General features: G+C 42.2%; 5 protein-coding genes across 6 annotated transcripts; 3 read left to right on the forward strand and 2 right to left on the reverse strand.

The window, feature by feature from the left end:
• Nucleotides 1–6,376: 6,376 nt before the first annotated feature.
• GAREM2 (GRB2 associated regulator of MAPK1 subtype 2) lies at nucleotides 6,377–21,013 on the forward strand. Of its 2 annotated transcripts, XM_023550587.2 has the most exons (6): nucleotides 6,377–6,488; nucleotides 9,289–9,429; nucleotides 14,906–15,036; nucleotides 15,757–16,809; nucleotides 17,804–17,970; nucleotides 18,372–21,013. In XM_023550587.2, exons 1-6 carry the CDS (start codon nucleotides 6,377–6,379, stop codon nucleotides 19,396–19,398), a joined length of 2,631 nt encoding a protein of 876 aa, XP_023406355.2. In that variant the 3' UTR covers nucleotides 19,399–21,013. The 2 variants fall into 2 exon arrangements, with proteins under 2 accessions (XP_023406355.2, XP_064151211.1); XM_064295141.1 differs by lacking the exons at nucleotides 6,377–6,488; nucleotides 9,289–9,429 and having other exon boundaries at nucleotides 14,626–15,036; nucleotides 18,372–18,456; nucleotides 18,853–21,013.
• A 1,262-nt stretch (nucleotides 21,014–22,275) lies between these two features.
• HADHA (hydroxyacyl-CoA dehydrogenase trifunctional multienzyme complex subunit alpha) lies at nucleotides 22,276–63,210 on the reverse strand. Its single transcript, XM_003411922.4, has 20 exons — nucleotides 63,050–63,210; nucleotides 54,059–54,100; nucleotides 53,896–53,966; nucleotides 52,434–52,567; nucleotides 49,926–50,064; nucleotides 47,858–47,977; nucleotides 46,203–46,305; nucleotides 40,417–40,539; nucleotides 39,854–39,972; nucleotides 37,853–37,909; nucleotides 35,997–36,106; nucleotides 34,664–34,798; nucleotides 32,495–32,666; nucleotides 28,714–28,800; nucleotides 25,782–25,922; nucleotides 25,276–25,344; nucleotides 24,347–24,542; nucleotides 23,588–23,702; nucleotides 22,882–23,027; nucleotides 22,276–22,793 (listed from the first exon to the last, which is right to left on the reverse strand). Exons 1-20 carry the CDS (start codon nucleotides 63,114–63,116, stop codon nucleotides 22,648–22,650), a joined length of 2,292 nt encoding a protein of 763 aa, XP_003411970.1. The 5' UTR covers nucleotides 63,117–63,210; the 3' UTR covers nucleotides 22,276–22,647.
• Nucleotides 63,211–63,376: 166 nt separating this feature from the next.
• Nucleotides 63,377–113,373, forward strand: HADHB (hydroxyacyl-CoA dehydrogenase trifunctional multienzyme complex subunit beta). The gene is made up of 16 exons (XM_064295143.1): nucleotides 63,377–63,496; nucleotides 80,681–80,755; nucleotides 80,861–80,905; nucleotides 83,851–83,950; nucleotides 84,803–84,847; nucleotides 89,015–89,114; nucleotides 97,531–97,618; nucleotides 99,058–99,245; nucleotides 99,604–99,784; nucleotides 100,321–100,442; nucleotides 107,329–107,408; nucleotides 107,489–107,536; nucleotides 108,367–108,454; nucleotides 108,827–108,901; nucleotides 109,297–109,461; nucleotides 112,212–113,373. The coding sequence occupies exons 2-16, from the start codon at nucleotides 80,689–80,691 to the stop codon at nucleotides 112,245–112,247; spliced, it is 1,428 nt and encodes a 475-aa protein (XP_064151213.1). The 5' UTR covers nucleotides 63,377–63,496; nucleotides 80,681–80,688; the 3' UTR covers nucleotides 112,248–113,373.
• A 5,289-nt stretch (nucleotides 113,374–118,662) lies between these two features.
• Nucleotides 118,663–127,328, reverse strand: ADGRF3 (adhesion G protein-coupled receptor F3). Its single transcript, XM_064295142.1, has 9 exons — nucleotides 126,670–127,328; nucleotides 125,852–126,061; nucleotides 125,188–125,331; nucleotides 124,773–124,969; nucleotides 124,186–124,365; nucleotides 121,966–123,348; nucleotides 119,897–119,938; nucleotides 119,747–119,809; nucleotides 118,663–119,281 (listed from the first exon to the last, which is right to left on the reverse strand). Exons 1-9 carry the CDS (start codon nucleotides 127,001–127,003, stop codon nucleotides 119,222–119,224), a joined length of 2,613 nt encoding a protein of 870 aa, XP_064151212.1. The 5' UTR covers nucleotides 127,004–127,328; the 3' UTR covers nucleotides 118,663–119,221.
• An 80,421-nt stretch (nucleotides 127,329–207,749) lies between these two features.
• SELENOI (selenoprotein I) lies at nucleotides 207,750–258,610 on the forward strand. Its single transcript, XM_010591975.3, has 10 exons — nucleotides 207,750–207,927; nucleotides 225,384–225,452; nucleotides 225,891–225,999; nucleotides 227,684–227,758; nucleotides 231,243–231,505; nucleotides 232,440–232,548; nucleotides 244,702–244,750; nucleotides 246,459–246,639; nucleotides 249,346–249,531; nucleotides 251,208–258,610. The coding sequence occupies exons 1-10, from the start codon at nucleotides 207,868–207,870 to the stop codon at nucleotides 251,304–251,306; spliced, it is 1,200 nt and encodes a 399-aa protein (XP_010590277.2). The 5' UTR covers nucleotides 207,750–207,867; the 3' UTR covers nucleotides 251,307–258,610.
• Nucleotides 258,611–262,971: the final 4,361 nt, after the last annotated feature.

Here is a 262,971-nt window from a genome sequence, read left to right on the forward strand (position 1 = left end):
ACTCTCTGTCTCTTTATTGGTGCATTTAGTCCATTTACATTCAGTGTAATTATGGATAGGTGTGATTTTAGTACTGTCATTTTGATGTGTTTTTTGTGTGTGTTGTTGACAGTTTTTTTCCCACTTAATTTTTTGTGCTTAGTAGTTTATTTATTGTCTTTTCCTCTTATTCATTGTTGTTGATTTTGTTTTTGATGAGTCTGTGTTTTTTTCTTGTATTTTATTTTGATGAGTAGGACTGTTAGTCTCCCTTGTGGTTACTTTAGTTTTCACCTGTATTTTTCTAAGTTTAAACCTAACTTTTATTTCTTTATATCTCCTTGTCTTCCCCTCCATATGAAAGACCTATGACTACATTTTTTAGTCCCTCTTTATTGTTTAAATGTTGTCTTCTTTTACATAATAACATCGTTGTTTCTTTGTTTTGAGCATTTTTTATCTTGATTTACTTTTGCAATTTCCCTACTGGGTTGACATCTGATTGCTCTGTCCAGTGTTCTAGTCTTGGTTTGATACCTGATTTGATACTTGATTTTCTAACCAAAGAACTCCCTTTAGTATTTCTTGTAGTTTTGATTTGGCTTTTATGAATTCCCTAAGCTTCTGTTTATCTGGAAATGTCCTAATTTCACCTTCATATTTGAGAGACAGTTTTGCTGGATATATGATTCTAGGCTGGCAATTGGTTTCCTTCAATGCTTTATATAAGTCATCCCATTGCCTTCTTGCCTGCATGGTTTATTCCGAGTAGTCCAAGCTTATTCTTTTTGACTCTCCTTTGCAGGCGACTTTTCGTTTATCCCTAGCTGCTCTTAAAATTCTCTTTATCTTTAGTTTTGGCAAGTTTGATCATAATATGTCTTGGTGACTTTCTTTTAAGAAGTACCTTACGTGGAGTTCAATGAGCATCTTTGATATCTTCTCCTCTTTCATGATATCAGGCAAGATTTCTGCCAACAAATCTTCAACAATTCTCTCTGTATTTTCTGTTCTCGCCCACTGTTCTGGTACTCCAATCACTAGTAGATTTTTTCTCTTGATTGAGTCCCACATGATTCTTAAGTTTTCTCGACTCTTTTCTCTGATTTTTCTTCAAATATGTTGGTGCCAAGTGCTTTACCTTCAGTCTCACCAATTCTGCCTTCCACTTGCTCAATTCTACTTCTTTGACTTTCTATTGAGTTGTCTACTCCTGTAATTTTATTGTTAATCTTCTGAATTTCTGATTGCTGTCTCTCTACAGATTCTGGCAGCTTATTAAATTTTTCATTGTGTTCTTGAATTACCTTTTTAATTTCTTTGACTACTTTATCTGTGTGTTCCTTGGCTTGTTCTGCATATTGCCTGATCTCATTCTTAATCTCGTTCCTGATGTCTTGAAGAGGTCTGTATGTTAATCTTTTGTGTTCTGCATCTGGTAATTACAGGGAGGCACCTTCATCCAGAAGACCCCTTGATTCTTTGTTTTGAGAGCTTGTTGAAGCGATCATCATCTGCTTCTTTATGTGATTTGATACTGACTGTTGTGTCTGAGCCATCTATATGCCCAAATGGGTTGCTTGAGTGAGATAGCTTGATTATTTTCACCTTTGAAGCTCTGACGTCCTGTCACCAGATGGCTAGAGCTGTTATCAGAGCCTAGGAGTCCATTCACTTTTCTTGAATGGATTTAGCTCAGGTGTCCAGGTAGCTGGTCATCAAGTGTGTGGTACAGGCTCTGTCCTACAGTCTTAGAGGGGCAGGGGTGATTGGTGTAGGTACTAGTATCTGATTCCAGCAGGGGGTCATGCTCTGAAGAAAGCAGGGGGCTGACAACCATCCCATGAGTGTCTGTGAGGAAAATACATCCCTGTTCCCTAGAGTGTACAGGTGATTGGGTTCTGCAGACAGACCATGGCACCCAATACTTTTGTTTGTAAGGTCTGGGAGGTACCACTTATCCTTGGACCACTGTTGCAGGTGGTTGGGTGACCTGAGTGGAGCCACCAATCCTTAAGCCCCTCATGTGGGTAGGTGAGGACCCCGTTTAACAGGCAAAATGGTGTCAAACATCAAACACGCACCTCTCCACCACACAGGTTAAACAGTTGCAGCCTGCCAACAAGGGCCTAGTCTCCTGAAATAGGCCCACACAGGTCCAAGCACGGGTGAATGTTATTCAAAGTCAATGGATTGTTTATGCCTGGACAGGAGTGGCTTCTGTCCTGAGCTCCCCAGGGTTAGTGGAGCTGGCAAATTATTTTTTCCCCCAGTTGTGAGTTTATCCCTTCTCCAAGGCCAAGAGAATGACTCAGAGCACTCAGCAGGACCTATCTCAGGCCCAGGGAAATCAACAGCCACTGAAGCTGGTTTGGGGATGGGGGCTCAGTAAAATATATGCAAGTACTTAGCTTTTACCAAGAGCACCGTTCTTCTCTGGTTCAGAAGGTGTGAGTAGGCTTTGCGGCTAGCTGTTTCTCCCTGAGGAAACTGCAGGCGAATGCTACCACCAGCCCGCCACTCTCGCTCCTGGAAATGGTGTCTGAGGGATTCCGGCAATTCAGGTCCGGCAACTCCTCTCTGGTTCTGAACCGTCTCTCCCTCCCCCTACTCCTCAGTGCATTTTCTAACTTTGCCTTTGATGTTCAAGGCTCCTAGCTTGTCATAAGTGTAATCGTTTCACTTGTTTTTTCAGGTCTTTTTTATAAGAGGGATTGCCAGAAGCCTCTGGCTATTCTGCCATCTTGGCCCCTCCTCCTTTATTTTATTATTTTTTTAATCTAGCATCATCAAAGCCAATGATTTGACTAGGGAATTCATATCACTCACCCACAACTTTTTTTTTTTTTTTTTTACTACTATTTAGATATTTAGAGACTTGATAATCTTGGTATATTCTTGGTATATCCTAACTATATAGTATTATGTCTCAAGATCATTATGTGTTATATCTGAAGCCCTTTTGAAAATAAGGTTAATCATTATGCACAGAGATATTTTAAAATTGGCTTTTGGGTTTAAACTACTTTTGTAATTCGCATCAAGTCTTTCACTTTTAAAAGCTATTAATATTATATTAATATTATACGTTAATCACTCCCATATTAATTTTTGTCATCTGCAGATAAGTTTTTGCTTTACTGATTTGCTGAAAACTTTTCACCAAAATATCTCAACAAAAAGATAGACTATATTGGACCAGTGAAAGGGACTGTGACTAGACTGAATCACGATTTCCAGAACTCTTACGGAGAAGCTGACGGGTCCATAGACTTGCAGCTGATCCAGAAAAACATGGACCAAAATTAGCTACATGGGACTTGTACAATGAAACTGCCCAAGACTACCTGGTTCCATTTTCAATGGGCTATTGAAATTGTTTTAAACCCCTAATATACCTCTCTGATTTAACTTGAAACAGTGTTCAAGTTTTTCTCTACAACAGGGAGAAAATTTTCAGATTGAGGAACAGGGTGAAAGGTCATGACCTTAACGGGAATAGAAAGTACAAGCAGACCTGACTCAAGTGTGGTTGTTGAAGTGGAAGTGCCTGTGAATGCCTTGGTTTGGGAGAGGGAGCAAGCGGAAATAGAAATCTAGAGTTGAGGCCAGCTGGAATGATGCTAAGTAAGAGAAGCCACCATAAAGGTGGCATTTACAACTATGGCTCTTAATCATCTAGTGCTCTGCTATAACAGAAATACCACAAGTGGATGGCTTTAACAAACAGAAATTTATTTTCTCACAGTTTAGTAGGCTAGAAGCCTGAATTCAGGGTGCCATGTCTAGGGGAAGGCTTTCTTTGTTGGCTCTAGAGGAAGGTCCTTGTCTCTTTGGCTTCCGTTTCCTGGATTCTTGGAGATCTTCATGTGGCTTTGCATCTATCTTCCCCCTCTCTGCTTACTAAATCTGCCCCTTTGATGTCTTGTAAGAGATTGACTTAAGACACACCCTACACTAATCCTGCCTCACTAACATAACAAAGACAACCCATTCCCAAATGGGATTATAACCACAGGCATGGAGCTTACGATTTACAACACATATGTTGGGAGAACACAATTCAATTCATAACAGGCTGAGAGGTGTCTCTCAGGGATAGAGTGACCATATGGCCCAGCTCAGCTTACACCTGCTGTCCTGGTGGCCAGTTTATGCCTATTGTCCCAGTTAGCAACCCCTCACTTTCAGAAGTGTCGTAGTTTAGATATCAAATTGTATGTTCACCCTACTCAAAAGAGGCCTGGCAGGTGAGAAAAGAAAAGAGAAGCTATGGCAGGTCCCTTTCGTCCTCCTCACCTTCCTAGCTCATCCTCTCCATTTGCTCTTTACCAGTACCGGTACAAGTTGCCTTGGAGTTGATTCCAACTCATGGCAACCCCACGTGTGTCCGAGTAGAACTGGGTTCCATAGGGTTTTCAGTTCCAATTTTTTGGAAGTAGACCACTAGGCCTTTCTTCTTAGCTATTCCCTCCTTAAAACCCATTGCCGTCAAGTTGATTCTAATTCATAGTGACTCTACAGAAGAGTAGAGCTGTCCAGTAGAGTTTCCAAGGAGTGCCTGGTGGATTCCAACTGCCGACTTTTTGGTTATCAGCTGTAGCACTTAACCACTATGCCACCAGGGTTTCCGTTCTCAGACTCCTATATTTTCTTCTTCCCTTCTGCCATGTCTTTCCTCCCCAATTCCCTAAGGAAAGAACCCATCCCACTCCCACAGACCCAAGAGAGCTTCAGTCCATCTGGTTTACCCCTAAGTCACCCCTCTGCTGTGGCTGAACTGTAAGAGAAAGCCTGAGGACTAGGTACCCAGCCGCTCCACCTGCGGTCAGGAACGAGGTGGTTAGGTGGGCTGGGCCAAGCTAGAGTGATGGAGTTAGCACTGCCTGGGAGGTGGAGGCCACCTTCTAGTCACTGCTCTGCTTCTTTCCTGCTGTGTGACCTTGGAACAAAGCGTTTCCGCTCTTGGAGTCTGTTTCTTCTTCTGCAAAAAGCGAGGATGAACCAGTGGTCTGAAATGTCTCTTCCAGCTGGGAAGTTTTGTGTATCTGGTGCATTTCTCTTGGAGTTCTGGTCACGTGATGCCAGAAGTCAGCCACCTCGGAAGAGGGGCTTTTGTATCTAAGTTTGAGGTGTCTCCCTAGGTTACTGGGCTGAAGGCTAGAGTCAAATGGAGCCCTTTAAGGACTAGCCTGGGGGCTCAGGCCCGCTTCTTGGCGGCCTCACAGCCCAGTGCGGCAGGCAGGTCCCGCCACAGGCCTGCACCAGTCCCTGGCCACCTGCAGAGGGCTCCGCAGACACACTGAAGGAGAAGGTAGGGGTGGACTCAGGCCGAGCTTGGGCGGACGGGCACAAAGCCACCGGAGCTTCTGGGAAGGGTTCCCAAGGGGAGCCCCGGAGCCAAAAGGGGTTGGAAAAATAAGATGAAGTGGGAAGAAAGGTAAGAGCAATTAAGAGAAGGGAAGGGGGGAGAAGGTACAGGGGCTCCGGTAAACCTCCTGAGAGTGAGATTCCACCATTGGTTACATGTCGGCGACTCAGTTCTCATTTATAAAGTGGGAGCAAACATACCGTGTGCTGTGTTTATACTGGCGCTATCTTGCTCATAGGACTGTTGTGACAATCGGGTAAGGGACTTTGGGAACTTGTGAAGTGCTCTACGATGGGCTTTGAGAGGTTGTATAAGGCTCCGGCGACTCACGGGAGAAGGCAACAGGATTGTAGTCAAACCTGGGTTCAAACCCTGGCTGCCACTTGACCTTTTGGAGCCTCAAGTTGCTCATTAGTAAAATGGGGCTAAGGAGGCCGCCTCTCCCGGCGGTGTAAAGCTGGAGGAAGTCAGTGTCCGCGCCGTGCCCACTTAGAGGCAGCGACCGCTGCTGGGATCGCGACGGCTGAGTTCAGGGCTGAAGCCCTGGGAAGCCCAGGAGGGCGCGGGTGAGAGAGGACTCCAGGAGGCGGTGACAAGAGGGGTGCGGAGAGGCGCCGCTCCAGGCGGGGAAAGGGGGCACCCAGACACACTCAGCCCGGAAGAGGAGGCCGCCCCACGACCCCACAGATGCCGCTTTGGGTCTCGGTCTCCCTTCCAGGCGCCCCTCCTGGTGTTGTCTGTCACCGGCTGTCACCTGGACGCTCAAAGACCGGGAGGCCGACTATCCGGGGACGGGCGGGGGAGGCGGGACTTGGCGGAGGCGGGAGGCGCGGGCCGGGGGTGGGGCGAGGGGCGGCGGGGCCGGCGCCCCGCGGGGAGGCCGGCCACGTGACGCCGCCGCCGGGGCCAGGCGGCCGAGCCCGAGCGCTGCGGCGGCCCCGGGAGGTGACGGCGGGCGCGGGAGCCCGGGCCGCGTGGGACTGGCCGTCGGGGCTCGGGGACGGCGGCCCCGGGGGTGCCCATGCCATGGAGAAGCTGGCGGCCGGACTGGCCGGGCTGCGCTGGAGCATGGGCGCCTTCCCGCTCGACCTCATCGTCAGCCGCTGCCGCCTGCCCACGCTCGCCTGTCTCGGGCCAGGTACCGGGGCTGCTGGGGAGGGGCGCTGGGGGATCCGCGAAGAAATCGGGGACTCTCCAGGCAGGTGCGAGCGTGACCGTGAGGATAAGGTTCCCGCTCTTCCTCGCTGCTCCCGGTGCACCTCCCCCGAGACCTGGGGCCCACGAGCCTCCTCCTGGGTTCGCGGACGCGCACGGGGACCGAAAGCGGAGCCGGGCCGGGAGACGAGTTTTCCGGCTCAACCGGAGCCCGAAGCACGGCCGAGACACCGCGCCCGCGCCGTCGGCGCTCGCCTTTACCCCGCATCCCGCAGGCCCCTCACCCCGGCTGCACCCCCTCTTTCCCTTTGTTTCTAGCCTCTCACCTCGATCCGCCCGCATCCCTTGGGCCTCGGACTGTCTTCTCACCGCCGTCACCCCAGCCCCATTCGGCCTCTCTCTTGTGGCCCTCCTCGTACCCTCCCTTGGCGTCCTGGAGTGCAGCCTCCGGTCTTCCGGGACAGGCAGACCACCTTCAGGAGAAGCCCAAGGGAGCGGCCCCTCCCGCAGGGCGTGCCCCCCAGGGCCTCCGTCTGCCCCCCGCGCCTCGTCCCACTTCTCCATGGGGCCCGAGAGGCTCTAATGAGGGGACAGTGCATGGGGGCCTGAGAGGGGACGCCTGGAGGTTGTGCGGAGCGAGGGGGCCGTTTAGGGGAAGGGGGCTGCTTGGCTGGGGGAGGGGCAGGAGCCGGAGCTGGCAGCCAGGCCGGGGGTTTTGTGTGTGAGAAGAATAGGGGTTTGGCCCGCGTTGGCACACTCGCTTCCCGGAATGCTAATGGGGCCCGCGGCAGCCGGCTCCACTCCGCTCCCCCGGGCCCGGCAGCCCCTCCTCTGACCCGCAGCGGCGAGGAGTGGGCACAGTGACAGTCAGTGTGTCTCAGGAGCAGGCTCTGTGGGAGCGCCCACGGCCGGGCCGTCGGGCTTGGGTAGCCGGTGGCCCAGCATCTTGTAGCCCTTAACGGCACCACATCGTCAGCGTGAGATCTTGAGACTCAGTGTCAGCAGCAAGGCTGTGTGTGTGTGTGTGTGTGTACATGCGCACACATCCTCTGTGATATCTCCCCCTTCCCTAGCATTTTCTCCAGGTCTTCAGCCTACGTAGGGGCTCCTCTGGGCTCCCTGGACACCTCGCCGCACCACAGTACTACCTCCCACCTCGTACCCTGTTGGAATGGCATTTGTTGTCTTCCCACTGGGCTGCAGGCTCATCCTGCCTAACAAAGATATAGGGGTTGAATGAATGAATGAACAGGGAATGAGTGACTGGTGTGATGACCTAACTGTCTGTGATAGTGTGTGGCCATGGCTACCCTCAAGTGTGAATGTGAATGAAAGCATGTGGCCTTAAAGGTCCCTAGGTGGCTAAGCATTTGGGAGGAGCCTCTTAGTGGGACCATGGAACTGAGTTGTCTTGTTGGGGACAAGCACCTGTTACTGTGGGCCAGATAGCTGTGGTGGCTCAACTCTTGGTGACCATGACCCATGGCTGTCGTGTGCCAGCCTGTGGTTGTGGCCTGTGTCCCTGTGGAAGGGTGAACTGGGGCTTAGGTGACTTATCTCCTCTGCCTCAGGAGGTGAGGCTCTGGGGAGGAAGGCTCACATCTCCACCCCTCCCCCCCAACCAACACAGTGGGAGCCAGGTCCACACACACACATACGCACACCACTTATACACACACCCAAAGCCAACAGGGTGAACCACTGCCCATTTGGTTGGGGGGCAGGAATTTAGTAAGTTGTGTCTGAGGAAGCCAGGAAGGAGGCATCCCCCACCCCCAGCCTGCCTACCAGCTGCAGCCAAGAGACAGCCCACCAGCCTCCTGGAAGCTGGGCCAGCCCCTCTGCTCCCCTGGAAACCGTTGCCGGGCTTGGAGCCTGGGGGGCCCAGGCCCCTCCCAACACCTCTGTCCAAGTGCAGCTTTTACCAAGAAAAAGCCCTTCCCTACCCTCCGTCCTCCCACCTTCTAAACCCCCCTTCTCCAGTGTTCCAAAAGCTGGGAGGATGAAGGGCCTGGGGTGCCTGAGGGCTGATCCCCCTCCTCTGAGGTCCCCTGAATGCAGGAGACTGCCCGTGGCATGGGGTGAAAAGAAAGGCGCTGTGCTGGAGAGCTAGGAATCAGCACCCCTAAGCCCTGCTGTTCTCCTGACCCAAGTAACCCATGGCTCTGGGGGAGCCCTCACAGCTGGTACCCACAACAGAAGCTTCTTCTAGGCCCTCTCTGCTTCCTCAACAAAGGCCCCCCTGGCCTGGCCTGGCACTGACTTAAGGGCTGAGAATTCTGCTGGTCTCCTGCTTGGAACATCTCCCTTCCTTATCCTACCCCCAGCCAGCCTGCTGCTCCCCACTGTGAGTGCCGCAGACACCCTCCATTCAGTGCCTCATACTGGCCCTGGAGTGACTGTTCACATCTCTTCCCACCTCTCTGTGGGCCTAAGTGCTCTTGGAGGGCAGGACGGGGCTCATCCGCTGGGAGTCCCCAGACCCCAACACAGGGCCAGGACAACAGGGCCCGAACTGAATGATGGATGAGGAATGGTGGCTGGGCTGGCTGCTGCGGGCCCGTCGGGAGCTGGAGCTCAAGAGACATACAGGTCCTAACTCACAGCCCTGAGGCCACAGCTGGCAGCCTGCCTGCCCCTTGAGCATAGCTGACCTGGACAGGGATCATGGGGGGCTGTCCCAGGGTGGTGTCTTGGTGAGGAGGTCACTCTGCCTGTTCTTTCTGCCCCTCCTAATGTCCTCTCTTCCTCTCCCCCCTCCTCCCTGACCGTCCCCCTCCCAGGGGAGTATGCCGAGGGCGTCAGTGAGCGTGACATTTTGCTCATCCACTCCTGCCGCCAGTGGACAACAGTGACTGCCCACACCCTGGAGGAAGGCCACTACGTCATTGGCCCCAAGATCGACATCCCCCTGCAGTATCCAGGTGTGCGCAGCTGGAGGATAAGGCTGATGGTGGGGAGGGGTATAAGCAGGAGGGTCTGGAGACAAGGGTAGTGAGTGAGGAAGCCTTTGGGGGAGCTGTTGGTGACCAGCCTGTCCTTGGAGCTGCAGGAATGAGAGAGGACATGAAGTTAAAGCCCCGTGGGTGGCGGGGTGATGATTACCTAGTCCAGTGGTTTTTCATACTTTTCTATGGCTCTCTGGGCTTCTGGAGAGGTGGCCCACAGGTTTGCAGATTTTAAACTAATGATTAAAAAAATCAAATTGCTACAGATCAAACCTTGACCGTGATTAGAGGCCTTCAGTGTGTCCCTTGCGCTGCCTCATTAGCCCTTTTTCATACAGACCCTCAGAGAGAAAACCTGCCAGGATCTTCTCAATATTGTGCAACCAAAAAACTGCAGAAAGAAATGAGATGCTCAGGCTGCTGTTACGGCTGCCCCTGTCAGCTCTAATCCCGCTTTTCCCAATTTTTGTGTTAGTCAAGCAGCTCATGGTCTTCACTGATGGACTTTATGAGTGCCTATTAAAATTTTAGACTTTCAAATGAGATTATGCTAAGGAACTTCTGCTTTTTCCTGTTCTATATATGAGGTTGACATCCTACATAAGATTTTGCTTGAAGAAAGGATTCTGCTGCCAAAAAAGGAAGTCCAGCACTTTTGTTTTACAGAGGATGAAATAGAGGGCCTAAGAAGGGAAGTGACCTGTCTAGGGCCATATAGCTAGTAAGTGGCAGAGCCAGGGCCAGACCCAGGTATCCTGACGCTGGGGCAGGTGCCTGCTGCACCACACCAGGATGCAGTGGCCACAGGGTGCCGTCTGCTGAGTGGATGCATGGGAGTCCGGTGGCTCCCCTCCCAGAGATGCCCTCTGTAAGCCCAGCGACGATGTATTGAGCATGGCTGGGGAGAGCCTTTCCAGGCACTAGGCTTCGAGTTTTTCTCATTTCATCCTCACAGCAACCCTATGGAAGCTTATGAACTCCTTTTGACTCACAAGGAAACTGAGGCTGCGGGAGTTTCAGTAGATGTCCAGGTCTGTGTTCTTAACTGCTGTGAGAGACTGTGTACACTGCCTCCAATAGGTGGACAACAAAGGCTGGGACCCCTTTGAGCTGGGGAATGCTCAGTCCTTTTCTCTGCCCTGGTCTCCCCTGAGCCAGTGGGACAGGACTAAGCCCTTTACATGCATGCCTTCTTTTGCTTCTTTACAACAGCCCTGTGAAGGTGCTACCCACTGTATCCGTCAAACCTCACTTAAAAGATGTGGAAACTGTCTCAAGTGTCTTTCTGACTTGGGGTCCTGCCTTGGGCCTGGAGCCCTTGGTCGGTGGGGAATAGGGCAGGGACTTCTCCAAGTTAGAAATCTCCCAGCCCAGAGAGAGGTCCCAGGTCTTCTTGGGATAAAAAAGAAAAGGCTGGAAAATGCCCTCCCTGACAGAAGCATGATTTCAGGGACTACACCTTTCGGTTGTGTCATTAAAGCTCTGGTGAGGATTACCAAACCAAAAACCAAACCAGTGGATTCCAACCCATGGCGACCTGTGTGTTACAGAGAACTGAGCTCTGTAGGGTTTCCTTGGCTGTAATCTTTACAGAAACAGATCGCCAGTCCTTTCTTCCATGGTACCGCTGGGTGGGTTCCTACTGCCAACTTTTCAATTAGTAGGCATCGCAAACAGTTTGCACCACCCAGGGACCTCTGGTGAAGATTAAGTCCCATTTTTACAGAGAGGGAAACCAAGGCACCAGTCTCTTAGGGAATTAGGAGTCCAGGGGGGCGCTTAGCCCTTTTCCCCCATTTCTTTTGGTGTCCCCTGAGTGCCTGTGTATGGTGGTGGTAATGGGGTGACAGCTGGTCTGCAGGGGTTTTGTCCCTAGCTTCATTTTTCCTGTGGGTGGCTCCAGTCCGCCTGGGTGGGTAGGGAAGGCAGAAGCTCCTTAGGAGGGGGAAGGGCCAGGCACCGGCAGGTTAACAAGGACTCGCTCGCTGAGTGCACTGTTTGACGCTGATTTCTCCTATTGAATTAATAATGAAAGCTGTGCTTGGCCGGAGGGGCGGGCCGGCTGCGGACCGCGGAGAGAGCCGCCAGAAGGCGGGCAGGGGGGAGGGCGGCGCCCCGAGCAGAGTTGGGGGTGGGGCGCTGCGAGTTTCCCATCCCCGCCTCCCTCAGAGAGGCAGGGAGACCTGGCTCCTCTGAAACAGGCCCCCCACAGGTCCTGCTCAGGGGACCCAGGCTTCTTCCCCGGTGGTACCTCATCCAGAGTATCAGCTTTGAGCCCTAGGGACCAGCTGGCATGCCCTGTCCTGTGAGCTAAGTAGTATGCTTCCATTTTACAGATGGGAAAACTGAAGCCCAGAGGGATTAAATAATTTGCCCAAGGTCACACAGCTGGTTGGTAGTAGAGCTGGGATTCAACCAGGTCTGTCCAATTCCAAAGCCTGTATTTTTACCCACCATCCCTTACTGAGCATCTTCTATCGGCTAGGTGCTGGGGGTGGGGGTGGGTTATAAAGGAGACCCTGCTCCAGCTCTCAAGTGCTTCAGGCTGGAAGGGACAATCAGGCAAGTGCAAATGTGTTCTTGGGGTCAAGGACAGGGAGGAGGGGCAGGGCTGGGTGGGGCTGGTTTCTGGAGAGGAGGGGGGCTCAGGCCTCACGTGGGGGAGGCAGGAGAGGAAGCTGCCCCTGGCCTGGCTTCAGGGCTGCGGGGAGGAAAAGGCTTCCAGGGCCAGAGGTGGCTCCCAGGAGGTCTCCCTTCCTTCTTCTCAGCCTTAATGGCAGGCGCTGGACTCTGGCTGGGGCGGAGTGAGGGGGCTGGGTGCCATGGTTACATTGATCCTGGTGGCCACATCCTCCCCGGATTCCTGCCCTGAGTTGGCTCCAGCTCTCCCCACAGGGGGCATGGGGCATTTCTCCCTATGTGGCTGCTCATGGTTGGGACACAGCCCCTCACCCTTCCCAGCTGCCATTTGGGAGGTATCAGGGGGCTTATGTGTGGCTCTGGGGGGAGAAGGAGGCCTCTACGCACGGTCTGAAACTCCTGCTGCTGGCTCCCAGATTGATGCTTCTTGCAGGTCCCCTCAGGCTGTGGTACATCTGAGGCCTCTTCCCTCAGGGTGGTTAGGGCAGGACTGGGGGGCTCCCCTCCCAGCTTTCTCCAGGATATTTCCCATGTGTTTTCCCTTGTCTTTCTTGGTTCTCATTCCTCTTCCGGCTGATGCTGCAGGCTCAGCCCTTGGCCTTCTGTTCTTCATGTGCTGTACCAGGAGGGGCCTTAATCTGGGTCTCTGGCTAGGCTTTGGGGCCTCCCTTTGCTGTCAAATTGATTCCAACTCATAGCGACTCTCCAGGACAGACAGAGTAGAATTGCCCCACAGGGTTTCCAAGGCTGTAAATCTTTACAGGAACAGGCTGTCACATTTCTCCCATGGAGTGGCTGGTGGGTTTGAATCGCCAACCTTTTGGTTAGCCCTGAGTACTTTAACCACTGTGGTACCAGAGCTCCTTCTGGGGGCTCCAGGAACCCCCAAATCTGACAAAATCATGTGTGTGTGTTCATGATAGGAGTACAGTGAGGACATCTGCCCTTCGCCCTCCCTGAGCCATCATCTCACGGGTCCACAGCTAAAGCCGGCATCTGCAGGCCGTGACCTTCGGTCTGTTCCTCCTGACCAGGCCTTCCCACCGCTGCTCCCACAGGCTCGCCCACGCTGGGACAATACCATCTGGAGGTTCTTCCCAGGCTCCCAGTTTGGGTTAATAGCTCTGCCATCTCCACTTCTGACCAGGGTGGTAGCCTGACAGCCTCCTCCCTCACCCACTATGCATTCAGTCACCCAAGCTGAAGAGTTACCTTTCCAGTCTCTCTTGGTCTGCTCATTTCTTGCTCTTCCCTTGGTTGATACCCTAGCTCTTCTCCAGGATTCATTACTGGCTTATTTACCAGACTGGATTCCCAGTGATCTTTATAGAGTTCAACCTGGATCATGGTATTTCCCCAACAGGTCTCACTTCCTACAGAATAAAGTCCTCTGCCTCAGCATGGCATTCAAAGCCTTTCACAACCCAGCTGCTGTTGGCTTCACCTCCTGCTACCCTTTCCTCAAGCCTTCCCCTCCATGCACTCCCCATTCCAGGCACGCAGCAATCTGCTTTGTGTCTCTGTGTCTTTGCTTGGTATTTCTTCCAGCTGGAATGCCCATTCTGTAAAATCCCTTTCATTCTTAAGGTGCAGCTCAGTGATGCTGTCTGACTCTGCCAGGCAGGTGTCTGTCTGCCTATTCAGCAACCCTTTGCTCTTTTTTCATGCCTCTTTTGTAGCACCTATCACCTCCAGCCACCATTGGGTACTTACCATCTCACCCACTATATCTTGATTTTCTTGTGGGCAGCTGGCATTTTACACAAATTGGACCCTCTGTAGGGCCTAGCACAGTGTCTGGCACGTAGTAGGTGCTCCGCCAATGTTTGTGGAATAAATCAGTGAATGAACTGTGAATGGGGCCACCACAGGGAGTGCTCCAGAAGCTAGTAACCTTTCCTTCTCTCTCCTGTTAATCCCCTCACCCAGCAAGAGTCTCTTCCTTCTCTGTAAGCCCTGAGAAGAGGCCATCCATCCAGCTGCAGGGCAGTTCGCAGCCTGGTCTTCTATGCTTATGTAGGGGGCACATAAAAGCTGTGACACTTCATGCCGGAGTGTCAGGCCTCACTGAGCATCATCGCTTCTTTAAAATCTGTGTCTCCTGGAGGCATGTGCTGAGCCAGCCAGAAAAAGCCCTGGACTGCATGTCGGGAAGGCCTCATCTGAGGGAGATGGCACAGCTCTGAGGACTCTGGGACATGGGACTGGACGTTGGATCCGAGGAGGGCCTGGAAACCAAGCTGGGATCAAAGCGGTACTTCCAGGGCCTCCAAGGCTCGGGGTTGGGCCCTGGTCTGGCCATTGGTGTACAGCACACCCCAGGGTGGGTGCACAGGATGCAAGTCCCACGATCGTCGGCTCCAACCCCTCAGATCAGGAGCCAGAGGCCCAGAGAGGGGGAAGCAATGTGGCGAGGATCACAGCAAGCCAGAGGCCAGCTGGGACTAAGCTATGAGCCAGCATCCTCAATGCCATACTGATGCTTGTGTCAGAGGCCAGCCCTGTGTCCAAGTGTTTGGGGCCAGTTTGCAGTTGGGTTTCTCTGGGCAGGCAGCCACTGCCCCCACCCACAGCTCTGCATGGGAGAGTGCTGTGTTCTAGTTGCCGGAGACCGGTGCTGGCCCCCTCACTGAGCCGTGAGCCAAATCAGCAGCCCCCTCCACCTCGCGCTAGTGCAGACCTCTGCCCACCTGAGTTCTAGAGGAGCTGGCTGAGTGCGGGCAGTGGGAAGTAGGAACCATGAGGGCTCTCAGGATGCAGGCCAGGCTCCCAGCAGGCAGACCCATCCCAGCGGCCTGCATCCCCTGTGCAGGGAAGTTCAAGCTCCTGGAGCAGGCCCGGGATGTGCGGGAGCCGGTGAGGTACTTCAGCAGCGTGGAGGAGGTGGCCAGTGTCTTCCCTGACCGCATCTTTGTGATGGAAGCCATCACCTTCAGTGTCAAGGTCAGTCTTCCCGCACCAGGCATGCTGCCCTCACCCCACCCTCAGGGGCAACCCTGACCCCAGTTCGAAAGAACCCTTTATGGTCTTGGAAGCAGAGGTGTCCAGGGTGGCTTCTGGCGACCCCTTGAGGGCTTTTCGCACAACTGGACCATGTCAGAGGAGATGACCCACTAGGCTGAAGAACTTTTTGCAAGAGGCGGTAAAGCCGGAGGAAGTATGTGTGTGAAGGGTCATCCTGACTTGGGGACCTTTCAGGGCAGCCTGTCCGAGCACCCTTGCTCTCCTAGCATCCGCTGGTGGAGGTGGTGATTGTGGGCAAGCATCCAGAGCAAGCAATTCCATGCTCCCATGCGGATAATGCTTTACTGTTTACAAAGCCGTTATTATCCGTCAGTTCACGTCTCTTCACGCTAGCTTTGTTGGATCGGTGGGGCATTATCATCATTCACATTTAAAGAAAACTGTAAGTTGCCATTTATTGACTTCTTTTAAAGTATGTCACTGTATATATCTTCAGCGATTTAGTCTTTACAGCAACTCTTCCAAGCAGGAATATACCTGCCGTCACTAAAGCCCAGCCCAACTTCAGGTTGCACAGCGACCCCCTGGCCTCTCTAGGATGGACCGGGGGGCTCCTGACCCCAATCCACGGCCTCGCCCGGCTGGCTACGTGGCTTTCCTTGGAGCCTTGGCTCAGGCTTCCGTTTCTGGGATCCGCAGGTGGTGTCGGGCGAGTTCAGCGAGGACAGCGAGGTGTACAACTTTACGCTCCACGCGGGCGACGAGCTCACTCTCATGGGCCAGGCGGAGATTCTGTGCGCCAAGACCACCAAGGAGCGCTCGCGCTTTACCACCCTTCTGCGCAAGCTGGGCCGGGCCGGGGCGCTGGCCGGGATGGCAGGCGGCGGCGGCCCGGGGAGCGCGGGGGCTGCGGGCGCCGGCGGGGGCGCCAGACCCATCAAAGGCAAGATGCCCTGCCTCATCTGCATGAACCACCGTACCAACGAGAGCCTGAGCCTGCCCTTCCAGTGCCAAGGCCGCTTCAGCACGCGCAGCCCGCTGGAGCTGCAGATGCAGGAGGGCGAGCACACGGTGCGCGCCATCATTGAGCGCGTGCGGCTTCCGGTGAACGTGCTGGTGCCCAGCCGGCCGCCTCGCAACCCCTACGACCTGCACCCGGTGCGCGAGGGCCACTGCTACAAGCTGGTCAGCATCATCTCCAAGACCGTGGTGCTGGGGCTGGCGCTGCGCCGCGAGGGCCCGGCGCCGCTGCACTTCCTGCTGCTCACGGACACGCCGCGCTTCGCCCTGCCGCAGGGCCTGCTGGCTGGGGACCCACGCGTCGAGCGCCTGGTGCGCGACAGCGCCTCCTACTGCCGCGAGCGCTTCGACCCGGACGAGTACTCCACGGCCGTGCGAGAGGCGCCCGCCGAGCTCGCCGACGACTGCGCCAGCCCGCGCCGCGCGCGCCTCTGCCTGGCCGCGCCGCGCGTCCCCGTGCCCTTCCGGACGCCCGCCCTGCTCGGCCCGCATCCGCCCACCGGCGATGGTGACCAGGAGTACGTGAGCCCCGACTGGGCTGCGTCTGAATCTGCCGCGCCGCCCCCCGAAATCCCCTACGAGGAGCTGTGGACGCACCAGGTGGCCGAAAGCCTCGCCGAGGGCAGGCCTAGGCCGCCCCCAGGGCCTGACCTCATCTCCTTCGGGGCCACTGGGCCACCACGCCTGGAGCTCGCGGCGCCGCCGCCTCCAGTCCCTCCCAAATCCGAGGCTGTGAGTGAATGCGGTTGAGGCGGAGGGTGGGAGCCAGGGAGTTGAGCCCTCCTGACTCTCTATACTGTAGGGAGGCTGCTCAGCCAAGGGACGAAGTTTGGCCCAGAAGCACTAGCTCTCCTGGACCCAGCCTTGATATCCCACCCCCCAGCCCCTAGTGTGGGTGACAGGATGGTAGAGATGTGGGGGAAGGCGGAAGACACGCAAGAGCATTTGTGGTAATGGATACCAGGGACGGTGGCATCCAGAATTGTAGGACAAAGATGCAAAGTAGGTCCCTGGCCTGAAAGAATTTGGGATGAGACTAGAACAGTGTTGCCCAGAGAAGGTTCTACATAACAGTAGTTTTTTGAGTTGTCCAGTGCAAAAAAGGTTCCTCCGCAAAATTAGTTGAGAAACTTATATACCGTTCCCAGCCCTCAGCTTGGTCACGGAGTGTTGGTATGCTGAAGGCTCTGAGTTCTGCACCAGGGAAACCTGTTCACCTTTGTTAAATGCATAATTTCCCAAGTTTATTTGTCCACAGAACATTTCCCGCTGGCACATAACACCTATTAGCACCCCATGGAGTCCACTTTGGGGAATTTTGACTTCTAAGGAAGGAGTCCAGATGGTGGATACTTTCCTTCCCTTTCTGTCCTCTGTCACACCCTTTTCCACTTCTTCCCCTCCTTTTCCTTGAGGTGGGAATACGTTTACTTGCCTAATTGTATTGGATCTAGTACTTCTGTATTCTTTTTCTTACGTTCACGATAAATTTCCGAGGGAATAGGAGACTGTGTGTTGTGGGCTTTTGGTGAGTGAAGTCGCTGGAGAGATAGGAAAGGGCAGAGGGTGAGTTATTGGGTGTAGGGTAAGGCAGCCTTCTGGCTCCCAGACACCCCCTTGCCCAGCTGCTTGGGAAAGGGAAGATAAGAAGTTTTGGCTGCCCAGGTCAGGGGTGGTGTCAGGGCCCCTGCCTGCTTCACTGATGCCATCTGCCCTCTGTTTGCAGGTTAAGGAGGAGTGCCGCCTGCTCAATGCCCCGCCTGTCCCTCCCCGGGGTGGCAATGGCAGCCGGCTCTCGGGAAGCCCCCCTGTGCCCCCGCGCTTTCCCAAGCTGCAACCTGTCCACTCACCCAGCTCCAGCCTCTCCTACTACTCCTCTGGCCTTCAGGATGGGTGAGTCCCTTCCTTCTCACGGTCCTGGTGATTGCGGCAGGGCATTAGGTGGGGAGAAGTGCTGAGGAAGAGGAAGGCTTCAGGCCTGGGAGGGTCGGAGGGTGAGGGTCCCAGTGCTGTAGTCAGGGGAGAGGGCACTGCTGTCTGGGAGGCCGGGAGCCTGCTTGCCCTCCTTCCTGCTTACTTCTACTTTTTTCCTAAATGCAATAGGATGGGAAGGGAATCTCAGAGAGTCTTAGGCCCTGTGGGCTGGGCTATGAGCCAGGGATTCTGAGCTCGGAGTGACGGCCTCTGTGGCCTGACAGAGCGGTGGTTTGCTGCGTCACAAGCATGACCCTGTCCCCTTTCCCTCTTGCTCTGCCTTACCTTCTGCCTGTCTGTGTATCTGTCTCTGCTCACAGGGCAGGCTCCCGCAGTGGAAGTGGCTCCCCGTCCCCGGATGCCTACTCACTCTACTGCTACCCTTGCACCTGGGGGGATTGCAAGGTGGGCGAGTCTTCGAGCCGCCCAACCTCAGGACCCCTGCCCTCTACCACGCAGCCCAGCCAGGCCTCCCGGGCGCATGCTGAGCCCCTGAGCAGTCGAGCTGCTTCTGTCTTGGGGGCTGACACCCCTGCCAAAGCCTACCACAGCTGCTCGCCTCTGTTCAAGCCCTCCCACCCCCAGAAACGCTTTGCTCCATTTGGAGCTCTCAACCCTTTTTCCGGGCCTGCCTACCCTTCAGGCCCTTCAGTGGTCTCTTCTTCTGGGCCCACAACCACCTTGGGCCCCCTGGCTACCTCCAGCCCTGCTTATTCTCCAGGCCCAGCTTCGCCAGGCCAGGCCTATTCAGCTGCTCCCACTTCCTCATGCCCCACCATCTCCTCCTCCTCTTCCTCTGAGTGGCAAGAACCAGCCCTGGAGCCCTTTGATCCCTTTGAGCTGGGCCAGGGCGGTTCTCCAGAGCCCGAGCTGATGCGATATCAGGAGCCCAGAGCTGTGGAAGGACCTGGGCCTGGACCCCGCCTTTCACCCCTTGGTCCCCCCAAGGCCTTTGAGCCTGAAGGTCTGGTGCTGCGGCAGGTCCCCACCCCACTGTCACCAGTGCAGGGGCCCGAGGCAGGTGGGGCACGACTCTTTCTCACCCAGGGGCGCCTGGAAGGGACTCCTGCCAGTCCCCGGGATGGAGCTGCAGGCTGGGGAGGCCGGGATGCCTCCTCCTGGCAGCCCCCCGCGGACCTGTCTGCGCTTTCCCTGGAGGAGGTCTCTCGCAGTCTGCGTTTCATCGGGCTCTCAGAGGATGTGGTGAGCTTCTTTGCCCGAGAACGCATTGATGGTAGCATCTTTGTGCAGCTCAGCGAGGACATCCTGGCAGACGACTTCCACCTCACCAAACTGCAGGTCAAGAAGATCATGCAGTTCATCAAAGGCTGGCGGCCCAAGATCTGAGCTGCCCGGCTAGTAGCTGTACGACTGGAATGCTGGTGCAGGGACCATGGGCACAGCGTGTGCCTGCTGGGGATGGCACTCCTCAAGCAGTGGGCAGTGCTGCCTGCGGGGCCATCCACACCGGGATTGAGGCTGCTAGGCAGTCACGCAGAGTGAATTCAGGGGAGACACACTTGGGGATGTGGGCCTCAGCACAGGGATGCCTTGCCTTCTGTGTTTGCAGAGTACGTGGGGAGGGGGCTGGAGGTGCAAGTGTACACATGGGCCTGGTGAGGCATTTGCTGCAATTCCCGTAGGGTGGGTTAAAGCTGGCCTTCGTGCCCTGCTACAGAACTTCACAAATGTCTTGCACTTCTCAGGCTTGTAGATTCAGGTTAGAGACAAGGAAAGAAGAATGGTCTGTAACTGAAGCACAAATTCCCCAAGTGCCCTCTCTCCTTTGTGCTCTGTGGGCTTTTGGCCCAAGCTGCCCCAGAGTCAGAGGTGCCAATGTCTGTGTGCGGAATGCCCTTCTTTCCCCATCTGCTCTACCTTGATTGAGGCTCCCGGGCCCGAGCACAGGTGCATCATGCCCAAGCATCAGCCCCGCACCTGAGAGGCTCTGCCTCAGGGCTCTGGTTTGTGGGTGACGACTTTGGAGAGCACGGCTCTGCCCTTGACCTACTTACCTAGTTAGGGAGGCAGGTGTTCCCCGAACATCTAGAGCACCCTGCTCCTGCTCTGGGCTCTGCAGCCAGTGGTTCAGCCTCTCAGGTTGGGTTGTCTCTGGAATCTGACTCCACGATGAGCAGGTAGCTTGAGGTTAGCTGCTGCTTGGTTGTAGAGGGAAGTGGTGTTCACTCTCTCCCTCTTCTGCCACTCTCCTGCCCTCATCATAGCACTGAAGAACACACGGTGTCCCTCCCTGTTTGCTTTTTTGTCACTGGTACAGGTGAGTGCGGCTGGGAGAAAGCACAGTGGCTTGGGAAAGCCTACCTTTTTACCTCCTCATGGAGCTCAGCTCTGCTGCGCTTGTTCACATGAATCTTGAGCATGGTGGGCTGCTGGCTGCCTGGCACTCCGGTCTTGTGTACAAGCACCCCATCACCCCACACCACTACCAGCTGCTCTCACTAACCACGGCCAGGCTAATTCTCCTCATGCCCACTCGTGTCAGGGCGCTGAAGTACCAGCCTTCTCTTCTGCCTTACCTAGTCTACATAGATATTTATTTCCTCAGTGTTTTATCTTCACAGTAGTAAAGCCCTGCTGGTACCCATGCCCTGAGCAGGCTGCCTCGGCTGAGGGAGAGGGAGCAGGAGGACGAGCATAAAACAGGAACTGAGACCTGTTGTTTTCTTGCAGATGACTTAGTGACTCCTCATGGATAGTGAAATAAATGCTAGACCGCTGATGAATAGTGCGAGTGGGGCTCTGTGTGTCAACTGCTTTTTCTTGTGAAGGACCACAGGGACTGACAGGCACAATGTCCGTGCCACTGGGCGGGAGAGGACTTTGGAATAGTCCATGCAGCCCATTCATACATCCCTGGAAGCAGCTGGAAGTGCAGCCTTCCTTTCCCTCTGAAAGCCCCTCACCTGCCCCTACCTGACAAGAACCCTCCAACTCTCGCTAACGTTACACCAGAATTCACAGCCACCTAGTGCTGCTGGATGGGAAGACCTAGACTTCCGGGCACAATGGCACCAGCCAGGGCCCAAGCTATCTTCCTGGCTCTGGCAGAATGCCTGCCTTGAGGCTCTCAGACCCCACACTTCCATGCCTAAGGGTGGGTTCAGGGCAGAGGATCAGTTCTCTACCTTCTTCTGGTCATCTGAAAACCCCATCTCAGAGAGAACTTTTAGGGCCTGGCTTCCTAGCAACTGACAGTGTTTATTAGAGCCAGTGCTAAGCAACCTGCCTGCCAGTCCCAACAGCAGAGCTGGGATCAGGAAAATATTTGAAGTTCTGCACCAGAGCACAGGCAGGAAGGATTGGAACTATCTGAAAGTTTAGAATGCATCAAGTGTGATGGGACTTGAGTTATGATTCTGTACACATCCAGTGGCTCCTTCACAGGGCCAGTGAGGGCCCCAACACTGTTTACCCAGACCAAGCACTGCTGCTGCCAGAGCATGGGGTAGGAGCTTTCCACACCAGGAGGGTACGGGAGTGAAGAGCTGAGGCTACAGCTGGGTGGTGGGGGCGGGTCAAATCGGCATTCCCTGGACTGCTCCTAAGATCACTGTGGAGGCAGAACTAGTGCTTTAAGCCCATTTACCATGCTCTTAGGCAGCAAATTGGTACAGGATACAGTGAACATAAGGGTCACGTTACCTTCTCTGCTTAGTTCCAATGTACCCATCGCTATCCCAATGGGCGCCAACTATGAGTCACACCAAGACAAGACTGGGTAAAATCATGCCATGAGGAAATCCAGTTTGGGAAAAGAAGTATCTTTTATATCCTGGTATGCCATACCTGAAGGTCCCTGGGTGACCCAAAGTGTTTGCCCTGGACTACTAATCTAAAGGTTGGTGGTTTGAGCACACCCAGCAGTGCTGTGGAAGAAAGGCCTGGCAATCTGCTTCTATAAAGATTACAGCCAAGGAAACCCTAGGGAGCAGTTCTACTCTAACACATGGAGTCATCATAAGTCAGAATCAACTTGATGACAATGGGTTTGGGTTAATGCCATACCTACTATGTTTCTGCTGCTTTAGGCAGGTCAGCCAAAGCACTTAAACATGGGTTTAGGCTCATAAAGTTCCACTTTCTATCATCACAGTCCTCCTTTTCAGTTGCTGCCTGGAATTCTCTTGACATATTCTTACCCCAAGAGTACAGGGCTTTATTCCAGCTCACTCCTTAAAAGAAAAAGGAGCAGGCAGGCAGAGAAGCTGATAAAGAGTTTAGTTTTTATTGTTATCCTGTGTTTGGCTGAGTGCAGAGCTGCCCTCACCACCATCAACCTCCTGGGTAGGAACAGGCAGCAAAGATAACTCCAAAGATGCAGTCACCTTGGGCCTTAGGCCTTATAAAATCATGAGCACAGTGAGTCTAGCTTCTGACACGAAGTGCAAAATCTTAATCTGGTCAGACTTCACAGAACCGGAGACAGTCATGGCTGAAGGCACGCTAATCAAGGAGCAAATCTGATGCCTGAGTTTGTCTTCCTCTGTTAACTGAAGAATCTGGACGCCACTCTGTCAGAGGGCCAGCGCTGCTGCAGCCGGGACCAGCAAGCTCACTGAGTGGTGTGGGGGTGGCTCACTGGTAAAACTTCTTGTTGGGGCTGTTTGCGTGGTCAATTAGCAGCTGGCACGGAGTGAACTGTTTACCATAGGCAGCCTCATACCTCCTGAGCCTGTCCACTACCTTCTGAGCACCGTACAGATCCACAAAGCGGAAGGGCCCTGCATAGAGAAACCAGACTTGGTTGAAGGAGACAGCAGCATGAGCTCTGAGATAAAGCAAGCTAACTGCCCGATTTGTAAGACCAACCTCCAAGACAAGGGGGGAAGCCGAGCCCAAAGACGGCTCCGATGTCTCCCTCTGCAGGTGTGGCCAAGATCCCTTCTTGCAGGCACATGACAGCCTCATTCACAAACCTTGTCACCAGGCGGTACTGGATGTCCTCATCAGAGGAGCTGTCAACAGGAAGAGGCATCAGGCACATGAAGAGAAAAAGGGGAGGAAGGTGGGAGCTGCAGGCACAGGAGGTGATGGGAGGGAGGGTTGGTATGGGAGAGCTCCAAGGGACAGGCAGCACTGAACCTCCACCTCTATCCAGAAGACTGTACCTGAAAGTCACCCTTTCCCTCAGCGGAGTTACTGGCCCTAATGAACATCAGATAATGCCTCGAACAGAGCTTGGCACAGAGTAGGTAACCAATAAATGTTTCCTGGCTTTAGCAACTATCCGTTGCTCACAAATGATGATAAAGGATTTGTGAGGGTGGAGGGACTAGGACAGCCCACCTTTCTAGCTGCCCTCTGGGACCTTCTCAGCGAGGGCTGGGTGAGGCTCGGCTGTAGCTCTCACCCGATGCTGGCAGAGGCGAGGGGGATGGGGAAGGGCTCGAAGGGTACAGCACTCTGCCAGCGTCAGGAAGCTCCTTCTGCTCAGGGATGATGATCACAGCAAAGAAGCCTCAGGCCGCCCGAGATGCAGCTGTTTCTGTGCCATTAGCTATGCCAAGTGACTTACACATCAGGCTTGGGAGGCACCTTCAGACTTGCCAAAATACTGTCCATGTCAGAATTCAAATTCTTACTCTTCACACCCTCCTCGTAGATGTAAAAGCCCTTCCCAGACTTGCGACCTAAAAGAAGCAGTAAAAGGGAGAGTTCAAATTCTCAGCCCTCACCTGAGAATTCTCTGCTGGCCTGTTATAAAGCTCTAGCCTCTTTTGTATTTTGTATTCCTGAATTGTTTATCTAGCTAACCCTAGAAATTGAGTCTTCGTCAGAAGTGTTGGCAGAGGAGGAGGAAGCTGTCTCTCCTGGTGCTTGGAAATCTGTGTATCTGGATGAGAAAGGAACACTTGGGTGCGTTTTAACGCCTAGGCCTGAGTGCTGATTTTGCTGCCACTTTGCCAAGACAGAAAGCTACCTCTCAGGTGGGCCTCACTGTATTCTCTGTTGAAAGGTTTTACTTTTTCACACAGATGGCCAGACAGCACAGTAAAGCCTGGCCACAGGGCTTGCTCCTCAAGTATCAGAGATGTACTAAAGGTCTTGGGAAGGAGAAAATGCCCATCAGTCTTCCATGACGTGAGCCAGGTATGGCAGATTCCCGAGATCTGCAGGCCCAGCCTAAGAGGAGGTTCTCATGAAATCATTTTTGAAATTCCCTGTCACAGTGGGTGCTAGGCATAGGAAGTACTCTGTGGACTCAGGATAACTCTCTGGACTCAGGAAACTGCTCAGAACTCAGTGCAAGTCATGTTCCCTGGAGGCTACTCACCGAGGAAGCCCTTGGACACCATCTGCTTCAGCAGCTCTCCGCTTCCACTTCCAAACCGCTCCCCAAAGGCTTTGCCTAGATCTTCTGATACGTGGTTAGCTACATCCACGCCCACTTCATCCATCAGGGTGGCAGCACCCACAGGAAAGCCAAAGCCTGTGGTCAGGGAATCCAGTTTCTTAGGGCCAACTCCTTCCTGAAGGGGGAGTGGAGCAGGGACCTCAGAAAGTGGCCACCCAAGACCCGTCCCAAGGGCTCCCTGTGCTGCCCCAGACTCAGCCTGGTACGAAACCCACTTGGCTTTTGGGTGCCACCTGTGGAAAATCAGAGCCTTCCCTAACCTACAGTCATTTAAGAAAGTTTAGAGGTAAACAAATAATTCATTTCCTTCTTGTTTTCAACTGTGAATCTCAATAATAACAAGATTCCATGGCAGTCATGCTTCCTATGAATGAGAAAAGAAACATAACCTGAGCAGTGCTATAGAGCACCACCATCCCATGTCTAGGTAAGTGCCCAGTGAGCAGGACCCACCCCTTTCCTGAAAGTGAACCACTTGTATGGCCAGCAGAGGGGTCTGTGTGCAGCAGAAGCAAATGCGGCACTGAACAGAGCAGGTGGGCCCTGATTTAGATGGCCCCGGCCTCAAAGGGGACATGGGGACAGCACATGAGAGTGTGTAGGGAGGCCTCTGGCTGAATGCAGGAGTGAGGAAGCTAAGGGAGCAGAGTTAAAATTGTGCCCATTTTGGTGCCTCACAAGCCTCATGATTTCCCACTGCTGTGTGAAGACAGCATGGAGGCCTTCCAGAGAGAAGCCAGGAGTTAGTATAGCAGAAGAAAGCTTATCGCTCATCTTGACATTATCAGTTTGGAGGACTGATTTAAGGAGTAGAAGATGCCTCAAACATCCCAGACAGCAATACTAACCTGGAGAATTTTTATGACTTCAGACATCATTGGTGCAAGACACCTGGTGGTATAGAAGCCTGGTCCGTCCTGCCGAGGGAGAGAACAGGAGCTGGTTGGCCCTCTGCTGCTGAGTCTGAAGCCACTCTCCTTTTCCCAGACATCATTTCAAAATTGAAGGTGGTTTATAATCTCAATCAGAATCTTTGAGTTAAACTGTGGGGGAAGCCATCCCAGGGCAGTATGGCTTGATTCAGTTGGCACAGCATTCTGTTCATGTCACCTGAAAGGTCTGTGGTGGCTAGGAGGCCTGCCATGCCCCAGACATTCCCCACTCCCCACTCCCACCCGAACCAGTGACACAGATACCACCATCCACACTATAGACAACCACGGGGAGAAATCACATCAAAAGCTGGTATATTTAGCCCAGAATAGTTACACAGAATAGTTATAAATGAGCCTGGAGGTATAAGGAGCCTTAACAGAACTTCTTAAAACCTGCCACTCTGTCACACAGCTCATACCTTAACCACAATGATGACCTTCCCCTGCTGGAGACCAACAGTGACAGCTGAAGCCGTTGTGTCCTTGGACGTTTTTTCGGTTGTGATAATCTCTAGCAGCTGCATCTTGTCCACAGGAGAGAAGTAATGCATGCCAATCACCTGGCAGGAGGAACAAAAAGCCAAGAGTCTGGATGCCAAGAAGCGAACCTAAAAGCCTTCCTTTTTTCCCGGGAAAATGGTGGGAGAGAAAGGTGGTTGTGATTAGAACACTGCTCGCTATAGTCAGGTGACTTCGTTCCACGGTTCTTTGATCAAAAGCTCAGTGTATTTGGGAAGCGCTTACTGGGAGCTGCTTCTTCCATCTGCTTCTGGAGCTTTTCACTGAGGGCATCTGACCCTGCTAACAACCAGTGCCAAAACCACAGCCAAATTAGACTCACCAGGCAAGAATGGATGAAGGTACCACTTACATTAATGATGCTGACGGTTTAGGTGAGAGGGTCCGCTTTTTGGGGTGGGGGGCGGGGGGCGGAGGGTGGGGAAGAGAATAAGTTGATCTGCTGGACTGTCAGAGATGTATCTGGGTTTTATACAGATGGCTCCTACCACCAGGAATGATCCTGGTTTAAATAACACTTTCTAATGCTCAGACACACTTGAAGACTCTAAACCAGTGATTCTCGAAGTGTGGTCCTGGACCAGCAGCACCAGCAGCTCCTGGAAATGTTAGAACTGCAACTTCTCAGGCCCATCCCAAGCTTACTGCATCCGACTCTCTGGGTGTGGGACGCAGAGCTGTGCTGTATGTAATAAGCCCTCCAGAGATCCTGACACATGCTAAAGTTTGAGAACCACATCTTTAAACTAACAGTCTTCACAAGAGAATTGTGAAAGAAATCTAATTCATTAATTTGTAGTTTTGCTTTTCCCCCCACTTCAGCTGAAAGGTATAGCTAATATCTACCATTTACTGACTGCTTACTATCCACCAGCCGCCTGTTCTTTAATACATTTATCATTTATTCCTTACATCAATCCATTACAGCCCTGTGAATTAGGCAGATGGGGAACAAAGACATCAAGAGGTTAAAATGAGTAAACTTGGGGTCAGTTAACAAGTGGCAGAGTGGGGTTCCATCACAGGTCTGCCTTCTCCAAACCCTGACCACTGACCACTAGTAATACACAAATCACTTAAATGCCATGTAAACTTATCAATCTCAAAATGGCTTCTAACTCCTGAACTTTTCTTTACTTATGACGAAAACACTTAGAAACATGGGACCAGACTTAGACTCAGTACCCGGGCAGAAGGAATTAGATGGTGGTGATCGATAATTTCTATACAATAAAATGTGCAGATCCTAATAGTGTTCAGTTTGAGCTGTGACAATTGTATATACATCTATGTAATCACTACCCCAAACAAAATATATTTATATCATTCAAGAAGGCTGTGGCTAAGGTGACCAACTTGTCCTAGATTGCCTGGGACTTTCCCAATTGTGACAGAGGTCCTGTGTCCCGAGAAACCCCTCACTTCTGAGCAAACAGTTGGTCACCTTGCTTTGGCTTTATTTTCATCTGAACGACATGAGGCAGACTACCCATGATACCTGGAGGCAAGGAAGGCAAAGTGACAACACTTGTTTCACTCTAGGGGGAGACTGAGAGGTTAGCATCAACTGAACAACGATGATTCTCCGTCATAGACTGTAAATGCTGCAGGGGTGCTGAGAGTGATGGGACACGGCCACTTTATACTGGTTTTGTGTCGCCCTCAGTGTCGGACTATGAGCTGCCACTTCTCCCTACAACTTCTGCCCTGCCACGGCTGAGCCTGCCTCCATCAGGCCCACATGGCTTCTCATCGGCTATGTGCTAGGAAACTAGATTACCCTGTATTAGCAGGCTTGGATAAACAGAAATAAGAACAAACAGGCCTTTGTCTTTTTGGCACATGGACTCTGTATTAACAATTTCTGCTGCTGAAGGGTTCTATGTTTTCCTGCCTGCCTCTAGCTGGTTCTGGTTAGCTGAGGCTCGTCAGTATTTTCCAGAGAAGTGAAATCTTTTATTCCTTCTTAAATGATTTCACTTCCCTTTAATTACTCTGGTAGATACCAAAATCCAAAGACAAATTTCTAGGCATCATTCCAAACACTTGCTGAAATTGTTTTATGTCCACCTTGTTCATGTCCTGGTCGAACGGTCTAAGTGAACCCGCAGGTGGACACGTCCCGTCAAACCCCGATCCTCCATTCCCAGATCTGGAACCAAACCCATCCTGGACAGTCCCTAGACCTGCTCTGCAGCAGAAGCCATCTTTGGGAGCATTCTTCTTATTTTAGGGCCTATCCTTCAAGGCCTAATTGTAGGATAAAAGTAGGTTTTAAAGTCTGCACTCTGGACCTGAAAGGCAATACACACTAATGATACGAATCACTTATATTTTAGCTGTACTTCACTTATTCCTGCATCTCACACTGGTCCCAGCATTGGCTTTTCTGTGCTCAGCTTTTGGGAACACAGGCAGTCCCCAGGTTATGAACAAGATCTGCTTCTAACTCTGTCTTTAAGTAGAATTTGTAGGTAAGTCGGAACAGGTGCATACAGTTCATATTCAGCTTTACGTGTACTTTAGTGCAAGAAAAAGCTCCAAAGCCTTTTTAATAATTTAAAAGCTGCACACGCAGCAAGTGAAGATGGCTGGGCTAAAGAATTCCTTCTGAGTAGGGGCTGTTTCAAGTGTTTCAAAGTGAGGGCAAATTTACATTAACGTTAAAGGCCAAGTACGAGTTGTCCGTACGTCAGGTGTGTCCGTAACCCAGGGACCACCTGTACATTGTCACCCTCATCCACTGCATAACCCACACCGATCCCTTCCCCACTTGTGTTCCAAGCCTTCATCAGTAAACCATTTCAGTGTTTTCCTCTGTTCTGAATTTACCTTTTCAGGTCTTTTGCTGACAGCAGCAATTTTACTGATCGGGAGAGCAGAAGTGTTACTGGCAAAGACACAGTGATCTGGAATCACCTGTGGGGGAAGGCATTTAAGATTGTGTCAGGTAGGCCTGTGGGATGACTAGAGTCCAAAGCAAAGTTAACGAGTGACACGTAGGCCCAGCCCACCCTCTCACCGAGAACTGCTCATACAGTAGATCCCATTCACCCAGACATTTAGGGATCACTAGGGGCTCTGTGTTGGCCTTCCTTGTTCTCTGGCCCATTCCCAGCCTTCCTCTAGTTATGGCCCATCACAAATCATCTGTCCCTGACCTGGGGACTGTATCTCAGTCCTCAGATAAACACTGAAAAGATGTCTTTGAATCAAGTCTCATTCATTTCAAGACCAAGCACAGGTGCCAACCCCCCACTTCTTCTTTGGATCTGCCTTCAGTTCTGAAAGCTTATGATGACTTGATAGCCCCCACCCTTCACCTTTATAAGAACAAGCATGCCTGCCTGCCTCATTTTATACAGTGTGTTACTACATAACCATATAAAACCACACTATAATTAACATGGTATTAGCTTTATCACCTGGAGAACAGTCTCTAATGCAGACTGAGCAACCTCTCCATGATCCCAGCTTATTCCAGTTTTTATTCAGATGCTTGGATCAAATATGTGGAAGGCACACCTGTCAAATTTATGCAAATCTGGGACAGGCAGAATCAGATGAGAATCAAGATTCAAGATACATTTAATATGTTAAAAAGCTGATGTGAAATAACATCAATTAGAATATGGATAAAGGTAAAGTACTTCAATCAAGAGTAGGGAAAAAAACCTATAGGTACCTGGTAGGTAAAACCCAACTCGGCAATAAACTTGTGATAAAGATCCTATGATTCTGTTAATCAAAAGCGTAATGTGAGCTGGCAGTACATGACCGTAAGAAAGCTAACAGACTCTCCAGCTGCACTGATACTGACATGGTTCTAATCCTCTAAGTGGGGCAGACCAGTGTCTCTAAAGATGGTTGGAGACAGGTGCGTCTTCCCCCCATCCAGAGGTGAAGTCTGTTTCCCTTCCCCTTGAATCTGGGTTGGCCTATGATTTGCTCTGACCAACAGGATGCAGCAGAAGTGTCCACTAGTTCTGGGTGCAGCCTCAGGACACCTGGTAGCTTCTGCTTTTATCTTCTTGGAAGCCAGCAGCCAGGCCGTAGAGAAGGTCTGGCTTGACTGCTGAGTGACCAGAGGCCACAGGTAGAGAGAGGCCATGTGGAGGAGCATTGGTGTGCTCCAACTCAGCTCCCAGCTGAAAGCAGTCACACAAGTGACTCCAGCCTACATCCCAAGGAGTTAAGGACCAGCTCTCTCTGCTGAGCAAGCCCTGCCCAAACTGCAGAACTGTGAGAAAATAGTTGTTTAAAGCAACTAAATTTTGCAGTGGTTTGTTACACAGCAGTAGAACACTGAGTCATGATGAAGACACTGAAGAAGACAACCAAGACAGTGAAAGATCTAGAGACAGTGTCTAATGGAGGATTTCAGAGGAATGAGCTTTGCTTAGTTCTGTGGGGAGTAAAGAGACAGACTTCTAAATCCTTGAAGGACTGTCAAGTAAATTCAACTTTAAAATTTTCTTCTGAAGAAAGCAAAGGCCAGGAACACTGGAAGGATTTTCCTACTAATGGATGGATGGGCTGGATGCCTTCCTAAAGCTCTTTCACCTAATAGTCTCTGATTTTATAAGTACACATCTGTTCTGGACCTCACTCGTTTCCAACTTCTCAGAACAACTTCAAGTATCTCCTACTTCAGATGATTTCATGAGCTTCACTAGAAAAACAAGGGGCATATGACAATAACCACAACATACAGAGCATAACATTTTGAATTTTACTGTTCTCTGTAGTAATAATTGTTCTGCCTAGAGCTGTTTTTTTTTTTTTTTACACTATCTGCTAAAAATCAATAATCCCTTAGTATCCCCTCTTTCTCATCTCTTTCATCAGACACCTAGTTCCTTCCCCTCTCCGTCCTATATGCTCAGATAAAACCCCTTTTCTTTTCTTTTTCTTTGCCTTCCAGGTTCTGTTCCATCCCTTCTCCCACTTAACCTTTGTGCTTCAACTATGTCTACTATAATGATTTGATCCCTCTTCTTCCTCTTTTCTTTGACCAGGGGCTTCCTAAATGCTAAAACTGACAAATACTAAAACTTTCTCCACTTTGATACCCCAAATCCAGATTTTCCAAAAGCAAATACCATCGCCTAATCTGTCAATGCCCTCCTCCCCACCCCGGCTGTGTCTGCTTTAGACGCTTTCAGAGCCCAATGGCCCTGGCTGAGCAGTGCCCTCCGAGGGCCCTGGGAACACGCTTCAAATGTCTAGGCTGAAACACTATCTAGCACAGATGGGACACAAGTCTAACCAGCGCTTCTGAACTTTCTCCCTCAGTTCAATCTAGCATTGCATTTTGTCTTAAAGAAAAGATTTTAACTGGAGGGCCTAGACATTCCAATAAGACAAAAACAAGAAACAAAAGACATAAATATTGTGCATATAACAGGATTGTTTACATAAAATATTGTAAGTAATCTAGAAAACAACTACTAGAAATAATGAATTATTAGCAAAGTCACAGGATACAAGGTGACTTACACAAAAATCAATTGCAGCAGACAGGCAGAAACTGAAATTTAAAATAGTGTTTCATTTGTAATAGCATCAGAATACAAAGTACCTGGGAAAGAATCTAAGAAAACACATGCAAGGCCTCTGTACTGAAAACTATAAAACATTGTGACAGCAGTTCAAGAAGATATAAATAAATGGAGAGATTCCATGTTCATGGATTAGAAGACCTAATATTGTTAAGATATTGATTCCTACCAAACTGCTCTATGGATTCAACATAATCACTATCGAAATTCCAGAAAGCTTTTTTCTTTTTTAAAGATACTGACAAGCTGATACTAAAATGTATATGAATGTCATATAACTAGATTAGTCAAATCTTGAAAAAGAGGAATATTTTGGAAAATGTGTGTATCACAGATGAAATTTGTTCCCAACAGAGCTGCTTCTCTTTATAGTTTCTAAACCTTCCTTGGGTTCAGAGTCACTAGGAGAACAGGGACTGTCCCCATACAGAAGGGTGACTTGGGATGCCTAGAGTGTTGCCACATCAGTATCAGTTCATTTATCCCATTTACTAACTCACATTCCGTTTATCTAACCGTAGGTCAGTCTAGGCCCTGGTTGTCTCTCAGGCCTGGATTACTGCCATTTCTACTTTTCTGGGCACTTTCTTTATACCAACCGCTTTAAGTACTTGCTTTGTTCACATTATCCACTATCTCAAGAACCGGATATTGTACAGCATTTGGGATCAGGACCAAAGCAGGATGTCCACAGAAGGAGCATCTGAATCCTGCCTGGGGAAGCTGCTTCCCCCCAACTTCCTCTGCTGCCTAGACCTGAGGAACTTCAGTTATGGTTTGCAGTCAGCCAAAAAGCTCAAGACATCTTGCTCTATAACATTATTATCTGTATGCTTGGGTAACTAAACTGCCATAAGAATAAGGCTAAAGAACCCCGTGCTACTTGATTTTCTTCCCTTAGGACTTAGATTTGACCCTGACAGAATATACAGAGTGCACGGGCTCACATAAAGACTTATGTTTGGAAATGAATCCTGAGTTTCCTATTGTTCCATTAAAAAAAAAACCCCACCTCAGCAGTAGGGTTCAAGTACAGGGGGCCCCTTACTTACCGCCTCTACTTCCTTTAGCACTTTGTGCTTAATATTAAGGTCCTCAAAAACAGCTTCAATCACCATGTCAGCCTTTTCAAAACCCTGGTAATCAAGCTGCCCAGTCAAATTGCTGAAAATGGAGTCTCTTTCAAATGATGTTAGAGACTTCTTCTTCACTTTATCATTCAATCTAGAAAAAAACACATTCCTTGTCAAAGGGGAAGAACAGAAAACTAATATTTGTCGAATGCCCACAGATCCGACAGCACAATATGATGTGTTTTTCACCAACTCTATGAGGTTATCATATTACTCCCATTTTGGGAAAGCTGAGTTGCTCAGTCTCAGAGGGACTCATGGTCCAATAGCTAGTAAGGGAGGGTCCTGGTATTCAACGTCCGGCTGACCTCCAGGTCCACACTCTTCCACTACAAGATGCCTCCAAATGCCTAACATATATACTGCATCACTTGTAAAACAGTTAAATTTGCCAAGAGAAATAAACAACACAAATACGAAGTGAAAAAACGAAAGAGCAGCTCTGGTAATTCTCTACAACAGGAGACAGTCAACGGGTGACCTGGACCACCTGGATTTATATTTGCATATCTATTATTTTATGTTATCTGTAGGTGTAATCTCCTAGAAGGCAGATACCAAGCATTCTTCCTATATTCTCAATCCACTTCCCTCTCGGCACTGGTAGCACAGGGTATTGATTACATAAAATATTAACTCAAGGTTTCTTCTTTCCCACAGGGAGCTACTCACACATTTAACTGATTATTTTTTAGGTTTCAATCTGACCACACTTTCAGAGTGAATGACCTAGAATTTTCATTTGAATGAAGCTAACCCCCATTCATCACTAATTTCCTTAACCAGAAGAACAATTAAAAACACCAGATAGGTTCAAAGAAGCATTCAATTAAGGTCTTAACGGTATGGGCTCAAACCTCTTGGTTTCTGACAACCATGCCAGCAGACAGCAAGCAAGATGCTTGTCAGAGTTTAAACATTAGCAGTTGCCCTAATTCTAACGTGTAATGAAACTACTTCAAAGCGAGGATAGGAAACATGTTTACGTAATCCCAAGTCGGCAGCATGGTGAGGGGCACTTGGAGAGGCTGAGGTTTCCCAGGTGAGAAGGGAAATCTGAGACAGCTCTATCCAAAGGAGATCAAGGGGAGGAGGCTATTCTAGAACAGCAATTTCCCACTTGGTGACTGTATGGAATGCTGTTTTGGGATCCCTGGATGCTGCCTCAGGGCAATATTGTTATCTAGTACATGCCATTTTTTGGGGGGAGGGGAGTCAGAATCTTTTACTACAACTCCTTGCTACCTTACAATAATCTGCTAACACAATTCAACCTGCCAGGTCCTGGTTAGCATTATGGTAGCAATATATGAGCTGCCCTGAAGAAATGGGATAACAACATACTTAAGGGGCATAATTCACTTGAAAATCAAAAAACTAGCTCACTCAGCTAAAAATCACATGCAGGACAGACTAAGTGCAGCCAGCTTGTCCATTATATTTGAGCAGAGAACTATGCTGAAACTAACTCCCAGTTTGCCTAAGCTGCTGCTCCATTTTTCCCCTGTGCAAAACAGGCAACGTGGTGTGGGGGGGTGGTGGAGGAAGGAGAGTAATACCACCTTTCTTAGTTAATTTGAAGGCAAGAAGGACACAGTCTGTTAAGTCCCAGACACTGCAGAGCCAAATCAGTTAACTGCTTCTCTACAGTAGTGCCAGTCAAGAAATACAAGGCTCAAGAGTTCTAATCCCAGCCCCACCTAGAGCATGCCTCCTCAAATCTCTCAGTTCTTTCAAAAGAGATCGAATTGTGCTGTTTCAGGGTTCCATAACAACGCAGCAGTTAAATGAGGATAGTATCAAAATTCACAAACTTGAGGATCTCTAGTCTCACAGTAAAGCGTAAGCTAAATGGCATTTAAAATTATCTAATAGATCTGCACTAAGAGACTACAAAGATGTTAGTGGTCTATAGCATCTGTGAAAAATAGATCAAAGAAGGGATTAGTATTTCTAAAAATCAAAGGAAACCTGGCTTAACTATGCAGTATCTAGTGCTCACTATGTTCGAGAAAAAAAGAACTTGTGAGGGGGAAAGAACCAGTCTAACTACTGGCAAAGGAGAGACAAGGCAGCGAGCAGGCTTACCCATTGAACACTTGTTGCTGTCCTCGGCCCAGCGCGGGTAGTGTAGCATCTTTAAGTATAGTCTTTAGCCCCTTATCCACAGAGACCTGGGCAATGCCGGCTCCCATCAGCCCTGCACCAAGAATAGCTAGATGCCTGAAAGGAAAAGACAAAATGACTTTTGGTAAACAACTCTTAATCATTTCCGTAAAAGTAGGAGATTGGCCAAATTATCATCCAAAAAGAGAGAGAACCTCCAGTAAGCCAACGAAAGCAGGCACAGCAATAAGGTGTTTAAGATAATTTTTATCTGTAGGAATACACTTCAGTAAATAACTGATTTTCAAAGTTAAGTGCAAAAATCTGTCAGGTCTAAAAGAATTGGTATACCCAAGAAGACAGAATTATATTGATCTTCGATCATGTCTGGAGATCGCTGACAACAAAACAGCCTAGTTTATGCTTAAGTACATGTACTTCTGTTTTCCATACAAAACCAACTTGCAGTGTTATGCTCAAAGACTACCCTCTCTTCTCCCAGTTACTTATTTGTCAGTGATTTTACCATTTTCTAGTCATCTCTGATTTCTTCTGAAATTTGCCCTTTTCTTCTCTCTATTCTTTCAGTCACCAACCTAATCTGTGCCTTTATCACCTCTCACCTGGATTGTTTCAAAAGCCTCCTGGATGGTCTCTTTTAGACCTTACTCTACCTCAACTACCCCATATACACACATTCTTCTTTTTTCCACCCCTGGATTCCCCCTGAACTTGTCAGGACTAGCTGGTTGACCCCTTAGTGTTCTAGAAGGGCTTCATGTGCATTATTAAACTGAAGATGCAGAAGCCACACAGGCAGTATAGCATTAAAAGGCGAGCTGGAGAGAACAGACATGAAACAGGCAAGCGGCATCTAAAACGCTTAGGCTGTAGGCTGAAGAAGGACAAGACTTTAACATCTGTGATGAGGCTATGGGGCTTTATGTTTTTTAATGAGGAAGTGTGAGTACCCAGAGATGGTATCTCGAGTCACAGGGATAGATAAGGTCATTAACTAGTGCATACTTATGAGTGCTTGGCTTACAGACTTCTAGGGGACAGCAACAGCGGGACAAGCAGCAGCCTCTGTAAGAGCCATTAGAGGGCTCTGGAGAAACTCAGGATAGGTAGGCGGAACTCTGAAAGCCAAAAGGTTCTTGGCAGGATTAAGGGACCCAATGCGATCAGGACAGAAAAGGCTTAGGGCAAGACTGAATTAAGATACAAATTGAGCCCTACTGGTCTTCCAAGACATCTGTAAGTTCTGCCACACGATAAAATTCACGAGTGTTTTCATAGGTACAGTTTAACTTACTTAACATCCTTCTGAGGGGCTCCAAATTTATTCCTCTTGCATTGGACCTGACTATGGTAAAGTCCCATCAAGGCCTTTGATTCTTTGGTCATTGCAAGCTCTCCAAATTTCTGAAACGTAAAGGGGAACAACAGAATGTAGGACTTGACAGTCTAGGTGATGTGGTACCTTTGGTGCAGGTCTCTCTGCAGAGCAGATAACTCACGCAAAGCCCGAGTTCCTCAGGGGGCCTCAGTGGCATCTGTGCAGCATAAGTCTGTCCCTCACCAATGTGTCTTTCCTTTACTCTTCTTCACTGAGGCACTTTCAGACCACTGCTTTAAAAAAGGTTTTGGGTACAACTGAGCTCTCAGACTGTCAACACCAAGAGGCTGTGGTAGTCTTTGTCATAGAATCAGAGTGTCAGAGTCAGAAGGGGCTTTCACAATCATCTCATCCATCTCTCTCATTTTAAAGACGGGGAAAAGGAGGCCCAGAGAAATGAAGTGATTTTGCTCAAAGCCATACTGACTCTAAATGGCAGAAATGGAGCTTGAACTCAGGTAGTATGACCCCCAAGTTCAGCTCTCTTTCAACTGCAGCAGGCTACCCCACATGATGCCTACCACTTTTAAAAGCATCTTAACACTTATGGAGAACAAGTCTCAAATTTGTGGTTAAGCGCATGAGATTTAAAGTCTGGGATTGACAGAACTGGATTTAAATCCTGGCTCTGTCATTTCCCAGCTGTGAAGCTTTCTTCCTTCTTAAGATGTGAAAAACAATACCTGTTTTACAAAATTGTTGTGGGAACGTGAGTAATATGCCTAGAAGTTCTCAACTGTAGCTATTATCAGTAACATTACTAGCATGTACTGGTGAGATTACATTGTTACAAACAGCATTTCAAAGAAGGAATTCCTTGAATAAAGTTATTTTTCAGGACTTAACAGACCATGAAACAATGTTGCACAGAAGCAATGCTTTACTCATCTTGACTCAGCCTGTTCTATTCCATAAACCAGTGTTTTCAAAGTACACGTAGAGATCCATCAGCGGTCCATCAGCGGTCATGTATTTAGTGGGTCGTGATAAGCATTTTATAAAGTAAAATACATACAAGATACTGAGTGCAATGCACACAGTAAGGACAATTATTGATCTGTGAAACTTATGTTTCAATGTTTTTATATACATACATACGTGCATCTGATTATTACATTAAAAAAAATGCACTTCAATAAACATTCTAGAAAAAAGAAATATTTTCTGTAGAACCTGTCCTGTGCTCTTCAGATATCTTTTGTCCTATTGTCAAAGAGTAACCACTTCTTAATTTTGCTCACTTTTCCCCACTTAAAATCTAAAAACCACCAATCCACTCACACCTCAGATACCATTAAACTAGCTAGAAAAGTGGGAGGGGAGAGGCTGGTTCATGCGTCACTTCTGTCTTCTTCTTTCACTGGGTACAAAATACCTCCTTCATTTTCTAATTCACCAAAAAGAGACTGGGCTTTAGTATCATCTCAAGGCCCTAACATTCTATTAATGTATTCACTTTGTAACAACAAAACCAGCCAATTATGGGACAAAAACATCCAAATGAGTTCATTTCGAAAGGACTGTAACTCTGCTCCTGCTACTTCTAGTTATATGCTCATTACTGAGAGCAAGTTCAAACATCTGCAGAGTACCTGGGTATCCTTAGCATGTACTTGCTCACTCGGGTTAATCCTAAGACAAGATAACTACTGGAATAAAAATTTTACTAAGCTTTGGATATATTTTCTTTTTTCAGCTATATATAAAGAACTGGATCTTTGGTTCTCCTATTGTATCTAATACTAAAAAAAATGAAAGGAAATTAACTTTACCTGAGATTCCGAGAGGTAGCCAGCATCATTCCCTTGCTCAATACCAGTCTTTACCACCTAAAAACATATAAAGCACTTGTTCAGTGCTGGAATAAACCGGCGAGATAAACTATAATGCTGAATAAAATTGTCAGTGTTGTTAACCTTCAAAGACATATCAGAAGTCTAGACTGGAGTGAGAAAAAGATGACTGAGTGCCTGGTTGCTTAGAGGGACTTAATTCATCTCTGACACTACTGCTAAACCTAGCATAAAATGGAAGTAGACAAAGGGGGAAAAAAATAAGAGGAAAAGAACAAAGGTTCCATAGCTCAAACTCTTCTACATCCATCTTTGAATCCTGCTATTTTGTCAGAGAAAGAGGGAACCTCACCCCTTTCCAAGTCCACTGTCTCTATCTCTTCCTCTTAATTACCTTCCCTCCTGCTTACATTACTCTTCCAGCTTCCCTGCTATTCTCCAAATGCAGGCAATCCCCAAAGTTCCATTTTCAGCCCTTTTCTCCTTCAGATGCACCATGTAATTTATTACATTAATCATTAACTCTATGAAATTTAATTCAACATTTGGGATAAGTACCATCCTATCTACAATGGCAAATATAAAAAACGAAGAAATAACCCTGCACTCGATCACCACAGGTTATGGGAATGGCAAACTAAAAAAAAAAAAAAAAACAAAGAATACAGAAATCTACATTCCTAAACCTGACTTCTCTGTCCAAACTACTGTTGCCTGAATTTCCCACAATATCTAAACAACACATCTAAACTTAACTCAGAATCTCTCTTTGGCAAGTCTCGACCTTTACATTTTTACTTTTACTATTATATGTCAGGGTCTTATTCAAATTTCAAGCTTGGATCACCAAAGTAGCTTCCTACTTTATTGCTTTACTTTGTCTCTTCTTCTAGTCCATTTTAACCCACTACCGTGAAGATGGCTCCCTAATAATCTACACAGGACAAAGGCCACATTTCTCAAGACTATTATTGGCAGCCTTCTAAAATCTAGATTCAATCTGCCTTTTTGCAGACTAACATCTCATTATTCCCCTACAAAAACCAGTCTCACAAAATGTTCCTTGGAGAAGCTTGATGTTTCCCTGCTTCTGTGACTTTGCTCAAAATGCCCATCCTACCTGGCACTACTCTTCCTTCACCTATTCTCTACCTATTCTTCAGGCCTTACGTCAAATCCCATGAGGCTCTTCCCGATCCCTCTGGCTCACAGTGATCGTTCCTCTCTTGAGCACTTAGCAATTTCCCTGTTTCAGTTATCTGGCAATTAACCCTATGCTGCTATCTGATGTCTCTTATACTGTTTTCTGCCTTATCATATATATATACGTCTAGCACCCCAGCCCAGAAATTGAGATGAATGTAGGTAGGAGACTATGATTCATATTTTATGTACTCTGCTGTCTTCTGCTCAAGAAATACTTATCGACTGATCATTCTCAATTTTGAAGTCCCTGATTACATGCTCTCAGACCAAAGAGTTCTAAGTTTTAAAGGCTACCTTTAGATAGAAGTTTCTTCAACTCTGTTATCCCTTTAATTGTCCTTCTTAATCTTTTTCAGAACTTCCCTCTGTCTACTGGATCTTTTTATAATTGGAGCAGTGAGACACTTTAGGTATTGGCAATGATTTTGACCAAGGGTAGGATGTAGCCATCAGTTTTGTTTCAACAACTTCTTACTTAATGCCCATATTTTACTGGCCCAATTGCACTGTAATGACTTAGGTTCCTTTCCCGGTTTATAACTGACAGCTTTGAACACATCAGCCAATGAGTACGACTAGCACTAACGTCTCCCAAATGTATCACTTCATGTGAGCCCTGTAGCCTGCTATGCTCTTCTTGTGTTTTTAGTACATATTTCAATAGAATTAAGAACTTCAGTGCTAACATACATCGTCCAGAATGCTAATAAAGAGCAGTGCCCTATACAAAGGGAGGAAATAGGAAAAACGTGGGAATATGGGGTAAAGACTCACTTCGATTATTTTCAGAGGTGCAGGATAAAGGCCTTTGGTCTGCTTTTGTACTTTTTCTTCCACCTTTTTGTAAACCTGTTGCCTGATAAATGGAATAGTCATGGCGTACGATGTCAATTCTGTAAGGTAAAAAATGTTTCAGACACTTAGTGGAAAAAGCCTGACCTCCCTTGTCAGCTTGTTCTGTAAACTCCGTTAAAATGTAGTAATTCTAGCTATCTGAAAGAATTGCTCTTTACTGTGATATACACAATCTAAATTTCAACCTAAGCACTTCTTTAAACATGGTTTAGTAGTGGATATGGCCCTATCCACTACTCCCTGCCAATGTATCATTTTTACTGATGTATAAAATTTTCTAAAATAGAAAGGCTAAAGATTGGCTTCCAGTGACCTGTGTAAGGCTCAGGACTTGATTCTAAAGCACAGTTGTAATACCTCTTAAGGATGACTTTAAGCTCAGAGTACGTAAACAATGTATTTACCTGTTCCTCATTTTGAACCTACAGCAAATAAAATTAAATTTCCTGGAAAGAGGCTTTGTCTTTAACAATGGCACTCACTTTCCACCAATCCCTTGTCTCTCTTTGGGGAAATCTTCTTATCAGCTAGTTCTTTGGCAAAAGTAACTGCGACTTCTTCTAGGTATTCGATTGTCCGTTCCTCTGGAGGTTTTATTCCTGGCCCTATAAAGATGAACAACAATAGACTAGAATGCTAATCAGGCTGACACCAGTCCCAGGTAGGCAAAAACCTAGGCATGCCAAAGTCAAAGGCTCTAGCACCCCTTTGCAGCACACCCTTCCATTTCAGACTAGAGACTGGTAGGTGGCAGAGTCATAAACTCTGGGCTCAGAGAAGGGGAATTAACACTGAGCAAGGGTGCAGCAACACGCTGTAGGCAGAAAACAGGTCTGAAACCATCTCAGTCTAACTTCCACTTCCGAGAAGATGAAGTATGTCTCATGAGGCCTGTACTCTTTCTGTAAAACTGGAAAAAAATGAATAAATTGCAAAAACACATTTTTAAAGATACTGGAGAGTGGCAGAAGCAACAAGGACAAGATGAACTAAAATTTCAGAGAGAGAAGAGCCTTTCTGAGATGAACTGGTGATTCCTGCTAATTCTCTTCCCTGGGAGTGTGTGATGATCTTGATGTGGGCTAAAAGTTGAACTTGGCTCAAGCAGAAAGATGCTACTGGGGTAAAGTGAACCCATCAGAGCTTTAAATGGTCACAAATAGATCACAGGCTAGAACAAACCAAACACAAAGCCAGTTTTCCCCCTGGAACATTTGTAAAGTTTGAGGGCAGTGTAGGAGGCCAAGGGGACTGGGTTAGAAAGGTAGAGTGATATCTCTCAAGGTGTCACAATGTTTAGGACACAAAATACTTCTGTAAAGAGAGCCTACAATGGATATGCACCTGACTTCCCACTCCAGGCATGTGCCAGATTTTGAGCCTGCCTGAGGCACGAACTAAAGAGTGAGGCTCAAAAAATTCAAAGAGCAGAATTTACAGGGTTGAGAAAACACATCCACCAGGCTATAATTGAAAGCCTGGAAGAGCCATGCAGGGGGAGAAGGTGGCTGGAGTGGGAGAGGAAATCTCATTTAGGCTTTTTGTACTTAGGAGACAAAATCCCAATAGAGAGTAGAGCCTGAAACAAATACACAAGCAATTTCCCTTTCATGACATCTGCCCTATTTTGACCTTTGGATGGCAAAAGTACAAAGGGCCCATAAAAGTCATAATGCAACTCCACAGGGAGTCCAAGGCAACTGCAATTTCTGAGGTAGAATACTGGAGAGCAGCTGCTGTATAGTAAGAGAGTTCTGGCGATCTATTGAGTTGTGTACCCCAAAGATATGTGGAAATCCTAACCCTTGTAACTGTAAATGGGACCTTGTTTGGGGAAATAGGGTTTTCCTTGCAGATATTATCAGTTAAATTAAACAAGGTCATATGGGAGTAGGGTAGGTCCTAATTCCTCTGAGTGGTGTCCTATAGGAGAGTCACACAGACAGGGAGACAGACGCCATGTGATGATGGAGGCACACGTACCTAGAAAAAAAAAAAAGAAAGAAATGCCAAGAATTACCGGCAGCCACCAGAAACTAGGAAAGAGGCATGAAACAGTTCCTCTCTCAAAGCGCTCAGAAGGAGTGAACACGGTTAATACCCTAATTTATACTTCTAGCCTCAAGAACTGAAAGACAGTAAATTTCTACTCTTTAAAGCCATCAACTTTGTGGTATTTTGTCACATAATGCCCAGGACACCAAGACAGGCCCCTGGCAACTCTGGCCCAGTATTGCTCTGCACATGCATGAGAAGAAACAACCTGAGGCTGGGGAAAGACCCACCATAAAGGAGTAGGCCAAACAATTCCCAGCAGTCACACGCCTTGTAACATGTGATAGAGGTCTCAGAAGGTCATTGCCTTAATAAACCAAAACACCAAACCCACTGCCGTCGAGTGGATGCCAACTCATAGTGACCCTATAGGACAGAGTAGAACTGCCCCCACAGAGTTTCCAAGGAGCGCCTGGCGGATCTGAACTGCCAACCTCTTGGTTAGCAGCCGTAGCACTTAACCACTACGCCACCAGGGTTTCCACTGCCGTAACAGTGGCACTAAATTAGCTGTACACTCAAGGCTGTCCTGGACCTGCCCTAAGAAAACGTAAGAGGATCCGAATGATCTGCAAGAAGTCTGACCATGAATACCAGAACAAAGTCCAAAAACAGTTAATAGGACAAAATCTAGCACTCAACTATGTAAAATTCACGAAGTCCAATAAAAACTACCAGATATGAAAATAAGAAAAAAAAGACCCATAATCAAGAGAAAAACCAATTGATAGAGACAGATCTGGAAATGACAGAGTTAGCAACTACACATTAAAAAGGTTATTATAAACATATACCATAGACTTAAGAAGGCAGAGGAAAATAGGGACATAATAAGGAGAAAATGAAGATATAAAAGTGTTATATATTACTTTTACAGATGATAAAAACAATACCTGAAATGAAAAATACACAGGATTGGATTAACAACAATTATATGCTGAAGTAGAAAAGCTCAGTAAACTTGAATACATGGCAATAAAGTATCCAAAATAAAATCCAGAGAAAAAGAAGACTGGGGAAACAAAAAAGGCATACTTTGGTACAATTTCAAATGATCTAACATATGTGAAATTAGAGCGGCAGCAAAAGGGCAGGAGTAAAGAGACAGAAAAACATTTGAACAAATGTCACAAAACAATTTGTGTATTAACTGTTTAATGAGAAACTAATTTGCCCTGAAAACTTTCACAATTTTCTCTACCTTCTTAAGTCTATGGCAAAAAAGAAAAACATCTGGACAAATAATAACCAAAAAGTTAGATGAAAACTATAAATCCACATATCTAAGAATCTCAATGAATTCCACATATAACAAGCATTTTTTTAAAAAAACCAAAGTGCATCATAAACAAATAGCTAAAATCAATAACAAAGGGAAAATCTCAGCATAGAACAAAGATAAAAATGGCAACAGACTTTTCATCAGGAAACAAATCACAATAGATAGGAGAGACATTTATAAAGTATCAAAAAGTTACTGGCAACCTAGAGTTTTATACCCGCTAAAAGTTTCTTTGAAAAGTAAAGCTGAAATAAAAAGACCTTGTCAGAAAATCCAAAAGGTAAGAGAGAGAATTCATTGCCATAGAACTACACTACGGGAAATGTTAAAGGAAGTTCTTCAGATTGGAAGAGAACCCCACCAGATGGGAATTTGGATCCATACAAAAGATAATGAGCCCTGAAAATGGTAAAAATGTGGGGGTAAATATAAAACGATCTCTTTCTCATTTTTAAACCTTTTAAAAATATAATTGTTTAAAGGAAATAAATAAGAACCAAAACAAAAAACCCAATATACTGAGGGATTTATAACATATAGAAGTAAAATATACAACCATAGCACAGAGGATGAGTTAAAAATGAAGTACATATGAAGTATATTCTTTTAAGGTTCTTATACATATGATATCTGAGAGATGATATATCATTTGAAGGCAGGCTATAATATGTTAAAGATATATAATATAAACCCTAAAGCAAACATTACAAAGATAAAACAAAATAAAAGGCCAATAGTGAAGATAAAAAATGATAAATCCAAAGGAAGGCAGGAAGAAGAAAAAAAGGAACAAAGATCAGACAAAAGTAGAAAACAAAATATGTGATGGTAGATTTAAAACTAACTACACCTACTCCTCACATATCGACTACCTTGTTATTGGACATTTCGCATTTATGACAACAGTAAAAAATCTACCATTCAACTATTTTCTGCATTAACCACGTACGTCTGGCAGTAAAGAACACCGAGGTATGAGGTGAGAATAACGCTGGCTGTGATGGTTAAGTGTCAACTTGGCTGAGCCATGATTCTCAGTGGTTTGGCAATTATGTAATGATATATTTGGCAGTTATGTAATGATGAAATTTGGCAGGTATGTAATGAAGTAGTCATCCTCCATCTTGTGATTTGATGTGGTCATCCTCTATTTTCATGTAATGCCAATTTTTGTATAATAACCTGGTCTTTGGACCCTAACCATGTTGATAAGTGAGGAGCGCGTGTATATGGCTATCACCTACTGCTGTTGAGTCTACTGCAACTCATAGCAACTCTAGAGGACAGAGGAGAACTGCCAATAGGATTTCCAAGGCTGTGATCTTTACAGTTTCAAGGCTGTGATCTTTACAGAAGCAGAATGCCACGTCTTTCTCACATGGAGCAGCTGGTGGGTTTGAACAGCTGATCTTTCAGTTAGCAGCCAAGTGCTTAACCACAGGTGCTAGAACAACTGGATATTCATATGCCAAAAACAAGAACAAAACCATATCATATACAAAAGTTAACTTGACATGGGTCACACACCAAAATATAAGAACTATAAAACTTGGAGAAGAAAACGTTTGTGATTTTGGGTTAGGAAAAAAACTTCTTAGATACAACACCAACAGCATGATCCACAAAAGATAAAACAGATAAACTGGACTTCATCAAAATTAAGAATCTCTGCTCTTAAAGACGCCACAGACCAGGAGAAAACATTTAGTGAATCAAATATTTGATAAAGGACTTGTATGCTCACATCTAAAGAACTTTCAAGCTCAGTAATAAGAAAACAAACAATCCAATCAAAGAAAATGGGCAAAAGATTTGAATAGGCACTTCACCAAAGAAGATATGAAGATGGTAAATAGGCACATGAAAAAGTACTCAATACCATTAGACATCAGGTTATATAAATGAAAACCACAATATTACTACTCTCCTATTAGAATGTATAAAAAGATTGACCATAGTAATTGGTTGGTAACTGGAACTCATACACTACTGGTAGGAATGCAAAAGGATACAATCACTTTGGGAAAACAGTTTGGCAGTTTCTTAAAAGATAAACATGTACCTATCATAAAGCCCATCCAATCCACTCTTTAGTATTTATCCAATAGAAAAGAAATGTACATCCACACAAAGACTTGTAGATGAATGTTCATAGCAGCTTTATTGAGAACAGCCTCAAACTAGAAACCACTCAGATGACCACCATTTGGAGAATGGATAAACAAATTGTGGTATACCTATACAATAGAGCAACACTGAGCAATAAGGAGGAGCAAACTGCTGATACACATAACAATGCAGACAAATCTCAAAAGCATTATGCTAAATGAAAGCAGACAGAAAAGGCCACATACTGGAAAGGTTCTATTTTATGATTGTGCTGATGTTTACACAACCATATTCACTTGTCACAACTTAAACTGTACATTTAAAATTAGTGTATTTGTTATTATGTAAATATCTCAAAAATGCTGATTTTTTAAAAATGCAAGAAGGTGATGAACAGGTGATTCAGAAAAGCAGTTTTCTTGGCTGAGGGAAGGCAAAGAAATTATATGGGAGAAGCAGCACATTGGTAGATGTTAATTATTGCTAATACTCTAGTTCTTAGGTTGGTTGTTTCATATATATTTATTACATTATTAAAACAGACACAAAAAACTGAAGGACATGGACATGATACAGGTAACTTAAGAACCAAGAATAATGACTTGATTCAATTCTGTACTCCTGATGTCCAAATTATAAAGTCAAATACAAATTGGGGTGATGGTAAAAGTAATTTAATACTAGTTATTTTATAAAACTTCACTCTTCAGAATGGTTTCTTATTTCTTAAGACCTCAAGTTTCACTATAACCAGTATTAAAGAGATTAGCTCTTTAGAAAATAAATTCATAAAGTTCAATTCTGAGACATGCTAACACTTACCCAGGGGTTCCACCAGTTGGTCAACCAATCCCATTTTCTTTGCTTTGTCTGCCCGAATATTTCTACCAGTCAGCATCATGTCAAAAGCACCAGGTATACCCACCTAGTATGCAAGCAAAGATCAAGGTATTGGGAAAAAAATACCAGCGTGACCACTACAGTTTGCAAATGATTCAAATGAGCAAACTAAATATTCAACTGAGAAAAGTCAAGCCAGATTTTTATGTTACTTATCAGTAAGTTCAGCATCTCTGAGTGGTGCAAATGCTTAAGTGTTCAGCAGCTAACCTAAAGATTAGAGGTTCAAGTCCACCCAGAGACATCTGGGAAGAAAGGCCTGGTGATCTGTTTCCAACACATCCGTCATTGAAAACCCTCTGACACACATGGGGTTGCCGTAAGTTGGAATCGGCTCAACGGCAACCGGTAATGGTGATCGATAGTTCATTTGACACAATGATCACAGTTTAGGTAACTTTGGAATTAGAAACCTAAAACTGAAGTATGTAGGGCTTCTTATCTTATGAGATTGATAAGGTGGAGAATTAATTTCACACGTTTTCTAAAATTGTGTATTTATGCCATTCTGAGTTTCCTCTCTGTCATTTATATAACATTTAAAATTCCTACATTGGAACTAGTATGAGAAACCCGATAGTTTTGACAATGTCTATAGAAAGAATTTTAGGCTTAACGAAAATAGAACTCAGCTATTTGAGTTTCTCATGTGGAAGACTAGTGGCTTCATGCAACATTCAAATATGAACTACAGCAAAACAAACGAAAACTTCAGCAAATATTTTCTACACATACAGGCTTACTCATTCACTCGATGAACCCTCCTGACAGTCCTATGAAGGAAACTAACACCATAAACCTTCCTATTTTTCTGTGCTCCATTCATATCAACTTCCCTCCAAAGAGTATTTCTGCTGAGCCTTGAGGAACCTATAGCCTCAGAAGTTCTGAGATTCAGTGGGCTCTCAAATTTAGTATTAAGATTGCTCTACAGCATTCAGGTCTGACTGTCCTCTGCTTCTCCTTAAGAATTCAAAAGCATGATGGGCCTTTTTGGTTCTACAAAACACAGCAATGAGGTCATCCCAATCACACAATGGTGGTGAAGGCCTGCCTCTTATACTCAGTGTGAAATATGACCCACCAGTTTGCTGGCAAGACGGTACCGTGCAGAGAAGGAACAAATTAAATTATAAGCTCTGGAAGGGCATGACATGTACTTTACTCATCTTTATCTTTCTTTAGGATCTAAAAAGTACCGTGATCAATAATTTTGAGGAAGTGAAAAAATAAATACCAGGAATAGAAATGTGTCATAAGTTTTACATAACCTGAACTGAACTCGTTGCTGTTGAATCGATTCCGACTCATAGCGACCCTATAGGGCAGAGTAGAACTGTCCCATAGGGTTTCCAAGGAGCACCTGGCAGATTTGAGCTGCCAACCTTTAGGTTAGCAGCGGTAGCACTTAACCACTAAGCCACCAGGGTTTCCAAGTTTTACATACTCACATATTATCTGGCTTCCCAATTTTACAGTGAATACCTACAATATGCATTTTTGTGTGAGAGGAAACAGATCTAAAGGAGCATACAGGTACAGAGGTTCCCAAGTTCACAAGGGGGTCTTAAACTCACCATTTTGGGGAGCCTCTGTGTGCCTCCTGCTCCTGGTAATATCCCCAGCAGGACTTCAGGAGAACCTAATACTGTTTTTTTATCTTTTGTTGCTATTCTGTAATGGCATGAAATGGCAAGCTTCAAACAAATGAAAGAAAATTAGAATGTTAGAAAATGTAGCTTTTTTTCCTCTAAATTTTATTTATTTTGTTGTTGTTCAGAAATATACACGGCAAAACATACACCAATTCAACCATTTCTACATGTACCATTTAGTGACACTGATTATATTCTTCAAGTTGGGCAACATTCTTCCTTTTCTGAGCTGCTTTTCCCTCATTAACATAAATTCCCTGCCCCCTAAGGTTCCTATCAAATACTGTTATCCATTTGATCCCATATAGATAGTTCTTAAAAGAGTATAATGCTCAAGGCAGACATTTTTTACTAGTTAAACTAAACTATTGCTTTGTTTTAAGATGACTTCTGAGAGAATTTTTGGTTTAAGGTTTAAAGATTTTCTCGGGGCAATAGTTTCAGGGGTTCATCTACCCTCCATGGCTTCAGAAGGTCTAGAGTCTATGAGAATTTTAAATTCTGTTTTGCATTTTCCCCCTTTTGATCAGGACTCTTCTATGGAACCTTTGATCAAAATGTTCAGTAACGGTAGCTGGGCACCATCCAGTTCTTCTGGTTTTATGGCAAAGGAGGCAGCTGCTCATGCAGGCAATTAACTACACATTCCATATCCTCCTATTCCTGAATCTCCTTCCTTAGTTGCTCCAGGTGAATAGGAACCAATTGTTGTGCCTTGGATGGTTGCTTGCAAGCTTTTAAGACCCCAGGCACCACATAAGGAACTACGAGATAGAAGTATTAAACATGTTATTAGGTCAATTAACTGGGATGTTCCATGAAACCACAGCCTTAAACCCCCAAACCAAGGAATCAAATCCCATGAGGTGTTTGGTTGCACAAAAGCAGCCTCACAGCTACTCTTTTATTTATTTTTTGGGTCACTGTTGTATATATATCACACAACTTCTGCCAATTCAACTTTTTACAGGAGTATAACTTATTGACAGTAATTACAGTTATTGGCTGTGCAACTTTTCCCTTAACCAATGTGATTTTAAAAAATGTAGCTTTATAACATCTTAGGGTCTGTGAAGGTCTAAACATTACTGAAAAAGCAGGAAAATACCCACAGAATAAACTGAAATTCCTTAGGCTGGCATTTGATGCTTTCTATAATGTATCTTAACAGTCTTATTTCATACTTTCCCCCTAATTTACTAAACTCTTTTTGGGTTGCATACCTCCTTGGAAATCTTTTGAAAGCTATGGAAGCTCTCAACAGAAAAATGCACACACAATTTTATATGGATATCAGATTAAGAAGCTCTGTACTCTAAATATATTCTCCTTTGCAACCAGGCAGGTCTACTTGTGGTATTCTAATAGGCTTTGCTTATCTTTGCCTTTCTTTACATCATGCCAAATGTGAAATATTTTCTCCACTATTCTCTGATTAATCAGATTCTGCTCAGCTTTTAGGGTCAGGCACAGATTTCCTTAAATAATGTCAGCATGTCTAGCATACAGTCCAGCATAAGTGCTCAATTAATGTTATTTTCCTTTTTTCTCCTTCCTCCCTACATGCTCCAGTCCACTATCTCTTCTCTCAAATCATATTATTTATCACCTTTACTACTCACAAAGCACTTAAACATATTGTTTTGTATGTCTCCGCTAGACTTAAATAGCTCAAGAACAAGGATCACACTTCTGACTCTCTGCCCTGAAAACCTAAACCAGGTTTTGAGAACTGAAAGAAATCTCAGAGATCTAGTTCGATCCTTTTCAATTTATAAATGAAAACATGATTCAGACACATTGGTGCACTTGCTCTGTCACACAGCTAGTTAATGACAGAACAAGGGTTCAAACCTATCCAGAAGTTTGTAACTAAAAAGAAAGTTGATTCTCTTCCTAGAATTTTTCTCAATAGCAGCCAAAAGGTTTACTGATGGTGACTCCCAGCAATGCGCTAGATAGTGTCTCTGAGACTGGAATAAACCTATACCTCAAGTCCTCCTCCCAGGCAGGATCCGCTGATGGCAGCCACAATAGGCTTGGGGGACTTTTCCACTTTCTCAAACATGCTCTGTGCTTCCTGTGATATTTGTGTTACTTCTTGAGAGGTCTTGCAACTGGATAACATGCTGCAGTACCCATGAAAATTAGAGAACAGAAAAAAAAAAAAAGATGAAATTATAGTAGTCTACTTTGTTCAATACTTCATCCACTACAGATAGTAAAACTCACAAAAACTGGAACCGGTGTAAGAAGGAAAGCGATCAGAGAAGGAAAACTCAAATATTTTCCACTAAAATGGCTGATAGAAAAAGTATCAAGAGTGCACCCTGTCAAAGGCGGAAAACTTGTGAGACCTGGAAAAATAAAGCAGTCCCATTGTGTTCGGGCTCTCCCAGGTTTTACTGTACTTACCCCATCATACACCAATACTTGGTAGTGAACCATCAAACACTCAGAGGTCTAAGAGTGATTTTTGCCTCAAAGATGAATGTACACTAATGTCAGCAACATCATTTCTTTTTAAAGAAATTCAATTTCTGGACCCACAGAACATGAAACAAAGAGTTTTCCGTAATTTATTTTTGCTTCTCTGACAGGTCATTAGATCATAAAGCTATGTAGATAAGAAAGCCATCTTCTGGTAGGTATTTTCACTATCAGATTGAAAGCAATCAAAATGGTAACCCAGTGCCCTCGAGTCGATTCCGACTCATAGTGACCCTATAGGACAGAGTAGAACTGCCCCACAGAGTTTCCAAGGAGTGCCTGGCAGAAATGGTAGCAGAAATAAAAAAAGGCTCTCAGGTTGTTTAGAGAGATCTAAAACCTTTAAATAAATCCCCTAATAATAAAAAAGATTTCATACAATAATGTTGTACTCAAAGTCCTTTAATTTCAGTTTGCTTCATTTGCTACTTACTTGGTTCCTGAACTCACTTAAGTTTTGGATTTTGCACTTTTGACCAAAGATAACAAGTATTTTGTGCACTGGTAGGTGCTCAGCCAGCCTCACAGAAGGTGCAGGTATTTTCCCATGAATTAAAAAAAGGTATCTACTGCCAGGTATATTAGTGTCTCGCTAGGCTCAAATAATTGAGTTAGAAGAAAAACCACTTGATATGCATAATTTTCCTTTTTCTAAAAAATAAACAACATTCATTAATTTTGAATTATTATATATAGACAAGAAAGACCACGTAATGTGGAGCAAAGTTAAAAAACATACAAACATCATAAGCACAAATTACTAAGTGTATAATGCTGGCCATCACTGCCTAAGTACAGGGAATAATATAATACCCATATTTTGACTGAATTAATAACTTAATATTTTAAACCATTAAACTTACAATGAGATATCATTTCCTCTTCTACACTCTTAAAAAATTTTAAACAAGTTATACCCACAAACAATCCACCATTTGAAAAAGGGAAAGAGAACGTGAGCTGCACTTGTGAAGTTCCCTCTGATCAACTCTTCCAGTCCTACCGCCCATGTTTCCTTTTTCTGAAACATTTTCATATTTCATATAGTCATATCCTTCCAGACCAATTATATATATTTGTATCCATAAATAATGTAAAGAATGATTTCATACGTGGTTTAAAAGCATTTATATAAATGACACACTGTATGAAACACTGCAACTTGCTTTTTTTTTAATTGTGTTTTAGAGCTCTATCATTATGTTGTGGATGTAGTTAATTCCTTTTAACTGTTTTGTAGTGTTTTATCACGTGAATATTCCACAGTTTACTTATCCATTTCCCTACCGATATTTAGCTGTTTCAAATTCTTCCTTATCTTATACTACACTGGACTGAATAACCTTACACCCGGGTCCTTATGAACAAAGGGTGAGATTTCTCTAGCGTATATACACAGGAGTACTGCTGGATCATATGATACGTGCATTTCTAACTTTACTAAATGCTGCCAAATTGCTCTCCAAAGTGGCTGTAGGAACTGGCATTCCTACTAGTAATTAACTTCCTCATTTCTCTAAGTCTTTGTTAACAAATGGTATTTTCAGACTTTTAAAAGCTTGCTAGGAGTGCTGGTGGCACACTGGTTAAGTATTCAGCTGCTAACCAAAGGGGTGGCAGTTCAAACCCACCACCTGCTCCTTGGAAACTCTATGGGGCAGTTCTACTCTGTTCTACAGGGTCCTTATGAATCTGAATTGACTTGACGGCAATAGGTTCAAATGTTTGCCCGTGTGACAGGGAAAAAAATGGCATCTCATTGCCAGTTTAATTTTGTAGTATTTTTTATTCTCTTCAAATTCCTTCTTGAACGCTTTCAGGTTCTTCAAGGAAAGGTTAGTTGCAACAACAAGCCCCTCTATTTTATCAACCTTACTATACTTAAGAAAATAACATGAAAAAGCCTTTCGGAGAATTTACTTCTATCTTCTTTTAAGAGAAGTTACTAACTCCAAGAAACATACTATTGACCAAGATAAAAGGTGACTTTCAACTTCCTAAAACTTACTTGATATCAGCACCTGCGATAAAGCAGCCTGGCTTTGATGAAATAAGGACGGCACTTCTGATTTGATCGCTAGCCCAGATTTCATTCATTACTTCCACCAACTCTGCGTGCAGCTCTTTATTCAGTGTATTTACCTGCCAAAGGGAAATGCAGATAAATCTAAGAATTTTAATGCAAAGTATCAGATGCACGTATCACCATCGAAAGCCATTTTGATACTAGGCAACATGTTTATCCAGCAGAAATACACTGTGAGATGCAAGGAAAGACAGGCAGATATTGCCTTCGGGCCCCCCACCCCCTTAAAAAAAAAAACCCAACCCAGAAGCTTTCTGTTCAGGGAGCGCTGGCCAAGTACAAGCACACCTCCCTTTAAATAGGTCTAGTTAAAGGAGGAACTCAGGTTCATATTCCTAAGATTTTAAGTTATACATAAGCTATAAATAAGTCTACAAATGTTAATTGGCATGGAAAGACACTGTATAACATTAAGGGGAAAAAGGAATCAAAATTACACATACAACTTGCTGAAACTGGATGAAATGTAAAAAGTGGTTATCACTGGATTTGGATTATGAATGTTTACTATTTTCTTCTTGATAATTTTTTCAAATTCTAAAATTTCATACCATAGGCACGTATTATTTTTGTGCTCAGGAAAAACACTCAACTTGAAAAGACTCCGAAAAAATATCTTAAATTTGACTTACTGATCAGTGGGTACTAAGATTTACTCTAGTGAAAAGGAATGGCTCTTATTTTTTTCATTTGTGATAGTTGTCAATTGCTTCTATCTAGTTCTTTCTATTTCAAGTAGGCCTCTGGTTAAAAGATTTCTGAAGTAGCAAACATTTACACCAGTTTCAGAGAGGGGAAAAGCACGAGTCCCTACAATAAAGCTTTTCTTAGCAGAAGACTGGATTAATGCTGCCTACTTTATTGAAGTGCCAAGAACAAATGAAGGTCCACTTGGAATGGAACCTGACTTCCATTACGTGAACTGCGCTGAGTCATTCAGATCCCTCAGGAAGCATAAGTGCCACTGTCCATGTTTAACCCTGCCAACTTACTCACTATGACTAACAATTTATGTCACAGGAAGAAAGCAGATTTTATAACCTCATATTGAAGAGGGGAAGGCATGTTTTGATTCTTATAAACTAAGCCTGCATGTCAGCTATCTTAATAAGTCACCTCCCTATCCTACACTATAACAGAAGGCCAGTCTCATTAATCCTTATGTTAACCTGACACCTAAGGTCAATGAGGAGAAATTCTTACACAAGGACCCCTGCTTCAGAAATCTGCCCTCCTTGTCAAACCCTAGCCAATTTCACTAACAAAATTGTAAGCCCATACAGTAATATTTCTGCCAGATTGGTCAATTTATGTCATTCTCATTCAGGACTGAATTCATTAAGGTAGTTAGTAAAAATAAGCTGCAGGAGGTTAAATTAGGTACCTTTGAATTGGGCGAATTAATTCGAACAACTGCCACATCCCCTTTGACTCCATAGTTAATGTAAGTTCTGGCTAGAAAGAGAAGGAAAACATATTTGTAAACATGTTTATTCTAAATAAATCTGAAATTCAGTGTAAGCATGTCAACAAGAAATTAAACTTACCCAGCAAAGCAGAGGACCTCGTAAAGTTGCGGCAAATATAACCTATAAGAAAAAGGTATTTCAAAATTAATTATTTTGCAAAACAAAATTTCTCTAGCACCTGTTACATGTAACAAAGCTGGAATTTACCAGGGGAAAAAATCAGAACAATGTATTCGAGGTCATTATTTTAACTATCATACCCTTTTCATTTCAAATTGGTTACATAATTATTTGGATACTAAATGTCACAAGCCGAAGAATGCTCACCTTTCCTCCCTCCCCCCACCCCCCAGTGGTGCAGTGGTTAAGTGCTGGCTGCTAATGGAAAGGCTGGTGTTTCTAACCCACTAGCCATTCCTCGGGAGAAAGATGTGGCAGTCTGCTTCCGTAAAGACTTACAGCCTTGAAAATCCTATGGGGCAGTTCTACTCTGTCCTACAGGGTTGCTATGAGTTGAAATTGACTTGCAGCAATGGGTAAAGATGTCCATGTTCTAAATCCCCAGATTCTGTGACTATACATTACATGGCAAAGGGGAATTAAGCTTTTGATGAAACTAAGGTTGCTAAATCAGCTGACCTTTTTTAAAATCAGCTGACCTTAATATAGGGAGATTAGAATGGATTATCCAGGTGAGCCCAATGTAATCACAAAGGGGAAGAGGGTGGCAGAAGAGACTTAGAGAGATGGCACCGTGAGGGTTCGGTCCAATGTTACTGGCTTCACAGGAGGAGGAAGCGAGCAACGCGCCAAGCAATGCAGGGAGCCTCTAGATGCTGGAAAAGGAAAAGAATTCTCCCCTAGAGCATCCAGAAGGAATGCAGCCCTGCCAACCTGGATTTTAGCCCAGTGAGACTCATTTCAGATTTCTGATCTCCAGAACTGTAAGATAATAAATTTATATTGTTTGAGACACTAAGTTTGTGGTAATTTGTTACAACAGCAACAGGAAACGAACACATTAAGCAATAAGCAACCTACAAAGCAACGTCAGTTCCACATGTATCCAGATATATCCCAGCCATGCTCCCCAGCCACGTCCTCTTGCATTTTTCTGGGAAGATGGACTTTCCGGTGTTATCAAAAGTAAAATCAAGGAGCAAGAGTGGTTATTACAAATGAAACATTTCATATCATGCCTTGCTATTTTAAAATTAGGATTATGCACAACTATCCATCAACTATCAGGCTGGTCAAAGTGTAATTTATGTTAGTAACTCCCCCTCTAAACTTCTTATTTCCTGTTGATTTCTATGAAGAGGCAGAATCAACCAAATCAGAATGATGATCATAGAGAAGTTAAAGTAATTTCAAGTTCACAGTTCTGATGATTAAAACCTGTAATACCCTTAAAACTGTATGGTGAGCCCTGGCCAGGTACAAACTATTGTACATCATGCCAGCTCCTCAATCCCCAGTGCCTCTACTTCACTCATGGTTTACTTCCCTTCTTTGGTTTCCATCATTTGAAATCTGTGTCATCTCTATTTACCACTCTTGCTTCTTTGTATCTGTATCACAACTCCAACCTTTCCCATAAAGCCTTAATTTCAGATTCCAATCTACAACGATCTTTGCCTTCCTAGCCAGCATTCCGACCTTTATTACCGTTTTGTTCTCTAATCGCTGCATCTATAGCAGGTGTTTCCCTACTAAACTGCATAGTCTCATAGTCACTCAACAAAAATACGTTGTCTACCATGTGCAATGCACAGTTGTAAGCACTTGGAGTGAACAAAAAGACTAAAATCCGTCTTCATAGAGCTTACATTTCAGGGCAACAGGGGATGACATCTGGGAAGAATTCTCTCTGCTTATTGGAGTTAAATGAACAGGTGAAAAGAGACCTTGCATAAAAAAAAGTTTGCCTCCCTGTGGGACTGAATTACTGGGCTGATGGCTGGCGACCATGGTCTTGGGAAATACCTAACCCAATTGGTGTAACATAGTTTATAAAATGTTCTACATCCTACTTTGGTGACTATTGTCTGAGGTCTTAAAAGCTTGTGAGCAGCCATCTAAGATGCTCCACTGGTCTCACCCAATCTGGAGCAAGGAAGAATGAAGAAAACCAAAGACACAACGGAAAGATTAGTCTGAAGGACTGATGAACCACAAGTACCACAGCCTCCACCGGATTGAGTCCAGCACAACTAGACGGTATCCAGCTACCACCACTGCCTGCTCTGACAGGGATCACAACAGAGGGTCCAGTACAGAGCTGGACAAAAACGTAGAACAAAATGCTAACTCACACACACAAAAAAGAAAAAACCAGATTTACTGGAGAAAGCCTGAGAGTACGGCCCCCAGACACCCTTTACAGCTCAGTATTGAAGTCACTCCTGATGTTCATCCTTCAGCAAAAGCCTAGACAGGACCATAAAACGAGACTAAATGGGCACACTAACCCAAGGGCAAGGATGAGAAGGCAGAAGGGGACAGGAAAGCTAGTAATGGGGAACTCGAGGTCAAGAAGTAGAAAGTGTTAACATGTTGGGGCAGTGGCAACCAATGTCACAAAACAATGTGTACTATTTAATGAGAAACTAATTTGCTCTGTAAACCTTCATCTAAAGTACAGTAAAAAAATAAAAATAAAAAGAAGTTTGCCTGTAATATACAAGAAATTTCAGTGGGAGGAGAAGCAGGGGATAGGTAATTCTAATTAGAGCAGGACAACATGAATTACGGAGGGAATGGACTGGTTGGTAGTAATGGGGTGGAAAGACAGACAAAAACCAAGAAATACAATAACTATTTAAATAAGTATGTTAGAAGATAAATACCTAAACAAAAAAGAAAATATAGCAGATAAGAGGGCTTGAGCCTGGGTTACAATTTTAAAGATCAAATATTTGAAACAACAGGTTGGTGTTAATTAGCCTACAGTTTAAACCATTTCAGCTCTTACTCACTAACCTAACCTACGTTGGCCGCACCCCCACACACGCACACACACAAAACCTCTAAATCAACAGCAAAAAAAAAACAAAGAGAAAATCAGTAAATGTACATGGTGGATATTCTAAGTGCAATTTGAAACATTAACTCTATTAAAAAAACATTATACAAGATCCAGTAACAAGCCCCAGAGCTATGCCCCGTTTTCAGTCGAAAATGGCCTTTACCTGGCCAGGAAAAGAATTCCAAACTACAGTGAACTCAATCAAGGAAACCCTGGTGGCACAGTGGTTAAGTGCTATGGCTGCTAACCAAAGGGTCGGCAGTTTGAATCCACCAGGTGCTCCTTGGAAACTCTATGGGGCAGTCCTACTCTGTCCTATAGGGTTGCTATGAGTCGGAATTGACTTGAGGGCACTGGGTTGTGGTGGGTAAACTCTATCAAGTCGGAGTATAAGGTAGCTCTGCTGGTGGAATCTAGCCTTACCACTTACATCAGCAGTTTACTTTAGACCAGTTGGGTGAACTTTAGCCTACATCTACGGTGCCAGACCAAGAGAGAGACACCTTTGCCCTACTTTTTAATCATCTCTGTAATTTAACTCAAGAAAATATCCACAAGACCTCATAAAACTACAGTCAGTGAAGAAAGCTGGATTATGCCAACGCAAATTACAAACTTGAAAATGTTACTTCTGTTATAACAATCAACAGTTTTTCTCAAAATTCAGCCCTCGGGGAAGGAATGGGTTTAGGGAAGTGACACTCAAATTAAAATGTACCTAGTCTATTAAGGTATTTGTCTCAATTCACGTCCCATTGAATTATTTTGCCACTTACTAAATTAAGAATTTAGATGTATGACAGAAGTGGGAATTTGTAAGATATTTTGGTCAAGACATAATTATTTGACAGTCATACTCAGAATTATAGCACTGGTAGCGCAGGAATGGGTTAAAAATTCAAGATTTAAGTCAACTGCACAGGAACTTAATAACCCACTAAAGGTTTGGTAATGCTTTGGCACAAACTAAGTGTGAGAGGTCAATCTGTTGCGTCTAAATGGCAATCCAGATGTGCAGGTAACTTTAAATTCACATTCTAGACAAGTTTTCAAAATTTATAAATTGTTATTAAAACGGGCACTAACTATAATGAGCCATACTCATTGGTAAAAACAATGCAATATATACGTTTATACATATATACATATATATTTCTATATAAAAAACATAGAAAAACTAAGCTTGTAGCTTTTTATTCCATGCACGCAAAATGTAAAAACTACCTTTAAAAAAATTCTATATATATAGAACCATCGTTCTTCAGGGCTGGAAAGAGTTAAAAATAGCTAACAACTATTGGGCACTTAGTTCATGAAAACTTGCTTTGCATCTAAAATAACTTCTTTAGATTTCTCAACAATCCTATAAACCAGAGTAGAACTGCCCCATAGGGTTTCCCAGGAGCAGCTGGTGGATCTGAACTCCTGACCTTTTGATTAGCAGCTGAGCTCTTAACCATTGTGCCACCAGGGCTCCAAGAAACCTATAAACACACACACACACACACACACAAAAACCCAAACCCATTTCAGTTGAGTCTATTCCCACTCATAGCGATCCTATACAATAAGGGGGCGTTATCCTGCATTTAACAGATAAAAAAAGACACACAAAATAATTGCCCAAGGTCACCAGAGAGTAAAAGGCAGAGCCTGATTCAAACCCCAGAGTCAGAGTTCAAATTTTTTGCTTGAAAAAAATTTTTTTTTGTCATGCTACTACTTCTCATGTTAAAGAAAATCCATAGTCTCAGTCATTTACACATGAGGAAAATAAAGCCTGGTTACATTAAGAAATTCAACCAAAGTCACACAGCTAATTAGTGAAAGGCTGGTGACTAGAAATCATATGACCAGTTCAGTGATACAAGGCATAAGAACCTCAAAACCAATGCAGGGACAAGTTCACAAGTATACACCTGATTTTAAAAAATGGTTGAACCATTAATGTGGAAAACAGAAAAAAACCCACAAAAACTAAGGAAACACATCAAGTGGTAACAGCAGGCATACGAGTAGTAAAAGAACTGGTGGTTGTTTTTCTTAACCTCTTTCCCAATCTTTAAATATTTCAGTTTCCATTGTTGTTGTTGTTAGGTGCCGTCGAGTCAGTTCTGACTCATCGACCCCATGCACAACAGATCGAAACACCGCCCGGACCTGCGCCGCCCTTACTACCGTTGTTATGCTTGAGCTCATTGTTGCAGCCACTGTGTCAATCCACCTCATTGAGATCTTCCTCTTTTCCACTGACCCTGTACTCTGCCAAGCATTATGTCCTTCTCCAGGGACTCAACTCTCCTGACAACATGTCCAAAGTATGTAAAACGCGATCTCACCATCCTTGCCTCTAAGGAGCATTCTGGCCGCACTTCTTCTAAGACAGATTTGTTCGTTCTTTTGGCAGTCCATGGTATATTCAATATCCTTTGCCAACACCACAATTCAAAGGCGTCAACTCTTCTTCAGTCTTCCTTACTCATTGTCCAGCTTTCACTTGCATGTGATGTGATTGAAAATACCACGGCTTGGGTCAGGCGCACCTTAGTCTTCAGGGTGACATCTTCGCTCTTCAACACTTTGAAGAGGTCCTTTGCAGGAGATTTGCCCAATGCAATGCGTCTTTTGATTTCTTGACTGCTGCTTCCGTGGCTGTTGATTGTGGATCCAAGTAAAATGAAATCCTTGACAACTTCAATCTTTTCTCCGTTTATCATGATGTTGCTCATTGGTCCAGTTGTGAGAATTTTTGTTTTCTTTATCTTAAGGTGTAATTCCATACCGAAGGCCGTGGTCTTTCATCTTCAAGTCCTCTTCACTTTCAGCAAACAAAGTTGTGTCATCTGCATAACACAGGTTGTTAATGAGTCTTCCTCCAATCCTGATGCCCCATTCTTCTTCATATAGTCCAGCTTCTCAGATTATTTGTTCAGCGTACAGATTAAACAGGTATGGTGAAAGAATACAACCCTGATGCACACCTTTCCTGACTTTAAACCAATCAGTATCCCCTTGTTCTGTCCAATCAACTGCCTCTTGATCTATGTTCCTCATGATAACAATTAAGTGTTCTGGAATTCCTATTCTTCATAGTGTTATCCATAGTTTGTTAGGATCCACACAGTTGAATGCCTTTGCATAGTCAATAAAACACAGATAAACATCCTTCTGGTATTCTCTGCTTTCAGCCAGGATCCACCTGACATCAGCAATGATATCCCTGGTTCCACGTCCTCTTCTGAAACTGGCCTGAATTTCTGGCAGTTCCCTGTCGATATACTGCTGCAGCCATTTTTGAATGATCTTCAGCAAAATTTTACTTGCATGTGATATAAATTTCCCATAGTGCGGTATATATTACGATTGGTGCACACAGAGAGAGAGAGGGAGAGGAGAGAGAACACAGTGAGAAAGTGCCTATGGAGACTAAAAACAGCGGTCAAAGGAGAAAGCAGAAAAAAATTTCCCTCATCCTAAATGAATCCCTTTAAGGCAGCATGCTACACCAGTGGTTCAGGGAGAGGAAGGAGAAGGAATTCATATTATAAATTAAAATTCTACTTAAGTAATTCGAAGTAAGTACAACATGCAATAATAAGTTAGTCACATTTCGCCTTACAGATTTAAGACGGGAGGGAAAAGTTTGGTATCTACAAAACACCCAGTTTAACCCTTTCGATGCCAGTTTAAAGAGAAAAAGATAATATAACTAATGCACGCTGACCGGAAATTGTCAGAAACAAGATTAGAAATAGTATTTAAAATGACCTAACACTTTTTTTTTTTAACACTTTATTTTTTAAGACACAAACACACGGATAGTACAATGTCTCTTCTAGCAAGTTCCAGAACCTCTCGTTGAAATTCAACATACTATTACGTTCACACTGGATTCTTGGAACTGCAACAGCGATAACAGCTACAAAAATGGTTTTGCCGGCAAAGAGCAAGGAATGACAGTAATCTGGAAGGCTCACTAATTCCATCCAAGAAGCGTTTAAGACAGCGCTTGTTACCGGCAGGTGCGGTTAAGCCACAAAGATGTGACAGTGGGTCTCAGTCTTCCTGGTATTCCCAATCTAAAGAAGACACAGTCCAACATTTCATTAAATAAACAAGGGCGTGACACTGCAGAAGGCGTTAAAACACAGTGAAAGTGTCTAGGAAAAGTCAGAGGGCTCAGAGTCGTGGGAGACGTCACAGGCCCTGTACAAGGACCCACTCAGGGCACGGGGTCTCGGCGCAGGGGGTATTGCGGCAAGGGGTCTCGGGACACGGGGTCTCGGGGCACGGGGTCTCGCGGCAGGGGGTCTCGGGGCACGGGGTCTAGTGGCACGGGGTCTCCGGGCAGGGTGTCTGGGGGGCAGGGGGTCTCGGGGCACGGGGTCTCGCGACACGGGGTCTCGGGAGCAGGGGGTCTGGGGGGCAGGGGGTCTCGGGGGCAGGGGGTCTCGGGGGCAGGGGGTCTCGCGGCAGGGCGTCTCGCGGCAGGGCGTCTCGCGGCAGCGGGTCTGGGGTCAGGGGGTTGGGTCTCGGGGTCTCGCGGCACGGGTTCTCGGGGCAGGGGGTCTCGCGGCACGGGGTCTTGGGGCAGGGGGTCTCGGGGCATGGGGTATCGCGGCACGGGGTCTCGGGGCAGGGGGTCTCGGGGGCACGGGGTCTCGCGGCGCGGGGTCTCGGGGCAGGGGTTCTCGCGGCAGGGGGTCTCGGGGCAGGGGGTCTCCGGTCAGGGGGTGGGGTCTCGGGGCACGAGGTCTCGCGGCAGGGCGTCTCGCGGCAGGGGGTCTCGGGTCAGGGGGGCGGGTCTCGGGGCACGGGGTCTCGGGGCAGGGCGTCTCGGGGCAGGGGGTCTCACGGCACGAGGTCTCGGGGCAGGGGGTCTCGCGGCACGAGATCTCGGGGCACGGGGGTACCGCGGCGCGGGGTCTCGCGGCACGAGATCTCGGGGCAGGGGAATCTCACGGTAGGGGGTCTCGGGGCAGGGGGTCTTGCGGCACGGGGTCTCGGGGCACGGGGTATTGCGGCACGGGGTCTCGGGGCAGGGGGTCTCGGGGGAACGGGGTCTCGCGGCGCGGGGTCTCGGGACAGGGGGTCTCGCGGCACGGGGTCTCGGGGCACGGGGTATCGCGGCAGGGGGTCTCGGGGGCACGGGGTCTCGCGGCAGGGGGTCGGGGTCTCGGGGCAGGGGGTCTCGGGGCAGGGGGTATCGCGGCACGGGGTCTGGGGGCACGGGGTCTCGCAGCAGGGGGTCTCGCGGCACGGGGTCTCGGGGCAGAGGGTCTCGGGGCAGGGGGTCGGGTCTCGGGGTCTCGGGGCACGGGGTCTCGGGGCACGGGGTCTCGGGGCAGGGGTTCTCGCGGCAGGAGGTCTCGCGGCAGGGCGTCTCGCGGCTGGGGGTCTCGGGTCAGGGGGTCGGGTCTCGGGGCACGGGGTCTCGGGGCAGGGCGTCGCGGGGCAGGGGGTCTCGCGGCACGGGGTCTCGCGGCAGGGGGTCTCGGGGCGCGGGGTATCGCGGCGCGGGGTCTCGGGGCAGGGGGTCTCACGGCACGGGGTCTCGCGGCAGGGGGTCTCGGGTCAGGGGGTCGGGTCTCGGGGTACGGGGTCTCGGGGTAGGGGTTCTCGAGGCAGGGCGTCTCGCGGCAGGGGGTCGGGTCTCGGGGCAGGGCGTCTCGGGGCAGGGGGTCTCGCGGCACGGGGTCTCGCTGCACGGGGTCTCGGGGCACGGGGTCTCGCTGCACGGGGTCTTGGGGCAGGGGGTCTCGGGGCAGGGGGTATCGCGGCACGGGGTCTGGGGGCACGGGGTCTCGCAGCAGGGGGTCTCGCGGCACGGGGTCTCGGGGCACGGGGTATCGCGGCAGGGGGTCTCGGGGCAGGGGGTCTCGCGGCACGGGGTCTCAGGACAACGTCTCCCCCCTCCCCAGAGCTGCGTCCCCAGGGCGGGGGCGGGAAGAGGCAGCGAGGGGAAGACCCCGCTCCGGAGCTGCCCCAGTCCCCGCAGGGGCTCTGTCCCGGGCTCCGGGTCGCCCTCCGCTAGGCCTCACCTGGAGGGCGGAAGGTCCTGGAGGCAGCGAAGCGCCTGAGGCTACCGATCGCCCGAGAGGCCACCATCTTGAGAAGAGGACGAAAGTGGAAACGTCTTCAAGCGGGGTCAGCGGAGCAAAGGACTCCTTCCTCATGCCGGCCAGGTGTCCAACGCACGGCCTGACTAACCCTCAGACACGGAGTCGGCGCCGGCCCTCCGCTCTGTCCTTCGCTTCCGGTGACCGAACCGAGAGGACACTGTCTTCACCGGTGAAAGGCGGCTCATCGAGCAGCGGGCGGAGAGCGGGGCCTTCCAGTCAGGCGCGCGGCGGGCAGCTGCGGAGCTCGAGGGCGGGGTTCTGGCGGAAAGGGGCCTTCTCAGCAGCGTCGCCGTCTGGTCCTGCGGCGCCTTGTTACTTGGTTCCGAAACTTGCCCGGAGTGGGAGCTGTAGTGGGCGCTGGCTGAGGTAGGTGGGTTCAGCGTTCCTCTTAACCTTCCCCGGTTGAGATCCGCACTTCCTCTCCAGCCGACTGCTCCGGAGCCCGCGGCCGCCGGCCGGGAAGTCCTGGGACCCGGGGAGCGGATGGAAGCTCCTCCGACGAGGGCTGCAGAACCTAGAGCAATCCGCCTTAGGCCTGTAACTCTGCTAGAGTAACGATTGTAGCTCTGAGCAGCAGTGTCACCTCTGTGTTTTCATTTATCGCGGCAACTTTACAAACAGTTGGCCTGTTTCTGTTGCATACAGCATTGGGCTACTTTGGAGTGTTACTTTACCAGCAGCTATCGGGGCGCTGTGAGACCAAATCGACTCGACAGCAGCGGAGTTTTTTTGTTTATAGGCTCTCTACGAGTCTGGATCTACTTGAGAACAACGGGTTTGGGGTTTTTTTTTTTTTTTTTTTTGATGGGTGGAATTTCATACGAGTCCCTGAGTGTTGCAAATAGTTAACTAGCTGGGCTGAAAGGTTGGAGGTTCTAGAGGCATCTGGGAGGAAGGGCCTGGCGATGTACTTCGGAAAAACCAGCCACTGAAAATCCTTTTGGCGCACAGTTCTGCCCTGACGCACAAGGTCGCCATGACTGAGTTAACTCCAGCCCGAAAGGGTAGTCGTGGGTGGTTCTTACAGAGGTTGGGAAGGGAGCCACTGGTCTACCCCGTTTTCTGCTATAAAGTGTGGGCTAATCACGTGACCTTTTGGCCCCCTCTACGTTCTTCTATCCTGCTTGCATATACAGTGTGTGGGAGGATTTTCAAATGCAGAAGGGACCTGGAGATCACCTAGTCATTCATCCCCTTCACTTTATTGATGAGGAAGCTGAAGCCCATAAATCAGACAGAATGATTATACCCAAGGTCACAGGTGATAGAAATAGGACGAGAACCTAGGTCGACTAACTTCTAGTCAAGAGCTCTACACTGCCAGACAGCTGCTTTTGTGCTCGAGTCCCCAAAAGAAGTAACCTGGAAGGCCTACTGTGTTCCAGACACTAATTTCATCTCATTTAATCCTCAAAATCCTAAAAGTTTGATAATTTGCATTTTCTAGATGAAGTATGGGAAGCTCAGAGATCAGGTAAGTTTTCTGGTAGGTGGCAGAACCAGGATTCAGACATAAACCTGAGTCTCACTGCTTGCTATATTGGCATCCTAGCAAAAATGAGCAGGAGGAAATGGCGGGGAAGTTGAGACTGAAATGGGGAGTATGGAAAGAAAGAAGAGAGATTTCTGCTCACGTCAAATAGTGAATCCCTCATGGCTGTAAGATGCTCTGGTGGTGTAATGGTTAAGAACTTGGCTGCTAACCAGAAGGTCAGCAGTTCAGATCCACCAGTTGCTACTTGGAAACCCTATAGGGCAGTTCTCCTCTGTCCTATAGAGTTGCTGTGGGTTGGAATGGACTTGATGGGACAATGGTTTCATTGCTTTGAGCACTTGATGCAGAAACTGAATGACCAGTGATCACTTCTTAGCAAATTGTAAAAAGGGCTCTTGATGACTCCAAAGTCCCTCCAGCTCATGATTTTTACAGTTGAAGGCCTGCCTCCTGCCCACATAATGCTCTCTTCTGCACCTAATTACACACAGCACTTATTATTTAGATCAGGGATGGCAAACTTTTTCTGTAAAGAGCCAGATAGTAAATAGCCTACATAGGTCTCTCATATATTTTCTTTGTTTTGTTTTACAACTCTTTAAAATTCTGCAAACTATTCTTAACTAGAAGCCCATGGACTATAATTTGCTAGCCACTGATGTAGCTCATCTTTCGGTTCTTCATATTTTGTGCCTGGCACTCTCAAGAAAATTGTAAGCTCCAGAAATGTTATAATGCTTGTTTGATCCTCAATACATTTTTTTGGGGGGCTTAGACAGAGTAGGAACTAAGTACATTTATGCAACCACCCACTAATACTAGTAAACACATGCGTGACCATTAGTGTGTATCAGACACTGTTCTAAGTGCAGTGTATATATTTTAGTTAATTCTCATGACACCCCTATGAGATAGGTGCTGAAATTTTTGCCTTTTACAGATGAGGTGTCTAAGGCAAAAAAAAGATAACTTGGTTAGGCTCATGTGTGTAGTATGGAGCCAGGATTTAGACTCTAGCAGTTTGGCGTTAGAGTGTGTGCCCTTAACCAGTACGCTGTGCCATAATGAGGTTGTAATGCTGATCTTTTACTGGGATCCCATCTTCCTCTCATAACTTGCCTAACCCCTTCATCTTTTCCCTTGCTCCCAGGTGTGTATTTCCATAGTTGCACACCATCCTCAAATCTACTGTACCCCAAAGTGTCCGTGCTTCAAAACTCCTCAAGTCAAAATTCTATTCCTAGGCTCAAAGCAAATGACAGTAAAGGTCAACCCTTGCTTAGTCTCTCTTAATTTTGAAATTGATATCTATTTCTCTCTCTCTCTCGATTATCAATTATCAAGGGATTACATAGTCCGTGTAATTTTCCCCCCCAGAAACGATGGAAAAGTCTAAAGAAAATACATCTGTAATTTCACCACGCAGAGATAGTATTTTGCTATGTATTTTTTCTGGACATTTTTACACATTTCTATGTTTTTATGTAACTGTACAAGGTATTGGAAGCCCTGGTGGCATAGTAGTTAAGAGCTATGGCTGCTAACCAAAAGGTTGAAAGTTCGATGACACCAGCTGTTCGTTGGAAATCCTGTGGGGCAATTCTACTCTGTCTTGTAGGGTCACTATGAATCAAAACCAACTCGGCAGCAACAGGTTTGTTTTTTTTTTTTAAATATAAGGTATTATATGTGTACATTCAAATACTGGAATTATACATAAGAAACAAAGCTCATTATTAAAAAAAATTAAAGAACACAGAAGAATATAAAAGTCCTTTTTTTATTCCTTTGGTATATAGACTCAGCATTGTGAACTTTCTTTTCTCTTATTTTCTACCACAGAATGGGGGTGTCTTAGTCATCTAGTGCTGCCATAACAGAAATACCACAGTGGATGGCTTTAACAAATTTATTCTGTCACAGTTTAGGAGGTTAGAAGTCCAAATTCAGGGTGCCAGGTCAAGGGGAAAGCCTTCTCTCTCTGTCAGTTCTGGGGGAAGGTCCTTGTCATCAATCTTCCCCTAGCCTAGGAGCTTCTCAGCTCAGGAACAATCCCCCCTCACCCCCCCCCCCCCCCGCCAAAGGACACGCTCTGCTCGCATCTCTGCTTTCTTGGTGCCATGAGGTTCTCCTGTTTCTCTGCCAGCTTCTATTTCAAAAGAGATTTTACTCAAAATGCAATCTAATCCTGTAGATTGAGTCCTGCCACATTAACATAAAAAACCCCAAATTAACATAACTGCCTCTAATCCTGCTTCATTAATATCATAGAGGTAGGATTTACAACACATAGGAAAATCACATCAGATGACAAAATGGTGGACAGTCACACAACACTGGGAATCGTGGCCTAACCATGTTGACACACATTTCTAGGGGACACAGTTCAGTCCATAACATGGGGTCTTACTATACATATTGCTGTGCAACTTTTTTATTTTATATATTGCGGACATCTTTCCATGTTAGCATATAATGTTTCATTTTTTCTTCAAACTGCTGAACAGTATTCTACAGTATGTTTGTACTATAATTTGTTGAACCATTTCCTGTTGATGTACATGTAGACTAGTTCCGGTTTTCCATAAATGCAAACAATGCTGCAGTGAACATCTTGAGTGTTCTATAACCCAGAGAGACCTGTAAGACGCATTACTGGGCTCAGAGATTCACTCGTCAAATTTTGATGGAAAACTACAAAATAGCCTTCCAAAAAGGCTGTAACAATTTATGCTTCTATCAGTTGCGTATGAAGAGCCAGTTATTTACTTAGATACGTTCTTACCAGAATTGGATAGCAACCATATTTTTAATTTTTGCTAATCTGATAAGTAAAAGATGATAACTTATTTTGATTTCTTATAAGTTGTGTTGTTATTGAGGGTGAGCACTTTTAATTTTGTTTATTGGCCATTTTTATTTCTTCCATGAACTTCTTGTTCGCACATTTTTGTTATTAGTTGTGGAAGGAGACTTTCAGTTGCAAATAACAGAAAATTCAACTTAACTTGGCTTACTGAGGGGGATTTATCAGCATATTGAACTGAGAAGCACAATCGTAGGATGGGTTTCAGATGTAATATGATCACAGCTCTAGTTTCTTTTTCTGAAATCCTCAGCTCTGTCTGCTTTTGGAGTTGGCTCTATCATTAGACTAACGTTTTTCATGTTTGCAAGCTGCTATAGCAGTACGAAGCCGTAGAAGATGATTTGTGTCCCAGAATTCCAGGCAGAAGTCCTGAATGTCATATTGACTAGACCATCCCTAAATCGGTACAAACCTGCATAGGCAAAGGCATTTGACTGTATGAATCATAACAAATTATGGGTAACATTGCAAAGAATGGCAATTCAGAACACTTAATTGTAGTCATGAGAAACCTGTACTTAGACCAAGAGGCAATCGTTCAAACAGAACAAGAGTATATTGTGTGGATTAAAGTCAAGAAATGTGTGCATCAGGGTTGTATCCCTTCATCATGCTTATTCAGTCTATATGCTGAGCAAATAATCCGAGAAGCTGGAATATATGAAGAAGAACGAGGCATCAGGATTGGAGGAAGACTCATTAGCAACTTGGGATACGCCAATGACACAACCTTGCTTGCTGAAAGTAAAGAGGGCTGGAAGCACTTATTGATGAAGATCAAAGGCCACAGCCTTCAGTATGGATTACACCACAACATAAAACAAAAATCCTCACAACTGGACCAATAAGCAACAGTATGATAAACAGAGAAAAGATTGAAGTTGTAAAGGATTTAATTTTACTTGGATCCACAATCGACACCCATGAAGTAGCAGTCAAGAAATCAAATGACCCGTTTCATTGGGCAAATCTGCAAAAGATCTCTTTCAAGTGTAAAAAACAAAGATATCACTTTAAGGACTAAGGTGCACCTGACTCAAGCCTTGGTGTTTTCAGTCTCCCCATATGCATGTGAAAGCTAGACAAGGAAAAAGATGGAAGAAGAATTGATGCCTTTGAATTATGGTGTTGGCGAAGAATATTGACTATACCATGGAGTGCCAGAAGAAGTACAGCCAGAATGTTCCTTAGAAGCAAGGATGGCTAGACTTCGTCTCACATACTTCAGACATATTCTCAGGAGGGACCAGTCCCTGGAGAAGGACATCATGGTTGGTAAAGTAGGGAGTCACCAAAAAAAGAGGAGGACCCTCAACGAGATGGATTGACGCAGTGGCTGCAGCAGTGGGCTCAAACATAACGATTGTGAACATGGTGCAAGACGGGGCAGTGTTTTGTTCTATTGTACATAGGGTCACTATGAATGACTCAGTGGCACTTAACATCAACAAACCAATACAGGTGGTCAAGGGAATACCATGCACTGATTGGTTTTGGTGTTGGTTACCTGAGCTAGTGATCTTGGCAAGAAAGTGAGATTATTCTGATTGGTTTAACCCATAAGTTGGGCTGGGTTCAGTCCCATGTAAACTACATGGGAACTACACAATGGGGTGGAATGGATATTGCGGTGATAACCACAGATTCCATATGGTTTCTCATTTTCCTATAATTTGTAGAAGTTCTTTGTGGAATATGGGTATTAACCCTTTGTCTGTTTCACATATTGCAAATAGTTCCTTCCTCCCAATCTGTTGTTTGCTGTTTAACTTATAGTATCGTTTGCTTTGTAGATATTTTGAATGTTTATGTAATCAGTTCTATTAGCTATTCTTTTCCAGTGTGGCTTCTGGGCTTTGTGCCATATGTTGGGAGCTCATCCTTGTCTGAGATTATGAAAATATTCTCTGATATTTTCTTCTAATACTTTTATAGTTTTTTAAATTTTTATTGTGCTTTAAGTGAAAGCTTAAAAACCAAGCCAGTCTCTCATACAAAAACTTGTATACACCTGGCTATTATACTCCTAGTTGCTCTCCCTCTAATGAGACAGCAGCCAGCTTCTGACCCACTCTGCCCTCTCACCTCTTCTCCAGACCGGAGCTGCCCACATAGTCGCATGTGTCTATGTGAGCCAATAAGCTCACTTTTCACCAATATCATTTTCTATCTCATAGTCCAGTCCAACCCCTGCCTGAAGAGTTGGCTTTGGGTATGGTTCCTGTCTTGGGCTAACAGAAGGTCTGGGGACCATGACCTTTGGGGTCCTTCTAGTCTCAGTCAGTGACAACTGACTCAGTCTCTCATACGTTAAGTCTGGCCTTTTTACAAGAATTTGGGGTCTGCATCCCGCTGCTCTCCTGCTCCCTGAGGGGTTCTCTGTTGTGTTCCCTGTCAGGGCAGTCATCTGTTATAGCTGGGCATCATCTGGTTCTTCTGGTCTCAGGCTGATGTAGTCTCTCATTTATGGGGCCCTTTCTGTCTTTTGGGCTCATAATGACTTTCTGTCTTTGGTGTTTAGTGCTTTTATAGTTTAAAAAATATATTTAAATGCTTAATTTATCGGGAACTTATATGTGCATATGGTGTGAGTATGGATCTAACTATTTTTTTTCCAAATGGTTTGCTATTTTCCCAACAAATTTATTGACTAATTCATCTTCCTTCTCCTTATTTGAAATGTTGTCTTTATTATATACTAAATTCTCATGTGTGTGGGTATGCTTCTGCACTTGTATCTTGTTCTGCTGATCAGCTTCACTTATTCCTGTGCCAGAACTACAGTTTTAATTACTGGTGCATTATAGAAAGTTTTAGTATCTATTATAGCAAGGTTTCCCTTTTTCTTTTTTGAAATTTTATTTACTCTTTTCATGCATTTTATTTCAAGGTGGACTTAAGGGAACTTGTATTCCAGACTCTGGTATCATTAGTAGCTTTTTGAAACACTGGTGTGCATCTCATGGGGCACTCATTGTGTCTCCCTTCCCAGAGTCCCTTGAATGCTCCTAGGCTGGTGAGCCTAGAGCTTGGACTTCTTCATCTCTTTCCAGTCCAGGTGTTTAGAACATAATTTTCTTCTTTCAGGATGCCATAGGGCATTCTCCTTTTAGTCTATAAGACCCCAGAGAAATTAAACCTTAAGGCCTTTGTATTAGAAATTATTGCTGTGTAACAAATTACCTCAAAGCTTAGCTCAAAACAATAAATATTTATTATCTAATATAGTTTCTGAGGGTCAGAAATCTGGGAATAACATAGCTGGATTGTTCTGACTTAGAGTTTCTCATGAGGTTGCAGTCAGAATGTTGGCCAAGCCTGTAATCCTCTGAAACCTTGGCTGGGCTAGAGGATCTGCATCCAAGCTCACTTACATGACTGTTGGCAGGAGACTTTAGTTCCTCACCACGTTGACCTCTTCGTAGTGCTGGCTTCCCTCAACGAGTGATCTAAGAGAGAGACCAAGATGGAATCTGCAGTATCTAAGCCTAATCTTAGAAGTGACACACCATCATTTCTGATGAATTCTTTTGGTTTCACAGACCAACTGGGGTGCAGTGTGGCAGGAGATTACACAGGGTGTCAACACCAAGAGGTGGAGGTTATTGGGGACCATCTTGGAGACTGGCTACCACAGCCTCTTTAGGCAAATCTTGCAAGTTTGTTCTTTTCTAAGTTAAAACATGTTCAAAATTAAAATATATATATATAAAAGACATACAATGACCCAATCACAAAATGGGTGAAGGACTTAAATGGACATTTCACTGAAGAGGACATTCAGACACGTGAAAAGATGTTCAGTGTCATTAGCCATTAGAGAGATGCAAATCAAAACCACCATGAGATACCATTTCACTTCTACTAGGGTGGCTAAGATTAAGAAAAAAAAAAAAAGGCCCAGAAAAGAACAAATGTTGATGAGGATGAGGGGAAACTGGAACCCTTATCCATTGCTGGTGGGAATGCAAAATGATACAGCTGATGTGGAAAACAGTGCAGTGGTTCCTCGAAAAGCTAAAAATAGAATCACCATATGACTCAGCAATTCCAATCCTGGGTATATACCCAGAAGACTTGAAAACAGGGACTCAAAAAAAGAATTGTACACTAATGTGCCTAAATGGCCATTAACAGATGAATGGATAAAGTGTTTCACATGCATACAATGGAATACTACTCAGCCAGTAGGAGAAATGAAGTCTTGATACATGCTACAGTATGGAGGGAGCTTGAAGACATGCTGAGTGAAATATGCCAATCACAAAAGGACAAATATTGTAAGACCTCAATTATGTAGAAAGACAAGGTAAAGCAAATGTACAGAGAACAAAGCTTATTAGCAGTTACCAGGGATGGGAGGGAGGGGGAAGGGAGGAGTTAATAGTAATGGAAAAATTACATTGGTAAGGGTAGGGTTGCGCAGCTGATTATTGTAATTGCTGTCAGTAAGTTGTACACCTGTAAAAGTTGAACTGGTGAAAACTGTGTGATAGATATATTTACAACAATGACGACAAAAAAAAAAAAAAGGAAGCTGCTGAGACTGCTTATGTACAACCAAATACCTCATGGAATTTATTTACTTGGTTTGGAGGTTTAGGGTGGTGGTTTCATGGGACATCCCAGTTAATTGGCCTAATGACTTGTTTAGTACTTCTGTTCTACTTCCTAGTTGTTGAGTAACGCCTGCGGTCTTAAAAGCCTTGGGCCATCCAAGGCAGAACAATTTGTCTCTATTCACCTGAGTAAGGAGAATCAGAAATAGAAGGAGAATATGGAATGTGTGGCTAATTGCCTCCATCAACAACTGCCTCCTTTACCATGAGACTAGAAGAACTGGATGGTGCCTAACTGCCATTCCTGAACATTTTGATCCAAGATTCCATAGAAAAATCCTGATCAAAATGGGAAAAATGCAGAATTTCAAATTCTCATGGACTCCAGACTTCCTGGAGCCATGGAAGGTGTATGAACCCCTGAAACGTGCCCTAAGACAATCTTTAAACCTTCAACCAAAAACATTCCCTGAAGTCTTCTTAAAACCAAACGATAGTTTAGCTTAACTAGTAAGAAATGTCTGCCGTGAGTATTATGCCCTTTTAAGAGCTAACTACATGGGATCAAACTAACAACAGCAACTTGAAATTCAGAGAGCAGTGTATTTATGTTAATGAGGGAGTAACAACTCAGAAAAGGAGGGTGAGAATGGTTGCACAACTGGAGGAAAGTAATCACGGTCACTAAATTATACATGTAGAAACTTGGTGTGTGTTTTCTGTGTATATTCTCAACAGCAACAACAAAATAAAAAAAAAATTAATGGAAAGGATACAGCCTAGGATACCCTGTGATACAAATCTACTTTGTCACATGGGGTTGCCTTGAGTCAAAATCAACTTCGTGGCACTTAACAACATAGAGACAGTAAAAAATCAGTGGTCGCACAGGTTCAGGGGGAGGGGAGAGAGGTGAATAGGGAGGGCACAGGACATATTTAGGGCAATGAAACTCTTCCGTATGATACTGTATTGGTGGACACATGGCATTACACGTTTTTGAAAACCCATAGAACTGTATATACAACGTGAAAAGTGAACCCTAGTGTGAGCTATGCACTCTAGTCAGTAACAGCATATCAGTATTGGTCCATCAGTTATAACAAACGTACCACAGGAATGCAAGATGTTACTAGGAGAAGCTATCTGTGCAATTTTTCTGTAAACTTAAAACTACTGTAAAAAATAAAGTATGTTTAATTAAAAAAAAAAAAGATGTACTATGAAAAGTTATCTACCGCCCCCTTCCTCTAGTTACTCTGTTCCCTTCCATCCAACTTTTACCTTTCATATGTATGCATCCAGGTATATTATACATATACAAGGAAACAGATACATAATTTTTTTGTTTTTAACACATGATAACGTGCTATACACACCATTTTGGACCTTGTTTTTTCTCTTAATAATGTAGATTAAAAGTGGTACCATCTTGGTACTTAATCATTTCCTTATCTTTTATTTCCTTGGGTGATCATAGCAGGACTTACTTAACCAGTTCTCTATTTGTTGGTTGTTCTCATCTTTTGCTGTTACATACAATGCTGACATAGATAAGCCCCTTATGTAGAAGTGAGAGCCATTTGTATTTCCATTTGTGAATGTCTGTTCATATCCTTTGCCCATTTATTTACTTATTTTTCTTACTGATTTGCAGGAACGTAGCCCTTTTTAAAAAGGAGAGTGGTTTTATATTTAAATATATTTCTCAATATATTGGTTTTTATATAGACTTTTAATTTTTTTTAATTATTTTGAAGCAATATCTAACTTATGAAAAAGTTACAGGTACGTTATGAAGAAATTTTTTTCCTGCACCAGTTGAGAGTAGGTTGCTGACATGATGTATCACCATCCTTGAATGCTCCAGTGTGTATTTCCCTCAAATATAAACATTCCATGGTTTAATCTACATAATCACAATGTTGTTAGTTGTCTTCAACTATTGGTGACCTTATGTATAACAAAGCGAAATACCACTCAGTCCTGTACCATGTTCATGATTATTGGGATATCTGAGTCCATTGTTGTGGCCATTGTGTAGTGCCTTCCAACCTAGGAGGCTCATCTTCCAGCACTATATGGCATGAGATTGTGTTGTAATGCATAAAGTTTTCAGTGGCTAATTTTTGGAAGTAGGTCACCAGGCCTTTCTTCCTAGCCTGTCTCAGTCTGGAAGCTTCACTAAAACCTGTCCATCGTGGGTGACCCTGCTGGTATTTGAAATACTAGTGGAATAGCTTCTAACATCATAGCAACTCACAAACTACCATAGTAAAGCAATCTGATGGACAAACCAAAACCAAACCAAACCCATAGTGACTCTATAGGACAGGGTAGACCTGCCCTATAGAGTTTCCGAGGAGCACCTGCTGGATTTGAACTGCTGACCTTTGGTTAGTAGATGTAGTTCTTAACCACTAGGCCACCAGGGTTTCCATTGACAGACAAGTGGTAACATAATCACAACAAAGTACATAAGCCAAACCTGTTGCTGTTGAGTTGATTCTGCCTTATAGCAGCACCATAGGTCAAAATAGAACTGCCCCATAGAGTTTCCAAGGCTGTAACCTTTAAGGAGAAGAGTGGTGTAGTGGTTAAAGCTCTCGACTGCTAACCAAAAAGTTGGCGGTTCGAACCCACCAGCTGTGCCACTAGACAAACGTGGTAGTCTGTTTCTGTAAAGATTACAGTGTTTGAAACCTGGCAGTTCTCCGTCGTATAGGGTCACTCTGAGTCAGAATCAACTCCACAGCCATGGGTCTGGTTTGGTTTAATCTTTAAGGAAGGAGATTCCACATCTTTCTTCACAGCGCAACTGGTGGGTTCCAGCTGCTGACCTTCCAGTTAGCAGCCCAGTGCTTAACCACTGCCACCAGGGCTCTTTATAATCACAATAAAAAACTCATTGCCATCTAGTTGATTCCGACTCATACTGTCCCTATAGGACAGAGTAGAACTGTCCCGTGGAGTTTCCCAGGAGTGGCTAGTAGGTTTGAGGTGTAGGAATTTTGGTTAGTAGCTGAGCTCTTAAACACTGCGCCGCAAGTGCTTCACAGTACACCCTTCTAAATCAGGGAATTAACATTGATGGTGTCATGCTCATGCCCAGCAGTGTCTCTGCTCCCTTGGCCCTAGAGGAGAAGGGCACATACCCTAAGCTAAACTGCTTGAGTTCAAATTGCAGCTCTGCCACTTACTAGATGTGGGTTTTCAGGCAAGCCATTCAACCCCCCTGTGGCTCACTTTCCTGACCTCTTACAAAGGATAGAATAATAATGCATACTTCATAGGTTGGTGTGAGGATTAGATGAGTTAATGCTTAGAATAGTGGTTGTCACATACTAGAAACCCTAACGTTGTCGTTGTTAGGTGCCGTCGGTTCCGACTCATAGCGACCCTATGCACAACAGAATGAAACACTGCCTGGTCCCGTGCCATCCTTACAATCGTTGTTATGTTTGAGCTCATTGTTGCAGCCACTGTGTCAGTCCACCTTGTTGAGGGTCTTCCTCTTTTCCGCTGACCCTGTACTCCGCCAATGATGATGTCCTTCTGCAGGGATTGATCCCTCCTGACAACATGTCCAAAGTATGTAAGACTCAGTCTCGCCATCCTTGCCTCTAAGGAGCATTCTGGCCGCACTTCTTCAAGACAGATTTGTTCGTCCTTTGGGCAGTCCATGGTATATTCAATATTCTTCGTCAACGCCACAGTTCAAAGGCGTCAACTCTTCTTTGGTCTTCCTTGTTCATTGTCCAGCTTTCACGTGCATATGATGCGATTGAAAATACCATGGCTTGGGTCAGGCACACCTTAGTCTTTCAGGGTGACATCTTTGCTCTTCAACACTTTGAAGAGGTCCTTTGCTGCAGATTTGTCCAATGTGATGCGTCTTTTGATTTCTTTACTGCTGCTTCCATGGCTGTTGATTGTGGATCCAAGTAAAACGAAATCCTTGACAATTTCAATCTTTTCTCCGTTTATCATGATGTTGCTTATTGGTCCAGTTGTGAGGATTTTTGTTTTCTTTATGTTGAGGCATAATCCATACTGAAGGCTGTGGTCTTTGATCTTCATTAGTAACTGCTTCAAGTCGTCTTCACTTTCAGCAAGCAAGGTTGTGTCAACTGCATAACGCAGGCTGTTAATGAATCTTTCTCCAATTCTGATGCCCCGTTCTTCTTCATATAGTCCAGCTTCTCAGATTATTTGTTCAGTGTACAGATTAAACAGGTATGGTGAAAGAATACAACCCTGATGCACACCTTTCCTGACTCTAAACCAATCAGTATCCCCTTGTTCTGTCCGAACTACTCCCTCTTGATCTATGTAAAGGTTCCTCATGAGCACAATTAAGTGTTCTGGAATTCCCATTCTTCGCGATGTTATCCATAATATGTTATGATCCACACAGTCGAATGCCTTTGCATAGTCAATAAAACACAGGTAAACATCCTTCTGGTATTTTCTGCTTTCAGCCAGGATCCACCTGACATCAGCAGTGATATCCCTGGTTCCACGTCCTCTTCTGAAACCAGCCTGCATTTCTGGCAGTTCCCTGTTGATATACTGCCGCAGCCATTTTTGAATGATCTTCAGCAAAATTTTGCTTGTGTGTGATATTAATGATATTGTTCTATAATTTCCACATTCGGTTGGATAACCTTTCTTGGGACTAGGCATAAATATGGATCTCTTCCAATCAGTTGGCCAGGAAGCTGTCTTCCATATTTCTTGGCATAGACGAGTGAGCACCTCCAGTGCTGCATGTGTTTGTTGAGACATCTCAGTTGAATCTCAGTTGATATTCCATCAATTCCTGAAGCTTTGTTTTCCGCCAGTGCCTTCAGAGCAGCTTGGACTTCCTCCTTCAGTACCGTTGGTTCCTGATCATATGCCACCTCTTGAAATGGTAGAATATTGACTAATTCTTTTTGGTATAATGACTCTGTGTATTCCTTCCATCTTCTTTTGATGCTTCCTGCATCGTTTAATATTTTCCCCATGGAATCCTTCACTATTGGCAACTCGAGGCTTGAATTTTACGCACCAATCACTAGGGCCCTAGGTGAAGAATTAGAAGATTTTTATCAGCTGCTGCAGTCTGAAATTGATCGAACATGCAATGAAAATGCATTGATTCTTACTGGCGATTGGAATGTGAAAGTTGGAAACGAAGAAGGATCAGTAGTTGGAAAATATGGCCTTGGTGATAGAGACAATGCTGGAGAGCGAATGATAGAATTTTTCAAGACCAACTACGTCATTGCAAATACCTTCTTTCACCAACATAAACAGCGACTACATGTACCTCGCCAGATGGAACACATAGAAATCAAGTTGACTACATCTGTGGAAAGAGACAATGGAAAAGCTCAATATCATCAGTCAGAACAAGGCCAGGGGCCAATTGTGGAACAGACCATCAATTGCTCATATGCAAGTTCAAGCTGAAACTGGAGAAAATCAGAGCAAGTCCATGAGAGCCAAAATATGGCCTTGAGTATATCCCACCTGAATTTAGAGACCATCTCAAGAATAGATTTGATACATTGAACACTGGTGACCAAAGACCAGACGAGTTGTGGAATGACATCAAGAACATCATCCATGAAGAAAGCAAGAGGTCACTGAAAAGACAGGAAAGAAAGAAAAGACCAAGATGGATGTCAGAGGAGACTCTGAAACTTGCTCTTGAGCATCGAGCAGCTAAAGCAGAAGGAAGAGTTGATGAAGTAAAAGAACTGAACAGAAGATTTCAAAGGGCCTCTCGAGAAGACAAAGTAAAGTATTATAATGACATGCGCAAAGAGCTGGAGATGGAAAACCAAAAGGGAAGAACACGCCCGGCGTTTCTCAAGCTGAAAGAACTGAAGAAGAAATTCAAGCCTTTAGTTGCAATAGTGAAGAAATCCTAATACATGGCATAAATAATATACAAACCATAATTAGCAATGCACAAACACCAGAAGAGAAACCAGATAACTGGAAGCTTCTAAAAATCAAATACTTATGCTCTGCAAAAGACTTCACCAAAAGAGTAAAAAGACATCCTACAGACTGGGAAAAAAATTTTGGCTACACGGTATCCATTAAGGGTCTAATCTCTAAAATCTACAAGATACTGTAACACCTCTACAACAAAAAGACAAATAATCCAGTTAAAAAATGGAAAAGGATATGACCAAAGAAGACATTCAGGCAGCCAACAGACACATGAGGAAATGCTCAGGATCAATAACCATTAGAGAAATGCAAATCAAAACCACCTCAGCTCAACAAGGCTGGCATTAATCCCCAAAACACAAAATAACAAATGTTGGAGAGTTGTGGAGATATCGGAACTCTTATGCACTGCTGGTGGGAATGTGAAATGATATAACCACTTTGGAAAACAATTTGGTGCTTCCTTAAAGAGCTAGAAATAGAAATACCATACGATTTAGCAATCCCACTCCTAGGAATATATCCTAGAGAAATAAAAGCTGGCACATGAATAGACATACGCACACCCATGTTCATTGAAGCACTATTCCCAATGGCAAAAAGATGGAAACAGCCTAAATGACCATGAACAGATGAATGGACAAACAAATTATGGTATACACACCCAATGGAATACTCTGCAATGATAAAGAACAATGATGAATCCTCAAAACATCTCACAACATGGATGAATCTGGAGGGCATTTTGCTGAGTGAAATTTGTCAGTCACAAAAGGAGAACTGTTGTATGAGACCACTGTTATAAGAGCTCAAGAAAAGGTTTACTCTCAGAAAAAATCATTCTTTGATGGTTATGAGGGTGGGAGATAGAGAGAGAGGGGGAAAATCACTAACTAGATAGTAGAAAAGGATCAACTTTGGTGAAGGGAAGGACAACACACAATACAGGAGAAGTCAGCACAGCTGGATCAAAGCAAAAGCTAAGAAGGTTCCTGGACACATCCAGACATTTTAAGGGACAGAGTAACTAGGGCTGGGGCCTGGGGACCATAGGTTCTGGGGACATCAAGGTCTATTGGCATAACAAAGTTTATTAAGAAAATATTCTACATCCCACTTTGGTGAGTGGCATCTGTGGTCTTATTGAGAGTGGCCATCTAAGGTAGACCAGTTGGTCGCACCCCACTTGGAGCAAAGGAGAATGAAGAAAACCAAACACACAAGGGAAATGTTAGCTCAAAGGACTGAGGGACCGCATGAACCAGAGACCCCGCCAGCCTGAGACCAGAAGAACTAGATGGTGCCCGGCTACCACCAGTGATCATCCTGACAGGAAAAACAACAGAGAGGCCCAGATAGAGCAGGAAAAAAATGTAGAACAGAACTCAAATTCATGTAAAAACACCAGCCTTAATGGTCTGACAGAGACTGGAGGAACCCCTGGTACTATGGCCCCTAGATGCATTGTTAACCTAGAAGTGAAGCCATTCCCGAAGCCAACTCTTCAGACAAAGATTAGACAGGACTATAAAACAAAAATAATACACATGAGGAATGTGCTTCATGGTTCAAACAGATAAAAGAGATGAAATGGGCAGCTCCTGTCCAAAAGCAGGATGAGAGGCAGCAGGGGACAGTAACCGGTCAAATGAACACAGGGAACCTGGGGTGAAAAGGGGGAGTGTGCTGTCACATTGTGAGGATTGCAGCTAATGTCACAAAGCAATATTGTATAAATTTTTATTATGAGAAATTAACTTGAGCTGTGAACTTTCACCTAAAGCACAATAAAAAAAAAAAGTTTGTCATAATGTAAAAGCTATTTTTTTTATGTCAATGTAACTGTTATTATAGTTGGTGAAAGTAGTAGGTTACATTTTATAGTATTTTATGATAGCCACAGATGAGGTTATTGGAGATCATAGACTGTAATCACAAAAACCAAGATCTGTTGCTGTTGAGTTGATTGGAACTCATGATGACCCCACGTATTACCCGGTAGGTCAGCTCTGTAGGGTTTTCCTGGCTGTAATCTTTGTGTTGATTGGAACTCATGATGACTCCGTGTATTACCCCATAGGTCAGCTCTGTAGGGTTTTCCTGGCTGTAATCTTTGTGTTGATTGGAACTCATGATGACCCCGTGTATTACCCGGTAGGTCAGCTCTGTAGGGTTTTCCTGGCTGTAATCTTTGTGTTGATTGGAACTCATGATGACCCCGTGTATTACCCAGTGGGTCAGCTCTGTGGGGTTTTCCTGGCTGTAATCTTTGTGTTGATTGGAACTCATGATGACCCCGTGTATTACCCGGTAGGTCAGCTCTGTAGGGTTTTCCTGGCTGTAATCTTTGTGTTGATTGGAACTCATGATGACCCCGTGTATTACCCGGTGGGTCAGCTCTGTAGGGTTTTCCTGGCTGTAATCTTTGTGTTGATTGGAACTCATGATGACCCCGTGTATTACCCAGTGGGTCAGCTCTGTGGGGTTTTCCTGGCTGTAATCTTTGGGGAAGCAGATCGCCAGGGCTTTCTTCCATGGCACCACTGGGCTGGTTCAAACCGCAGCCTTTAGGTCGGTGGCTTAGAGCACGCTGCTTGTGGCACCTAGGGGCTTTTGAACTACAATATAAGCTATAAAATGCTCAGGTAACCCAGAGTATATTTTTGTTTTTTTTTTAGATTTCAGAATGACTTCCATTTTGATTTGCACTTTTAGAAATCTTCCCAGCACGTCAAAATGGGCCCTCAGATTTTGTAAGTTTAAACATTCCTTTCTTTTTAAAGATCAGATTTGAATTTATAAGCATCTTACATAAACTTATAATTTTTTTTTGTAAAACAGTTTATTTTCTTTTCCAGCTGTAAGACCTCTGAGCGGTTCCTCCCAGCTGCGAGCTGCCCCAGGTAATGTATAAAATAAACATTTCTGCTTTAAATATCAGCTTCCAGATTCTTGCATTACAAATAAAAAGCAAAATTAATTTACTCATTTTCCCTTTTTCTGAGCAGCATGAACATCACTATTGCCTTCAAATGAAAAAAGTATATAGGGCCAATCAGTAATGATATAACATGTTGTGGGATAGGGCTTGAGGATGTGGACAGGGGACTGCTCTCTGGGATGGAGGTTCCATGATCCTTGATGATCATAGTATTCGCTCCCTGGCTGGAGATTATTAGCTTTTAAATACTCTTGAGACCGTTTTTGAGCCAGAAGTTAAATTTTCGAATTTGCTGTTAGTAATTGGCTTCTCTATTGATGAGTATCTTCTTTTCCCATGTGCAGGAGGACCCATTCCTGAAATAGAGATGACTGAAGAACTCAGTTAATAAAAAGGTTCTTTAGTCAATATGAAATGGACAAGTAAGGAAATTAGTTGACTTTTAAAGGGTCATTTAGGTCCTCAGTGGAACCCATGGATTAGTCTTCTTTACTTTGTCGAGTACATACTTTTGCAGAACCTGCTGTAAATACGCATCTTCAGTGGCCAGTGCTGAAAACACTGACAGAGTTGTAATGTAGATTCTCCTTGCCCACATTCTCTACTGCCCTATAATTTCTGATTTCTGTTTCACTGTATCTACTTGTATAAAAACTTAATGGAAAAGATACTTAACCCGGATTCAGAAGACCTGGGCTCTGTTTCAATTCTACCTCTTTCTGGGTAATGTGGGCTTGACCTAGCCACTTTATTCTCTGTGCTTTAGTTTCCTCATCTAAGAAAGAAATAGGAATTATAGTCTTGTTAATCTCATGTAGTTATGAAGATAAATAGAAGCACTTGGAAAACCATAAACTTGATATAAATGCAAGATGATATTTTTCTGTTATTTGACATCCAGTACAGTAAAAGCTGCGAAACCCAGAACCTGCATAGGGTGGAAGCCTGTCAGAGAAGGAAAACCAATATTTTCCACTACATAGAGAGTGATGGAAAAGTAGTAACTGTACCCTGTCAGAGGTGAAAGACTTGGGAGACCCAGAAAAACAAGGCAGTCCCGTCGAGTCCCGGCCCTCACAGTTTCACTCCATGGTCTCAGAAGTCTGTTGCCTAAGCTTAACTACAGAAGTTTCATGTTGTCATGTAACAAATATATTTTTCTTGTGCCCTCTTAATTCTAACCAGAATATTGACTTCCATTAACCTCAGAAAGAATAATTTCTTTCTGTCTCATTTCACCTTTTCCCTAATTCCAGTGCTAACTCAGTCCTTTGCTGTGCAAAGTCACAAGTAGACCTGATCCTTGCCAATTGGGAGAAGGTCATACTGAATATCAGCAGAGGTAAAGCACTTATCTGGCGTTACCTGGCATAAATGCTGAATACCAGCATTTATCTGGCATTTAGAGTATCCTTCTTTATACTGCTCTTTAACTTTTTTTTGTATGTTTCTGCCTATCCAATTATATTGTAAGCACCTAAGAGACTTAAGCCTTTTTGTATCCCTAGTACCCTGCACGTAATTTGTTTTTACACCAACGGTGGTAGTGGTACAAGAAGGAACATGATAAGACAAAGAAGTGTGACCAACTGATGTGAGGGGCCCATCTGCCTGTGCTGAGCAGGTTTTAGGTTACAGTAATTTTGTAACTCATTCCTCCTGAAGCTCACATGACAGCCCTGCCTGACAGAGCTGTTAGGATGAAGGAATTGGAAGAGCAAATATAAAATCTCTTGTATTGGTCCCATCCCTTCCATTCACATTAATATTATATTTGTCCTGGGCTTTAGACTGCATGCTTGGGTTTGCCACGTATCCCCTCGCTGCCTTTGTCTCCTTTGCCAACACATCTCCATCAGCACCTCCAGGGTCATCTTTGTGCCCAATTTTATCATGACTCTTAGCTCTGACTACCATTCTCTTCAAGTTAGTTGTGGAGTATAGGTTATTGCAACAGTATAGGTGTTTATCATAAATACTTCTCTGTGATATTAGTGGGTGTTGGTTTTTGAAATTTTATTCTCAATGATTTAGGATTTTTCTCAATCCAATGATGAAGGAGTGATGTTAGTAAGTGGATTCCAACATTAACAATTGGTTGAGAAAAGAATGAGATAGACTTAGATATACTAATATGGAAAGACCTTGAAGCTACATTGTTAAGTGAAAACAGCAAGTCAGAAAAGTGTACTTGATACACAAATGAATGTACATGCGTTAAAAGGAAAAAAAGGTTTGAAAGTGTACATGCGAAACCAGCCATGTTTACATCTGGGAAGGAAATAAAAAGAGGGGATGGAGGGCATAAAAAGGGAACTTTAGTTTTCACTCTCCGTATTTTGATGTTGTTTTTTCTCTCTTTTTTGGGCTACATACATACATTCATATGTTATTCTTTAATTTTAAAAATTAAAGGACTATTGCTCTTCTGAGGTTAAATAAATCAACAAATAGAGTGAAACAGAATCAGGAGGCATTCTAAGTTTTTGCAGAATAGCAGTAGTTATCAACTAAGTAGCCTTTAATTCTACATATAAAAGCAAGAATATCAAGCTATGTGAAGAGTGAGTATTAGTCATTGCAGCTTCTAATATTAAGGGCAGATTTATGTGTAAAATTGATTGCTTTTAATGTGATAGGTTGTCAAACACCTGATAAAAATGAACAGCTTTGTTACTGGTGTAAATACTCTCATCGTTGGATGTGATCTGTTTTCCTTGAACTTTATTTAGAAACTTGTAAATGCTTATCAGTTTCTCAGCTTTTCTTCTTAATGTTGAAGTGGTTTGCTAAATGGCAAATCAACGTGGCACTAAATGATGTAATTCTTAGAGTATCTTTAAAAATGTGACAAGACATTTGACTTCATATATTTTAATTAATAATTCTTTGAACTTTATCTTAAAGCCACCCAGACCAAGTCAAAGAAGACCTTAGCCAAGCCCAACATAAGGAATATTGTGGTGGTTGACGGGGTTCGCATTCCGTTTTTACACTCAGGCACTTCGTAAGTACAAATGGTTGGGTTATTAATCCCTTCTTTTTTTTTTTAATTTTGATTTTAATTTAATAATTTTTATTGTTTTTTAAGTGAAAGTTTACAAATCAAGTCAGTCTCTCACACAAAAACCCATATACGCCTTGCTACACACTCCCAATTACTCTCCCCGCCTGCTCTCTCCCTCCACTCTCTCTCTTTGCGTCCTTTTCGCCAGCTTCTAACCCCCTCCACCCTCTCATCTCCCCTCCAGGCAGGAGATGCCAACATAGTCTCAAGTGTCCACCTGATCCAAGAAGCTCACTCCTTACCAGCATCACTCTCCCACCCATTGTCTGGTCCAATCCATGTCTGAAGAGTTGGCTTTGGGAATGGTTCCTGTCCTGGGCCAACAGAAGGTCTGGGGGCCATGACCACTGGGGTCCTTCTAGTCTTAGACCATTAAGTCTGGTCTTAAGAGAATTTGTATTTATCCCTTCTTTTAAGGCACTTCCAAAAGTGGTCTTTGTAAATATAACCCAGTAGGTAGTAATACTATTAGTGGACTAATTCATGCATAACATTTTCATGAAATTAGTACATAATAAGTAAAGCCAGCAGTGAAATAACATGGCAAAATTGGTTTTATGTTCTTTCTCATGAATGAACCTAGTGTACTTTTAGCTTGAACCAGCCCTGTTTTGAAAGTCTAGAGTTAGTCCAGATAGCTTGCTTCCAGCAGTTATTTACCTGGAGACAAGTCCATTGTTAGATGCAGCAGCGTATGTTAACAAGTACTCTTTGGGTATTTCAAGTGGAATGAAAAAAGATTTTATGAAAGCGCTCGGGTTTTTGTTGACATTATTTGTTTTCTTTCCACAGATACAAAGACCTGATGCCACATGATCTGGCTAGAGCGGCCCTAACGTAAGTGGATGCAATTTTACTTTAGTGCTTCTTTTATTAAAGGCACTTTTCTGCAATTTTTACACTTAAAATAACATTTAATAGAATGATCACATCCAGGATTTATTAGCTTTTATGTGGTTAGAAGAAACTCTGATTAACTTTTATAAGATTAGCTAGTGAACGTCAGTGATCTTTATCTTGTTGCCTTAACAAACAATCTCTTGGCCTGACAATATTTAATGAGTAGGCTAGCTAGCCCTAAGTTATTTAAATAAACAATGCAGGACTGGATTGATCAGCCTAAACACAATTTATATACTTGACTATTTTTTTTAAACAGGAGCTTAATGACTGTACAAGGGTAGCTGAACAGCCTATGCAGATATTAATGTAGAAAGAAGTCTAGAAAGACACCTGGAGATTCACGTGCAAACCGAGTAAAAATGTAAAATTAGGTATGGTAAATGAGGTTGAGATAAATTAATAATTTGGTGAGAGTCATAAAATGTGTGCCTGTTTCTGTGGTGCAAATGAAAATAAGGCATTCTCTCATTCCTTTTCCATAGACACCTTGCCTTTGTGTCTTCAACCAGCCATAGGTCTTTTCTAGCTTGAAAAATTCTTTGGTGACTTTTTATTTGTCTTTCTTATTGTGGTTTAGGTGAAGGTTTACAGAGCAAGTTAGTTTCTCATTAATTAATAGATACACTGTTCTGTGACATTGGTTGCCAATCCTGCTATGTGTCAACACTCTCCCCTTCTTAACCTTGCGTTCCCCATTTCCATTTGTCCAGCTTTCCTGTTCCCTCCTGCCTTCTCCTCCTTGCCCCTGGGCTGGTGTGCCCATTTAGTTTCATATACATGGCTGAGCTACGTGTATTATTGTTTTAGGGCCTGTCTAATCTTTGGCTTCAGTCAACCTCAGGTGTGACTTCAGTACTGAGTTAAAAGGGTGTCCGGGGGCCATACTCTCAGGGTTTCTCCACTCTCCATCAGACCAGTAAGTCTGATCTTTTTTGTGAGTTAGACTTTTGTTCTACATTTTTCTCCAGTTCTGTCCAGGACCCTCTGTCGTAATCCCTGTCAGAGTAGTCAGTGGTGGTAGTCAGGCACCATCTAGTTGTGCTGGACTCAGTCTGGAAGATGCTGTGGTAGGTGTGTTCCACTAGTCCTTTGGAATAATCTTTCCCTTGTGTACTTGGTTTTCTTCATTCTCCTTTGCTTCAGATGGGGTGGGACCTGAGGTGACTTTTCTGTCTATTCTAACTCTGGTTCTATTTTTCTCTTCCTGCTAGACTTCAAGAATAAGTGATCTACAACAGTTACCTCTCTTTCTTTACTGTCCATTTACTCTTCTTAATCTCATAATAATCTGATTTCTGTTCTCATTGCTCTGTAATAACCACAGTTTAGAAGCTTCTCTTAATAATAACTTTGTAATCACTTAATGCGTAATACTTTTCTCAGGCTTAGGTCTCTTTATACTCTAGCATTTGATGCTGTCAGCCTACTTGAAACAGCCTTACTTTGACTTCTTAATATGTTATGATTTTCTTCCCGTCTCCCTGATACTTCTCTATTTTTCATTAAACTGAATCTTTTCCTCTTTCTCCTTTTAAAAGTTATTCTGCAAGTTTTAGTCCTTAGAGCTTTGCTTTTCTCTGTATGCAAACTTTCCCTTAAAAAAAAATCTCATTGATTTTGTTATGTAGAAAACACTCACATCTCTAAATTTGACCTATTTTCTTGAACACCTCATGCTTAGCATGTCAAAAATCAAAATTATTTTTTACCCCAAGCCAGCTTATTTTCCTATTTCTGGTAACGGCACTGTAAAGGCTATAACAATTTAGATTTCTGTCAATTGCATGCGGAAGAACAGAATTGGTTATCAGCCATATTTTTAATTTTTGCCAGTTTGATAAGTCAGAATGATACCTTGTTTAAATTTTTAAAGAGTTTTATTGTTCTTGAAGTTGAGCATTTTTTGTTTATTGGTCATTTTTATTCTGTGAATTGCTTCTTTGCTCATTTTTCCTTTTGGTCATGTGTCAGGAAGGAGACTTTTAGTTGCAAATATTAGAAAATTCAACTCAAGTTGGCTTACTAAGGGGGATTTATTGGCGCATAGGCTAGAAGTTTGCAAGTTTTTCCGCAACTTTTTATGTAAAAAAAAAAAATGTCATAGACAATAAAATTGAAAGAATGATACGGTGAATACCTGAATACCCTTCACCCAGATTCACAACTGTAACCATTTTGCCACCTTTGCTATAGCTGTGTGGTCTGGACCATTCGACAGTAAGTGCTGACAGCTTAGCCCTAAATCCTTCCCTAGGAGTAAGGACCATTCCTGCTAAACACAATACCGTTATCGCAGCTAAGAATAATAGTGATTCCATGATGACTTCTAATACCTAGTTCATATTCAGATTCCACTCAGTTGTTCCAAGGATGTCTTTTTTAATAGTTGATTTTTTTTTTTTTAAACCAATATCGAGGCAAGGTTCCTGTTACAGATGCATATGTCTCCTTCCCAAAACCACCAAACCCATTGGCGACGAGTCGATTCCAACTCATAGCGACCCTATAGGGCAGAGTAGAACTGCCCCGTAGGGTTTCCAAGGAGTGCCTGGTGGATTTGAACTGCTGACTTTCGGTTAGCTGCCGAACTCTTAACCGCTATGCCACCAGGGTTTCCATGTCTCTTTAGTCTCTTTTAATTTAGAACATTTTTCCCTCTGTGACATTGACTTTTTGAAAAGTCCAGGCCAGTTGTCCTATACCTAACCTAAACCTTTCCTATAAAAATAGAATGTCCTATATTCTGAATTTTTCTTTGTGATGTTATTTAACTTTTCTCTCCTCTGAGTTTTCTATAAACTGGCCTTTGGGTCTAGAGGCTTGATTAGATTCACGTTAAACATATTTTGGTAAAAATGCTTCATGTGTGAGTATAGTTCACATTGTACCATATGAAGAGGCAGACAATGTGTGATGCTAAACCTGACCACTCTATGCAGGTCAGATCTTTTGATTGTAAAGATACATTCTTCCTTTTGTGATTTGTAATCTGTAAAGTGATACCTTAGCACCACTGAATATCTTGTTCCCCAACAACCTTTCACCAAATGGTTTTAGCATCCATTGATACTTTTTGCCTGAATCCGTTATTATGTTAGAGATTGCAGATTTTTTATTTTTCTGATTCTGTTATTCTTCCTACATTTATTGGCTGGTAACTGACTCAATGCCAGCTAACAAACAAGAACATTTTCCTGTAAAGAACAGCTTTCCTTTTTTTTTTTTTGAAATTATAGGGACATAAGGATTTTTATTTATTCATTGTATGAAAACCCAATTTAATCATTATCCCACATTTTATTGGTGGAAGCTCCTTCAAGCTGGCTCTTGTATCCCTTTTGTTTTTTAATATGATATTTTTTAGATATAATTTACTTACAATAAAATGCATCACTTTTAAGTGTACAGTTTTGTGAGTTTTGGCAAACGTGTACACCTACATTCCTGTTTTTGAGGTGGCCCCACTAGTCTTTGAGTGCTTCCTTTACTTTCTGGCACAAAAAGATGAATGAGGTTCACTTTGTACTTTCCCTGCCTCAGACCTGAGGTGAGTCCTTTTTTAAAGAAGCTTTGGTTCCTTTAATGAGGAATAACATTTAGAAACCAAGTGTGGGCATAGGGTGTCCTCATTGCCACTGGAATGTCATTACTTCTAGATTCTGTCAGTGAGCAGAACTAGAAAAATATATTTATTGTTTAAATCATGTTTTTATATTGATATTTTAAATTTAAATTTAATATATCTGGGCTTTTACTTCATTTCTTTGATTTTTATATTTGCCTGCTTTGCTCTTCTTCCTGAAAACTTTGGTTCCTACTCACATTAATATGTTTGTTTTATCCTAGTCCAAGTTATTTTTGATTCTACTCTCAAACTTTTCCTTGCCAAATGAGCATCAAGTATTGACCTTCGTAAACTCTCTTTCATTCATTTCTTCTTTCATAAGGTGCCAAACACTTGTGGAATTAACAAAAGGATACAGTCTCGTCCTTTTTAAATTCAAGACTAACCTTTTTAAAGAAGTGTTATATTTTATGTGATGATTTGTAATATTACCTTGATGTCTGAAATGTTTCTTTGCTTGGGATTTCTGCTCTCAGGGGTTTGTTGCATCGGACCAGTGTCCCAAAGGAAGTTGTTGATCATCTTGTCTTTGGCACAGTTATTCAGGAAGTGAAAACAAGCAATATTGCAAAAGAGGTGAGTGAGACAATTTTTATAGTTTTAAAAAGACCGACAGGAAAGTCATTTTGGATTTCAGTTAATAGAATTTACTTTTTAAAATCCATTAAATAAGTTACATTTGACTGAAAGCATGATTTTACAATTTGGATGATATTTAAGAGTCTGGCACAGTCTCCGCAGCCTAGTGTAGGGTAATGCAGTGAAGTACAGCTTCATCATTAGCACGAGAACCATAAGGGAAGGAAGAAAGCTTCTTTTATGCTTTCTTATTGACTTTGACCATCCCAGTTCAAATCAAACTTAGGTTTTTTAGCCTCTGAATACACAAATTGAATAATGAATGTTATTTAGTATTTAAAAGAATTATATTATAAATCAAATGACATCCTATTATTGGAGCTGGTTTTGGAAATGCTAATTTGTCTGCCACCCAGGAAAACAGAGATGCTGAGAAAACTGGCTGATGTTGTTCTTAGTAGGGTTAGGTATCATGGCTTCTTTAATTTACTTAAATTTTCAACATTTTGCAAAGGACTCATTTCATAACTTGGTTTTTGTTAGTTGGAAGTAACCTTGCTTACTCATTTGTTCCACTGAGTAGAAGGGCATGTAAAGCAATTTTTAAAAAAAACGATTTCACAGAGGTTTACTTTTACCCTAGTTGGCACAGTTCCATGGAATGTTTATTGAGCAATCTAAATAATGACAGGCCTTGTACTTTCTGTGACGTGTCTTAGAGGCATTTCACAATAAATAGTACAAACACTTCTTCTGGATTTTGTTTCAGTTGAAAGTGATTATTTGGATAAAGTTGGCTCATTTCAGCATGCTAAACATTTTCCTTGTTTCTAGTCCATGCTTGTCATGTTGTTTGGCAACATGTTTGGCAGTGTAGTTGTAATGGTGCTAACTTCCATCTCTGTCAGTCTAGGGAGAAGGGGAAATGAGCAGGACTGAAAAACTTATTCTGCCCCACCTTTGTACCTGTCAGTAAAAGTTAAAACTGCAGAAGGGCTGGCATTACTGAAGCCCACAAAAAATCAACTATGTGTGGTTGTGGGGGAGGAAAGAATTAAGAACAGGAAGGTATTTATTTCCCTCTGAGATTTTTGTTTGTTTTTCCCTGGACCTCCACATTTCTAAATGTACTGATCATGACAATTTTATGAACACATCAGGGTATTCACAATATATTTTCACTTTCATATCCTGAAAGTAACAGATTGACTCCTATAAGAGCATTTACAAAGTAAGTACTAATTCGGTTTCAAATTTCTCCATATTTTTATTCTTCTGTCCTAAAACTAAAGCCGTAATGTTTTTCCCTAAATTTTCTTCTCGAAATTTTGCCCCAATATATTGTATGTAAATTATAGCTAAAAAATATTGTATTAGACTTCCAGCCAACATGGCGCCATAGACAGAAGCACCATGCCGTCCCAAAGCAAAACACAGACAGACGTTGTTGCTGGAACCTGAAGTGCGAAATGAAGAGAGAGAGAACTCAGCTGAGCACTGAATGGAATAAGAAGCTGACAGAGGATGGAGAACGAGGAGAGATACGTGCAGAGGGCCCCATCAACTAACGCAGCACGGATCCACCATCTTGGACCCCAGTCAGGGATCGGCAGACAGGGAACACGGGAAAGCAGCTTCATGGACCTCCTAGCAGGAGACAGAGCACCCAGTACCAGTGATACATGCTTTCGCACCCACCATTCTGTCCCTGCTGCTCTACCTCTGAGCTTCCTGGCTGGCTGCGGTGGCTCAGACGGCCGGGAAGTGCAGCATCCCATGCTGCTTGGATTTGTCCCACCCATGTTGGAGATCAGCGGACAGGGAGTACAGGAAAGCAGCTTCTCAAAGTTCCCAGCAGAAGACAGAGCACCCAAGCGATATATGCTTTTCTAGCCCCTTCTTCTTCCCCCCAACTTCAACCTCCTCTGCTTCCTGTCAGCCTCAGTCTCTTGGCGGGGAGGCAACTGCTTTGGCCTTAGGCTGCTTAGATTTGCCCTGCCCACAATGGCCGGGCCCCTGAGCTGGTATCGTTTCTTTCCGTCCTTTTGGTTTTTTCTGTGCCTCCTACCACCTCGCCCTCCTTTCTCTGGAACACCTGGCTCTGTGTGCCATCTTTGCTTCTTCTTGAAAGGCTGTGAAGCCTTGTGCGACTAGGGAACCACTCCCCCAGCCGATGACGCCACACTGTTGGGATCTCTAGGGCTTTTTTAAAAAACTTGTTTTGCCTTGTTCTGTTTTGTTTGTTTGTTTTCTTTTCCTTTTTGCAGATTGGGAGCCCCTTCTAGCTGGGCTGCACTGCACGGCTTAGGAGCCACTCCTCCAATCTATGCAGCCGTGTAGGTGGGATCCCTGGGGGCATTTCTCCTTTTTTTTTTCTTCTTTTCTTTCTCTTTTTCCCTTTCTGTCTTCATTTCTCAGTTCTCGTCTTGCTACACTTATCTTCTTTTCCTGTCTCCTGAATACCTGGTGCTGTGTGATATCTATGTTTCCTCTAGCCAGGCTGTATTGCATAGCCTGGGAGCCACTTACCTGGCCTTAGCAGCCTCACTGGTGAGACTCCAGGTCTCCTGGGGGCTTTTCTTTGCTTTTTTTCTTCTCCAAATTTTTACCCATTTTTTTATTTTTCCCTTTTTCTTTCCTTTTTGCTGTTCTCCATTTTTCAGTTTCTCATCGCTCCTCTCCAACAGCAAGCTCCCTTAGCACTCTTTTTTTTTCTCTTTCTTTGCTCGTTTGTTTTTGGCTTCTGTTTTCCTCTCCTCTCTCTCCTCTTTCCCATACTCCTATTAGCTCCACACATCACAACCACCCCCTCTTTCCTGCCTACCTGCACTGTGCACTAAACATCATACCTACAAATAGCTCAGGCACGGCCTACTGCAACTTGCCCAGCACTGATTACTGGCCTGCCCTGTCAGCCCTAGTACATGCCACAAACAACCCATCCCAGCCCCTCACCTGTAGCTGGACCTGCCCTGTTGCACCATAGCTGAATGACTGGCCCTGCCCGTTGGACAAGGAGGTGGAAAGTATCATGACTTAAGACGAGCAAATGAGCACGCACAGCCCGCCAGCTCAGATATAACCAAATAAAAAAGCAGGACAAAACAAACAAATCTGAAATGAAGAAACGAAGAAAATAACTGCTGAATGTCCTGAAGGCAGCAGACAGTATCAAAACATATAAAAAAAACAGGACAGGATGGGTCCAGTGGGTGTCCAAAATAAAACACCAGGTGACTTCCCAGTAAAAGAAAAGGCACTAGAACTGCCTGACAGGGAATTCAAATCTCTAATATTCAGAGCAATCCAGGAGTTGAACCAAAAAGCAGACAAAAAGGAGGAAAAAAGAGACAAATTTTTTGAAAAGGCAGACAAATTCATGGAAAATACAGACAAAAAAACAGAGCAATTCAGAAAGTAATACAGGAACAAAATGCCAAAATAAATTCACAACTAGAAATCATACAAAAACAACAATTAGAAATCCAAAAGATAAACAACAAGATTTCAGAAATGGACAATGTCGTAGAAGGGCTAAGGAGCAGGTTTGAAATGATGGAAGAAAGAATCAGTGAAATTGAAGACAAACACTTGGATAACAGCTCTGAGGAAAAATCAGAAAAAAGAATGAAGAAAAATGAAGAAACCCTGAGAATTATGTGGGATACAATCAAAAGCAAAAATTTGCAAGTGATTGGAGCCCCAGAACATGAAGAGAAAACAGAAAACGCAGAAAGAATCATTGAAGAATTGCTGACAGAAAACTTCCCTAATATCATGAATGATGAAAAGCTGACCATCCAAGAAGCTCAAAGAACCCCATACAGAATAGACCCCAAAAGAAAAACACCAAGGCGTATCATAATCACATTGCTAAAACCAAAGACAAAGAAAAAATCCCACGAGCAGCTGAAGAAAAACAAAAAGTCACATACAGAGGAGAAACAGCAAGACTAAGCTCTGATTATTTGGCAGAAACCATGTAAGCAAGAAGGCAATGGGTGACATATATAAAACCTTCAAAGAAAAAAAATGCCAACGAAGAATAATGTATCCCACAAAACTTTTGTTCAAATATGATGATGAAATTAGAACATTTCCAGATAAGCAGAAATTAGGGCGAATGTAAAAACCAAACCAAACTTACAAGAGTTATTAAAGGAGTCCTTCAGTCTGAGAACAAACAACATCAGACCACAGCCTGATTCTAGGACACAAGTTTATACCAGCCAGATAGCAACATAGGAAATGAACTCTCAAGGACTATCCAAAACCAAAAGAATTGCGGCAGGGAACCAGAGAGGTTAATCTGTAAATGACAACAACGTCGGAAAAATAAAAGAGAGAATAAATGGTATAGGTATAGAACTTTCTAATGGAGAGGAATGCAAGGCGATACCAAGTAATAATAGACTGGTTCAAACGTAGGAAGATAAGGGTAAATTTCAAGGTAACCACAAGAAAGTTAATAAACCTACTCATCAAAATAAAGAAGAACAATGTCTTAATAAAAAACAAAATCTATAAAAACAAAAGAAAAAGGAATCCACAAACAAAAGGAACTCAGCACAGGAGAATAAGAAGAAGAACAACAACAAAAAAAGTTAGCACCACAAAAAAGAAAAGCACTACAAAATGACAGCAATAAACTCAATGTTAAAAACAACAGTGAATCTGTGAAGCATTTCATAGCATGGTTGCATCTGGAGGACATTATGCCGAGTGTAGTAGGTCAACCACAGAAGGACAAATGTTGCATGAGATCACTACTGTGGAAATTCATGGAGGGGTTTACATACAAAAAGAAACAATATTTGATGGTTTCAAGGGAGGGGGAGGGGGAGGGATGGAAAAACACTTAATAGACAAAAGATGGGCAGTAACTTTGGTGAAGAGCAAGACAGTACACAATACTGGGGAAGGCAGCACAACCTGTATAAGGCAAGGGCGTGGTAGCTCCATAAAAAAAAACACATCCAAACTCCCTGAGGGACCGAATTGCTGGGCTCAGGGCTGTGGGGACCATGGCCTCGGGGAACACCTAGCTCAATTGGCATAACAGAGTGTATAAAGAAAATGTTCCACATTCTACTTTGGTGAGTAGTGTCTGGGGTCTTAAAAGCCTGTGAACTGCCATCTAGGATACCCTACTGGTCTCACCTCTTTGGGAGCAATGAAGAATGAAGAAAACTAAAGACACATGGGAAAGATTAGTCCAGAGATCTAATGGACCACATCTACCACAGCCCCTACCAGATTGAGTCCAGTACAACTAGATGGTGCCCAGCTACCACCAGCGACTGCTGTGACAGGGATCACAATACAGGGTCCCAGACAGAGCTGGAGAAAAATGCAGAACAAAATTCTAACTAAAAAAGAAAGACCAGACTTGCTGGCCTGACAAAGACTGGAGAAACCCTGAGAGTATGGCCCCCGGTCACCCTTTCAGCTCAGTAATGAGGCCATTCTTGAGGTTCACCCTTCAGCCAAAGATTGAACAGGCCCATGGAACAAAGCAAGACTGGAGGGGTATACCAGTCCTGGAGCAGGGACTGGAGAGCAGGAGGGAACAGGAAAGCTGGTAATAGGTAACCCAGGGTTGAGAAGGGGGAGTGTTGACATGTCGTGGGGTTGGTTGTTAACCAATATCATACAACAATGGGTGTATTGACTGATGAGAAACTAGTTTGTTCTGTAAACCCTCATCTAAAATTCAATTTAAAAAAATATATTAGAAAACAAAAAGAGACACAGAAGCTAGCTTGAAAGAGCTCACAGGGATAGATTTCTGGAAAATACTCTGGAATTTTTTCCTCTACCTGCCCTATACCAGGAGACCCTAGGTGGTGCAGACAGTTAAGCACTCAACTACTAGCTGAAAGGTTGGCAGTTCAGACCCACCCCGAGGCACTTTGAAGGACAAGCCTGGCAATGTTCTTCCAAAAGGTCACAGTCTTGAAAACCCTAAGGAGCTGTTCTACTCTACATACATGGGGTTGTTGTGAGTTGAGATCAGCTCAGTGGCAGCTAACAACAACAGCCCCATACTAATGCCGGTCGTGTTGAGCTGTAGGTAATTTTTGCAGGGGCTGCAGGGAAAAGTTGGGTTGCGGAAATGCATTATGAGAGCGTAACTCAAAAGTTGCATTTTGCCTAAAAGCTAATACTTTTTGCCAACAAGAATTTCTTTCGCACCTGTTGTCTGTATTAATTACGTTAATATGAGATCCTAAAAGGCTTCTGGTGCTGAGTTTCCATGAACCTGACTTTAGGCCTCAGCATGTTTCCCTGCTCTCTAGTTTAATAAAGAGGCATCTTTCTCCTTCCAGGAAGAATACTATCTAGGGCCTAAGCTTGCCTTGGGAGCTGTTCAAACTTTAAATAGAAGCATATGGACAAGGATTACCAGCAACCACTTCTATTGAAAGCCCTTTCGGTCCTGAGAGTCATCTGGGCCAAAGGTAACACATGCTGGAAAGGACCTTGTGACGGTCAGGCCACTGTGACCTCAGAGTGCCCTTGCACTTGCCCAATGCAGAGCTCTGCTCTCGCTCTCTGAAGGCTTGCTTCTCACTTCCTTTTGAATTAGTCTAAGTGAAAGGCTGACATAAGTTGCCAGGGGATAGTTTTCAGCAAATTGTTTCTATGTAAGACTTAGATTGGGCACTTAATATCAGACCTACCCGAGAAGACCAGAATACAGTTATGTTGCATGACACTACTGTAGCACATTTATATTTCTTTAGATTACAATAAATAGTACAAAGGTAGTGTAAGGGTAAAGTGGGTGGTAAATAGTGTGACATACATGGTGGATAGTGAAGAGGTAGTGTAAGGGTAAAGGTGAAAATCAGTTAAGAAGCGTTGAACCTCATTAATTCAGACTTTGAAAGCATGTTAATTTTACCAAATTATAGGAGAGCCTTGCTATCTGAGGATAATAGTTTCAGAGTTCCCTTTACCAGGAACCAGAATTTCATAGTGAATAGTCCAGAGATTGTTGGTGAAGAATATTGAATATACCATGGACTGCCAAAAGAACGAACAAATCTGTCTTGGAAGAAGTGTGGCCAGAATGCTCCTTAGAGGCAAGGATGGCGAGACTGAGTCTTACAGACTTTGGACATGTTGTCAGGAGGGATCAGTCCCTGGAGAAGGACATCATGCTTGGCAGAGTACAGGGTCAGCGGAAAAGAGGAAGACCCTCAACGAGGTGGATTGACACAGGGGCTGCAAGAATGAGCTCAAGCATAACAAGGATTGTAAGGATGACTCAGGACGGGGCAGTGTTTCGTTCTGTTGTGCATAGGGTCGCTATGAGTCGGAACCGACTCGACGGCACCTAACAACAACAACAGTCTGGAGACGGGAGCTTTATTTTTAAAGTAAAACCTTAATATTATAAAAAATAAGTATTTTATAATTACACCTGTGCATTAATTCTTTACAGAAAAATAATGGAATCAGCCATTGTTTTTGGCACTGTAATTTCCCAATAAATAATTTAACAAAATAATAGATATTGTTATTTCATGCTTGACTTTTACTGTGCCAGCATACTAGAGACCACTTTGTAAAGTTAACTGGGGGAGGTGGATGTCACTGCTTTCTCAAGGCCTCTGTGATTGCTCTCTTTTGAAGCACCTGTTGTGGTATCATCCTGGCCAGTTTCCTCTTTTCCAGTTGTTAACTGGTCTAACCCTTATTTTCTGTGGCTCATTTGTGGCTCAGTTTTCCGAAGTGAAGTCCCTTTTATCGACTGAAGATCCTGCACATTTGGCAAGCTTTTCAGTTCTACTTTGCAGTGAGCTACATTGTGTCATCTGAAATATCCGACAGTTGGTGAGCAAAACTAGCTGGCAGCGAGCATAGACCTTAGTGTGCAGCAGGGTGGTGCCTGTGTGGGAGCTCTGTTTTTCGATGGTTGATTCTTCACAAGTTATTTTCATGTTTGACAACTTTTGCTTGACTGCTAGCCCCAGGCAGGGACACAGATGGGGAGGACCCCACCCCATAATGTATTTTATTATTCCAAGAACTGTATTTAACAGATTTACTTTAAGTTTATTTGAAAATGTAAACAAGTTAAAATCAAATTATATATTGATGTGCTTGAAGGCTCCGAGCGAAGCATTGCTAAGAAAGTAGGTGAGATAGAAACACTGAAGCCTGGTATGCCACACTAGAAACAGGCGTCCAGGAATTTTGCAGAGTGCCTGTCAATTAATGGCTAGATGAAAAATTAGTAACCCATTTCTGTGACAGGCTTAATTTTATTTTCAGTACAGTGTTGCTCTGTAGAGTATTAAACTAAAACCCTTTCCTGATTCACCACACAGAGAAATAGTGCTGAAAGCATCATTCACATGTCGTACTTCCTTTGTAAGTAATGTCTTACTGTTATTTCTTGAAGGCCGCCCTGGGAGCTGGCTTCTCTGAGAAGATTCCTGCTCACACAGTCTCAATGGCTTGCATCTCTTCCAACCAAGCCATGACCACAGGTATGGTTACTTCAAAGCAGAAGGTACATATTAGTTGTCCTCCTTTGACCTTGATATGGTCATCAAAAAGTACCATCTTGGAAATGAAGTTCTCATGCACGCCGCAATATGGATGAACTTGAAAACATGCTGAGTGAGATAAGTCAGCCACAAAAGGATAAATATTGTATGATTCCACTTAACGTGAAATACCTAGGATTGGCAGATACATAGAGACCCAAGTTTATTAGTAGTTACCGGGGCGGGTGGGAGGGGAAAGGGGAGGTATTCCTTAAGGGGCGCTGAGTTTCTGTTGGGGGATAGAAAAATCTGGAAATGGATGATGGTGATGATCGTACAACATGATGAGCGTAATTAGTATCACTGAATTGTACGTGTAAAAAATGTTGAAATGGCAAATGTTCTATTATATGTAGTTTTTACCACAATAAAAGAAGGTTAAAAAAAGAAGTAAATGATTAGCAGAAATCTCTGAATTTGTAACATTTTAAAAATTTAGCTTTTGTTGGTAGTTCTCAACCTTTTTCTCGCTCTCCGTACTTGAGCACACCCACATATACGTGGTTTCTCCGTCAGTAACGTGGCTGGCTATGTCAGCGATTCTCAGCTGGGGGACTGCGTCTCTAGGAGGGTGCTCCCTATGCGATTCTGACCTAGCCTCCCCCAGGAAATGTGGCACTCCTGTCTCCACCATTCCCATGGTTACGAATGACTGCTTTAGATGGTACTGCTCTTTCCTTCACTTTTTCCTCATGTCCTTGGCATTTTCATAATTAGTTGCAAATTCTCTTAAAAAACTTTAGCAAAATCGTGGGACATTTTCTACCATCCACCCTTAGTGTGAAAAGACAGAAAGCCTGAAGAATTAGTAACTATGTGCTGTCTTAGTAACATCAAGGCCGGTTTCGACAGCCTACCTCATGAGTGTTGGGAAATCATGCCAAAGACAGTGATTCGGGGCCTTCTCCACACTATACAGCATGTGACCAATGCTTGGTTAGAGCAACAGAAGACTTGCTAGTGGCCATTAAAAGGGAGGGGGCTGCCTTACTTCTCAAAAGCTAGAATTACTCAGAGATATAAGTATAAGTAAGTAGAAATTAAAATTCCCTTTAAAGGAAAAAACCTATCTTTCCAAAAACTAAAGCTGGGGGCATATAAAATATGGAAAATGTTCTCGTTTAGAATGTGATTTGTTGGAGAGTTGGTCCAGTGGATATTTCCAGAAGTCGATGTCTATATATGGCTTGAATGAAACATGTTTTTCTCTAATGCGTTGAACATATTTTTAGTCATTTAAAAAAATTATATCTTTGTTTCTCTGAAAAGATAAAAATCTTAGTTATGTTGTCCAATGCCAGTAACTTAAATCTTAAATTATCAGTGGTACGTTATTTTCTGCAAAAGATGTTAATGTATGTATAACCTGTGCACTATAGGTGTTGGCTTGATTGCTTCTGGCCAGTGTGATGTGGTCGTGGCAGGTGGTGTAGAGTTAATGTCTGACATCCCTATCCGTCATTCGAGGAAAATGAGGAAAATGATGCTTGATTTAAATAAGGCCAAGACTATGGGTCAGCGACTGGCATTGATCTCTAAATTCAGATTGAATTTTCTAGCACCTGAGGTAAGACTTGTGAACTGTTACAAAAACACTTGCGTTTCCAAAGCATCTCCCTGCAGAGATTTAGAGTTAAGTATGACAGTGTGGGCTTGGGTATGTTCTAATAGTTGTAGATTCTCTTAGGTATGAGGAAGGGTTGATTATTTAGTCAAGATGAAGGAAAAAAAAGATAGTGGTCAGAAAATTTGAACTTGTAAGCCCTCCTTACGGAAGCCCTACACACAAAGAGCTTTCCCAGCCTTGGCTGAGAACTAGTAAAGAAGTAGTAGATTTTAATTTTTCCGCATAAAACAGAACAACTCCAGATGTCGTGAAACACCTGTTTACAGTGTTCCTGGTCCCTGTGTGTCTCCTTCCCCAGCTCCCTGCAGTGGCTGAGTTCTCCACCGGTGAGACCATGGGCCACTCTGCAGACCGAATGGCCGCTGCTTTTGCTGTTTCTCGACTGGAACAGGATGAGTACGCGCTACGGTCTCACAGTCTGGCCAAGAAGGCACAGGATGAAGGACTCCTTTCTGACGTAGTACCCTTCAAAGTACCAGGTAAAATGGTTTGTACGATTTTGTAAAGGGGAATGCTTCGTGGTACTTGTCGGGGGGTTCCGAATTGCTCTTAAAGCACAAAAAACCTCAGATACCTTTTTCAATAAGTGTGTTGTTTCTGTCCCAGAATACTTAGCCTTCATTCTTAAACATGGACTCAAGTTTCGATTTATGTTATAAGAATTGGTAAGCATTCTAAAGAGAGAAGTTTTTATGACAGTCTCGTTGTGGATTGTCTTGATATGTTTTAGTTTGTATGCACATGCCTCTTTGTAAAATTCCTGATTCATGTGACTTCTGTGTAGGATAACCAAATGTGAATGAATATCTTTAGAAAACAGGGTATACTTTTTCTGTTAAATCATTTTGATTATTTCTCAAATCTCTTAAATGTTTTGTTTAAAATGTGATAGTGTCTTGGTAGCTATAAAAGACTTCTAGTGAATAGGTATAGTTTACATTTCATTTGTTCATTATCTGCAGATGATATCTAATGCTAATAGTTCCTTAGAGCTAAAAAGGCCCTGTTTTTGTAGGAAAAGATACAGTTACCAAAGATAATGGCGTCCGTCCTTCTTCACTGGAGCAGATGGCCAAGCTGAAACCTGCTTTCATCAAGCCCTATGGCACAGTGACAGCTGCAAATTCTTCTTTCCTGGTAACTATCAATGCTGTTTGTGTTTAGAAGTGACGTATACATTTGTGTGCTTTCATTAGAAAAGCTGAAGATTAATTTATTTGTGTGTTTTGAATAGAGGGTTAAAGAATATAGTTATTTATAATAAAGACAGTATTAAAATCGTAATGAAAACATAGAATCACCCTTAGGAGTTACCTAATCCCACCACCATTCTGATGGAGAAAACTGTTCTCTTCAAGTACTTAAACTCAATTAAAAAACATATGCTGCCTGTGGTGGGCCCTAAAGACAAAAACGGCAGACGACTATAAGATAACGAGGAAGTGCTAGGGTAGGCAGGGATCTTCTCAGAGGAGGTAACACTTGAGCAGTGAGTCTTGAAGAAAGAGTAAAAGCCAATTCAAGAAGTGTAAAAGAGACACTGAAGGCAAATACAGAATCAGGGAGGTGTGGGGGCAAGGCCACTTTGGGGAATAACTTGGAGCATAGAATATGAACTGGGAAGTGGTATAAGATGTGGAAAAGAGTAGGCAGGAAAAAAATGAGCTGCCTCTTCTAGCGCTGATAGTTAGGAAATGAGGCATTATAATGACCCCAAAATTACTTTCTTGTAAGCACCATGGAATAAATTTACCCCCCACTTCTTTTTTACTTATTTGCATGTAACTCTCATATCCTTCTTTGATTTTTTTGGCCCCTTCTCAGTAAATATTTCTATTGATACACAGCTGTTGCTCGTAAGATGTGGTTTCTCTTACCACCTTGGATGTGATCTTCTGGATAAAGTCCAGGTGGTCAATGTTTCTTTTACAATATAACTCCCCCAACCAATCTCAATACCCTAGATACTCTCTGATTAGCCCCAGGGAAACAGTTTCCTTCCTTGAGTGGAAGGTAAAGCTCACCAGAACAGGATTGGACCAGCTTTGTGTGTGGTCCTTCCCTCCTGCTGATTCTCACCCTTTAAGGTTCTGGGGTTCATCTGTCGATTTTGAGGAGATTTTACTCCTTTACATTTTTACAAAAAAATTTTTAATATTTAACTTCAGTTTTTATGCTCTTTTTTTCCTTGTTTTAAATTAAAAATATAGGTACTAATCAGACTTAGATACTTCGGGGATATCAGATGACAAAACATTTATTCTTTTCAGAGAGAGAGTAAGGTAGAGACTGTCTCGTTTATTTATTTACCATGCTCTTAGACTGGAGTTCTTCTGAGCGCTTAGTATATGAGAGAAAGGAAAAAAAGTATTTAAACAATGTTAGCAAAGTGAGACTGCTTCCGCAACCCAGAAAATAAAGGGAACATGAATCTGTTGTAAATTTACTGATTGAGGAATGGAAAATGGAATTTCACTGACCATGCCTGGGTATTCACTTCTACCCAAGCAAATATGTACTAGTGCCATATTCAACTTTTTTTTTTTTTTTAATAGGAGCAGCCTCTGGGGCTCTAGGCCTCAACTGATGCTTTCTCTGCTCTTTAGGTAAGGAACTGAAGGACCCTACCTGAGCTCTTGGGTCAAGAAGTTCACGTAAGGAAAATTAGCAGAAGTGAGTAGATAACAGGGAAATCAGTAGTAGCAGCCAGGGCGGGCCTGAAAATATGTGATTCAATGAGTTGACCTCTCTTTTCCCTTTACAGTGATTGCCCTAAGGGCAACCTCATGTATTGCTGTTACAAGCTAGAAAGCTAGTCTTATCTCAAATCCAAGTGATTATCCCTTTGCCTTTCCACTTCATATCCTTTTGCCTATCTTTTTTTTTTACAGTTACTCCTCTTTTTGTCAATTTGTAGGGTAGGTTAGTTATTACGAATTAGCCCTTAGGGATTATAAAAATGGCGTGGGAGCTGCATCTTACCTCTTAGAACTTCACAAAGGGATAAGGTGAATCAAGATCACCAGCCCAAGGCTGATTCTTATGAGGCGGAGGTCAGACATACCTCCCTTCTCTGCCTTCTTTACCAATCCTGATACCAACTATCCCTCAAACAGCAGTCTCCACTTCTCTGCTGGGTTCGATAATTCATTTGTAAATATCTTACAAAAAGATGGGCAAATCCTAGCCAGTACCTATTTGAATTCTGTGTCAGCACAATAAAAATCTAATTCTATTTTAAAAAATTGTAGAGTTAGTTGAAATAGGATTCAATTTCTGTTTTTTCTTTTCTGTTTGTAAGGTGGCCATAAAGTGTGGAAACATAAAGATGTTTGACATATTTGACCACTGTAAGTGAGCAATTACTGCCTGCTCTTGATGGGCTGGGAAAGGGCACCCCAAGTGGTTCAAACAGGATGGTGCACCACTGCGTATGCCAGAGTGACAAAGGCCTGATTGGATGATGATTTCCAAAACTGAATTGGATGATATAGTCACATGTCATGTGCTACATTTTCACTAGATCTGAACTCCCTTGATTACTTCTGGGGTGTGCTAAAGGTGCAGGTTTATTCCGTGAAACTTGGAGACATAAATCATCTGAGGCAACATACCACAAGATACATGGATTTTCAGAAATGTGTTAATGCACCACATTCATTGCAATTTTGCACAGTGGTACATTGAACATACTGTAACGTAGTGTCCATAAATCATTTGTTATGTATGTTTCCAGACTTTGTGGCCTGTAAAAACCAAAAAACCCATTGCCGTCAAGTTGATTCTGACTCATAGCGACCATAGGACAGAGTAGAACTGCCCCAAGGCTGTAATCTTTTTTTTTTTTTAGTAATTTTTATTGTGCTTTAAGTGCAAGTTTACAAATCAAGTCAGTCTCTCACACAAAAACCCATATACACCTTGCTACATACTCCCAATTACTCCCCCCTAATGAGGCAGCCTGCTCTCTCCCTCCACTCTCTCTTTTTGTGTCCTTTTCGCCAGCTTCTAACCCCCTCCACCCTCTCATCTCCCCTCCAGGCAGGAGATGCCATCATAGTCTCAAGTGTCCACCTGATCCAAGAAGCTCACTCCTCACCAGCATCCCTCTCCAACCCATTGTCCAGTCCAATCCATGTCTGAAGAGTTGGCTTTGGGAATGGTTCCTGTTCTGGGCCAACAGAAGGTCTGGGGGCCATGACCACCAGGGTCCTTCCAGTCTCAGTCAGACCATTAAATCTGCTTTTGTGAGAATTTGGGGTCTGCATCCCACTGCTCTCCTGCTCCCTCAGGGGTTCTCTCTTGTGTTCCCTGTCAGGGCAGTCATCGGTTGTAGCTGGGCACCATCTAGCTCTTCTGGTCTCAGGATGATGTAGTCGCTGGTTCTTGTGGCCCTTTCTGTCTCTTGGGCTCGTAATCACCTTGTGTCCTTGGTGTTCTTCATTCTCCTTTGATCCAGGTGGGTTGAGACCAATTGATGCATCTTAGATGGCTGCTTGCTAGCATTTAAGACCCCAGGCCCCAAGGCTCTAATCTTTATGGAAGCAGACTGCCACATCTTTCTCCCACAGAGAGGCTGGTGGATTTGGACTGCCGACCTTTCGGTTAGCAGCAGAGCATTTAACCACTGTGCCACCCATGATTCCTCATAGGGACTATACACAAAAAACAAACCTGTTGCTGTCAAGTTGATTCCGATTCATAGCGATTCTATAGGACAGAGTAGAACTGCCCCTTAGGGTTTCCAAGGACAGAGTAGAACTGCCCCTTAGGGTTTCCAAGGAGTAGCTGGTGGCTTCAAACCGCCAACCTTTTGGTTAGCAGCTGTAGCTCTTAACCGCTGCATCAACAGGGCTCCTACAGGGACTATAGGTGACCTATAATCTCTTCAGGGTCACTGAGTTATAAAAATATGGTAGAAAGTGATAGAAATTGTTTTGATTTTGCAAACTATACAGAATAGGTTCCATTTCTTTGAAATTTTGCGTTTTGGGAAGTTCTTACTTTTGAAGTAATGGTAAAGGGCTTTTTTTGATAGTATCTCTTTGTACCCTAACTTCCCGATTGTCATCTGGGAGAAAGTGAATGGGGTCAGAAGAGGGAAGTTAGGGTACATGCTCTCAGCTACCTATCTGTTTATTCTTCTCCCATTGGTTTGCTGTTTATAGAGTCTAAAAACAAGAAAATTACCTAGAAGCCATGGGCAGGAAGCAGCTGAGAAAGAGTCTAGAAAAATAGCTAGCTAGTTAGATAAGATAGCTAGCTTGATAGATAGATGGATGGATGGATGGATGGAGATTGTTTTAATTCATAAATTTCCTCATATTTTATAAACGAAAAGCAAAAAGCTTTTGGTTTGTTTTTATGAGTACATATTTCTTAATTATTCTCTTTATCCATTTTTATAATTATAGTACTTTTTTAACAGGCCCTTCTACCCTCTTCCTCTAAAAATGGGTCAGTGTACACATGTACCTTGTTTTATTGTGCTTCACACATAATTGCGTTTTTTGTTTTTAATTGAAGACTTAAGGCAACCCTGCATTGAGCAAGGCTATCAGTGCCATTTTTCCAACAGCATATGTTCATTTCCTGTCTCTGTGTCACATTTTTGTAATTCTCACAATAATTCAAACTTTTTCATTATTGTATATGTTATGGTGATCTGTGATCAGTGATCTTTGATATTACTATTGTAATTTGTTTTGAGGCACCATAAGATGGTAAACTTAATGAGTGTTGTGTGCGTTCTGACTACTCCACTGACCGGCTATTGCCCTGTCTCTCTCCCTCTCCTTGGGCCTCCCTATTCCCTGAGATACAACAATAATGAAATTAGGCCAATTAATAACCCTGCAGTGGCCTCTAAATGTTCAAGTGAAAAGAAGAGTCACACGTTTCTCACTTTAAGCCAAAAGCTAGAAATGATTAAACTTAGTGAGGAAGGCATGTCAAAAGCCAAGATAGGCCGAAAGCTAGGCCTCTTGTGCCAAACAGCCAAGTTGTGAATACAAAGGAAAAGTTCTTGAAGGAAATTAAAAGTGCTACTCCAGTGAACACACGAATGATAAGAAAGTGAAATAGCCTTATTGCTGGTCTGGGGAAAGTTTTAGTGGTCTGGATAGAAAATCAAACCAGCCACAACATTCCCTTAAGCCAAAGCCTAATCCAGAGCGAGACACTAACTCTCTTCAATTCTGTGAAGGCTGAGAGAGATGAGGAGGCTGCAGAAGAAGAGTTTGAAGCCAGCAGAGGTTGGTTCATGAGATTTAAGGAAGGAAGTCGTGTCTGTAACATAAAAGTGCCAAGTGAAGCAGCTAAGTGCTGATGTAGGAGCTGCAGCAAGTTATCCAGAAGATCTAGCTAAGATAATTGATGAAGGTGGCTACCCTAAACAACAGATTTTCAGTGTAGATGCAACAGCCTTATATTGGAAGAAGATGCCATTTAGGACATTCATAGCTAGAGAGGAGAAGTCAGTGCCTGGTTTCAAAGCTTCAAAGGATAGGCTGACTCTCTTGTTAGGGGCTAATGCAGCTGGTGACTTTAAGTTGAAGCCAATGCTCATTTACCATTCCAAAAATCCTAGGGCTCTTAAGAATTATGCTAAATCTACTCTACCTGTACTCTGTAAATGGAACAACAAACCCTGAATGATGCCACTTACGTTTACAACATGGTTTACTGAACATTTTAAGCCCATTGTTGAGACCTACTGCTCAGAATAGGATTCCTTTCAAAATATAACTGCTCACTGACAATGCACCTGGTCATCCAAGAGCTCTGATGGAGATGTACAAGGGCATTAATGTTATTTTCATGCCTACTAACACAACATCCATCCTGAAGCCCATTGGTCAAGGAGTAATTTTGACTTTCAAGTCTTATTATTTAAGAACTACGTTTTGTAAGCCTATAGCTGCCATAGGTAGTGATTCTTCTGATAGATCTGGGCAAAGTAAATTGAAAACCTGGTGGAAAGGAGTCACCATTCTAGAGGCCATTAAGAACATTCATGATTCATGGCAGGAGGTCAAAATATCTCCATAAACAGGAGTTTGGAAAAAGTTGATTCCAGCCCTCATGGATGACTTTGAGGGATTCAAGATTTCAGTGGAGGAAGTGATTGCAGATGTGGTGGAAATGGCAAGAGAACTAGAATTAGAAGAGGAGCCCGAAGATGTGACTGAATTGCTGCAATCTAATGATAAACTTCAATGGATGAGGAGTTACCTCCTGTGGATGAGCAAAGGAAGTGGTTTCTTGAGATGGAATCTACTCCTGGCGAAGATGCTGTGAGCATTGTTGAATGACAACAAAGGATTTAGAATACTACATAAACGTAGTTGATGAAGTAATGGCAGGGTTTGAGAGGAATGACTCCAATTTTGAAAGAAGCTCTACTGTGGGTAAAAAAGCAATCAAACAGCGTTGCATGTTACAGAGAAATCTTTTGTGAAAGGAAGAGTCAATCGATGTAGTAAACTTCACTGCTGTCTTATTTTAAGAAATTGTCACAGCCACCCCAGCCTTCAGCAACCAGCACCCTGATCAGTCAGCAGCCGTCAACATGGAGGCAGGACCCTCTACCAGCAAAAAGATTACAACTTACTGAAGGTTCAGATGATGGTTAGCATTTTTTAGCGTTAAAGTATTTTTTAATTAAGGTATATACATTGTGTTTTTTAGACTCAATGCTGTTGCACACCTAATAGACTACAGCATAGCATAAACAAAGCTTTTATATTCACTGGGAAACTAAAAAATTCGTATGATTCACTTTGTTGAAGTAGTCACTTTATTGCGGTGGTCTGGAGCCAAACTGGCAAAACCTCCAAGGTATGCCTGTATGTGTTTACATCATGATTTAATGATGGATAAAATGAAATAAGTTTTGTTATATAGAGTTGCTGTGTAAATATAATTATTTGGCAGGTTCAGGAACGGGACACAGAAGATGATTGTAGAAGGACCTCCAGACAGGTTAAAGAATTTAACATTATTGTTCTGGCTACTATTTCAGACTGATGGTGCATCTGCAGTGCTGATTATGGCAGAGGAAAAAGCTCTGGCCATGGGCTATAAACCAAAGGCATATATGAGGTAAAGTAAAATCTTCACTTAATTGACTCTGATTTTGGTATTTTATTAATGGAATTAATGCCTCTATTTTTTTAACCTAGGGATTTTCTGTATGTGTCTCAGGACCCAAAAGACCAACTTTTACTTGGGTAAGTAGCAGTATATATATTCTTAGACTATAATCAGGAAAATTAATGCTGCTTAGATTACCCACCTTTTTGACACAAATTTTAAAGTAACTTTAAAATTTTTATAATTGGGTTGTGTGGGTTTTTTTTTTTTTTTTTAATAATAATAATAATTCTTTATGTTGGTGTATCATTTTACAGTTCTGGATTTTTCTCCATTTTTTTCTATGTATTTTTTACTTAAAGATACAACTTTGTGTTCTGTTTTGTTTATGAAGAGTCTATAAGCATTTTTTCCATGTTGCTACATAATCTGCTACATAGTCTTCATAACAGCTTTTTATAAAAACCTCATAATATTTAGATCATCGTCCCCCTCACATGAGGCTCTATCTAGCTTCACTGGTCTCCCTGTGTCCTTCAGACTACCCAAGCCCTTTCCCATGCCTTACCCTTTGAACTCTGTGTTCATCTAGCTCTTCACATCATTGGCTCGTCCTTACCCTTCAGGCATCAGATCAACTGTCATCTCAAAGAAGACTTCCCTGGCAACCCTATCAAAAGAGACCTCCCTTAGTTACTCTCTATCTTATCTATTTACTTTCCTCATGACATTGACTAACACAATCTGTATTTATAATTCGCTCACTTGTTAGTTATGTTTCCCTGACTATAGAATATAAACTTCCTACGGGCAGGGGCCATGTCTATTCACTTTACTATCGTGTACAGTGGAATCCGTGAATGAAGGACCTTAGAATATCTAAAATAAAACTCAGTTTGGGGTGTATTAAGGATCATTTAGGTCAAAAAATTAAAGTGTTAAGGCATTTCTTATTTTTTCTTTTCAGACCAGCATATGCAACTCCGAAAGTTCTGGAAAAGGCAGGGTTAACAATGAATGATATTGATGCTTTTGAATTTCACGAAGCTTTTGCTGTAAGTCATTTTAAAGATGCATATCAAAGGACTATAATCAGAGTAAACTTAGTCCCTGTGTGGGAGAGCAAGGCACAGTTTGTAACACGAATAAACAGAGGCAGTGCCTCTGCCTTTTAAGTCTAACTGACCTGCATTGCTAGGGGAGCTGCAGGGGAGGGAATCAAGTGTCCCATGTGCAGCACTGGAAACTTACCTTTTGAAATTAACTCTTAGAGATCTACAAAAGAACCAAATTGTCTCTTTAGGAAATTTTCTCTGAAAGCTGATTTAAAGATTTGCTGAGCTTTAGAGTTAGATGATCCTATGCCTAAAAGAAAGCCTAGAGGGACATTAATAACCAGATCTTTATTGAATTATTTTCCCTTCTAGAGCCAGATTTTGTCTAATTTCAAAGCCATGGATTCTGATTGGTTTGCACAAAACTACATGGGTAGAAAAACCAAGGTGAGTTTCTGATTAAAAATGTACTTGAATTTCCAAAGCACATTAATATTCTGCTAATAAGAATATGAAGGGAAAAACTTCTTCTTATAAAGGATTTTATGTTTGATTAAGTATATTTATTTCTTAGTTAAAAATTATCACTGGAAATTCTTTAGCAAAAATAAAAGCAAAATTCTATGTTGTCTTTTGTTCTTCACATTCTGATGTTAGATGAAACGTAGACTCTCGGCTTTCAGAATTGACCTAGAGTCTTTCTCTTTTGCAGTAAAATTATTTGTGATGTTTCTAAAGTTGGTTATTTCCCACCATCTCTGTTGCTTCCTACCACAAAAGCCTGACCTGATTCTTAAGTAAACTCATCTTTACAGTTGTGTCTTTATTTTTGTGGGAGCCAGGTTGGATTACCTCCTTTGGAGAAGTTTAATACGTGGGGTGGATCATTGTCCCTGGGACACCCGTTTGGAGCCACTGGCTGCCGACTGGTCATGACAGCTGCCAACAGATTACAGAGGAATGGAGGCCAGTACGGTTTGGTGGCTGCCTGTGCAGCTGGAGGGCAGGTATGTCACAGTTGCTTCATAGGACATTCCAGAAACTCATTTTCTTGGGGAAAAACAAGCTCATTCTAGGAATTTTGGTTTCGTTTAGTTTAAAACATTCTTAAAGCAATATTTCTGATGACAGGCAGCTAGAAAAAGGCAGCTTTTGGAGGGGGAGCAAGATGAAAGGAGGTGTACAACTTTAATTCTGTAATACTTTGGAAGGAAAGTGCTATTTAAATCCAAGTTTTTTTTTTTTTTTTTAATCTAGTCACTCTGAGACCTTACCTATAAAATCCCTCCAAGAGGTAAACTATCTTTCTAGAGAACTGATCTCTACCTTAATTGGAGAATTAATTTGCCTCTGGATAACTTACAGCTGTTTTGCTCAGGGAAATTATGTTATTCAGACAGATTTTTCCTGCCTGCCTCACTTGGATTACACATACAGCCTCCTACCTGGAAATAAAATCAAAAAGAAGTCTGGCTGAGGTCTTTTTTTTTTCCTTTCCTAATGGAAACAAATTTTTTTTTCCTCCAGAAAAAAAAAGTTTTTACAGAAACTTTCAGTTGCTGGTCAGGATGAATAAATAAGATGTATACAAATATCTTACTTTTAAAAGCCTTTGTTTATAGTTTTTCCTCAGAGACTTTGAAAAAACAAAGAATCAGTTACTTATAGGTTAAACATTTTAGACTTTGTCATCAAAACATTTTTTGATCTATATGGCTTCATCTACGTAAAATTAGAGTCAATTAGGACTATTAAAAAAAAAAAAAAAAACCAAACACAATACCATTGCCGTCAAGTCGATTCTGACTCATAGTGACCCTATAGGATGGAGTAGAACTGCCCCATAGAGTTTCCAAGGAGTGCCTGGTGGATTTGAACTGCCAACCTTTGGGTTAGCAGATGTAGCTCTTAGCTACTACACCATCAGGGTTTCCGCCCTTTTATCTTTCTATGCCACATTAAAACTAAGGAGAGAACTAGTGCACGTCACTGTATATAATACATAAGCCACACAGGTTAATGTCCTTTGATTTTAAGTATTTGTTCCTTAATTTTTTAATCAAGCGCAGAGTATGTATAACACAGCACAAGGCCCTTTTGTGGGTGAACAAAGAATAAAACCCAGTACCTTTCTTCTAGAAGCCCGCAGGATAGTGAGGAGAGAGGACATGCTGTATCTGAGAAGCTATGTTAAAGCTGGCATCGTTTCATCAAAAGCCAAATGAGTGGTACAAACATTATTAGGAGACCAGAGAAGGAATCGGTCATTGTGGATCTTGAGCATGGTTTTTCAACCTTGGCATTATTAACATTTGGGCCACATAATTCTTTATTGTGAGGGACTGCCTTGTGCTGTATAGGATGTTTAGCTACATCCCTAGCCTCTACCCTCTAGACACCAGAAGCAGTACCCCACATTCCCCCTCCCAGTTGGGACAGCCAATGCCCAAATGTCTCTAGACAATGTCAGGTGTCTCTGGCGGACAAAATTGCTCCCAGTTGAGAACCACTGATGTAGAGCAAGAGAAGATGTTGGAACATGAAAACAGTGCTTTTAGATAAAGCTGAGAAGAGGTATTCTATCTTCTTATGCGTCCTTCCAGGACAACCCCAAGCAGCCAAACCTACCCATCCCTGTTCTTTTTTGTTTGTTTGCTTACTTGCTTGTGCCTTTATCAAAGTACTTAACCATTTCAAACTACAGTGTATACTAGATTTAAGACAGGGACTATGTTCCAAATACTTACACCCATACAGTGTTCACCTGGGTGCCTTATAAATGTTTGTGGGGATTTGAATTGAACCTGGAAGCAGGGAGATTAGGCTTTTAACTAGTTTGATGGCAATCCAAAAGATAAAATATATGTGATATCAGATAGGATTTATACTCATGGGATCATAAATTGGCATACCTTTATGGTCCCTCAGATCATCTTCTTAACCTGTGTAGAATAATGAAGAAGGAAAGGGCCCAGGCTTTGGAATCATCTAGACCTAGTTTCAAATTCTGGTCCTGTTGTTTGATGGTCTTGTGATTTGAGCGAGTTACCTAACCTTTCGAAAACTCTGTTTCTTGTCTAGAAATGTATCTTTGTTAGCATTTGCTGTTAGTGTTTATTTTTGTATGGCTAAAAAAGTCCAAGTGAGTTCTCATCTTACTTGAAACCATTTGTAGAGCATCCACTAGGAATCAGACTCCATGAGGACTTTATATATATAGGCCGTCCCCAGGCTCCGAACAAGATTCCTTCCTAAGTGTGTCTTTAAGTTGAATTTGTAGGTAAGCCAGAAAAGTGCATACTGTTCTTACTTAGCCTTCCTTTAGTGCAGGAAAAGGCTCAAAGCCTTTCAATGATTTAAAAGCTGCATGTGTAGCAAGTGAGGGGATTGTGGTGAAGAATTTGTTGTGAGTAGGATTTGGTTCAGCAGTTTTAAAGTGAGGGCAAATTTACGTAGCATTAAAGGGCAAGTGTGAGTTTTCCGTAAGTGGGCATTCGTAACCTGGGGACTTACTGTAGTGTGTTATCATATTTAATGCTCACAAAACCACTGTGACTAGGCACCATGAGCCCCATTTTATAGATGAGGAAATTGAGGTTCAGAATAACTTTCCCAAGATCACACAGCAATTGAATGGCAGAGCCAGGATCAAAATTCATAGTCTGTGTACTTCCCATTCATTGTTCTCTTTTGCCTCCTTAATGTTATGCTTACTGACAGTATTTACAGCTCTAATTGGATTTTTTTTCCTTTACAGGGCCATGCTATGATAGTTGAAGCTTATCCAAAATAATAGATCAAGAAGAGATGACCTGAAGTTTCTGTGAAATACTCATACTAGGCAATGCCATTTCAATGCATTAATGAATGACATCTGTAGTCCTAGCTCCTCTTAGGAAAGCAAAATCTGTGGCCTTCTGTTAAATATTTCCCACTTCAGCCTTGCCAGTGTTCTGAGCTTTTCAATAATCATGGCTTACTGTTCCTTCGGGGATTTCTTAGTCACCAGGATCTCACACAGTGATACTTTTAAGCAATTGTTTTTGATCTCTATTTTTATTAAACACTTAGTGGTTGCAGTTTCAGAAAGCAGTTAGCTGAAATTTGCAAATTATATTCATTCTTATTTGTGTCCTAAAGTTGTGTTTTCTGTAAAATACAAACCAATGTGCCTAAATTATGAAACTAAACCACACTGAAAAATAACAGTAAATGTTTAGATACGAAAATATCATCTTGGCCAACCTTAATAAAGTGTACAGGTATTAGAGAACTATTTGCTTTATTTTTTATTAGAAGGACAGAGCTGGTTCTCTTGGCTTAGGGGCAGAGTTTGTCTTTAATTCATTGTTCATAACTTCTAACCGTTTTAATCAACAGTGAGGCTGCTAGGACCACAAAGATTGTCTTGATTTAGAATGACTCCCCTCTCCCTCCCCCCGCCCCCTGCATTGCTTGATTGTAGTAAATTTACTTCACCTTTTGGAGATGAATCTGTTCACCAGGATTTAATTGAATTGTAAAGAAGGTTTTTTATTTTGACTGACATGCTATAAATCCTCTCATTTTTTGACTACCATACTGTACTAAATATGTATGCTAGTGCTTTGAAGTAGCAGAAGGCTCAATTGTGGCCACTTGTGTGAATGTTGTGTTGTTGTTAAGTGCCGTCGAGTTGGTTCCAACTCATAGTGACCCTGTGTACAACAGAATGAAACACTGCCTGGTCCTGCGCCATCCTCACAATCGTTGGTATGTTTGAGCCCATTGTTGCAATCGCTGTGTCAGTCCATCTCATTGAGGGTCGTCTTTTTTGCTGATCCTCCACTTTGCCAAGCCCGATGTCCTTCTCCAGGGACTGGTGCCTCTTGATACACGAATACACGAGATAAAGTGTGGCCATTTTTGCTTCTAAAGAATATTCTGGTTGTACTTCTTCCAAGACAGATTTGTTTGTTCTTCTGGCAGTCCATGGTCTATTCAGTATTCTTCGCCAACACCATAATTCAGAGGCATCAGTTCTTCCTCAGTCTTCTTATTCATTGTCCAGCTTTCACATGCATATAAGGTGATTGAAAATATCATGACTTAGGTCAGTGCACTTAGTACTCAAAGTGACATCTTTGCTTCCCAGTGCAATGCATTTGATTTCTTGACTGCTGCTTCCATGGGCATTGATTGTGGGTCCAAGTAAAATGAAACCCTTGACAACTTGTTGTGTTGTTAGGTCTACAAAAGTTACTGGCAGTCAGAATCACCCTCTAGGTCAGGGACAGATTGGATAAGGGACCTAATGGGATCCTCTTGGAGAGGATCTCCTGTTTGAGAGTCCCAGCATCATTTTCCCCATGTTTCCATTGGTAATTTCAACATAATGAGTTTGTAATACTGAGAGACACTATATATACATATGTATCACAAAAATCAAATCTAGACGAACTAAGTTAAATATAAAAGGGAAAAAACTTTAAAAAATTTTAGAAAAAATTGCCACTATCACTTTAGGGTTTAGGGAGATTTCTTAGAAGGACATTTAAAGTACTCATCATAAAAGAAAATATTTATAAGTTTGATGATGTTAGAATAAGAACTTTTATATGACACAGAGTGGAAAGACAAGCCCCAGGTGGGCTGAAGACAATATCTGCAATACATGTATCTTACAAAGGATCCAAGATAATATAAAGAACTACAAGTCAATAAAAAGAAGATAACCCTGCAGAAAAATGGGCAAATGATATTAACAGGCGTTTTTTAGAAATGATGCACAAAGGGAGAATAAACATGAAAAGATTCTCATTAATAATCAGGAAAACCCAAATTAAGATCATAATGAGATAATACGTTTTACCCACCAGACTGGCAAAAATTAACAAGACCAAGAATACCAAGTGTTGGTGAGGAAGTGAAACAATAGTAACTTTCCTACACTGCTGGTGAGAGTGCAGATGAGTATACTCACTTAGGAAAACAGGGTGGCAGTATCTTATACATCTGAATATGGCACACAATCTATGACCCAGCATTTCCACTCTTAGGCATATTCCCTAAAGAAACTTTTTCACATGCATACCAGGAGACACACAGTGGCATTGCTCTTAATAGCAAAATACTATAACTATTGACAGGAAAGACTCAGAAACAAGACTAACTACATTTGTAAGATGCCTACAGATGAGGTAAAAATATTTTCCAAAAAAGTGAAGGGAAGGGAGACAAGACAAATCTTCCTTGCAGAAGAATTCCAGTAATATCTGCAGCTGCTCCCCCTTGAGCAGGGGAGCATAAACCTTCAAGTGCGGGCTGGGCTTAGTGACTCACCTCCAACAAATAGAGTATGGAAAGGGGAAAAACAGCCATTTTAGGGTGGAGAAATCTGGCAAGCACTACCTTACCTAAGTGATCAAGCTGGCATCATCAGTGGTGTCATGTGGATGTTGTATACCTCTTAGTATGGTATGTAGAAGGGGCACTTCACCTCTGTGGATTTCTTTTCAGATACTCATAACCCATCAAATTATGAGAAAACATTAGACAAACCCAAGTTTCGGGACATTCTATAAAATACTTGACTAGTACTCAAAATTATAAGGTCATGAAAAACAAGGGAAGACAGAAACGGACTAAAGGAGGCTAGGAGACATGACAACTAAATGCAATGTGGTGTCCTGGATTGGATTCTGAAACAGGAAGAGGACATTAATGGGGAAAATGGTGAGATCTGAGTAAGTCTGGAGTTTAGATAATAGTATTAAAAAAAGACAGGGGGAGGACATTCAGGATAGAGGTTACCTTGGAAGGTTGAGGCCAGTGGAATTGGATTGGAAAGGAGCACACAGGTAGGTTCAGTGGTGTTACTGATGTTCTAGTTCTGAGGATGGGCTGTAGGCTCACCAAAGCTTACATAAACTATATACTGCTTTGAAACAGTTGATAGAAGTAAAAGGTTATTTTCATTAGCATTACTACAACAAAAGACCACCCTTGGCTATCCTGGTTATAGGTGCCCTCCATCTAATTGTCGCCCTTGATGTCCACCCTTAGACACCTGGTTATGCTGCTCTTAAAGATTTCAAGTTAAATGTCTCTCTTCGTGTAAAAGTTTTATTAGACCCATTCCACCAAATAACCATTTGAGAGTGGAGCCTTTTATTTGGCCCCATGTTCTGTCATTCAAACTATGTGCTTCTGATGGTCTCTGAAGTTTATGTCCTTCCAGTCATCTATATAGTTCATCCATTCAACAAGTATTTACTGAGTGCCTGTTACGTGTCAGGCCCTATTCTAGATGGCTAAGTCTACAGCAGGGTTGCTATGAGTTGGAATCGGCTCAACGGCACTGGATGTTAAATCTACGGCAGTCCACAAAACAGAGAAGAATCCCTGCCCTCTTTGCTTCCATCGTTGCAGAGAAAAGAATCCTAATTCTCAGCCTATCTTCTCTCCTATCATTCCTTAGTTTGGCTTGTTTTCTCCAGGCCTCTCCCAGTCCCTTTCTGAGGTTTTCATGAATGGCCCCGAGGTCCTCTGCCTGTATCCACTATGGTTTATTTGGGGGCTCTGAACTGGTGTATTCTGCTTTTTCAGTGAGGAATTCATTGAAATTTTTCTTTTTTCAGTTTTCAGTTAATGAACTGGGGTCACTGATTAAGAAGAAAGGGGAGGAGGGGGAAATGAGAGGAAAAAAATAGGAGAGATCCTACTCTGAAAGGAAGTATGTTGTGGAAAAGAAGAAGCATTTAGACATGTTGGTGATGTTTGTAACTACAGTGAACTCAACAAGGAGCCATTTTTGCCTCCGTACTTAAAGGATTGTCAGTGGTCAGACAATTGGTTCCCAAAGCAGAACTCTAGTAGGGGCCAGAGCTTCCTCAGGACCCCCTAATACAGCCTACCCATCTGTATAAGCCTAAATTCCAGGGAATATTTTGTCTCTTTGCTGGTCAAGTTTGTGTTTTAAATATGCAAAGTGTTCAGGAGAAATTTCAAAATAATTTTTTTTAAATGTATGCTCATTTTAAAAATAATTCAGATAATATTTATAGAGAGAATAGGAAAAAAATGAAAAAATCAAGTAGAGATACCCACTGTTAACATTTTGATATCTTTTTCAATACATATTTGTATGGACATATGGACCAAAATTGCATAGTATAATGCTATTTTGGAACCTTTCTGTTTTACTAGCCATATAACCCAAATATTTTTCTGGATCAGTAAGTGTAGATAGCTAAACATCATTCATTTTTAATGACCACATAGTATTCCTTTGTATGACTGTATCCTAACACATTTTACCAGGTGCCTCTTGGTTCCCAGTTTTTAAATGATGTAAACACGCTGAAATGTCCATCCTTTACATGTTTACCTGTTGTCTTAGTTATCTTGTGCTGCTATAACAGAAATACAAATGGGTAGGTTTACAAAACAAATTTATTTTCTCACAGATTAGGAAGCTAGGAGTCCAAATTCAGGGTGCTGGCTCTAGGGGAAGGCTTTCTCTCACTGTCAGCTCTGGGGGAAGGTCTTTGTGGCTTCAGCTGCTGTGTCCTGGTTCCTTGGAGATCTCCATGTGGCTTGGTATCTATCCTCCTCCATTTCTCCTTACTAAATCTGCTCCTTTTATATCTTGTAAGAGATTGACTTAAGACACACCTTTAACTAGTCCTGCCTCATTAGCATAACAAAGACAACCCATTCCCAAATGGGATTATAACCACAGTCGTATCAGTTAGGATTTACAGCACATATTTTGGGGGGACACAATTCAATCCATAATACCTGTTCACTTGTCCATTTAAGTCCTCTTTAGAAAATGGAATTCTTGCTAAACACTAAATGTCACCTTCTCATCTTCACCTCCAGAGCCTTTTTCTTCAGTCCTTTTAACTATTTTTTTATGGTGAGAGCCAAGTGAACAAAGGCTTACTGTCATTTTATCCATCAATTCTAAATGTGTTTCTCCCAGCAGAGCACACATTGAGTATGTGCAAACATTTGAGCAGGAAAACAAGAATACATCTACACTCAGAAAAGGATCTCTGCAGCTTCTAGAGTAAAAGAGTGCATTGTATGAATTTATAACCAAAAATTGCTTTTATAATTTAAAAAAATACGACTGTAAATATTAATAAAGTGAAATTGAAATAAAATAGAATGGAGACCGGACTACGTTGCAGGAGAAATCAGCGAGGCAGAGCCTTCACTGTTTTAATAGCTGCCTGCCTTGATGGGGCTGGAACAAATAGGAGGGAACAGAAACATTACAGTTGCCCAGGGAGTTGGTATTTCCTATTTGAAAGAATTGTTGAATCCATTTAAAGAAATATTTTGGCCAGTTTATACACAGTTGAAATATTCACACAAATTATTACACGAAGGTATATTTTATAAGAAAAAAATGTTCTCAACAGCATGTGGTAGTATATCCACTTTTAAAAGCAAAATTTCCCATTCCATTTCATTTTTAAAAACTCATGAATTTTGTAACTAGCAAACCTGGATTCATCAGAATTTTTAAACCTAGTTTGAAAAATTTCAGAATCCTGTTATCTTCCTCTTCTGAATTCCCTGAGTTAATTCAGCCAGATGTCTTGGTGTCCTCTAAAGGCTTTTCTTGGATCTTTCTTCTCCATGTCTAGTCTCAGCTTGGTCCTGTCACTTTTAAATGTTAGTGTGTTAGTTTTTCCCCTCCGTTCTCGGCAGTCATGGTACCTTTCCCTCTACTTTAGAATCGTGTTATGCATTCTTACAAATGTGCTGACATGAGTGTCTCTGTAAACATGCATACGCCTATGAAACTTATATTTTGCCTTGATGTTTTTTTAAAAAAGAAAAACTTCACCTTCTAAACTTTGAAAAGAAAGAAACCAAATTCTGCCCTTCACCGCCAATGTTTGGACGATCAGAGCTCCTGTCAATTAAGCCATCCTTTTTTCATAACTGTCAAGAAAAAATAATCAGAAATCACTGAGTAGTTAAAATCATTTTCATCAAATATATATGCACCGTGTATTGTTGCTTAAATTAAAAACTGGCTGAGACTATTACTTGCAGTTATTTTGAACTTCGATATGTGTTGATTTTTACAGCAGAGGCAGGCTTATTCATTAGGTGATTTTAGCTAGCTTTTCATGCTATTCTCTCTTGGATAACTTCAGGGAGCGGACAGGAGAGCTGCAGGAGAAATGAGTGTGACTAATGGAAATATATGCCTGCCTTTCCCAAGGGCTGAGCTCTGAGTTGGGGGGAGGGTTCAGAGTATTGGACCAGGGCCCATCATGGTGGATTCAAGCACATGGCCTCAACTGCCTTGGAGGAACATGGGCTCTCTGTGTCGGTCACTCTGAAGCTTCTGCCTTCCCTGTGAAAGAGCTCGCCCTGAAGCTCTTGGGTCACCTTGCCTCACCTCGGCAGGCTGTTCTCCCCTCTGGACGCCAAACTCACCACTGGCAATTCCTTCAAGTCAAGAATTTCCCTGAGGTTTTCCAGGACAGCTGAGAATTTGACAGTGTGAAAAGGAGTTTCAGAGTGAACTGAATCAAGGATTGGTAGTGGTAAAACTCCCTCCAGCTCTCTGGGAAAGCAGCAGAAGATTCTTCAAGTATCTGCTCCCTGAGACCTCGACTCCCTAGCCTGCTGAGAAAAGCCTGTTCTCCACCCCGTGGGCTGGAGAGGAGCCTTCTGTCGATAGCTTTGCCAGGAAGCCCTTTGCTACATCCATCCTTACTCCACACTGCTCCCCCAGCTCCCAAGAAAGCTTAACTCTCACCTGGCATTTTTACTTCTTCCCTTGCTATGTTCCGAGAAGCAGGATTCATTAGTGGCCTAGGAAGGGGTGGAGAGGCCCAATTGCAGGGCGATGGTTACTATAGTCGACTCTCCTTTGAAGAGATTGTGCCCATTTTTGCCTTCTCACCTCCTGCCTGGGCTGCAGTGATTCTAGGAACTTTGCTCTCAGCTACAACAGTAGCTCCCACGTGTATGCAGGGTTTTACCTTTCTCCTTTAAATGCTAACCGGAGGCTTGGAAAAATTGGAAAACGAAGAGACGAGTACCAGGAGGAGTCCAGGTTGTGATTGGGAACCCAGGAATGTGGATAGATTCTGAGTGCACTAACTGGGCTGCTCCCTCCTTTGGAGAGCTTGAACCTGAAACCTAACCATTCTGAAAAGCAGCCCCAATCTTCTCTTGGCTTCTGGCTCTACCCATTTCCTCTGGGGAAGAGAGTAGAACACTTCCTTCTGTCCTGCTCTCAAGGGGAGAATTGAGGATTTGAAGCCAGCAACTCACCGGGGAGATAGTGGCACTAGGGGGCAGAGTGCGGCAGAAGCGTTTGAGTAAAGCCTCTTGTACCTGCAGGAGAGATAAATGCCCCAGTTATGTCAGGCAAGGTCCAGCCTTCAGACTGCAGGTTAGGAGAGGGTTAGGTGGCAGACTCACCTTCTTGTCCATGAGGCAACCAAACAGTAAGATGAAGACACCCTGAGAAGAGGGACGGGGGTGAAGCTGGTCAAGGAGGAAGGAATCAGCCCAAATCCCTTCTTTCCCAATCTCTGCCCTCTTGTCTAATTCGTGCCCTGAGGCTTCCCATCTTGTTTTTTCTGTACTTTGGCATCATTTGGTGCATAGAATCCATTTCTGGAGATTTTCTTTTTGTAATCCAAGCCCTTTCTGTTTCCTTCTTTCTATTTGTTTATTTTTAATCTTTATTGAGGGTAATTCACATAAAATACAATTCACCAAATTTAAGTCAACACTATGATGATTCTCCGCCCACACCCCACCCCACCCCACCCCAACCCCCTGCCCTGATATCTGGTGCTTTTCTTACTTTTTTTTTTTTTTTTTTTACTGTGAAAGTTGCAAAGGGGTTATCCAAGGACCAGGTACTGACAGTTGCCTGGCTTCTCTTTGAGGAGAGGTTAGTGAAGAGCATGGGCCAGAATCAGTCACACCTGGTTCAAGTCCACTCCCTTCTGCTTAGCTGTGTGGCCTTGAGCAGGTTATGTAACCTCTCTGCACTTCAGTTTCCTCACTTATAAAATGGGGATAAAAATAGTATGTAGTTCACAAGGTTATAGAAAGGATTAAATGAGATCACGGCACATGTTAAGAACATATATGACTTCTATTGGTGTTATTCTCCATGTTACATAACCCTCTAAAGTGAGTTCTCAGATGAATAACTGTTCATGTTAATGATTGGCATGATCTCATTCACCCTTTCAACAGACTGAGCAGGGAATGAAGAAAGAACGAGCATGTTTCCGGCTCCAGCTCTCCAAAGAAGCAGGGAGCAGCCCAGTGAGGGCACTCAGAAGCAGATTCCTGGGTCTGATTATAACCTGGACTCCTGGTGACCCTCTTGTCCCTTGGTTTCCCCACCTAAAAATCTGCCTCTAGCATTTGAAGGGAAGAGGTAGGATGGAGACACATGGGAACTTCTTAGCTAAAAACAAAGTTCCTTAGAGATGGAAACAATAAAAAAAGAAAGAATAATGCCAATGTAAGCCCCAAAAGGGGCAGGCGCAGGGGAGGAAACAGGTGGGGTAGTTGTTCCCGGTCTCCAGAAATGCATCCTCCCTTGGGCAGTCTCGCCACAGTGGGTCTTGAGGGAAGTCACTGCTGTCACTGAAGAACACAAATCCCGTGGGCAAGAGAAGGGCAGGAGGGCCAGAGTAGGAGACAAGTTGGGAGGGTTGTTTAAGCTGAGTGCCTAAGGATGCGACTAGGGCCAAACCAGAGCCAGGAGCCATTATCCTCCTCTCCCTTTCTTCCTCCTAGCTACATTGATCTGAGTTCCTTCTTAATTCCAGTGCAGAGACTTCAGAGTTCACAAACCTTTTGAGCTCACGAGCTGGAGAGCAAGCAGGGCAGTTATTTATTGGCATCCCTATTTTACAGACAAGAAAACCAAAGCTCAGAGAGGTTATGTGATTTGCCCAGAGTTTTCCAGCTAGGCGGTGGAGGAATTAGAATCCAAACCTAAGCCTTCTAAAATTCTCAAGCCTACAAACACATATTCTTAAGTCCCTGCATGGTGCAAATGGTTAAGCACTTGACTACGAGCCAAAATGTTGGCAGTTCGAACCCACCCGGCATCACCTTGGAGCCCTGGTGATATAGTGGTTAAGAGCTTGGCTGCTAACCAAAAGGTTGGCAGTTCAAATCCAACAGCCACTCCTTGGAAACTCTATGGGGCAGTTCTACTCTGTCCTATAGGGTCATTATGAGTCGAAATCGACTAGACAGGACCTAGCAACAACAGCGTCACCTTGAAGAAAAGCGTGGTGGTCTGCTTCCAAAAGGTCACAGCCTTGGAAATCCTATGTAGCAGTTCTACTTTGCACACATGGGATCACCATGAGTTGGAATTAACTCAATGACAACCACCACCAACAACAATAAAATGCTTTTTTCTGTTCTACCATGATACCACCATGAAGGGACTGGCAATGACTCAGAACACTTAAAAGAGCAAAAAGCACAGCCACCACCCTATCACCCACCTGGGAGGTGTTGAGAATGGTGAAGATGTAGTGGGGGACTTCTGAGACTTCTTCTACCAGAGTGGCCAAGCCCAGCCCCCAGGTGAGGCCAAAGACGGGTGTGAGAAAGAGCAGAGCTTTGATCACCCCCAGAAGGGCTTGGCGCTTCTCCACCTGAGGTCCTTCTGACAGTGACGGTCTCAGCAACTTCAGCACAGCCATGGCTAGTACCAGCCCGTTCACGCCCACAATGGCCAGCACTGGCCCCACAAAGGTGTAGAGTGCGCCTCCCTTTGCATCCAGCCAGCATGCTCCCTCCCTCAGGTATTGTCCCCGGGGTAGGTAGAGACCCAGGGCACCCCCTGCAAATCCCAGTGGGCACAGATAGCCAAGGACGACCATCAGGGGGAGTACCTGGTGCTTGGACAGCTGATGGAAGATGAAAAGTAGCTGGTGGGCTAACACCAGGGCCTGAGCCAGCATCCAGAAAAAGGTGGCCAGGTAGAGGAAATGGCAGAGGAAGGCAGCAGCTAGGCAGAGTGGACTGTGGGGCCCTGGGGGAAGTAGCGAGGCACCCAGGAAACAGGTGTCTGCAGCCAGCAGGCAGAGCACCACATTGAGCAGGGCCACATGGCGGAAGTAGGCAACCTTGTTCCTTACCACGACTTTCCACACCAGCCTGTACACACCCAGGCACACAAGCAGTGCCAGGATGGAGGCCCCCAAGCCCAGCTGGTTCAGTAGCTCCAGAGTAGGGCTGTCTGGAACAGTATGTTGGGACATGAGGATGGAGAAGGCAGTGAGATGCTGACAGACACACTGAGTGGTGGAGTTGGCCCTAGTTGCTTGTGCCTGGCACCCTTCATCTGACCAGCCCCCCTCACCTTGGAAGAGATCATGGTCCCAGAAAACACAGTGGGGTGTGCCATTTCTGTCCCCAAAGTCCATGATGACCTCTCCCTGGTTGAAGACCTGGCCATCTGCCATGATAGAGATGGAGAGGACCAGACCAGGAGTGGCATAGATGGAGTTCCTCAACCCTTGACCATAGTTTGAGGGCAGAAGGTGGTCCAGTTTCTGCAGCACCAGGCTAGTAATACTAATGTTGGCTCCACTATGGACCAGTGGGGCCAGTGAGTGCCTGGGAATCTCTGCCTGCAGTGGAGGCTGGGTGGAGAAGGAGATCCTGTAGTCAGCAGTAAATGTGGGTCCAAGGAGCTGGGTCTGCAGCTGCACATTGGATGAGATGAAGGAGAAGGGGTGATCCTGTGGGCACAGGCTGTGTGCCAGGGTCTCCACAGCCAGCAGGAGAGCTGAGCTCATCGATGGCTTCTGGGCCTCAGCTGGGGTCCATAGAGAACTGGTGTCCAAGTCTAGGATCTCATCTGTGCCTGTCAGTAGATCCTGCAGCACCCAACAGAGAGAAGCCCACAGCACTGAGCCAGGGCACTGGGAACTAAGGACCCAGAAACCTACCCTTAGTCCAGTGCAACACCCAACATCAAGGAAAAAAGGTGAGGAGGAAGAAGGCCTGTGAAGGGAGACTTGGCAGATAGGAAGAATGGGAGCTGTTGAGCCAACCACTTGGGGGCATCTCCAAGCCCATGGTCTCCTGTGCTCCTCTGTCTGAAAGCCCTCCATCCCTTGGGCCACCCCGGTCATAAGAGGGCCCCTATAAGTCTGTGAAGCTAGAGAGTGTGATAGCTGTGGTGGAGGCACAAGGTTCTGAAGTGTGGGCCACAAGCACGCCAGTGAGCCCACATGGGATGTGTCTTCCAGGACGTGAAGTGGGTGTGATATCATTGCCTCTGGCTATTTTTCTGGCTGCAGTTTATGGATCAACCACTGAAGCCCGCAGGGAGAGCTGGTTTAGGTGAGTCCAGCAAACCTACGTGTGTTTGATGATCTCCATGTGGATACCTTGTGTGTGTGTGGGGGGGGGGGTCATCATGTCATATCCGCATGTCTACGTGTGCATGGATGCCTCTGCACTCAAGTCTCCAAACCCCTTCCTGCCTTTCCTCAACTCCCCATGTGCACCCAGCACCAGGTCTTCTCCACACCCCATGGCCTTGGAGACAGGTATCCAAAGGGAGAAAGGGACTAGGGGAGCAGCCCCTCAGACTCTAGAAAGGGCTGCCTGACAGTCTGTGGTGATGCCAGAGGGACAGAAGTGCCCATGGGTGAGAAGCCTCCATCCCCACTGCCCAGCTGGCCCCCACTACGGCGTGGAGCTCTCACCTTCAGGGCACTGTGGTGAAGCTGTAATCTGGCCTCTGCCACCACTTCAGCCAGGAAAGTCATGGTGCCCAGCAGTGCCAGTAGGTCTGAGGGTGAGCTCACCCTTGCCACTTGCCCTGGCAGCTGTGCCAGGAGCTGTGGCACCTCCGTAGCAGGGTGGCCCTGGCCTGCCTGCAGCAGCTAAACAGACAAGAGAGCAAGAAGGTGGGATGTGGAAGCATCCCCAAAGGGAGGGGCCACCCCCTCCTCCTGCCTCCAGCTGCTTCCCCACTATACTCCGCACCCAACCCGAGGGAGCAGGAAGCAGAGAGAGAGAGAGAGCCATGTGGAAGGCACTGACACCAGTCTTAGTGGGATGGATGCTTGATGGGACTGAGGTTTGAGGCCAGCCCCCAGGGAGGGCTGGCCACTCTAGGCCCCTCACCCCTACTTCCTGGCTCTGCCAGGGCTTTAGTCCAGAGCAGCTGGAGCTTTAGTCTGGGATGCGAGGGGAAAGGACTGTAAAGCTGGGAACCCTTTGGGTCCTGAGTGAGGAAGAGGGAGATGAGGGAGGGGTGGCATGTGGGCAGTGGTGCCAGAAACGTTACCCTGGCTCTGTGCAGCAAGGCCAGGATCCTCACATCTGTGCAGCTACTGCGAATGGGCCCCCAGACCCCGTCAAGCCCACAGGACCTTGTCATCATTCCAATCTTATCCATGGGACACGGGGCCTGAGCCACATAGCCAGCCTTGGTGACATTCCAGGTAACAGCCAAGGAATCCTTGGGGCAAATGGTGTCTCCGTCTGAAGAGTAATGATCAGCCAGTACTCAGCAATCACAATCTAGCCTGAGCCTTTCATTGGGTAGAAGCCCCTACAGGCTCCAGAGCTGGCCCTGCTGCCAGGGCACGAAAACCCCAAGGAGGAAACCCGTGCTCCCAGGGCAAGCCGGGAGCTCTCTGGCCTTCTGCTGCCCCTGCCAGGGGAGAGGGTGACCAACTGAATCCCAGAACCCCACGTACCCTGAATGCTGGTGACAGAGACAGAGACCCTGACAGGGGCCAGTTCCAGGCTCTGCAGTTCACAAGTGTACGTGGTGTCAGCTGCAGGGCAGCTCTGAACGGCCAGCACAAGGCACTGGGAGCCTGATGCATTGAGTAAAGAGGCTGAGGGTGAGACCAGAGAAGGGAACTGTCACTGGGCCTGAAAAAATTAGAAGCCAGCAGCCCTAGAGATGCTGTTTCAGTCCTTCTAGCACTTCTGGAGGGGATGAAGTGTGGGGAAGAGCCTCATGGACTGTGGCATTGAACTACTGTGGGCAGAGCATGGATTTGGATGAAGGGGACCTGGATTTGAACCCTGGGTGTCTCTAACTAGCTCTAGGACTTGAAGCCACAGCTTCCTCATTTGTCAAATGGGACTACCATCAAACTAACGCAACAGCGTTTATTGTAAGAGTTAAATGGGATCGTGTGGGTGAAGGCATTTTGAAAAATGTTATCTATATACACGTAGTTACTATAATAGCAATGGACTTAGGATTGCTCTGATGGGGTTTAAAAAAAAAAAAAGTGTTGGACGTAGACCCAGAACTCCCAGGTTGAACTGCAGGCTCTGCTCCTTGTGAGCTGAAGATCAGCTGCCTGAGGAGACTAGTGCCCCCTGACCAAGTGGCCCCTTTCATACCTGTGCCACCCTCCCTGGGGCTCCAGGAAGCCGTGTAGGCCAGGTGTGTGCTGGGGATGCAGCAGCTCAGGTGGAAGACAGGGGTGGTGGCACAGGCGATGGAGAGCTGGTCTGGAAGTCGTACCACGTCTGTTTCCTGCAAGGACACCCTCACCTCCTGGTGCAGCATCCACCTGAATCCCTGGGCCTCAAAGCAGCAGGTGTACTGGCCTGCAGACACACACCCACTGCACCTGCTGGCTCCCCCGGCCCCTACTTCCACCACTGAACCTTTGCAACTTCCCAAGCCCTGGCCTAGGTCAGCCCCTCCTTCCCCCTCCTTTGTGCTCAACCCAGCGCTGAACCCCAGAAAAGTCCAAAGTGGCCCTTCTGGAGCACACTCCCTGCCCCACAAAGGACTACCAGGAGGAAGAAGAGATCAGCAGAAGAGGCTCTTGATGCATTAGAATTCGCCTGTAGCCATGGCTTCTGGGTGAAGCTCTCTCCTTACAGCTGATGCCCTCCCTCCTCCCCACACTGCCCCTGCTGTTCTAGTGTCTTGAGGAAAAACATGGGTCTGAGATTGAGACATTATTCCCAACCTTCTCCGCATTATAATTGTCCACATCGAAATGCGCCTCTTAGCCTTTCTTTCCCCAGAGTGAGTAAGTGAAAAGATGAAAAGGGAAAGGTAGCAGAGAAAAGAGAAGAAGGAAGGGGCGGAGGGGTGGGGGTGGGTATGAGGGAGAGGTGAAGGGAAGCAGAGAAGGAAGAAGAAGAGAAGGGGAAGAAAAAGGACGAGGGGACGAGAGACGAGTTGAGTGAGACCAGCTGGTTACCTGCCCAGTCCTGGGAGATGTTGATGATGCTGAGGATGGCCTGGCCCTGGCTAGAAGAGTCCAGGGACACTTGTGTCCCTGGCTGCAGAAGGAAGGGACTGGGGCTGCCTGTGGGCTGCAGGTACCAGTGCAGGTGCATGGCAGCGTGGTGCACCAGAAGAGTTAGGCGCAGTGTGCTGCCAGGCATTGGCTGCTCGGAGTCCTGGTTCAGCTCCCCAGGGACTGCAGGGAGGCAGGAGACAGCCTGGAGACACTCACGGCCCTTTCCCACCTTCTGAAACCCATACCTCCTCACTCTTCCCCACCTAGCATTTTCTTTTCCCTGAGTGGTCATCTGAGTGAAGCTGCTGCAACCCAGCCTGGAAGACCCTGTATGCCACTGAGAACCAAAAAAGAAACCTCTTTGGCCTATGATTTCCCCTCCCCCTTGTGGCTTAGGGCTGCTTGAGTCTCTTCTTGGACTCCTAGGTCACTCTAGCGCTTTCTGCCTTTATCCAGATGTCCCTGGGGCCCTGTTGTCCGTTTGTCAGTCTCACTACTTGGGTCCCAAGCTCAGGGCCTGTGAACTGCTATGACAGCTGGAATTCTCTCCTACCCAGAGGATCAGCTGGGCTTGAGTCAGCTAACAGAATGGGGTTCAAAGAGAAACACACATACAAACACACACCCACACACCCACAGAGGATTTCTTTCACATGGGGCTAATGGTTTTCAAGTTGCCAACCCTCCTCACCAGGTGGCAGCAACTGGCAGTAGGTGGGCTCAGGATGGCTGAAGATAAGACAGTCACAGGGCTTGTGGTTGTGGAAGGTTTGGCAGGGAGGGTGACGGGAGCAGACACTGGTGTTCCACTGGTACCCAGAGAGACAACCACAATAGAAATGCCCATCTTGGTTGGCATTACACTCTGTGATAAAAAGAAAAGGGGAGTAAGAAATGGCAGGTTGTCTGAGAAAGCCAGGTAGGCAGGACCAACAACTGCCTGATGCCTAAGAGGCTCTACGGCTTGGTATCTGGAACAATCCCAAAGTCACAGGTGCCTCAGTCAAGCCCGCCCATCAGGGACTGCCCCCCCTCTGCCCCCGTCCCCGCACCCAGCCAGGGCTCAGAGCAGCCTAGGTCAGTTCTGGACAAAGACCGCAGGGTTGCAGTGGGAAGTCCCGGCCCACAATTGTCTGCCCCTTGATCCCTCTGTCAAACCTTAGAAGGCAGGAACATAGAGCAGGAAGAGAAGGGTCTCTCTGGTGGGGAGGGTGAAAGGAGCTGGGCCAAGGAGAAAGAGCCATGGGGACTCTTCAGGAAACAGGAAGGGGTCCCCAGCAGCTCAGGCTAGTTGGCTGCAAGAGGCTTCATGGCCTGAATCCCACTCACCTCAGAGCCCCCTCTCCAAGCAAGTGGTGACACTGAGAGGCAGGGGGCAGTAGGATTTCCACCCTACCTGTTGTGATGCTGAGGCCAGTGAGAGTTCTTGAGGACGAGGAAGTCAAGGCAGAGGGGAGAGTCAGGGTCCTAGAGAGTTCTGGTGGCCAGGTCTTATTTGAAAAGTCCAGGTGTACATAGATGGAGAGCAGGACTGACCCTATAGGAGCAAATGGGGCAGCTGGAAAAAAGAGGGTGGAGTCCTCCTTTTGCCTCCCACACTGATGTGGTCATTCCCAGGAACATGGGACAGGTCCCTCCTCACATAGCCTTTCTAGGCACCCAGACAGGACTCAGGAAGGTGTGACTCCTCCCCAAGCTATGGCATGTTCAGATACACAGTTCCCATGGTATCCTCCAGCAAGCTATGGAATGTTCAGAGACATGGTTCCATGGTATCCTCCAACAAGCCCTGTTTTACAGACGAGGCTCACAAAATGAACGGTTTTCTCAAGGCCTCATGGCTAAAGACCTGGTGCAGGGACCTGGTTTGGCTGACGCAGGTCTGGTCTTTTTTCATGACCCCCACCACTCCCTCCCTGTGCCCTCTCCCAGGCCTTCCATTCCTCCTCACTCTCCCACTCAGCTCCTCCTATGCCCCCTCCTCCTGTCCATCCACTCACTGGATGCTCCACTCGCCTGGCCCAGTTGCTGCTCAGATTCCCCCGCGGCCTGACTCTGGCTCTGGAACACAGCACATAGAAAAGGCCTCTGAGAGAGGTTGACCCCAGTTCTCCCAGGCGCACCTTCTTCCCAGGCAGTCTCAGGGACCAGACCTGGTAGTCTGGCATGACTCGGTCTCCTTGAAGCTGTTAGTTTTTCCTGGAATTAAGTGTGCACCTCAAAAGGGGAAAGTGGCTTCTGGTAGGAAGCACCAGGGACGCAGCCCAAGATACCCGACCTGGGCCTGTAAGTCTCACCTGAAACCAGGAAGCAGGCACACCTGGAGGGTCAACATGCTTTGTTTAGTTCCTTCCTGAGTTTGCCTGGCCCTCGGCCTCTAGGCTAGTGGAAATGGCTGGGTCTAGAGCTCCAGTAGGGAAGGCTGGGCAGAGCTGGCTGGGCCCAGAGGCTCAGGGACTTCTATTCCTTCTAGGGATTCACCATGATGGTGAACAGGAGGCAGCATATTTCTTTTGTCTCTGGTTCCTGTAACTTATTCCCCATCAACTCCTTCCTCTCTCAAAATTGTATGTACATGTGGATCTCTGTCTATTCTAGGTATCGCTGTGGATATAGATATCGATAGGAGTCCCTGGGTGGCACAATGGTTAAGCACTTGACTACTAACCTAAAGGTTCAAGTCCACCCAGAGGCACCTTGGAAGAAAGGCTTGGCAATCTACTTCCAAAAAAATCAACTGTTGAAAACGCTACAGAGTGCAGTTCTACTCTGAGAACTATGGCGCCAACATGAGTCAGAATTGATGGTAACTGGTATAGATACAGATATGGATGTGAATGTGGATAAGCTATAGAGATAAATGATGCTGAGCTTCTCCATTGTCTCAATTGTATCTTCAGTTAGAATAAGGCCAGGGGCTGACTGCGGAACAGACCAATAACTGCTCCCATGCAAGCTCAAGGTGAAGCTGAAGAAAATTAAAACAAGTCCACAAAAGCCAAAGTACAGCCTTGAGTATATCCCACCTGACTTTAGAGACCATCTCAAGAATAGCTTTGACCCGCTGAATATTAATAACCAAAGACTAGACGAGTTGTGGGATGACATCAAGGATATCATACATGAAGAGGACAAAAAGTCATTAAAAAGGCAGAAAAAGAAGGAAAAGACCAAAACGGATGTCAGAAAAGACTCTGAAACTTGCTCTTGAACATAGAGTAGCTAAAGTGAAAGGAAGAAATGATAAAGTATAAGAGCTTAACAGAAGATTTCAAAGGGTGGTACGAGAAGACAAAGTAAAGTATTATAATGAAATGTGCAAAGGCCTACAGTTAGAAAACCAAAAGGGAAGAACACACTCAGCATTTCTTAAGCTGAAAGAACTGGAGAAAAAATTCAAGCCTCCAGTTGCAATAGTGAAGGATTCTATGGGGACAATATTAAGTGACACAAGAAGCATCAAAAGAAGATGGAAGCTATTAAGAAAACATTCTGCATCCCACTTTGGAGAGTGGCGTCTGGGGTCTTAAATGCTAGCAAGCGGCCATCTAAGATGCATCGATTGGTCTCAACCCACCTGGAGCAAAGGAGAATGAAGAACACCAAAGACACAGGGTAATTATGAGCCCAAGAGACAGAAAGGGCCACAGAAACCAGAGACTACATCAGCCTGAAACCAGAAGAACTAGACGGTGCCCGGCTACAACCAATGACGGCCCTGACAGGGAATACAACAAAGAACCCTGGAGGGAGGAGGAGAACAGTGGGATGCAGACCCCAAATTCTTGTAAAAAGACTAGACTTAATGGTCTGACTGAGACTACAATGACCCCAGAGGTCTCCAGACCTTCTGTTAGTCCAAGACAGGAACCATTCCCAAAGCCAACTCTTCAGACAGGGATTGGACTAGGCTATGGGATGGACAATGATACTGGTGAAGAATGAGCTTCTTGGATCAAGTAGACACACGAGACTATGTTGGCATCTCCTGTCTGAAGGGGAGATGAGAGGGTAGAGAGGGTCAGAAGCTGGCCAAATGGACTTGAAAAGAAATAGAGGAGGGAAGGAGTGTGCTGTCTCATTAGGGGGAGAGCAATTAGGAGTAAATAGCAAGGTGTTTATAAATTTTTGTATGAGAGTCCGACTTGATTTGTAAATGTTCACTTAAATGACAATAAAAATTAAAAAAAAAAAAAGGTGGAAGGAATACACAGAATCACTGTACCAAAAACGATTGGTTAACATTCAAGTATTTCAGGGGGTAGTATATGATCAAGAACTGATGGTACTGAAGGAAGAGGTCTAAGTTGCACTGAAGGCATTGTTGGTGAAAAACTAGGCTCCAGGAATTGACAGAACACCAACCGAGATGTTTCAACAAACAGATACAATGCTGCAAGTGCTCACTAGTCTATGCCAAAAATTTGGAAGACAGCCAGCCAGCCAACCAGCTGGAAGATATCCATATTTATACCTATACCAAAGAAAGGTGATCCAACATAAGGTGGAAATTATCGAACAATACCATTAATATCACACGCAAGTAAAATTTTGCTGAAGATAATTCAAAAAACGGTACATCATCAGGGAACTTCCAGAAATTCAAAAGAGTATATGGAATGAGGAATATCACTGCAAATATCAGATGGATCTTGGCTAAAAGTGGAGAATACCAGAAAGATGTTTACCTGTGTTTTATTGACTATGCAAAAGCATTTGACTGTGTGGATCATAACAAATTATGGGTAGCATTGTGAAGAATGGGAATTCCAGAACACTTAGTTGTGCTCATAAGGAACCTTACATAAATCAAGAGGAAGTCATTCAAACAGAACAAAGGGATATACTGCATGGTTTAAAGTCAGGAAAGGTGTGTATCAGGGTTGTATCCTTTTACCATACTTATTCAATCTGTATGCTGAGCAAGTAGTCCGAGAAGCTGGACTATATGAAGAAGAACAGGGCATCAGGACTGGAGGAAGACTCATTAACAACCTGCGTTATGCAGATGACACAACCTTGCTTGCTGAAAGTGAAGAGGACTTGAAGCACTTACTGATGAAGATCAAAGACCACAACCTTCAGTATGGATTACACCTCAACAAAAGAAAACAAAAATCCTCACTACTGGGCCAATAAGCAACATCATGATAAACAGAGAAAAGATTGAAGTTGTCAAGGATTTCATTTTACTTGGATCCACAATCAACACCCATGGAAGTAGCAGTCAAGAAATCAAATGACATATTGCATTGGGCAAATCTGCTGCAAAAGACCTCCTTCAAGTGTTATAAACAAAGATATCACCTTGAGAACTAAGGTGCGCCTCACCCAAGCAATGGTGTTTTCAATTTCCTCATATACATGCGAAAGCTGGACAATGAATAAGGAAGACCGAAGAAGAATTGACGCCTTTGAATTGTGGTGTTGGCAAAGAATATTGAATATATCATGGACTGCCAGAAGAATTAACAAATCCGTCTTGGAATAAGTACGGCCAGGGTGCTCCTCAGAAGTGAGGATGGCGAGGCTTCGTCTCACATTCTTTGGACATTTTATCAAGAAGAACCAGTCCCTGGAGAAGGACATCATGCTTGGTAAAGTAGAGGGTCAGCAAAAGAGTGGAAGTTCCTCAACAATGTAGATTGACACAGTGGCTGCAACAATGGACTCAAACACAGCAACAATTGTGAGGATGGTGCAGGACCAGGCGGTGTTTCATTCTGTTGTACATAAGGTTGCTGTGAGTTGGAACCAACTCTACACCACCTAACAACAATATAACACAGAGATAGAGAGACAGATAGAGAGAAAGAGGGATAAATAGGTAGAGATCCTCCACTTTCCTGGGTGAAAACAGGAAACAAATCAAAAGGTACTAATCTACAATCTGCTGCTTTTCCTCAGATTCTCTCCTGCCCTCTAGGCCAATAGTTTCCAAATCTAGAAAGTTTTTCTTCTCTTTTCATTTTTAAATTGCAGGCTTGAATGGAAGAGTCTTGGCCCAAAGTACAGCTGCTCCTCGGGGTCCTGGCTCAGCTCCCCAGGGACAGTGTTCTCAGGGACTGAAATAAAGAAGTCTTGGGAAATAAGACTGAACTCTCAGAGACCCTGCAACAAATCAGCCTCTTTCCTTCAGCCCTTTTCCTCTCCACCTGCCCTTTCAACCCACACCTTGCTGCCTCTCACAGCCCAAGAAGCCCAGCCCACCCTCACCTCTGCAAACCTCCTCTGGGTCCTCACTCCTCTCACTTACAGGTTGGGATGCTGGGACAGTTGGTGACCCCAACAGGAGGAGAGTCACGGCCTGGAGCAGCAGCGGGGCAGCCAAGCCGACCATGGCTCAGTGGAGCAGTCCCAAGAGCCCTCCCGCTGCTCCATGATGCAAATTTCCTGGGAGAAGAGCAGGCAGGGCAGGGCATGGTGGGATGGGAGGGCACGTTGGAAGGCAGCCAGGGCCGCATTTACAGAGGAAGTGCTACAGCCCGTGACTTTGAGTCAAATGCACACCCAGGTCACTGAGAGGCCACCTGGAACTTACACACTCAAGATCGAAGGGGTCTGAACAGGCTCCCTTGGGATCTGGACCAAGGACTCAGTGAGCAGGAGAGGACTTAGGGGTCCTAGGTCACAACCAGCAGTGTGTTGATAAGCTGGGATCAGCCACATTCCCAAGGATCCTCAGAAATACAGATTGCTCTGAAACTCCCAGGAAGCTGGATCATTGTTTAAAGGGCTAAGATTAGAAAAGAAAGACTTAGAGCTTATTACTACTCCAAAATAAATTCCAGATAGACTAGTGATTTAAATGTAAAAAGGAATCTGAAAAATACTAGAAGAAATTATTAAGCAATTGCACAAAATAATTTTGAAGTGAGGAAGGCTTTTTTAACCAAGATACACACCCAGGAGCCAGGAAGCAGATAAATTTGACTGTCTAAAAATTTTTAAATCTGGCACAAAAAGTATATGTGAGGGTAAAAAAGCAAAAGATAACATATTTGTAATACTATGATTGAACAAAGGGCTAGTTTTCTTAACATAAAAATTTTCTACCTTACACATCAGTAACACAGAAAATGGGCAAAAGATGAGAATAGGCAGTTTACTGAAAAAGAAACGCAGATAGTTGATGAAAACATAAAAACTTTCAACCACACACATAAAAAATGCAAATCAAAAAAACAGGATACTGTTTGTCACCAGGAGTCTGTGTTGTCCTATCTATGTACAACAGAATGAAACACTGCCCGGTCCAGCGCCATCTGCATGATCATTGTTATGCTTAAGCCTACTGTTGCAGCCACTGTGTCAATTCATCTCTTTGAAGGTCTTCCTCTTTTTTGCTGACCCCCTACTTTACCAAGCATGATGTCCTTCTCCAGGGACTGGTCCCTTCTGATAACATGTCCAAAGAATCTGAGATGAAGTCTTGCCATCCTCGCTTCTGAGGAGCATCCTGGCTGTACTTCTTCCAAGACAGACTTGTTAATTCTTCTGATAGTCCATAATGTATTCAATATCCTTCGCCAACACAATAATTCAAAGGTGTCAAATCTTCCATCTTCCTTATTCATCATCCAGCTTTTGCATGCATCTGAGAAAATTGAAAACACCGTGGCTTGAGACAGGCCCACCTTAGTCCTTTGCTTTTTAATACCTTAAACAGGTCTTTTGCATCAGATTTGCCAAGGCAATGTGTTGTCTGATTTCTTGACTGCTGCTCCCATGAGTGTTGACTGTGGATCCAAGTAAAATGAAATCCTTGACAACTTCAATCTTTTCTCTATTTATTATGATGTTACTTGTTGGTCCAGTTGTGAGGATTTCTGTTTTCTTTATGTTGAGGTGTAATCCATACTGAAGGCTGTGGTCTTTGATCTTCGTCATTAAGTGCTTCAAGTCCTCTTCTCTTTCAGCAAGCAAGGTTGTGTCATCTGCATAACGCAGGTTGTTAATGAGTCTTCCTCCAGTCCTGATGTACTGTTCTTTTTCACATAGCCCAGCTTCTTAGATTATTTGCTTAGTATGCAGACTGAAAAAGTATGGTAAAAGGATATAACCTTGACACACACCTTTCCTGACTTTAAACTACGCAGTATATCCCCTTGCTCCTTTCAAACTACTGCATCTTAGTCTATGTATAGGCTCCTCATGAGCACTACTAAGTGTTCTGGAATTCCCATTCTTCACAATGTTATCCATAATTAGTTACAATCCACACAGTCAGATGCCTTTGCATAGTCAATAAAACACAGATAAACATCTTTCTGGTATTCTCCGCTTTAGGCCAGGATCCATCTGACATCAGCAATAATATCCCTTGTTCAACATCCTCTTCTGAATCCGGCCTTAATTTTTGGCAGTTCCCTGTTGCTTCATTGCTGCAAAAGGTTTTGAATGATCTTCAGCAAAATTTTACTTGTTAGTGATATTATTCGATAATTTCTACCTTCTGTTGGATCCTCTTTCTTTGGCATAGGCACAAATATGGGTCTCTTCCAATCGACTGGCCAGGTGGCTGTCTTCCAAATTTCTCGACATAGACGAGTGAGCACTTTCAGTGCTGCACCCATTTGTTGAAACACCTTAATTGGTGTTCTGTCAATTCCTGGAGCCTTGTTTTTCACCAGTGCCTTCAGTGCAACTTAGATCTCTTCCTTCAGTACCACCGGTTCTTGATCATATGCTGCCCCCTGAGATGACCGAACGAACGTTGACCAGTTGTTTTTGGTACAGTGACCGTGTATTCCTTCCATCTTCTTCTGATGCCTCCTGTGTCTTTCAGTATTTTGCCCGTGGAATCCTTCAATATTACTATTCAAGGCTTGAATTTTTTCTTCAGATCTCTCAGCTTGAGAAATGCCAAGTGTGTTCTTACCTTTTGGTTTTCTTACTCCAGGTCTTTGCACATTTCATTATAATACTTTATTTTGTCTTCTCAAGTCACCTCAAGTCATCATTTCTTCCATTTGCTTAAGGTATTTGACATGCAAGAGCAAGTTTCAGAGTCTCTTCTGACATTCACTTTGGTCTCTTCTTCCTTTCCTATTTTTTTTAACAACCTCTTGCTTTCTTCATGTATGATGTCCTTGATGTCATTCCACAACTCAGCTGGTCTCCTTTGGTCATTAGTGTTGAGAGTGTCATATCTATTATTGAGATAGTCTCTAAATTCAGGCGGGATATCCTCAAGGTCATACTTTGGCTCTTGTAGACTTATTTTAATTTTCTCCAGCTTCATCTTGAACTTGCATGTGAGCAATTGGTGGTCTGTTCTGCAGTCATCTCCTTGCCTTGTTATGACTGATAATATTGAGCTTTTCCATCATCTCTTTCCACAGATGTAGTCAATTTGATTCCTGTGTATTCCATCTGGCAAGGTCCATGTGTATAGTTGCCATTTATGTTGTTGAAAAAAGGTATTTGCAATAAGAAGTTGTTGGTCTTGCAAAATTCTACCATGCAATCTCCAGCATTGTGTCTTTCCACCAAAGCTGTATTTTCCAAATACTGATCCTTCTTGCTTGTTTCCGACTTTCAACTTCCAATCACCAGTAACTATCATCACATCCTGATTGCATGTTCGATCAATTTCAGACTGCAGAAGTTGGTAAAAACCTTCAATTTCTTCATCTTTAGCCTTAAGGGCTGGTGCATAAATTTGAAAAATAGTCCTATTAACTGGTCTGCCTTGTAGGTGTATGGGTATTATCCTGCCACTGACAGTGTTGTACTTCAGGGTAGATCTTGAAATGTTCTTTTCGATGATGAATGTAACTCCATTCTTCTTCAAGTTGTCATTCTCGGTATAGTAGACCGTATGATTATCCAGTTTAAAATAGCCAATACCAGTCCATTTCAGCTCACTAATGCCTAGGATATCAATGTTCCTGCATTCCATTTCATTTTTGATGATTTCCAATTTCCTAATATCACACTTTATGTATTCCATGTTCCTATTATTAATGGATGTTTTCAGCTGTTTCTTCTCATTTGAATTGTGCCACATCAGCAAATGAAGGTCCTGAAAGTCATTAAGGTCAACTTTACTTTGAGGAGGCAGCTCTTCCCCAAGTCGTCTTTTGAGTAGCTTTCAGCCTGAGAGGCTCATCATCAGACATTATACCAGACAATGTTCCACTGCTATTCATAGGGTTTTCTCAGGCTAACTTTTTTCAGAAGATGCCAGGTTCTTCTTCCTAATCTGTCTTAGTCTGGAAGCTAAGCTGAAACCTGTCCACCATGGGTGACCCTGCTGGTATTTGAATACTGGTGGCATAGCTTCCAGCATCACAGCAACATGCAAGCCCACACAGTACGACAAACTGACAGACATGGGGGAGTCTTCGGGTGGTGCAAATGGTTAAGCTCTCTGCTACTAACTGAAAGTTTAGCAGTTTATGTCTACCCAGAGGCACCTCATAAGAAAGGCCTGGTGATCTATTTCCAAAAATTCAACCATTGGAAACCCTGTGGAACACAGTTCTACTTTGGCACACATGGGGTTGGCATGAGTCAAAATTGATTTGGCAGCAACTGGTTAATTATCAAAACATGAAATATTGATTATATTCAGTGTTAACAAAAGTGTGCTGGGACATGTGTGCAAAAATATGTCTATAAGGCTATCAGTGCAGAATTGTTTGTTATAGCAAATGAATTAACCAAAATGTCTCCTAGAAAGGGATCATTTTAATAAATTATGGAATTTCCAAACAATGTTTTTGTTGTCGTTAGGCACTGTCCAGTCGGCTCCTACTCACAGCGACCCTATATACAACAGAACAAAACACTGCCCGGTCCTGTGCCACTCTCACAATTGTTACACTTGAGCCCATTGTTGCAGCCACTGTGTCAATCCATTTCATTGAGGGTCTTCCTTTACCAAGCATGAGGTCCTTCTCCATGGACTGGTCTTCCCTGATAACATGTCCAAAGTATGTGAGAGGAAATCTCTCCATCCTTGCATCTAAGTAGCATTCTGGCTGTACTTCGTCCAAGGCAGATTCATTTTTTCTTCTGACAGCCCATGGTATATTCAATATTCTTTGCCAATACCATAATTCAAAGGCATCAGTTCTTCTTCCGTCTTTCTTATTCATTGTCCAACTTTCACATGCATATGAGGGGATTGAAAATACCTTGACTTGGTCAGGTGTACCCTAGTCCTCAAGGTGACATCTTTGCTTTTTAACACTTGAAAGAGGTCTTTTGCAGCGGATTTGCTCTTTGATTTCTTGACTGCTACTTCCATGGGCATTGATTGTGGATACAAGTCAAAATGCAATCATTAACAACTTCAGTCTTTTCTCCATTTACCATGATGTTGCTTATTGGTCCAGTTGTGAGGATTTTTGTTTTCTTTTGTTGGGGTGTACTCCACACTGAAGGCTGTGGTCTTTGATCTTTATCAGTAAGTGCTTCAAGTCCTCTTCACTTTCAGCAAGGAAGGTTGTGTCATCTGTATAATGTAGATTGTTAATGAGTTTTCCTCCAATCCTGATGCCACGTTATTCTTCACGTAGTCCAGCTTCTTGGATTATTTGATCAGCATACAGATTAAATAAGTATGGTGAGAGGATACAACCCTGACACACACCTTTCCTGACTTTAAACCAGGAAGTATCCCCTTGTTATGTTCGAACTATTGCCTCCTGGTCTATGTACAGGTTCCCCCCAAACAATAGAACATTATAAATTTGTGGAAAAAAAAAAAAAGTGAAGTGACTATTTTGCTGTGATCTCCAATATATGTGGTTTAATTTCAAGCATACATTGTGGATACCAAACCAAAACCAATCCTGTTGCCGTCGAGTCAATTCTGACTCATCATTCATGACCCTATAGGACAGGGTAGAACTGCCCCATAGAGTTTCCAAGGCCGTAATCTCTACAGAAGCTGACTTACACATCTTTTTCGCATGGAATTGCTAGTGGGTTCAAACCGCCAACCTTTTGGTTAGCAGCCGAGCAGTTAACCACTGTGCCACCAGGGCTCATTACATTATGGATATTATGTGCTTATCATGCTCCCATTTATGTGAAAAAAGGAGAATCTATATTAGATATTTGTGCTTATATACATGGCAGCTGGAATATTTTCTGAAGAACACACCAGAAATTCAGCAAGAGTAGTTGCCTGCAGGGAAAGGGACTAGAGGTCTCAGTGGGATGTTTGATTTTTGTTTTATTAACCATAGGCATGTACTTTTTTAAACTAGAAAAAGAAAGAGTTTATTTAAATACACACACACAGCACCCAGGGTAGAAATCTAGCCCAAGCACATTTCCACTTCCATCAGCACCTCAAATCCCTCCTTGCTGGAACTGCTGCTGAGAGAGCAGCAAACACATGTGTGGGAGCAAAGCCTTTTGTAAATGATCAGTTTCAGAAAACATGAAAACGGTGCAGAATTGGGTTTGAGAACCAGAGGAAAAAGTGAGGGAGAAAAGAGGCACAGGTGTTTGTGGTGGGATGCTATCAGCTAAAAATGGTCTACGCAGTTTCAGGGGCTCTCGGAAGGGCCAAGGGGACGTGGGCCATCAGCAGCACCTGCTGCAGTCAAAGCAGATGATGGAGTCAGTCAAAGCATGAAGCAATCTTGGGAGATGCTCACAAAGGCCTCTCAAGCACCAGAAACTACAAAAGAAAGAGGAGGATTTGAGCCCCTTAGGAGAGTGGCTGCTTTGACCCGAGTGGAGACTGAGTGGCTACAGCCCCTAGAGAGGAGAGGCAAGGACAGACTCCAGTGGAGACTCCATCTAAAAGAGACACTGAAAGGACAAGTGACTCTGTGAGAACATTAGAAAGTTGGTGGAGCTGGAGCTGGAGAGACCCCTAAGGATTCTACCCCCAAAACATCATTTTCCCTAATTGATACCCAACTCTTCTTAACCACTTTGAGTTCATGGCAAGAAGTGGGAATAACAAGGAAGATAGCAACATAGTCCTAGTTCAATTAGAGCTGAAATGTCCAAGGTGTATAAAACTATTGACAGAACCAAGGAAGTAAGGTTTCTTTTGCAATAGTTGAAGATACAGTAGTTGGACTGTGCCTGTAATTTTAAAGAAGTTTGAAACATTTTTGCATGCACAAAAATACCAACAAAAAGATTGGAAGGAAATGCTACTGGATCCACGAGGTGTCTCTTGAGTTCACCTCAGTCTGCCCTCAGGGCCCAGGACCACGCCTAGCATATTGGAAGCCTTAAGAAAATATTTATTAAATTAATCAATAAACAAATGAGCTACACCAAGACATTAAGAGTGGTGGTAGCTAAATGGTAGGATTTGATATGTTTTTCTGTTTTTCAATTTTGTATTTTATAATGGAAAAATGTTAATAAAAATGTCAAATCTTAGAGCCTCAACAACCTCCAGGTTGAAGGCTCTCCAGGTTTGCCCAGGCATCACAGGTTGTCAGGAAGAGCCAACAGACAGGATCAGGTCTTAGATCTAGGGTAGAGGTCAGAGAAACAGGAACTTATTATTGCCACCTGTCCCCAAGTCCAAGGTCACCCATATGGCTACTGGCCTTTGTCCCTCTATATACAAAATGATATTGTGAAACTAACAAGTTTCACCCTTGCTGGCAGCTCCTCTGGGCAACTAGTTGCACCCTGGGCTAAGGAAGTTCCCTTTCCATTTCTTTCTGTTTTGAGCCCTGTAGGCCATGCCAGTAGGCCATGCCAAAGGCTTGCAATCTGGGGTTCCACTTATCTGTATCCAGAGATTATTTTATAATCCCCTTTACTTAGTAAAATAAACTAATACATAGACTATGAAAGGAAGAAGGTAGCTTAGATGTTTATGCTATATGAATCAAAACTTCTTATTCTCTTTCCACACTCAAGCATTGATCAAGAGGCTAGAGCCTGAAATGACATTAAGTTATTAGAAATATTAAATGATAGATTATTAGTGTGGGAAGGAACCTTAGATATCATCTACTTCAACTCCATCACTTTACAGAGGGGGAAAAGAAAGCCAAGCTGGGAAGTGACTTGCCCAAGATCACAGGGCTAGTGGATGGCAGAGCCAACACTTATAGCCAGGTCTTCTGATTTTGAATCTGGGGGTCTAACTGGGTAGAGGAAACTAAGACACATCAACCAGCATCCTTATTCTTGGAGGATATTTTTAGTGGGTACAGAATTCCAGGTTGAAACTTACTTTCTTTCAGCCCTTTGAAGATGTCTTAAATTTTCTCCTATTCCCTGAGATTCTCCCCATACATTTTCCCCCCTGTTTATTCATTGTGATTTACATATTAGAGGATTTCCCCTCAAATGTCTGGTGATCCTTGGATGTCTGATCATATTTAAGAGTGAGGTACTAAAAAGCTGACTGGAAGCTTTGTGAATGCATATGTGGGGGGCACAGGGGAGAGGGGGAATTGTTGACTGGTGCACTTCACTAGGTAATTGGACAGGGATCCAGTGGTTTTATTAGATAATCTCCAAACATCAATAACTATTAGCCTTTTTCTTGGGCTGCTCAGTTTCCCCCAAGGAAATCTCCAGTCTCCTGCCATACTTGTACCAGCCCATATTCATCATTGATACACACACTTTCAATCAACCTCTCAATTTTTGATGTGGTGTCTCATCTCTCTCAGGATATAATCAAAAGTCCTTACCATGGCCTATTAGGCTATGTAATCTGGATTCTGGTTATTTCTCTTAATTTATCTTGCCACTTTCTCCTTCAATGATTCTGCTCCAGTCACACCGGACTCCTTGTTGTTTCTAGAACATGCTACACTGCCTCGGAGTCTTTGTACTTGCTGTTTCTTCCTCCTGGAATGCACTTCTCCCGGACATTCACATAATCCATTCTTTCACTTCATTTAAGTCTCTGCTCAAATGTCACCTCATTGGAGAAGCTTTTCCTGCCTAACCTACGTAAAATGGCATCCTCTCCCCATCCCCATTTTTTCCTATTCTTCCACCCTACCTTGTTTTTCTTCATATACATTTATTTGTTTATTTTTGCCTCCCTCTACACCTCTCTATCCTAATTTCATTTCTTCCATTGCTTCAATCCTGCCTTTCTTTCAGTCTCTTGAGATTGTCGTGCACCCTTCTGGCACAGGGTGTTTGCACATGCTGTTCCTCCCGTGTCACCTTACTCACCCTTCAGATCTCAGCTCAAACAGTACTTCTTAAGGGATCCCTTCCCAGGATTTCCAAACTAGGTCAAATCCTGCTTTCCTTTATAGCTCTTGTCACTTTTTTTTTTTTTTTTAATTTTGGGGATTATTTGACTAACATCTGTTTCCCCTTCTGGACTGCAAGCTCCTTAGGGTCAAAGACCATTTTTATTTTTGCTTACTATTTTATCTCCTATGCCTACTTCAGTGCCTGGTACATAGTAGGTGCTCAGTACAGATATATAGATAGGTAGGTAGGTAGGTAGATAGATAGAGATATATATATTTCTAGAATGTAAATTCTATAGGAATTATACGAGTGGTGACATACACAAAGGGGTAAGGAAAGCTTTCCAGATAAAATGGAAATTAAGAGCGCAATGTCATTTGATGGAGAAGAAGATTAATTTGATTTAGAACATGATGAAGTCAAGGTAAGATGGAGATTTGGGACTAGCGCTTATCAGGGAATTTCATGTTTAGAGGTACAGATTTGAGACAGAGACAATATATGTGATAATTGAAAATCTAATCTAAGAATTATCTTGGTCGATTGGTCATTTCAGTTCAACAGACTTTGAGTGCTTGCTTTTGCCAAACTTAGTGCCAGATAAAATAAGGTACAGCCTTTACTGTTAAGGAATTTGCAATATTAACAAATCATTTCAATATAATGTAAGTATTATGCAAGGGGTGATACAGAGCACCAAGAGGAACCTTAAACCAACTTGACTTTTCTGAGAAGACTTCATCAAGGAATATAATGGTCAATGAGCCTAAAGGTAAGTGTAAGTCAGATTGTGAAGAGTTATGAAGGCCACGATTAAGTGTTTGGCCTTTCACCTGGAGGTAAATTTGTAAGTCAGAAATTAAGTTGAGAAACTGCCTTATTAAATGTAGATGTATTCCTTACAAGTGGTATAACTCTAATTTAATTAAAAAAAAATTGTCTTAGTCATCTAGTGCTGCTATAACAGAAATACCACAAGTGGATGGCTCTAACAAAGAGAAGTTTATTCTCTCACAGTCCAGTAGGCTAGACGTCCGAATTCAGGGCACCAGCTCCAGGAAACGCTTTCTCTCTCTGTTGTCTTTGGAGGAAGGTCCTTGTGATGCATCAGTCTTCCCTTGGTCTGGGAGCATCTCGGCACAGGGATCTCAGGTCCAAAGGACGCATTCTGTTCCCAGCACTGCCTTCTTTGTGGTATGAGGTTCCCCTGTTTCACTTCTCTCTTCTATATCTTTCAAAAGAGATTGGCTTAAGACACTACCTAATCTTGTATGCCTTATCAATATAACTGCGGCTAACCCATCTTATCACATCACAGTGATAGGATTTACAACATATAGGGAAATCACATCAGAAGATAAATTGGTAGACAACCATACAAGGGAATCATGACCTAGCCAAGGTGACAGATATTTTTGCAGGACACAATTTAATCCACGACACGTATTAATTTTGGGGAGAGAGTAATGCATATTTGTTTCTGGATTTCTTAAAGCTTGGCACATCTACGCATGGATGTGAAGGCTGATGGGAAGCAGAACCCCGTTATTTATTACAGACAAGGACCACCAAGGGTGGCTACGTATTAGTTACCTACATAAGCCAGACATTGAAACTTGAGGCACGTGCCCAAATACAATTTGGACACAGAGGTCATGGAACAGCTATTTGGGCACAGCTATAATGGATTGTTGTGTTTCTGCTGGTTGCTACCAAGCCTTGGCAGGGCTGCCATGGGACAGTGTGCAGAGAGGAGGGAAAATGCACAGGTGTTCACTCAGTTGGAAGCTTTGATGCAGTCGTTTCAGTAACAACTAATCCTTGGCTGAGACAGAAAGCTCTAATATAGAAAGTATTTGGTCAAAATTGTTTGATGCCATAAAATAATCTATGAAATATTAGACAGTAAGAGGTATTTTAACAAAAAGCCAGATCCTAGGTATATCTTCATAAAACATGAGGATATTTCTGACATCAAAATGTTGTAAGAAGCGGTATGAAGTAATTCAGAAAGAGTAGTGAGAGTTTCAGATCTTCTATAAGTAAAGCAACTAACTCTGGATCTTAGAGTGAGACCCCACACTTGCTGTCTGGAATAGTGCAGAAAACCCCAGCTCAGGGTTTATGTTCAAGTGAGTCCCCACACTTGCTGTCTGGGATAGTGCAGAAAACCCCAGCTCAGGGTTTATGTTCAAGTGAGACCCCACACTTGCTGTCTGGGATAGTGCAGAAAACCCCAGCTCAGGGTTTATGTTCAAGTGAGACCCCACACTTGCTGTCTGGGATAGTGCAGAAAACCCCAGCTCAGGGTTTATGTTCAAGTGAGTCCCCACACTTGCTGTCTGGGATAGTGCAGAAAACCCCAGCTCAGGGTTTATGTTCAAGTGAGTCCCCACACTTGCTGTCTGGGATAGTGCAGAAAACCCCAGCTCAGGGTTTATGTTCAAGTGAGACCCCACACTTGCTGTCTGGGATAGTGCAGAAAACCCCAGCTCAGGGTTTATGTTCAAGTGAGACCCCACACTTGCTGTCTGGGACAGTGCAGAAAACCCCAGCTCAGGGTTTATGTTCAAGTGAGTCCTCACACTTGCTGTCTGGGATAGTGCAGAAAACCCCAGCTCAGGGTTTACGTTCAAGTGAGACCCCACACTTGCTGTCTGGGATAGTGTAGAAAACCCCAGCTCAGGGTTTATGTTCAAGTGAGACCTCACACTTGCTGTCTGGGACAGTGCAGAAAACCCCAACTCAGGGTTTATGTTCAAGTGAGATCCAACACTTGCTGTCTGGGACAGTGCAGAAAACCCCAGCTCAGGGTTTATGTTCAAGTGAGACTCCACGCTTGCTGTCTGGGACAGTGCAGAAAACCCCAGCTCAAGGTTTATGCTCAAGTGAGACCCCACACTTGCTGTCTGGGATAGTGCAGAAAACCCCAGCTCAAGGTTTATGTTTAAGTGAGACCCCACACTTGCTGTCTGGGACAGTGCAGAAAACCCCAGCTCAAGGTTTATGCTCAAGTGAGTCCCCACACTTGCTGTCTGGGATAGTGCAGAAAACCCCAGCTCAAGGTTTATGTTTAAGTGAGACCCCACACTTGCTGTCTGGGACAGTGCAGAAAACCCCAGCTCGGGGTTTATGTTCGGGTGAGACCCCACATTTGCTGTCAGGGATAGTGCAGAAAACCCTAGCTCTAGGTTTATGTTCAAGTACTTGATTAAAGCCATAACTTAGTGAAGCCCAGGAAACGTATGGAATTTCTGATGCTATCTTTGATGCTATAGGGTCGCTATGAGTCGGAAACAACTCAATGGCAATGGATTTGGTTTGGTTTGGTTTATCTTTGATCCCTACAAGGTGTGGGAACTTCTAAGAAGTTTTATGCTGACCGTTTATGTGAATAAACCTATGGGGAAGACTAGATTGGAGCAGAATTTTTCTTCTAAAGATAAAATAATTTCAAATTCTTTAAGCCAAGTGGCCTGCCTGATTTTAATGTATAATTCAGCCTATAGAAATCTTAATAAACTTAAGTATCTGTTAGGTATCATTCCCCATCTATCTAAACCCATCTATTAAAATTATTTTGTAATTTTGGAGGTATAAATGGCCTTTCTAAGCAAGAAATGAAATCCGGAAGCCATACTGACTGATTTGAATATGAAAAATATGTGATGTTTTATACAAACGTTGAAGGGTTACAGGATGGGAATATTACCCCATGAAGAACAACTATGTGTTAAGGTTTGAGAAGGGATCACTAACAGAAAAACAACCATAGGATTTATACAGCTCAAGATCGAAATTGGTTTCATTACAGGAAAAGCTGAATGAGAGACGGCGGTTTGGATCTGAGCCAGATGACTTCCAATACATCCTCCTTGAACAGAATTCACTTTCCCGGTCATGGGCACAGCTGGGCATCTGCGGGTCTCCCTTATAGGGACAGAGGAGCTGAGTATGTGTCTGGAGGATTGAACACTCCAGAAAAGGGAGCACCCAGAGCTGGTTCTCCAAGCCCTGCCAATCAGATAAGTCACTTCTTCCTCAGGGAAGAGGGAGAGGGAATAGACACTATATCCTTCTCGGGTGTGGAAGTTACCTCCCCTCTGTGGAAATGGGAGAAGGGAATAAGCATTCCCTGCCTACACCATTCAATATTGATAATAAAATTTATTTCAATATGCTGGTGAGAGGGAAACCCAAAAAACTTCCTTCAACTAATGCCAAAACATAGAAATAAACAGATTTTAGAAAGTCGATAAGCCTAGAAAATATTTTTGAACATCTTAGAAGCCCTAAAGAAACGTGTGCGAAGGACAAAAGATCAGAGTGGGATGCTGCTCTAACAAATATCTAAAATGTGGGAGTCGCTTTGGCATTGGGTAGTGAGTGAAGGCCAGAATAATTTTAAGGTCCCTAATAGTAATTTTTTAATAGTAAAAGATGAGGAAACCCGGGTGGCGTAGTGGTTAAGTGCTACGGCTGCTAACCAAAGGGTCGGCAGTTTGAATCCGCCAGGCTCTCCTTGGAAACTCTATGGGGCAGTTCTGCTCTGTCCTATAGGGTCGCTATGAGTCGGAATCGACTCGATGGCACTGGTTTTTTTTTTTTTTTTTTAATAGTAAAAGCCTATATTACCGTGAATAGGCTGTTGGTAGAATTACGGATGTCAAAGGCAATTTTGGTGAGGGCTCAGAAGGAAGAGAGAAGAGCCACAGAGAAAGTCTCTATCATCTTAAAGAATACATATGGCACGAGCCACAGAACGTTGCCAGAAATGTGGACGTTGGATGTGCTTATGGCGAGGTTTTAAAAGAAAAGGATGAGCATCCGACTGGACAGTAGAAGGGCAGTGCGTTCTATGTAGTGGCACAGAACTTGTCTGAATTATGTTCAAATGTTTGGTGGAAGATAGAGCTCGAAAGTGATGAATTTGGATATTTGGCTGAGGAGATGTCTACCTAAGATCTTAAAGGGGCAGTGTGGTTTCTCCTTGCAGCTTACAGTAGAATGTGAGAGGAAAGAGATGGACTTAACGATGAATTGTGCAAAATGAAACCAGAACTTAAAGATTTGGAAAATTCTGTTGTACAAACGAAGAACATGTGATCTAAAACTCTCACCAAGGACTTGGTGACTCAATGTTTTGTTAAAGGAATTAAGCCTGTGACTGATGGCTCTAACCAACTACCACAGCAGAAAACCCATCAGCTTTTCCTGAAAGGGACAGAGACAGGATGAAAGGAAAGAAAGCTGTCATCCTCTTGGAACTCTACAGGCAAGAAACAGGCCAAAGGAGCTATATCTGTTGCCCTCCAAGAAAAGAAAAGGACTATTCCTGGAGCAGCTCAGAGATCAGCAGAACCGTTGGAAGGAATACTGGAAACAGGGCTGACTTGGTTTTGAAAAGTGCAGCCTCAACCTCCTAGGTTTCAAAGGGTGGAGTCACGGCCTCCTAGGTTTTGAAGAGTGGAGCCACTCAGCCTTTAAAGTTTCAAAGGGTGGAGCCATGGTCTCCTGGGTTTCAAAGGTGGAGCCATGCCCTCCTAGGTTTCAAAGAGTCAAATCTCCACCAACTCAGTTACAGAGTGTAGGGCTGCTGTTTAGTTGGCCAAGGGGATGGAGCCACTGCCCAAAGCTGAGGGTGCAGGGCTGCCATGCCCAAAGGCTCAGAGAATGGAGTAGCCACCAAAACTGATGGGGTTTCCATATTAGTGGGCCTAGAAGGTGGGGTCTCTTCCCAGGGCCAAGGGACCTATACCCAGAATCTGGACAGCTTGGCCAACACCCAGAGTCTGGAGGCCAGGGCAATTGCCCAGATGGTCTCAGAGAACAGAGGATTATTTTCAAGCCTTGAGAGCTAGTGAAATGTGTTTTGTTGAGTTTTGGGCTTGTTTGGTGCCTGTCGTGGATTGAATTACGTCCCCACAAAAATGTGCGTATTAACTTGGTTAGGCCACGATTCCCAGTATTGTGTGGTTGTCCTCCATTTTGTGATTGTAATTTTATGTTAAAGAGGATTACGGTGGGATTGTAACACCCTTACAAGGTCACATCCCAGGTCCAAGGTAAAGGGAGTTTCCCTGGGATGTGGCCTGTGCCACATTTTATCTCTCAAGAGGTAAAAGGAAAGCAAAGCTAGCAGAGACGGGGAACCTCATACCACCAAGAAAGCAGTGCCGGGAGCAGAGCATGTCCTTTGAACCTGAGGTTCCTGTGCTGAGATGCTTCCAGACCAAGAGAAGACTGATGACAAGAACCTTCCCCCAGAGCTGACAGAGCGACAAAGCCTTCCCCTGGAGGTGACACCCTGAATTTGGACTCGTGGCCTACTAGATAGTGAGAGAATAAATTTCTCTTTGTTAAAGTCATCCACTTGTGGTATTTGTTATAACAGCACTAGATGACTAAGACAGTGCCTGTTATCCCTTCTTTCCCTCCAATTTCTCCCATTTGTAATGGAAGTGTCTACCTTGTGCCTACTCTTTTTAATCTTACTTTAGATGAAAGTTTACAGAACAGACTAGTTTCTCATTTAACAGTTAGTACACATATTGTTTTATGACTTTGGTTAACAACCCCACCACATGTCAACACTCTCCCTTCTCAACCTCAGGTTCCCTATTACCAGCTCTGCTCTTCCCTCCTGCCTTCTAGCCCTTGCCTCTGAGCTGGTGTGCCCCTTTAGTCTCATTTTGTTTTATGGGCCTGTCCAATCTTTGGCTGAAGGGTGAACCTCAGGACTCCATTACTGAGCTGAAAGGGTATCCGAGGGCCATACTATCAGGGTTTCTCTAGTCTCTGTCAGGTCAGCGGTCTGATCTTTCTTTTTGAGTTAGAATTTTGTTCTACATTTGTCTCCAGCTCTGTCCAGGACCCTCTGTTGTGATCCCTGTTACCTTGTGCCTATCCTACCATTGTACTTTGGAAGCACATAACTTGTATTTTAAATTTCACAGGTTCACAGGTGAAGAGGAATTTTGTCCCAGGATGGAATATGCCTAAAGTCTCACTCATATTTGATATAAATGATTCAGAAGATAAAACTTTGGACCTGGAGTTGATTTAAGACTTTTGGGTTGATGTAATGGGGGCGAATGTGTCTTGCATGTTGGAAGAACATAAATTTTGTGGGGACTGTTATGGATTGAATTGTGTTCCCCCAAATTGTGTGTCTTCTTGACTAGGTCATGATTCCCAATATTGTATGGTTGTCCTCCATTTTATGATCTGATGTATTTATCCTATGTGTTGTAAATCCCCTATGATGTTAATGAGGCAGGATTAGAAGCAGGTATGTTAATGAGGCAGGATTAGAAGCAGGTATGTTAATGAGGCAGGGCTCAATCTTCAAAATTAGGTCATATCTTGAGTCAATCTTTTCAGATATAAAAGAGAGAAATGAGCAGAGAGAGAGAAGGATTTCATACCACCAAGAAAGTAGTACCAGGAGCAGAGCATGTCCTTTGGACCCAGGGTTCTCGTGTTGAGAAGCTCCTCGACCAGGGGAAGATTGATGACAAAGACCTTCCCCCAGAGCTGGCAAAGAGAGGAAACCTTCCCTTGGAGCTGGCAACCTGAATTTGGACTTCTAGCCTCCTAGGCTGTGAGAGAATAAATTTCTCTTTGTTAAAGTCATCCACTTGTGGCATTTGTTATAACAGCACTAGATAACTAAAACAGGGGCTATAAGGTGGAATATTACAGATTGAATTGTGTCCCCCAAATACGTGTCCCCCAAATATATGCTGTAAATCCTAAACCCTGTACTGTGGTCATAATCTCATTTGGGAGTGGATTTTCTTTCTTATGTTAATGAGACAGTGTTAGTGTAGGGTGTGTCTTGAGTCAATCTCTTTTGAGATAGGAAAGAGAAGATTAAGCAAACAGTAAAGAAGCAGATATGGGGGAAGATAGATGCCAAGCCACATGAAGATCACTTAGGAATAGAAGCCCCAAAAAGATAGGACCTTCCCCCAAACCCAACAGAGAGAGAAAACTACCCCCTAGAGCTGGTGCCCTGAATTTGGATTTCTACCCTCCTAAACTATGAGAAAATAAATTTCTGTTTGTTAAAGCCATCCACTTATGGTATTTCTGTTACAGCGCACTAGATAACTAAGACAGCTGGAAACCTATTATTTCCATTTGTATTCCATTTATACACTGACCCATATCCTAGAAACTGCCCTTTACTCATAACACCAGGTTTACCAGGGAGGTAGCCATTGCCCGCTGGCTACAGCTCATTCATCCAGCATTATGCACCTACCATCAATTTGGGACAACTTCTCTTTTCCTGGGGAATTTTGGAACTGGGACCTGGAGAGAGCCTGCCGTTGGACCTGAACATGGAAAATTCAACAGTTGTTAGTGATTGTGTCTTTTGTCATGTGGACCAGGAAAATCATTGGAGCTCAAAGTGAAAGTAAAGCTGATATATAACCAGAAACAGAGACAAGATGTAAAGACAGTCCTTCACTTCAATTTCAAATCATTCCTGATGATCATTTGCACTCCTGACCTTGGGTTCCATGAGACAGGGATCCCAACTTCTTTTTAATTATTTCCCTTTTTGCTTGAGCGTGGTGGAATGTGTATTAACACATACACGGGAAAGCCGAGGAAGCTGTTACTGTTGTCTCAGTGTAAACACTAGACTGACACTTCTTTAGAAATTAAAAACAAAAATTTTATTGACGGAATAATTTCATTTCACAAAATGCAGAAGCACATGGCACCCAAACAGGAGTCTGCAGTGTGTTCTGCTTTGCAGGGGGACCTGTAGGGTATTTAACAGGCACAGTAAACAAAGACAAATGGTTTTGCATTAAAGGGAGGGCAGGGGAAGGAAGGAAAAATTTACAAGGGGCTGTCAAACTAGAAACTTTCTTAACACCAATTTCTAGTCTAACAAAAATCTTATTCCTGATACAATTTGACTAAGGCAATATTTCTAAAGCAAGTTGTGTAAACATTTCTGATGTGAGAGTTTAATGATGGATTGCAGGCCAGGTCAAACCTAGTCGGAGTCCTGGAAATGCAAAAGTTGAACATTTGGTTAGGAAGCAGACTAAATCGCTCTAGCTTAAAACCGTTTCGAGATGTAAACATTGCCCATCTGACTAGGAGGGAGTGAGTTAGGGCCTAGGCATTCACTGGATGAATTGCCTGAGAACAGCTAAGAGATTATTTACATAAGCTAAAGCCTGGGTCTCTACATTCTTTGTGTTACAGTCAGGACTTTCACAAGAGGCCAAATTGTGTACCACAGCTGGGATCTCCCTCCTTAACAAACTTAGTCTCTACCTAGTTACAAATTTACAAAGAACTAGCAGAAATACAGTGAAAAAAATCCCAGTGAGTGAAAATTAACTTGGGAGTCAAGACATGGAACTAAGGCTTGATAGATACCTATCTTGGCTATGAAGTTATTTACAGATCCCAACTTCATTTAACATCATCAGTCCTATTTTCTACCCTCCTATAGACCAAGGAGCCTTCTCTGGGGCCAACTGTGTAAACATTCTTAACAGGCACCAAGTAATTCTTTATCTAGGTTAGAAATCCTGACTTTTTTTTTCAAGCAGTAAATTTTTGACAAAAGGCTGAATGGTTTCTTTAGAAAGGTAGAAATGAAAATCTTAGTTTAATCCAGAATGGAGTTTTAATTTAGGTCTGAAGTCACCCAATTCAGATAAGCCATCACTTCAGTTTTTAAGGTTACATTCATGCTGTGGAAAAGCGGACATTACATAAAGATATGGATTAATGAGCCTTGTGATTCAAGGCAACCACTTCATCTTTCTAGATCTCACTTCACATCAATGTGTTTTCATCAATGAAGGGGTTAAGTTAGGTGCTTTTTCTTCCATTTCCCAACAGTCTATTAATCAAAGAAATATAAAAGAAAACAAACATAATCTAAGACACATTGAAAGGATTTAAAAACAAGGAACTCTTCTTAGTATATCTTATAGATTGAATTGTGTCCCCCAAAAATATGTGTTGTATAATTCCACCTCTATTCCTATGGTTATAATTCCTTTTGGGAATGGGATGTCTTTGTTATGTTAATGAAGCAAGATCAGTATAGGGTGTGCCTTGACTCAATCTCTTTTCAGATATAAAAGAAATAAGTAAGTGAAAGAAGCAGAGATGGGGAAAGAGAGATGCCAAGCCACATGTAGATCACCCAGGAGCAGAAGCTCAAAAGAGGCAAGGACCTTTCTCCAGAGCCAACAGAGAAAGCCTTCCCCTAGAGCCAGCACCCCAAATTCAGACTTCTAGCCTCCTAAAATGTGAGAAAACAAATTTCTGTTTGTTAAAGGCACCCACTTGTGGTATTTCTGGTATAGCAGCACTAGATGACTAAGTGTATTAGATTACTTGATTAAGCTTCAGAGACTTGCCCTTAGGATAAAAAGGCAGGAGATGAGGGTGGGGTTTCTCCCATAAAATATAACTGTAATTAAACTGGTTTAAGCCTGCATTCATGAACTTTGCTCAAAATGCTCTTTTTCATAAGTTACAGAGGCTTTTTCAGAAGAGTTTTAAAAGAATTACCTTAGTTTTTTTAAAAGTTTTTTTTTTAAGGTGAAGTACAGCAATACAGAAAGGTGCCCCAAAATAAATACATCATTCAATAAATTATCACAAAATGAACACCTGTTACTACCACCTAGATCAAGAAAGAGGTCATTGCTAGCACCTCAGAAGCTCATTTTGTGTCTCCTTCCAATCATTTTCCATTGCCTGCTTTTGAACTTTTTTGGGTAAATGTGTTGCAAATATTTCTTCCAGTCTATAAATTTTCCTTTTCCTAACAGTGTGTATTTGGAGGAGCAGAAGTTTTAAATTTGGATGCAGTCTACTTCATCACTTTTTTCCTTTACAATTCAAGATTTTTATGTCTTACTTAAGAAATCTCTGCCTACTCCAAGGTCGTGACTATTTCCGCTTTGATATTTTCTGGAAGTTTTATCATTTTGGCTTTTATGTTTAGGTCTATGATTCATTTAGAGTTAATTTTTATGTATGGGCCAAAGTAATTTTTTTTTCCCTATCGATATAGAATAGTTCTAGCTACATTTGTTGAAATTACTTTCCTTACTCATTAAATTACCGTGGCACCTTTTGTGTGTATATATTTTTGGACTCTATTTTATTCCCTTGATCTATATATCTACACTTACACTAACACTACACTGTCTTGATTATTGTACCCATATACAATATATTCAATAGCTTTACCTAGTTTTAAGTCCTCCAAATTTGTTCTTTTTTTAAAATGGTTTTGGCTATTCTAGGTCCTTTGCATTTCCATATAAATTCTAGAATCATCTTGCCAATTTCACAAAAAAGTTCTAATTTTAATTAGGACTATGTTGAATCTATAGATCGATTTGGGGTGAATTAATATCTTAACAACATTGAGCCTTCTGACTCATGAATATGGTATACATCTCCATGTATTTAGGTGTTCTTTATTTTATTTTCCTCATCAATGTGTTGTAGTTTTCAATGTATACGTCTTATACATATTTTACTAAATTTAGCCCTAAGCACTTCATGTTTTCAGAGGCTATTGTAAAAGTATTTTTTATTTCATTTTCCAATTGTTCATCATCAGTATACAGAAATACAATTGATTTTTGTATATTGACCTGGTATTGTGTAACCTTGCTAAATTCAATGATCATTTCTAGTAGTTTGTGCTTTTTTTTTTTTTTTTTTGGTGTGTGTGTACGTAGATTCCTCAGGGTTTTTTACGCAATCATGTCATGTATGAATAAAGACTTCTTTTTCTTTTTCCTTTCCAATCTGTAAGCCTTTTATTTCTTTTTTCTTGCCTTATTGCACTGACTAAAACTTCTAGCACAATGTTCAATAGAATTGTTCCTGCTGTTGGGGGTGGGGCTTAGTCTTTCGCTGTTAAGCTGGAGTGAGAGTGCTGGTTCTGTTGGAAGGAATGGCTCAACTGAATTTAGGGGATCATTGTCTCCAGCTTCCTGATTATCTGCCAATATGTCCCTGTCCCAAGTTTCAGGATCCCATTTCTTCCCAGTCAATGCCCTCATTTTAACTTCAGACCTCTCAAGGTTGGCAATTGGGTTGGTGTTGTAATTCAGCCACTTTTATGATAAGACTCTGGGTTTGGTTTTTGGCAATATCAGCTCTGTCACTACAAGAAATAAGGCTCGGAGGCGGAGCCAAGATGGCGGACTAGGCAGACGCTACCTCGGATCCCTCTTACAACAAAGACACGGAAAAACAAGTGAATCGATCATATACATAACAATCTACGAACCCTGAACAACAAACACAGATTTAGAGACGGAGAACGAACTAATACGGGGAAGCAGCGATTGTTTCCAGAGCCTGGAGCCAGCACACCAGTCAGGTATGGCACGAGCACAGAGAGCTGCTCCACCCCCACGAACTAACCCCAGGAGGGGGACCAGCCGGTTCCGCGGGCGGCATGGGACGCAGCCGGTAGGAGAAGTCCCCAGTAGGCAGTGACTGGTCTCGGAGCAGGAAGAGCAGTGTCCCAGCCGGGCAACCGTCCCGCCGGGATTTAGACTGGACACAGGCGGCTTCATTAACATCCGAATAGCCTGAGCCAGAGGGAGAACTCTGATAGGGATCTGACTGCATTTTTTTTTTAGCGGATTTTCTGGAAAAACTAGTTTCCCAGTGATGGCTCGGAGACAACAATCCATATCAAACCACTTAAAGAAGCAGACCATGACAGCTTCTCCAACCCCCCAAACAAAAGAATCAAAATCTTTCCCAAATGAAGATACAATCCTGGAATTATCAGATACAGAATATAAAAAACTAATTTACAGAATGCTTAAAGATATCACAAATGAAATTAGGATAACTGCAGAAAAAGCCAAGGAACACTCTGATAAAACTGTTGAAGAACTCAAAAAAATTATTCAAGAACATAGTGGAAAAATTAATAAGTTGCAAGAATCCATAGAGAGACAACATGTAGAAATCCAAAAGATTAACAATAAAATTACAGAAATAGACAACGCAATAGGAAGTCAGAGGAGCAGACTCGAGCAATTAGAATGCAGACTGGGACATCTGGAGGACCAGGGAATCAATACCAACATAGCTGAAAAAAAATCAGATAAAAGAATTAAAAAAAATGAAGAAACCCTAAGAATTATGTGGGACTCTGTCAAGAAGGATAACCTGCGGGTGATTGGAGTCCCAGAACAGGGAGGGGGGACAGAAAACACAGAGAAAATAGTTGAAGAACTCCTGACAGAAAACTTCCCTGACATCATGAAAGACGAAAGGATATCTATCCAAGATGCTCATCGAACCCCATTTAAGATTGATCCAAAAAGAAAAACACCAAGACATATTATCATCAAACTCACCAAAACCAAAGATAAACAGAAAATTTTACAAGCAGCCAGGGAGAAAAGAAAGGTTTCCTTCAAGGGAGAATCAATAAGTTCAGACTACTCAGCAGAAACCATGCAGGCAAGAAGGGAATGGGACGACATATACAGAACACTGAAGGAGAAAAACTGCCAGCCAAGGATCATATATCCAGCAAAACTCTCTCTGAAATATGAAGGTGAAATTAAGATATTTATAGACAAACACAAGTTTAGAGAATTTGCAAAAACCAAACCAAAGCCACAAGAAATACTGAAGGGTATTGTTTGGTCAGAGAACCAATAATATCAGATATCAACACAACACAAGGTCACAAAACAGAACGTCCTGATATCAACTCAAATAGGGAAATCACAAAAACAAACAAATCAAGATTAATTAAAAAAAAAAAAATACACATAACAGGGAATCATGGAACTCAATAGGTAAAAGATCACAATAATCAAAAAGAGGGACTAAATACAGGAGGCATTGAACTGCCATATGGAGAGTGATACAAGGCGACATAGAACAATATAAGTTAGGTTTTTGCTTAGAAAAATAGGGGTAAATAATAAGGTAACCACAAAAAGGTATAACAACTCTATAACTCAAGATAAAAGCCAAGAAAAACGTGTAACGACTCAACTAGCATAAAGTCAAACACTATGAAAATGAGGATCTCACAATTTACTAAGAAAAACGCCTCAGCACAAGAAATAAGGCTCCTTGGAAATTCTATGGTGCAGTTAGTTCTACTCTGTCCTATAGGATTGCTATGAGTCGGAATCAACTTGACGGTACTGGGTTCTGGGTTATTCAAGGCACAAGTAGAAACTTTGAGGTTGTTTATGTGGCACTTGAGCTTTGACTCTGAAGCCCTGAGCTCATCTCTTTCTTTCCCCAGCTTGTCTAGCAAAAGTAGGACCAAGCAACTAGCTTCCTTATAATTCTCATTATGACAAACTTGTAGAAAGGTATCACACATGCAATCATTCAGAGCTTCATCTTTCACCAATACCTAATCTATTGCTGGTGGTATTTTGTATATTTGTATTGCCACCCTACGCCATGTATTAGCAATGCCCTTTTTACAACTGGAAGCAGAGTCATCAACATCTTTAAGACTAACCAGACTTGAGAACCAATTTAGAAAACTCATTCTTACCATTTTGTTTCTCTAGAACCACTCTTAGTACCAAATGTCTTAGGCTGGGTTCTCTAGAGAAACAAAACCAGTAAATAAATACATATATATATAGAGAGAGATTTATATCAAGGAAATGGCTTACACAGGTGTAGAGGCTGGAACTCTCCAAGTCCGTGGGTCAGAATAGAGGCCTCTCCTGATTCAAGTAGCCCCAGGTGCTGGTGAATCCAAGACTGGTAGGTCAGAGAGCAGGGCTCTTACTCACAGACTGTGAAGATCAAAGAACCCCAAGATCGGCAAGCAAGACCCCAGGTAAGCTGCTAGCTCAAGTCCCAAGAACCAGAGTTCAGATGAACAGGAGCCAGCTGCAGGATCCAGAGCAAGTGAAGTCCCAAGCCTTGCCAGAATGTCCCCTTATATTTGATGCAGGCTGTACGGCCAAAGAAACTCCCTTTAAACTGACTGGCTACTCACAGCAGATTCCATCATGGAGGTGACCATATTATATCAAATCTCATCACGGAAGTGATCACGACATCATATGACTGCCAGATTACATTATAACTGCCAAACCACTGAGAATCATGGCCCAGCCAAGTTGACACACAACTTTAACCATCACAATGGTGGAGCCCTGGTGGCACAGTGGTTAAGAGCTATGGCTACTAACCAAAAGGTTGGCAGTTCAAACCCATCAACCACTCCTTGGAAACCCTACTGGGCAGTTTCACTCTCTCCTATACGGTTGCTATTCATAAGGTTTTCACTGGCTAATTCTTTTCGAAAGTAGACTGCCGCGTCCTTAGTCTGGAAGCTCAACTGAAACCTGTCCTCCATGGGTCACCCTGCTGGCATCTGAATACCTGTGGCATAGCTTCCAGCATGATAGCAACACATAAGCCCCCACAGTATGCCAAACTGACAGACATGTCAGAACAAGGCCAGGGACCATCAACTGCTTGTCTGCAAGTTCAAGTCGAAACTGAAGAAAATCAGAGCAAGTCCACAAGAGCCAAAATACCACCTTGAGTATATCCCACCTGAATTTAGAGACCATCTCAAGAATAGATTTGACACATTGAATACTAATTACCAAAGAGCAGATGAGTGGAATAACATCAAGAACATCATACATGAAGAAAGCGAGAGGTCGTTGAAAGGACAGGAAAGAAAGAAAAGACCAAGACGGATGTCAGAGGAGACTTGTCCTTGAACACTGAGCAGCTAAGGCAAAAGGAAGAAATGATGAAGTAAAAGAACTCAACAGAAGATTTCAAAAGACAGCTGGAGAAGACAAAGTAAAGTATTTTAACGATATGCGCAAAGAGCTGGAGACAGGAAACCAAAAAGGAAGAACACACCTGGCAATTCTCAAGCTGAAAGAACTGAAGAAAAAAGCTAGGGGTCTCAAGTTGTAACAGTGAAGGTGAAAATATTAAACCATGCAGGAAGCATCAAAAGAAGATGGAAGGAATACACAGAGTCACTATACCAAAAAGAATTAGTCGACATTCAACCATTTCAGGAGGTAGCATATGATCAGGAACCAACGGTACTGAAGGAAGAAGTCCAAGCTGCTCTGAAGGCATTGGCGAAAACAAGGTTCCAGGAATTGATGGAATATCAATTTAAAAACTCAAAAAATGGTTGCAGCACTAGAAGTGCTCACTCTTCTATGCCAAGAAATCTGAAAGACAGCTTCCTGGCCAACTGACTGGAAGCAATCCCTATTTATGCTTCAAGAAAGGTGATCCAACCAAATTTAGGAATTATCAAACAATATCATTAATATCACACGCAAGCAAAAATTTGCTGAAGATCATTCAAAAGCAGCTGCAGCAATATATTGACAGGGAACTGCCAGAAATTTCGACCGGATTCAGAAGAGGACATGGAACCAGGGATATCATTGCTGACGTCAGACAGATCCTGGCTGAAAACAGAAAATACCAAAAGGATGTTTACCTGTGTTTTATTGACTATGCAAAGGCATTCAACTGTGTGGATCATAACAAATTATGGATAACATTGCGAAGAATGGGAATTCCAGAACACTTAATTGTGCTCATGAGGAACCTGTACATAGATCAAGGGGCAGTTTGGATGGAACAAGGGGATACATTGTGGTTTAAAGTCAGGAAAGGTGTGCATCAGGGTTGTATCCTTTCACCATATCTATTCAATCTGTATGCTGAGCAAATAATCCAAGAAGCTGGATTATATGAAGAAGAACAGGGCATCAGGATTGGAGGAAGACTCATTAACAACCTGAGTTATGCAGATGACACAACCTTGCTTGCTGAAAGTGAAGAGGACTTGAAGCACTTACTGATGAAGATCAAAGACCACAGCCTTCAGTATGGATTACACCTCAACATAAAGAAAACAAAAATCCTCACAACTGGACCAATGAGCAACATCATGATAAACGGAGAAAAGATTGAAGTTGTCAAGGATTTCATTTTACTTGGATCCACAACCAACAGCCATGGAAGCAGCAGTCAAGAAATCAAAAGACGCATTGCATTGGGCAAATCTGCTGCAAAGGACCTCTTCAAAGTGTTAAAGAGCAAAGATGTCACCCTGAAGACTAAGGTGCACCTGACCCAGGCCATGGTATTTTTAATCACATCATATGCATGTGAAAGCTGGACAATGAATAAGGAAGACCAAAGAACAGTTGACGCCTTTGAATTGTGGTGTTGTCAAAGAATATTGAATATACCATGGACTGCCAAAAGAACGAACAAATCTGTCTTAGAAGTACAACCAGAATGCTCCTTAGGAGCAAGGATGGCAAGACTGCGTCTTACATACTTTGGACATGTTGTCAGGAAGGATCAGTCCCTGGAGAAGGGCATCATGCTTGGTAAGTACAGGGTCAGCAGAAAAGAGGAAGACCCTCAACAAGATGGATTGACACAGTGGCTGCAGCAATGGGCTCAAGCATAACAACCATTGTAAGGATGGTGCAGGACAGGGCAGTGTTTTGTTCTGTGGTACATGTCACTATGAGTCAGAGCTGACTCAATGGCACCTAACAACAACATAGGGTTGCTATGAGTCAGAATTGACAGCAACAGGTTTTTTTATTTTGAAGTATGGTGTCGATTGTAGGTTTTTCATAGATCCCTTATATCGGGTTGAGGAAATTCTTCTCTATTGCTAATTTAATGAGATTATATTATGAATAGGAATTTAATTTTGACAGATTCTTTTTCTGCCTCTATTCAAAATACCGTATAATTTTTCTTTTTATTTTATTAGTGAATTACGTTGATGGTTTTTAAATGTTTAACCAATTTTGTATTCCTGGAATAAATCTTATTTGGCCATTTTACGTATTGCTGGAATTGATGCAGTATTTTGTTAAGGATTTTTGCACCAATGTCCGCTAGGTTTGTAGCTTTTTTTTCCTTTGTCTAGTTTTAGTATCAAGGTTTGATAAAATAAATTAGGAAATGTGCTCTACTCCATTTTCTGAAATAGAGATTAAGGGTTGATATAATTTCTTCCCTAAATGTTTGATGGAATTCATCAGTTAAGTCATCTGTGCCTGGAATTTTGTATACGGGAAGATTTTAAATTACAAATTCAATTATTTTAGTGGTTATAAGGCTATTCCAGCTTTACCGTTTGTTGTTGAGTCCATTTTAGAAAATTCTCTTTCAAGGCATTTGTCCATTTCATCGAAGTTGTCTAATTTATTGACTTACATTGTTCATAATATCCCGTCATAGATTGAACTGTACTACCTCAAAATATATGCCAATTTGCCTAGGCTATGATTTCCAGTATTGTGTGGTTGTTCTCCATTTTATGATCTGATGTAATTAGCCTCCATTTTGTGATGTGTTGTAAATCCTAAATTCTATACGTTAAGCAAGAGACCCTGGTGACGTAGTGGTTAACAGTTTCACTGCTAACCAAAAGGCCGGCAGTTCAAGTCCACCAGGCAGTCCTTGGAAACCCGCTGGGGCAGTTCTATTCTGTCCTATAGGGTTGCTAGGAGTTGGAATTGACTTGACAGCAATGAGTTTGGTTTATTTATTTATTTTCATATGTTAAGGAGACAGGATCAGTGTAGGGTTTATGTTAAGTCACAGCCATATAAGAGGGTGTGATTCAAGTCACACTCTTACTCAAGTCACATCTTGCTTGAATCACACCTTTTATCTTACAAGAGATAAAAGTAGAGAGAAGCAAGCAGAAAGGGGAGGGACCTCACTACCACCAAAAAAGAAGAGCTGGGGGTGAAGCATGTCCTTTGGACCCAGGGTCCCTGTGCTAAGAACCTCCTAGACCCGGGGGAGATTGATGCCAAGACACATGGAGATCTCCAAGGAATGCTGGGCCCACATATGTTGAAAGGAGACAAAGACCCTCCCCCAGAGCCAACAGAGAGAGAAAGCCTTCTGCTAGAGCTGGTGCAGTGAATTTGGGCTTCTAGCCTTGTAAACTGTGAAAAGAATACATTTCTAGCCTTGTAAACTGTGAAACAATACATTTCTGTATGTTAAAGCCACCCATTTATGGTATTTCTGTTACGGCAGCCCTAGACAATGAAGACACGCCTTATCCATTTTATCTGTAGAATCTGTAGTGTTGACCTTCTCTTTCATTTCTCGTATTGGTAATTCCTTTATTTCTTCTCCTTCTTTCTCCTCCTCTTCCTCCTCCTTCTTCTTCCTTCTCTATGTCTTCCTGGTCTGGCTAGAGCTTTATAAATTTTATTGATCTTTTCAAATAAGCAAATTTTGCTTCTACTGATTTTCCGTATTTTCATGTGTTTTCTATTTCATTGATTTCTACTCTTCTATATATATTATTTCTTCTACTTAATTTATTTTTGGTTTGCTCTACATTTTCTATTTTCTTAAGGAGGAAGCTAGATTTGAGAGCCTCTTTTCATATATGGTCATTAAGAGTCAGAGTCAACTTGATGGCAACAGGTTTGGTTTTTTTCTTATGTAAGTACTTATAGCTATGAATTTCCATCTAAGCACTACTGTGGCTGCATCCCACAAAATTTGATATCTTGTGTTTTTATTTTCATTCAATTCAAAATATTTTCTAATTGCCTTTTGTTCTATAAATAAGCCCAAAATGGTGCCTGTGTAATTTGTCACTAGGTTGTTTATTTCTTCAGAGCAAGCAGGAACTGTTAGCCCAAACATTGCTGGTGCCAAACTAAAATTTTACACATTCAGTGGTCTTTAAAATAGCCCCAATAAGCATATATGTGCCTTCCAGAACATGCCTGCTTAAATACCCTGCAAAACTCAACCTAGTAGCTGCTATCCATAGAGAAGATATATGTAGCTATAAAATATTCCAAATAGGTACTGCCCTTTGAAGCTCTCTGACCCAGAGACTCCCCATCTTGCTAATGAGACATATCACCTAAACATATAAGTCCCCTTTCTGACTCCGTCTCCCTTGGACATTCGCTTGCCTCCTTCCCCTTTTGGGTGACAACCTCCACACCACTGTCCTTGGAAGGTCTCCTGATGGTGGGGACTATCTTATGCAAATCTGTTCAAGAACTACCCAATAAATAGTTTATTTTTCAACACTGCCATCTTGTGGTCCTTTATATTGATCAGCTCCGAAGCCCTCCAACTCACTAAAAAAACTCACTACACCCTTGAAATTTCTTGTTTGGTCCATGAGTTGTTTAGATATGTACTGTTTAATTTCCAAATATTTGGAGAGTTTAAATGCATCTTCATGTTATTGACTTCTAGTTTAATTCTCTTCTGGTCAGAGAACATACTTATATGACTTAAATTCTTTTAAATTTGTTTATTAATAAACTTTTAAGATTTGTTTTATGAACAAGGATATGGTTTTTCTTGGTGAATGCTCTATATACATTTGAAAAGAGTATATATCCTGCTGTTATTGGGTTGAGTGTTTTAGAGATGTCAACAAGATACATTTGATTGACGGTCTTCTTCAATTTTTCTATATTCTTGTTGATTTTCTGTCTACTAGTTCAATCACTTACTACCTGGAGAGGAGTGTTAAAGTTTCCAGTGATGCTGTGGATTTTCCTGTTTCTCCTTTCAGTTCTATAAGTTTTTGCTTCATGTATTTTGAAGCTCTATTGTTAGGTGCATATACATTTAGAATTGTTGTCTTCTTGGTAAATTGACCCTTTATCATTATCTAGGAAGCCCTGGTTGTGTAGTAGTTGAGAGTTTGGCTGCTAACCAAAAGGTCCACAGTTCAAATCCACCACGCGCTCCTTGGAAACCCTATGGGGCAGTTCTACTCTGTCCTACAGGGTCGCTATGAATCAGAATTGACTCAGCGGCAGCGGGTTATCATTATCTAATTTCCTCTTTATCCCTAGTAATTTTGTTATGAAATTTACTTTGTCTGATATTAATATAGCCACTTGATGGATCACAGTTACCGAAAGGAAGAGAGTTGATCACAGAATACCCACACCAAATGAAAATGAGCTTGGGTACTGTTGCTCTCTCCTTAAACCTGGGCTAAAATTTGTTTGGACTTTCATTTCAGGGCTAAAAAATAAATCCCATCAAATAGGAATTTGCATTCAAATGAATTAAGATTCCATTCTGGGTGGCAAACTGAATACCTAGTTTAACAATATAAACGCAAGCAAATGAAAACCAAAACCACTTTGATTTTATGTTATCAAAGCAATGAAGGTTTACTGAAAAAAGTTAAAAACAATTGAGAAATGTGTAATTTAGAAAGGGTGTACTTTATAGTTATAAAGGAACCCTGGTGGCCTAGTAGTTAAGGGCTATGGTTGCTAACCAAAACGTTGGCAGTTCAAATTCACCAGGCACTCCTCGGAAATCCTATGGGGCAGTTCTACTCTGCCCTAGAGGGTCTCTACGAGTCAGAATCAACTCGATGGCAATGGGTTTGGTTTTGGCTTTTGGTTTCTAGTCATAAAAGGAACTTGATACTTTGCTTTCAAATTGTGTATTTAATAAAGTGGTATCCTTCCTGTTCTTATTTTAAAAAAATCAAATGACCAGACTTTTCATAGTATACACACATACATACATGCAAAGTTATTTTTACTTGAATGAAGTCCTCAGGTTGTTTTATCTTGAGAGTCTATAAATTTTAAAAAACAATTTTTAGAAAGGAAATTTATTAAGAAATGGGCCAAGAAGTGGAAACAATCTAACATCCATCAGTAGTAGAATGGATAAATAAAAAAGGTCGTTTTATGATATACTACCATACAGAAATCAAAAGGAATGCACTAGATCTATATATATGTTGCGGACTGAATTGTGTCCATCCAAAAATATGAAAAATATGTGTCAACTTGTTTAGGCCATGATTACCAGTATTGTGTGGTTGTCCTCCGTTTAGTGATTGTAATTTTATGTTACGAGGATGAGGGTGGGATTATAACACCACCCTTACTCAGGTCACCTCCCTGATCCATGGTAAAGAGAGTTTCCTTGGAGTGTGGCCTGCACCACCTTTTATGTCTCAAGAGATAAAAAGGAAAGGGAAGCAAGCAGAGAGGTAGGGACCTCATACCACCAAGAAAGCAGCACCAGGAGCAGAGTGCATCCTTTGGACATGGGGTCCCTGCACCTGAAAAGCTCCTTGACCAGAGAAAGACCTTCCTCTGGAGCGACAGAGAGAGAAAGCCTTCCCTTGGAGCTGATGCCCTGAATTTGGATTTGTAACTTATTAGACTGTGAGAGAATAAATTTTTCTTTGTTTAAGCCATCCACTTGTGGTATTTCTGTTAATAGCAGCACTAGATGACTAAAACAATATATATCAATATGGATTGACCTCAATAACAATGTTGAGTGTAAAAGAAAGTTGTAAGAGATCAGGAACAGTGGAATAATTTTTAAGTAAATAAAACACACCCACACAAACAATACGATATTGAATCTGGATATGAACATATGTAATAAAAGTATAAAAAATAAATATATGAATGGGAATGATAAACAATATATTCAAGATGGTGGTTAACTCTAAGGACTGAAAGGAAAGAGATAGATGGTCACAGGCTGGAGCTTTAGCTGAAACTTAAAAAAAGAAAGCTCTGAAGCAGATATGACTGAAAGTGAGCATCCATTAAATCCTAGTGTTGGGTAAACGGACATCAAGTATATTACTTTCTATACCCTTACAACTAAAATAAATGAATGAATGATGATCATGATAAGGGAAGGTGGGTAAGAATCTTTTCTAGTCACGGATTCTTCCTTGTCTTCATTGGTAAGAGAGCATTTAATTCCTCCTGATGCTTTTTCTGCTAAAAGATAGGATTATGGATGCATATATAATAACTTTTAAAGACACACAGTTATTATATTTTGGTTTTTTTATATAATAACTTTTAAAGACACACAGATGCTTTCTCTTATTGGAGAATTATTTTTCCTAATACATACCTAGGTTTTCCTTTCCAAAAGAAGTCTTTACCCTTGGCACTTTATAAAATTTAAAGGGCTATACCTGTACAAAGTCAGAATTTTATCACCAATACTGCTCTATCCTACTTAATTTTCCTTGTGGCTTTTACCTATTTTCTTATTTGGGCCCCAGAGTCCATCTTAACGCCATATTCTTTACTTAAAATTCCTCTAGGGAAGCTATTAATTCACTTTCTGCTGACGCCTATCTACTGCATTCAGGAGGAAACTGGCTACCTTGAGAGCTTGCTTCCCAAATTATCTCTTTAGCCTCTCATATTCTTATTCTAATGCCTATTAAAACAAACATATTAAGCCAATAATAGAAATTGATTGAAGTTTATTGAATATACGATTTGCAATCAGGGTAACATTTTGACTACAGTGTCAGAAATTTTCCAAAGATGAGAAGAACTTCCAAAATTCTTATACCAAATCTCCTTGGCATTGCCATGGAAAAAAAGGGTGGAAACAGGACTGATAAGCAAATTTGTAGTCAGGAAGGATTTTCATACAGCACTGTCTTGAAGAACAATTAAAAACATAGCTCCCAGTCTGAACTTTGGAGTCTGTTTTACAAAACTAACTGAATTCTTCAAAAGAGCACAGGGCAAATCACAGTCACAAAGGACATGACTTACATCCTAAAACAGCCTGTGGAAGCTGGCTGCACAACTCTGAAGAACCCAATGCCTAAAGGCAAATGTCTCTGATAAGCTGCTTACTACACTACTGTTTGATCTGAAGGTGACTCCAGGATCGAGGTTCAAAAGGACACCTAAGGGCAATGGCCTAAGTGGGTTTCCATGCAAAACAAAATCTGTGTTCCAGGAGAATTAAAACCCTTTTGTCATGCCAAACCAGAAATAGAAATCCTATGTGGTCGACTTGCTGAAGCTCCAATCAAATCTTTATGACCATTTTCCCACCAAAAATACAGGTAACCTCAACACTCTATTAACACAATGACTGGTCCCTTTCCAGTTTATAAAACTTTAAAAAACTGTAGAAAGGTTTTATACAATTAGCTTTGTACAATTTACTATACTCTTCTGGCAGATATGCTTTTAAAATTACTAAATTTTAAACAACTTTACCAAAGAGGATAAAAATTCCATAATTTTTTTTATTGTACTTTAGATGAAAGCTTACAGAGCAAATTAGCTTCTCACTAAGCTATTAATACACACATTGTTTTGTGACATTGGTTGCCAACCCCACAAAATGTAAAAACTCTCCCCTTCTCAACCTTAAGTCCCCCATTACCAACTTTCCTGCCCTCTCCTGCCTTCTCGTCCTTGCCCCTGGGCTGGTGTGCCCATTTAGTCTTGTTTCCTTTTATGGGTCTGTCTTATCTTTGGCTGAAGGGTGAACCTCAGGAGTGACTTCATTACTGAGCTAAAAGGATGTTCAAGGGCCTTACTCCAGGCTTTCTCCAGGCTCTGTCAGACCATTAAGTCTGGTTTTTTTTTTTTAGGGGGGGGGGGAGGTTAGAAAAAAATTCCATAAATTTAAAAACACAGTTTATGATATCCCCCTTTTGGCCTAGTTATCAATACATTTTTAGTTATAAGAAGTATGTAGTTGTTATTTTGTGCTTTTGTTACCAATCGCCAATCTGACACAAAGGGTTCTTGCCTTTTCCCTAGTAAGAACACACGGGAAAGAAAAACTTTATTTTCAGCAAGCTTTATTATGCTTGAGTCAAGCAAAAGGAGTCAGCAGGGATCTAAGCCCTTCTAAAAGACTGACTCTAAAAGGGAAGCAAGGCTAGGGCTTACATGGGTTCCGTGGAGACAACAGAGCAATGAATATTTAGTGCGCTTCTTTCATGGGGTGGGTACTTCTCTGAATGGCGGTGCCTGTTAATTAGGTTGTGCATATATCTGGAATCCAAGATGGAACCCTCTGTTATTCAAGATGGAGTCCTCTCGGCAGCCCTTGGCATCACTTATTATGGGATATAGCACAAGCGCACTGATCTTTGGCACTACATCGCCATCTTCGGAGGGTTAAGGAGAGTTAAAAGGGTGGTTACGCTTTGTCCTTCTGCACATGTGCATGCTGAGCCTGTAAAGGAGGAGGGAACTAAAAACTAAGAAGGAGATAGTAATTCATGGGTTGTCTCAATCTTATCTCACATTGACAGGGTGGGTTCCTGTTTACCCAACTTCTAGATGGCAACCTTTTAACAGCTCTTTTGTTCCACCAGCACAGTTAACCCTATCTGTCTCACTTTTCTTTTTAATATAACATTAATAATACATTTTCCCATGTTTTTTGCATCCATTCATTTATCTTCTAAGTAACTTTGTAATTTATCACTTTAATTTACCGTAGTTTGCATTTCGGGCTACTTCATTGGGCATTTTGTTTCCTGCATTATTCCTCTGCAATTATAAACATAGAAAACCAAACTCGTTGCCATTTAGTTGATTCTGACTCATAGCGACCCTATAGGACAGAGTACAACTGCCCCATAGCGTTTCCAAGGAGTGGCTGGTGGATTCAAACTGCTGACTTTTGTTCTTAACCACTGTGCCACCTGGGCTCCTATAAAAAAAAAAAAAACTGCTTATAAATCTTTGCAATGAAGATTTTTTATCTTTCAGGTTATTTCCTGAAAGTATATTTTCCCAAACTGGGATTACTAGGTCAATGATTAAAAAAAGCTTTATAGTACTTGTTGCTGCCAACAATGTATATTTCTTTATTCCCTCATTGTTGAATTTAATTCAACAAAAGCTTTCTAAGGGTTTGTTGAGTGCCAGGCATTACGTTAGGTTCAGGCATTTATAGTCTAGTAAGACAGATAAGAAAATAGATGATTTCATAACATCTGACAGGAAACCTTGGTGACATAGTGGTTAAGTGCTACAGGTGCTAACCAAGAGGTTGGCAGTTCAGATCCTCCAGGCACTCCTTGAAAACTCTATGGGGCAGTTCTACTCTGTCCTATAGGGTCGCTATGAGTCAGAATCGACTTGATGGCAGTGGGTTTGGTTTTTGGTAACATCCCACACAGGGTGGCATAGGAATGAGACAGATAGGCTTAACTGGGTGGCGGGGGGGGGGGGGGGGGGGGGGGGGGAATGCTGAACAAAAGAGCTGTTAAAAGTTACCATCTAGAAATTGGGTAAACAGGAACCCACCCTGTCAACATGAGATAAGGTTGAAATAACTCATGAATTACTATCTCCTTTTATTTCTTAGTATTTTTCTAGTCCCCTCCTCCGTTACAGGCTCAGCATGCACATGCGCAGAAGGACAAAGTGTAACTGCCCGTTTAACCTTTCTTAGCCCTCTGAAGATCAAGTGCGCTTGTGCTATATCCCATAGGAAGTGATGCAAAGGGCTGCACGGAGGACTCCATCTTGAATATCAGTGGGTTCTGTCTTAGATTCCAGATGTGGTTGCAATCTAATTAGCATACACCTCCACTCTGAGAACTACCCCGCAGATGAAAGAAGCCCACTAGATATTCATTACTCTATTGTCTCCACGGAACCCATATAAGCCCTAGCCTTGCTTCCCTTTTTGAGCCAATCTTTTGGAAAGGCTTAGATCCTCGCTGATTCCTTTTACTTGACTCGAACAAAGTAAGGCTTGCTGAAGATAAAGTTTGTCTTTCGCTTGTATTCTTAGTAGGGAAGAGACAAGGACCCTTTGTATCAGACTGGCAATTGGTAACAGGAACACAGAGGGGAGGAATTGACTCTAGTGGAGGAAGGTGGAACTAGGCTGGGAACTGGGACAAAAAAGGCTTCTTGAAAGAAATTAAATTGAAGATAAGTCTTGAAGCCTAAGAGGCAGTTAGCCAGGCCTGAACAAAGGAATAGAGTAGGCGTGATTATAGCTTAAGGTGTTTGGGCAGTGTTGTAGGGTAGAAACATCAAAAAGTTTAGTAAAACAAAAAGAAAGTTTTATTCGGCATATATTCAAAAAGATAAAAATGGGAAGCAGGCAACCATGCTGCTAGAGCCATGTCTGTCCAAGTTCAGGGAAATATTACAGAATAAGAAAGAATGGGAAAATGGACAAGCATGCTGCTAAAGCCATGTCTGCCTGAGTCCCAGGAATATTACAGAATAGGCAAAAATGGGAAAACTGACAAGCATGCTGCCACAGCCATGCCTGTCCAAGTCCAAGGAGCTATTACAGAATGACTGGTACATATTAACATTACAAAATGGGCAAAACCATTGATAGCTTTACCTTTTCAAAGACTGGCTAGAAACTGTGATACTACATTTTGAATTGTCTTTCTTAACAATCATTGGTACAGGTTTTAGTAATGACAGTCAAGACAATCTTTATTGGTCCAATAAATTTTCTATTCACTAAATGCTACTAGAAAAAGAAAAGAGTGGAAAGTCTTTTTTGTTCTGTTTGACTGGTTGATGTGACAGGTTCCCTAAAAGATATTTTCCAGGATTATCCTAGCTATTGTCTTTATAACTCAGGGTCCAGTTGATGTGTCCTTGTGAGTCCTTGTGAGCCCAGCTCCAGCTGCATCCATTCTCTATGCTCAAGGAATAATGACTTCAATATTATTTCCTAAATCAGCAGTTATGAATAGTCCTGTATTCCTGGGAGACCAAGCCATGTGTATGTGTGCGTGTGTTGGGGAGTCAAAAAGAGAAGAATTCCTGATAAAAGCTCTCAACAAAATAGGTATAGGACAAAAATTTCTGAAAGGCCAACCTCATTTTCAACGGAGAGAGGCTGAAAACATTTCCCTTGACAACAGGAACAAGACAAGGATGTCCTTTACCACCACTCCTATTTAACATTGTGTTGGAAGTCCTAGCTAGAGTAATAAGCCAAGAAACAGAAATAAAGGACATCCAAATCGGTAATGAAGAAGTTAAACTGTCCCTATGATGATATGATACTATACTTAGAAAACCCAAAAGACTCCATGAGAAAACTACTGGAACTAATAGAAAGATTCAGGAGAGTATCAGGAGACAAGACAAATATACAAAAATTAGTTGGATTCCTATCTACCAATAAAGAGAACAATGAAAAGGAAATCAGGAAAATAATACCATTTAGAATAAAAAAAATTTTTTTTTTTTTAATATAATAATAGCCCCTAAAAAAAAATACTTTGGAATAAATCTAACTGGGGATGTAAAAGACCTATACAAAGAAAACTACAAAACACTACTGCAAAAGAGATCTACAGAAATGAAAAAACATATCATGCTCATGGATAAGTAAACTCAACATTGTGAAAATGACAATGTTACCCAAAGGAATTTACAAATACAATGCAATACCCATCCGAATACGAACAACATACTTTAAAGAGATGGATAAATTTGTCATTAACTTCATTTGGAAAGGGAAGAAGTTCCAGATAAGTAAAACACTGTTGAAGAAGAAGAATAAAGTAGGAAGACTCGCAGTACCTGACCTCAGAACCTGCTGTACAGCACCGGTAGTCAAAACAGCCTGGTACTGGTACAAAGACAGATACATTGACCAACAGAACAGAATTGAGGATCTAGATGTAAACCCATCCACCTATGCTCACCTGATCTTCAACAAGTGCCGGAAGTCCAACCAGTGGGGAAAACACAGTCTTTTCAACAAACGCTGCTGGCGAAACTGGATATCCATCTGCAAAAAAATGAAACAGGACCTGTACCACACATTATACACAAAAAACTAATTAAAAATGGATCAAAGGCCTAAATATAAAGCCAAAAACTATGAAGTTCATAGAAGAAAAAATAGGATCAATGCTAGAGGCCCTAACACACGGCATTAACAGGATACAAACCACAACCAACAACACAAAAGCTCCAGAGGATAAGCTAGATAACTGGGATCTTCTAAAAATTAAACACATGATCATCAAGAGACTTCACCAAAAGGGTAAAAACAGAACCTACAGACTGGGAAAAAAAGTTTGGCTATCACAAATCAGACAAAGGTCTAATCTCTAAAATCTACAAGAAAACCCAACACCTCTACAACAAAAAGACAAATAATCCAATTAAAAAATGGAAAAAAGAAATGAACAGACACTTCACCAAAGAAGACATTCAAGCGGCCAACAGACGTACGAGGAAATGCTCACAATCTCTAGCCATCAGAGAAATGCAAATCAAAACCACAATGAGATACCATCTCACTCCAGCTTTACTTGCACGAATCAATGAAACAGAAAATAACAAATGTTGGCGAGGCTTCTGAGAGATTGGAACTCTTGTGCACTGCTGGTGGGAATGACAACCATTTTGGAAAATGATATGGCACTTCCTTAGAAAGCTAGAAATAGAAATACCATATGATCCAGTAATCCCACTCCTAGGAATATATCCTAGAGAAATAAGAGTTGTCACATGAATAGATATATGTACACCCATGTTCATTGCAGCATTGTTCACAATAGCAAAAAGATGGAAACAACCCAGATGCCCATGAACAGAGGAATGGATAAACAAACTGTGGTACATACACACAATGGAGTATTATGCAAAGATAAGGAACAATAATGAATCTGTGAAGCATCTCATAACATGGATGAATCTGGAGGCCATTACACTGAATGAAATAAGTCAATCACAAAAGGACATATATTGTATGAGACCACTACTGTAAAAACTCATGAAAAGGTTTACATACAAAAAGAAACAATCTTTGATGGTTACTAGGGAGGGGAGGAGTGGGGATGGAAAATTACTTAATAGACAAAAGATAAGTGGAAACTTTGGTGAAGGGTAAGACAGAAATCGGCTAGACAGCAGTGGGTTTGGGATTTTTTTTTGTTTGTTTAGACAGTACACAATACTGGGGAAGTCAGCACTACCCATATAAGGCAAGGTCACAGTAGCTCCATAGACATACCCAAACTCCTTGCGGGACTGAATTGCTAGGCTGAGGGTTGTGGGGACCATGGTCTTGGGGAATGTCTAGCTCAACTGGCATAACATAGTTTATAAAGAAAATGTTCTACATTCTCCCTTGGTGAGTAGTGTCTGGGGTCTTAAAAGCCTGTGAGCGGCCATCTAGGATACTCCAGTGGTCTCACTCCTTCTGGAGCAAGGAAGAATGAAGAAAACTAAAGATACAAGGGAAAGATTAGTCCAAAGGACAAATGGACCACATCTCCCATGGCCTCCACCAGACTGAGTCCTGTACAACTAGATGGTGCCTGGCTACCACCACTGACTGCTCTAACAGGGATCACAATAGAGGATCCTGGACAGAGCTGGAGAAAAATGTAAAACAAAATTCTAACTCAAAAAGAAAGACCAGACTTGTTGGCCTGACAGAGACTGGAGAAACCCTGAGAGTATGGCCCCCAGACACCCTTTCAGCTCAGTAATGAGGTCACTCCGGAGGTTCACCCTTCAGCCAAAGATTAGACAGGCCCACAGGAAGGCAGGAGGGAACAGGAAAGCTGGTAAAAGGGAACGCAGGGTTGAGAAGGGAGAGTGTTGACATGTTGTGGAGTTGTTAACCAGTGTCATACAACAATGTACTAACTGTTTAATGAGAAACTAGTTTGTTCTGTAAACCTTCATCTAAAGTTCAATAAAGAAAAAATAAAATAAAAAATGTTATTTAATTAAAAAAAGAGAAAGAAGAATAAGGACAAGAGTAATGTCAAAGCAACCAAGAGAGGAGGAAGTTTCCAGGTAGGCAGCATAAGCTGAACAAAAGTCACATAAATCTGAACTTGTCCATTTAATTTAGCAACAAAGAGGAGGAATCAGGAAGGAGCCGCATCAGTGGAGCTGGGGCTGGAAATCAGACTGGAGAGGGTTGAAGGGTTAGTGGGAGGTAAGAAAGTGACAGTTTATGTTGACTAAACCAAGCTTTGTGAGAAGGGTTTTGCCATTTTACATTGCCCTTGTCATTCTTTTTCTCAATACTTTGAAAGCAATTCAATTGTAATTCAGTGGTTTCCTGGTCTCTTCCTAATGAAGCCTACTTCCTGACTAGTCTTTTAACTGTAGCAGCTAATCTGAAGTGGTAGATTGTATGCAAAGGGCAAGTAATTCTTCCATCCTTTGCACAGGCCCCATTGCCACTGACTTTGCCACTCCAGCCATTAACAGCTGGAGTTTATTTACCCTCCCCTTTGTCCAGTAGAACTAGGCAGAAGAGACATGACTTCTGAGCCTAGGCCCTTGAAAGGCATTGCGGTTTCCACTATGCCCTCTGGGAATACTGCCCTGAGACAACCATGCAGGGACATCCAGTCTAGCTTATTGGAGGAGGAGAGGCCACATGCAGCAGAGATGTGAGTTGGCCCCGCCATCCAACAGCACCAACAGCCAGGCATGTAAGCAAGGTCTTCTTAGACCATCCAGCCCCTAGTAAGCAATCAGATGACTGCAAGTTTGTAAGTGATTCCAGGCAAGACTAGCAGAAAAACTGCCCAGCTAAGCCCAGTCCAAACTGCTAACCCACAGAATGATGAGCAAATAAAATGGTTATTTGAGGCCACTAAGTTTAATGATTTGTTGTATGGCAATGAATAACTTTCACATCTACTTTTTTTTTTAAAGTGGGTCTTCTTGCAGTTTATGTCTATTTATACGGCATTTCATTATGAAGGGCTGATTAGCATTACTAAACTTGAAGAGTTGTTTCTGTATTCCACCTTCTAGATCGTTCATAATAATATCAAATTAATCCTTATGGGATCTCGAAGTCTCTATTTTGAAAGTCTTTTTTTTATTACAATCCTTTGTTTTCTGTCTTTAAGCCAATTCTCTGTCCAAGACAAAATATCTCACACCGTAAATATGAATTTAAAAAGGGAGGAGAGAAAAGACGGAGAGGGAGGGAGGAAGAGAGAGATGATCTATGATGAGCCAATGCATTGATGGTACTGATCATACATAGCAGAATGCAGTAATAGTTGCTCAATTATTTGTAGACTGTATCTTAATCAACTTTGTATCCCCAGTGCCTACCACAGTATTTGGTGCAAATGATTAATGCACTTGGTTGCTAACGGAAAGACTGGAATCTACTAAGAGGCACCTTGGAAGAAAGGCCTGGTGATATCCTTCCAAAAAACCAGACATTGAAAACCCTATGCAGCACAGTTCTACTCTGAACATATGAGGTCACCATGAGTTGGAATCAACTCATTGACAACTGGTGGTGGTGGTAGATCATAGTATTTAACACATAGCTAGTGTTCAGTAAGGAGACATGAAAGGGATAAATGAAGTTGCTACTTTTACACATTGTTTCAGTTATTTTTGTCTTGTTTTCAAAATTAGATTGTAAATTTTCTAAAAGTAGAGTCAAATTCTGCTAGAGTTCTGGGCAAGCAGGCTACATAGGATCGGAGGCATAAAGGAAGATCGTAAAACCTTATGTAGTAGACACCTATGTCGGTTGCTGTTGCCTGGACGCCTGCCTAGGTTTTCCAGGATTCCTACAGGAAAATGGATTGTAGCAGTACTTCCAACTCTCTTGCTCCACTTAAGTTTTTTTCCTGCTTATCTCCTCTTTCCCACCAAAACTAAATAAAATCTATCTCAAAGTTTCATGAAAATAAAAACTAGTCTCTACTCAAAAAATGGGTGGAGGCCTCTGCACAGCTCTATCTTCAAATTTGTTACCGGAATCAAATAAGGTTCTTGCCTCTCACTGGTCATGAATGAACAGGTAAGGCACACAGAATTTTCCACACGAGCAAAGCTTTATTGAAGAGGTTTGCAAGTGCAGATGAGGAGGGCCTAAGCAAGGCATACCCTCGTCTCACAGAACAAAAGACTTGCCTGGATTTTTAAAAGTTCTTGGGCAGTAAAAGATCCATGTTTGTTCATAGGCATTGTTCCTGCCTAAGGGAGTAGAAGTCTCTGGTTACCTGATCTAAGTTAGTGCACACTATTGGGACCCCTTCTTGGGGAATCAGTTGGTAGCCTTGCATTACCAGGAGCTTGGCCTCAAATTGTTGTAAACAGGCAGATACAAACTTTACCAAAAGCTTCAACAGGCAGGGGCCGAACATGAGTGGCTGCGGCTGCATCGTACACTATTCCTCCGGTCAAGGCTCCAGACACTTACGATGGCTATTCTCACGGCTAGGAGCGTCACTGGCACCTGCCTTTTCTGCTGTTAGACTCTACTGGTGCCCTGGGTAGAAATGGCTAAATCTATTTGCCAATCTTCCCCTGGGTATGTACCCCGATGTTGGGCAGGTCTAGCCAGAGGTGGGGGAATAGGGTGGCTTTGTGGGTTGTTCCTCAGACAGATCTCACAACTATTGGTAATTTGTTTAACCACTTTGTGTAGCTCTTTTCCTTTTATACATTTAGACAATAGTCGGAGGAGGGCATCCCTGCCATAGTGTGTGGCATCATGAAAGGCTTTTACTATTTTCCATAATAAATACTCAGTCACATACAATACTCTCTCTCATCATTCTTCACCCATCCTGTTTCATCATAAGAAAAACCCCTCCCTTTCTCTTTCTCTTCTTAAGGAATGAGGGCTTTAATTGAGATGTCTCTGCCATCCTTGCAGCAGCTTTAGCTGCCAAATCAGTCTTGTGATTCCCCATTGCTTCTAGGGAGGTGTCTTTCTGGTATCCCTTGCAAGGAATTATTGCTAACTCTTTAGGCTTATTACTGCTTTTAGCGGTTCTAGGATTAACTCTTTATATTTTATAGGGGAATTTCGAGTTGTTAACATTTCCCTTTCTTTCCAAATGGCAGCATGTGCATGACATGGTCAGAGTTTTTCCTTCTCTTAACTGGAGGGCACACACCAGGGCACTTAGCTCAGCTTTTTGGGCTGATGTTCCTAGTGGTAAAGCTCTTGCCTCAATAATACTAGTCTGGCTGACAATTGCATAACCTGCTTTACGGGTGCCTTGTTTGACAAAACTACTCTCATCCATATACCACTCAACCTCTGGATTTTCTAGGGGTTCATCTTGGCGGTCCGGACAACTAGAGTAGACTTCATTAACTACTTCTATACATTTATGAATAGGCTCAGATACTCTGAAGGGTGGTAAAAGGGTGGCAGGGTTCAACGTCTGGCATACCTTTAACTCTGGGGTATCTAGGAGGAGGGCCTAAAAAGGATAGAAACCAAGTGGTAGAGGGGAGTGCTTCCCACAATGACCACTAAATATCTTGGCCTCTCCCTCTTTTGTTTCTCAATCTCATACTGTTTTTTCTTTACATTCCCCTTTACACTTCACAGGAAAGGGGAAAAGTAAAGTTCCTTACCTTAGGCTTTCCATCAATCCCAGTGACTGTACAGTCACAACTGGAGAGTGGGCCTGGATTTTGGGTTAAAATGAAGAAGGCAGCTTTCGTGTTTAGCAAAAAATTCAGTCTCCTCACTTCCCACTTCAAGAGTAACCCAAGGCTCTGCTGCAGAAATAACGATGGCCTTCTGGCCAGGAGCTGAGTGGACTTCTGGGCCTCGTCAATACAGCTGCTTTTCCTCCTCCTCTGAGAGGGACATCAGGTGCTGTGGGCCTGCCTGGCCTGGCCTCCGAGGGAAGTCAACTGGGCACCCTATTTTAGAACGCTCAGGAAACTCTGCCTTCCAATGGCCTCTCTTTTTTTGCAATACCCACACTAGTCAGGGTCTATACTCACTGGCCAATGAGGAAACTCTTGTGGAGGTCTTGGTCTTCAGGATCCTGTAGGGTTAACTCAGGGTGGGCCCTGAAGTGCTACTGCCAACAGTCGGGCCTTTTTCTTCATTTTATCCTCTGCTGCCAGGTCCCTGTTGTTAAAGACCTTAAAGGTTTCCTCAGCCAGTCATGAGAGTGGAGTTCAGGGTCCTGCCTCTATCTTTTGCAGCTTCTTTTAATATCTGCTGTAGACTGGGTAATAAAATGTATCGCTAGCAAAGTCTTTTCTTCTGGGCTCTCGGGGTCAGTGTTAGCGTATTTCCTAAAAGCCTTAGTCAGCCTCGTGAGGAAGACCACTGGGTTCTCCTTTTCTGTCTGGGTAATTTCTTTCATCCTATAATAATTAACAGGCTTGGCTACACACTTCTGAATCTTGCCTATGATACACGCAACTAAATATCTGGCTCTTTCCTTACCATCCCCATTGTAATCCCAATTTGGCTTTGCATCCGGGACTGCTTCCTCTCCTGGTCTGAAAACAACATGTGTTGGTTGTGGATGGTTAGCATTGTCTACCTGTTTTCTAGCCTTAGCCAGGATCCTAGACTTCTCATCTGTACTACAACAGTGAGTTAAAATGACCATTACCTCTCCCCGGGTCAAATTAAAATTTAAGCTGAGTTTTAGGAACTCGTCCTTAAACCTCTCAGGGTCTTCTGACACACTCTCGAACTTTTCTTTGCACTGGCTTAAGTCTGAGACTGAAAATGTCACGTGAACTTGGATCGTGTCTTTAGTGCCATAGTGATTGATAAATTTCTTAAAGATTTCTCTAATTTAACTATACTATAAATAGGAATTTAAGTTACCAACCATACCGTGAATTTTGGACCAATGGGCTTTCTTCTGACTCTCGTTTTACAGTGGTTAACAAATTTAACATTACCTTTCTAATATTTACTATGACTATCTAAAGATAATCCTAAACTTCTTGAAGTGTACTGTCCACTCATTTATCAGGAATCTAAACAAGAAATTGTCCACGTAAATTAACTATCAGTTGGAAAGGGATCATCTAAACTAGTATAGGTGAAAAAAATATATCACATAAAAACATATCTAGAAGGAACACACGAAGTTTTTCTAGAGAACACAGAAAGTATAAAAAGCGTACATGTGACAACCAAGCTTTCATTAGAGAAGTCATGATTAGCAAGATAATACAGGATAGGCTTCTCCTGTTGGAGGTCTCCAGTTAATCCATCCAAAACGTACTAAGTGCTCTCTCTGAGAGCAAGCTGTCCCTCCTTGGTTTACCTATTAACAGTCATGGGTCACTTACTCAGAAGCAGAAGTGGAATCTAAGACAAAATCAAGTCTGAGCCATGAGGTTGATCTCTTCTGAGAACTTGATTTCTTTAAGATACATAATTTTCTGTATAGCAAGAGGGTGAGAGTTAGGTTACAAACATTAGACAGGTATTTTACACAACATTGTCTTGAAGACTGATTAAACTGATTACTGATTTACCCTAAACATAATTCTATTTACCGAATTTGGGAGTCAGTTTCTCAAAAGACTGAATTCTTTAAAAAAAAAAAAAAAAGTACAACGCCCAGAGGAAAATGGTCTTGCTAGTTTATCTGGACAACTGTTTGACTCAAAGTGGCTTTAGGAATCAGTTTTTTCCTCAAAGCTTGAGGTTCAAAAGCACACCCAAAGGCGATGGCCTATGTAGGTTGTCCCAACTTCCTGAAAGCCAGAAATCTGGATTCCAAGAGAATTACATACAATTCTCTCATGGTTCCCTCTTTAGGATCATGATCTTGTTATAGAATCTTTGGTCACTGTTTTTAAGATTTCAAGCACCATACAGCAAATCAGGAGGTAGGATAGAAACACTAACATTTGGCCAATTGTCTGAAATAACTAATGAAACCATGACCTTAAGGCCTTTGAACCAAGGAAACAAATCTCATGAGGTGTTTGTTTACGCACAAGCAGCATCAGTAACTGTTTTTCATGTGCCTCAGCAACAACTACATTCTGCCAAACCTAAGACTGCGTATTAATATACACACAGCAACATTTATCTATTAAGGCACAAACTATTCCTTGAGAGAACTAATAGGAAATCTAATACTATTCTAATTTGTAAAATCATAGCTCAAATTTCAGACGCTTTTCTGGTTATGATATTTATAACTTTGTCAACAGGAACTTTTAATTCAAGAGTTACAATATCTAAACCCACTAGTTAAATAATTTAGGAGAAAAGAGGAAAATGGTTTCTTATCTCCAGAAAGTAGGACCTTAAAGCATTTCTTAAAGAAAAATCTTAAAATATCAGCAATGTTCTCACATAAAACCCACAGTATCATTTTGTTTACTCAGTCTCACGTAGCTAATTTCTGCTCCGTGTGATACTGGATCAACCAGTCTGTGAACCCACCAGCATCTGTATACGAGTTCTGGAAATTTTGATTGATTCTAGTCATAGTCCCTTTCATAAGTCCAATATAGTCCATCTTTTTTTGTGGAGATATTCTGGTCAAATGTTTTCAGAAAATCAGTAAAGTAAAAACTTAATCTGCAGATGACAAAACTTAACACAGTCATGGATTAATTTGTAAACATAATTCTTAATGGTCAAAGACCCATAGAAATCAATTACAAGCACAACGCAAAGGCCAAATAAAATCAGTTAGAAAAAACTTTAGATAAAAATATTTCCAATAATAACCATTAACCATATTTTTAAAGAATTTCAAATGTAACACATAATAATCCCGAGACACCACACTATACAGTCAGGAGAGACCAAGAACATACCAAGATTATCACGTCTCTAAATACCTGAAGTAATAAAAATAACTTCATAGGTAAAGGATGTGAATTCTTCAATTAATCCATTGGCTTTGATGTTGCCAGATTCAAAACAACCAAGTTAGCAATAAGGAAATATGCATTTGCTGCCTAATATTAGGCAAAAACAGAAGAGGGAATAGTAACATATAAATTTTAACACAAAGAGAATCAGGCACTTGTCTTGATTTTAACAATATGTTCCATGTAATTTATATCATGTTAAATAAACCTTTTTAGCACTCTTTCTTTATACAAAATTTTTTGTGGCTTTCAAACTTGTCAGAAGTTAATCAAAAGTTACTAAGAAACAATACTTTAGTTATTTAACCAAAGATCTTAAAATAAAAACCTTAGTTTTGTTTTTCTTTTTCTTTCTAAAGCCATGTGGCTTGGTTTCTGACTCAGGAATCTTATTCTAATGACAGACTGAATCTTTGTCTTCAAAGCAGATTACACAAAGAGATTAACTTTTTAACTCAGTAATCAAAGAAAATTTTGTTATTTTAACAGGAAGAAACCTAATTCTTTGCTTTATATGCTATTCAACATCAAAGCTGTTAACAATCTCATAAATTAAACTCTTAAACTTTAGTCAGACAGATAAAACTTTTGACTATATCAAATAAATGTATTTTTAATAACCTTTTTAAACATTGTCTTTGTTGCATACCTTAGAGTATACATCCCTTTAAAATGGAAAAAATGAACTTGTTCATTAGTTGACTCAAATATACACATATATGTATCCTTTCTCTTGTGGTATAAAAAGCAAAAAGTATATAAGAAGCATAACTATTAACTCAATTTAACATTAATAAGTTATCTAAAAGGTCTTAGAAATTATTTTAAGCCTGTATGCCATAAACCGTAACTAATTGGAATAAAGTTTCTTCAAATATTCCAAATTTTCATTCCACTTTTACTGTTTCTCATATTTTTCCAATCTAATTTTATCAGCTGGCTTTGGAAAACACAAAGTCTCTGTTTAACTGACTGATTCATTGATATGAATATAACCTTAAGTCTCTGGCTACTGTTGGAAATATTTCTCCAGGCCATTTTAGGCCTGTCTCATTGTGATTTCTATTTGACCTCAGCAGGTGAGGGCTGGGGGCTGAGGAGGCCTGACCTTGCCCCACCCTTACTTATCTTTCAACTCGGAGTAGAAGACAAGATTAACCCATTCTGATTTACATATGTTTAAACTGACTGAGGCATTTTGAAAAGCTATTTACCCAGTAAATACCAAAGCTCTTTAACAATTTTCTAAATAAATCCAGTTCTTAGCTAGGGAGACTGGGGGCTGGAGGGAGTCATCCCAATTCATTTTCATATGTTTAAATGTACCTAGACATTTTGAAAGGCAAAAGATAACAATTTCTCTTTTGCCTTTCTGGAACTGCTACTTTTCCTTTAAGACGAAGTTATCTTTTTTTTTTCCTTAAACCATGTAGAGCAAAAGATGACCAATTGCTCAGTAAACAGCCCAATCAATAAATTCTCAGGAGTCTCTATAAGTATGTTCTAATTTAACCTGAATTTCTTTTCACCAATTAATTTCTATGCAACACACACAAATTATACATAAGACATAGTCAGATGCAACTAAAATAATCTTGCAGTGTCAACCTCCCAGACAACCCCGGTCACATTTGAGACAAACAAACAGAGAGCGCTCAGATCAGACAAGTCAGAAAGGGCTTAGTGAGGTCTAACACACTCCTAGGAATATCTGAATCTCCACTTAGATCTTCCAGATATCTCTTATCTCCAATACCAAACAGAGGGGCTTCAATCTCTCAATCTAAACAGAGACCTCTGCATCCATTCCCCCCAAAACAGGGTGCACCATCTAGAGACAGACAATATCCAGACACACAAAAACGACAGATGAAACAAGTGGCTGGGCAAAAGGCCAGCTTGAGAGGAAAGGAAAGAAGAGGAAAAGGGACAGGCTGCAGTTCCCATCAAAGAGTGCACTACCAACTGACCATAAATTCCCTACTCCCTGGGGTCAGAATATGCGTTGCACTGGGGACCCTCTGTAAACCTTTCATTCGTAATTCTGGTGTGGAGTCCCCTAGTCCCTTGGTCCCTAGGGTCAGAAAAACCCATCGCACTGGGGACCCTTCACTAGTGATTCTGGCCCCCATGGCATGAGACACCCATCCATGGGGCACTCTGGGGTGGCCTTACTCTGGTGAGCAACTCTTACCTGCCACTCAGATGTCTATTGAGTCCTCGTAGCACCACTCATTGTGCTTCACGTTTCCAAGGAAAAACAGACAGAAAAGAAAGGAAAGTTTGCTTGGAAGGAAAATGAAACTAAGGTTGGGCCACGAGGAGTAAGGGAGAGAGAAGTCCCGCCTGGCATAGAAAGGTGAGAAGAAATCAGTCTCAGCAGCTACTTCGTTCGTCTGCTGGGGTCAGGCAATTCTCCTCTCCACACTGCCTCGTGTCTGAGAATGGGGCACAAAGGATACCCCGTCTCCTGGAATCTCCTGGCTGGCTTGCCAAATTGTTACTGGAATCGAATAAGGTTCTTGCCTCTCACTGGTCAAAAATGAACAGGTAAGGCACACAGAATTTTCCACATGAACAAAGCTTTATTGAAGAGGCTTGCAAGTGGAGACGAGGAGGGCCTAAGCAACGCATACCCCCGTCTCACAGAGCAAAAGACTTGCCTGAGTTTTTAATAAAAGTTCTTGGATGGGAAAAGATTCATGTTTATTTATAGACATAGGTGGGGATATGTTAACTACGGTGCGTGCACAGCAGCTTTCTAAGATGGTTCCTGTCCCAGAGGCCTCTGGGATTCATTCATAGCAGGACTTATTATGGGGTGTGGTGCCTGCACAGTCTCTCGCTCTCCAAGTTCGATTTCCCGGCTGCTGCTGCAGCCCCTCACTGCCCCTGGCGGAAGGTCACACAGCAGTCACAGGTAGATGTTCTCCACATGTCCCTGGGGCTGGTTTTATCCAGCTGCTTCTGAAATACAACTTTAAAGAAGTTTGTGGGCTATTTTCTGATACCCTGCCCCATTGTTCTGGGCAACGGCTTTGTTTCTGTGCCCTGGCCCATTTCCTGTACTTTGTTTGCAGATTTGGGGGCCCCTCTGTTCCCTGTCTTAAATTGAAATAAATAAATAAATAGGCTATTGGTTGTATCTGCAGACTTGACATTAGACGAAAATAACATTCCCAAACAGGAATGAAGAGAAAGGCATCATAGAGGTGATGGTACCATGGCTCCCCACCTGAATGATTTCTACTTGGTTTTCTTAGAGTTCTGCTTCCATTCTAGTGTAGTAATAATAGGGAGAAGCATGTGTGCAGGAGACAGGTATCAGTCTTCCCTCCGCTCAGGAAACACAGATTCTGGAATCCCCAGATGGTGCAAATGGTTACTGTGCTCATCTGCTACTGAAAGGTGGGAAGTTCGAGTCCACCCAGAGTTTGCCTTGAAAGAAAGGCCTGGTGATCTACTTCTAAAACATCAGCCATTGAAAACTCTATCGAGTCCAGTTCTGCTCTTACACACACAGGGCTGCCATCAGTCAGAACAACTCTACAGAAACTGGAAACCAGGACTTTAAGAATGCTGAGAATAAGACTTTGCCCAGTGTAAAACTTTGCCTGAGATCAGCTTCTTTTATTTAACAGCCATGCTCATGAATAATGGTTATAATAGAGAAATGACCCCTTTCATCTTCGAAATAAGAATGAAAGTATGTAGAAGGTCTACATAAGAAATCAGCCTTGTGATTTTACTCTAAGCTCATACAGCACTGGGCCTGAGTCCCTCCTAACCTTTACATTGCCTCTCTTGGTTGTGAATGACAATTGACACCACTGATTTAGTGTTCAAAGGTCAAACCACAAAAATGTTCATAAAAATCAGAGAGCATGACGGGAATGATAAATCACAGAATAGCAGAGAGATACCACCTTCCTCTACTGGCAAAGGAAGTGAGGAGTACAAAGTGGTCACATCAGGGACACCAGAAGATTTGCCAGCTCCACTAGTACTCAACTCTGCCTGGCCTGTACTATTTTCATCTATGTGGAATCTTAGTATATTGCATAGACTTTTTCTGTGATCAAGAATACCTGATGACCCACTTATAAATTGTTACTGTCTTAGCTTCCTAGACTACCATAACAAAATACCACAACTTGGGTGAATTAAAAAAACAATAAAAACAACCAAACCCGTTGCTGTGGAGTTGATTTCGACTCATAGCAACCCTACAGGACAGAGTAGAACTATTCCCTAGGGTTTCTAATAAGCAGCTGGTAGATTCGAACTGCCAACCTTTTGGTTAACTGATGACAGAAATTCACTGTCTGACAGTTCTGGAGGCTAGAAGTCCAAATCAGAGTATCGACCATACTGATTCTGAGGCTTTGAGGGAGAATCTGTTCAATGTCTCTCTTCTAGCTTCTCATGGCGGCTAGCAACTCTTGGCATTCTGTAGAGGCTGTTCCCTGAGTCTGTTCTCCACTATTATCAGACACACTCAGAAGGGAATAGGACCCGCCCTACTCTGGTCTGACCTCATGTAAACCTAACTGGTAACATCTGCAAAGAAAGACCTTATTTCCAAAAAAGGTCACATTCACAGGTACAGGGGCTATAACTTCAACACATCTTTTTGTGGGGACACAATTCAATCAATAACACCTAGTAGGATTATGATGAAAAGTATAAAATAGAGCAAGAAAAGGTCAAAACCCTTCTTGAGAAGATTTGCTCCAGCCAAGGAATTCCATTTCTAAGGAACAAAAGTAACTTAATGACACTATTAAGCTCTTTCCAGTTTTTTTTTTTCTTTTTTCCAACCTTGATTAAAAATGAACTTTTGAATTTTCCTTTTTAATATCTTGCCATGGTAACTTGTAGAAGTATGCTGCAGTGGAAAAACCATTCATTTAGGAGTTTGATGGCCTGTACTCTTATTCCAGTTGTACTATGAACAAATTGTGTGACTCTGGGCAAGATGTATAACTCTTCTACTGCTCCTTTCTGTAAAATTGGAACAACCACCTGGCCCATGGCTCAGGCTTGTTAGGGTGATCTACTGAGATGTTAAAGTGCTTTGAGAACCATGGAGCTTATGGGTATAAAGCATTATTATTATTTTAAAATGGTAACTAAATTTTACAGACTTTTTTGGGAGGCCTTGTCCATTTTTATGGCTTCAGTAACTTATATTGGAGTTTTGGCTTGTATTAGTCCTTAACAACTAATTTCCTAGTATCTCCATTCATCTGATACAGTCTTACTTTAGACTAAATAAAACAGGAATTTCAGGTCATATTACAAATGTGACAATATTGTTTCTAGCACAAATTAAGATTACCGTTTTGGAAGTCAAAAAGCCTGATCTTCAGAATATGAAGTGCAGAAGAGATAAACTTCAATGGATGAGGAGGCAGACAAGGGCAGCAAGGCAACAATAAACTAAGCTCAGTGTTATGGCTTGTAGGGGAGAGAGAGCACAGGGTATAGATGGGAATTAAAACCAACCAACCAACCAAACAGTGCCAGACCCTAAAGGACAGAGGATAACTGGCCCATAGGGTTTCCAAGGCTATAAATCTTTATGGAAGACTGCCACATCTTTCTTTTGTTGAGTAGCTGGTCTGTATGAATCTCTGAACTTTTGGTTAGCAGTCGAGCGCCTTAACCACTGTACCACCAGTGATGCTCATGATGGGAATACCAAAAAAAAAAAACTAAACCCAGTGCTGTCGAGTCGATTCTGACTTATAGCGACTCATAGGACAGAGTAGAACTGCCCCATAGAGTTTCCAAGGGGCACCTGGCAGATTCGAACTGCTGATCTCTATGGTTAGCAGTTGTAGTACCTACCATTATGCCACCAGTGTTTCCAAATGATGAGAATAGCCAGGCCAATATAAAGTGATCCCTGGAAGCTGCGGTTTGCCTTGGGGATAAATGCTTCCTGGAATAAAATTCAGAAGTGAGAGAAGACAATTCAGTTCTGTTATGGACTGAATTGTGTTCCTCAAAAATAAGGGTTGTAAATTCTAACCCTTATGCACATGGTTATAATCCCATTTGGGAATGGGTTTTCTTTGTCATGTTAATGAGGCAGTATTAGTGTTTTAAGGCAATCTCTTTTTGAGATATAAACCAAACAGATTAGGCACAGAGAAGCAAGCAGAGATGTGGCAGGGGAGATGCCAAGCCACATGAAGATTGCCCAGAAGCAGAAGCTCAAAAGAGATAAGAACCTTCCTCCAAAGTTGACAGAGAAAGAAAGCTTTCCTCTAGAGCCGGCACCCTGAATTCCCTGAATTCAGACTTCTTGAGACAGGGAAAAGATCGGGCTGGTTGAATTAAATAAGAGCTACATTTCAAGGCCCTGTGTGCTTGACCAGCTATAAATTACTGATAATCCTCCTGAGTTGTTTTTCAAGGCTTCAACAGGTTCAGAGCATGCTCAGTAAAGATCAATGTGGACTATGAATGACCTTCCACATGAGACAAACATGAACAAGGATTCCTTGTCGGGGCTCAAACCAAGATCCGGAGGCATCACACATGCACAACTTCCCAGAATAAGTCCTGTTCGACCTCCCAGCAGCCTTCGTGACAGACTCCATCTTGCTTCCAGCAACCTGTGCCAGGAAGTCCATCTTGAATTCTAACTGTGCACGCATTTTATTTTCATAATCTCTCCCCCGTCTCCTGGAAATCTCCACCTATCTAATGAATAAAGATAATGCCTTTTTCCTGCCTAAAAACTTTTATACGCCCTAAGGAATCCTTTGTCCAGTGAGACTGAAGGCTAGCTTAGGTGTAAACCCCTTTCCCTCTCTCCCTCATGAGCCTTTTACTCTGTCCCTAATAAACATTTGTTTGTGTGGAATCTCTGAGCCTCTCCTGGTCATTCTTGGTCAGAAGGAGGTAAGAACCTAAGCAGGGCTTAGTACCGAGCTGGGAAGCCCTGCCCTGTAACATTCTAACCTCCTAAACTGTGAGAAAATAAACTTTTGCTTGTGTTAAAACAGCTTGGGGGTTAGTGTCCGACCTCCTCTAACTGCACAAGGGCGAAGGAGAACCAAGATCAACAGCCCAAAGCTGACTCCCACGAGATGGAGGCCAGACAAGCCTCTTCTCTCTGCCATCTTTACTAATTCTGACACCAACTCTCCCACACAGCATTCTCTTCTTCTCCCCTGGGTTCGAGAATTCATTGCAATGGCCACGCAGAACTCACAGACCATATTCATGATTTATTATGGTTTATTAGAGAAGCAACAGTTTACTACTCAGGCTCAGGAACACTTGGGACACAGTTCTTCCATTGGGATAGCCTCTTCCCAGCCATGTGCACAGGCATGCCTCTCCCCGGCCTTAGGCCTCGCCTCAAAGGCACTCAGCTTTCTCTCTCCATGGGCCAGGAAGCCCACAGCGCCGTCTCCTGCTGCCAGGTCTCTCCTGCCACCGCTTCTCACTGTCTTCACGGTTACAGCTCTCCCTTTCTCTTTCTCTATCTCCTGCTTCCAGGAGCTTCTCAGTTGCAGTGATCCTAGGTCCAAAGGGTACACTTTCTGTTCCTCGCTGTTCTTCCTTGGTGATGCTGGGATTCTCCTCTCTGCTCTGGAATTGGCTCTCTTTTAAGACAAAACTGACCAATCCCCTTGGTGGGCCACAACCAATCTATCATATAGTCCCACCATATCACCTGGGTGGGAGCCACAGACTCTGGATAGGGAAGGCCACACACATGTAATCAGTCACAGCACAGGCCACCCCCTGACTTTTCTAGCCGTACTTCTTTCACATCCCAATCATTTTACCAGTCCAAAACAGTCATTGACGATTAGTCTTTCAATAGGGCAAAGAGTCCACAGGGTAAGGTTATACAGGTACCAGCCATTCAGGTGTGCTGCAGGTGTCCACCTGATTCAGTCAGGCTATCCAACAGTTCGTCTCATCTTCACTCTTTCTGGCCTCAGACAAAATTTAACTGAAAGGACTATTCCCTTGCTCTGAACCTCAAGAGGTATCAGCATAAGCAAAACCTTTAAGAGACTTTTTTTTTTTTACTGTACTCCAGTCCAGCAGTGCCTCCCCCTTAGTCCACTCTTTCACAGTTACAACTCCTACAGCTACAACTTTTACAATCACAATTAACCCTTTTAGCAATCAATACTCACAGATGAATCATATAATCCTATCGGCATCTTTCCCCACCCTCTCTTTCCCAGGCCCATCAGGAAAAGAGGAATCTGTTCAGTGGGCATCCTCCCTTGTCCGCCTCCTTTAATGTAAGCACATTCATGAAAGCGTGTAAGCCAGCCACTTCACACCTTTATCTGCCCCTTGTTTTAGATAGCCAGTGTTTAATTGCCTGTCCCTATCAAACCAGTGGAAAACGTGGTGGCATAGTGGTTAAGAGCTATGGCCGCTAACCAAAATGTTGGCAGTTCAAACTCCCCAGGTGCTCCTTGGAAACCCTATGGGGCAGTTCTACTCTGTCCTATAGGGTCGCTATGAGTAAGAAAAGAATCTTCTGTTCTGGTTGGAACTTTGAGCATCTGCATCCATAAGCGAAGTTCAGTGCAGAGGAAGCCACCAAATTGGAGCAATCTACACCAACTCATGGTGTCAAACACTCTTCTCTTCTTAGGGTTCTGGTCAGCTTATCCCTAGCCATTTAAGGTACGTCGCAATGGGTAGTAGCCTTAGGCTCAAGAGTTCACACACACCTCTGGCACTTCAGACAGCCCCTTCACACTCTCATCCCTAGCCCCCTTGGGCTAGGTCAACAGGAGTCCACACAACTCCCTTTACGTCTGACCAGTCAGCCCTTCCTCTCTCTCTCATCTCTGGTCCCTGCGGGCTAGGCCAACGGGGTGCCAGGGGAACATGTCCAAACTCAGCCTGTCTCTTCACTGCTACTTCCCCCACTTTCACCCAGCTGGTCACCACAAGCCTGCAGACCAAGCTACTTGCCAGCTCCCTTTAACTTTCAGTCCTGGAATGGGGCTCCTTCAGATGGACACTGACTTTTTTTTAATTAACTTTTATTGAGCTTCAAGTGAACGTTTATGAATCAAGTCAGACTGTCACATATAAGTTTATATACACCTTACTCCGTACTCCCACTTGCTCTCCCCCTCTTGAGTCAGCCCTTCCAGTCTCTCCTTTCTTGACAATTTTGCCAGCTTCTGACTCACTCTATCCTCCCATCCCCCCTCCAGACAGGAGATGCCAACACAGTCTCAAGAGTCCACCTGATATAATTAGCTCACTCTTCATCAGCATCTCTCTCCTACCCGCTGTCCAGTCCCTTTCATGTCTGATGAGTTGTCTTCGGGAATGGCTCCTGTCCTGTGCCAACAGAAGGTTTGGGGACCATGACCGCCGGGATTCCTCTAGTCTCAGTCAGACAATGGTCTTTTTATGAGAATTTGGGGTCTGCATCCCACTGATCTCCTGTTCCCTCAGGAGTTCTCTGTTGTGCTCCTTGTCAGGGCAGTCATCGATCATGGCCGGGCACCAACTAGTTCTTCTGGTCTCAGGATGATGTAAGTCTCTGGTTCATGTGTCCCTTTCTGTCTCTTGGGCTCTTAGTTATCGTGTGACCTTGGTGTTCTTCGTTCTCCTTTGCTTCATGTGGGTTGAGACCAATTGATGCATCTTAGATGGCCGCTTGTTAGCATTTGAGACCCCAGACGCCACATTTCAAAGTGGGATGCAGAATGTTTTCATAATAGAATTATTTCGCCAGTTGACTTAGAAGTCCCCTTAAACCATGGTCCCCAAACCCCCGCCATTGCTCCACTGACCTTTGAAGCATTCAGTTTATCCCGGAAACTTCTTTGCTTTTGGTCCAGTCCAGTTGAGCCAACCTTCCATGTATTGAGTATTGGACACTGACTTTTACTGCCTGGATGCATCCAACAGAAAAGCACTTTTTTGAAATTCAAAAAGCAAAACAGCCACTTTTATTCTGTAAATTCTTCCTTCAAATGCAAATCTTCTGTTCTGTCAGCAGCTGTGGGTGGTTCTGCATGTCTTTTCAAATGCAAATCTAGGTGGGGCTCAGGTTTTCCACCTAAGCCCCCACTCTATACACAGGGCTACTGGCTTGAAACAAAAAGCCTGTGTTTCTCCAGGACAAATCCTAGATCCCTTTTAACACATCTAATTAAGTATTCGCTGAAGGTGGAGTTACATCCTCTCCATAATCTATAATACCCAATATTCATTTCTAGCAGACATTAGGGTTTCCAAGGAGTGACTGGTGGAGTTGAACTATCGACTTTTGGTTAACACTTAACCACTACGCCACCAGGGCTCCAGCACACACTTAGGTCTGCTTTACAACATTAGGTAGGAGAAACATTCAATACCCATAGTACATTCAGATAAACACATAATCCTAAACACATAACCCTTTTAAAACATTCCAGTTTAGTCTTTTCTACACCTTAGCTATCTTCTCATTCATATACATATAACCTTGGGCCTCTGGCTGGGTGAAACCAGAAGACCCTGGCCCCCTATCAGTCACTCTTCTTATCTGGCCTGGCTTTGGCCCCAGGCCACCTCAGCTGCAGCTTTTCAGCCATTACAGATTAAAACAACCAAAGTTACCATCTAAGAATCAAAAGTTTCACTTCCCAAGCCCCTTCGTTCTTTCTCTTACAAAGTCCCAGGCTCTCCTGAGTCTGGAGCCATCGCAAAGGAACCAGCTTCTGATGCCAACTATAAGAACTGTGTGGGGCAATGTCTGACCTCCCCCAACCCAAGGGGGAAGGAGAACCAGGATCAACAGCGCAAAGCTGACTCCCATGAGGTAAACCAATATAAGCCTCTGCTCCCTGTCATCTTTACTAACATCAACCGTCCCTAAAACAGCACTCTCTACTTCTCTGCTGGGTTTGATAACTCATTGCAATGGCCACACAGAACTCACAGACCATACTCATGATTATGGGGTTTATTAGGGAAGCAACAGTTACAATTCAAGTTTGGGAACACTCAAGATACAGTTCTTCCATTGGGATAGCCTCTTCCCAGCCATGTGCACAGGCACGCCTCTCCCTGGCCCTAGGTTTCTCCCCAAAGGCACTCAGCTTTCTTTCTCCATGGGCCAGGAAGCCCACCGTGCTGTTACCTCCTGCCAGGTCTCTCCTGCCACTGCTTCTCACTGTCTTCAGGGTTACAGCTTGCTCTCTATCTCTCTCTGTCTCCTGCTTCCAGGAGCTTCTCAGAGCAGGGATCCTGGGTCCAAGGGGTGTACTCTCTGCTCCTGGCTGTTCTTCCTTGGTGGCTTCCTTGGTGGTGCTGGGATTCTCCTTTTTGCTCTGAAATTGGCTCTTTTTTAGGCAAAACTGACCAATCCCCTTGGTGGGCCACAATCCCTCTATATCACAGTTCCGTCCAGTCACCTGGGCGAGAGCCATAAGACCATGGCTAGAATATAATCAATCACACTGCAGTGTGTTAAACGCACCCACTGGTGGTATTTTTGTTACAGCAGCACTAGATAACTAAAAGGAGTTCCAAAAGCAAATTTGTTTATTTAACAATTTTCTCTCTCCAGAGTGCCTGGTAAGGCTCACCCAGGTCTAAGATTCATGAAATTCTGGAAAAATAATAACACCGTATATTTGTATGGGCCTATTTTTTTTAATTTAACAGCCTTTTGCCATATCATCTCACATACTCTCCATAATAACTGTAAGGCAGGGTAAGAATTATCATTTTCCAGGTGAGCTGACTTAATCTCAAAGAAGTTAAACAATTCATAGTTTCACTGAATTTGAGAGATGAATAGGATTTTAGAGGTTCAGTCTAGTGCCTTCTTTTTAAAAAGAAAACTGTGCCTAGGTAAAGTAAGTTGCCTGGCAAGGTCATGGAAGCTCCATAGACGTATCCAAACTCCCTGAGGGACTGAATTGCTAGGCTGAGGGTTGTGGGGACCATGGTCTTGGGGAATGTCTAGCTCAACTGGCATAACATAGTTTATAAAGAAAATGTTCTACATTCTCCCTTGGTGAGTAGCGTCTGGGGTCTTAAAAGCCTATGGACAGCCATCTAGAATACTCCAGTGGTCTCACTCCTTCAGGAGCAAGGAAGAATGAAGAAAACTAAAGATACAAGGGAAAGATTAGTCCAAAGGACAAATGGACCACATCTCCCATGGCCTCTACCAGACTGAGTCCTGTACAACTAGGTGGTGCCTGGCTACTACCACTAACTGCTGTGACAGGAATCACAATAGAAGGTCCTGGACAGAGCTGGAGAAAAATGTAGAACAAAATTCTAACTGAAAAAGAAGGACCAGACTTGCCGGCCTTGTTGCTGGAATCAAATAAGGTTCTTGCCTCTCACTGGTCAAGAATGAACAGGTAAACCATCGCTTACATGGTCAAAAAAAAAAAAGAAGAATGAACAGGTAAGGCACACAGAGTTTTCCACACAAGCAAAGCTTTACTGAAGAGGCTTGCAAGCAGAGACGAGGAGGGCCTAAGCAACACATATCCCCGTCTCACAGAACAAAAGACTTGCCTGGGTTTTTAAAAGTTCTTGGGAAGGAAAAGATTCACGTTTATTCATAGGCATAAGCAGGGATATGTGTAACTACAGTATGAGCACAGCTGCTTTCTAAGATGGCTCCTGTCCCAGAGGCCTCTGGGATTCATAGCAGGACTTATTATGGGGTGTCACGCCTACACAGTCTCTCACTCCTGGAGTTCGATTCCCTGGCTGCTACTGCAGCCCCTCACTGCCCCTGGTGGAAGGTCACACAGTGGCCGTAGGTGGATGTTCTGCACATGTTCCTGAGACTGGTTTTATCCAGCTGCTTCTGAAAGACAACTTTAAAGACGTTTGTGGGCTATTTTCTGATACCCTGCCCCATTATTCTGGGGAATGCCTTTGTTTCTGCACCCTGGCCCGTTTCCTGTTACTTTGTTTGCAGTTTTGGGGGCCCCTGTGTTCCCTTTCTTACTCCCCCTTACTCTTTATGGGAATGCGGATGGAGGTCTCGGCTTCTGTAACTTCTTCATGCTGGACTGGGGCATTGTTTCTGTCTAACTGAGTAGAAGTCTCTCATTACCTGATCTGAGTTAGTGTGCACTATTGGGACCCATTTTGGGGGAATCAGTTGGTAGCCTTGCATGACCAGGAGCTTGGACTATTTCCCTGGTCAAGGCTCTAGACATTACGGTGGCTACCCTCATGGCTAGGAATGCCACTGGTACCCGTCTTTTCCTGTACAAGACTCCACTGGTACCCTGGGTAGGAGTGGAGATAACCCAGGGTGCAAGGCAAGACAGTGTAAGAAGAGTGCAGGCTTGGTTCTAGGTGCAAATAAACCACAGGTCCGGGGAACACATTATTACCAAATCCTCTTAGGGCTTTCCATATAGCAATTCATACAGATTGAGTTTTAAATTTCCCCTAGTGGTAGCCCTAATTCTCATGAGGGCTATGGGTAATAACTTAATCCAAGTATCCTGAGTTTCTTGACACAGCTTTGCCAATGTCCTTTTTAGAGTCTGATTTATCTTTTCTACTTCTCCTGAGGACTGAGGATGCCAGGCTGTATGTAACTTGTAATTTATGCCCAAGGCTGTGGAGAGAGCCTGGCTTACTTTTGTTACGAATGCTGCACCGTTGTCAGATTGTAAAGACCTTGGTAGTCCAAGTTGGGGAATTCTTTCTTTTAATAGGAATTTTCCCACTTCCAAAGCCTTTTCTGTTCTAGTGGGAAAGGCTTCTACCCATCCAGTGAACTCTATTTGCCAATCCTCCCCTGTGTATGTACCCCAATGCTGGAAAGTCTAGCTAGACGTGGGGGTATAGGGTGGCTTTGTGGATTGTTCTTCAGACAGATCTCACAACTATTGGTACTATTTTCCATAATAAATATTCAGGCACATATAATACTCTTTCATCATCCTTTATCCATGTTGCCTCATCATAAGAAAAATCCTTCTTTTCCCTTAGGGTACGTACAAGAGCAGTTAGCTCAGTGTTTTGGGCTGATGTTTCTGGTGGTAAAGCTCTTGCCTCAAATAATACCACTCTGTCTGACAATTGCATAACCTGCTTTACAGATGCCTTGTTCGACAAAGCTGCTCTCATCTGCATACCACTCAACTTCTGCATTTTCTAGGAGTTTTTCTTGGGGGCCCTGACAACTAGAGTAGACTTCATTATCTACTTCTAGACAGTTATGAATAGGCTCAGATATTCTGAGGGGTGGTAAAAGGGTGGCAGAGTTCAAAGTTTGGCACAACTTTAACTCTGGGTTATCTAGGAGGTGGGCCCAAAGAGGGTAGAAACCAAGTAACAAACGGGAGTGCTTCCCACACTGTGCACCAAATATCTTGGCCTCCTCCTCTGTTTTTACATTCTCTGGCCCACTTCACAGGAAAGGGGAAAAATAAAGTTCCTTCCTTTAGGCTTTTTGTCAACCCCAACGACTGTACAGTCACAAATGGAGAGTGGGCCTGGATTTTGGGTTAAAACAGAGAAGGCAGCTTTTGTGTGTAGTAAAAATTCAGTCTCCTTACCTCCCACATCGAGAGTAACCCAAGGCTCTGTTGCAGAAATACTGATGGTCTTCTGGCCAGGAGCTAAGTGGACCACTGGGCCTCGTCAATAGGGCCTCTCTTCCTCTTTCTCTGAGATGGACATCAGGCGCTGTGGACCTGCCTGGATTGGCCTTGGGCGGGGTGGGGGGAGGTCAACTGGGCCCTGTTTTAGGATGCTCTGGACACTCTGCCTTTTAACGGCCTTTCTTTTTTGCAATACTCACATTGGTCTGACTTGATACTCACCAACCAATGAGGGAATTCTCATGGGAGTCTTTGTCTATAAATAGGAATTTAATTTATCAACCATACCCTGAGTGTTGAACCAATGGGGTTTCTTTTGACTTTTGTTTTACAGTGGATAACAAATTTAACATTACCTTTCTAATATTTACTATGAATATCTAAAGATAATCCCAAAGTTCTCAAAGTCCACACATTTATCAGGAATCTAAGCAAGAAATTGTCTACGTAAATTCACTATCAGTTGGAAAGGGATCATCTAAACTAGTATGTTGTTGTTGTTAGGTGCCGTTGAGTTGGTTCCAACTCATAGCGACCCTATGCACAACAGAACGAAACACTGCCCAGTCCTGAGCCATCCTTAAAATCGTTGCTATGCTTGAACTCATTGTTGCAGCCACTGCGTCAATCCACCTCATTGAGGGTCTTCCTCTTTTCTGCTGACCCTGTATTCTGCCAAGCGTGACATCCTTCTCCAGGGACTGATTCCTCCTGACAACATGTCCAAAGTATGTAAGCAGTCTCGCCATCCTTACTTCTAAGAAGCATGCTGGTTGTACTTCTTCTAAGACAGATTTGTTCGTTCTTTTGGCAGTCCATGGTATATTCAATACTCTTCGCCAACACCACAATTCAAAGGCGTCAATTCTTCTTTGGTCTTCCTTATTCATTGCCCAGCTTTCACATGCATATGATGTGATTGAAAATACCATGGCTTGGGTCAGGCACACCTTAGTCTTCAAGGTGACATCCTTGTTCTTCAACACTTTAAAGAGGTCCTTTGCAGCAGATTTATCCAATGCAATGCATCTTTCGATTTCTTGACTGCTGCTTCCATGGCTGGTGATTATGGATCCAAGTAAAATGAAATCCTTGACAACTTCAATCTTTTCTCTGCTTATCATGATGTTGCTCATTGGTCCAGTTGTGAGGATTTTTGTTTTCTTTATGTTGAGGTGCAATCCATACTGAAGGCTATGGTCTTTGATCTTCATTAGTAAGTGCTTCAAGTCCTCCTCACTTTCAGCAAGCAAGGTTGTGTCATCTGCATAATGCAGGTTGTTAATGAGTCTTCCTCCAATCCTGATGCCCCGTTCTTCTTCGTAAAGTCCTGCTTCTCATATTATTTGCTCAGCATACAGATTGAATAGGTATGGTGAAAGAATACAACCCTGACGCACGCCTTTCCTGACTTTAAACCATGCAGTATCCCCTTGTTCTGTCCAAACAACTGCCTCTTCATCTATGTAAAGGTTCTTCATGAGTACAAATAAGTGTTCTGGAATTCCCATTCTTCGCAATGTTATCCATAATTTGTTATGATCCACACAGGTGAATGCTTTTGCATAGTCAATAAAACACAGGCAAACATCCTTCTGGTATTCTCCACTTTAAGCCAGGATCCACCTGACATCAGCAATGATATCCCTGGTTCTACATCCTCTTCTGAAACCGGCCTGAATTTCTGGCAGTTCCTTGTCAATATACTGCTGCAGCCATTTTTGAATGATGTTCAGGAAAATTTTGCTTGTGTGTGATATTAATGATATTTATCAGCTGCTGCAGTCTGAAATTGACCGAACATGCAATCAAGATGCATTGATAATTACTGGTGATTGAAATGCGAAAGTTGGAAACAAAGAAGAAGTATCTCTAGTTGGAAAATATAGCCTTGGTGATAGAAACAATACCAGAGACCAAATGGTAGAATTTTGCAAGACCAACTACTTCATTGCAAATACCTTCTTTCACCAACATAAATGGCGACTATACACATGGACCTTGCTAGATGGAACACACAGAAATCAAATTGGCTATATCTGTGGAAAGAGACGATAGAAAAGCTCAATATCATCAGTCAGAACAAGGCCAGGGGCCGACAGTGGAACAGACCATCAATTGCTCATATGCAAGTTCGAGCTGAAACGGAAGAAAATCAAAGCAAGTCCACGAGAGCCAAAACATGACCTTGAGTACATCCCACCTGAATTTAGAGACCATGTAAAGAATAGATTTGATGCATTGAACTGTAGTGACGAGTTGTGGAATGACATCAAGGACATCATACATGAAGAAAGCAAGAGGTCACTGAAAAGACAGGAAAGAAAGGACCAAGATGGATGTCAGAGGAGACTCTGAAACTTGCTCTCAAATGTCGAGCAGCTAAAGCAAAAGGATAAATTGATGAAGTAAAAGAACTGAACAGAAGATTTCAAAGGGCCTCTCGAGAAGACAAAGTAAAGTATTACAATGACATGTGCAGAGAGCTGGAGATGGAAAACCAAAAGGGAAGAACACACTCGGTGTTTCTCAAGCTGAAAGAACTAGAGAAAAAATTCAAGCCTTGAGTTGCAATAGTGAAGGATTCTATGGGGAAAATATTAAACGATGCAGGAAGCATCAAAAGATGATGGAAGGAATACACAGAGTCATTATACCAAAAAGAATTAGTTGATGTTCAACCATTTCAAGAGGTGGCGTATGATCAGGAACCGATGGTACTGAAGGAAGAAGTCCAAGCTGCTCTGAAGGCATTGGCGAAAATAAGGCTCCAGGAATTGATGGAATATCAATTGAGACGTTTCAACAAACAGATGCAGTGCTGGAGGTGCTCAGTTGTCTATGTCAAGAAATATGGAAGACAGCTTCCTGGCCAACTGACTGGAAGAGATCCATATTTATGTCTATTCCCAAGAAAGGTGATCAAACCGAAGGCGGAAATTATAGAAACTGGTATCCCAGTAGTGGATATATTACATAAAAACATATCTAGGAGGAACACACAGTTTGTCTAGAGAAAACACATATTGAGAAAATTAGATGTGATTTTAGCAAGATAATACAGAATGGGCTTTTCCTGTTGGAGCTCTCCAGTTAATCCATCCAGAACATACTAAGTGTTCTTCCTGAGGGTAAGCTGCCCCTCCTTGGTTTACCTATTAACAGTAATGGGTCACTTATTCAGAAGCAGAAGTAGAACCTAAGACAAAATGGAGTCTGAGCCATGAGGTTGATCTCTTCTGAGAACCTGGTTTCTTTAAGGTACGTAATTTTTTGTACAGCAAGCGGTAAGAATTTGATTACAAACATTAGACAGGTACTTTATACAACATTGTCTTGAAGACTGATTAAACCTATTACTGATGTACCCTAAACATAACTCTATCTACTGATCTTTGGAGTCAGTTTCTCAAAACAGACTGAATTTTTCAAAAAAAAGCACAATGCCCAGAGCAAAATGGTCTTGTTAGTGTATCTGAATTATTGTTTGACTCAAAGTGGCTTCAGAAATCAGTTTTTTCTCAAAGTCTAGGTTCAAAAGGACACCCAAAGGCAATGGCCTGTTTTGGTTGACTCAACCTCTGTGAAAGCCAGAAATATGGATTTCAAGAGAATCATAATTCTTTTATGGTTCCCTTCTTTGGATCATGATCTTGTTATAGAATCTTTTGATCAAAAATATTAAATAAATTGGGCACTATCTGATTTTTAAGATCTCAGGCACCACCCAGCAAATCAGGAGATAGAATAGAAACACTAACATTAGGCCAATTGTCTGAAATAACCAATGAAACCATGAACCTAAGGCCTTTGAACCAAGGAAACAAACCTCATAAGGTGTTTTTTTTGCACATAAGTAGCATCAGTAACTGTTTTTCATGTGCTTCAGCAGCAACTACATTCTCTAAGACTTTAGGTTGTATATTAAAATCGTAACTCAAATTTCAGACGCTTTTCTGGTTATGATATTTATAACTTTAAGTTTTTCAACAGGAACTTCTAATTCAAGAGTTACAATATCTAACCCCACCAGTTAGATAATTTAGGAGAAAAGAGGAATACGGTTTCTTATCTCCAGAAAGTAGGGCCTTAAAGCATTTCTTATTTCCAGAAAGAAAGACCTTAAAACATCCCACATAAAACTCATAGTATTGTTTTGTTTACTCAGTCTTATGTAGTTAATTTCTGGTCCAGGTAATACTGAATCAACCGTAGTCTGCGAACGTACCAGCATCTGCATTAAGAGTCCTGGAAATTTTGATTGAGTTTAGTCACAGTCCCTTTCATAAGTCCAATATAGTCCATCCTTTTTGTTGAGATATTCTGGACAAATATTTTCAGAAAATCAGCAAAGTAAAAACTTATGTGTAAATGACAAAACTTACTATGGTCATGATTAATTTATAAACATAATTTTTAATGCTGAAAGACCTGATAGAAATTAATTACACGCATAATGTAAAGGCCAAATAAAATAGGTTAAAAAAAAACTTCAGATAAAAATATTTCCAATAATAAGCATTAACCATATTTTTAAAGAACTTCAGATGTTATACATAAAAATCCTGAGACACAACACAATACAGTCAGGATATACCAAGAATATGCCAAGATTGTCAAGTCTCTAAATACCTGAACAGTAATAAAAATAACTTCATAGGTAAATGATGTGAATTCTCCAATCAAACTATTTGCTTTAATGATGCCAGATTCAAAAAATAAATAAATTTGCAACCAAGTTAGCAATTAGGATGACATAATATTATGCGTTTGTTGTCTAAGATTAGGCAAAAAGACAAGAGGAAACACTAACATAAATTTTAACCCAAAGAGAAAGAATTGGGTGCTTCTTAGATTTTAACAACACGTTCTATGTACTTTATAACATGTTAAATAAACCTTTTTTAGCACTCCTTCTTTATAAAAAAAGTTTTCGTGGCTTTCAAATTTGTCAGGACTTTATCATCATCAACTCAGTAATCAAAGAAAATTTTGTTATTTTAACAGCAGGAAACCTAATTTTTGGTTTTATATGCCATAAAAGCTCCTGAAAATCTCATAAATAAAACCATTAAACTTCAGTCAGATAGATAAAACTTAAGACCATATCAAATAAATTTATTTTTAATAAACCTCTTAGCATTGTCTTTGTTGCATACCTTCTAGTACATCCCTTTAAAATGGCAAAAATGAACTCACTCATTAGCTGACTCAAATATACATATATATGTATCCTTTTTCTTGTGGTATTACATCAATAAGTTGCCTAAAAGGTCTTAGAAATTATTTTAAGCCTGTAAACTATAAAACATAACTAATTGACTATTTCTCATATTTTTCCAATCTAATTTTATCAACTGGCTTTGGAAATCACAAAGTCTGTGTTCAACTGACTAATTCATTAATAATGAATATAACCTTAAGTCTCTGACTGCTGTTGGAAACATTTCTCCAGGCCATTTCAGGCATGTCTCATTGTGATTCTCTTTGACCTTGGTGGCTGAGGCCTGATCTTGCCCTACCCTTATTTACCTTTTAACTCAGGGTAGAAGACAAGATTAGACCATTCTGATTCATTTACATAAGTTTAAATTGACTAGGCATTTTGAAAGGCTATCTGCCCAGTAAATACAAAAGCTCTTTAGAAATTTTGTAAATCAATCCATCAATTCTTAGCTAGGGGGACTGGAGGGAGTCATCCCAATTCATTTACATATGTTTAAGTGTACTTAGACATTTTGAAAGGCAAAAGACAACAATTTCTTTCTCTTTTGCTGTTCTGGAACTGTTACTTTTCCTTTAAGAGGAAATTATCTTCTTTCTTCAGCCCAATCAATAAATTCTCAGGAGTCTCTATAAGTTATGTTCTAATTTAACCTGAATTTCTTTTCACCAGTTAATTTCTATGCAACACACACAAATTGCACGTAAGACATAGACAGAAGTGACTGAGATAATCTTGCAGTCTCAACCTCCCAGACAGCCCTGTTCACACATAAGACAAACGGAGTGCTCAGATCAGACAAGTCAGAAAGGGCTTAGTGAGGTCTAACACATTACTAGGACTATCCGAATCTCCACTTCGATCTTCCAGATACCTCTCATCTCTAATACCAAACGGAGGGGCTTCAATCTCTCAATCTAAACAGAGACCTCTGCATCCGTTCTCCCAGAAACAGGGTGCACCATCTAGAGACAGACAATATCGAGACTCACAAAAATGACGCCTGAAACAAGTGGCTGGGCAAAAAGCCAGCTTGAGAGGAAGGGAAAGAGGAGGAAAAGGGATGGGCCGCAGTTCCCATCGAAGAGTGCAGTACCAGCAGACCAGAAATTCCCTACTGCCTGGGGTCAGAAAGAATTTGTCCCTTGGTCACTAGGGTCAGAAGACCCATCGCACTGAGGGCCCTCCACAGACCTTTCAGTAGTAATTCTGGTGTGGAGCCCCCTAGTCCCTGAGGTTAAAGAAGGCATCCCTTGGTCCCTAGGGTCAGAAAAAACCATCACACTGGGGACCCTTCACCCTTTGCTAGTGGCTCTGTCCCCACAGTACAAGACACCTGTCTGTGAGGGACTCCTGGGTGGCTTTACCCAGGCGAGTGACTCTTATTCACCACTTGAAGGTCTATTGAGTCCTCGTTATTGCGCTTCACGTTTCCGAGGAAAAACAGACAGAAAAACAGAAAGTTTGCTCGGGAGGAAAACGAAACTAAGGTCGGGCCATAAGAAGTATGGGGGAGAAATCCTCACCTGGCAGAGAAACGCAAGAAGAAATCAGTTTCGGCAGCTGCTTCATTCGTCCGTTGGGGTCAGGCAATTCTCTTCTCCATGCTGCCTTGGTTCTGAGAACGGGACACAAAGGGTCACCTGTCTGCTGGAGTCTCCTGGCTGGCTCGCCAAGTTGTTACCAGAATCGAATAAGGTTCTTGCTTCTCACAGGTCAAGAATGAACAGGTAAGGCACGCAGAGTTTTCCACATGAGAAAAGCTTTATTGAAGAGGCTTACGAGCGGAGATGAGGATGGCCTAAGCAACACATACCCCTGTTTCACAGAACAGAAGACTTGCCTGGGTTTTTAAAAGTTCTTGGGTGGGAAAAGATTCATGTTTATTCATAGATATAGGCATAGGCATATGTTAACTACAGTGCGTGCGCAGCTGCTTTCTAAGATGGCTCCTGTCCCGGAGGCCTCTGGGATTCATAGCAGGTGTTGCACCTGCAGTCTCTCACTCTCTGATGTCGATTCTCTGGCTGCTACTGCAGCCCCTCACTGCCCTGGTAGAAAGTCACAGGGCAGTCAACAGGTAGATGTTTTGCGCATGTCCTTGGGGCTGGTTTTATCCAGCTGCTTCTGAAAGACAACTTTAAAGAAGTTTGTAGGCTATTTTCTACCCTGCCCCATTGTTCTGGGGAATGCCTTTGTTTCTGTGCCCTGGCCCATTTCCTGTTACTTTGTTTGCAGATTTGGGGGTCCCTTTGTTCCCTGTCTTAGCCTGATAAAGCCTGGGAAAACCCTGAGAGAATGGCCCCTGGACACCCTTTCAATTCAGTAATGAAGTCACTCCTGAGGTTCACCCTTCAGCCAAAGATTGGACAAGTACATAAAACAAAACAAGACTAAAGCGGCACAGCTCTGGGGTAAGAACTAGAAGGTAGGAGGGAACCCAAGGTTGAGAAGGGAGAGTGTTGACATGTGGTGGGGTTGTTAACCAATGTCATAAAACAATATGTGTACTAAGTGTTTAATGAGAAGCTAGTTTGTTCTGTAAATCTTCATCTAAAAGTACAATTTAAAAAAGAAAAAAAAGTAATTTGCCTGGGATCATACAGCCAGTAAGTAACAGATGTCAAAGTATAAACAAAGCTCTGTGTTGTGCTTCAGTTTAGACATTATCAGATGGACTCATAATTGATTCAAACTTGTACAACCTTCTATAGAGAGACAGCAAATTGTAACTGCTTTTATAAAATTAAACAAACAAACAAACAAAATCTGTTGCCAACGAGTTGAATCCAACTCATAGCAATTCTATAGGGTAGAGTCGAACTGCTCCATAGGGTTTCCAAGGAGCAACTGGTGGGTTCAAACTGCTAGCCTTTCAGTTAGCAGCCAAGCTCTAAACCACTGCACCACCAGGGCTGCATAAAATTAAAAGCTGCTTTAAAAAAAAAAACTGTTTTTGGAGAAAATATCACAGGTAGGAAAAGAATTTTTTAAAATCAGAAATGCTATTTTTAGTTTGCTTAAGTCTGAAATGATTAACATAAGTGCAGTTTATGGAATATTTGTACTCAAGCCACATTTTATGGCTTTCCACAATTAACTTAAATATGTTTTACAAGTATGAAGTTTATATGTCAGATGGATAAGACAGACCTTATATTAAAAATCATTTGACAGTAAGAGTCCTTGTCTCCTTACATTGGTTAGGAGAAAACACAGCAGAGGAAATCTGCTGCTTGCTATAGATAGCATTACTTGAGTAGTACAGCCTCAGTCTGATTAATATGTTGTCTAAAAATTTGTACTTTGCTCAAAGGCATGTCAATTCAGTTTCACCAATGCAGAGAAGGAATTTAGAATACAATAGCCTGCATAAAGGAAATATTTTTAGGTCCAAGAAGGTGTTTACATAGTTTTCTTTTAACAAAAGCCAATATTCTTAAATTACGGGGAGATCCACATTTCTAATGTCTTTCTCAAAGCTGGCACTTTACAGCATATTAAAAAGTCCTTTGCTAATTCATTCAGCAAAATGTATTGGCCATGCATTATTTGCAAGCCACTGGGCTATGGGACATGGAGGAAATTAAGATGTACAACATATAAACCCTGGCCTTGGGGGCAAGTGAGAGGAAAGGACACTCAAGTTTATTGATCATCTAGAGGAAAGGACACTCAAGTTTATTGATCATCTACCATGTACCAGGTATGATGATAGGTACTTTATGTTTATTAAAAAAACTCATTGCCATGAAGTCGATTTTGACTTATAGTGACCCTATAGGACAGAGTAGAACTGCTCCATAGGGTTTCCAAGGCTGTAATCTTTATGAAGAGCCCTGGTGGTGCAGTGGTTAAGAGCTTGGTCGCTAACCGAAAGGCTGGCAGTTTGAATCCATTGGCTGCTCCTTGGAAACCCTGTGGTACAGCCCTACTCTTCCCTATAGGGCTACTATGAGTTAGGCTCCACAGCAGTGTTTTTTTGTTTGTTTGTTTTAATCTTTAAGGAAACAGACTGCCACATCTTTCTCCCATTGAGTGGCTGTGAGTTCGACCCGAGGACCTCGTAGGTTAACAGCCTAGAGCTTTAGCCACTGCATCACCAGGACTCCTTTATATCTTACCTTACATGAATCTTATATAAGGGGAGATAAAACACATGTGGAAATAATGTGCTTTCATATATTAGGCCCTCAATAAATATTTGTTGAATGAATGAATGAATGAAGGTAAGGACTATTAAAGAGATCTCAAAATAATCACCCTTGTCTAAGTGACCTAGAGAGATGGAGAGGCTGTTATAGACTGAATCATGTCCCCCCAAAAATATGTGTCAACTGGGCTAGGCCATGGTTCCCAGCTTTATGTGATTGTCCACCATTTTGTCATCTGATGTGATTTTCCTATGTGTTATAAATCCTGCCTCTATGATGTTAATGAGGCAGGATTAGAGGCAGTTATGTTAAGGATGAAATCTCAATCTACAAGGTTAGGTTAAAAAGTTATATTAACACCCATAGAAGCAGCAGTCAAAAAATCAAAGACACGTTGCATTGGGCAAATCTGGTGCAAAAGACTTCTTTAAAGTATTAAAAAGCAAAGATGTCACCTTGAAGACTAAGGTGTGCCTCACCGAAGCCCTGGTGTTTTTAATCACCTTGTATGCATATGAAAGCTGGACAACAAATAAGGAATATCAAAGAATTGACGCCTTTGAATTGTGGTATTGGCAAAGAACATTGAATATACCATGGACTGCCAAAAGAATGAACAAATCTGCCTTGGAAGAAGCACAACCAGAATGCTCCTTAGAGGCAAGGACAGCTAGACTACATCTCACATGCTTTGGACGTGTTATCAGGAGAGATCAGTCCTTGGAGAAGGACATCATCCTTGGTAGAGCAACAAGCAGCTCCTGGAGCCCCGTTGGCACAGTGGTTAAGAGTTCCGTTGCCAGGCAGATGGAATCCACCAGTCACTCCTTGGAAACCCTATGAGGCAGAATTGACTCAATGGCAACGGGTTTGTTTTTTTTTTTGGTAAGCAGCTCCTAGATGCGTTGGCTATCAGTATTTCTGTTATAGCAGCACCAGATAAATAAGACAGAACTTGGTACTGGAAGAATGGGGTGCTGCTCTGACATACCCAAAATGTGGAAACAGTTTTGACACTGTGAATGGATAGAGACTGGAGGAGTTTTAAAGTGCCTAATAGCAAAAGTTTAGATTGCTTGGAAGAGACTGTTGGTGGAATTACAGCCATCAAAGACAATTCTGGTGAGGACTCAGAAGGAAACGAGGAGAGCTGTTACACCGGAAATGGTGCAGACATTGAGAAGCAGCAGCAGAGAAACGGCAACAGCAGAACCAGGAGACCAGCTCGAAACAGCACTGGAGCTGACCCACAGAGCCAGACAGCTGAGTGCCTGCGTGCAGGAGGCTTCCTGGTGGAGTGGAGTGCCTCCTGGCACTTATTGGTTAAGCTAGGCTTGCTGACCCATGGAGCAAGAGAGCTGAGTGCCTTCCTGTCAAAGGTGGAGCTAAAGAGATTTGGAATGCTTGCTCCAGCAGAGCAGAGTGGCAAAGGAACCAGGAAGCAGAAGCTGAAGAGACAAGGAACAAAGGAAGCAGAGCTGCCTCAGTCTCAAAGGGTAGGGCCACAACCTCTGGGGTCTCAAAGACTGGAGTCGTCACTCAGATGGACTAGGAGAATGGGGCTGCCTAAAGCCGAGGGAACAGAATTGCTGTGCCAGTGGGCCTGGAAAGTGGTGCTGAAGCCCAGGTCCAAAGGACCCCTGCTCAGAATCTGGACAGTGTGGCCAGCGTCCAGCATCTGGAGGGCAGGACCATTGCCTAAATGGTCTCAGACAACAGAGGATTATTTTCAAGCCTTGAGAGCTAATGTGATGTGTTCTGCTGACTTGCTTGATGCCAGTTATTCCTTCTTTTCCTCCAATTTCTCCCATCTGAATGGAAATGTCTAGCTTGTGTCTGTTCCACCATCGTACTTTGGAAGCATATAACCTGTATTCTAGGTTTCACAGACGAAGAGGAATTGTTGGATTTTGGACTTGGAGTTAAGACTTTTGCTATGATATGATGGTGTGAACGTGTTTTACATGTGGCAAAGACATGAATTTTGGGGGACCAAAGGGTGGAATGTTATTGATTGAACTGTATCCCCCCAAAATGTGTGTCAACTTGGCTAGGCCATGATTCCAAGCATTTTGTGGTTCTCCACCATTCTGTCATCTGATGTGATTTTCCTATATGTTGTAAATCCTACCTCTATGATGTTAATGATGCAGGATTAAAGGCAGTTGTATTAATGAGGAAGGACTCAATCTACAAGGTTAGGTTTTATCTTAAGTCAACCTCTTTTGAGATATAAAAGGGAGAAGCACCACCAAGAAATAAGAGCTAAGAGCACATCCTTTGGACACAGGGTCCCTGTGCTGAGAAGCTCCTTGACCAGGGAAGATTGATGACAAAGACCTTCCCCCAGAGCCAACTGAGAGAGAAACCCTTCCTCTGGAGCTGGCACCCTGAATTCAGACTTCTAGCCTCCTAGACTGTGAGGGAATAAATTTCTCTTTGTTAAAGCCATCGCCTCTGAATTATGGTGTTAGTGAAGAATATTGAATATACCGTGGACTGCCAAAAGATTGAATAAATCTGTCTTGGAAGAAGTACAGCCAGAATGCTCCTGAAAAGTGAGGATGGAAAGACTTTGACTCACATACTCCGGACATGTTATTAGGAGGGATCGGTCTCTAGAGACGGACATTATGCTTCGTAAAGTAGAGGGTCAGTGAAAAAGACGGAGACCCTCAATGAGACAGACTGACACAGTGGCTGCAACAATGAGCTCAAGTTTAATAACGATTGTGAGAACAGCACAGGACCAGGCAGTGTTTCATTCTGTTGTATATAGGGTTGCTATGTGTTGGAACTGACTCAACGGCACCTAAGAAAACACAATAACAATAGCCCTAGATAACTAAGACAGCCTTCTTGAGGTAGTGGCTTTGGATACTCATAGTTCATTTCATATTGGGTCAATCATTTCCTAGCTGTGTAACTGACACTGGGCAAGTTATACAATCTCAGTTTTGGTTTCTTAATCTGCAAAGTGAAGACTCCTTCCACCTCATAGTGTTATGGGCGTTGGTGATAATGTATTTAAAGTTCTCTGCGTAGAAGGTGCTCAATAAAAGGTAGCAATTTTTATTGCTAGATTGATACACACTAGTCATTCATCCGAGCCTTGGTCTTGCAGTGGATAAGAGCTGTGCTGTTAATTAAAAGGTCGGCAGTTCAAAACCACCAGCCATTCCTTGGAAATCCTATGCGGCAGTTCTACTCTGTCCAATAGGGTCGCTATGAGTCCAAGTTAACTGGATGGCAATGGGCTTGGTTTTAGTTTTAGTCAGTGATCTAGTGTTCTTCAATTAACTGGGTTTCCATTACATAAAAAAACACTTCTTGCAAACGTACCCTGGTGGCATAATGGTTAACACCTCGGCTGCTAACCAAAATGTTAAACCCACCAGGTGCTCTCCAGGAGAAAGATGTGGCAGTCTGCTTCCATAGATATCACATTCTTGGAAACCCCACAGGGCATATTTACTCTGTCCTATAGGGTCACTGCAAGTAGAACTCGACTCCACACAATTTCATGGCTATAGGTTTTAGAGGTTAAGAAATAGTTTTTATCTGGTAGAAGACATTAACAATCTTATCTTGTAATGGTTTGATAGAACAGAGTGTAATGAGGCAGTCCAAGGTTCAGATTGTCTTCAGTGCCCTTCACTCTTTTCAAGTCCCTTTAGTAACTGTACAAAGCCTCCTACCAAGCCTCCCACTGGTCTGGGCAGCAGCTTAGCCTTCCCTGCATCAAACCATGTTCATTAAGCCCCACTGCGTGCGGTGCATCGTGCAGGTACTGGGGCACAGACCTTTTCTTTACTCTTTTACTTCACTATAGAGAGAGGGAACTAAGGCCTATTAAGGTACTGCTGAACTGGTTCACACGCAACCACCCTACCCCAGCACTAACAGGATATGCCCAAATATCCACCCAGATGCACATACCATATAAATGCCCACCTGCTAAAGCGATGAGGAGCAGGGCCTGCTGGGAAACTGACCTTTCACCTCTCCCCTTGCGTTACCTCTAAACCAAAACTCATGGTCATTCTGACTTACAGCGACCTTGGAGGACAGAGTACAACTGCCCGATAGGGTTTCCAACGCTGTAATCTTTACGGAAGCCAACTGCCACATCTTTCTCCCAAATAGCGGCTGGTAACCTTTCCAGTTACCAGCCAACGCTTTAACCACTGCGCCATCAGGCCCCTCGCCTTACCTCAGCTCACGAATTTTGACGCTAGCAAATGAAGCAAGGAGGGGACCTGAAAGGCAGGTCTTAGTGTTGCCTGATCTACGCCGATTGGACTGCGGCAGCGCAGGGGGCGGGGCGTACGAGCCGGCTAGCAACCCTCCCACGTGGGGGTGGTGAGACGTGGGCGCTGCGCTTGCGCGCCGGGAGGCGGCGGAAGTGGCCGAGGAGGCTACGCGTGCGCGTTGGGCGGAGCGCCGCTCTTCTCCGCCTGCCCAGCCCTTCCAGCCTTGCGCGGCCGGTGCGGTGCTCGTGTTTTACCACCTCCTCGCGGAGAGTCGCTGCCGAGTGGGCGCTCGATCTTCGGGTCGTCATGATGGTTGGTTACGAGTACGTGAGCCCGGAGCAGCTGGCCGGCTTTGATAAGTACAAGGTAGCGCGGGGCCCGCGGACGCTCCTTTCCCTCCTCGTTGCCCCGGCCTCTCCCAGGCGACTGAGGGGCCGGCGCCGTCCGTGTCACCTTGTCTGCCTGGCTCCGGGCGGGCTGGCGGGCGTTTTTCTGGGGGTCCTGCCGAGTGCGAGGGTTTGGGGTCAGGGTGCGTGAGAGCACCCGAGGTCCGCTGTCCCGACTTGGTCCCTTCCGGGGGATTTCCTTTCCCGTACGAGACCGCTCGCCGATAATCGAACTAGAGAAGTCCCTTCTCTCTTTATTATTTTGAAAGCCCCCGAAGGGTGGTGCAGTCGCCCTCGGTTTTGTTTAATTGCCTTCGTCTTAATGAAGTTTCTACCTCCTCTCCTGCATACAACTTCAGAGATGGAGATGAACGTTCGGCAGACGAGGCGCGGGAGGCGGAGTGACTTACTGAGGCCATTCTGCTGCTGCGCCCCACTCCTAGCAGAGGCAGCCTTCCTCGGCAGTCGCTGGTGGCGCTTGCTCGGCCAGATGAAATAAGTGTGCGCAGGAAGGGACTGTGCAGTGGAAAGAGGCGGGCTTTGGAGTACATATACACCTGATAGCAAAATCCAGTTTATTTGGCCATGGGCAAGTCATTTAAACCCCATTCGGTTCCTCTTTTATCTTTGTAAGCGGGATAACAATCTCTACCGTAAAAAATGATCATAAGGATTTGAGATAATGTATGTAAAGCACCTGACACATAATGAGCCCCCAGTAAATGCTGGTTGTTAACTTTTCACCAAATCTGGTTCCTCCCCGATATTCTCTTTTCAGGGAATGACTCCTCCATCCAACAAGTTGCCCAAGCCTGAAAGCTGGGCTTTTAAACTTTCGTCTTAGTTACCTGGTACCTTTTCACTCTCAGGCCATTCCTGTCCCGCCCCGCCCCGCCCCCCGCCCCCCAGGCCAGTGAATCACCAGGTTCTGTGTGTTCTATCATTTTTAGCCTAAACTAGAAGAGTCACTTTATTACCTCTCTCTCCACATTCACATTAAAAAAAAACAACCAAAACTTTATTTTAGAGTAGTTCTATATTTACAGAAAAATTGTGAGGTTGGTACAGAGAGTTCACATATACCACACACCCAGTTTTACATATTACTGACATTTGACGTTAACATGGTGCATTCGTCACAGTTAATGAACCAGTGTTCATACATTATTATTAACTGAAGCCCATGTTTTATTTGTATTTCCTTAGTTTTTACTTAATGTGCTTTTATTGTTCCAGGATTCCATCTAGAATACCACACTGCATTTAGCTGTCATGTTTCCTTAGGCTCATCTTGGCTTTGACATTTTCTCGGACCCTGGTGGCATAGTGGTTAAGTGCTATGGCTGCTAATGAAAAGTCGGCAGTTCGAATCCTTGGAAACTGGGGCAGTTCTACTCTGTCCTATAGGGTTGCTATGAGTCGGCATCCACTCGACTGCAGTGCGTTTGGTATTTCCTTGTTTTTGATCATCTTGATACTTTTGAGGAATACTGGTCAGGTATTTTATAGAATGTCCTTCAATTGGAATTGGTGTGATTTTTTTTAATGGTTAGACAAGGGTTATAGGTTTTGAGAAGGAGACCATAGAAGTAAAATGCCATTCTCAATCATATCAACGGGACATGCTATCAACATGATTTATGTTGATCTCGTTCACCTGGTGGAGGTAGCATTTGTCCTTTTATTGGTTCTTCCACCATGAAGTTACTCTTTTTATCCCATTTCTGTACTGTACTCTTTGGAAGCAAGACAGTGGACAGCCCGCACTTTAGGAGTGGAGAGTTATGCTTCACCTCATTGAGAGCAGAGTATCTACATAAATTATTTGGAACTCTTCTGCATGGGAGATTTGTCTTTTCTCCCGTGTGTAGTCACTTATTTAGTCATTTATTTATATCAGTGTGGACTCCTGGATGCTTTATTTTATACTTTGGATCATACTATTTTATTTTCTTACTCAGCCACATCCACTTTTGCCCTACCAGTCCTTTATGTTTCATAGTGATCTTTTAAAAAAATATGCATTTAGTCACATCACTCCTTTGCTAAAACCCTCCACTGTGTTGGCATTGCTTTCGGAATGAAGTCCAAAACTCTGTAACATGATCTACATGCCTCTGCACGATCTGGTCCTTACCTTAACTATGTCACTGGCTTCATCCCATGCCACTCACTGTCTACATCTCCCAGTCTCCCCCCTCCCCCCACCTTTTTCAAATTTTCCACTTAATGTTGTTGTGTCAGCCAGGAATGCAGCCCCCCTCCCCACTCGTGTTCATCTTTACATCTTAGCTTAAGTGTCGCTTCCTCAGAGAAACCTATAAGCACCTCCTTTCCTCTTAAATGTGCTCTCATAGTACCCTCTGCTACCTTCTAAGCACTTCTAATTATAATTAAGTATGGAATTAGTTCTTTAACATTAAATATAATGCCCAAGTAGTTAAGCCTGTCTTACAAAAACAAAACAAAAACAACCCACTGCTTTCAGGTCAGTTCCAACTCATAGCAATCACATAGGGTTTCCAAGGCTATAAATCTTTACAGAAGCAGATTGCCACATCTTCCTCCTGCAGAGCCGCTGGTGGTTTTGAACCACTAACCTTTCAGTTAGCAGTTGATCGTGTTACCCGCTGCACCATTAGGTACCACCATAACTTGAGCAGTGTCTTGTGCTCTTATTGTTGGTAGGTGCCATCAGGTTGATTCCAACTCATAGTGACCCCATGTGACAGAGTAGAACTGCCCCACAGCGTTTTTTTTTTTTAATTAATTTTTATTGTGCTTTAAGTGAAAGTTTACAAATCAGGTCAGTCTCTCATACAAAAATTTACATACACCCTGCTGTACACTCCAAATTGCTCTCCCTCTAATGAGATAGCACAATACTTCTCTCCACTCTCTCTCCTCGTGTTCAGTCGGGCAGCTTCTGACCCCCTCTGCCCTCTCATCTCCCATCCAGACAGGAGATGCCAACATAGTCTCATGTGTCCACTTGATCTAAGAAGCTCCTTCTTCACCAGTATCATTTTCCATCCCCTATTCCAGTCCAATCGCTGTCTGAAGAGTTGGCTTTGGGAATGGTTCCTGCCCTGGGCTAATAGAAGGTGTGGGGTCCATGGCCTCCGGGGTCCTGCTAGTCCCAGTCTGACCAATAAGTCTGGTCTTTTTACAAGAATATGGGATCTGCATCCCACTGCTTTCCTGCTCCCTTAGGGTTTCTCTGTTGAGTTTCCTGTCAGGGCAGTCATCATTTGTGGCTGGGGACTCACAGGGTTTTTTGACTAATCTTTTTTAGGCAGATCACCTGGTCTTTCCTCCCATGGAGCCCCTGGCTGGGTTCGAACCACCAACCTTTTGGCTAGCAGCCAAGTGCCTAACCATTACGCCACCAGGGCTTCTTGTGTACATACTAGGCACCTGGTAAGCATTTGTGGACTGATTGAATAACTGACAATATTATACTGGATTTTGTTTAATTGGAATTGGGAAAACTGAAAGGGACCTTAGAAAGTCCCGTGGTACACCCTCTGCTTTCAGGCAGTACTGCGTCGTTCCCTTCTGAACTGCGGCACTGGCTTGTGTTGAAAACCTAAGTGGAAAGAGATTCCAGAGCCTCCTTGGTAACTCAGGCCAGGGCTTAACAACTTTCATTTCAGAAGGGCATTAACCCAATTATCTCCTGTTTCTCCTCTCCTTCTACCCCTTTCCTGTTATCCGCTCTGCACTGTAAATATTGACATGTCAAATTTTTTCTTCCTTACTCTGAGTAAGTGCCAATAGAATAACTGTTTCATTTGCAGCAGTGTTTATAATAGGGAATCTACTTTTTCTTATAAGCAGTTTTCACTTATATTTTTCAAACTAGATAAAAAAAAAATTTTTGCCCAATTTTCTCCTCTCGTCTTTTTCCACTCTTCCGTTATCTGACTCAGTTCCTGTGTCTGACAGCAGATTTCCTATCATCTTGGAAAACAAAGGTTAGTTTAGCAAGTGTCCAGTGTTTAATGAGGCTTCCTTAAAAAAAAAAAAAAAAGAGAGCACAAGTTTATCACCTAAACTTTCTTCCAGTAGATGCTTCTTTACACACTGCTGTATTGATATTAAAAATACAAATCCAAGCATGTTTGAAGGAAAACTGTGGTCTGTTTTGCTGGACTGTGCATTGCACCTAGAGATTTTTTCTTCCTGTCACTGCATTCGCATCGTGTGGTCTTCAGGTAGTAAGTACTCTATAGATGCTTACTGAATTAAAAGAGCTGTTAAATAGAAGTCACCCCATAAGTTGGTAGGGACTCAAAACACTCAAAAGGGATTTTTATTCCCTGGTGTGACCCTGTGTAGTAGAGCAACAAAATGTAGAGAAAAATTGATACGATAAAAGGAGCTGGTGGAAAATTACTTTTGAACTAGTTTAATTTCTTACCTTCCCTAGAGGTACATGTGAGAGCTGCAGTTGGAAACCTGGCAGTCTTACAGAATACTGCTGAAGGAGTGTACATGTGGCTTGGTAATTAGGTTTCTGTAGTGAGAAACTGTAAGACAATTGATTTTCATTGCAGAAGAAAGCAGGGGATGGATTCTATAGTATGTGCTTTCCTAACACTCGTGCTTCTCCACTGTGTTACCTACCGCAGTTTTATTAAAGTTTGTTGAATAATGAGTGCCTTCTCTGTTGGATGTGAGCTCTGGGGAGGGCTGGACCAATGGCTGTCATGTTCAACATGTACCCAAGGTGTAGCACAGTACCATGAACATAATAAAAAGCTGTTGCCATCAAGTTGGTTCTGACTCATAGTGACCCTACAGGACAGAGTAGACCTGCCCCATAGGGTTTCCAGAGAGCGGCTGGGGGATTCGAACTGCTGACCTTTTGGTTAGGCGTCATAGTTTTTAACCACTGCGCCACCAGGGCTCCAGGAACAGAATAAAGCAAAAAAACCAAACCCGCTGCCATCGAGTCAATTCCTACTTATAGCGACCGTATAGGACAGAGTAGAACTGCCCTGTAAGAGTTTCCAAGGAGCACCTGACGTATTGCAACTACTGACCCTTTGGTTAGTAGCCGTAGCTCTTAACCACTATGCCACCAGGGTTTTCATGAACAGAATAGGTGCTAGCAAGTACACATTGCAGGAATGAAAGTATAAAAGAATATAAGCCGCTTTGGAAGTATGGTAAAAGGAGCTGTGCCTCTCCTGGCTATTGGAAGGATACATTTGTATTTTGAATTTGAAGGGTGTCGGGAGTTTAAGTACCGTTGTTCCTCTTGGTTGCTTATTAATGTAACTTCGGAGGGTTAGGTTCAGGAATTTCAGGCTTATTGTTCCTCCCCTCCACCTGTCCCTTCTTTTGAACAAGTCTTTAGAGTTGAGGAATTTTCCCACTTATCTAAGGGTGAAACTTCTATTGTGATTTACTAATCTGACCTAGGGAAGGCATAGTTTTAATTGATAGTGTAGCAGTTAGTTTTAAATTGTATCAATTTGCTTTAGAGAAGAAGTGTTTTGTGAAATTCTTGAAACCAAATATCTTGCTTGGTTTTAAGAATATAATTTCAGGATGAATTAGTTTCTGTATTATGGTAGTTAATTAACTTGGTTATCAACAACCTGATTACAGGAATTGTGATACTTGTGAATTCATAAGTATTACAATTAGTAGAGAGAGGCTGTACATTTTGATAATGTTCAGGAACCAGAATCTGGCCTTGCATCTTACTGGTTCATATGGTTTGATTTTATTTATCCAACAAGCATTTGAGAGCCCACTCTGTCAGGCACAGCATAGGGGCTGCAAAATTATGCTAAGAAAGTTCTTGGCTTCAAGGAATCCAGCGTGAGGGCACATGGACATGTAAATAAACAGTTATAGTTACTGAGTGCAGTCAGGTGAGTGCCTGGGTGCTATGGGGGAGGAGAGGAGGCAGCTTCCAGAGCCAGGGGTTCAAGCCGAGGTAGGCTTCAGAGAGGGGATGGAGGTGAAGGCAGAGCTCAGTCTAGAACGGTGAAGGCTGATTAGGCCCCAACATTACTAGGTGAAAAGGGGAGAAAAAGCGTTGCAGAACAGGCAGAGTAGTGCGAAGTGTGGAGATCTGAGAGAGTGTTTTCTGGGAGCAGTAAGGGGTGAGATGAGGGGGTTATGCATGATGGTGGAGTGGCAGGAGATGAGACTGGAGAGGAAGGTGGGGCCCTATCAGAGGGGAAAGATTTGATGTAAAGGCCTTCTGGATTTTACCCTTTAGATCAGTGTGTGTCTGGTTCAAGGACTATTGGCATCAGAATCACCAGGGGAAGGTGTTTACACAATATACTCCTGGGCCCACTTTGGGAGATTCTGATTGGATCTGCTATTATCTGCATGTTAAACACATTTCAGGTGGTTCTTGGGTACACTGTAGTGCTAACAAATTTTAGGGAGCCCCCTAGAGAATTTTAAACAGGATCAGATTTTAATTTTAGGGAGTGCATCCTGGTAGCTTGTGGAAGATGGGTGGATGGTGGAGGCAGGGTTTATGGGGCTCGCTGTTAGGTGATCTGGAGACCTTTAAGGATTGTCCTAAAGATGGAGGACAAGATTGGTTACTCAGACACTGAATTTGGCCAACAAATAGTTTAATTTGGCCCACGTTTACTTTGTTTCAAAAATTAGGATATTACCCATAAAAATGCAAATTTCTGGATTCTCTCGAAAATCCACAATATTGGACAGTGTTGGGCCTGAGCTTCCTCTTGTCAAGGATCAGTGCTTGCCCTCTTTAAAAAAGGCATTTGCTCTCTAGTTTGCCATTTCCTTACTAGTCTGTATCATTTCATGAAGGCCTGTTTTGTTTAATTTACCTGCCTGATCCCTGTGACCATATGAGTTTGTGACTCTTGATTTAAGATTTAAAATGGACAAAGCATGGTGACTGACTAGGTGGAGTGCTTCACATGTTTTATTTCATTTAATAGTCTCAGGTGCCACGTAAGGTAAAGTTACTGTTACCTTGGTTTTGCAGAGAAGGAAACTGAGGCACAGAGTTGAAGTAACTTGCTGCAGTTCCCACAGCTAGTGAGTGGTGGAGCTAAGATTGCAGATTCCATGTGCTGTGCTGCCTCTCAGAACTGAGAATGAAGTATAAACTCTACCTTCTAGTTACTGGGTGTTTTTCTCCAAGATATATAAACATTAGAATAACCCCACTGCCATCGATTCAGTTCTGACTCATAGCAACCCTATAGGACAGAATAGAACTGCCCCCTAGGGTTTCCTAAGCTGTAATCTTTATGGGAGCAGATTGCCAGGTCTTTTCTAAACATTAGAATAAAGACCTTCAGTTACATCCTTATTTAGGTATGTGACTAATGTTTGCCAATGGGAAAAAATACGGTGAAAAAGAAAAAATTGATTTTGTTTACTTTTCTATTCCCCAGTTTTAACATTATTAGTAGGGGCAAGTGGGCTTGTGTATGCTGATCTTACATTTAGTTGGTTATTAAGAACATTTCGTATACTGTTAGCTTTAATTGAGAAAAACACTTTTGAAGACATAATTAACTTTGGGACCAATTAAAAGAACTCACAAGCTGTGTGATCTTGAGCAGGTAACCTGGCCTCTCCAACTAGGCTTTCTTATCTGTGAAATGAGGTAGCACCTACTTTATAGGGTCATTACCAGGATTGAATGAGTTAATATTTGTGAAGTGCTTTGAACAATGCCTGGCACATAGTGCTATGTTAGTGTTAAATAAGTAAAAAAGAAAGCTTCGCATTTGTGCTTTCCTGCTTGTGAACGCTAGCTAGTGTGGAACATATACACACATCCCAGGAGGTTATACCAAGAGGAAGTATATTTTTAGGAATGGAAGTTACAGGTGACAACCTAGTAGACAGACTGATAGAGTAACTTAGAAGTCTGTGTCTAGCTTGGATCCCACAGATAAGTTTTAACCTCAGACTTCTTTCTCTTTTTAATTATATGTAATAATGTTCCATGGGCAGAATAAATAATTTTTCTCAAATGCTACTCTCCTGACTGGAACACTTCTAGACTGCTGGTGGGAATGTCAAATGGTACAACCACTTTGGAAATCGATTTGGTGCTTCCTTCAAAAGCTAGAAATAGAACTACCATATGATTCGGCAATCCCACTCCTTGGAATATGTCCTAGAGAAATAAGAGCTTTTACACGAACAGATAAATGCACACCCATGTTCACTGCAGCACTGTTTACAATAGCAAAAAGATGGAAGCAACCAAGGTGCCCATCAATGGATGAATGGATTAATAAATTATGGTATATTCACACAGCGGAATGCTATGCATCAATAAAGAACAGTGATGAATCCGTGAAACATTTCACAACATGGAGGAATCTGGAAGGCATTATGCTGAGTGAGATTAGCCAGTTGCAAAAGGACAAATACTGTATAAGACCACTATTATAAGAAGTCGAGAAATGGTTTAAACAGAGAAGAAAATATTCTTTGATGGTTACAAGAAGGGGGGGGGAGGGGGTATTCACTAATTAGATAGTAGATAAGAACTACTTTAGGTAAAGGGAAGACAACACACAATATAGGTGAGGTCAGCACAACTGGACTAAACCAAAAGCAAAGAAGTTTCCTGAATAAACTGAACGCTTCAAAGGCCAGCGAAGCAGGGGCAGGGGTTTGGGGACCATGGCTCAGGAGACATCTAAGTCAACTGGCATAATAAAATCTATTAAGAAAACATTCTGCATCCCACTTTGGAGAGTGGCTTCTGGGGTCTTAAACGCTAGCAAGTGGCCATCTAAGATTGATCAATTGGTCTCAACCCACCTGGAGCAAGGAAGAATGAAGAACACCAAAGACACAAGGTAACTATGAGCCTAAGAAACAGAAAAGACCACATAAACCAGAGAGTATATCACCCTGAGACCAGAAGAACTAGATGGTGCCTGGCCACAACCGATGACTGCCCTGACAGGGAACACAACAGAGAGCCCCTGAGGGAGCAGGAGAGCAGTGGGATGCAGACCCCAAATTCTAGTAAAAAACCCAGACTTAACCGTCAGTTTGGGACTAGAAGGACCCCAGAGGTCATGGTCCCCAGACTTGTTAGCCCAAGACAGGAATGGTTCCCGGGACCAACTCTTCAGACAGGGATTGGACTGGAATATGGGATGGAAAATGATACTGGTGAAGAACGGGCTTCTTGGATCAAGTAGACACATGAGACTGTGTTGGCATCTCCTGTCTGGAGGGGAAATGAGAGGGTAGAGGGGGCTAGAAGCTGCCCGAATGAACACGAGGAGAGATTGTGGAGGGAAGGAATGTGCTGTTTCATCAGGGGAAGAGCAATTAGGGTTGTATAGCAAGGTGTGTGTACATTTTTGTTTGAGAGATTGATTTGATTTGTAAACTTTCACTTAAAGCACAATAAAAATTAATTAAAAAAAATACTACTCTCCTACTTAAGAATTTGCAAAGGCTTACTTGTGTTTATCATGTGTTTGGGATTTCAAGTTCACTCCACCCGCCTTTCATCTTTCATCTGATCTCTTGTTAGAATTTATTATAGATTTTTTAAGTCAAGCAGACAAACCTGTTTGTCATCATGATTTGCTTTTTCTCGTCTCATTGTTCTGGCTCTTCTCCAGTCTTCTCTCAGCACCTTCTTTGCTTGGACTTGTTAGCAGATCTAAATGACAAGTGTTGAGCGATAGGAGGGAGATCTCCTTGCTCACTGAGTCATGTTCTCTCTGGGTGTAGTTCTTAAAATCTTGTACTGGTAAAAATTAAGAAACTTTTTATTTGTGTCCTAGGATTAATACAACCTGTTTTTCTGCATTTTAAGCTCAGGCTTGGTGTTTTTTATATCTTACTAGATTGTTTCTAGCACAATGTCTTGCGTTTAGAAGGTATTTAGTGACTACTTGCCGAATTTTATTATACTTTGTCTCTTGCTTGAAATGCAATATTTTTAGTCTCCATAAGGAGGCACCGGTGTTGACCACTAAATTGATGGTGGTGGCTTTTCCCTTCAGTGAGGATTTGAGGGAGTGCTGTTAATGTTTCCACCAGAGCAGTGCTTCTCAGGGAGCGACTGACCTGAATACCCTACCAGACAAGCCTCCTTGTGCAGTGGAAGAAAAATACAGAGTTGATGTTTTTTTTTCTCTCCAAAGTTCTTAAGAGACGTTGATGATACGTGTTTCTTTCATTTTGAGGGACGCCTAGAAAGTTGGCTCTGTACAGTGAACATTGTGATGTCATACAGTGAATCCAGTTGTGAACTAAAATGGGTTTTTTGTGGCAGTATGGCTTTTTATTCCTCAAATAAAGCAGCCATGAATGATTTTGAATTCTAGAATTTCGGAAGTAACTAAAACAAATCAGAAATGTTGAGTTTGCATACATCTGAAATGCTTAACAATAAGTGTGGTTTATGAGTTATTATTTTGCACTCAAGCCTCATTCTATGGCTTTCCACAGTTATGTGAAACGTCTTACAGCTCTTAGGTTTGTATTTCAGATGGATAAGATGGGACTTGTATTAAAAATCATTTGACAGTAAGAGTCCTTATATTGATTAGAAGACAGACAAAGCTGCTTATTATGGATTGTAGAGACAATAGCCTCAGTCTGATTAATAAGTTGTCTAAAGCTCAGTGTTTTGCTCAAAGGCATGCCAATTCAGTTTTCTTAGGATTTAAAGTACAGTACTAAAGAGGTGGTTTCCTATTTATCCTTTAATTAGAGCCAATATTCTTCATAAATTAAGGGGGGACTCACATTTCCGATATCCTTCTCAAAGCCGGGCACTATCACTGTGTATTTTGAAGTCATTCAGAAGTCGTTGAACAGCTCTTTATCTAACCCACAGTGGTGCCTTGCCTCATGTACTGTAACAGTCTCCTCACTGGTCTCTCCATATGCACTCTCACTGCCTTCAGTCCGTTTTCTACACTGTAATCAGAGTGACTGTTTAAAAATATAAATCACAACATGGATTGTGCTTAGAATAAAATCCAAACTCACCGTGGTCTTGTAGGGTGGTGCCTTCCCGCCTCTCCATTCTCATTTCATATTGTTCGTCCTTGCTCACTAAGCTGTAACTATATTGGCCTTCCTTCAGTATTTCAGGTATATCTAGCTTTGTGGTCTGTACATTCTGTCATTCCTTCTGCGTAGAAGGTATCTTGGCAGAAGGTACCTTCCCACCCGACACTTATATACCACATACACGCATATACATTGTCACACATACAGTCTTTATTTTCTCTCTCTTTTTTAAGGTATAAATTATATATAAGTGCACAGATCTTAAGTGTGTAACTTAATGAATTTTTACCTATGTATATAGTCATATAATCATCACCCAGATCAAGATACATAATTATTTCTAGTACCCCAGAATGCCCCCATTCAGTCCCTCTTACTAAACTACTGTTCTGACTTCTTTTGCTATAAATTAATTTGGTCTGTTTTTGAACTTCATCTAAATGGACACCACAGCATGTCCTCTTTAGTGTGTGGCTTCTTTTACTCACTGTATGGCTCATACATTCTTTACCTGACTGTCTTCTAATCTTTTAGAACTCAGATGTCCTTACCTTAGAGAAGCTTTCTCTGACTACTCCAGTGAGGCGCACTCCCTGCCCCAGTTGTCATCTTCCACAACATCCTGCTTGTTTCCTTCATAGTTTGTTACAATTTGTGATTATTTGTTTTCTTGCTTACCATCTAACTTGGTGAACACAGGAAACAGTTTGGTCTTGTTCACCATTTCTTCCCAGCAGCCTAGGGCAGCGCCTGGCAAAATCATAGGCACTCGATCATGAATATTTGTTGACTCACTTACTGAATGAATGAAGAATAAAATCTGCTTTATTTCCTGATTTGAACCGACGTAAAAATTTTTTTGACAATTTCTGATATTTGACAAAATGTTGACTCTAAGGTAGTTCTGGTTTTCATTAAGACTTTATCAAAATCTTTTCATATGGGTAAGAGAAATAATTGCCCTAGATGACAGTACAGAATTCTATACTTAAATAAAAATTATTATATAGGGTAATAGCAACCTTGAGAGAAGTGTTTGAAAGATCTACCTTGAACAGCAGTTTTATAGAGACTTACAGGAGGGCATTAACTGGTGTGAACAGAGTTACATGCTGAGGTTTTCAGAAGGGATAGCCATTTCTTATTTTGGATAACTGAGTCAGGATCTGAAAAGATCTGGAGAGATTGGAAAGATTAGCTTACTTTAGCAAGAAGAAATATTGAGGTGGTAAATGTAGACTTTTATATTTGGGTTTAAACAAACAGCCTAATATTAGTACTAGGAAAAGGTGGCTTAGAAGCCCATGTAGAAAAGGCCTGAGGACTGTAAAGTCTTATGTAAGTCTGCAGCGTGGTCTCGTTGCCACAGGAAATCAGTATGTTGAGCAGCAGTTAGAGATAAGATGTTGAGGAAGAGGGGCTTATAGTCATATTCTTCTTTCTGCTTATGTGTCTTGAAATATTATTTGTGCTCTGGATCCCACCTTTGTATTGGTTTAGTGACAAATTGGATGGTCTGGAGCAGGGGTTGGCAAACTAAAGCCCCCAGATCACCTGTTTTGTGAATGAAGTTTCGTGAATTTTTTTTTTTAATGTCTGTTACTGCTTTTGAGCTACAGTGGCAGCGTTCAGTAGTTGTTAACAGAGGCCATATGACCCACGAAGCCTAAAATATTGACTGTTCAGCCCTTTACAGAAAAAGCTTGCCAACCCCTGGTTTAGAGAACTAGACCTAGACCTAGCTAATGAAGGAGCTTGGAACCGTGGCAAACAAGAAGCAGGAAAAGGAACATGGTTTGTTCAGCCAGGTGAAGGGAAGATTTATGTGTGACGGGGAGCTAGTAAATATTTGAAGGACTAGTGTGTGGAAGAAAAATTAGACCCTTTTCTCCTTAACTTTGTAAAGCAAAATGAAAATCAGGATAAAAAATTTGGGGCGAGGCGAGGATTTTATTAGTGTGTAGAAAAGTTGCTTTTACGTTGGATTCGGTTACTTCTGGAGGTACTGTGTTCTTTGTAAGCAGGGGTTTTTAAAAAAAGGCTAGATGACTTTTTACCTATTTTTATAGCTGTGAGAGTCAGGCATGCTTTAGAGAATTACATTAGACATCCTCAGAGTTTTCCACTGCTTCTGAAGCTTTGCCTTGGAATGATCCTCTCAAACGCAGGCTTAGTTTGGCCCTATAGATTGTGACCAAGCAAGCCACAGTAGGCCTTTACAGTGGGTTATCTACCTCATTCAGGTTTTCTGGTTTCTACCAAAACATCATTCCAATGGAAATGAAGATACATTTAGCAAGCATTAACAACCTAAATCTAGTGTAACACCTTTAAATGATATTTTACTTCTTATTTCATGTATGTGGAAGGTTCGTACCACTCTTCCTCCCTCCTATTAATTCACAAGACAGTTTAGAGTATCTTTGTTCAGACTGAATGATATAGGACTTTGAGAAATTCGTGGGTGTGTAAGACTAGAGCACAGAGTGTTCTTTAGGTTTATTGTTGCTAGTTTTTTTTTTTTTGTGATCTCATATTAATCTTTCTTGCTATACTTGAGCTCATCAGCTATTATTAAATGTTAAATAACCGAAACCCAATTAGGTAAACTGACGTTCTTGTACTTAACTCTATATTCTTTTCCTATCTTAACTGCTCTCCTGAAGTAGAGATCTAGAGTTAATGCTTCAGAATTTTAAAAAAGGAGCTTTTCAAATCAAAATATTATCAGTTAAGGACTTTCTTCTAGATCTAAGTTAAAATTATAAGAAGTTGACTAAAATCACTGATTCAACATGGCAGTGTCAGTGGTCTTCATTTCCATGAGACTCATTTAATACACATTTGAATTAAGAACTTTGTGCTTTGTGTACTGCATTAGGTATTCATATGATATTTTAAGCCATTTTCTTCAGATTTGAACTTCTTACACCTTTTGTACTATGCTGTAGGTGGACTTGCAATGTGTGATTTTCTAGTTTAGTTGATTATCTACTTTATTGTTACAGACCTGAGGGCTGTATCACAGGAGTCTGAGTGCAGACTTCCATGACGTGGAGAAGGCCAGGGCCCTCCCACCTGGCTGTCAGCACTTCTTAGGGTTTCATGTCTGTTCTGCATCCTCCAGCCTGAACACTTAAATTCAAGCAGTCTTGTCAGTTTAGGACTCCTTCCTTCTGCAGAGGTGCAGATATAGTGATGCATACTATGTGCAAAGCTTTGTATATGGTAGACTGCCATGCAGGTGAAAGTTGTTATTAGTAACAGCAACAGTGATAGTAATTTAAATAGGCTCCTGCTCAGAGTCTGGATGCGGCTTCATAGCTTCTGACTGTGGCCAGTAGAAGCAAACCTGCATTCTCCCGTTACCCATTTCTTTTCACTGCTTGTTCCTAGTCTTTGGTCCCATTTATCCTGTTTGACTAAGAATGGGTTGGAGAAATGAGGAAACCTCAGACGTGGAGAGTCTGTTGAAGAAACGTTTGACTTAGTAGTTAACTCACTCTCTTTTTTTAAAAATTGTGCTTTAGGTAGAAATTTACAGAGCAAATTAGTTTCTCATTAAACAATTAATACACAAGTTGTTCTGTGACATTATTTGCCAACCCCACAATGTGTCAACGCTCTCCCCTTCTCCACTGCAGTTTCCCTTTTTCCATTCTTCCAGTTTCCTGTCCCTTCCTGCCTTCCTGTCTTTGCTTTAGGGCTGGTGTGCCCATTAGTCTCCTATAAAACCCACTGCCGTCGAGTCGATTCCAACTCATAGCAACCCTATAGGACAGAGTAGAACTGCCCCATAGAGTTTCTAAGGACTGCCTGGCAGATTTGAACTACTGACCTCTTGTTTAGCAGCCGTAGCACTTAACCACTACGCCACCAGGGTTTCCATTAGTCTCCTGTACATGAATTGAATTACAAAGTATGTTTCTCACGTGTGTTATCACTGGCTCTGTAGACCTATCTAATCTTTGGCTGAAGGGTGAGCCTTGGGAGTGACTTCAGTACTGAGTTAAAAGGGTGTCGGGGCCATACTCTCGAGGTTTCTCCAGTCTCTGTCAGACCAGCAAGCCTGTTTTTTTTGTGTGTGTGTGGATTTGAATTTTGTTCTACATTTTTCTCCTGCTCTGTCCTGGACGCTCTATTTTGATCCCTACCAGAGCAGTCGGTGGTGGTAACTGGACACCATCTAGTTGTTCTGGGCTCAGTCTAGTACAGGTTATGGTAGTTGTGGTCCGTTAGTCCTTTGGACCGAAGCCCTGGTGGTACAGCGGTTAAGTGTTTAGTTGCTAACCAAAAGGTTTGGCAGTTTGAATCCATCAGCCACTTCTTAGAAATTCTATGAGACAATTCTACTCTGTCCTATGAGGTCTTTGTGAGCCAGAATTGACCTGATACATATGGGATTTTTAGTCCTTTGGACTAATCTTTCCCTTTGGTTTTCTTCATTCTCCTTTGTTCCAGCTGAGATAGGACCAGTAGATGTATCTTAGGTGGCCGCTCGCAGGCTTTTAAGAGTCCAGGCACTACTCACCACAGTCTGGTGTAGAACAGTTTCTTTGTAGACAGTGTTACGCCAGTTGAGCTAGATGTCCCTGGAGACTATGGTCCCCAGCCCTCAGCCCAGTAACTTGGTCTCTCAGGATGTTTGGTTGTGTCTAGGAAGCTTCTCTAACTTTGCCTTGGTCAAGTTGTGCTGACTTCCCCAGTATTGTGTACTGTCTTACCCTTCACCCAAGTTACCACTTACCTACTTGTCTAGTTAGCATCTTTCCCTCCTCATCCTTCCTCTCGCTTGTAACCATCAAGGATTGCTTCTGTGTGGAAACGTTTTCATGTGTTTTTATAATAGCAGTCTCATACGGTATTTGTCATTCTGTGATTGACTTATTTCACTCAGCCTAAGTGCCGTCCAGATTCATCCATATCGTGAGATGTTTCACAGATTCATGATTGTTCTTTATCATTGCAGAGTATTCCATTGTATGTATGTGCCATGGTTTGTGTATCCATTTATCTGTTGATGGACACTTAGGTTATTTCCACCTTTTTGCTATTGTGAATAATGCTGCAGTGAACATGGATGTGCATTAGTTAACTGTCTTTGATAATAATATTTTAAGTCTGTTCTAGTTCCTTTTTTTCCATCACTCATTTAAATCTCGAAACACTGATGAGAAAATATTTCCTGCATATTCATAAATATCCAGGAAGATACTTTGATCTTTAATTATGATTTTTAAAAGAATTAGACTCTGAAGTGCTTACTATTTATTTTATATACCTAGTAAACATAGAGACAAAACATCATCGAAACTTTTTCAAACATTTGATTAGTAGAACATTGTTTAATTGTCAGATGGGCGGATTAGTTAATATTAGCTCAGGTAATACTATGAACTCTTTGAGGGTGGGAATTGTCTCTTAACAATTCTGTGTCCCTTCTTCCCCTTACCTTGGGGAGTGCTTCCACATGCCAGGAACTCCAGCGCATGTGTGTCCGATGAATATGACTCTTAAAGCCCTATGTATTTACATACATGTACTTGCTGAAATTTCCTTTGGATTTTTACCAGCCATTTCAATAATTCAGAAGCAAGCTCAGCTACCACAAAACCCTGATGTATTTTTGTCTTCCTTTGCGTATTTATGCTCTCCAGTCTCCTGACATGAAGGAATCTGTCATTCCTCTGGTGCTTAAAACACGTTTATTAACGATAGCTGTTCTTATATAGCACTTACTGTGGGGCAGGTACTGTTCCAAGCTCTTTCTTTACCTGTATCGTTAATCGGTTTAATTCTTATGGCAATCTTTTGAGGTAAGGGCTATCATCTCATTTTACAGGCAGAGAAGTTAAGTAACTTACCCGAAATTGCACAGCTAGTAATCGTATTAGAAATGGAATTGGGGGAAAAAGACAACTAGATTCCCGTAAGCTGGGAGGGATGAGGAGGTTGAGAAGGCTGTGAGATCAGTGTTTGAATCTGACACGCTGACTCTCTGTGACTGGGAGAGCATGTAAGCAATAGGCATCTCTACTGAAATACTGTAATTTTATAAAAGTTTATGGAGAGGGAAGGGTGAATTGGTGATTATTCTGGTGATTTGGACACTAGATGAGTATGTGTGGGTGAAATAGCCACTGTAAGATTAAATCTTTGGTTTAGAAGTTGATCTTTAAATTCAACCCCGTCCTCCCTTGGCAGTCCTCCAAAGAAGTTCCGTCTGACCGGGCTTCACAGTCTCTGTCCCATTTATGTTGTGGTTTCGGTTTTGTAATTGAGATGAGGACATCATGTAAATGTATTTTCCAGGTTATTTTTGGTACCATTATTTCCATTTGAGAAATCCTGTTCTGTTTACTAGTATGCAAGGGTTAATTGTGAATATTTTGTTTCATTTCTTAACAGTACAGTGCTGTGGATACCAATCCACTCTCTCTATATGTCATGCATCCATTTTGGAACAACGTAGTAAAGGTAAGATAATTTAGTAAGTTGTAAATATTTGAAGTCATTTTATGGGTGTTGTGAACGTAACGCTCAGTTTAATGGTGATATCTTGATAAACTGCCTTCCCTTCGTTGCCTGACTTTTGATTTATCAAAAGATGTTGAAATTTGAGATTCTACTCTAGAACTTATCATCTTTGTAAAGTGCCTTTTAAAATTTTCTAAAATAAATTTGATTGTATCATTATAAAAGTTCATTATAGAAAAAATTAAAATATAGAGGGTGAAAAGAAGAAAGGCTTATTTTCTATCAAGCAGAGACTGTGGTTTACATTTCAATATATAAAAAACTGCATATGATCTTTCAAATTTACAGGTTTATTATGACTCAGATTTACATGTTGCTGTATATATTAGAGAGAGTCATCTATTTTAACTAACTTATAATTTCTTTGAAAAAAAATAGGTATTTCCTACTTGGCTGGCTCCAAATCTGATAACCTTTTCTGGCTTTCTGTTGGTTGTCTTCAATTTTCTATTTATGGCATACTTTGATCCTGACTTTTATGCTTCAGGTAAGATTATTACTTGGATATAAAATTTAGAATGCCTAGAGAAAAAATGAGATGTGGTTATTTTCTGGTTGTATTAACATGCTTATATCTCTGAAAAGTTGTGGATATTTTATAATGGTATGGGAAATGTCGGAAGTGTGAACAGAAGCTAAGTTATGTTTTTATAATTTAAGTATGTTTCCATACATATGTATAGCCCATACATATGAATATATATTTCTGGAAATATAATACCAACTTGCCTATGGAATAAGTATGCTGTGTAAAGAATGTGTTTTCAGGTTCCTCCCACCCACATCAATATCTTTTATCCCTTTGTGTATTCTTCATTTTATCTTACACCCAGCTTCTGCCTTAGGCTGTAGGAAAGAATCTCAGGTCCTGGAGTATATTTGGGATGAAGAGCAATAGTGGGAGACAGGGTTTGTTTCCATTGCTTCGCCAGTTGGTTGAGCTGAGAGGAATAGACAGATAGAGGTAGATGATCATGTTTTGCATTCTAAGACAGAAAAGATATTTTCCAGTAGGAATACTTATGAATGATATACCTAGGAGTTTTAGTATTATAATTCATCTGTTGAAGTTCAGCAGGCTTTTGTGGGCTGACTTGGGGAAGTTAACAACCACTGAGAACAATGTTTTTGTAGTAAAATTCAGTGTTTCAAACGCTTATGACTTTTGAAATTCTAGACATTCCAAATATTGAAACTACACATATGCCAAACTTTATCAACTCAAACTTCTAGCCATTACTTCTGTACATATAGTAAAATGGTAACTGAAGTCTTAAATGCCAACTCTGAAGCACTACAAGATCCTCAGGTTCCGTTTGAACAATGAGTCAGATTAAATTTCATTAAGCATGATTCTGCTATTAAGTGTTTTAATCCTCAGGACAGCCTCAAAAGTAGATCTTTGTAACTAGAAATATTATTTTCTCTGACTACTCTAAATAAGATTATTTCTCTTGGTTATTAAGGGAATTAAAAATAAGTAGTGATAGTATTTCTCTAAATCTTAGAACTTAAAGGACCAGATAAATTATCTAGTCCAGATGCCTTATTTTATATTTGGGAAATAGAAGATGGAGAGGTTGAATGTTACATTTCAGGTCACATTGCTGGTTGATTACAAAGCCAGGACTAGATTCTTCGTTATTCTGTCATAGGGGAAAAGTGAGGTACAGATACCTCAGAATGATTCTGATGCCAGCGTCCCCCAGTTGAGGTAATCTATACCCAAATGAAAGGGTTTTTGTTTAGCTAATTAATAGTAGAATGAGAGAGTAAAGGGTCAATAAAGGCAAAGGTTCAATACATGTTTGTGCTCTTATCAGAAGGAATGAGGACTAGATTAAACACAAACTTTTTTAAATTGGAAAAGTATATAATTTTTCATTTTAGGCACAATAATTTTCAAGTCAAGATGAGCACTCAGTCTCGAGTTAAGATTAAAGCTGAAAATAAATATTTACTGTACAATAATATTAAAAGGGACTGAAGAGTTACTTCTTTGCTTTAGCCAGAGTTTACTGATACATTGTAATAGTTTACCTAGTTCTGTGTTCAAAATACGTTGTAAAAGTACTTTAGCCTCTAATTAACAGCAGAAACATTTCTTATTAGCAATTTAAGGACTGGTTGCACTTAGACTACACTAAAATTTTCGTTGCTTTACTTTGCAGCACCAGATCACAAGCATGTGCCTGATTGGGTCTGGATTGTAGTGGGCATCCTCAACTTCATAGCCTACACTCTAGGTAAGACAATGGGAGATACTCGTTTCCGTCAGTGGCTGGTAAATCTGTCAGCAATGCGCCTGTCCAGTTTAATTAGGTGTATTAATATTTGGTTCAATTTGATGCACACGTTTTTTAGTTTCTCTATAAAAAATGTCATTAATTGGTAGGGAGACAAAGAATAAGATAGGAGTTGGCCAGCTACAGTCCATAGGCCAAATCTGGCCCATTGCCTGTTTTTATAAATAAAGTTTTATTGGAGCAAAGCTGTGCTCATTCTTTTGCATATTGTATTGCTGCTTTCCTGCCTGCCATAATGCCACAGTTGAGTAGTTGCAACAGTAGTATGGCCCACAAAGGCTAAAATACTTACTGTCTGACCTTTTACAAAAAATATTTGCCAACCCCTGGAGAGGAACATCATTTTTTGGATGCAATACTGATATAAAACCAAAAAAAAAAAAAAAAAAAAACCAAACCCACTGCTGTTGAGTTGATTTCCACTCATGGCAACCCTATAAGACAGAGTAGAACAGCCCCATAGGATTTCCAAGGCTGTGATCTTTATGGAAGCAGACTGCCACATCTTTCCCCCGCAGAGTGGCTGGTGGATTCAAACTGCTGGCCTTTTGGTTGGCAGCTGAGTGCTTGTCCCGCATTCTTTCTATTCTCCTTCCCTGCTCCATAGCACTTAAAACCACGTGACATAGTATCACATGTAGGTTCCTGGAAGGTCAGTGCTTTGTTTTGTTTACTGCTATAGCCCCAGTGTCTAGAACACATAGTAGGCAAAAAAAAAAAAAAGTAGATACTCAGTAAATAGTTCCTAAATGCCTATAAAATAGTAGACTTTAAGTTCCTTAGGTCTCTCCGGATGAAAATGACTTACACTCCTAAAACCCTAATGTGGTACACGATTAAATGCTAACGTGGTGGATGACCAGAGCTTCAGGAGTTTAGAGAAGCAAGACATCAGTGAAGTTTGGAAGAATTGGGAGAAAGCTTTGTTAAAAGTTGTATATTTAGGCAGAAGCTTTTATGTGTGTCATTAAAGATGAGGTTTGAAAATGGTGCTAAAGTATTTCGCTGCCAAGGACTGCTGAGAGGACTAGGAAGAAGGTAAGGGTGGCCTGTGAGCTCTGACTTTTAAGAGCCGGATGCCTTTTGATTTATTGTACCATCTACCTGTTGTTTCAAGTCCACAATTCCAGCAAAAAATCCTGACCTAACGTGAACTATTTGTTGCAAAACCTGTCTTGAACTAACATGAGACAATTTATAATCTTTATTTATTCTGCCTCATGTGACTATTCATATCTTTTGTTGTAGAAAATATTAGTATGTTTGATCACAGAGTGTTGCCCAAGGCCCTACTGGGGGTCTGTTCGTAATACATAGTGTATATCCTGAATTACCTTCCTGAAATAAAACAACAAAAAACCTGAAACATCTGTACCCCAGAGTTGTGGAGCTAGAATGGGTTCAATGAGAAAAAGTATAAAACCTAATTAATTTATAACTCATGAATTCAGTGTTTGTAATAACTGCACATGAGTTGCTCTGAAAATAGGACATTGTTAAGCCAATGAATAACGAAAAAAGACTTTAAGGAAATATTTTAGCTGCTTAAGGGAGGAGTAAACTTCTCATCTCATATAAAAGAGATCTGTAATATTTGGGCAGGAGTTTGAGATCCGTATATTCCTTCAAGAGTATTTACTATGGCCCTCTTTGCCACAAACTGAGGTAGACACTGGGGATAATACTGTGGTGAGCAAGATAAACAGTCATTATAAGAAAATTGTAATTCTTTGAATCTGAACCGTTACAGTTAGCCTAATTCTAGCGCACTTAGCTAACCCTAAATTTCTTCTGGAGAAAAATCTTTTTAAAAATCAGACTCTTCATTTTGATCTAGGTTTTATCATACTTCTCACTCTCACAGGCTCCTGTGTTTTCTGCCCCTAAATGAAGGTGTCCCACTATGCTTTATCCTTAGCTTTCTCATTCTCCTCCTTCCCGTGGTAATCTTGATTCTTACTTAGTCTAGTAAGATGATCCCCATGTCTGTGTCTAGCCTTTACCGCCTTAGTAGCTAGTACCCTTAGATTGAGTCACTTGACATTATCATGTGGATATCTGCCAGCACTCCAGTATCTGAAATTGTACTCAGCATGTTTTCTATCAGTCCTTCTCCTCTTTCTGACTTCCTTATTCTATTAACACTACCATTCTTTTAGTTACCCAGGCTGGGAACTTAGAAGCCACCTTTGTCTCCTTGCCCTTAGACTTCACATCTTATCTTTTGTTGCATCCTGTCATATTTACCCCCTTAATATCTAACTGGCCCCAGCTTTTCATTCCCACTGCATCCTGTATTCATTTAGGTCAGCTAATAGTGCCCCTCTCTCCAGTCTGTCATTCACCTGATGTCAGGTGAATCTTCCTGAAACATTGCTTTTACTGTTGTCAGTCCCCTACTCAGGTACTTCTTGTAGCCCCCCAGACTCCATAAAACCTTGAAACTGGCTCAAACTTCCTTTCTGACCTCTTTCTATTGCTTTCTTCCGCATACTAGTTTCTAGACAGACTAAATTACTTGGCATTCCCTGAGCATGCATTGTGCTTTTCCATCTCAGTCTTTTTACTGATAGCTCTCCCTTTTCTTGCAAGGGTATTTTCCTTTATCTTATCTGCTGAAATCCAACTCATTCTTTGCATCCCCACTCAGATTTTATCTCCTCTGGAAAGCTATTCTAGATTAGCCTGAAGAGAACCCTTCTCCCTTCTGTACTTTTTATGGTTTGTGACATAAAAAAAACCATACCTTTAATCATCCTGTGTTATTATTTCACATCCTGTCTCCTTTCTCAGTTGTAAACTTTCTGAGGGCAGAAACTTAGTTTATTCATCCTTGTAACCTTCACTCATTGAATATAGTGCATTGCACAGTTTCAATAAATTTTAAGTCTTGCATTTGCTAAGCAGCTACTATGTGCAAAACCTTTTTGAAAGTACTCATGGAGGCAATAGATCTGTAGAGAAGTGGCTATAATATCAAACAGGATGAAATAGCTATCATGACTGAAGTACAGAGTGCTTTTAAATCCTAGAGGATGGAGCGTTTGATGAATCATAAATGAATAGATAGTGAAGGTTTGCTGGAGGCTTGAGAATTTATGGCCAGAGTAGTAGAACAACCCAATTGTTAGGCAGATTTGGAGCAATTCAGGATCCAACTAGAAAGCAGCTTCTTCAGATCATTCAGGGTGCTATAATATATTTTAATTTTTAGGTTAAACTTTAAGACATTATAGACTTTATTTCCACAATCTTTGAATTGTGAGAATTAAGGTTGAATTTTTTTTTAGTACTGGCTAGCATAGCTATACTTTAGGTAACATTCTTGTGATATGTTGATGGTTTTTTCGCAGTTGATTAAAGAAGACTTTCTTTACTGGTACAGATGTTGACCTTTTTCCTGTGGCATGTGTTTCTGTTCCAGATGGTGTGGATGGAAAGCAAGCCCGAAGAACCAATTCCAGCACTCCGCTAGGGGAGCTTTTTGACCATGGCCTGGATAGTTGGTCATGTGTTTACTTTGTTGTAACTGTGTATTCCATCTTTGGACGAGGACCAACTGGTGTCAGTGTTTTTGTTCTTTATCTCCTGCTATGGGTAGTCTTGTTTTCCTTCATACTGTCTCACTGGGAAAAGTATAACACAGGGATTCTTTTCCTGCCATGGGGATATGACATTAGTCAGGTGGTAAGTACATGTTCTACCCTAAATGTCCAGCATTGCCATGAGTTTTTCAGAAAGTTTTTGTCATTCCTTCTTTATTGCCCTTATACTTTTTGGTTAGAACGGGTATGTGCTTTTTTTTTTCAATGGAAAATTTGAAACATATATAAAAATAAAAAGAATAGTATGGTGAACCCTTACATACCCATTACGTGGCTTCAGCGGTTGCCATCACACTGCCAGCCTAGTTTTGTCAGTACCCTTCCTTACCACCTCCCCCGCAATTATTTTAAAGGAAATCCCTGACATTATGTCATACGTATTTTAGTAAATCTCTCCAAATGATAAGGGCTCTTTTAAAAACATGCACAATCACAATGCCACTGTTATACCAAGCAATTAACAATCATTTCTTAAAAAATATTCATTCATTTGAACTGTTGATTTCATAAAAAAAGATATGCACATATAATTAAATTGTTGGTATTTTGTCTTCACCCTCAACTTTTGAGTACAGAGAATTTGTTTTCTCTTCTTAATAGGCTTGCTGTTATTAACTCTTCCTGCCTTTGAGTGCCAGCTTTCCATGTTGTCATTTTGCCCATTCGCACCCAAGGTTCCAGTAAATAAATCAGAAGTTGGAGTGGGTTTGAGGAATGAAATGATTGGGTGGGCAAATTCGATCATCTTTTGGTTTAACCAATTTATGAGGTGCCTTGAAGTGCTCAAAATCATGGCCAGTTGCTTGCATTGTTTAGAAGTTAGTTATTTTATGGCATTGTTGGCTAAGAGTAATTTTTTTAAAGGCAAGGAGACTTGCCACAATATCAAGTTGAAGCGTACTTCTTGCTTTTACTAAAACTGTCTGACTAGACTTATGCTGCATAAGGCACTATTGACTCCCTGAACTGTCCAGGTGTTAATGCCTCTGTATGCTTTGTCTGCATTTTCCTTCCAGACTATTTCTTTTGTCTACATAGTGACTGCGATTGTGGGAGTTGAGGCCTGGTATGAACCTTTCCTGTTTACTTTCTTATATAGAGACCTATTCACTACAATGATTATTGGTAAGAAGCTCCATGTTGAAGCCTGTCTTAATCATCATTTTGTTATCAAAAGTCATTGTTTGACTGAACACCCCCACCAGTGTCCCTCCAGCCAGCAAAATAACCCTTTAGGATTTCAGCCATACCCTTAAGGGGATAAGGTGTCTTTTTTGTATGTTTTTATTTGTTCATCATCAAGCTGTTTCTAATCAGAAGAAAATGTAAAAGTAGATCACACAAGCCTTGTAAACTACTCACATTAATCTATACTGCGTTGGAGGTTCCACATTTAGGTGGGAATTTGGTATGGGTTTCATAGTTACCTCAAAGTTGAAAGCTACTAGTTTGTATGAAATGGAATAGATGAAACATGAAGTTTACTTTAACATGATCACCATTACTTATAGAAAGTAATGGAGCCTCTGCTTCTCTCACGTACCTTCCTGCTTATCCCACTGAATGTTAGGTAAAGGCAGTTGGCAGTGGTAATGTCTCGCTTCCGATTTTGCCTTAGGAGATATCTACAGGATGATTGACTGAGTGTGTGTTATGGAAAGAAGCCCAGAGGAAGAAGAATCTGGGTTAACTTTGGGGCCCCAGGAGTGGCACTAAGGACCTTTATAGAAGTAAAATGGCTTACTTGTTGGGTATTGCTGCATTCCCTGTCTGCAAATAACCATGCCTCTTTCTTTTGGTGAGCCTTGGTAATCTCCCTGCAGCCTCTCCAATATTTGTTATTTTGTTTTTTTGATTCCTGCCTGTAGTGTGGGCGTGAGATGGTATCTCATTGTGGTTTTGATTTGCATTTCTTTAAGGGCTAGTGATCACAGAGCCTTTCCTCATGTGTCTGATAGCCACTTGAATGCCCTCTTTGGTGAAGTGTGTGTTCATTTCCTTTGCCTATTTTTTAATTGGATTATTTGTCTTTTTGTTGTAGAGGTGTTGTGTTTTCCTGTAGATTTTGGAGATTAGATCTTTATCAGATTTGTAATAGCCAGAATTTTTTCCCCAGTCTGCAGGTTCTCTTTCACTTTTTTGGTGAAGTCTTTCGATGAGCATAAATATTCAATTTTTAGAAGATCCCAGGTGTCTAGCTTATCATCTGGAGTTTGTATGTTGTTACTTACGGTTTGTATCCTTTTAATACCATGTATTAGGGCCTCTAGTGTGGATCCTATTTTTTCTTCTATGATCTCTATAGTTTTTGGTTTTATATTTAGGTCTTTGATCCATTTTGAGTTAGTTTTTGTGTATGGTGTGAGGTATGGGTCCTGTTTCATTTTTTTGCAGGTGGACATCTAGTTTTGCCAGCGCCATTTGTTAAAAAGACTGTCTTTTCCCCGTTGGATGGACTTTGGGCACTTGTCGAAGATCAGGTGACCGTAGGTGGATGGATTTACATCTGGGTTCTCAATTCTGTTCCATCGGTCAGTATCTGTCACTGTACCAGTACGAGGCTATTTTGACTACCGTAGCTGTATAGTAGGTTCTCAGGTCAGGTAGTTTGAGTCCTCCTAGTTTTTTCTTCTTCTTCAATAGTGTTTTACTTATCTGGGGCCTCTTCCCTTTCCATATAAAGTTAATAATTAGTTTTTCCAACTCTTTAAAGAATGCTGTTGGTATTTGGATCAGGATTGCATTGTATTTGTAGATTGCTTTGGATAGGATTGTCATTTTCACAATGTTGAGTCTACCTATCCGTGAGCATGGTATGTTTTTCCATTTATGCATCTCTCTTGGTTTCTTGCAGTAGTGTTTTGTAGTTTTCTTTTTATTACATCCCTGGTTAGATTTATTCCTGTGTTTTATTTTTTTAGGGGCTATTCTAAATGGTATTGTTTTCCTGATTTCCTTTTTGTCATGCACTTTTTTGGTGTATAGGAATCCAACTGATTTTTTTATGTTGATCTTACATCCTGCTATCTGCTGAATTTTTCTATTAGTTCCAGTAGTTTTCTCATGGAGTCTTTTGGGTTTTCTATGTGTAGTATCATATCATCTGCAAATAGGGACAGTTTAACTTCTTCATTACTAATTTGGATGCCCTTTATTCTTTTTCTTGCCTTATTGCTTTAGCTAGGACTTCCAGTACAGTGTTAAATAGGAGTGGTGATAAAGGACCTGCTTGTCTTTTTCCTGTTCTCAAGGGAAATGTTTTCAGCCTCTGTCCATCAAGAATAATATTGGCTGTTGGTTTTATATACTCCAAAAAACCTGATGCTGTCGAGTCGATTCCAACTCAACAGCAACCCTATAGAACAGAGTAGAATTGCCCCACAGAATTTCTAATGAGTGCCTGGTGGATTTGAACTGCCGACCTTTGGGTTAGCAGCTGTAGCACTTAACCACTATGCCACCAGGGTTTCCTGGTTTTGTACAGATGCATTTTATTATGTTGAGGAATTTCCCTTCCATGCTTATTTTATTGAGAGTTTTTATTACGAATGGGTGTTGAACTTTGTCGGATGCCTTTCTGCATCGATTGAGGTGATCATATGATTATTTTCTTTTACTTATGTGGTGGATTATGTTGATTGATTTTCTAATGTTGAACCATCCTTGCATACCTGGTATGAATTACACTTGGTTGTGGTATATTATTCCCGCCCCACTTTAAATTTTTTGTTGTGCTTTAAGTGAAAGTTTACAATTCAAGTTAGTTTCTCATACAAAAATTTATACACACATTGTTATGTGACCCTAGTTGCTCTCCCTGTAATGTGACAGCACAACCCCTCCTTTCCACCCCAGATTTCCTGTGTCCATTCAACCAGCTCCTATCCCACTGCCTTCTCTTCTTGTCTCTGGACTGGAGCTGCCCATTTAGTCTCATGTATCTACTTGAGCTAAGAAGCACACACTTCATGAGTATCATTTTGTGTCTTATAGTCCAGTCTGATCTTTATCGGAAGAGTTGACTTTGAGAATCGCTTTAATTTTGGGCTAACAGAGAGTCCAGGGGCCATGTCTCGGTCAGATCATTAAGTGTGGTCTTTTTACTAGAATTTGAGTTCTGCACCCCACTTTTCTCCTGCTCTGTCAGGGACTCTCCGTTGTGTTCAGTGTTAGGGCAGTCGTTGGTGGTAGTCGGACACCATCTAGTTCTTCTGGTCTCAGGCTGATGGAGTCTCTGGTTTATATGGCCCTTTCTGTTTCTTGGGCTAATATTTTCCTTGTGATTTGGTGTTCTTCATTCTCCTCTTCCCCAGGTGGGTTGGGACCAACTGATGTATCTTAGGTGGCTGCTCACTAGCTTTTAAGAGCCCAGACGCCACTCACCAAAGTGGGATGCAGAACCTTTTCTCAATAAACTTTGTTATGCCAATTGACCTAGATGTTCCCTGAAACCATGGTCCCCAGGTTGTGGTGTATTTTTTTTTTTTTTATATGATGCTGAATTCTATTGGCTAGAATTCTGTTGAAAAATCTTGCATCTATATTCCTGAGAGATATTGGCCTGTAATTTTCTTTTATTGTGTGTGTCTTTGCCTAGTTTTGATATCAGGGCTATGCTAGCTTCACAGAATAAACGCAGAAGTGTCATCTCCTTTTCTGTGTTCTGAAATAGTTTGAATAGTACTGCTGTAAGCTCTTCTCTGAATGTTTGGTAGAACTCTCCAGTGAAGCCATCTGGGCTAGGGTTTTTTTGGGGGGGGAGTTTTTTTTATTACCTTTTCAATCTCATGTTATGGGTCTGTTCAGATTTTCAGCATCATTTGTGTTAGTTTGGTTAGGTAGTGTGTAGCTAGAAATTTGTCCATTTCCTCTAGGTTTTCAAATTTGTTGGAGTATAGTTTTTTATGGTACTTTTTATTTCAGTTGGGTCTGTTATAATGTCCCCCATTTTATTTCTTATTTGAGTTCTCTGTGTCCTCTCTTGTGTTTCTTTTGTCAGTTTAGCCGGTGGTTTGTTGATTTTGTTGATCCTTTTAAAGAACCAACTTTTGGTTTTGTTGATTCTTTCGATTGTTTTTCTATTCTCTTATTTATTTCTGCTCTGATCTTATTTCCTTTTTTCTGGTGGTTGTGGGCTTCTTTTGGTGTTGTCTTTCTCTTTGAGTTTTGTAGCTAATGTTTTGATTTTGTCCCTTCTTTTTTGATGTATGCATCCAATGTTATAAATTGACCTCTGAGGACTGTCTTTGTTGTGTCCCAAAGGTTTTGGTATGATGTGTTTTCATTCTTGTTTGATTCTAGGAATTTTTTTTATCCCATCTTTGATTTCCTCTATTACCCAGTGGTTTTTAAGCAGGGTGTTATTCAGTTTCCATGTAATTGATTTTTTTCCTTGCACTTCCTGTTGTTAATTTCTACTTTGATGGCATTGTGATCAGAGAAGATACTTTGCATTATCTCAGTGTTTTGGGTTTTGTTGAGGGTTGCTTTGTGGCCTAACATGTGGTCTATTCTGGAGAACGTTCCATGTGCATTGGAAAAGATGTGTACTTTGCAGCTGTTGGGTGGAGTGTTCTATATATGTCAATGAGTTCAAGTTGACTGATTGTGGCCTTTAGATCTTCTGTACCTTTGTCGAGTTTCTTACCGAGAGTGGTGTGTTAAAGTCTCCTACTACCATTACGGAAGTGTCAGTTTCTGTTTCCAGTGCTGTTAGAGTTTGTTTTATGTATTTGGGAGCTCTGCCATTTGGTGCGTAGATGTTTATGATGGTTATGTCTTCATGATGGATTGTCCATTTAATTATTATATAATGCCCTTCTTTGTCCCTTACGGTGGATTTTGTTTTAAAGTCTATTTTATCTGAGATTAGTATTGTCACTCCTGCTCTTTTTTTTTTTTTTTTTATAATAACTTTTATTAAGCTTCAAGTGAACGTTTACAAATCCAATCAGTCTGTCACATATAAGTTTACATACATCTCACTCCCTACTCCCACTTACTCTCCCCGTCTTGAGTCAGCCCTTTCAGTCTCTCCTTTCTTGACAATTTTGCCGGCTTCCCTCTCTCTCTATCCTCCCATCCCCCCTCCAGACAAGAATTGCCAACACAATCTCAAGTGTCCACCTGATATAATTAGCTCACTCTTCATCAGCATCTCTCTCCCACCCGCTGACCAGTCCCTTTCATTTCTGATGAGTTGTCTTCGGGGGTGGTTCCTGTCCTGTGTCAACTGAAGGTCTGGGGAGCATGGCCGCCGGGATTCCTCCAGTCTCAGTCAGACCATTAAGTTTGGTCTTCTTATGAGAATTTGGGGTCTGCATCCCACTGATCTCCTGCTCCCTCAGGGGTCCTCTGCTGAGCTCCCTGTCAGGGCAGTCATCAATTGTGGCCGGGCACCAACTAGTTCTTCTGGTCTCAGGATGATGTAGGTCTCTGGATCATGCGGCCCTTTCTGTCTCTTGGGCTCTTAGTTGTCGTGTGGCCTTGGTGTTCTTCATTTTCCTTTGCTCCAGGTGGGTTGAGACCAATTGCTGCATCTTAGATGGCTGCTTGTTAGCATTTAAGACCCCAGACGCCACATTTCAAAGTGGGATGCAGAATGATTTCATAATAGAATTATTTTGCCAATTGACTTAGAAGTCCCCGCAAACCATGCTCCGCAGACCCCCGCGCTTGCTCCGCTGACCTTTGAAGCATTCATTTTATCCCGGAAACTTCTTTGCTTTTGGTCCACTCCTGCTCTTTTTTGGTAGCTGTTTGCTTGGTCTATTTTTTTCCAACCTTTGATTTTTAATAAATTTACATCTTTCTTTCTAAGGTGTGTCTCTTCTAACAGCATATTGATGGATCCTATTTTTTTATCCATTTTGTCACAGTCTTTGGGTGTATTTTGGCCGTTTACATTCAGTGTAATTATTGATAGGTGTGAATTTATTGCTGTCATTTTGTAGTTCTTTTTTTTTGTGGTGCTGATGTTTTCTTTGTTTCTCTTACTGTCCTATGCTGAATTCTGTTTGTGGATTTTTTTTTTTTCAATTCTTTTGTTTTTGTAGATATTGTTTTTTACGGAGACTTTGTTTTTCTTTATCTTGATGGGTAGGTTTGTTAACTTTCTTTGTGGTTACCTTGAAATTTACCCTGATCTTCCTAGTTTTGAACCAGTCTTTTATTACTTGGTATCGCCTTGCTCCCTCTCTATTAGAAAGTTTTATACCTACCTTGTTTGTTCTCTCTCTTATTGTCCTGACGTTGTTGTCATTTACAGATTAACCTCTCTGGTTCCCTGTTGTAAATCTTTTAGTTTTGAATAGTCCTTAAGAGTTCATTTTCTAGGTTGGCATCTGGCTGGTGCTATCTCGGCATCCTAGATTCAGGCTGTTGTCTGATGTTTATTCTCAAACTGAAGGACTCTCTTTAATATTTCTTTTAAGTAAGGTTTTGTTTTTACATATTCCCTTAATTTCTCTTTTTCTGGAAATGTCCTGATTTCACCGTCATATTTGAATGAGAGTTTTGCAGGATATATTATTCTTGGTTGGCAGTTTTTTCCCAAGGTTTTGTATAAGTCATCCCATTGCCTTCTTGCCTGCATGGTTTCTGCTGAATAATCAGAGTTTAGTCTTGTTGTTTCCCCTCTGTGTGTGACTTTTTGTTTTTCTCCAGTTGCTCTCAGGACTGTGTTTGTCTTTGGTTTTAGTGAGTGTGATTATGATATGCTTTGTAATTTTCTTTTGAGGTCTATCCTATATGGGGTTTGTTGAGCGCATGGATGGTCAGTTTTTCATCCTTCATGACGTTAGGAAAGTTTTCTGTCAGCAGTTCTTCAGTGATCCTCTCCATGTTTTCTGTTTTCTCCCCCTGTTCTGGAACTCTGATCACTCGAAGATTTTTGCTTTTGATTGTATCCCATATTATTCTCAGAGTTTCTTCATTCTTTTTTCTGATTTTTCCTCAAACAAAGTGGTATGCAAGTATTTCTCTTCTCTTTAATTGATCTTGTCTTCTAGTGTTTCAAAGCTGCTTCTCAGACCTCCTGAGGACACTGTCCATTTCTGAAATCTTGTTGTCTTTTAAATTTCTAGTTGTTCTTTTTGTATGATTTCTAGTTGTGGATTTATTTTGAGATTTTGTTCTTGTATTATTTCCTTGAATTATTCCATGGTTTTGTCTGCCTTTTCTATGAATTTGTCTATTTTTTCCTCATTTTTATCTGCTTTTTGCTTCAACTATTGGATAGCTCTGAATGTTAGAGATTCGAATTCCATATCAGGTAGTTCAAGCACCTTTTCTTCTACTGGAAGGTTATCTGGCAGTTTATTTTTGACACCTACTGGAACCATCCTGTTCTGTTTCTTATGTTTTAGTATCATCTGCTGTCTTCAGGACATTCAGTAGTTATTTTCTTTGTTTATTGATTATAGATTTGTTTGTTTTGTCCTGCTTTTTTGTTTTATTTGGTTATGTCTGAGCAGGCGGGCTGTGTGTTCTTTGTTTGCTCATTTCTGGGCATCGTACTTTTCACCTTCTTGTCCAATGGGAAAGGCCAGTTGCTCAGCTGTGGTGCAGCAGGGCAGGTCCAGCTGAAGAAGGGGGGCTGGGATGAGTTGTTTTTGGCACATACTGGGGCCGACAGGGCAGGCCAGGGGTCGGTGCAGGGCAGGTTCCGGTTGGCTGTGCCTCTGCTGCTCGTGCGTGCAATGTTCAGTGCACGGTGCATATAGGTGAGAGGGAGGGAGGAGGTTGTGATGTGTGGAGTTAAGCTGGGTATGAGAGAGAAGAGAGAGAAACAGGAGCTGAAAAAAACGAAAGTGCTGAGGGAGCCTGCTGTTGGTGTGGAGAGGCAGGAAACTGAGAAATAAAAGCAAAATGAAAAGTAGAAAAAAATAAATAAAATTTTTTTAAAAAAAGGAAAGAAATGCCCTCAGGGATCCCACTGGCGACCAGGGAAGTGGCTCCCAGGCCTTGGGACACAGTCCGTCTAGAAGGGGTGATGATGGCACACAGCGCCAGGTTCAGGAGACAAGGAGGAAAGTAGAGACAATAAACTGGGGAATGGAGAAAAATAAAAAGGAAGAAAGAGAAAGGAAAGAAAATAATTAAAAATAAAATAAAAAAAAGAAAGACATGCCCCCAGGTATCCCACCAGCACGGCTGTGCAGACCGGGCAAGTGGCTCCCAAGTGGTGCACTACAGTCCAGCTAGAAGGGGTGGAGATGGCACAGGGCACCAGGTATTCAGGAGACAAGAAAAGAATGTAAGTAGAGAGAGAGGAGAAACTGAGAAATGAAGAAAAACAAAAAGGAAAAGAAAACAATAACAACAAAAAATAGAAATGCCCCACAGATCCCACCGGTGTGGCTGTGCAGACTGTGGAAGTGGCCCCAAGCTGTGCAGTACAGCCAGGCTATAAGGGACGTAGATGGCATACGGCGCCAGGTATTCAGGAGACAGGAAAAGAAGGTAAGTAAAGAGAGACAAGAAACCGAGAAATGAAGAAAAATAAAAAGGAGAAAAGAAAAGAAAAAAAAGCCCAGGTAGCCCACCAGTGTGGCCGTGCAGACCAGGGAAGCAGTTCCCCAGCCAAATGGTGCTTCACAGTTTGTGAAGAAGCAAAGATGGCACATGAAGCAAGGTGTTCAAGATGAAGGAGGGGGGGAGGAGGTGAGAGGGAAGAAACCAAAAGAAGCCGAAAAGAGCAACAACAGCAACAAAGAAATGGCACTAAAGGAGCCAGCTGGTGTGGGTGGGGAGAATCAAGTGGCACAGAGCCGACACCGCCTGGCCGAGTGACTGTGGCCTGCTGGGAAGCGGTGGAGGCCAAGCAGTAGAAAGAAGGGTTGAGGGTGGGAAAGCATGTGTCACTGGTTACTGTGTGCTCTGTCTCCTGCTGGGAGCCACATGAAGCTGCTTTTCCATATTCTTTGTCTGCCTACCTCTGATAGGAGTCCAAAATGGAGAACCTGTTCTGCGTTAGCTAAATACGGGAACTACACTCTGTGTCTTTCCTTACTCTCTGTTCTCTGTCAGTTTCTTGTTACATTCGGTGCTTGATTGAGTTCTTTTTATCTGTTCATTTGATGCTTGTCTCTGTTTTACTTAGTTTTTTGGGTCTTTGCTGTGGAGGGACGGCATGGTGCATCTGTCTATATAGCGCCATGTTGGCTCTGCCTCCCTTAGCCACTCTTTCTTCGCTCTCTCTTCTGGGATTCCACTTACACAACTGTTAGATTGCTTGATATTGTCCTGCAGGTAATTTTCTGTGTCTTTGTTAATTTTTTAAAAATGTTTTTCTCTATTCTTTGTATTGGATAATTTTTATTCATATATCTTCAAGTTCACGGCTTTTTTCTTCTGTCTGATTCAATCTGCTGTTGAGCCCTTCTAGTGAATTTTTTCATTTAAGTTACTGGATTTTTCAACTCTAGAATTTCCATTTGGTTCCTTTTAAAAGAAATTGTTCTGATAATAATGCATAATATAAAATTTACCACTGTCACCATTTTAAAGTGTGTAATTCAGTGGCATTAAGTGTATTCACAATGTTGTGCAACTATCACTACTATCTAATTCTGGAACTTTTTTTTTTTTTTTTATCATTGCAAAGCTTTTTCTGTCTGGCTTTTACTTAGGATAATGTTTTCATGGTTTATCCACATTGTAGCATGTATCGGTATTTTCTGCCTTTTTATAGCTGGATAACATTATTTATACAGCTTTAAAAAGAAATAATATTCTGTGGTTTCCTTGCTTCCAAGATTCCACCTCTTAAATCTTTAGTTGCTCTGCCAGCCCTTTGTTCTGTCCTCTGATAGCTCAGGTCAGTAAGACTTTGGCCTTTTGCAGATGGAACTGAGTGCAGACTGGAAGGATGCTTGGTGAAAGATATAGCAAACTCGGACCTTACCAAGAGGAGCTTTGCTTTTCAAGAATAGAACCTCCTCTAGTTTCTGTCTTTTTCATCATGTTGCCTGGGGTCTCTTGTTTGCCAGCTTAGTTTGTCTTTTTACTTTCCTTAAGGTACTTTTTCTCAGCGGTTTTAATTGAAATTCTTATTTAATAAACATGCCTGGAAATGTGCAGAACCAGAATATGTTTTGTGACCATCTTATCCTTGGATTGTGTCTCATTCATTCCATTCAGTCCTTTTTATGACTACTACTATTCTGTAGAAAATCTGTAGCTGTTAAGTTTCTTGTATTATGAAGTCTGGGTCTTCAGTTACGGTGGTACTGAAAGCAGGTCTGCGTATGTGTAGGTTCCATCACTCTTATTATATTCTCGGAATATAGAGTTTGATAGATAAGTTTTTAAGTTCACAGTTCAGTTCTCTGTATAGGATATATTTCAGGTATTTAAGTACTGTTTAACAAAGAAGCAGAAGATGCAGTTTTTCACTTTGGCAATCTATATAAAGTTCATGCTTCCTCTGCTTAAGACAGAACTATTTTAAGACTTGAAACTCAGAATACTTTTGGTAGCAAATATTTTGCAAGTTTGCCACAGTCTAACACCCCAGAGCTACAAGTGGTTCTGGGTTAATTCATTTAATCCCGGCTCTCCTCCAGGACTTTGCAGCTCGACATGGGATAATTTTGCTGCCAAAAATTTCTAGGGACATTGAGGACATTGGTTCCTTTTTTAAAAAATGATTGTGATAATTTTTTCAGCTTGTCTTCTTCCTTTTCCTCTAAGGTCCTCTAACTTGGGACACTCCCAGTTGAGTTTGGAAGTATCAGAGTAATTCACCTTTTGAGATAAGATTTCTATTTGGGGATTTTCAGTCTTTTTTTATTGGTTTTTAGCAAATTGGTGTAAGAATTGCTTTTGATCCGTAAGGTCATAGCTGCATTAATTCCCCAAGCCAAGTATAGTCACCAGGAGTCAGGAATGGGCAAACTAGGGCTAATACGTTGAGTGACAGTGAAACATCTAAATGTGAGTGTCTAGAAAGTTGTCAGATGTATTGATTTAGAGTTTGAAAGAGAGAAAAATGAGGAAATTACATTTCTGTAGATTATAGAATCGAATAATTTTAAAGCCACAAGTGATACTAGGAAATCATTTAACTCATCCTCATTGTACAACTGTGGAATCTGTAGCTCAGAGAGGTTGTCTGATTTGCCTGAGGCTACATAACTAGATGTTGGAGTCATTTGCTGGAAGCTTGTAGTTCAAAGAGAAGATTCATAGGTCACTGAGGGAGCATATAAACACAGTGGAATGCCCAGTTAGGAATATACAGGAGGAAGGGTTGGCAATAAAGGACACAAAATGTAATGGTTGAATGGCTAACAGGAACATTGAGAGAATGAAATCATAAAGGCAGAAGGAAGAGAGAATTGCAATTAGTGGATTATCAACAAATCCATTTGCTTAGAAGTCAGTGAGTGAGAATGTTGAGTGAATTTGATCATTTAGGAGAGCTGGTAAATTTCAAGAGTATAATTTCTGCAGAATCAGGGGAGAAAAACAAATAAAAGAGTGCCGAGGAATTGAAGCAACAGAAAAGTGTGCAAGTGATAGGAAATAGAAGAATAAGATGGTGGGTATTGAGGGCAGCAGAACCAATGGAAGGGTTTCTTGGAAAGTCCATTCTTATTTATAGGTTTGAGGGGAAAGAACCAATAGGGCTGGGAGAAGGGGCTGAAATTGAAAATGCTAGAGAGGTAAAGATGGATATAAATGGGAAGCAGCAGGGTGCATTAACCATCCCCCGTCCTGGGAGTCCCCACTTGTTGTGCAGCTTACTGTGTGCCAGGCACTGTCGCAGGTGTCTTTATGTGTACCTGTTGCTGTCGAGTCAATTCCAACATATAGCAACCCTATAGGACAGAGTAAAACTGCCCTATATGGTTTTCAGGGGGCTCCTGGTGGATTCAAACTGCCGACCTTTTAGTTAGCAGACAAGCTCTTAACCACCAAGCCACCAGGATTCCATCTTTATGTATAGTAAATTTTAATTCTCAAAACTCTGTGGGGTTGGTACTACTATTATCTCTATTTTATAAAAGAGAAAACTGAGGCACTGAAAAGTTGTCCGCACAGTCAAAATTCAAGCCCATTTTGGCTCCTTGAGTCTATGCTCCATGTCACCAAACTGTACTGCCACTCTTCAGGGTGTAAATGTTCAGAAATGTATTTAATTTCATTGTAGAAATAAACTTGAACCTGAAAATTATTGGGTCTAAAAATATTGCATATTTTGTATGTGTTCAGTTATAATGATCACTCTTGAATAACAACTCATGGTAATTTTAATTTTATTCTTCCCTTCAGGTTGTGCATTATGTGTGACTCTACCAATGAGTTTATTAAACATTTTCAGGTAAGTGTTTATTTTTTAATTGGATAAGAAATACGAAAATCATTGGAAATAGTTATTTAGATGAATTTAAGGACCAATTTTTTCTTTTGGAGTCTGGGCGTTTTGCAAAGAGCGTGAAACCTGTATTTTGAATCTAGAATGAGTTTTAGAATAATTTAGGGTATCTATGAACTGCTCGGAAACCCTGGTGGCATAGTGGTTAAGTGCTAGGGCTGCTAACCAAAAGCTCAGCAGTTCAAATCCACCAGGCGCTCCTTGGAAACTATGGGGCAGTTCTACTCTGTCCTTTTGGTCGCTATGAGTTGGAATCGACTTGACGGCAGTGGGTTTTTGGGTTATGAACTGCTCATGTAGTTCGTTCGACCATAACACAAAGGACACTAGTTCCTTTGTTAGAGTTTTGGGCTCACCAAACAGTCTTCTAATTGGTCATTTTTTGTGAGTGAATCTCTCCACCAGGAGGGAGTACATTCCTGCTGAATATTGCTACATTGACATTCTGTTTTATAAATTGATTATCTTTAAGTTTAGATAGCATAGTCATAAAATAAAATTTCTGAAGCTGCCCTTCCCAAATAACACTATGTGGAATGTCTTGCCAGGGGTAGGGGTGGGGTGGGTGGAGTTTCATTTCTCTGATCTGTGACACTTTTTCACCTTTCTCAGCCACACTGAATTTACTTAATATGTCCTGAATATATTTTGCTCTTCTCTCCCTCAGTAATTTTGCTCCCACTGTTTACTTGAAATACTTTCTGTACTTTCTGCAAAGCTTTCTTGCAGAATCTTTATTCATCATGTCAAGCCAACTGTATGAATCTTCCCTATTGCAACTGGCAGTCATCACAGAGGCCATCAAATGTAAAGCCGGAAGGGCCTTAGAGATTATTTGAATCATTTCCTCCTTATCTGCGAGGTCCTGATTGGGCAACATCTTGCCCAAGGTCATGTAATCAGTGGCAGAATCAAGACTAAAATTTGAGGCTTAGTTCAGATTAGCAAACATAAATTTTGATTACCTCCTGTGTGCTTAGAGGAGCTAACGTGTTGTATTGGAACTCTCAGTTCAGTCTTTAATGTAGTTCTCACTTATCACTTTGTATCTCAGTAGTACCTATGACTTACTCATCTAATATTGTCTTTTGTTTATTTCATCTCCCTGTTAGAATATAATCTCATAAATAAAAGGCCAAAGACATTCCTAATTCAACATTTGATAGTTTGGTTTAGAGAAAAAAATAGTTGGGAGTAGAAGTGCCTAGGTGGCACAAATATTAAACACTCGACTACTAGCTGAAAGTTGGTGGTTCGAACCTGTCCAGAGGTGCCTTGAAAGACAGGCCTGGCAATCTGCCTCTGAAAGGTCACAGCCTTGAAAACCACATGAAGCAGCTCTGCTCTGCACACGTGGGGGTCACCATGAGTCTCAGTCGACTCAAGGGCAACGAACAACAGGAGTCAATAGATTTCAGTTCTAGTCCTTGCCCTTCCACTCGGTAACAAGTTATGTAAGTTCTGTCATCCTCACTTACCCTATGTGTAAAATGGGGTTAATAATGCTGGTTCTGCCTATGCCATAGGATTATTGTGAGTATAAAATGAGAGAACAAATGTGAAAGTACTTTGAAAACTACAAAGTACTATACAATGTACTTTTTATATGTAATAGTATTTTTTTGCATTGCTTGTTTTTTTTTTTTTTTTCCAGAGGCTATAAAAATAACACCTTGAAACACAATTCAGTCTATGAAGCTATGGTTCCCTTCTTTTCTCCATGTTTGCTCTTCATTTTGTCTACAGCGTGGATCCTCTGGTCACCTTCAGATATTTTAGAAATACATCCTAGAATATTCTACTTTATGGTTGGAACAGCCTTTGCCAACATCACTGTAAGCTTTTTTCTTTTAAAAATCATAATATATGGCAGAATTTGATAACTTGAGAAATCTTTTTTTTGTGTGTGAAAATATACACATTAAAACATATACCAATTCAACAATTTCTACATATACAATTCAGTGACATTGGTTACATTCTTCAAGTTGTATCACCATTCTCGATATCCTTTTCCAAATTATTTCACCACTATTAACATATACTCACTGCCCCCTAAACTTCTTATCTAGTTTTTGTCAGTTTGATTCCATATAGATAATTCTTTAATAGAGCACAATGTTCAAGGCAAATATCCTTTACTAATTAAGCTAACCTTTTTTTTTTTAATTGTTTGGTTTGGTTTGAGGCCCTTGTGGCCCAGTAGTTAAGAGCATGGCTGCTAACCAACAGGTTGGCAGTGGGAATCCACCAGCTGCTCCTTGGAAACTATGGGACAGTTCTGCTCTGTCCTGTAGGGTCCCTATGGGTTGGAATCAACTCTACGGCAATGGTTTTTTTGTTTGGTTTAAAGATGACTTCAGGGGATAGCTTCCATTTAAGGTTTACGGTATAAAGACTACCTCCGAAGTACTGGTGGTGCAGTGGTTAAGACCACAGTTGCTAACCAAAAGGTCAGCAGTTCGAATCCATCAGCCATTCCTTGGAAACACTATGGAGCAGTTCTACTCTATCCTGTAGGGTTACTGTGAATCGAAATCAACTTGATGGCAACGGGTTCAGTTTTTTTTTTTCCCAAGGTCAGTAGTTTTGGAGTGGGATTCATTCAGCCTCAGTAAATCCAGAAGTCTGGATTCTGTAAAAACTTGAAATGCTGTTCCACATTTTCCCCCTTCGATCAGGATTCTTGTGTAGAGTCTTTGATCAAAGCATTCAGTAATGGTAGCCAGGCTGCATCCAGTTCTGGTCTCAATGCAAAGGAGGCAGCTGTTCATGGAGGCAGTTAGACATGCATTCCAGTTCCTCCTCCAATTCCTGACTCTCCTTCCTCTCCTGCTCCAGAGGAATAGAGACCAGATGTTGTACTTTGGATGTCTACTTGAAAGCTTTTAAGACCCCAGGCACTACTACACAGTGAACAGAAACACTAAAAACATATTAGGCTAGTTAACTGGAATGTCCCACAAAACCATGACTGTAAACCTCTGAACCAAAAAACAAATCCCATGAGGTGTTTCATTGTATATAAACAGTTAGCAGCAGCTGCTCTTTTGTTGTTATTGTAAAAACATATAGAACACAGCATTTGTCAATTCAACCTTTTCAGTTGTACAGCTTAGTGATGTCGGTTACATTAATCAATGCCAAGTTTCTCATCACCATAAACAGAAATTTATTGCTTCGCAAACAGTAACTCCCCCCTCCCCCTCCCCCCGTCCCTGGTAACCACTGATAAACTGGTCTCTATACATTTGCCTATTCTCCTTGTTTTATATAAGTGAGGTCATACAGTATTTGTCCTTTTGTGATTGACTTATTTTACTAATTATAATGTTTTTGAGGTTCATCCATGTTGTAGCATGTATCAGGACTTCATTTCTCTTTATGGCTGAGTAGTAATATTTCATTGTATATGTGTACTACATTTTGTTTATCCATTTATCCGTTGATATGAGAAATTTTATATAGTATTACAATAAGCAGATTTTCATTTAAGATATTTTACATTAGAAATTTGAAAGAAGAATTAGAACATGCTGAAAACTGTTTTGTCCTTTGAAACTAATGGGATTTGAGGACTACAGTTGTATTTTGGAACCATGGTGGACTTTTTTGTTTTGGTTGACTGCTGAAAACTTCATGGAATAATTTACAGATTTCCTTCACGTTCTAAATGTTATTAACAGTGTGGTTGAAATGGCTGTGATCTGATGGTCAGTTTAGGGAGCTTGGAAGGGATCCTTGAGAAAGACTATACATACACATACATGTATACAGTTGTTTAATCAACTGACTTTTAAGAACAGCATAAAAAACTTTGCAATAAATACAGTGTATTTTTAAGAGTTCCTTTTTGTGTTATGGCCTAGCAAGAGAGCAGACAGGAAGGAGAGATCAGGAAGAGTTTATAAAAGACCCTGACAGTTCCCACAGTCAGAGAGCTTGTGCTCCAGGTCTGGTCAGGTCCTTAGTAAGTTGGTATTTTAGATTTAGCCAGTGAGTTTATGTTTCCATGTCTGTAATATGTGTTTAATATATACCCCAAGTCCCATTGATTTCACAGGTTTAAAAATCTGGAAGCATTAATGCGTTGTATAAAAAAGCTCTCTGAAAAACTAAAACCGTATTTGAGTTAGCTATTAAAGAGAAAGGGAACCAAAGTGATGCTGAGGTGTCGCTGTGGCAACATGACTGAATTGGAGGCAGCACTCCTTCATTATTGCCATGAAGAAACTTAGTTGTGTAGCAGCATGGGAGACTGTTTTGAATTTTTTTTCCCCACAGGTATCATAGACTCTTAAAATGGGAAGAAACTTACTTTATTCAAACTTACCCAGTGGATGAATGCCTTATAGCCAGTGTCTTCTGACACACATTCAGAGAGGGCCTATGTATGGGTTTGGGGTGAGGGAAGGCAGACAGTTGAGCCTTTGAGAACTACTGTATGTGTTGGCTTGGATGCTTGAATGCGTTTTGAATGTCAGAGTGACTAGTTGTAGAAGTGCTTCACTAACTAAATTTTCTTTTTTACCAACTTCAAGTGCCAGCTGATTGTTTGTCAAATGAGCAGTACTCGGTGCCCCACTTTGAATTGGTTGCTCGTTCCACTCTTCTTGGTTGTCGTGGTGGTGTACTTAGGAGTAGCCTCTTCTCACACTGAGAGCGTTCTCCTCTATATGTTAACAACTGCTTTCACTCTGGCCCACATCCATTATGGAGTGCAAGTGGTGAGTAATCAAGAGCAAAATTAGTTCCATATGATTCTTAAAAATAATGGAAAGCAGATGGAAAATTTCAAGTGAAAGTTGCTTATTATAGTAGCTGGAAGGATTGTGGAATATTCTTTAAATTTTGAATAGTATCCAGGTATGTAATTTCAGATATTGTTTGTTTAGTGAATATAGTAACTACAAATGATTTTAAAGCTGGATAATATCATAAGGAATTAGTTCTTGTTTTCAGGTGGGTAGAAATGTATATTGTTTTTCTTGGTGAGTACAATTGTATTTTGTGCTTTTAATTATATGGGAACAGATAGTTTCATTTGTTGATAACTATTTTTTCACTTCTTTAGCTTTTTTTTTTTTTTTTAGCTTTAGGGGCATTTTTATTGCTCTTTAACATAATTTGGAAAAAAACTGAAATTGGTTTATTCCCCAATTCTGTAAGTACTATGATAATGGAGCTTAGAACTTTAGACTAAAGGAAGAATTTTGTATTATTTGAGGCATAACTTCAACTTTGTTATTCCTAAGCCCTCATCAGCAGAAATAATGAGCACAATAAGGAGAAATATAGAAGAGCATGGACTTATGAAGCATCCTGCACATTTTAATATTCTCTTCTAAAAATAAGAGACTAGTTTTAGGAAGAGTGGGCTAAGATGGATATAATAAAATGAAAATCAGAACCCATGGAGTTTATTTTCTTTTTTTCCCCTACTTAACATTCTGTTCTGATTATTTTACATATTTTAACCTGGTTTCATAACTGTGATTTTTAATTACCTTACAGTATTCCATCAAGGAGATTAGTTAGTAATTACCCAATTTTACTTAGTCATGACCCAATTATTTTGGTCATTAGGTTGTTTCCAAATTTTCAACATTATAAATAATGGAGTGAACAATCTAGAGTAATTTTTTTCTTTCATTTGTTATATTTTCTGAGGATAATTTCATAGAAATAGGATTGTGTAAAAAGGTATTCACATTTTTATGGCTCTTAAAATATTTTTATTCAGTATGCTTGTTTTTAAAGGAACCCTGCTGTGAATCAGTTTGAGAAATATACTTTGGTATTTTTGTACATATCTTTAGAATAGGGAGCACTTGTCATGCTTGATAACAGCTTTATACCTTGTACATGCTGCCAAACTTAGACTTGTTTCCTTAGTGTTTCTCCCCAAAGTATCCCTCATTAGTTAGAACAAAATAAATGAAATTGTATGGTAAAAAACTGTAAGTCTGATGAATTGTAATATAAGACATAATCATGTATATTTTTATTTATGCAAATTTAACATTATATGCCTTATATCAACACTCAGCCCTTTGCTATTTCATCAGTCACATGCCTGAAGAACAGTTTCCAGTGTCTCTTGTAATGGTTTTTCAGTAGATAATAATGTGATTTTGTATAGCCTGGAGAGATGGGGAGAGACTAGATTGTGGAGTTAGGTAGACCCAGGTTCAAGTCCTCATTCTCCCAGGGTTAGTTCTGGTACTCTCATGTAGCTGTCTAGCTTTTACTGTAACTATCCTACTCCAGAAAAACCTCTTCATTATTTCTGATAATGTTTGTTATGTCAGTGAATTGTTACCTCTAGAGAGTGGATTCTGTGTACCTTTTAAAAAATAATCAGGCACATCTTCTCACTGCCTCGTGTTCTCATTTTCTATAGGTAAAGCAGCTGAGCAGCCATTTCCAGATTTACCCCTTCTCATTGAGGAAACCAAACTCAGATTGACTAGGAATGGAAGAAAACAAGATTGGCCTGTAATCTACAGAAAGAAGTACTGTATATAAGATGCTTGTAAATATTTCACTCATCACCATTGAACTAAACCGATCTGCTTGACAGACATGGGAACTCAGTGTGTGTGGTACTTGGACAGCAGGAATGATTTATACTATCTGAATTTGTGGAATTTTGGGCCTACTAATTCCTAGTTTCTTTTATGTTTTATAAAACCATGTGACTTTTTGGTTAAGCATAATGTACATTAGACCAGCAGAATGTTTCCTAGTGGTTTTAACTTCATGAGTCCATAATGGTTTAGTTCACACAGAGTTAATGCTTGGCTTTTATTTTTTAAAACCCCCAAATTGGTCCAGAAACACTGATAACATTCAGAAAACCACAATACGTTTTTATATTTGGTACTTTGTGATAGGTCTTTAGCTGTGGAAGCTATCCGGAGCCCAAATCTAATATAGAGAAAAGATAAGCGCAAGTTACCTTCAGCAAGAGATGCCAGATGATTACAGAACAATATACAGTTGTCAAAAACTGGTTTCTTTTTCCCATGGAAACGCCTTTTGTCCTCACATTGCTAAGACAGCCAGTATATATATTTAGATTCTCTAATATTCTGGCCTTCTTTGTTATGAAACAGATCTTGATAAATGGCTTAAATTTCTTTTAAAGAAAAATATTCTGTTGAGGCTTCGTACAGATGGGTTGTAATTATAAGCCATCCATTAGCAATGTTTATTTTTTCAATGTAGATTCCCCCTCAGCTGCAGATTGCCAGGATTTGGTGCCTGTGAACCATGATTGTATGAATGCACGTGACAGTCCCAGTCTAATGATAATTACTTGTGAAGAATGCAGATAAAGTACCTTATAAGATAAAATGAATTCGGTATTAGGAATCTCATGAACTCTGACCAAAATTAGTTTTCTGATTCAACTTGCCATTCCCTTGTCTCTCTCTCTTCTCTCTCTCTGTGGGATGGGATGGGCACTGTGTTTTTTGTTTCATACAGGATTAAGCAGAGAGAAACTCTCTCAACTTGCCCATTTCTCCCACTTGAAGAAAATTTTTGATACATATGCCTTACTGAGTATGTACTGCCTTTAATATGTCTTGGAGTAACTTTTGAGGTTTACAAACATAAAAATTCCTTTGACTTTAGTGTGGTTGTTTTATAGATCACATCTTTTCATCAGTGTGGATATTCTATTTGTTTTTTTAACTTTGTCACCATTTAGTTTGGTGGTGGTGAAATTTACATGCTGATTTTCTTTTATTTTCCACTGAATGAAGTTTGTGCTTGAATGAAGAGTGTATCTTAAACCCTTTTTTTTGGACAGGTTGCACTTGGATAAAGTAGGCACCACTGTGTTGATATGTAATTAAATTCATAACCATTATTTATCTATGAACATGACCATTGTTAAATTTACTGTAATGTTTGTTAAATTTCAGTCTGCTGCTTTGTAAAAATAACTATGTAATTGATTTTTCATTTTTTAAATTTGTGAATTCTAATCATTGTCATCCAGGTTATCAGAAATGAGGAGTCAAGGAGCTAGCTCAGGGTTCCACACTCATTTTAAAAAATTGTAAAGGTTGAGGTATGCTTTCTCTGAGACAAAAAAGGACACTGAAAATAGATGAGAATGGATGCAGGAGAAGGGGGGAGTAATCCCATGTTTGTTAAAAAAATAAAAATAAAAAATTGCCATCATGGAGGTCAGGGAATGAACCAATTAAGTGAAGGTAGCTACTTTTTGTGTACATTCTTCTGTGTCATCTGTAAAATTGAACTGGGTAAAGTGCTAATTTGGGGTAGGAAAAAAGCTCTGTTTTAAGGTTTCTAGATGGATCATTTTACTGTTTTGTTTACCTTGTACACAGGAATGAAATTTGTATTATAAGAAAAGTAGTGATAAATATTTATAAAATGACAAATGTGGACCACAGGTTTTTTTCAGTGTGTACAGTATAGTAAAAATACCTTTTACTTCTGGCAAAAGGGTCATGTCCTATAATCTTGGGGCCATTTTACCTCAGAGTGTGTTTCTGCTGTCTTTCTGTTGCATTGATTTTATTTGAAAAATGTTTTGTGCCCATACTTTACGACATGTTTCCTATGGTGGTAAAAAATTATGCCAGAGTCAGTTTTATTGATAAAATTAGATAAAAGAAGGGTGGCTGCCAACAAGTGAACGTAAAACTGAACAATTAGCTGTTTCAGAATACTGTGGACTTGTGAATCTTTAGTGTTCTGCCCTTTTTCTTGTTTTTGTCTGCCGTGCATCTTGAAAGCCCCCATTTGTTTATGTACAGCAGCTGAGGCAGGACTTAATTACAAATAGTCCTACATATTTATGTCATGCCAATTACCGTAACATTTCCAAAGTATAAAAGCTCTTTCAGGCTTATGCATGATATTTTGGGGGTGAGTTCACACCCTGGCCTTTCTCCCCAGTATACACTGAGCTGCCTTTTGGGGAGCCGTGGCATGGTTGGCCACGCGTGCATGCTATCTGTACATTTCAGAATAGAGTGCCTTAGCCAGGCCAGAGATCTGCATTGTGTTTCTGCCGACCAAAGTCACATAGACGTGTAAGAAGCCTCTGAAAAGGTTATAGTGTGAAAAAATGTCCTTTCAGGCTTATCAGGAAATAATTCCCCTGTACTCGAGGGGGTCATGGAATAGAGAAATGTTTTAAAAACCCTGGATAGAGTATGCTAATGCTGCCTTTTGTGGTCCTTTAATAATCATGTTTAAAACGATCACAATTGAAAACATCATTCCTCCACTAATGGATAGAGATGGTGGTATATTTTAGTCTTAAGACAAATAGAGTTACTTCCAAATGGAAAATGAAATATTCTCTGGCATTTTAGTAATGTGATTAAAATACTTTTTATTCTAATTTTTAAAAGAATATTAAACGTTGATTTTGGCCAAGGATGTTACAGTACTACTACCAACATGTCATTTATTCTAATATAGAGGTATTGGGAAGAGGGCTGCGTGTCTAGAGTTGTCCAAATTCCAAATAGATAAGCAAAAGAGTATTGGTCATGGCCTGGCGCCCGGGCATTGAGGGAGTATACAAAGGAAAAAGGCGCCCTGGCATAGAGGGAGTATACAAAGGAAAAAGGCGCCCTAGTGTCCGCTTTAAAGGGAGGAAGTGACTGCTTTAGTGCCCTATGGATTGAAAGTTTTCTAACTGTTCTGTTTTCAAAGAATCAGTTTATTTTGTAGTCAGCCAAAAAACATTTGGAATGTACCTTGCTTTCTAGAGCAGACTTTGGAGAATCAAAAAGATAATCAGAAGGTGTTTGAGTCAAAGAATTGTTTTCCTCTTTGTGTTTTAACTGGAGGCATATTTGTAATTCTCCCTTTTCATTCTTCGCTTGAGTTTCCTCTTAATCAACTACTACCTAGAACAGAGACGGCCCCATCAGGCCTTGCTTGCCTCTAGGTCTTACAACATTCAGAACTCCTTGATCGCCTTAGATCTCTTGACTAGTCAAGGACCCAAGAATGTGCCAGATGGAACAAAGTAAACAGGATGGGATGAAACTTTTGACTTTGGTTCCAAAATGAGCCAAAAAGTCAGACACAAATCTTTGGTTGTGCGGATTCCTATGTTCCGAGTGGCCTTGATCTTGACCTCAGTTTGGAACTTGATTAAATACTCTAGGAAATTTGTGAGGTCACACCAGAATTTTCGTTGTCCCATGAGGTATCTTGAACACCCTGTGGGTGACTAACCTTACTAAGTTAGCTGCCAGGGCTAGAACCTTCCAGGAAGACTTTTAGCTAGTATGTTGCATTTGAAGCACTTTGACATACCTTTAAAGTGACAGTTTTAACAGTAAAATGGTATTGAATTAATCACTGTGATACTTGAAAGTACGGTGCTCTGTGCATTTTAGGAAGCTTAAGTAAGTTTCTGATTTTCCATTATTAATTATGCAACCTGTGTAATTTGTAGATTTTAGTTCTGACAGTGGTACAAATGATTGACATATTGGCAGGCAGTTACTTTAGGGTATATAATAAATCAAAGCTGTCTAACTTTTCCAGAGAAAGTGGTGATATGTTTGCTTCTTCCTAGCATGGAGCCATGGAAATTGGGTTTGTTGGCGAACTCATTTCTAGTGTTTCTATAGGGCAAAATGAATGTAACCTTTTTAATCTGCATGCTGGTAGTATGTTTTGCTCTTTAATAAACAGATACTCAAGGGATAGTAATGGAGCTGTTCTTTGTTTTTAAGCAGGGCTCTGCTCTGAAATGAGCAGCAAGATCTTGCTTTTAGTATTTAGGGTAACAAAAGAATTGTTGCTGTCTCTAGCCCTGTCGCAGGCAGCCTGAACCAAGGCCTGTGTTGCATTTGGTCAGAAGGCCAGGTTCCCAGAATTGGAAAGTGGCAGCACATGGACTGCTTTTAGAATCGTTTTAGAAGGGATTGCCTCTATAGGAAGATCCGTTTGGGCACAACAGAAGAATTGTTCTGATCTTCCACAGACCATTTACATTGTCTTGCTCTTCATAGTATCATTCTTAGAAAGCTGGGCTAAATCTGAGTGGTGGTGTTTTTAAAGCACACCTATTGGGTCATGGTCATAGAGTACCTAAATGCCACACTGACATTAGAGACAGTATTGAAGACACAGGGAGTGACCCAGTGCTGTGAGTGCTTCTGCTTCTTTGGCTGAGGTCTTCTCTTGAGCAGTTTCTACGGGTAACAGTCAAAATTAGAATTGATTTTAGACTTAAAAGTACAATTCACAGTAAGTTTTAGATTCTGATATATTTAACAGGTACTTTTTAATATCTAAAGAATAAGTTCTTGACCTAGAATGTATTTAGTTAGTACTTAATGTCACAAGGTTATAAAAACCTGTTGCTGTCGAGTTAATTCCAACTCATAGCGACCCTGTAGGACAGAGTAGAACCGGCCCCATAGGGTTTCCAAGAGGGGCCTGTTTTAATTTTGCCGGATCTATGAATTCTGCATTATAAATCTTTTTGAATTACTGTTATCACTCAGTATCAGACTTTGAGTTTAATAACTGCTAATTGAGACTGCCTGCAACGCTAACATGTAGATGGTTTTGCTTAGATAACTTGTCACATTAGAGCAGATAGTTAAGACACAAAGACCCAGCTACATGTAATGGTTTGCTTATTTCAAAATGTGCCAAGAAAGCAGAATTCAGTATTAAACTCCCAAGTTTCAATGTTAAGTTTTTTTTAAGTAGCATTTCCTCCTGGGTTAAGGGGAAGACAATAAATTGCCAAGGTGTCAACTCCTTGCTCCTCCTTGCCCCGCCCCACACTGTAACATAATAAATTTGTAGCCACTTGTAGAAAAAGAACTTGATACTTTTCTGAGTAGGCTTTCATGCCCTGTGACTAAGAATACTTTGCAGGAGTCATGGCCAAATCGATTATTGAGTTATTTAGCTTGGTCCTGTTGCAGTTGGCATTCTTTAGTATTGTAAAACAAGAGAACACTTCCATCCCTTCTCAGGTACCTAGAGACAACTCCACCTGAGCAGCTGGAGTATGTTTGCTTTCGGTAGAATATATCAGGAAGATGAAGAGCATAAGATGTTACTTTCCTTTTCAAGTAGCTTAATTAAACATATTAGTAATTGTTCTGTCCAGAACTTGGCTGTGTTCATAGTAAATAATGTAGCATTTATTTTATCTGGGTTTGCGTGGCATGTGTATATATAAATATTTAATATGTACGCACATATTCTCTGTACATATGGATGTATGGTATATTCATATATACATGCAGTCTAGATTATCACCAAAATGTTGGCTTAATCTGCACGTGGCCCCTAATTTTGTGACGCCTGTTCCTGATCTGGAGCCACGGTCTTTCCTACTTCCAGTTCATCTCGTTCCCCAGGAAAGGCCCTTTAATATGTCACTTTCCATTTCTCTTTCCCCAGGAGTGTGTGAGCAGAAAGACCATTTTTGAGAAAGGTGGATGCTTCTCCCAGGGCTGAGGCTGCTGGGTCTGAGTGATAATGGGGCCTATTTCTGGCCAGGAGGCAGTTGTGCTCATGGGCTTGGGGGCAGCGCTTTAGCTCTTGCTGAAACAAGGCTTCACAGCTTGCTTAAATTACTTAGCCAGAATGTGGTCAAGTCTCAGATTGATGTACAGATAGAATTCAACAGTGTACTTCAATGTTATTTTTGCATTATTGGTATTACTGTTCCCTATTGTTAGCCTAGATAATCAAGACCTGACTGCTGCTTATTATTGGATCCTGGAAGCCTTGCCCTTTCAACTGGATTTGTGTTTGTTTCTGCTGCTGTGAAACCCAAAAGTAATGCAGTAGGTTTTAATTTAAAATTGTTTAATTCTATTACTGATAAATATTTATTGTAATAAAAGCAAAGAGTAAATAATTTTTAAATCCTTTTAATTGTTTCCAGATTGTCTTTTTCATTTTTCCTTAGTAGGTAGAAGAAGGGGAGGGAGCTGTGGGGAGAAAAATAATGACCAGCCACTTGTCTCAAAGTATCATTGATTTTTTTTTTTTTTTTTTAGAGTAAAACATTAAGAAGATTGTTTTTCTTTTGAGAAAGATCAGTCTGCTTGCTCCTGGGTGTTCTGTAATCCTGTGACTTGCTTCAGAGAACAGAATACTAGGCAGGTGACAGTAACAGCTATTCCTAATACATTGTTCTTGACCCTTCCAGAACGGGGTACTGGCAGGGATGGATTACTCAGTAAGCAAGGTAAGCACGTGCTTAGGGCATCAGCAAAACAGAGGCACCAGTTGTCCAAAGCAAACAGCTCGTAGATGCCAAGCAGACAGGACACAAGGAAAAGCGAGTGCCGCAGTGGAAGGGAACTGACTCATTTTCTTTGTTGTAGAATATGTAGAATATTCCTTTTCTAGAAAATGTGATATATAGTAAAAATCTTAGTACCCCACATCCATTAAGAATTTTATAATCCCGTTTCATCTCATTCCACTAAAGTGGCATATGCCACTTTTGTGTTCAGTTGCTAAATATTATAGTTACATTTAAAAAAGAAGTTACATCATGGATAGCTAAGACACACACACAAACCCATGTATGTACATGTATATGTGTAACTCACATACCCCGTTTGAACGTGTGAGTAAGCAGAGGAGGGGCTTAGGGCCCTCACATGCCTTAATGGGGTCCTAGGTATGGGCATAGGGTCGCTGTGAGTTGGGATCGACTCGACGGCAACAGGTTGGGTATGGGCAATATATATATAGTTCTCATGACTGGGTTGCATTTAAATTAGTTTGTAAGGTGGTTGTTTAATACTCAAAAGTATTTCCCATAGAAAGTATTATGTATGGTGTTAGGGTTTTTTTTTTTTTTTTTAATGGTGTTAGGTTTCCAGGCTAATTCCATAAAACAACCCACCCTTTATTACACCTAAATTTTAGTATACAAGCCATGACTTCCGTTTCTGGCATTGCTTCCTATTGCTCCCAGTTCATACCAGAGTTGATTTCTCTAGCTATGGCAGTGGGCATTTTCCTTGGCTGGTGGCAGATTGCAGGATCGATGGCCAGACTACATAATATGTAACCATACTTGGTATACCTAAACTTATAAAGACCCTGTGCCCTCAGAGTGTCTTGCTCTTTCTGCTCCCACCCTCGAGACTTATTTTTCCCCTCTCTGTTCACAAATTTCCTGAAAGAAAAATTTATATCTGTTCCTTCCATTTCTCTTCTCATTTTCATTCTGAAAGTTTCACAAGATCTCCCAAACTTTTAATACAGTGACAGTTTCTTAGTCTTGTTCAATTTTGTAAGCTTAGACCTAGGGTGAATTACTTATCTTTTCTAAGCTTCAGTTTCCTCATCTCTAAGATAGGATTAATCTTATTACCACAATGTGTTACAAGGATTAAATAAGAATAATGCGTGTAGAATGTTTAGCACAGTGAGTGGTCTCAGGTAGGTGCTTGGTCTCTACTAATATCTAATTCTCTATGTCTTGCCTTTGAACTTTCTTCTAAGCCCATGGCAGACCTCATGATTTCCCTTCCTCCTCCCTTCCTGCCATTTGTAGGTAATACATGAAGGTGATGGTGAGGCAGTTCCAGAATGAATAAAATAATATTGCCTTCTGAGAGTCGAAGCAGCAAAATTCACACAAATTGGGAGATATGGATAAAACAAGAAATTACGTAAATATTTGGGTGAGAAATTTGGCAATAGCCCCAAACTCCAATTAAGGCGATTGGGTGTAACCTTATGGATGTAGAAGAAAGTGTTAATAAGCTAAAGTCTAATCAGTGTATTATTCTTTGTCTTTCTGGAAGGAGCATCTGAAGGTGAATGGCTAGCCTGTAGCATGAAGAGAAAGCCCATATAACCAGAAGGTTTTGCATTTGTCATCCAAAACCTACCCAGAGGTGGGGGTGCCATGCCTCAAGGCATGTCTAGTCTTTGTGGCAAGTTATCTCCATTATGGATATGGAAGCCCTTGAGCTCATTACTCTCAATCCTACATCATCAAGACACTTTCTAATTGTAGTTTGGCTCCCTTTTGTAGATCAGCCCACAGAGCTGAGCTGGTCACAAGGCAGGCGTGTATATACTGTCCTGTGTGACAGTTTCTTGCTAAAATGAATTCTGTATTTTTTTAGCTTTATTAACATAAGTCAGCTCTCAAAGCAGATTTGCATTTGGCATATTGCCTAGCAATTGAGGACCAGACCCTGGGATGCTTGTGAATCATCAGTGAACACCACGTACTCCCTCCCCCAAGTTCCTCTCATGTGATAGCACTGCTGTTGCCTGCCTCAGTCTCTTCAGGATCTCCTGTTATCACTCTTTTTCTATAAGAATTTATTTTGTTGTTGCAAAACATACACCAGTTTGACAATTTCTGTATAATACAATTCAGTGACATTGATTACATACTTGAAGTTGTGCAGCCATTTTCACCGTCCTTTTCTGAATTATTCCTTTACCCTTAACATAAACTCATGGCCCCCTAAGCGTCTCATCTTACTTGTCGAGTTGGCTTTTGTCAGTTCGATATGTAGATAATTCTTTAAAAGAGAACAGTGCTCAAGGCAGACATTCTTTACTAAATAAGCTATTGTTTGGCTTAAAGAAGACTTCAGAGGATATCTTTGATTTAAGGTTTAAAGACTATGTCAGGGCAGTAGTTTGGGGAGCTTGTCCAGCCTCATTGACACCAGAAAGTCCATGTGGATTTGGAATTCCGTTCCTCATTTCCCTCTCTTTTAATCAGGAGCCTTCTATAGAATCTTTGATTAAAACGTTCAGTAATGGTAGCCAGTCACCATTCAGTTCTTCTGGTCTCATTGCAAAGGAGGCAGTTGTTTATGGAAACAATTAGCCATGTATTCCATTTTCTCCTATTCTTGGCTCTCCTTTTTCCTCTGTTGCTTCAGGCAAATAGAGAACAATTTCCTGTTACCACTTTATAAACATGCAGTTTTTAAAATTATATCCAAAGTGATGGATGTTCATTGTGTAAACACATACATGTGTCATATCTGTTTTTTTTTTTTTTTAAATATTACAAGGAACTATAGTGAGTATACAGATACATCTGTAGACATTTCTTTCACTTGAAAAATATTTCTTATGCACATTCTACATATCAGGTGGTATATATAGTGCTGAATAAAACAGACATGATCCCCAGCACCATGGAGCATATAGCCTAGACATTTATTGGTCAATGCATATGCTTGTTTAAAAAACTATCCCCCTAAAAGGCACCTTTCCAGCACAGAATAAGAGTCTGTTTTTGACACCTATGCAAACACTGGCTATTGCTGAATTTCTAATTTGGACAAACTCCTTTTTTCTATAACTATTGTTGTAAGTGGTATTTCAAGACACCATAATTAGCGTGAAGGTCTTTAGAAGAATTTTTGCACAATTAGATAGTTTACACTAAATGCTATATTACAGAAACCCCAGGTTTCCACTTTTCTCCCACAAGTGTTCCGGGAGAGAAGATGTTTCCAAATTTATCTTTGTATCGCCTTTGAAAAAAGAAATAGACACAAAAAGAAGCAAACATGAGAGAGATGGGTTAGTCATGAACATCTTTTTATGTGAAAATGTGTTTTCTCTTGTTCTTGAAAGAAACTTTCTCAAAAATTTTTCTGGGCTTATACTTAGATGGACAGTTATTTCAGTACGTAAAAGATAATCCATTTTCTTCTAGTTTTTATTATTCAGAAGTCAGCTATTAGCATAATTTTTGTTTCTTTGAAAATGTCATTTTCCGTTGTGCATTTTTAATATCTTTGTGTTTGCCATTCTTCAGTTTCTTTATGATGTGTCTAGTTGTGGATTTCTTTTTACATATTCCTCTAGGGATTTGCTGGGCCTCTGAACTCTGAAGAGTTGTGTCTTTAAACGATCCAGGAACATTTTCAGCTATTCTTTCTTTGAATATTGGCTCTTCTGTATTCTCTCCCTTTAGACCTCTGAAAGTAGACATTTCACTCTATCATCTTTGTCTCCTAACCTGTCATTTATATTTTCTATCTTGTTTTAGTTTTCTAGTGCTGCTGTAACAAATACCAAAAGTGGGTGGCTTTAAAGAACAAATATATTTGCTCACAGTTTAGGAGGGTAAAAGTCCAATTTAGGGTCTCAAGTGTGTCGATTCCTTCCTTATAGGTGGTTCTGGGCATTCTTCAATTTCTTGGCTTGTACACAATCCTCATGGCATCTCTCTTCCCTCTGTGTGTGTGTGTATGCGTACGTGTGTTTCTGTTCTGCTCTTTTTATAACTCAGAAGTGATTAGCTTTAGAACCCCTACTCAGGTATGATATAATTAACATAACAAAGAGAACCCAACTTCCAGACAGGATTACATCCACAGGTATAGGGGTTAAGATGCCAACATATATTTTGGGGAGTTGGGGACATCATTCCATCCATGACATACCTCTTTGTCTTCTGTTTCTGGTGACTAATGCTCATGGGCCCTTGTTTCTTTGTGTGGGCTCATTGTCTTTGGAACTTTATATGTGGGAATCCTTTGAGTCCTAGGTGAAGCTGTGTTCCTCCAGAGAGCCTTCACTTTCTCCTAGTCACTTGGTTGTACTACTAACCTGACAACACTTAAAATTGTCTAGTGCATAGGTTGGGGGCCATACAGGTAACATGAATTCGGACCAAAAACTTGCATGAATGTTGCTATGTGGTTAAGAATTCTTAGAGGAGATTTTGTTGTTTTTTGCTCTCCATGTAATGCCAGGCACATGGCCTTGCTTTTCCATGAAATGAAGAAAGAATTCAATCTGCAGGTCAAAAGGGTAATCTGGGCTTTGGGAAAATTTGATTCAGAATGCTCAACACTGAGCTACATACTTGTTGTTGCAGAACAGTGATAGCGAAAGAATTCTTCAGGGGTTCAGAAAGAAAAAATCACCTAGAAGGGGGAGAAGCAGGCTTGCATCAGATTTCTTAACCACAGTATTCAGTGTCAGAAGACAATGGAGCAATGTTTACAGACTTCTGAAGGAAAGAAAGTATAGTTCCCACATATCATATCCACCAAGATGTTGGTAAGTATAAAGGTAACAGGCAGACATTTTCAAACATGAAAGACCAGGAAACTCAGGATCCATGGGCCTTGCTGGAAAAGGTACTTGACAAGTGGTGATAAATAAGG

Source organism: Loxodonta africana, chromosome 12 (assembly GCF_030014295.1).
Source record: "Loxodonta africana isolate mLoxAfr1 chromosome 12, mLoxAfr1.hap2, whole genome shotgun sequence".
NCBI lineage: Eukaryota > Metazoa > Chordata > Mammalia > Proboscidea > Elephantidae > Loxodonta > Loxodonta africana.

What these genes read in the sequence shown, in the direction of transcription:
- GAREM2 (XM_023550587.2), top strand. Translation starts at nt 6,377, where the DNA reads ATGGAGAAGCTGGCGGCCGGACTGGCCGGGCTGCGCTGGAGCATGGGC. An exon ending in TCCCTCCCAAATCCGAGGCT is followed by an intron (nt 16,810 to 17,803) that starts GTGAGTGAATGC and finishes CTCTGTTTGCAG; the next exon opens with GTTAAGGAGGAGTGCCGCCT. An exon ending in TCCTCTGGCCTTCAGGATGG is followed by an intron (nt 17,971 to 18,371) that starts GTGAGTCCCTTC and finishes CTCTGCTCACAG; the next exon opens with GGCAGGCTCCCGCAGTGGAA.
- HADHA (XM_003411922.4), bottom strand. Translation starts at nt 63,116, where the DNA reads ATGGTGGCCTCTCGGGCGATCGGTAGCCTCAGGCGCTTCGCTGCCTCC. An exon ending in CAGGACCTTCCGCCCTCCAG is followed by an intron (nt 54,101 to 63,049) that starts GTGAGGCCTAGC and finishes TTTTTCTTATAG; the next exon opens with GTTATATTTGCCGCAACTTT. An exon ending in TGCTAAAGGAAGTAGAGGCG is followed by an intron (nt 28,801 to 32,494) that starts GTAAGTAAGGGG and finishes CTTCCCCCACAG; the next exon opens with GTGATTCCAGATCACTGTGT.
- HADHB (XM_064295143.1), top strand. Translation starts at nt 80,689, where the DNA reads ATGACTTCCATTTTGATTTGCACTTTTAGAAATCTTCCCAGCACGTCA. An exon ending in AAAATGGGCCCTCAGATTTT is followed by an intron (nt 80,756 to 80,860) that starts GTAAGTTTAAAC and finishes TTTCTTTTCCAG; the next exon opens with CTGTAAGACCTCTGAGCGGT. An exon ending in AGTACCCTTCAAAGTACCAG is followed by an intron (nt 99,785 to 100,320) that starts GTAAAATGGTTT and finishes CTGTTTTTGTAG; the next exon opens with GAAAAGATACAGTTACCAAA.
- ADGRF3 (XM_064295142.1), bottom strand. Translation starts at nt 127,003, where the DNA reads ATGACCACTCAGGGAAAAGAAAATGCTAGGTGGGGAAGAGTGAGGAGG. An exon ending in CCATTCTCAACACCTCCCAG is followed by an intron (nt 119,939 to 121,965) that starts GTGGGTGATAGG and finishes CCCTCTTCTCAG; the next exon opens with GGTGTCTTCATCTTACTGTT. An exon ending in CTAGTGCCACTATCTCCCCG is followed by an intron (nt 119,282 to 119,746) that starts GTGAGTTGCTGG and finishes ACCCCTTCCTAG; the next exon opens with GCCACTAATGAATCCTGCTT.